Source organism: Argentina anserina, chromosome 2 (genome assembly GCF_933775445.1).
Source record: "Argentina anserina chromosome 2, drPotAnse1.1, whole genome shotgun sequence".
NCBI classification, from domain to species: Eukaryota; Viridiplantae; Streptophyta; class Magnoliopsida; order Rosales; family Rosaceae; genus Argentina; species Argentina anserina.
In genome coordinates this window covers 22274326-22522653 of record NC_065873.1, presented here as the reverse complement: position 1 = coordinate 22522653, position 248328 = coordinate 22274326, and the positions used below count along the sequence as shown (strand labels likewise).

At 37.7% G+C, this 248328-nt stretch overlaps 36 protein-coding genes, 2 long non-coding RNA genes, 2 other non-coding genes and 1 pseudogene across 51 annotated transcripts; 22 read left to right on the top strand and 19 right to left on the bottom strand.

Annotated features, from left to right (window-relative positions):
• Positions 1–4022: 4022 nt before the first annotated feature.
• Positions 4023–5172, top strand: LOC126783660 (ethylene-responsive transcription factor ERF014). Its single transcript, XM_050509163.1, has one exon. It carries the CDS (start codon positions 4168–4170, stop codon positions 4870–4872), a length of 705 nt encoding a protein of 234 aa, XP_050365120.1. The 5' UTR covers positions 4023–4167; the 3' UTR covers positions 4873–5172.
• Positions 5173–9411: 4239 nt separating this feature from the next.
• LOC126784189 (peroxidase 3-like) lies at positions 9412–10902 on the top strand. Its single transcript, XM_050509672.1, has 4 exons — positions 9412–9669; positions 9824–10015; positions 10134–10299; positions 10487–10902. Exons 1-4 carry the CDS (start codon positions 9451–9453, stop codon positions 10900–10902), a joined length of 993 nt encoding a protein of 330 aa, XP_050365629.1. The 5' UTR covers positions 9412–9450.
• Positions 10903–11437: 535 nt separating this feature from the next.
• On the top strand, positions 11438–15325 carry LOC126782457 (uncharacterized). The gene is made up of 12 exons (XM_050507709.1): positions 11438–11580; positions 11826–11885; positions 12000–12053; positions 12187–12247; positions 12446–12522; positions 12715–12764; positions 13109–13191; positions 13557–13627; positions 13702–13861; positions 14589–14707; positions 14796–14894; positions 15063–15325. Exons 1-12 carry the CDS (start codon positions 11542–11544, stop codon positions 15135–15137), a joined length of 948 nt encoding a protein of 315 aa, XP_050363666.1. The 5' UTR covers positions 11438–11541; the 3' UTR covers positions 15138–15325.
• Positions 15326–15477: 152 nt separating this feature from the next.
• Positions 15478–17934, bottom strand: LOC126782456 (E3 ubiquitin-protein ligase RZF1). 2 transcript variants are annotated; one of them, XR_007670762.1, is made up of 4 exons: positions 16950–17934; positions 16558–16635; positions 15618–15648; positions 15480–15520 (listed from the first exon to the last, which is right to left on the bottom strand). XR_007670762.1 is itself a non-coding variant. In XM_050507707.1 (3 exons), exons 1-2 carry the CDS (start codon positions 17932–17934, stop codon positions 16601–16603), a joined length of 1020 nt encoding a protein of 339 aa, XP_050363664.1. In that variant the 3' UTR covers positions 15478–15648; positions 16558–16600. The 2 variants fall into 2 exon arrangements, 1 of the variants encoding a protein (XP_050363664.1); XM_050507707.1 differs by having other exon boundaries at positions 15478–15648.
• An 8966-nt stretch (positions 17935–26900) lies between these two features.
• LOC126783482 (uncharacterized) lies at positions 26901–29049 on the bottom strand. The gene is made up of 3 exons (XM_050508959.1): positions 27831–29049; positions 27170–27398; positions 26901–27079 (listed from the first exon to the last, which is right to left on the bottom strand). The coding sequence occupies exons 1-3, from the start codon at positions 28790–28792 to the stop codon at positions 26915–26917; spliced, it is 1356 nt and encodes a 451-aa protein (XP_050364916.1). The 5' UTR covers positions 28793–29049; the 3' UTR covers positions 26901–26914.
• A 9562-nt stretch (positions 29050–38611) lies between these two features.
• Positions 38612–40222, bottom strand: LOC126782161 (probable inorganic phosphate transporter 1-2). The gene has a single exon (XM_050507343.1). The coding sequence runs from the start codon at positions 40220–40222 to the stop codon at positions 38612–38614; it is 1611 nt and encodes a 536-aa protein (XP_050363300.1).
• A 14660-nt stretch (positions 40223–54882) lies between these two features.
• Positions 54883–57897, bottom strand: LOC126782988 (uncharacterized). The gene is made up of 2 exons (XM_050508361.1): positions 57567–57897; positions 54883–56194 (listed from the first exon to the last, which is right to left on the bottom strand). Exons 1-2 carry the CDS (start codon positions 57771–57773, stop codon positions 55046–55048), a joined length of 1356 nt encoding a protein of 451 aa, XP_050364318.1. The 5' UTR covers positions 57774–57897; the 3' UTR covers positions 54883–55045.
• Positions 57898–60624: 2727 nt separating this feature from the next.
• On the bottom strand, positions 60625–62503 carry LOC126784548 (protein NODULATION SIGNALING PATHWAY 2). The gene has a single exon (XM_050510013.1). The coding sequence runs from the start codon at positions 62442–62444 to the stop codon at positions 60885–60887; it is 1560 nt and encodes a 519-aa protein (XP_050365970.1). The 5' UTR covers positions 62445–62503; the 3' UTR covers positions 60625–60884.
• Positions 62504–73576: 11073 nt separating this feature from the next.
• LOC126782787 (uncharacterized) lies at positions 73577–75193 on the bottom strand. 2 transcript variants are annotated; one of them, XM_050508102.1, is made up of 4 exons: positions 75022–75193; positions 74701–74769; positions 73977–74198; positions 73577–73738 (listed from the first exon to the last, which is right to left on the bottom strand). In XM_050508102.1, exons 1-3 carry the CDS (start codon positions 75181–75183, stop codon positions 74004–74006), a joined length of 426 nt encoding a protein of 141 aa, XP_050364059.1. In that variant the 5' UTR covers positions 75184–75193; the 3' UTR covers positions 73577–73738; positions 73977–74003. The 2 variants fall into 2 exon arrangements, with proteins under 2 accessions (XP_050364059.1, XP_050364058.1); XM_050508101.1 differs by having other exon boundaries at positions 73577–74198.
• Positions 75194–75250: 57 nt separating this feature from the next.
• LOC126782789 (uncharacterized) lies at positions 75251–76989 on the top strand. The gene is made up of 3 exons (XM_050508104.1): positions 75251–75388; positions 75493–75591; positions 76354–76989. The coding sequence occupies exons 2-3, from the start codon at positions 75545–75547 to the stop codon at positions 76622–76624; spliced, it is 318 nt and encodes a 105-aa protein (XP_050364061.1). The 5' UTR covers positions 75251–75388; positions 75493–75544; the 3' UTR covers positions 76625–76989.
• Positions 76990–78052: 1063 nt separating this feature from the next.
• Positions 78053–79299, bottom strand: LOC126782788 (agamous-like MADS-box protein AGL66). Its single transcript, XM_050508103.1, has 7 exons — positions 79115–79299; positions 78950–79003; positions 78825–78840; positions 78692–78753; positions 78520–78550; positions 78351–78412; positions 78053–78255 (listed from the first exon to the last, which is right to left on the bottom strand). Exons 1-7 carry the CDS (start codon positions 79297–79299, stop codon positions 78123–78125), a joined length of 543 nt encoding a protein of 180 aa, XP_050364060.1. The 3' UTR covers positions 78053–78122.
• Positions 79300–80508: 1209 nt separating this feature from the next.
• On the bottom strand, positions 80509–82469 carry LOC126784454 (uncharacterized). The gene is made up of 6 exons (XM_050509917.1): positions 82322–82469; positions 82099–82237; positions 81918–82019; positions 81393–81792; positions 81212–81305; positions 80509–81004 (listed from the first exon to the last, which is right to left on the bottom strand). The coding sequence occupies exons 1-6, from the start codon at positions 82433–82435 to the stop codon at positions 80564–80566; spliced, it is 1290 nt and encodes a 429-aa protein (XP_050365874.1). The 5' UTR covers positions 82436–82469; the 3' UTR covers positions 80509–80563.
• A 1161-nt stretch (positions 82470–83630) lies between these two features.
• LOC126781990 (DIS3-like exonuclease 2) lies at positions 83631–88812 on the bottom strand. The gene is made up of 7 exons (XM_050507130.1): positions 88556–88812; positions 87704–88107; positions 87538–87591; positions 87384–87452; positions 84949–87168; positions 84660–84728; positions 83631–84556 (listed from the first exon to the last, which is right to left on the bottom strand). Exons 1-7 carry the CDS (start codon positions 88668–88670, stop codon positions 84182–84184), a joined length of 3306 nt encoding a protein of 1101 aa, XP_050363087.1. The 5' UTR covers positions 88671–88812; the 3' UTR covers positions 83631–84181.
• Positions 88813–93030: 4218 nt separating this feature from the next.
• On the top strand, positions 93031–94223 carry LOC126783219 (40S ribosomal protein S5). The gene is made up of 4 exons (XM_050508641.1): positions 93031–93211; positions 93290–93561; positions 93654–93857; positions 93963–94223. The coding sequence occupies exons 1-4, from the start codon at positions 93110–93112 to the stop codon at positions 94015–94017; spliced, it is 633 nt and encodes a 210-aa protein (XP_050364598.1). The 5' UTR covers positions 93031–93109; the 3' UTR covers positions 94018–94223.
• Positions 94224–94905: 682 nt separating this feature from the next.
• Positions 94906–94967, top strand: LOC126785520 (small nucleolar RNA snoR101). The gene has a single exon (XR_007671054.1). It is a non-coding gene; the product is annotated as a small nucleolar RNA snoR101 (small nucleolar RNA).
• Positions 94968–99572: 4605 nt separating this feature from the next.
• On the top strand, positions 99573–102548 carry LOC126783502 (G-type lectin S-receptor-like serine/threonine-protein kinase At5g35370). The gene has a single exon (XM_050508980.1). It carries the CDS (start codon positions 99749–99751, stop codon positions 102341–102343), a length of 2595 nt encoding a protein of 864 aa, XP_050364937.1. The 5' UTR covers positions 99573–99748; the 3' UTR covers positions 102344–102548.
• Positions 102549–105062: 2514 nt separating this feature from the next.
• Positions 105063–109424, bottom strand: LOC126784188 (flavonol synthase 1-like). The gene is made up of 2 exons (XM_050509671.1): positions 108960–109424; positions 105063–105618 (listed from the first exon to the last, which is right to left on the bottom strand). Exons 1-2 carry the CDS (start codon positions 109412–109414, stop codon positions 105063–105065), a joined length of 1011 nt encoding a protein of 336 aa, XP_050365628.1. The 5' UTR covers positions 109415–109424.
• Positions 109425–110586: 1162 nt separating this feature from the next.
• LOC126784534 (uncharacterized) lies at positions 110587–112231 on the top strand. 2 transcript variants are annotated; one of them, XR_007670944.1, is made up of 3 exons: positions 110587–110760; positions 110946–111115; positions 112054–112231. It is a non-coding gene; the product is annotated as an uncharacterized LOC126784534 (long non-coding RNA). The 2 variants fall into 2 exon arrangements; XR_007670943.1 differs by lacking the exon at positions 110587–110760 and adding an exon at positions 111375–111479 and having other exon boundaries at positions 110826–111115.
• Positions 112232–115451: 3220 nt separating this feature from the next.
• On the top strand, positions 115452–117934 carry LOC126783278 (protein DETOXIFICATION 41-like). Its single transcript, XM_050508718.1, has 8 exons — positions 115452–115821; positions 116087–116631; positions 116717–116803; positions 116901–116957; positions 117047–117285; positions 117370–117488; positions 117590–117676; positions 117798–117934. The coding sequence occupies exons 1-8, from the start codon at positions 115510–115512 to the stop codon at positions 117870–117872; spliced, it is 1521 nt and encodes a 506-aa protein (XP_050364675.1). The 5' UTR covers positions 115452–115509; the 3' UTR covers positions 117873–117934.
• A 925-nt stretch (positions 117935–118859) lies between these two features.
• LOC126783029 (uncharacterized) lies at positions 118860–121420 on the top strand. The gene is made up of 4 exons (XM_050508410.1): positions 118860–118917; positions 120714–120817; positions 120895–121042; positions 121140–121420. Exons 1-4 carry the CDS (start codon positions 118899–118901, stop codon positions 121172–121174), a joined length of 306 nt encoding a protein of 101 aa, XP_050364367.1. The 5' UTR covers positions 118860–118898; the 3' UTR covers positions 121175–121420.
• Positions 121421–123521: 2101 nt separating this feature from the next.
• Positions 123522–126792, top strand: LOC126784382 (flavonol synthase/flavanone 3-hydroxylase). Its single transcript, XM_050509845.1, has 3 exons — positions 123522–123985; positions 126101–126428; positions 126490–126792. The coding sequence occupies exons 1-3, from the start codon at positions 123522–123524 to the stop codon at positions 126703–126705; spliced, it is 1008 nt and encodes a 335-aa protein (XP_050365802.1). The 3' UTR covers positions 126706–126792.
• Positions 126793–127116: 324 nt separating this feature from the next.
• Positions 127117–131873, bottom strand: LOC126783452 (fluoride export protein 1). 6 transcript variants are annotated; one of them, XM_050508924.1, is made up of 8 exons: positions 130977–131358; positions 130740–130831; positions 129269–129643; positions 129016–129093; positions 128659–128757; positions 128381–128573; positions 127781–128196; positions 127117–127594 (listed from the first exon to the last, which is right to left on the bottom strand). In XM_050508924.1, the coding sequence occupies exons 3-8, from the start codon at positions 129611–129613 to the stop codon at positions 127376–127378; spliced, it is 1350 nt and encodes a 449-aa protein (XP_050364881.1). In that variant the 5' UTR covers positions 129614–129643; positions 130740–130831; positions 130977–131358; the 3' UTR covers positions 127117–127375. The 6 variants fall into 6 exon arrangements, with proteins under 6 accessions (XP_050364881.1, XP_050364883.1, XP_050364880.1 ...); XM_050508926.1 differs by lacking the exons at positions 130740–130831; positions 130977–131358 and adding an exon at positions 131785–131873; XM_050508923.1 differs by lacking the exon at positions 130740–130831.
• Positions 131874–136511: 4638 nt separating this feature from the next.
• Positions 136512–137318, top strand: LOC126783766 (glycine-rich protein 2-like). Its single transcript, XM_050509293.1, has one exon. It carries the CDS (start codon positions 136600–136602, stop codon positions 137224–137226), a length of 627 nt encoding a protein of 208 aa, XP_050365250.1. The 5' UTR covers positions 136512–136599; the 3' UTR covers positions 137227–137318.
• Positions 137319–139259: 1941 nt separating this feature from the next.
• LOC126784187 (uncharacterized) lies at positions 139260–142291 on the top strand. Its single transcript, XM_050509669.1, has 2 exons — positions 139260–139768; positions 142201–142291. The coding sequence occupies exons 1-2, from the start codon at positions 139260–139262 to the stop codon at positions 142289–142291; spliced, it is 600 nt and encodes a 199-aa protein (XP_050365626.1).
• A 2413-nt stretch (positions 142292–144704) lies between these two features.
• TRNAM-CAU (transfer RNA methionine (anticodon CAU)) lies at positions 144705–144789 on the top strand. The gene is given in 2 exon segments: positions 144705–144742; positions 144754–144789. It is a non-coding gene; the product is annotated as a tRNA-Met (tRNA).
• A 3526-nt stretch (positions 144790–148315) lies between these two features.
• On the bottom strand, positions 148316–151094 carry LOC126781975 (auxin transporter-like protein 3). Its single transcript, XM_050507111.1, has 8 exons — positions 150821–151094; positions 150513–150698; positions 150300–150412; positions 149958–150141; positions 149582–149679; positions 149283–149490; positions 148932–149189; positions 148316–148732 (listed from the first exon to the last, which is right to left on the bottom strand). Exons 1-8 carry the CDS (start codon positions 150980–150982, stop codon positions 148538–148540), a joined length of 1404 nt encoding a protein of 467 aa, XP_050363068.1. The 5' UTR covers positions 150983–151094; the 3' UTR covers positions 148316–148537.
• A 3958-nt stretch (positions 151095–155052) lies between these two features.
• LOC126783577 (pathogenesis-related thaumatin-like protein 3.5) lies at positions 155053–156490 on the top strand. Its single transcript, XM_050509070.1, has 3 exons — positions 155053–155171; positions 155415–156078; positions 156296–156490. The coding sequence occupies exons 1-3, from the start codon at positions 155105–155107 to the stop codon at positions 156423–156425; spliced, it is 861 nt and encodes a 286-aa protein (XP_050365027.1). The 5' UTR covers positions 155053–155104; the 3' UTR covers positions 156426–156490.
• Positions 156491–156892: 402 nt separating this feature from the next.
• On the top strand, positions 156893–158649 carry LOC126783600 (ubiquitin-fold modifier 1). The gene is made up of 4 exons (XM_050509099.1): positions 156893–157025; positions 157106–157203; positions 157700–157732; positions 158362–158649. The coding sequence occupies exons 1-4, from the start codon at positions 156958–156960 to the stop codon at positions 158457–158459; spliced, it is 297 nt and encodes a 98-aa protein (XP_050365056.1). The 5' UTR covers positions 156893–156957; the 3' UTR covers positions 158460–158649.
• A 6046-nt stretch (positions 158650–164695) lies between these two features.
• On the top strand, positions 164696–168980 carry LOC126782268 (O-fucosyltransferase 10-like). Its single transcript, XM_050507482.1, has 10 exons — positions 164696–165196; positions 165604–165682; positions 165955–166022; positions 166187–166275; positions 166481–166678; positions 166882–167086; positions 167187–167354; positions 167662–167829; positions 168073–168263; positions 168380–168980. The coding sequence occupies exons 1-10, from the start codon at positions 164816–164818 to the stop codon at positions 168576–168578; spliced, it is 1746 nt and encodes a 581-aa protein (XP_050363439.1). The 5' UTR covers positions 164696–164815; the 3' UTR covers positions 168579–168980.
• A 678-nt stretch (positions 168981–169658) lies between these two features.
• LOC126783763 (pentatricopeptide repeat-containing protein At4g08210) lies at positions 169659–173050 on the top strand. Its single transcript, XM_050509291.1, is given in 8 exon segments — positions 169659–169867; positions 169869–170169; positions 170171–170601; positions 170603–171271; positions 171273–172054; positions 172270–172426; positions 172709–172859; positions 172965–173050. Coding segments are annotated over 5 exon segments (2052 nt in total). The 5' UTR covers positions 169659–169730; the 3' UTR covers positions 171787–172054; positions 172270–172426; positions 172709–172859; positions 172965–173050.
• A 7943-nt stretch (positions 173051–180993) lies between these two features.
• On the bottom strand, positions 180994–182562 carry LOC126784186 (uncharacterized). The gene is made up of 2 exons (XM_050509668.1): positions 181884–182562; positions 180994–181677 (listed from the first exon to the last, which is right to left on the bottom strand). Exons 1-2 carry the CDS (start codon positions 182560–182562, stop codon positions 181034–181036), a joined length of 1323 nt encoding a protein of 440 aa, XP_050365625.1. The 3' UTR covers positions 180994–181033.
• A 4149-nt stretch (positions 182563–186711) lies between these two features.
• On the top strand, positions 186712–206576 carry LOC126782215 (serine/threonine-protein kinase MPS1). 3 transcript variants are annotated; one of them, XM_050507425.1, is made up of 6 exons: positions 186712–186992; positions 201973–202344; positions 202495–203498; positions 204384–204584; positions 205324–205485; positions 205741–206576. In XM_050507425.1, the coding sequence occupies exons 1-6, from the start codon at positions 186869–186871 to the stop codon at positions 206305–206307; spliced, it is 2430 nt and encodes an 809-aa protein (XP_050363382.1). In that variant the 5' UTR covers positions 186712–186868; the 3' UTR covers positions 206308–206576. The 3 variants fall into 3 exon arrangements, with proteins under 3 accessions (XP_050363382.1, XP_050363383.1, XP_050363381.1); XM_050507426.1 differs by lacking the exon at positions 186712–186992 and adding an exon at positions 201326–201604 and having other exon boundaries at positions 202564–203498; XM_050507424.1 differs by lacking the exon at positions 186712–186992 and adding an exon at positions 201326–201604.
• On the bottom strand, positions 193990–195099 carry LOC126782132 (F-box protein CPR1-like). Its single transcript, XM_050507306.1, has one exon. The coding sequence runs from the start codon at positions 195097–195099 to the stop codon at positions 193990–193992; it is 1110 nt and encodes a 369-aa protein (XP_050363263.1).
• Positions 206577–208861: 2285 nt separating the features above from the next.
• LOC126783401 (F-box protein CPR1-like) lies at positions 208862–211563 on the top strand. Of its 2 annotated transcripts, XM_050508864.1 has the most exons (3): positions 208862–209114; positions 209232–210544; positions 211321–211563. In XM_050508864.1, the coding sequence occupies exon 2, from the start codon at positions 209238–209240 to the stop codon at positions 210528–210530; it is 1293 nt and encodes a 430-aa protein (XP_050364821.1). In that variant the 5' UTR covers positions 208862–209114; positions 209232–209237; the 3' UTR covers positions 210531–210544; positions 211321–211563. The 2 variants fall into 2 exon arrangements, with proteins under 2 accessions (XP_050364821.1, XP_050364820.1); XM_050508863.1 differs by having other exon boundaries at positions 208862–210544.
• A 127-nt stretch (positions 211564–211690) lies between these two features.
• Positions 211691–214623, bottom strand: LOC126784569 (F-box protein CPR1-like). Its single transcript, XM_050510035.1, has 5 exons — positions 214494–214623; positions 214121–214227; positions 213883–213952; positions 213699–213762; positions 211691–213624 (listed from the first exon to the last, which is right to left on the bottom strand). The coding sequence occupies exon 5, from the start codon at positions 212955–212957 to the stop codon at positions 211764–211766; it is 1194 nt and encodes a 397-aa protein (XP_050365992.1). The 5' UTR covers positions 212958–213624; positions 213699–213762; positions 213883–213952; positions 214121–214227; positions 214494–214623; the 3' UTR covers positions 211691–211763.
• LOC126784185 (histone-lysine N-methyltransferase ASHR1-like) lies at positions 213474–215835 on the bottom strand. The gene is made up of 7 exons (XM_050509667.1): positions 215741–215835; positions 215577–215658; positions 214729–214833; positions 214554–214622; positions 213883–213952; positions 213699–213786; positions 213474–213624 (listed from the first exon to the last, which is right to left on the bottom strand). The coding sequence occupies exons 1-7, from the start codon at positions 215833–215835 to the stop codon at positions 213474–213476; spliced, it is 660 nt and encodes a 219-aa protein (XP_050365624.1).
• A 186-nt stretch (positions 215836–216021) lies between these two features.
• On the bottom strand, positions 216022–217200 carry LOC126784573 (histone-lysine N-methyltransferase ASHR1-like). The gene is made up of 6 exons (XM_050510039.1): positions 217033–217200; positions 216809–216957; positions 216585–216719; positions 216457–216511; positions 216253–216371; positions 216022–216173 (listed from the first exon to the last, which is right to left on the bottom strand). The coding sequence occupies exons 1-6, from the start codon at positions 217133–217135 to the stop codon at positions 216120–216122; spliced, it is 615 nt and encodes a 204-aa protein (XP_050365996.1). The 5' UTR covers positions 217136–217200; the 3' UTR covers positions 216022–216119.
• A 690-nt stretch (positions 217201–217890) lies between these two features.
• LOC126784575 (uncharacterized) lies at positions 217891–218856 on the bottom strand. The gene is made up of 3 exons (XR_007670953.1): positions 218804–218856; positions 218215–218278; positions 217891–218141 (listed from the first exon to the last, which is right to left on the bottom strand). It is a non-coding gene; the product is annotated as an uncharacterized LOC126784575 (long non-coding RNA).
• A 161-nt stretch (positions 218857–219017) lies between these two features.
• Positions 219018–220636, bottom strand: LOC126784183 (histone-lysine N-methyltransferase ASHR1-like; annotated as a pseudogene).
• A 1399-nt stretch (positions 220637–222035) lies between these two features.
• Positions 222036–226835, top strand: LOC126784571 (biotin--protein ligase 2-like). The gene is made up of 10 exons (XM_050510036.1): positions 222036–222157; positions 222242–222512; positions 222599–222660; positions 222779–222927; positions 223154–223274; positions 223466–223621; positions 224020–224065; positions 224585–224651; positions 225183–225259; positions 226481–226835. The coding sequence occupies exons 1-10, from the start codon at positions 222040–222042 to the stop codon at positions 226521–226523; spliced, it is 1110 nt and encodes a 369-aa protein (XP_050365993.1). The 5' UTR covers positions 222036–222039; the 3' UTR covers positions 226524–226835.
• Positions 226836–234298: 7463 nt separating this feature from the next.
• LOC126784567 (oxysterol-binding protein-related protein 1C-like) lies at positions 234299–240830 on the top strand. Its single transcript, XM_050510033.1, has 10 exons — positions 234299–235011; positions 235259–235615; positions 237234–237330; positions 237484–237929; positions 238052–238207; positions 238785–238952; positions 239027–239167; positions 239345–239572; positions 239800–239913; positions 240493–240830. The coding sequence occupies exons 1-10, from the start codon at positions 234484–234486 to the stop codon at positions 240655–240657; spliced, it is 2400 nt and encodes a 799-aa protein (XP_050365990.1). The 5' UTR covers positions 234299–234483; the 3' UTR covers positions 240658–240830.
• The last annotated feature ends 7498 nt before the right edge of the window (positions 240831–248328 follow it).

Below are 248328 nucleotides of genomic sequence, written 5' to 3'. Positions count from 1 at the left end.
CTCAAACCCAATATGCTAACAGCCGAGCACTACCGCGGTGCAAATTCCAAACTCAATGTGAAACTGATTAAAATCAGAGTATAATACATGTTCAATATGATTCATAGATCGGATAGACAGTCGCACATCCTTTAAAATCAACCAAAGACCTCTATTATCTTGTGAATATTGTATTCAAATCCATTAGATCAGGTTAAATCAATAAATTCAAGCTTAGGTGCATTATAATTAAGTATAATATAAAAGGCCATGAGACAATCCAATTTCTATCTCATGAATCAAGGAGTGAAACACTGAAACGGTCTCTATTGTTTGAACCAACGTACATCTGATGAGGTTGAGATAATGGGAGAGAGAGAGACTGAAGAAAGACATAAGAGAAATTGATGGCTTTTAACTGGAAGTCATGGGTTTTACGGTTTTACCCAACAAGCATAACAAAAATTCAGCGTCTGCTGGGCTTGCCTCCTCTTAGATCCGCCTCTGCTTCGGAATGAATAACATGATCAAACTATATTCTTAAATATAAACAAACATCAGCTAGGCCATGCCTACTTGGGAGTTCATATAATAGTTATATAAGACCAAATTCTAGTTTTTGCGTTCTCATCTCCAGCTAGCTCATTTGGTCCTTCAAGAACGTACATAGGCTTCAGAAAGTCAAAGAAATTTACCATTTGACATTCAAATATACATGTTAGTTTACTATGAGGTGAAACCAAGTGGAGCAATGTTTAGAAGGTCAAGCAAATGAGGTCATGGAATATACTAATGAAATTTCCTTATAGTGTCCATAAAACGAATAAGTCTAGTTTCGATTCCAGGATTTCTGACAAATTGAAAATAAAATAAAAAGGATTAGAGTGTGGCTTAGCATGTGAGATTGGTCTTAGAATAATTCTACATTATTTCATCACGAATCATACTGTCAGCCACCTGATATATAGAAAATTATATAAATCATCGAGAAACATATTCATCAATTTTGCGACTTAATCCTTTACAAATCAAATAAATGCTGCTGTAATATTTTAAACAATGAAGAAGATGCCTGTAATGCTAACATGCATGATTATGTTCAAGTGTGTGAAAGACTCAAAACATTAAAACCGGGGAATGAAGGAGGGAGGAGGGAGATGGACTCGTACGGATTGACGACACTATTCTTTTCATACACATATATTATCATTGGGGATGCCAATTCTCTGCTCAACATTCAATAAAGCTATGGGGGTTATAAGCCCCCTCTGATTCTCTCTCTATTTTTCTGCGTGTGTTTATACTTTAATTGCTAATGTTGCGTGATAATAATTAATGTTTGAATGAGGAAAGTTCTTGCAGAGACTTGAGAATCTGGGATTTAAAATAGTAGTGAGAAAAATTGAATGTGTGTGGTCAGAGGATGATAAATTTGCAGGCAATGGTGGTTCTGCAAATGAGAAAAGCGCGCAGCTGGATAAGTTGTATAGCTAGTCATCTTTGATCACATGGACAGGTTGTGGATATGGAAAAAGTTGCAAACGCTTGTTCACATAGCTTATCTAGATAGTGTTTGGGGTTAGGGTTAGTTACACATGGGTCGTACGTTAAACACCCTAGCTAGCTAATCATAAGAATATACTGCCACTTGATTTTGTCTCTGGATATTTACTTCAATATGCTCTAGAAGCTCTGCGATCTCTTCGATAACGATCAATACTTGTGTTAATTTCCATATTCGAATATGTGTAAATTGATCTTAAACATATGAGTTCTTCATTGTAGGTAACATGCATATTACATACATCAGATTACTATATATATCTCTACCTTAGTACGTATATTAAGGTATTGATCCAATGATCCTCAGTCTATATATACAATATATAGTGTAAAAAGTATTCTTAGACTAATCTCTATAATATTGACATTCCTACTGAAACATGAAAGGATTTATACAGAAAACTTGAAAGTGTTTTTACTAGATGGCACTGTCGGATTTGTGAGGATTATTCGACCATCAGTCCATGGCGGCAGCTATGCTGGAAATGAGCTAGCAGATAAAATACGCTCACTGCATGTTGCATCACCTGGTCTCAGTCCTTTCAAAGTAGCTTTCGACCCCTTTCGTAGTCTAAAGTGAACAATAAAACTAGGGTTCCAAAGTTTGTTCCAAAAAAAGAAGAAGAGCGTGTTTCAATTCCTACACCATCACAGTCGATGCCATGCACCATGATGGTCGTCTTTCTGCGCTGGCATTTTGCTCCAAAGTGAAAAGATAGAGAATCCATGAATCCCACATCGAACTTGATCGAGAAACCAACAGCCACAGCTAAAGTCATGACATGCAGGCGTAAGCAAACCCAAGATTTCCCATCACAGTTGCGACTTTAGCATTATTATTCAATTGCACTCAAACTTGTACTTGCTATAGAGAGAGAGAGAGAGAGAGAGAGAGAGAGAGAGTGTGTGTGTAGTACTAGTGAAGCCCACCACGCGGTTTTGGAGCTGCCAGAAAGACTATCTCCAGCTGTCTGTGAGTATATTTCTTGGCTTACTGTAGTAGAATGCGCGTTAATTTTTAGTTTTATGTTTTGGTTTGGTTTGTGTAAAAGCTTTGATTGCAAGCTTATCACCCTGCACATCCTGGAAGTTGCCTTTTGGAATCCTATGTTTCCCTCTCAGTGATCTCTACTACTACTACTCCTATGCATTATTGTAGAATCAATTTCATAAGCAATAACATCACTCCTTAAAAGAAAGAATATGATGGGCCAAAAATATGAAAAAGATTTGTCTACATGGACGCAAAATTGGTCTGTTTTTCATCTAGGTTTCTCATTTGTGTAATTATTTTTAGTTAAAAAAGTACCTAGTGTTGGGTGTCAACTAGGGAGGGTTGGGGTCAGTGACTTGTTGTCCAAGTCAAAAACTCAGGGGTATTAGTTACTTTGATAATAAAAATCTTTCGGTCTCCGATTGAAGCCATATATATATATATATATATATATCCCATGTTGAAATATTGCAACAGGCGGATTCAGGATCAAAATGTAATCTGAGCTAATTGTAATGAAAAAAAATTTCAAACGAATCTGGACAAGATATCATATTTTTAAGCACAAAAAATTAGATTATACACTAACTATTTTGAACTACTATATACTAGTTCGTGCATATTATACTATTATCGGCATTAGACATTTTATCTTTGAGTTTCAAACGAAATCTTATTGGCACTATCAACTAATTATACTATCTTTTTTTAGTTAATTGGTTGTAATACAAAAGAATTCGAATACGAAATTATTAATAATATGTTCTAGTCAAATGCAGTAGTATTTATACTTGGTGGCAAAGTTTCATTTAGAGACAATCACAACTACTTGTACATAGTAAGAATTGAGAATACCAATTATGTTAGTGTATATATATATATATACATATGATGAGTTTTTTTTCTAACCTCTCAGAAACTCACATAGGCTTAAACCTAGGCAAGCCAAGGCTGGATCCGCCAGTGTTCTGTTGACAGTAAAAAAGATTTACACTTTTGAGTCGATTGCTTGTTACTTTCAGTTATACAACTGTCACCAATTTTATAGGTAATTCAAGTTTTGATACGCAATGTATCTCCAAGTCATATTTTTCTTCTAGACATATAGTTAACGGATCACAATTGCAGATGAAAGAGGACTGTCATTTGTTAGCTTAACATATACTTTCAGCCCATTATTTTATATATAAGATTTGATGTTTAATAATGAAGAGTTGATTACGACCGTAATAAGATGAAAATGTAAATCAAGAATATTCATTTTCTTGATTATATAAAATTTCTATCTATTTTCTATTTTATGCTAACTTCAAAATATCTGTCATGCACCCAATTTAATAGTCATTGAGTTACTTTCATAGCCATACTGTTTATATTGAATCCAGTACTAGAGAGATCTGCTAGCTGGCTAGCTGTGTTTAGCTCAACACCTCTATAAATAGTAACACTTTCTCCATCACATTGAGTTCCCAATCCCATTCATTTCTTCACCTGCACACAAGAACTACCAGAGAAGTTACCTACCAAGAGATCGAAGACACACAACCACTCATACCCTTCAAGGCTTCTTCAGCAGTCTACACCAACGTACCTTTTGTTCTTCAAGCTTGCCGTCATCTCTTTCATTAGCTATGGTGAAGACAGAGCAGAGGATTCAGCTGGCTTCGGAGACCCCATTGAAACCATTAACGCCTTCTTCCAAGACAACATCGAGGGACAAGAAGAAGAAGTACAAGGGAGTGAGGATGAGGAGCTGGGGTTCCTGGGTTTCGGAGATTAGAGCCCCAAACCAGAAGACAAGAATATGGCTTGGCTCATACTCAACTGCAGAAGCAGCAGCCAGAGCCTATGATGCTGCTCTCTTGTGCCTCAAAGGCTCCTCAGCCAATCTCAACTTCCCAAGCAGTGCATCCCAGTTTGTTCCTCATGAAAATACCATTATGTGCCCCAAGTACATTCAGAGAGCGGCTGCAGCAGCTGCTAATAGCTTCAACCATGACAATGCCACCATCGCCACACCCTTGTCTCCACCATCACCGCCTCCTAATGATCTCTCTTCTTCATCTTCATCACTGGTCTCATCCCCATCAATGTCATCATCTTCGCCTTCGATTAATAATCTCGTCGACGATGACATGTCCTCGCTGATGGGCTCATTTGGGTTCTATATTCCTGCTACTTATGATCATAATCCCCAGGCAGACTATGAAGCACCAATGTGCACCATGGAAGCATGGAACAACTTTGATGATTTATTCACTGGTGCCTTGTTGGATCCACCTATGAATTATGACTTTTATGAAGAAAGCGATATTCGCTTGTGGAGCTTCTGCTGATGCAAATCATCCAACACTTGGCCAGCAACAGCATATTCTTTTAATCCAATTCATATTCATTCAATCATCTTCAGAAAATTACTTGAAGATATTACTGACAGTGACCCAAATTCTTTTTACATTCCAAATCATAGGTGAGGAAATTCACATTGGGAAAGAGACATCTTTTTGGACTCTATCTCATGTGAGTTTCTAGTATTATTGATATGTATTGTTAAATGCAAAAGTGTTTAATATTATGCAATGATATTAATATATGGTCTTACATTGTAATTGAATAAGAAGAATGGGGAATTCTTTCAACAATTTCATCTTATGTCCCATGTTATGTATCAATGTTCTTGTCTCATGTGAAGACTCTGAGACTCTCACTTATTGTGTATGGGGAGGTGTCAGAGATGCCAATCTCCCTTGGAACAAAGACCAGGAGGAACATGAGGAGGGTTGTGGAAACTTGAAACCATCTGAATTTGTTTTCATCTCAAGGAACAATGTTTCTCAGTTTTTTATTTTCTCTTCATTGGGAAAATCAATTTAATGAAGAGAACAACATAGACGTGCATTAGACCCAATCAGAATAAGGTCAGTAGGATTTCCACCAGTTGCACCTGCAAGAGGTCTTGTAGTTTCTACCTTAAATACTTCAGACCTCATTTGGTACCAGAGACTAGTGAATCAAAAAGAAATTAAAGTATCTTCCTATATTAGGGGGTTGTCTATGATACTTGGATCAGTTGGATATATATCATACCCTCATTTTACAACCAAAACGAAATGAAACAAAACCTTCAACCAAAATCCGAACTGTTATCAGAAGAACTCAATATACATATCATGATAGTTACTTCACAACATAGCTTATTACTTTGATTGATCGTGTTATTAGAAATGTAGTTCGAACTGATATTCTCACATCGTAAGATGCTATATCTCGAAACCGCATGGAATACATTACTCGCCAAAAAAGATATATGCCTCTGCATATGTTTTCTGTGTCAAAAAGAAGAGAAATAATATAGCTAATCCTGTACTTTTTACAGAAGAATCAATGAATTTGACAGTTTGTGAGCAAGCATATGAATCTGGTCAAGTGTTTGAAAACTTGTTCAAGCCAAGAAGGCACATGATCTGTCCTCAAGGGAGCAATGGCTGAGAGCATGGCATGGGTGGGGTACCATTCTCATTTGTTTCCCTTTCCTTTACAGTTTACACTGTATTTGGTCTTCTTCACCTATCTTCCATCTTCTCCTTGGGCCATTCTCATTTTGGAAACCTATGTGTTTTGCTTAAGGACCTCCTTTATTAAGAAATATGGCCAGTTTGGGCCCTCAGAAGAGCCAACATAGGATTACCTTCAAGAGTTCAGGGTACTCATTTTATTATTTTTGAAGCACATGACACCCCTATATGACAAATTGACAATTCTCTAAATTACTACAATTGAAGACACAGCATGTGATCTCAGCTCCAAAGGTTCAACTAATCCCATACTTCCATGTTCTTATAATCTATATTATTGCCCTATTTTTGTTGATATTACTAAGGTTTAATGTTTGGTGAGTGAGTTTTGTTGTTTTTGGTATTGTTTCCCTTTGGAGTTTTGCTAATGAGTTATGTATAATTATAATCATGGTTTGGAATTCAAAGACCAGGATTATTGGAATAAGATTATGATGGGATTGATTTGTGGGATTGTACTGTATGTGGGTTCTATTATTTGGTTTTCAGGGAAATTAAGAATTCTTTTATGGTTTGGTGATCGCCTTTAACAACTTTGATATAAGAGAAAACTAAAGATATACCAAATATTGGAGCCCTTTTTTTAAATTAAACCCACACCCAAATGTTTTTTCAATCTAAATCCAAATTCTTTTTCTACAACCCTATTTTGCCATTTTGATCATTTTAGTTTCCTTAATCGTAACATCTATTTATTGTACATGTTTAATTCAATCATATCATTGATTTTTCACTACTTTAAATTGCTGAAAGATTTGATTTCAAATTTTTTTGAGAATAAATTATTTATATAGCTTATATGAGAGTTTCAGAATACAAACACTACTCCAGTTTTTATAGATCGTACGAGAGAACACAAAGGTTGTTGTGTACTTGTATCATTCGTCATTTTTTTCAATCTTTTGAATCTATCAATAAGGTATGTATGTTATCCATTATATATATATATATTCGCAAATCTTTTTTTTTCGTATCATTGTACCATGAATATTTTTCGTGTGGTAAATCTTTTGTTCTAGGTTTCAACCTTCATATTTGTTCACTCTATGTTGTTACATAATAGATAGAAACATGCATATTAATATAAATATTCAACATATCGAAGAAATCTTTAAAATTAGAGAATCTCTAACAAACAGGTTGATGTGAAAATTACCTAATAGATAGATACATGCATATTAGTATAAATTTCAAATTCAACCTACAAAATAGATCTCTGAAATGATAAAATACCTAACAAACAGGTTGATGTAAAAATTCCTAAAAGAGATGTTAGCTTTAAAGATAAATACCTAATTTTTAGGTTGTAATTAAAAATAAAAACCTACTAAATAGGAATAAAAAAAACTTATCTCTACCTCAAACTAAGGTTGTAAATAAATAGTTGAAATGAACTAAATTACCTATGAAATTATAAATTTTAAATTATTCAACAAAAAGAAAAAAGGAAAGTTCAAATCACCATAAAGTGATTTCGATTTTGAATTGATTTAAAATTAAAAAATTTATGAATTCTAGATATGTCAAAAATGAAATGGTTCATTATTTCTAAATTTGTGATGAATAATAGAAAATCTATAATTAAGGTAGTTAATGAGAGCACAATTTATTGATAGAGTAATCACTAATTTTTATCAGATTTTAATAGTGGCATTTTGTAATTTAGATTTAAACGAATTGTTATAATTAAGTGCATAACGAAGAAAAAAATAGGTGGATTTCTTTTAAAAGAGCTTCTAAAAATTGGGTATACATTGAAATACCCCTTGATATAATGGTATTGAATTAAATGGTGATGCACTGATTCTCAAATCTCAATATATATGTTAAGTCACATGTATGTTAAGTTGATCAAATTCAGATCCAACACTGGCCATGAGTTCAATGATTTAAGCTTGGCCTCATTAGGACAAAATCAAGGCAGACTGATGATTGTTACAATAACGTCTTTCATTATAATAATATATATATATATACAATTAAGCTTATATTTTTATTTTTAACTTCATATTTCGAGTATTTGATTCTTCTTTCTATGTTTAGGTATTCACTGTCTGAAAAAATTTGAGTCACTAGATCAGGATATACATCTCGTAAATATACAAAGGAACCGGGTTTCTGTCAAATTCAAATCACCAAATGTCAATGGTAAACCATTTCGGGTCGATCATCTTCGAAAATGAGTAGAAGCTGCTCTGGCTGTAGACTTGGCCCGCCAATTTGTACATTTCTTCTATGCCTCTTTTGGATATCGGAGCCCAAATGAACTGCATGTACGTAGTAATATATAAATTCTGGTGAGAAACTGTCAACAGCTCATTATTCACTTTCTTGTATAAGGCATACAGCTCATTAACGCGTCATTACTCCCTATACTAATCACTGAAGTCCTTAACTCCCCTTAATCAAAACTTCTAGCTGTAAACAACCTTAGATGCATGCCTCAAGTTACCCTAATAAACTCGACATCAATACAAGGCTTAATTAACTAGGAAGACTGTTTCTTTTCAGTATGCATGGTCCGCATGGAGTGACTTTGAAGTGATGATAAATATATATAGCATGTCGAGGGAAAACAAGAAAATCTATTTATGAAGACTTGAGCAGTTTTGCCACTCAAAATATGGGAGTTTGACAATTGCATATGCGCCAGCATATTTGCATGGAATAAATTGCAACTAGCGAGCTCCTCCCACTCGATGCTCGATCTTCAATATTCCAGTTGAATTTCCAAAAGTTGACTTGTGCGGTTCTATCCGTTGAGGTTTATGGGCAATCTGTTTGATCAAAACTAAACTATATATATACTGATAAATACCAGCTTCGGAAGGGAACACTGTTTAACAAGTCAGCCTAGCTAATTCTCAATCAAGCTGGCGACCGACCAAACATCAGTGCCATCTTATATGTATAAATGCACACATGGTCAATCTTAAAGCTAGCGTAATCAGGAATGGCGGAACTTATTTAATATGATCAAAACGTTAACTAACCTGCATGCATTAACTTTGATTCATACAATAGCTACTTCCATGCAGACTGATGAAGTTGGTGGAGATTGTGTATAAGATTTTACAATGCATGCAAGTAGCTAGTAGGTTTCCTAATGCTACTAATTAGTTACAATTTTGAATTCGTGTTCTTCAGGTTGGACTTGATCAATGGAAATTTTATGAGTAGTCTATTCTTTAATTACATGGAAGGTGTTGCCATGAAGCCAAAATATAGTATAAAAGGGACACCCTGTGCTAGAAACCATACAAGCACATTCAATATCTATCTTCTTTAGTAAAAGCAAATACTAATCTTGTTTGGCACTTTCAAAGTAAGATTCTGAAAATGAAAGCTAGTTACATCAATTTGATCTTATTGGTGTGTATAGTTGTGTGCATCAATGTAGGGGGTTGCTTGGGTGGTAGCCTGAGGAAAAGTTTCTACAAACGAACATGTCCTCGAGCAGAGCAGATTGTCAAGGACGCCACCTGGAACCACGTCTCTGCCAATCCCAACTTGCCTGCAAAGTTGCTAAGGATGCATTTCCATGACTGTTTTGTTAGGGTAAGCCATCTAACTACTAATAACTGAACATCAGAACATGCATGCATGCTGTTATGAAATCAAATATACCTCTTGTGTGTTATACCATCAAATCGCTGAGTTGAATAGTTGATTATTAGCCACTTATAATGGTTTTTTTTATCTGTTTCTGCAGGGATGCGACGCCTCGGTTTTGTTGAGCTCAACACCAAATAACACTGCAGAAAGGGATTCGTTCCCAAACTTTTCTTTGGAGGGTTTTGATGTTATTGATGATATAAAAGAACAGTTGGAAAAGGCATGCCCAGGAGTTGTATCGTGTGCTGATATTCTTGCGTTGGCGACTAGAGATTCAGTGTCATTCCAAGTAAGTTCATTGAACAGATGCAGTACTGGCTAGCTAGCTCAGTAAGTAATTTCAATGACAGAGTTCGTCCTTTACATAGTTCTTGACTCAAATTCTGCATCATGCATATTATTTTCAGTTTAAGAAATCACTATGGGATGTTCTTACCGGTAGACGAGATGGCACTGTGTCAATAGCAAATGAGGTCCCAGGCAACCTTCCAAGTCCTTTTTCCAACTTCCCCCAACTCAAACAAAGTTTTGCAAGTAAAGGTCTCACCGTGCAAGATCTTGTGGTGCTGTCAGGTATATATATATATACAAATACCTAGTTGCAGCCCATATGTGTTGTTCGATTGTTAATTCTGATCGAACTCATGTATAAATATCAGTCATGATTTACAGTACAATGAAATAACCATACTGTACGTAGGTATAAGTAAAATTGTAGATACAGAACTATATAACACGTATAAATATTCTACAAATGTAGGCGCACACAGCATTGGCGTTGGGCATTGCAATTTATTCAGCAAACGGCTCTACAACTTCACCGGAAAAGGAGATCAAGACCCGTCGTTGGACTCCACATATGCTGCCACGTTGAAGACTCAATGCAAAGGCCCTGACGACCGAACCACCACTGTAGAATTGGACCCCGGAAGCTTTCAAAACTTTGACAACCATTTCTACACAATCCTAAAACAGAACAAGGGTCTCTTCCAGTCTGACGCTGCTCTTCTAACAAACAAAGTGTCGAGCAATGCTGTCCAGAAACTGCTCAAGGCAAATGATTTCTTCACGGAGTTTGGTCAGTCTATGAAGAGAATGGGAGCAATTGGGGTCCTTACAGGCACATCTGGGCAGATTAGGAAGCAATGTGGAGTTGTGAACTCAGACCAACTCTGAATAGCTAGTCAATACTTATGTTGAACTTTGTTAGTTATCATTGGTTTAATTTGTGATAATCAAGTGTGTTCCTCATGTGTTAAGCTATACAGATCTGTGATTTGTTTGTGAACAATATGAAAATTATGAATAAAATTGTATTCAGTTCAAGTAATATATATCACTTGCTTTGGATATGCTACAGATAAATTGGTTTTATTTTTACAATTTGAACTTTTCTTTAATCTAGACTCGGAATCGTCTACTCGATCAAGAATGACATGTTTGTAGCCATTGCCTTGCCTCTATAACACAACTTCAGGATTCGTATGCTTGCACCATTCTTCTAAATCCCGGTCACTTATTTTGAAACAAAGCAAGCCTAACCACCCATAAAAACTAGATTCTTAATAGCCAGAGTGCACAATCCTTGATATTCGAATCAACTAGGAAATTAAAATTACCTTAAGTTTTTGTCATAAAACAACCAACTGGCTAAGTGGGCTTTTATTGGATAGTCCATAAATAAGCCTATCAACCCGACAGTACGTCGTCTCTTGAAAACTCGATTAGGAGCGGAGCGCAGATTGTAGGATTTGTAGCTAGCTCAACGCCGTCCTCCGTCAACCCTTTCACTGTTTCCGCTCTGCTAAACCAAGTATGGGACTTTCCAAGGAACAGCTGCTCGCTCGCTTAAAGGTCTCTTCTTTTACCTCTATCTCTCTATATATCTTGGACTTGATTATCAATTTTATCTGGGAATTCTTAGGTTGCTCTAGAATTTCATTGTTTGAGCTCAAATACAAGACCCAATGTCCCTGATGCTCGGTTCTTATGTTTAAGTTTTTGTTGCTCCGATGTCTTCAATTTGAGAATGTAGACATTTTAACTATGCATCTATGTGGTGTCCCAGAGCTAATTCCCTTTACTGTTGGTTTTATCAGGAGCTTCAGATTGAATTTTCCCAGTATGATCACCCTGTTGTTTTGACAGTTGAGGCTCAGGTAACAAACATTGTGAAAAGATCAGGATAGAAAAAACGAAACTTTGTACGTTTTATTTGTTTAATGTGATTGATGTTTAGGTAATCTGAGCCAAGAATGTAATTTTTCGATCAGGAAAAATATGTTGGGCATCTGGGAGGTGGAGTCAGTAAGAATTTGTTCTTAAAGGTATGGTGTTTCGACTTTTTGTTTAGCAGTAATCACATTACTTAGTGGTTGATTGTGCAGTTTTTTCCTACATTGCTGCACAGAGTGGCTTAGCAATTTTAGCTTCTTTTTTTTTTTTTTTTTCTAATTGCAGGATAAGAAGAGTAGGTTCTATATTGTTTCCGCTTTGGCAGATACTAAAGTAGATCTGAAAGGTATGATAGTACTCCTATTTGAACTGATCTATAATCTATTGTGTCATTTAGACATCATGAAGTAGTAGTTTTTGAGCTATCATGCAAATTATGCTTGCTTGTGCATTAATTGGACCATGTCTTTGACATGGTCTTGCACTTCTGAGGTGCATGGCGAGGATGTTAATGATCATTATGTGTTACTTGAAAGATGAGCAGTTCTATCTGTGAGGCTCGGTTTGGGAAAAGGTGGCTTGAGAATGGCTCCTGAAGAAGCACTGGGAGAAATACTTCAGGTTGGCATATGCTAATATTCACTTTCTTGTGAACTGCCAATTTGAACAAACTGATTAGGGTATTATATATATCTTCGCAATAGTAGTAAATAATAATCAGGCTTTTGATAATTATCACAAGTTAATTAAGTAATTATGTGTGTGCCTTTGTATTCTTCTTTTTGATACTGTATTTTGCATTTTATTTGCCAGGTCCCACTGGGTTGTGTTACTCCTTTGTCACTGGTGAACGAGTCTGCGTGGTATTAGTCTTTCATTTTCATGTAGATATTCATATCACTTATGTCTCTCATGAATCTCCATCCTTCTCTTGCTACTCATGGCTGTGTACTTGGTATCTTTCTACCAACGACTTATTACTATATGATTGATGTCACTTTCGCTACTTAACAGCCCAATATACATTCAACCACTTAACTGATAAAAGTCATAACTTTGACATGGATTTGATTTTAAACTTGATCTTAAGTGGTGGAAACAGTTATCTTCCTGGCCAAATTCCTGTTGATTATGTTGTGCATGATATAGTTCAACCCTTCAATTATTTCTTATGTGAATTCTCTTACTGTTCGTCTCTTTCTTGTAGCAATGTCTCTCTGCTGTTGGATCAAAGATTTAAAAGTCAGAAGTTTTGCTTCTTTCACCCTATATCGAATGACATGTCAATCTGTAAGTAATATGGGTTTTGATATATAGAGTGATGCATTGAAGAGTTCTATTATTCTCTGTATAAAATATTGTTTGGATAATTGTGGGAGTTACATAACCTAGAGGTAGTAGTTTTCTTGCACTGCTTTCAATTCCCTATGCTTTGAAGTCTTTGCAGATGTCATTATGCCTAAAAATGATCGACTATTAATCCTCTTCATCTGTGAAAGACGATTGTTCACCGTTACACTCAATATATTTGCAATCTTCTTATCAGTGATTCAAACTTCCTAAATTTTGTTAGCACTGCAATCATTATGAATTCCTGATGTTATTTTTCTTTGATATGTTTAACCCTGACCAATTACATATAATTCTGTTCCCAGCACTAACCACCGATGGTCTTGACAAGTTTCTGAAGTCAATTAAGAGAGACCCCTCATATGTTGATTTGGAGGTAAATAGAATACGGTTTTAGCATTTGTTAACATATATTATATCATTCTATCTAACAGAATTGTTCTGTTGTAGGCTAACCCATCAGTTGGGAAGGACCAACCTCCGGACCTTGCAGCGCTTGTGCCATCGAGCACTGTAATGTTGCCGGATCACCCAGAGACAGCAGCAGTTTCCTCGAAAGTTCCTGCAGAAAACAAAGTTTCTGCAAGCAACAAGCCCACAAAAAGTGCAGGTAATATATGTAAATATGATTGGTTTGATATTATTACTGAGAGTAGGCATGCAAAATCAGTTCTTCTTATCAGTAATGGCAGAATATTGGATTCAGATTTTATGCAAGCGAAAAAAGAAGAGCCCCAAATATTTTTGGAGAGGTTGAAGTTTATGTAATATCATGTGAATGTGATATGGTGTTGATATATAGAATGAGAGTCGGCATTCAAAATCAGTTCTCCTGATCAGTCATAACAAAATCTTGTAGAGGTCCATATATCACTTATATCTAATTGAGTAGAACTGAAGTTGTGATGGTCATTTCAGCTAAAACACCCCAGTGAGTTTTTTTTTCTCTATCTCAAATTCTCGATACAGAGGTTTCTGTGCCATTACTTATTGACTTATGTGGGCTTTTTTTTTCTAGTATTTTTAACTGACAATAAGAACTTTATTATATGATGTCTTCATACTCAGTATAGTTTTGATGTTACTCTACTTCACTGGTGGTAGAAATGGACTTTCTTGTTTGGGTGTATGGATCTATTACGAAAGGCTTCCATTTATTGTTATGGATGTTACTCATAAGAATAGTTTTGATATTACTCTATGTATAGTTCTGATGTACTCTACTTCCTTCATGATAAAATTGGACTTCCTTGTTTGGGTGTTTAAATCCATAAAAATAAAAGACTTCAAGGTATTGTTATTGATGTTTATCAGTCGACGGTTTGTTCATTTTGCAGTGAGCACCAAGCCATCCATTAGTGCTAAAGGTCCCCAGGACAAACCAGCCAACATAACAGATGTTTGGAAATTTGTTGAAGGTTTACTGGACTCAACATCTTCTTTATTGCTGGAAGAGGTAAGAAGAACAGTAAAGTACTATGCTTTTCCCTAATTTCACTTCAGCAGTATTTTTTTATGTGCTCACCAGAATCTATTCATTACAGATTACAGAGAAGAATTTTAAGGAACATGGAGAAAAGCTTGGGGAAATGATATCAAACAGATTAAAAACTAAATTAGCTGCAGAAATGCAGAACTCAGTTGTAAGTATTTTGCCTCAATGGTAGAATGTCATCATTTTAAGTTATTTATTTTATATGAATAAGTTGTTACTGTCACAGCAGCTTTGTAGTGCACGTTGTTATTAGTTTACATCTGTTCAGATGCTTCTAGACTATGATTTCGTAAAGATTATAATCTTCGTTTTGCAGATGATTTTCAAAAATACTGCGTACACGGAAGGGTTCCATGCTGGGACGCACTGTCATTCAAAACATTCTTTCTGATTTCTTCTTCCCTTCCTATTTCCTTCAAGACGTAGTGCAGAAACCAAAAATCTATGTGGCTCTCAATTAATGCCAATCTATTTAAAGCAATGTGCTTAATTCGCAGGCATATTCTGACATTTGAATGATCCGATAGAGAGGTACTAATTGGTAATACTTTTGATTGCGTCATTTGAGGAACCTGTTGATACTTGTGTGCTTTTTGATGGATTAACTGTTTTAAAACATGAATGTACGTATACATATATGTACATCTAATCATGTTTGTAATTATGACATTCACAATATCAGATTAATAGTTATACATTCTGCAGCTTCTGATATGAAATATTGACTGGAGTAGAAATTTTGCTGCGCGGTGTGTTTTGGACCAGCTTTTGACCCTGGAGAGAAGGTTACTGCCTTATTGGATATCCAACTAGTGTATGATGCAAAACTCTAGATTTGAACTATAACACTAGGATGTTTACATAATGTTACCTGATTTGTTGGAGTGATCAATTTCGTAATAGAGAATTTTAAGAAGAGTACATGAGATATGAGCCACTGAGAATTAAGGGGAATTTACTAACCAAAAGGTTATAATCCGTTAGAAACACCGTTAGTGTCATGTAATTATATATTTATTAGAAGGGCTATTCAGAACTTGACCATCTCTTCATCTCCGGCCACCCTTCATTTGAATTGTTCAAGCTTATGATTCCTATCTCTTTTCTCTTCCTCCCGCCACCATCCTCCATTAATCAATCATTAATATTTACAAAACCCCAAACTAATTTTCCTCTTCAAAACCCGAGAAGTCATGAACCCAGAAACCTTTGTGTTTTCTTCCTCCTCTTCCTCTCTTGCAACTTTGACTTGGTAACAGGTTCGATCTCCACTTCGGCAACCCAAATGCAGCCATGTGTGTCTTAATATGGAGAGCTTCAATTCAATCGAGGCTGCCAACCCGATTGACTAAGATACTCACTTGGAGAGTCGGTAACAATGATGAAAATGGACAGACATTCGACAAGAGAATCATAGCCCAAATTGAAGTACTAAAGAGTGTGTAAGAAGAGATGAATTCGTTCTTATATATTTTGAGTGGGTTGTTGCGGTTTAACCGAGAGTCCTGATCATGTGGTAATGGGGGCAATGGTGGACTGGAAAAGATAAGTTTTTGATACAGGGTGGGAGGATATGATTCCAGAATAGGGAAACTTTTGTGTGTATTGCAACAATCATATTGAAGATGCGATTTTGCCCTTAGCAATTAGACGGGAAACATTCAAATTAACGGAGCAATTGACAGTATGTACTGAATTTAGGGCGAGTTTGTAACCTCATGCACCATTGTGATTGTCTAAGAAGTAAAGTCATCTTAATTCTCAATGACTCAAACCTAATGTACTCATATTAAAATTTTGCCTTCGTAATAACATGATGATACTGAAAGCTACTGAAGCAACCAACGTTAAAGGCTAAAGAATGGAGCAATGATGCCACCATGGGTTAGCTACAATGAAACATATTTCGATTTCAGTATCAAGATTGGCCCCCTCTGCAGTATGCAAAAATACGTTGCGGAATTTTTCCAACTGAAATCATCTATAATTTTCCTTAAGGGCGAGGCAGTTTCACTTATCTTTACCATGGACTTAAAGTCTTTAACAGTCATTCATCAATTCAGTTGGTACAATATTGCAATAGCTTAAACATCACATTATATAACTACACTTTCATTTCAATAAACTCCTTGTTATTCTGAAGTCTGAACGTACTCAATCTAATTATTTTGAACAGGATGAAAGAACTGAAATCAGCACTAACCAACTCTAGAAGTAGCGCTATGAGCATCATCATTTTCATCCTGCGGCTCAATCCGGCGATATCTTTCCCGAAATGGCCACAACGACCGAAACCGGCTCCACCTCCCGCCCCGCCTTCCCCTCCTCCCTCCACCGCTCCCTCCACCGCTGTTCGAGCCCTCCGACTCCTCGGCGGTCGAAACCGGAATCTCAACCCGGCAAACAGGGCAAGAATTGTGAAGCCTCAACCAGGGCACAATGCACTCACCGTGGTATATATGCTTGCATGGCAACTCTCTCGCTTCTCCGCCCACCTTAAACTCATCCATGCAAATAGGACAATTAGTGTCATTACTCAAATGAGCCTCGGTAACTTTAACGCTCGGGATTAAGTTGATTGTGGGTTCAGGTACGGGTGGCGGTCCAGGCCGGTCGTTTTGCGTCAGCTCCTCAATGAGTCCCTGGAGCCCCGACCCGAAAAAATAGTTCCCCGGATCAGCTCCTCGTGGAACCGGTAACACCGGGTTTTGAGTATCTCTTGCTCTAGGAAGAGGCTGAATGGGGTCGTCGTTGACAGGTCGGACAATGATCCAAGTCCTTGGTCGGTTTCTGGTACCGAGTTCCGGGTGTGTCGGGTCCCCGCGCTCTATATCATCATCGAAACTGCGGTGCCTTCTACGCCTGCTGGGGCCGGGACGTCGGGTTTCAGGCTCTGGGTCAAGTAGTCCGCTATCGAAAAGGCTGATGGGCGGGTCGAGCATGAGGGAGAGAGCTTCAAGCAAACGAGCTCCAGGGGTGGAGTCGAAGTCAGTATAGTCGGTGAAGCGGCGAGTGGGGCGGAAGGTGATGTCCATTTCGGCGAGGAACTGTCCGAAACAGCGCGGGCAGATGATCGGGTCAGGTGTGGAGGTGATGCGGACTTGCCTTTGGCATTGGTAGCACCAGTAGACCTGGTAGATTGGCCGAGGGCGGGAGTTGGTTCTGGCACGAGGGGGGCTCAGAGACATGGTTTTGGAGCTCTCTGAAAATGGAAAAGCTAGGTTTCTGTTTTGGGTTTTGCGAACTATTAATATGCATGCAAGTATATGACGAATATGAATAAGATGAAAACTAGAATGGCTTTCGGGGTACACAAAGTACGACGCACAAGGTAATCCTGTTAGCTTTCTTTTCCATCTTGTTTGCTTTATTTCTCTGCCATGATCGATTATATTATTGCTTTGTGGGTTCTGCGTGTTTCGTTGGGGTGAAGAAAAGGATGAGTGAGCTAGGGTTTCATGCATGCCATGCAAATTAGATTTCCCACTGCGAGGAATTTGGTTCAATGGGAATGAATGGAATAATAGCAATAGATTGTGCATATAATCAACGTAACAGTTTCATATAACGAAAGCTAACTGTGCAACAAAAAATCGGACAGATTGAGGTTTATCGTCTATATATCTAATCCAAGAATGTTTCGATCATTTTGTATTCGACTACTGATTCAAGAAAGAAAGAAGATTTAATCGTTTGATTATATCTACTACCATGTAGTGAGGTGGCGGGTGACTCTCTCTCTCTCTCTGTTTTAGATGAAACGGACCTCGGTGAAGTAAGATGCCCATATCAACGAATAAACAGTGGCTGTACTAAATGGGCCTATGACTCAGTCTCAAACAAAAACTGCAAGGGAAATGACAAGGTCTGGAAATGCAGAAGGTTCGGCTTCGGCTTCAAGTCTTCACCTTCAATCAAGTTTACGCGCCATGAAAGTTTCAGGGTCAAGTTTGTGTAGGTGGTTTGTGTTGTACGGGACCTCTGGGGTCTGGGAATAGGTTTCGAAATTAGGTATCTTTACTTTTTAGTGTTTCAAATTTGAAGGTCAACTATACTTCACGTTGTAGCTATTTATCCATTTCTGAGTTCATCGCATCTCTATCTCTATCTCTATCTAATTGACTATCTCTCTTGTTTGCTTTCCTTGCTTTAGGTGAAGTTTCATTTTCCTACCCGTCTTGCTGTCGATCTACAAATTAAACTATATTGACGTCCTCCAACTTTTTCAAATTAATGGGGTGTTTTATTTGGTACGGCATGAAGATATATGAGGATCGGAGTACAACACATTTCGTATTGAGCTGATCATAACAAGAAAGGTTATACTTCACATCTTCATTATTAAGTTAATTACTTCTGTAGTTGAAATTAGTTTCATCAGCCCAACAAGTATGAAAAACAACCTAACTTAATCATCTCATCAAAGGGTAAAGTAGAAACGTACGTACATGCACCTTCTGCTGCCTTGGAGGTCGACCCTAGCTAGAGGCCTAGACATCCAATAATTGTCCTGATGGTGCAGGAACTAGATTGCCTAGTGTAATAAGGAAAGCTTGTTATACATAACAACGAAGAATAGTGTATAGCATCACCTCAAAGCAGGACGGAAATCGAATTCCGTTTTTAGTTGCGGAAAGGCCAAAAGATACTTTGTATACATCAAAGTCTTTGAGTACTCCGGCATTCAATCAATATTAATTCTATTGAATGAGTAATTCGCTTTTACTTAATATATATACTTGTTTTATTTTTTCGTTAACCTCTAGTCAAGAACATAATAGGACGTCCTCCGATTATTTCATAGATCCAATAAGGACACGATCAAAATAAAATGGGAAAGAAATAGGGTTAGGGTATGGGCTAGGTAGTGATCTACCTTTCTTCCATTTTTTTATACTTTAATTATTTATTTAATTAAAATTATTTAATTTAATGAAGGACAATAAAAGAAAGAATATATTTTTATTATTTCTACATACTAGTAGCATTTCTTTGATACTTACAAGGGGATCTCCGCATATTTTTCATGTGCTTAATCTTTTCTGATTATACTAGAACTTTTATAAGACCCCTTATAAGTTAGAGTTGGATTTAGTGAATTGTTTCATCAACGATCTTAGGTAAGAATTTTTGACTCTGCGCCAATGATTCCACTATTATTTACTCTTGCTCTATAAGATATGATCCTTACTTTTAGGTGCGACATTAAAGTGCAACAAATTACTAGTCACATTTCAATTTTCACAGTAAATCCAATTTGAATTTTCTGGGACCGTTGCGAAGTTTTCAAATCTGGCCGCTCAGCTAAACTTTATGGTGTTTGAACTTTGAAGGCAACTTAATTGAGCAAGCATATATAACAACTCTGGCTAGTTACGGGTTTTCCTTTGATGAGTTCATCACATCCATCTTAGTCTACTCCGGACCGACTCTCCCAAATTTGTTGACTTGCTTTCCTGTCTTACTGTTGTTTATACTGTTAATTATTTAAGTGAAATTATTGTGAATGTCAAGCTTTAAGCTTCTCTGTGTGCCTCTTTTCACGATTTTGGGGTACTGGTCTTGATTCACTGTTGAATATTAGGGGAGGGAAAGAAAGATACAGGCTAGGAATACTAAGAGTAAAGAAATATATAAAAGCTTTTGTCATTAGTCGTTTGCAACTTTGCATAGATCGATCAATACTTCTCATCTCTTTTTTTTCTGAGTAAAATACTTCTCATCTCAGATTTTGTAAAAAGAGACATTGTACTCTATTTGAATATAGATCGCGGACCAAGTTACAAAAGTTTGAGATGTGGTCTACTTTATCGAAGGAGAAAAATTCTTCTTGCGTCCCCATGTTCCCAAGTACCTAATGCGCTAAGTTGTTAGTTAATTAAGCTGCACTTTAAGATTTGGAAATGTTAAAGCAGGAATAGGAATCAGAAAAAAAAAAGACTTAATTTTCTCGGTGCTAGTTAAAATCAAAGTGTGCTTGAAATGCCATCGATTGCCATTGCTATAGCTAATAATTAAACAGATACTAAAGTAGTTCGTCCATCTCTTCAGCACAGTACGTAGAGTTACTTCGCAGTATTCTTACTGATTCAATTTTTTGTCTAACACATCTCACATACACACATGCGTGCAAGTTAAATCAATTACACGTATTTTTAACTTTTATTCAACATAGAGAAGTTTAAACATATTTAAACTAGCATTTCTAAATTTAAGAATTTTCAGCGTCATAATATAACTTAGAGGTGTCAAATGGGCCTAAAAGCCCGGATCCGGTCCGGGTCCAGCCCGTTAAAAAAAGACATGGCACGGCCCGAGCCCGTTAGCAGCCTACCTAACCCAAACCCGTTATTGTAATAGGCCTGGCCAGGCCGAGATATTTTGGCCCATAGGCCCGGCACGGCCCGGACACGATAAATTCATAGGTCGGCCCGTTAAACACATGATTTTATATTATTTATATAAATATTTAAACAATTATCATTATTAAACTTGAATATTATACTTTTTAATTAAAATCTCTTGATTATTTCATTATTTTAACTACAGTATTTCACAAATATTATCAAAGTAGTGAAGAAAACGTCATTGTTTTGACATACGTAACATTTTAGAAATAAGATTATGAAATGTGTTGGAAAAATTTTAAATACACACCCCTACTCACTTAGTACACATCGATATTATTTTACAATTCAAATTAGATTTTATAATTACGTCAAATGATAGAATGATCATGACTAAACCCTATATGCATTACTTCTACTTCTATGGAAATTTAAATGAAATTCATTTGTCATTCATAATTTCCAAGTTTAAAACGCTCAATTTGGTAATTTATATTAAGAAATTAAATTTCCCCTTCTACTAGATTTGAAATTATTTTTGATGCATACATCCCGTTTTTGTTTCATCTTTAGCAACAATTTGAGCTATGACTTCTTCATCTTGTTTATTATTTTCATGTTTTAAGATCTGAAAAGCAATAAGGATTTCTAAAGAACAAGATATGTAATCAAATATGGGCATCTATAAATGTCAATATGCATAACTATATACTAATCATATCAAATAATTTAGTCTATGTAGTTAAATAAAAAGATATTTCATGGTTTTTGTTATAAATGACATTTTAGGTATTATGGGTTGTGTATTTAGTAAAACAGTAGAATGAAAAATTTAATATGTGTTGTATTGAGTAAGGGGTGTGTATCAAAAAATTATTGGAGTGTATTTAAAACTTCTAATCAAATATTATCAAAATAGTGAAGAAAACGTCATTGTTTTGACATACGTAACGTTTTAAAAATAAGATTATGAAATATGTTGTAGTATTTTATTTATTTTACTATTTTAAATAGTTATATAAAATAAATATTCTAAGTATATAATATTTTTTATTTTAATTGTGTCATATAATGCTAATGGGTCGGGTCGGGCCAGCCCGTTTCTTGGCCCGGGTGGACATGAACTTAAACAGTGGGCCGGGCCAAACTTAATATTTAAGCAAATGGGCCGGCCCGAATATGGTTTTGACCCGCTTATAATGGGTTATGCCGGCCCGGCCCGTTTGCCATCTCTAATGTAACTCTCTACGTACAATGTAAGTATATAGTAAAAAAAGTGATGTTTGCCTAGAAATTTCACCGCAGCTAGCTAGTGGCAACTCATATTATGAAATGTCTTGGTGCGATATAAAGATCCAGATTTCATTACATCATGAATGGTTTATCGAATTGGAGCCAACAATGAACGAGAATCTTATATCCTTGTTTTGTAGTTGTTTTCCCCTTTGCGATTGCGGACACTTCCGTTTTGTGCAACTATGGTATATGGCACATTTCACACATTCTTTATACATCATTTTAGGAAAAGCCATTTAGGCCTAGTGTGGAGGCAAAGAGGGGGAAGCTAGCCTAGGACAGGTGGAAAAGGCTCTATGGTTCTTTCTTTGCAGAATATCACTGAATGCGACATGTACAATGAAGCTTCCTAGATTGCTGTCAGTGTCGATGATATGAGAATAGTGATACCTTCTCCTGCGCAAATGTTATATGTTCACAATCTTATCTCAATGGTATGGATACTGTATTGAAAATAAAACAAAACAAAAAAGGCTAAGTATGGCAAAGAATTTGCGATGCTGGAGCAGATGCTTGCGTGTTTAGTTGAATATGTATTGTAAACATGATAATACAAAGAGAAAATGTTCATTTGCACAATTAATCTCGGAGTCGAATTAGATGAATATTTAGATTTTGAAAACTTTAGTATAGAGAAGATTTTTTTTTCTTTTTTTTATTATAAAATTGTGAGCAAACCAAAGGAAAAGAAAATCATAGACTACATTGAGGAATGCGCAGTGTGATAATGGATAATGAATGCATGAATCAGACATGGTTTCATATCTTTATCTATTTTATCAGCATACACAGACAATTTGATGGATCCAAAATCACTGAATATATACTTGACATACATTTTCATATAATATTAACCATGTAAGATTGCCATGACTACCACCACTAAATTAGAACGAGCCGTAGTCTTAATTAGGAGATATCGATACGATCTTGAGCTAGCTGTACGTAGAATTCAGTTCATGTCCTTTGAACGTACACATATAACTAGGGTTTTGTGAGAATGTAAAAGAAACACAACTTGACCCATGTCCATCGTATTAAACAAAATGGTCTTGTTAAACAAATCAAAGAACTGTAAGAACATAAAAAAATCATGGTTGATCCACATGCATTAGATCCTTAGCTGTTTAACTTTGCATCAACGCACAGCTAGTTAAGATGTTTGGAAACAATTAGGCTTAATATATTTGCATTTCCAAATCTTGCATTGGCTGTTTGGTTGACATACTCTTCTCTTTTGATTTCAGAAGAAGGAATTCAAATTTAGAATTCATATATATCATTAGAGTAATCGAGTCTCAAATTGGTTAGGAAATTGGAGAAGTATTCACTTAAACCCCTTTAGATTCTCTAGGATTTGTACTTCCTTTCAACAGAAAATATATGAATGATTTCTCTTCCGAAAAATGCATAACTTGATTATCACTCTCAAATACTTGAGTATATTTCAGTCTGTTTTCTGTGATTAGATTATTGGTAGAAGTGTAGAACAACCCACTACCACACTACCAAGCTTGTCAGCAATTTAGAAATGAGCAAGACATTAAATGGGGATTCACCCCAAGGAAAATTTGACTAAAACTAGAAGTCTAGAAGGGTGATTCCAATGAATCAGATGTATATCATGATATAATAAATTCAATATCTTGCAATGGTCGTCAGAAATTGAACCCTCCCAAGCAAACCAAGAGAAGAAAATGAGCTAATTTCTAACCATATGTGGACCAAATAATGGCAGCCCAAATGGGCAGTCTAATATACTAAATGGAAAGGACAGACTTCAAGACATCTACTACCCAACAAATTAATTAACAATCATCATAACCCAGTTTGCCACAGTATTCCCAAATCCCCACCATTAATGAAAATCAGAGACTGAAATGGCATGTATGTTAGGGACAACTAACCCAAAGCTAGGTCAGTGCTGATGTAGTCCCCCTCCTAATTTCAATTTGATTCAAACCTACATTATATATAGTAATTTGGTCAAAGATGGTAACAATTATTTAACCTCCCTTCTTGAATATGTTAGTCCAACGGTACCTTTTTTTCTTGTTGGACACTCCTTTTGTGAAATTGCATGTGGGAGTGGTTAGAGAAAGATTAAACGGGGGAAAGCTTGTGATTCTTAAGGGTAGTAGTCACCCTTTGTGGGAGCATTCTAGAATGCACCGGATCTCTGAGAGCCCAAAAGTGTTTTTACTGATGTGTCGACACGCGAGTGGCCTCTGCAGTTGGGTCCCACAGATGTTAAACCTTCAGACGTTAGAGGAATGCGCAATTTCTAATTGGTTTACTTCAGTGGCAGAAGGGGAGAAGGGGAAATGGTGATGGAGGCGGAGGAGGGGAGGGGAGAAGGGGCGGGGATAGATGGAGGGATGGGATTGGGTTTGGAGGGGAGAGGGGGGGAGGTTGGATTGGAGGAAGGGGGAGGAGGAGACGGGGATGGAGGCGCATGAGGTGGGGTTAGGGGGTTTGGCGGGGAGGACGGTGGTGAGGCCGGATTGGACGGAGGCGTTGATTAGGTTTTCAATCTCGTCGATGTCGGATTGGGAGGAGGGGTGGAGTGCGGCATACTGTTGGCCAACGGCAGAAGAAGACGCCGTTTAAAAAACACTACTCGGCTCTTGGAGGTCCGGTGCTCGACAGACGAAACCCCCTTTGTGACCCAAACTAAACATAACAGATAGAATATCACATAATAGTAGCAAAACAAAAATGTAAAGTACATCAAAGATGATAGAGTTTTTTTTATTTGTAACCAAGATAAAAAAAAGGATGTTAGAATTTTTGATAGCAGTAAATCAACCTCTAAGTCTTTGTAATAGAATTTTTTATGAAATCGATCTTGGATTTTTCTTTTTTAGTGGACAAACAACTCAAATGCTAGTTCTGAATTCATAAGTCAAACTTACAACTTTATACTTACAAATAGAAGACTAAACAAATGATATCAGCAAAATCAATCTTAGTTTCATGTTAAGTTGGTTTACCGCATACAATGATATATATATATATGATTTGAAAACGAAAAAAGGAACAGAGAAAGTTCTTCTTCTTGGTTTTTCAAGATTTAAAAAATGGATGCAACAGAGATTGTGGATCCAGCAAGCAATTAAAGCTACCATTCCAAACACTCTGTAAAAGATTTGAGGGGGAGGACAAGAACCCCCACCCACCATTCCACATGATGTGTTTTTTTTTTGTTATATAGAAACGTAAACCAATCTCTAACATTATCCCATTGGATGAGGAAGACTCTCACATGGCTACTTAGCATTTGACATTAGTTTAGTGAAATGAAATGTTGGGCTTATCGGCATTGTGTAAATTATGTTTGCCCTAGCCGATTTCAAATGTTGGACTCACCTATTTGTCACATATTGTAGGAGAAAGTGTTTGAACTCTCTTATATACTTAAATAGTTGCATAGCTAAAATGGGGTAATAATCACTTTTTAGGCTACATCATGTGGGGTTGTGTTGGCATAGTGGAGGAGAATAGTGGTATCAGTAATGGAGCCTTGAGAGTGAGAGATCTATCCCATCTTCTCACGTTACTACTTATCTTTTGACATTTTCTGTCATATGGTCATGGCATGAATTGGTCGGGACACTTCCTTGTACGGATATGACCTAGCAAACACAAATGCACCCATATATAATGAAATTAATGCATGAATGAAAATTCTCGAATTATAAATGATCAATCGTGATTATATACTTGTTTAGATATATCATTATTATCGTTCTAAATTAGTAATCGAATCTATCATATATTTGAATATATTGTGCAAGAGTAGTATGAAGTTTTGAACTCGCCTTTGACAAAGTGGGGTTTGAAAAAGAAGGAAGCTTTCTAGGTTGAATGATGAAACTTCAAATTCACCCTATTTATGGCCGGTGATCGTTCACTGAATAAAAATGAATTGGAGGTACGAAAGACAGGGCGGTGGGGGCAAAGCTTCGCATTCCATTCCTTGTTAGGCTCCAAAAAATGAAGATGGGGTTTTCTCCTTTTTGGTTGGAGAAGATAAGATATCAGGTACCAATTGGCATTGGCATCATGACTTTTCAACTCTGGGTTTCTGGTTTTGTTAATGATAGAATGATGGAGAAGATGATGCCGTAGAGTAAAGAGACAAGCTGGGATCCCAACTTTGATCTCATTATTGCAGAGTACGGAGCACAATAATGCAACTTGGTGCATAACAAACCCTACTGCATCATTGGACCAAAAAAAAAACCTACTGCATCAGTGAGTTCAAGTAGAGACATGGACAGGAAGAAGGAAGAAAAGAACACGAAAACTCTGAAATTTCATCTTCCATTGATGTATATGGTGTATGTACATGTTACAGTGTGATGATCGAAGAAGCCTCAAACATATGCTCTCTTTTCTTTCTCTCACTCTCGCTCACGTTTCAACCTCCGATGAGCTTGTGCACGCCGGGTTGACATTTTTTCAAAGGACTTCAAATTAGTAAGATTTACACTACCAGAAAGAAAGACAAAATACTAGTCTTTCAGACATTTGTATCACAAAACTTGCCATCCATTCGGTTTTGAACGGCTTTGACAGCAGCAACTCTGGCGGCAGTGGCAGCTCTATTTGAAGCCATGACCGCCTTGTTCACCTGATCATCCACCTGCCGCAGATTAGCAGCATTCTGTGCTGCTCTTCTAGCAGCCTGCCATTCCAGAACAAGAAAACTATGAGCCACAATAAATCCAAAACTCAAAACATGTCAAGCACCGGAGCGAACTAGACGACTAAATACCTGAACAGCTCGTACAACTGCATCGTTCAGTGGCACGAGAGGGTGCTTGAGGGTGCCACCATCCCATACGCCACATCTTGTATCGCCACTCCTGAAAATATAAACGCCGTAGCCTTGCTTCCGGCCCTCATGCCATGACCCCTCGTAACAATGGCCATTAGCAAAGTGATAGATACCAAATCCATGGATTTTGTCACCGAAATACTCCCCTGCGTACCTATCTCCATTTCTGCAACAAAGTCAAATTCACCAACTCAATCAGTTAATTTCATCATATTCAACCAGAAACCAGTCAATCTCAGTCTCATCATCTATTTTCAAACCAACCCCAAGACAGTTCATCTCCCAACTACCCAGCAATATAAAACTACAACATAAAGTAAATAATTCCCAATCAAACCTGGCCAAGAAAGTCAAATCCAAAATCTTTGACACAAATAATCCAAAAACAGAAAACCCTCCCCAAGATCACTTAAACCCAGAAACCAAAACTCCACTATTTTATCAACAATGAACAGTCCAAAACACTAACCCCACCTCAAAACAAAAAAACCCCAATTCAAAAAACAAATCCCCACCTAAAAAAAACTGCATATTCCAAATTCAAAAAAGACTGAATCTTGAAGGCGGTGAATTGTAAAAAAGAATCAAGAAAACAGACCTAAAATGGTAGCAGCCAAGTCCATGCTTGGCCCCATACTTGAACTCCCCAGCATAACAGCTGCCATCAGAGCAAGTCTGAACTCCAACGCCATGGCTCTGCCCATTACACCACTCCCCGGAGTAAGAATCACCTGTGTAAAATCTATAAACCCCATAACCATGCCTCGATCCTTGCGTATACTGACCCTTGTACCTACTCCCCCTCGCCCAGCTCTCAATTCCGTACCCATCATACTTGGCATCGATCCAATCACCCTCGTAACGGCCGTTGACAAAGTAGTTATAAACCCCGCTGCCGTTGCTCTTCCCCTTGTGGAACTCCCCCTCGTAGAAATCGCCATTGCTGTAGAACTCCACGCCCTCCCGGATTATCCGGTGCTCCTTGCGTGTCTTCGGGTTCGGGTTCGGGTCCGACCCGATGAACCACTGCACGGGCTTCGCGCTTTGTTGGGCGGCCCGGCAGATTCGGAAGCGCTTGGACTTGTCGTCCCACGAGTGCTTCATGACCGCGACGCTGTGGTGGATCAGCGACTTGTTCTTGTTCGCCAAGAAAAGCGTGACGGCCACGAACACCAGCGCCAGCAGGAGATTCTCCGACGTCGGAATCTCGTCCCGGCGGAGGTAGTAGAAGAAGAAGAATCCGAAGAAGGTGAAGATAACGACCGAGGCCACGGCCGTCAACTGCCCGCTGTTCCCGGACCGGGTCGACCCGCCCGCCCGCGGAGTCGACCCGGACAGCCGCGGAATCGGGAGCAGCAGCGACTTGGTCTTCGGCTTCTGCTCCTCCTCGTCGCCGTCGTACTGGCTGTGGTGGTGGTGGTAGTTACCGGAGGTGACGTCATCCTCGGTGAGGGAGGACATGCTGTGGAGGCTGTGAATGGAGGATCGGATAGTAGGGGAGGACCGGAGGAGCGACGACTGGGTCCTCGTAAGCTTCGCCTGGCTTTTCTGACCGTCCATTTTCTCTCTGACTCTTAACCGTCCGATCAATACTCTCTCTGATATCTCTACCTGACTAAGCGCACCACCACCTGTACCGGGAAATGGTTATCACAAGAGACTCGAGGCCGGCGGCGACATCTGACGAGCCAGAGCGGCGCACGTTAAGATGGACCCCACAGTTAGCACCGAACCCTCACAGCTGAAACAGAATGGTTTATGCGGAGAAGAATAGAAGGGAGTGTTATGACTTGTGAGTTGTGAGGGAGAAGAGTTGGGAGTTTGCCTGGAGAACTGGACCGGCCTTTCGGGCTTTTCGTTTTATTTATGCGTTGCGTTAGAGAGAGAGGGAGTCGTGTTCGACGTGGACCGTATGATCTGGATCAACGGTGGGGTATCTATTCTGGTGTGGGGCCCGCTCTTAGTCGGGGAAGATCTGGTCGTCTGTCGAGATTCGGCTCCGGCTCCTTTTCTTGCTTAACTGTGCAGGGCGGCACGTGACACTGCCACCTCACCCTCGTATAACTACTTTTAAGAACACCCCCTCACAAATCATCTAATCTATTTTAGAAGTAATTTAATTTTGTTAACTTCAAATAAGTACATGCCGTATATAATCCAACTCAAAACGTGTACCTCTCATCAATCAGTGAGTTTGTTTCAAAGTTTTCTGTCTAATTTACGGTGGTAATTGTGTCCACTACTCTTTTTAATGTCCTCAGCTTCCACAGACTAAATTTCCAACGATCGCATCACCATCGACCTTCCAAACAATATCGCCACATTCACCGACATCTCCACCTTCTAACAATCTATAAAACACTTCCTCTCCCAACACCCACCCGATGCATCATCATCAATGTCTTCCACTATTGGAGTTCTGACGTCATCGACTCCCTCTAATTCCCAAAAATCGTCTTCAACGAAGGTGGGTTCTTCTCCCACTGTGTTATGCAAAACGTCAGCCAATTTGGGCTGCGTGAAAATAGATTACGATTTTGAGCTATTCATGGTCTTTGAGTATTCCCGATTGGGTTGAATTGACAAAGTATATGAGTTGGAGTTGGAGTTTGAATTGAAGTATGGGCAGTTGGAAAACAAGAGTTTTCGGGATTGTGATGAACAACTTGTATGAGTTGGAGTTGAAGTATATATGATTATATGGTGATTCTTTTCAAGATGATTCGGGGGTGGGGGATTGGTCTATGCAATTGAGACGAAGTTATTAAGTCCTCACCAAGCAGCTTGGAGAAACTAACGTGGTGATTGAATTTGTTGGATTCAATTATTCAAGGAACACAATTACCCTTGTAAGATAGACAGAAAATTCTGAATGAAACAGAGAAGTTGATGGCAAGTACAAGTCTTGAGTAAGATTATAGATGCTAGGTACTCATTTGAAGTTAACAAAACTACATTACCTTTACATTAGAGTGAAGTATTTGTGAGGTATCGTTCTTAAAATTTTCACTTTAAGTTCTAACACTTAGGAGCTAAAATTTCACTCAGAAATTTCATCGTAAATTTGATTTTGTCACTTTAAACAGATCTTTGAAAATTCCTATTGGAATAATTATTGTGTGAAGAGTGAAGAAGAATTGGGTTTATGGGTCGAACATGTTTGGTAAGCCTCATCAAATAGCCCTTGGGCATTAGCGCCATACCCGGTAGGGCTGAAGCTGGGCCCAGCCCGAGCATCTTTCAAATAAAGTAGGGTAAGGGTTGAGCAAATGAAACCCGCCCTGGCGCTAATAGCCCGTCATATTTGGCCCGTTTAGAACATAATAATAATTTACTTTTTATTTTTATTTTTAAATATCTTTTTTATATTTTATATACAATACATTTGCAATTGATTTTGTAAACTTTATGTCTTATATTTCTATTTGTTGTGAAAAACAATAATGGCTTTTGAGTAATTTGATATAAGATATTCATATATAATCACTTAGATTTAAAGTTATAGATGTTTTAAGTTAAATCTAAGGCATATATGCATTTATAATATGATCATATACTTGTAAAAAAAGGTTTGTCTTATACTTGCAACCACATAAGTAAATTTTGAGAAAAAAAATTAAACATTATTTTTATTTTTGTTAAATAAAAAAGACCATGTTCGGCCCATTTCGGCCTTATTTAGCCATATTTGGAGGGTTGGCCCGACCCGCCATCAGCCTTGAGAGCAGGTAAAAATTTGACAATCAGAGTCCTAACCTGATCAAACTCGGCCTGGCTATATTATTTGTTGACTTAGTCAAAACCCGGCATGACCCTACTTTAAACCCTAAAATTTAGGACAGGACTTGGCCTGGCCCGGCCCGGCCCGTGATGAGGCCTAATGTTTGGTGTGGTAGATGATTAAGTATGCCAATTTTTCTTGGAGGTGTGATGCATTGGAAAAGAGTTATGAGATTCTTAACCAGTAAATTACTTTGGAATCACTTTGCAAGTTTTGCATGAAAAAGGAAAGTAATTGAGTTGAATATCTGTCACAGGTTTTCAGAACTCAGAAGTAATGTATATATTTGGGCATGGGAAAGAAATTGAAATGGCAAAAGATTTAACCACGCAATGGAAATGTTGGGCCACCCAAAGTTTAAGGAATTGGGGTTATTAACTTATTTATGGAGTTTTTGGAAAATTTCCCACTATATGTCAAGGACTCAAGGGTGTCATTGTTTCATGTACCTACAATACTTCTTATTCTATACTTCACAATTAGGATTGCTCGGTATGTATCTACTATATACCTCAAATATCAAAATATGGCTATAATGCAAGTGTGAAGTTGGTAAATAAACTCTCAACTGCGAGTTAAAACTTAAAAGGGTCTGTAAGATTCGAAGTTATGCTACTTTCTTCATTCAACATCTCCTTTTGCTTCTTGATTATTGAAATATGTTGTGAAAGGGAGAAATTGAATATTTTTAGGATCTAATATCTGTTACTTAAAATTATGACATAGTAGATAACAATCATGCGTTGATCAACAAATTAACAAGTGGACAATATGATATTTGAGAAGAGTGATTGAGTATTAAGATGCATATCAAACAAGTTCGAAACAACAAGCTAGCTGAAAATAGTGACCACCAAACACGAAAAATTATTAATATTTTATTTTTTGTTCTACGACCATTGGACATATAAAAATATAAACAACATAACATATATGTAAAAACCTAACGTAATAAAATGAGTACATCACATAAAATGAAGAATTGCCCATAAAACCAAACAACAAACAATTAGAACATGACTCTAGTAGTTTCAACTTCCAAGAGTGTATGAAATCACTATGAATAGAACAATACATGTCATCATAAAGTTTCACTCAATTAATGGAACCATTTAGGCAATTGGATCATGACGTTACACAACTTAACCTATAATTATAGCATAAAGTTATTAGGCCAAATGTCCCGTATCTTTGCTATATTCCAAGCATGATGTATGCAACTTTTAACAAATTCCTCTGTTTTTGATCTTCTTACTGGTAGTTGACGTTGTTGCAAACAAGACGAACCAGGAAAATTGTGTTTGTTTTATATACGAAAGCAATACTCTTCGAAATACTTCATTTTGAGTTTGATGTGTAATGATCAAGCAGGCCAACAGGGCACTATTTGTCAAGATTTGTAGGCTACCTGCACCACAACAAAGTTAACATGGAAAATTGTAAATCAATTAATTGGCGTCATAGTAATTAGACGGCTGCAAAGTAGTCCGGGTGTGGATGGTAATTGTGTAGTTAATAGTAGTTATCTTATCCGTGATGTGAATCATGCATATTGTCAAACAAGGCTTGTGAATTGTAGTCAAGTGTGACATACTACATAAGAATTAGAACAAGTGGTTGTGTGAGTAGCCGCAGATATTATAATTCTATCGCTTCACTGTTTGAATTGATTGGCAATGTGTATGATTAAACAGATAATTAGTACGGATGAACTTTCAATGAGAACCTTACAATAGTTGGAATCTTCTATATTATTTTTATAAAAAGATTTTTACTTGATGAACAAGTTTCTAATTTCTATTTGAAATGGGATTCTCAATCTCTTGCCATTAAGAAGAAATGGTTCCAATTGACTCAATCCATGGTCATGAGTTTTGCAAAACAAGATCGAGGAGCCTGGTCATGCTTATTTCATTCTATTATCATCAAGACAGGATATTTCAAATTGTTTTGAGAAAAAATAGGGAGTGTATCTCAATTGGTATGTGAAGATTACATTTCGAAGTGTGTCTCATACAATATCTATTGGGAATCATTCAAATTTCCAACCTTTAAAACCGCAAAATAATGATTTAAGGCCTTTGCCGGCCAACCAACAATGATATAGAACCAGAGCAGCAAATTTTAAGGTATGAGAAAGTTGAATACAAAACACGATTAACGATAGTCATGAAGTTCAAATATCGAATGTGTTGTAATTAATCTCTAGGCTTTGAACAGGTAAATATATACAAATGCATATGAATTCTTTTGATGATTGAATAATACAAAACACGATCACGTCTTGAATTTCAATCGAAAATTGGCCTATATTTCAAAGCATGTATGTTATAGCACATTCAGGATGCATGATAACACCATGACTTGATATTAACTTGAACCTAACAAATTTTTTTTAAAGAATTAAACTCATCAAGATCGTTTTGATCAACAAGTACTTGTGAAGATAAGTGATGTTGATTTATGGTGGTTTCGCCTGGTCCTGATCGATCCCGATACTTGGCTATCAACTATCACCAACTGATCAACATCCAAACAAATACTCCATAAGCCATCAGAAAATCCCAAAGATCGGATCGAAGTCACTGATTTCGGTCCTTTTAAAATTGTATTAATCAAATTGGGCGTGTCGGAGCCCTCAAAACACATTTCTTAATTAGTATATGGAAAATGATGTCTGTCCAATGATGCGTCTCAATCCTTAAACAATTGAATAGGTCTACAATATCATTCATCATGTGGTTCTATAGGACCTTAATAATCCTGGTTACTTTGAGAGGTCCCATTATATATCCATAATCCATTTATTTATGGATAGAACTTCTTATATATCTGATATGTATACACATGGATGTATGTATTACTTTTTCTACACGCATCTTGATGGCTTCATTGGCTTGATATAATCATCATTGTTTCTTGATCTCTTCTGAATATATACAAAATAAGTTGCTATTATTATCATTTTCTAGCTGGAATTGAAGGATCGATGTCGGGTCTGAGAGGCTCTCCACCACAAAAAGTTGCTCTACATGATGAAATAATTAAAATGTATACATATATAGGGGCGAACTAGAATTGAAAAATGGGTAGGGCTGATTTTTGTCCAATTTTTTTTTTAGAAAATTAAATACCTAAAAAATATATAAATAATATGTTAATTACATGTAAAAAATTAGATGAATCAAATTTGAAAATGTCTCATTTCAAGTGTATGTCCTCAACGTATAAACTATTGTCAACCACATTTTTATTATGCTTCAATGAAGTTTTTCGTAGTAACATACATATAAAAACATAATTTGAGACTATTGGACTTCAAGTTCTTTCTTCTACTTTGCACCACTTAATTCATAATCCTTATCTTCAGATGAAATCATATAACCAAGTAAACCAACCATCCATGTGATGAAGTGTTTTGAATCAAATTCAAGTACAGAAAAACATGCGTACCAATAAATTTGAGGTTTTCAGTTGAGCGCAATATGAAATCTAAGCATAAGCCTAAGTAAAAAAGAAGTCCCTTCAACAATCAAGCGCTAATTGCTGCTGAATAAAGAGGTTTTGCCTCTCGCATTTCAATCGCAAGTGACATTGGTATTGTATCGATCGTGGCTAAAGAAAGATAATGAGAAAAAAAATAGGGAGAAAATATAAATAAATTAAAATAGATTTTAGAGATAGAAAATAGGTAGACAAAGTTGTAAAGTATAAGAATATAGAAAAAAATTTGAAAGGGAAAAAAACTGGAAAGGAGAGAACAGAAGAAAAAAGGAATGAAAAAAATGGATAGAGAATATAAATAATTAATATAGAGTTTATATTTTCTCAAAATTGTAAAGTAGAAGGATAGAGAAACGTTTTTAAAAGGGAAAAAGAACTAAGAAAGAAGAGAAAGAAGAAAAAAAATGGAATGAAAAATACAAAAAGTGGGGGGAGTGGGGAATCTAACCAAGAGTCATTGGGTAGGACTAGAATTGAGAATGGTAGTTAGCCAATTCAACCAACATAGACATTTGTTATTTTAACACATATATTAGTTAATATTTGTGGTTGTTTTTCGGTAGGGCTATAGCCCCACCTGCCTTTCATGTGGTTCCGCCCCAGTAAATATATATAGCTGCATGTATTAGCTAGCCAAGCTAGGGTTATACTGTACGCTCTATTCATCGATCTTGTAGAGTTCTGTTAGATCAAAGAAATGTACGTATATCATCAAGCCACGCGATCACTTAGCTGCATGAAATGTATATATACATGTGATGATGTCTGTTAACTCCATCTCGTGGGGAGACTTTCTCGGCAAGCTTCTCCAACTTTCGGCCACCCTTCAGGTTAAACTAGAGGTGGAATCTGATCCCACCATTGCCACCTCCAACAATTGGTGGTCGGTGACCCTTAGTTCCACCACAAACGCCGGCCACGACACCTCAAAGTGGGCTTCCCACAACGGCCAAGCCACTATTTTCACTGTTGCAATCTCCCACATGATATGTGGTAAAACAGACACACTTCCCAAAGTCTATAAAAGACTAGAGACCATAATCTTTCAAAATAGTTAATGAATTTTAAGTCTTTAACCTACTCCTTAAGAGTCTACTAACTTAAGTATCAGAGAGTCATAGGCCGGCACCTCACCGGTCTTGACCTCTAATCCAATTTTATCTTAATAGACCTTGGGTGGAACGATGACTCAGACGGAAGTTGTTTGACAAGACATCCGGCTCACGGATCTGGTTCATAACAATGTCTGAACGAGTTTGTCTTTTAGGTTCATATCCAGATGAGTAAGGAAATTGTTAAGCTCAAGTACATGTTAGGGTACTCGCATTCAAGGTTCTGCCCTAGCTTTTTCAGTTGGAGACCAATGTATCGTATAAGTTTCCACAGCTGTAGTTGTAAATCCGAATGAGGAAAAAGGCAGGCCAGGGAAACCACACACACACATATATATAATCGTTAGGATTGGTTCAAGTTGCCGAGCTCGATCGACTGTGGTGGTCCATTTGCAAAACTCTTAACAGTTTGATTAGGGCAGGCAGCAGGGACCTAGATATGTTGTTGTTCCGTACTCTCATCACTCACAAAACACTGCTAGCTAGCTTTGCCATAGGTTGAAGCTATAAGTTTTCATAATTGAACCTTTTTCTATCTACATGGAGGAGGAGTCTTTGTCACAGCTCAGAAAGCTTGTGATATCTATATTATTATGGTCCAAACTGATCAACATTTAACACCTGATCATATATAGAAACCCAGCTAGCACTGCTGGTCCAGCAGCACACTACTAGCGAAACGGCTATAGGGCACAACCACTTTTCCGTGCCCATTTAGCATATAGAGGACATAATCGATACACATTGGTGTATGGGGACCAAAAACCTGTCCAACCCTATTTCTACCATCTTCATTTGTGATTTTTGCAATTTGGGTACTGTTTTTTGTGTTTGTTGCACCCTTAGGTACAAACATTCACGCCCTCTTTATTTTCCTTTTTGACATTAAATAGTAACCAATGTACAATATATCTTATAGTAAGATCTTCTACTGTACCTTTTATATGTGCCCAATTGGTACAAATTAAAGAAAAAAAGTTGGATTTGAACAAATTTTATTCCTCATTCGTATTTTTCTTATTATGAAATACATTGTAGGTTCATACATTTGATATATTTCGTTTTGTTCCGTCTTTGAAATACATGTATTTTTCTTCTGCCAATAGCCTCTCCGATCAACCCTCAAGTCTACTCCACCGGAGCCAACTAATATTCTTCCTCCGCCACCTCCTCTTTTTCTTCCGGCAACTCCCAAAACCTAGTTTCGGAATCTCCTCTTTTTCTTCCTCCTCTAAAACCCAAATCCATATTTGCCCATATCAAAGATCAAGATATTAGATTTATTATACGGTTACACACAAATCACAACTTTACAAGAACAAAATTGATATTAAAATAAATAATAAAATAATGAAACAGAAAGGTATGAGAAGTTAGTGGTGACTTGGCTGCCGTATTTGCCGAGAGTGGTGTAGGCTTGTTGGATTCCATTGACGAGGCCAAACAAGCTCTTAAATCTCATATTGGTGGGTTCAAATCAGAGTGATCTAACAGGTCTAGAAGGTCTGTTCTTCTTCCATTTCGCCTACTTCCCACCTTTCCCTTTGAACCCATCGAGGTTATTATCTACACAAAATCATAATTGGATAGTCAATCCAACAAAAACTATAAGAGATGAAAACCTATACAAGAGAAGAGATGTGGATTTGAGTGGGAAGAGATAAGGGTTGGTGATACCAAAAAGATTCCGATAGATCCGAGAATATATTACTTTGGGGCACGGCTATGTTTTTGGTGGGTTTAGTTTTCAATTTTTTTTGAATTCAGGTGGGTTACATACGGGCACGACCATGTTTTTGTTTTAACTTATTTTAGTTTTTCTTGGGTAGCATTTGCTCATGGACGATCAAAGCTTTATTACGTAAAATTATAAAAATAAACTTTAAGGATGTGATACAATTAGTTGGGGGAATCAAAACTATGTGTTCTCCGTTGTCCGACTGAAGATGTCCGTAGCAAAAATATGCATGGGCATATATAGTTAAATAAAATATGTATGTGAATGGAGCGATGATGGGAAGAAATATTACTAAATAAAACAATGACAAAGTCACTTAGGGACGGATATTGTACCCATGACCGATTTCTAACAATTATTGGGATATATCACAATATACAAATATTATTTAATCATCCCGTGCCCAATTTTTTACCATTTAGCTACGGACATTAAAAGTATCAGTTGTTGAAACTCAACTTTATGAAAGATATATGCACGGATGTTGAAGACCCGTTGGAAAACCAATCCCTTATTATAAATTGGGTATGGTATTAGAAAGTATCCGGGTCAAAATTGTTACTTTCCCTCATATGGATACCGATACCGTACCCAAGTCTTTATTTTGCCACTGCCATCCTTCATCTGTCCCCATGTAGTAAATAGGCAACGGGAAAACATGTCGTCGCCATTAGGTCTGTACCCTTTACTCTTTTCACTAGTAGTGGCAGCTTGAATCTTGCTAGCTAGTTATATAAAGCTTGGAAGCTTATTTGATGCCCTTATATATGGTAGGGGTAACTTAGATATGATGAGTTAGATCGAACTAATTCAAACTCCAAATGCTTTAAGCGGTTAAAACAAATTAAGCTCGAGTGTTAATGTTGGAGAACAGAGAGGGTTTTAATTGTTACATGTATAGCGGAGCTATGTTGAATTGATCTCAAACTCAGTTACGTTCATTTGGTTTTCGATCAGCCACGCCTTCATGAAGTACATCACCAAAAGATGCGTCGAAAATTGTAATTACGGCCGGACCTATATATATCAACGTGGTTTATATATCCTCATGATGGTTGAGACTTAAAGACGATAACAAATTAACAATGAATGAGCTCGAGGCTCTGATTAGCAACCAACATTAAATTCAGAAAGCAAAACTATGTGCTATGAATTATGTCCAAAAAGACATATAATCGTAAACATCGATCATTAAGTTCAGAAAGTAAACTAACTATGAGCTAATACAATACAAATAATTAATCCTAAACATTAGCCTCTACTTGGTTCTCAAGATCACCTCTTTGTTCTTCATTCTCCCTTGACATCTCCTCGAGGGATTTCCCCTTAGATTCAGGAACCAAGAACGTAAACAATAACCCTATGGTATTGATCACTGCAAGTACTAACAGAGAATTCTTCATCCCAATTCCAGCCGGGAACCCTGCATCAGCCTTAGCCTTGTCTTGATTCTGCGACGCATACAAGAACCCAAAAGCCCCGACAATTGCACCCGCCTTGCCGAAAGCCGCCGAAATTCCGTGACAAGTGGACCGAAACCTTGCTGGAAAAATCTCAGCCGGCACCACAAATGTGGTGCTGTTAGGTCCGAAATTGGCGAAGAAAAATGTCAGTGCATAAAGCGCTATAAACCCAATATTGTTAGCCGGCATACTCCAATGGTGGTACCCAATTCCCAAAACAAACATGAATACAGTCATGAAAAAGAACCCAATCAGCTGAATACGGAACCGTCCAAAGTGCTTGCGATCGATCAAAGCCACAGTGAACCAATAGCCGGGAACAGTACCACAAAGAGCAATTAGGGTTTGTGCCCTAGCAATCTTGAAAAGCTCATCAAGGGCACTCATCGACTTTGCAGCGGGCAGCCATCCCACGGCGCTGAAAATATCCTTCTGGAACAGATTTTGGCTGTAGTAAGCAATGTCTAGTAAGAACCAACAAGCCGATGTTCCCAGTAAGTGCATTCCATGTCGCCTCATGAACTCCTTGGAAAACAGACCAAAAGACTTCGCCTTGCTCTGCACTACTATCTGCTCCTCCTTGATTTCGACGTTTAAAACTTTGGACATGTCTTCACAAGCTTTGGTTCCATCCTTGGCCACCAAGGCAGTATAGCGAGGGGTCTCCGGCATTTGTCTTCTCCAGTAATAAGTAAGGCCCGCCGGAAGAGCACCGAACATGAGAATAATCCTCCATACGTAGTCGACCTGAGAAGGGATGGATTCGATGTGGTTCTCAGCGTAGGGTTGCGCCGGATAAAGCTCGCGGAAGATAGCTGATACTACGATCGCCACCATTCCTCCAGCCAAAATCCCAAACCCTTGCATGGCAAAGACGGCGGCAATAAATGCACCACGGGTTTTCTTGTTGGAATACTCTGCCATGATGGTAGCAGAGAGCGGGTAGTCACCGCCGATGCCGAAGCCGAGCCAGAATCGGAAGAAGCAGAGGGTGGCCATGACGGAGTTGGGGGTGCTTCCGAAGGAGAGTCCAGAGCAGATAGAGCAGCCCACCATAAGCATTAGGGTTATGCCATAGACGCGTTTGCGGCCGAGCTTGTCACCAAGCCACCCGAAGAAGAGTTGGCCAGCGAGGGTGCCGCAGAGAGCTACTCCATTGACGGCAGCAGCCAAGTTAGGAGGGAGGCTGCCGGGTTTAGAGGACCCCGGAAGGGTGTAGTAGATGCGGCCGAGGAGTTTGGTGACGAGGGAGATGCAGAAAAGGTCGTAGGAATCGGTGAAGAATCCCATGCCGGAGATGACCACTGCCCTGAAGTGGTAGAATTGTGTTTTCGCGGCATCAAGCATGGAAAGAACTTCCAGCTGCTGCGGCTGGTCATTGTCATTGGCCATGTCTGAGCTTTTGTGTTTCTCTCGATATCACTCTCTCTGATTATGTTGTTGGAGGTTGTAGGTTGTGATTAATATATAGCGTTTAAGGGAAACAAATCCAAGTACAGCTCTGATCAAGAATTCTTCTCATACATTGACACTGAGAATGAGGAGAATATTCCTAGAATGTATGATTCCTAGTTAATCCTAATCAACTTCTGATACAAGGAAAGTAAATTAACCAAATAGACCCTCTATTACACACTAGAGGGAAAATGAAAACTTGGAGTAACAATACTAGAACTGATATTGTACTAAAGTAACTAGTTCTAAGAATTTTATTGTACAATGTTGGCACACGAGTAATTTACTATATACTACCCGGTGCTTCCTGTTCACCGTCGGTGTACTGTTCCTAAGAATAAAATTACGGTTCTACCCTCCGTTTTCTGCTAATTGCGGTCTTGCCACTCGCTCAGAGATAAAAGCCCAAGTGATCTACACGTGTCGTAACAGGTCGATTCCTGAAGTTTCTCGCCCACTCTCTCTCTCTCCCTCCCTCCCTCTCCTACTTTTCTCAAATTTCTCTCGCTCTCCCTTGCTTCGTTCTCCAGCTTGGGGCTTCTAAAACCAATCTGGGTTGCGATGGTTTTAAACCTACAAAGCTCGCGAGGGATCCATACGACGTCGTCAAGCAACATGGACCTATCACCATCCCTGATACTACGCCTCAGGCCAATGTTATGCGGTCCCCCCTCTTGAATCCCCATTTTAGATTTGTGATTCAAAACCCATTTGAGTTTTCATGGTTGTGAGACTCGAGTAATTCCAGAATTATTTTGCTATATTATAAAACTACAAAATCCTTTTGAAATGGATTTGAATTTTGATCCTGCGTTTCTTCTCTCTGCTATTAATTGGCTATAACTGGAATTTGGAAGAGGTGTGACTGGTTTATTTGTTTTTAACGCATAAGTTTCCTACTGTACGGTTGGATACTTGGATTGTTGGTCGAAGCTATGTACCTTTGGTTTGTATTCGATTTGGAGAATGCACTGTTTGTTCCTGTTAGAAGTTAGGTAATCTTTCCTCTTACTTTCATTTGCCTCTACAAATTCGTTAGTAGTATGATTTGCTAATTCAATTTTGTTGGTTTGTTGTTTTAGCCTTTCGTTCCTTCTTTGCCTTTTGGATTGAAATAGTAATAAAACTTAATTAAATCAGGTTATAAAAGTTAGCAAACCTGGACTAGGTTATGTATGTAGTGATGAGTACAACAAGTGTAAGTGGAATAGATCTTTAGATATGGCTGAAGAGTTCATCCATAGATACTTGCACTTAGGGGTGGGCACGGGACGAGATGGGACGGGAAATGACTCATCCCACGTCCCGTCCCACTCTTTTGAATCGGGGCGGGATCGGGACGGGACAAGGGTTTTTAAGAATGCATCCCACTCGGGATTAATCCCGGTTGGGACGGGACGGGACGGGACAAATCCCACCTTCCTATGAAGTTAAATAAAAACCTATATTTTTACTTTTTCATAACAAAGTAACATTCAATAATAATTTTAACAAAAAAATGCATATTATTTTCAAAATATTATAATTTACCATTATTATTTGAGTTGATATAATTTTGGAGTTATTAAGAACATAAATTAGTTTCATTTTGATACAAATATATAAGAATGTTTAAGTTTTCATTAAAGGTGGGAAGGGACGAAGCGGGATAAAAATTATTCGTCCCACGTCTCATCCCACCATTATGAAACGGGACGGGATCAAGACGGGATGAACGTTTTTAGACCTCCGTCCAGTCCCGTCCCTATAAATTTCGGGACGGGATCGGGATTTCTGTTTTTTATGCCCACCCCTACTTGCACTAAAAGGTTGTTCCTGTGATGTAGGCATCTTGGATCAGTAAGACTAGATTTTTTTCCCTTTTACTATAAAGTAGATTAAGAGCAGAGTTTCCAATTTCTAGATGTCTATGCTTCTTTCTATGACTCAATTATTGACTAGAGTTGTCTTTCATCATATCAGTTTTTTCTGAGTATTATAGTGTTTAGTTATCTAATGTAGTTTGTACCTAGGTACTTTTATGGTCAGCATTTGATACAAGATTGTTAGATCAATTTTGGACATATCACATATTATATGATTATCATATTTAATGTCATAATCTATTTATACATGGAAACAAAGATAGTATCAAATCTAGTTCCTAATGATTTCGTGTATTATATCATTATGGTAAGGAATCCTAATTTAAGTCTAGAAGCAAGACTACAAATCAGTATTGAATCAGGAATCTAAATAAGATGACTTAACTTACAAGATGTCTTTAATGGAAGGGCTCTTAAGGGTTAAATATTCTCTATATATAAATGGTAAACGTCTCTGTTATCACTACGAGTTATTTGCGTGAGTTTCTGTCCATTGAGAAAGCAAAGAGTAGTGACTAACGGAAGACCTTGCCTAGCACCTTGTGACTTTGGATTAAGGCACAATGGATCACGGTGTCGTCGTTCATGAAGATGGTAAGTTAATCTCATTTACTAAGTTAACGATTAGTTGTTATGCATATAATCTTTGGTTTTGTACTCATATCATATCATGTAATTTAATTTACATATGGTATCAGAGCAATTATGAGCACAAAATTTTTCAGTTTTGCATAACTAAAAATCGGTTTTAGATTTTAACAAAAAAAATGGTGTACTTGATGGTCGCGAGTGTCACTGATGGTCGCGAGCGTTGCTGAGGATTGCGAGCGTTAAGTAGGGTCGCGAGCGTTACTACTGAGAAATTTTACTTTACGGGTCGAACCAGTTGCAAACACGCGGATCCGGTCTCAACCAAATCCGAACTCAAGAACAACAACCCAGAAAATTTTTAGCCGTTGTGTTTTTCACAACGTTGAGTTTCTGGATTTGGGAAGACGACTGGATCGAAAGCGATTGAGACCTTTACGTCTCTTACGGAATTCATAACCCAAATTGCTACGGATTAAGAAGACCAAAGGAAATTGCTGCTAATTCAAAAATTTGTTCTATGCTTCCGCTACAAAAACTGCAGTAAATTTGGGGAAAAAACAAAACAAGTTTTTCCTTAAAGGTTTTCCGATTTCAATTTAAGCAGATTATACGAAGTATATATATATATATATATATATATAAGAACCCTAGAGCACACCCGGCGTGCATATAAGAGTAGCTTAGAGACTTGGATTGTGGTTGACGTGTAGTTCCTATATGGCTGGGAAATTTAATTTTCTATGCAAATATATACTCTATGGTTGAATTGAATGAATTGAATGATTGCATTCTATGTGTGTGCTGTAATTGATGGACAATGTATGCATAAGTTTAAAATCTCTTAATTTTATACATTATAAAAGGTTTGCATGGCATAGAGCTTAGTTTTGTTATAAAGATTACCTGGGTAGAAAACAAAGTTATAAGCTCAAAATTGGTTTGTGGTTTCCTGTTGGTATAATTGAACATATTGCACAAAGCATTCTTCTTTGATATCTGCAGGGAATTTTCAAGATAACAAACTGAAAAGTTGTGTTATGTGTTTTTAAATTCATATTTTATTCTTCCAAAGAAGTGATTAAAATATGATTTTAGAATACAGACAACAATAAGCATATTTGATGAAAATAAATTCGGATACTTGGAATTAGATCTTCTGTCTAAAGATGTTGATTTGATTCTTTGGATAACATGTTTTTATCTTGTGTGGCTTATTGAAAAGAATTACAGGATGTTAAATAATTGCTCAAAAGTATTGCTTAATGTTGATTAAAGTTATGGATTGAATTATATGCAAGTATATGACTGCGTTGTTTTATGGTAATTTTTTTTTATTTTATGCTTGTCTTGACTGGCATTGTATGACAAAACAGAAAACATTGAAAGCTAAGAACTCATAAAATTTTATTTTGCTCTTTAGGTAGCACCTACCTCACCTTCAACAGTGTTTTAATGCTTACTGGGTCAAACTTTAGAGCTTGGAAGGATTCTGTAGAAACCTATATCACCATGAATAATAAGATAGGCTATTGTTTTCAAGAGGATAGACCTGAAACTCCAACAGAAGATGATAAAACCACAGTCAAAGCTAACTATAAGAAGTTGATGCATTCAAACATGATGGCTAAGAATGTTATTAGGCAGTCTATGTCTAAAAACATTAGAGGATGTGTGGCTGAGCCGGAATTTGCTACTGATTTCCTGGAGGCTGTGTCAGCTAAGTTCAAGGAGAGTGAGAAAGCTGAGATAGCTAGGCTAAACGAGGAATATCATAGCCGGCAATACTCAGGAACTAGAGGAGTCAGGGAGCATTTGTTAAAGTTGATTAATATCAATAATAGGCTTAAAGAGATGATGGTGGGAGTACAGGACACCTTGCTGGTGCATCATGCACTGGACTCACTCCCAAGCAGTTTTGATCATCTCAGGACTAGCTATAATGCTTAAAAGGAAAACTGGACTCTAGATGAACTAATAGCCATTTGTTCTGATGAGGAGGAGAGGATTAAGAAGCAAACCCCAACCATTTACCTGCTTGAAAAGCCTAAGAAAAGGAAGTCACATCCACAAAACAAGCTTAAGCCTAACAAGATCATCTCTAAGACATCAGCAACCACATGAAAAATGATTGTATTGGCTATAAGGCTTGGCTAGCTAAAAATGGTAAGATTATTTCTAATACAGTTTTTTCTTTAGAAGTTAATCTTGTTAATGTCAATCCACAATCTTGGTGGATTGATTTCGGGTCACCTATTCACATAACTAATTCCTTGCAGGGGTTCAAAAGGACCAAGACTCCAAGAAGTGAGGATGTTAGCTTGCGTGTTGGAAACGGGATGAAGGTGGCAGTAAAAGCTGCAGGATGTCTTAGGCTTGATATATGATCTAGAAAATTTCTAGTTTTGAATAACGTTTATTATGTACCTTCCATGAGAAGGAATTTAGTTTCAGTTTCTCAATTGGTTAAAGCTGGATTTAGTTTTTTGATTGAAAATAAAGGAATTCTTATTTTCCGAAATAAAGAGCAAATTGGTTCTGGTGTGATGTTGGATGATCATATAAAGTTAAATTGTTTAATATCTCAACAAGATATTTCTTTTGTTGAAACAGATAACACTAAAAGTACTAGCACCTTAACTGGTGTTAAGAGAACCAGGAACAATGAAAAATCTGCATATTTATGGCATAGAAGATTAGGCCATGTATCCAAAGAGAGACTGAAACTATTAGTAAGGAACAACATTTTAAACGAATTAGACTTTTCAGACCTTCATGATTGTATTAAATGTTTTAAGGGTAAGATGACAAACAAACGGAAAAAGACTTCAGTAAGAAGTAAAGAGTTGTTGGAACTCATACACACTGATATCTGTGGTCCATTTAAACACCAAACTATCTGTGGAAACGTGTATTTCATTACATTCATTGATGATTTCTCTAGATACGGTTATGTTTCTCTACTCTTAGAAAAATCACAGGCACTTAAAGCCTTTCAAATCTATAAGGCTGAGGTAGAGAATCAACTAGAGAAAAAGATCAAAACAGTAAGATCAGATAGAGGTGGGGAATTTTATGGAAAATATACAGAAAAATGTCAACAAAAGGGTCATTTTGCCTTGTATCTGCAAGAGCATGGAATTAAAGCTCAATATACAACATCTTATAATCCCCAACAAAATGGTGTTGCAGAGAGAAAGAATAGAACCCTTCTAAATATGGTTAGGTGTATGATGTGTACTACTGGGTTGTCAAAATTCCTTTGGGGAGAGGCTTTAAAAACTGTAAATTATATTTGCAACAGAACACCAAGTAAAGCCATAGAGAAAACTTCGTTTGAATTATGGTGTGGTAGAAAACCAAGTCTTTTTCATTGTCATGTATGGGGTTGTCAAGCTGAAGCTCGGATTTATAATCCAAAAATGAACAAGCTTGATGAAAAGTCTGTTAGCTGTTATTTCATAGGTTATCCAGATAAATCTAAAGGTTACAAGTTATATTCTGCTAAACACTCACCCAGAATTTTTGAAACTCATCAAGTAAAATTCATAAATGAGAAAATTCACAATACAATTTATGAGGATTTATCCTCAGACTTTGAAGAACTTGTGATGGATGAGGATTTAGCAAATACATTACCTTTTGATAATGATAATGAATTAGCAGATGACATCATTAGAGAAAATCAAGATGCAGATGATCAAGAAATTGATCAAGGAATGCAAATTGACAATCCAGAAAACAATATAGTTGTTTAGAATCCTCCCATTGCTGCAGTGGCACCTGTAGCAGAACCTAATCTAATTCCACAACCTCCACAACCTCAAAATAATTCAATTCCGGCTCTTCCTCAAAATCCTATGCTTAGAAGATCCGAAAGAGCTAGAAAAGCAAAATTTGGGGGGGAAATTGTCCTTACATTGTCAGTTATCTAACTGAGGCAGACGTAATAGAAGATTGTGCAGAAGACAATGATCCAACAAATTTTGTTCAAGCTACAGAATGTGTTGAGTCAGAGAAGTGGCAAGAAACTATGAAATCTGAAATTGAGTCAATGGAGAAAAATGGAGTTTGGAAATTAGTTGAAGCTTATCCAAAACAGAAAGCAATTGGCTGCAAGTGGGTTTACAAAACCAAGAAAAATGCAACATGAAACACTGAAAGATACAAGGCAAGGTTAGTTGCAAAATGATTTACGCAGAAAGAAGGCATAGACTACACTGAGACTTTTTCTCCAGTTTCTTGTAAATATTCTTTTAGGATTATTATGGGGTTAGTTGCACACTATGATATGGAGCTACACCAAATGGATGTCAAGACAGCCTTCTTAAATGGAGAGCTTGATTAAGTGATCTACATGAAACAACCAGAGGGATTTATTAAAGCATGGAATGAGAATTTGGTCTGCAAGCTGAAAAAATCAATTTATGGACTCAAGCAAGCCTCCAGGCAATGGTACAAGAAATTTGGCTCAGTGATTTCCTCTTTTGGATTCACTGAAAATCTAGTTTATGAGTGTGTTTATTTAAAAACAGTTGGAGAACAATTTATTTTATTAGTATTATATGTTGATGATATACTTTTGGCTAGCAGCAATCTAAAATTGCTAAAAGATACCAAAAGCTTTCTATCAAAGAATTTTGACATGAAAGATCTAGGTGAAGCATCATATGTACTAAGGATTGAGATTAAAAGAGATAGAGCACATAAATTGTTGGGATTGTCCCAAGAAAATTACATTTCTAAAGTTTTGAAGAGATTTAGTATGGAACAGTGCTCTGGAGGAGAAGTTCTAATGTCTAAAGGTGACAAGCTCATAAAAGGTCAACAGCCACAAACTAAAATTGAGAAGGAGAACATGAAGTCAAAGCCTTATGCAAGATTAGTTGGAAGCCTCATGTATGCTCAAGTTTGCACAAGACCTCACTTAGCTTTTGCAGTTGGGATGTTATCAAGGTTTCAATCTAATCCAGGTTATGAACACTAGGTTGCAGGGAAAAAGGTGTTGAGGTATCTACAGAAGACAAAGAATCACATGCTAGTTTACAGACAAGTCAAGGATTTGAAGGTTATTGGATTTTCAGATTCTGATTTTGCAGGGAATTATCTTGATTCAAAGAAGTCCACTTGTGGATACGTGTACATGCTAGTAGGAGGAGCTATTGCTTGGAAAACCATGAAGCAGACATTGATCACAACCTCAACCATGCAAGCTGAGTACATAGCAGTATATGAAGCAGTGTGTGAAGGGGTATGGATAAAGAATTTTCTACAGCAGACTCAAGTACTCAATCACATTGTGGAAGACAAATTGGAAGTTTTTTGTGACAATGAGGCAGCTGTGTACTTATGCAAGAACAATAAGAGATCTAGCAATTTCAAGCATATATATTTAAAGTATTACAATGTTAAGGAGAGGGTTAAAAGGGGTGAGTTAGTGGTTCTAAACATAGATACAAACTCACAACTAGCTGATCCTTTCACAAAAGCATTACTAGTTAAAGTGTTCAAGAAACACATAGAGAGCATAGACATTTTGCCTAACTTAGATGCTTGAGGTCAGTGGGGGCTAAGTCCAGTAGGACCAAACTAAAATTTATAAGTTTTCGAGTTCTTGTTTTAATTATCCTTGTGATAACAGTTTTCTTTGTTTTAAATAAATTCTTGAGGTATGTCAGAATTATTATGTCATGCTGCAGATTTACATTAGTTTCTGAAAAACTTACACAACTAAGTTACAGTTGTATATAATACTTGCATATCAGATGACTTTAATCATGTCTAGCATGATGATATGGTTCAAGGAAGTTATAAAGTTATTGGTGTCCAGTTTATTGCTTGAAGTTCTGGTTTTAGAACATACGGTAGGACTTGAAGTATATATATATTCTATACTTGTTAATACACATTATATATATATCTCAATACTGAGGTTTTGGACATATGTATTTTGCAGGAGCTTATGTTGTAGCAAAGAAACTCTGCATTTTTGTTAAAGTGTAACTCGTTTCTTGTTCTGCATAAGTAACTGCAAGGTGACCATGTTGTGATGAGATTTTTGATTCAATTGTTTCTGGCGCGCACTACAGTAGGTAGTATAGTTTCTGACATTACATGAACTTGATTTTCATAAACCGGAAGTGATTGTCCAAGTAGGAGATTGTTAGATCAATTTTGGACATATCACATATTATATGATTATCATGTTTAATGTCATAATCTATTTCTACATGGAAACAAAGATAGTATCAAATCTAGTTCCTAATGATTTTGTGTGTTATATCATTATAGTAAGGAATCCTAATTTAAGTCTAGAAGCAAGACTACAAATCAGTATTGAATCAGGAATCTAAATAAGATGACTTAACTTACAAGATGTCTTTAATGGAAGGACTCTTAAGGGTTAAAGATTCTCTATATATAGATGGTAAACATCCCTGTTATCACTACGAGTTATTTGCGTGAGTTTATGTCCATTGAGAAAGCAAAGAGTAGTGACTAACGGAAGACCTTGCCTAGCACCTTGTGACTTTGGATTAAGGCACAATGGATCACGGTGTCGTCGTTCATGAAGATGGTAAGTTAATCTCATTCACTAAGTTAACGATTAGTTGTTATGCATATGATCTTTAGTTTTGTACTCATATCATGTAATTTAATTTACAAAGATTACTAGATAGATTGTAGGCCTCATCATTTAGCCCGCGGACCCGAAAAGCCTGCGGAGGCCCGCAAGCTCGACGGCCTTTTACCCGGCCCGGCCCGCGAGAAAGCCCGCCAAAGCCCGCTTCCGTGGGTAGAGGGCCGGGCTTAAATTAGAGTTGTGAAACCCGGTCCGGCCCGTGGGACCGGCCCGCTAAAAGCCCGCAAGGCCTGGCCCGTAAAAGCCCACCAAATAATAAAATCTTATACATACATATTTTATTAGGTTTAGAATAAAACTATTGCATTATGAAGCAACTATATTAAGGAAACTTCTTGGGATCGATCGACACTAGTCGATATGATCGGTATATATATTTAGTGACCCTGTAAAAATTTCATCCAATTTGGAACTCGTTTGACCGTCGGAATTTCCGGTAAACCGAAAACAACACTAATATGTCATAAGGGAAGACCAATTACCAAAATGCGAACATCAAAAGTCATTTGCATATCTGAAATCACCTAATTTTTGTCACCGATTGTGTGCGGTCGCACCAAGGAAATTCATTTGGCAAAGTCCCGGTCAATGAGGATTTTAATATGTCAAAACGCATTTTTCTTTGTTGACTATATATACGGACGGTCAAACAATATCCAAAACGGACGAAATTTTTACGGGTTCCCTAAATATATATACCGGTCACATCTACTGGTGTCGATCGACCATATTTCGAACTAGAGTTATTGATCGCCGAAGCGTCTACTAATGTATCATAACCATTATATTAGGTTTATATTAAAACTATCGCATTATGAAGCGACTATATGAAGAAAATTGTTGGAATCGATCGACACCAGCCGATGTGATTGGTATATATATTTAGTGACCCTGGAAAAATTTCATCCAATTCGGACTTCGTTTAACCATCGGAATTTTCGGTAAATTGAAAACACCACTCATATGCCCTAAGGGAGGACCTATTACAAATATGCGAATGCTGAAAGCGGTTTGCATATATGAAATCACCTAATTTTTATTACCTATCTTGCGCGGTCGAACTTAAGAAATCTATTTGGAAAATCCCCGGTCAATGAGGTTTAAATATGTTAAACGCCTCTTTTTTAGTTGACCGTTGGTACGAACGGTCAAACCATGTCTAAAACGGACGAAATTTTTACGGGTTCCCTAAATATAGATACCGATCACATCTACTGGTGTCGATCGACCATATTTTGAATTGGAGTTTTCGATCACCGAAGTGTCCACTAATGTATTATAACCTTTATATTAGGTTTATACTAAAACTATCACATTATGAAGTGACTATATGAAGGAAACTTATCGGAATCGATCGACAATAGCCGATCTGATTGGTATATATATTTAGTGACCCTGTAAAAATTTCATCCAATTCGGACTTCGTTTAACCGTCGGAATTTTCGGTAAATCGAAAACACCACTAATATGCCCTAAGGAAGGACCTATTACAAATATGCGAATGCCGAAAGCTGTATGCATATATGAAATCACCTAATTTTTGTTACCTATCGTGCGCGGTCGAACTGAAGAAATCTATTTGGCAAAACCCCGGTCAATGTGGTTTAAATATGTCAAACTGCCTCTTTTTTAGTTGACCGTTTGTACGAACGGTCAAACCATGTCCAAAACGGACAAAATTTTTACGGGTTCCCTAAATATATATACCGATCACATCTACTGGTGTCGATCGACCATATTTTGAATTGAAGTTGTCGATCGCCGAAGTGTCCACTAATGTATTATAACCTTTATATTAGGGTTATACTAAAACTATCACATTATGAGGTGACTATATGAAGGAAACTTATCGGAATTGATTGACACTGGCCGATGTGATTGGTATATATTTAGTGACTCTGTAAAAATTTCATCCAATTCGGACTTCGTTTAACCGTCGGAATTTTCGGTAAATCGAAAACACCACTAATGTGCCATAAGGGAGGACCTATTACAAATATGTGAATGCCAAAAGCCGTTTGCATATATGAAATCACCTAATTTTTGTTACCTATCGTGCGTGGTCGAATTGAATAAATCTATTTGACAAAACTCCGGTCAATGAGGTTTAAATATGTCAAAACGCCTCTTTTTTAGTTGACCGTTGGTACGAACGGTACAATCATGTCCAAAATGGACCAAATTTTTATGGGTTTTCTAAATATATATACCAATCACATCTACTGGTGTCGATCGACCATATTTTGAATTGGAGTTGCCGATCGCCGAAGTGTCTACTAATGTATTATAACATTTATACTAGGTTTATAATAAAACTATCACATTATGAAGCGGCTATATGAAGGAAACTTCTCGGAATCGATCGACACCATCCGATGTGATCAATATATATATTTAATGATCATTTTAAAATTTCATCCAATTCGGACCTCATTTAACCGTCAAAATTTCCGGTAAACCAAAAACAACACTAATATGCCTTAAGGGAGGACGAATTACCAAGATGCGAATACGGAAATTTGTTTACATATTTGAAATCACCTAATTTTTGTCACCGATCGTGCGTGGTCGCAAAGAGAAAACCATTTGGCAAAGCCCCGGTCAATGAAGTTTTATTATGTGAAAACGCCTCTTTTTTTTGTTGACCGAAAATTCCGACGGTTAAACGTGGTCCGAATTGGATGAATTTTTTACACGGTCTCTAAATATATATATATATATATCACATATATTGGTGGCGATCGACAATATTTCGAAACTAGAATTTATTTGTGACTTTTGTTTTAGAATATTTTCTAATAATTATTTTATTGTTTCGAACCCTTAAATTAGAGTATTATATTATTTTATAATACAAGCCCGTAAGGCCCGCAAAAGCCCGCAAAGCCCGACTTAGGTGGGCGGGCTTGAATCTTCGTATTTTTGAAAATACCCGACCCACCACTTATTTAAATTTATTAAGGCCCGGCCCGGCCCGTTGACGAGCCCTAATAGATTGAGTTAAATCGATTCTATGACTGTTATTACTGATTTAATCTCTAAATTTTGATATATGGTCTGTCTATAGAATACTTTTTTCATCATTTTAGCATTATGACATTTTATATTTACTTTATTCTACTCTCTTTCTTCTATGGGTATCAAGGCACGTCTCTGATGAAATGAGTATACTCCAAAATTGGTATTTAGTACTGTATATATGCAACTTACAATAGTGAATATTGTAGCTGGAAAAGCACACTAAATGTGCAAAAATAACAATGCAACTGTATTTTTTTTTCTCAGTTGATCAATGAAATAGTTGAAGTAAGACTGATGTGCTGATGTTCTCAAGAGAGATCTTGGTTGTTGATTATTGTTTAGCTTCTACTGAAAATGATATTTATTTTTTCCTGTTTGAGAGTTAATTTCACCTTTCATCTATATTTTACTCAATTATGTAGTATTTATTTAATGTTTTGATTTGTTTTCTATGGGGTTTACGAGAGCAGTTGCCTGGTCATTTTTTAAATCATGTGGTACTTTTGCTAATCATGTGGCACATTTGAAAATCATGTGGCGTGATTATTTGAAATTGGAATTGGGGTATTCTGGATTCCATTCATTGAAAATAAGTTAATTGTAATTTAGAATTGTGATGCAGCAAAACAGATCTGTTGATGTTCCAGCCATCGATCCATAAATTGATCCACTCCACTAGGATACTTCATAGCATAGACAATCTCTTTTACTCTTGCAGTCTTTTGCAAGCTTTCAACGTTGTTACCTGCAATTCTTTAATTACTTTTGTTTTGGCGCAATGACTTACCAGATATTAGCTAAGTGATATACTTTTCATTTTCGTTGCTGCATCTCTGCTATTAGTATCTATGAAATCGTTTGAAGCAAAGTGGACAAAGCAACTTTTTGGGCGGACTCCAGAAGAAATTGGAGCAACTAACTTTTGTAACAAGATAACACCTTTGTGTGTATATAGAGGAAACTGCAATATAGTTGGCTGTAAACTAGGATTTACTCTTTTTTGGACAATGAAGTCATATCAGATTAACTGCTATTGAAGATACATAATTATCCTCTTTGTTTGAGTTTATCAGATTAACTGTAATATAGTTAGGTTTTTTGTCCCCTCTTTTGTTAAATAAATAAAAAAAAGTTTCAAAAAAAAAGATACATAATTAAGATCCCCTGCTTTTCCTTTTGTGCATATATATTTGAACATTGCGACCTTTTGCACTCTTTTTTGTTAGTACTCCCTCTCTTCCTAAAATTTTGGCTAACATATTGTAAGGCAACGAAATAATACCACTAGAAGATTTCTGGAAACTGCGAGTAATAATCTTTTTTTAGGATAACGGGTATACAATACTTAACGAGACGTCATGTATTGATTTAAACTGAAATACTTGCAGTTGCACACGATTCGGGTTCGTCGAGATATCCTATTATCGTGCACATATATTGGCACTAGGCACCTGCGTGTAGGGGTGGACTCAGTTCAATCGGTGCGGTTTAAGAACACTAACCGAAAACCGAAACAGAGGTCTCGGTTTTGTATTTCTCAAAAAAACTGAAACCGAAAAAATTATCTATTAACCACAGTTTCGGTTAACCTATAATTCGGTTCAGTTCAGTTTCAGTTACATAACCTACCATTTGTAATATTTTTCACACATGACTTAAAACAAAAGTTAAAATCAAAATAAAGTAGTAAACTACAAGTTGAGTAATTCAAATTAGTAAATAAGTAAACTAGATTGCAATAAGTTAGAAACAACAAATAAAATCAACAAATTTACGATAGAGTATTAACCAAAACGTAATATTTAATGAGTTAAAGACTATGAGCAATTAAGTTAGACATTTCGAAGCCGTAATCATGTAAAATCGTATGTAACTCTTAATCAATAAAAATATGACGTACATATATTATTATATTAAATATTAATAATTAAATACATATATGTCGATTCGGTTCGGTTTGATCGGTTTTTTACATGGACCGTAAACCGAAACCGAACTATTCAATTTTTCAATGTCAGTTTGGTACGGTTTTCGGTTTTTCGGTGTCTAAAAGTCCACCCCTACCCGCGTGAATAACTATGAAGCCAATTAAAACCACAAAGTCTCAACATAAAACATAAAATTTCTTGCTAAAACACAAGCTACACTACTAGTGACTGAATCAAAGAAGAGGATTTTTTTCGTGTTAGCTCATTACTGCATCGCCAAGTACGTACTTGTAACGCAGGATTTTAATGTATTAACACAATCCTCATTCATTCAAAATGAGTGACTCGTTCACAGGAAAGGTCTGATACATAAATACAGGTAAAGTTTCAACAGACAGGAGAATTCCTCGTTCCAGGCAAAGAGAGAACATCCTTGCCCCAATCGTGCTCGGCACCCCTGGACGACATGTGATTACACTAAAATTTCCAGCCAAACAGGTTTCATAAAAAAAAATTATCACTAGCTAGCTTTCATAGTTAAATATTATGATCAACACAAACCAGTTTTACTCTGCGCATGGCTACACAATCTTATAAAAATTCAGAATTCTAAAATACTCCTTCAAATGCAGGAGTTTCTCTTCAACTCAAATGCTTTTTAAAGGAAGCTAAAGTGGTAATGATAATTTTCACTTACTCTAACCACACCTGTGACTTAATTTTTCAGCTTCTCTTTCATCCTCTCAACTGCAGCCCTTAGAGTTCCCTCATCCTTGCAGAAAGTGAATCTAACTAGATTCTTTCCTTCTTCTGGGTTTAAATAAAACACACTAGTAGGGATTGCCACCACACCAACTTCCTTGATCAGATACTCACAAAATGCAACATCATTTGGCAAGCCAAAAGGAGTGTGATCCACAACCACAAAGTAGGTCCCCCTGGACGGGTACACTTTGAAACCAACAGCCTTCAATCCCTCCACCAAAAGTTTCTTCTTTGCTGAGTAATCTCTTTTCAGCTCGAGAAAGTAGGAGTCTGGGGCTCTGAGAGCTGTTGCAGCCGCCCACTGCATAGGAGTGGAGGTAGCAAAAGTGAGATAAGAGTGTGCCTGTCGCACTCCCCATGACAGGTGAGGGGGAGCTATAGCCCAACCGATCTTCCACCCCGTTAACGAGAATGTTTTCCCCAAGGAATTCAGGGTTACTGTACGCTCGTACATTCCTGGAAGAGAAGCCATAGAAATGTGATCCATTTCAAAAGCCAACTTATCATAAACTTCATCAGTGAACACCAGTACATCATTTTCAATACACAGAGATGCAATAGTGTCAAGTTCCTCTCGGGTGAACATCTTTCCAGTAGGATTATGCGGAGTATTGATGAGAATTGCACGAGTATTCTTTGAGATTGCAGACTTCAGTTCATCAATGGGGACAGCAAAATCCGGAGGGCATAGTGTGATACCTTTTACTTTAGCACCAGCCATGGAAAGAGTGGCTTCATAAGAATCATAAAATGGAGCAAAGAGGATAACCTCATCACCAGGATTTATCAAGCCCAACATGGTTGCTGCAATTGCCTCTGTGCACCCAGAGGTAACAGTTATTTCCTTCTCAGGGTCCACAACAAGTCCAGTGTCTTTCTTGAATCGCTCAGCAATGGCATTGTTTAAGTCTGGAACCCCATATCCACGAGCATATTGATTTTTCCCATCATTTACGGCCTGAATCGCAGCTTCCTTTACAAACTTGGGACCATCAAAGTTGGGAAACCCTTGCCCAAGGTTTATTGCTCCATGTTTAATGGCAAGAGTACTCATTTGCGTGAAAATTGTCGTCTTGAATTTTTCCAATCGCTTTGCGACCTGGCATACAAGTGATGATGCATTATGCATACTAAAATCTACCAAATGAAGGATTGAAGCTTGAAAGAAGATGTATCTACAAATGTAACTCAACTAGATATGAATGCTATATGCAACATCATAAATCACACAGCAAAAGATATAATCACTAATTTATCTCAGTTGGAAATCCCTCGCCCCCGTGAATGTGGCACCTTTTATCTTAAGCCAATCAAGTATGCTGATAAAAAAGAAAAAAAGCGACAGTTAAATGAAGTGCTGATGTAGAGTTTATTTATAGAAGAATCATATATAATGGGGTGGAGGAAAGGAAATGGAAAGACAGGGATCGAATGATTACAAGAAGAAACAGAAGAACATATGACTCACCACTGAACAACTCAAACGCCTTTATTTTGAACAATTAGGATGCTTGGATTTCCACATCCTAAAACCAAATATGCTGCTTTTCTTGGTAGTTAGAGACACAGTAAAACTGCTGCGTAACTCTTTAGTGGATCACTACTTTTAAGCCTATAACTTAACGGTCTAATTTAAAAATGACCAAAAAGTCTTTTAATACCCTAGTGCATTTTCTCATGAACTGTCATGTGGCACAAAATGAAGGTTAGTCAACCACGAGTAAATGAACGTGGCCAGAAATGACAAGTATTCAGTCTCTTGGAGACACACTTGGTTGGCTTGTGCACTCCATAAACAAGATACCAAGTTGATTTCTGGTTCTATATGGGACTCATTGAACCAACAGAAATGAAGCTACAATGAAGATGATGTTTGACTTGGAAAGGGCCAACCAAAAATAAGATACTGGGGTAGAATGGTAGATAGCATTTTTGCTACAGAAAATTTGAAACAAGTGTGCAGGTGGTATAACTAAACCATTGGAAAACAGCAAGACCTTACTATCATAAAATTACATTATCTAGCAACATAACTATTACATTACAATATTGATTCAGCAGGAACTTAGTTGCAACGAATAATTCGATTCGTTGTCAAATTGTACTTTGAGTTATATAAAGATTTTATCCATCTGTGTTTCTCCTAGAAATAATGAACACAGAAAAGAAATGAAAACATTACCTCATAACATTGCAGAACAATAGCTCAACTGCTAAAGCATAAAACCAGAAACAATTCATCTATGCGGTAAAAAAAATACATTGTAAACAGAAATTTTAACTACAGCAGATTGATCATAGCAGAGAATAAGGAGTGTTAAGCAGTGGCAGCATTAAATGTAAAGATGAATGCTCTAGGCTTTAAATAACCAAACAAGCTAAAATCCCCTAAACCCAAAATTGGAAGCAGAATATAGATAGGCAACAAATCAAACTCATTAAATTATTGGATGAATAACAAGTGGGTATACCTGTAAAGGCTTCTGGGTCATCTGGCTCGACTCTGTTTGACCGGAAAGGGCATCCTTTTCCGTGGAAATGGTGGACATGGTGGCGGAGACAGAAGAGCAAGGAGGGCAGACGGTGGTTGTTCTAGTCCTTATAAAGCTCAAGTCTTTAAAGAGAGTTGAAGAGCCAAACCGCAATTCGTAGGATGGCCAGGTAGATTGAATCCGCATGTCAAATCCTCAAGGAGAAACAAACCGTTTTTATAGCCAGTGGCTGCAAACCGAAGGGAGGAGACTATTTTGTGTGTGAGAATCTTTTTTGGTTTGCTAAAGAAGGTACACACAGCCTCAGCCCCCAGGTGTGTTTCATGCCTCTTCTGAATGAAAGTGGGCTTGTCATGGATTCTTTAGGGAATTTGGGTGATGAAACCCAACATGGAGTTTCTATTGGGTCTTGAGGGTTTTTCTATGGTCAGAAATGAGTTGTAAACTTGACCAACTTGAGTATATAAAGATGAACAAGGCAAAAATGTCAATGCTCTTTTGAACAATTCTTCATAGAAATATGAACTCTATTCTTATAGTTTGCTACCAAATTTACAATTTCATGGATCACATCAACACTTGCTTTGATGGTGATATTGACATTCCTCTAGTGTAGTTAACACATGGTTAGCCATTTAAACAAATATAGAAATTGGACCTTAAATTAATTTGCCCAGAAGACGGTATACGACCATACGCTTTCAACAGGCCCCATATGTGAGTATGGCTTCAAAATTTACGTATCAGTACTTCAGTAGTGACGACTGACGAGTAAGATTAGGCATGCAGGCAGTTAGTTCATTTGTTTGTACTCTGTTGGGGAACTTTGTCATGTTTGAAAATTGATAATAGGTCGGTGCTCTGAGGTACAAGACAGACTAGAGGAGGAGACTTGGCTATGCGCATGAAAGATTTGAGTACTCTGGGAGTTTTAGAAGAAGATATAGGTAACAGAAAATTAAGATCGAGGAAGAAAAACATGCATGTATCTGGTATGTGATAACCTCATAGTCATGATCCTCATATGATAGAGCTAAAGTTCCAATTGTGTATTTTGCAACTTAGATCTTTAGAGTACATTGATCTTTGTAAAATGTAATCAAATACAAATAGATTTTCATAACATCTCGATATATAGCAAAACATGCAAAATGAGAATTTAACTCTGATCTATCAGTCGTCTATGTAAACGTATACATGCACCCACATATTTATGTCTCTCTTCTTGCATGAAATAAGAGAAAAGAATCATGCCATTATTGCCGTATATTTGAGGTCGATCAGCTATATACCTTGAAATTTGGTCTGAAGATAGAACCCCGCCTCATTCTTAGATCTACCACTAAGCATTATATTTTACATAAGTAAAACATATCAATTCTTCTGATCACTAAATGCATCAAACCAAGAAAAGCATTATTTTAGGTTATGATCGGATTGGTTTCAGAAGTGAATGAAATTCAATATCGGATTACTGTTAGAGATGGTATACACCTCGATCAGCCTTTTCCTTGTTCCTAGGGTTTTTCTAAACTAAGCATTCTGATGCATATATAATATAAATTCTAAAGTTCTTAATTGGTAACTATGAAATAATGTTGATCAATTATAACCAAATCGTCATTACTCTATTACGTTTGTGGTAGCAAATATGTCTGAGGCTCGGAGCAGGAGCCGACAGAACCACTGTTGGTGACGTTTAATAATTACATGCTTAAGTATTGCGTTTGATATATAATATAGGGTTCTTAAGTTGGGGAAAGAGAGCATCTCAAGCTATTTTTGTCATCTACGAACTTAGATTATGAAAATACAAAATGAAATTGGTTGTTAACTGCATATTCTTAAGAATAATCTCCGATGTCCCATAGTTTAGGATAGATTACACATGGAGGAGATGGATATGTGTCAACAACCAACAGCCTGTTAGTTAATCGTCTGATCTGGGTCAACTGATCGAGTATAGCTAAGTTAATTGGGAATGCTGCAACTGGAACATTGTTAATTTGTTATTGATATACAGAATTTGATCTTAAGCCGAATTAAATTATTGGTCTCTGTACAGATATGTCTAAATCTTTGTCATTTGAGGTTTTATCCCATTTTTTGTTCAAGTTTGGACTCGTGAACTTTACTTCCTGACCATTTTATCATTTTAATTGTGGTGATAATAGATCGAGGATTAGGCGCCTCCGTGATCACGTGGTGTGGATCTGGAAGAAGGCTCGGAAAAGCTCCCTCTTCTTATACTTCTAGTCTTACTAGCTACAACCAATATTATTGGAAAAATTCGAATATACATCGATGTATGCTATACATCTTACATCCGATGGTCGATATTGTTTTGTGAGTAAGGTCAAAAAAATAATATATGTTGTCAAACGTATAACATATATTGATGTATAGTAGATTAACCTATATTATTACGCGCTTTTTACTTCTTATTGCGTAGTTTCTGCTAAAACAATAATATTTGCAGTTCTCCTTGTTATTTATTTTTCAAATGCTTATAAGTTGAATACCTAAAAGAAAAGGTTTCCAGGCTCTGAAAACAAACAAGAGGATGCCTCTGGGGCTAGCTAACCTGAAAGTGAGAGAACACGAGCTTTGAAGTCAATGGTACAACCTTTGAAAAACGATGGAATAGGGAAACCATCATGCATGAAGTGATAAAACATTACTTCTCGTGAATGAGCCTAGTTGCAAGACAGAGAGAATGTTGGAGTATTTAAAGAAACTTGCAAAGACTTCTGCCCTTCATTTTTTTGTTCTTTTGAGTGATTGATTACAAAGACTCATGCATTTCAATTATTTACCATGCATAATCCAAACAACTACATAGAACATTTAGTTTATCATACTCAAGTTATGATGAGTACGTTTACTATTCGCTAGTTTGAGTATAAAATGAATGTATATCTTGCAGAATTAGTACTTTTAATTATTAGCAACAGTTTTGGAAGCTAGGAAATCTCATCATTAAGTATTAGATCTCCTTGATAAGCTTTGGGTAACATAATTTTATTTATATTACAAACACTCGAGAGAAAGACATCCTTGTTTTTTTTTTAAAACTAACCACGCTTTAAACAGCTTAACTATAATGGCTTGAAACGAAATTTCAAAATTGTGACCTGTTACAATCTCGACCAACAATTGGTTCAAACTCCCCTGACAGGTTACTGCAAACTGGAAACCCTGCTCTGGGAACTTGTAACTAATTGTAAAAATGAGAGAGGGAAGAGTAGGAGAAGAGAAAAGGGGCAGACAAAAGGCCAGTAGTGAAATTTGAAGAAACTAATTAGCAACATCAGATACGGGGGGTGAAGTCCAAATGGAAGCTGATAGTAAAGACCGTGATTTCCAACCTAAAACCAACCTATGATTTGCCACCTCCTCCACCCTATAACCATCATTGAAAAGACCCAACAAAAGCTTTGCCTGACAGTGATTGGCGAAGCTTATTGGCATCGGCTTTAGCCCTAGCGCTCCTAACCACTCCCACCAAGAGCAACCTACATCTCCATGGGCTCGATAGATACGAGCCAACGACCCTGCTATTCGAGGCCCCAAGAACACCCTCTCGACTAATGCTCGAGCCCGGCTTTGCATGGGGAAGCCGGCCTCCAGCGAGTCGTAGACAGCCGAATAGTGATACAATGAATCCATGAAGCGAGCCACAAAGCCTCCATCTCCGGCAGGCCTAACCTCTTCTTCAACCAAGGCCACCAGTCTGGGGTTCAGGGTCTTGGCTCCAGTTAAAAATGAAGCAATCGAATCCGGGGAACGGTAACTAAAGTGTGGGAGGTTTAGCATGCAGTTAATTATTAAGGCCTCGCCCTTAACCAACTTTAGGGCAGACGGTCGAAATGTCTCGTCTGAATCCAACCTACATTGGTGAAACGAAAACGGTTGTCCAATGGACGTGGCAAACGCCGTCAGACGGCGACCGGTCTCTTGGACGGTCCCAATCGACCTCCGGCCGCTCCCACCTCGCGACAAAGCAGTAATTCTAAGATGTGGGGTCGGTGGGCCATCCTTCCTAGACACCAAGGCCTGCATCAGAGAGGCCCATTGAATGCCCTCCATGATGTCATAGTCGACTATGTGGACCCTCCTGTCATGGACCACAGACTCCAAAATGGCCTGATTTGCCGTGAAGTGGCCGAACTTGACGTAGGGCGACATGTCTTGAAGTAGCTGAAACGCCGCGATCACGTCAGTCGGATGGTGGCCGTGGTCGCGGTGGGACCCATTTCCGATCAAATGCTTGGAGTGGCTGACACCACCACCGGCGCCTTCTAGCAAACCCTGAAGGGCCTCGGTAAAATACGCCGCCAGCCTCTCCATGTTAGTACCGTCAGTTGGGGAAACCAACTCTTTGAGCCGAACCAATATCACACGAGCCAGATCTCGGCTCTTGTTTGCGCCGGTCAGCGCCTCCGCTGCCGCCATCAACAGATGTACCAATCTCAAGCCCTTTGTATCCTCGCCGTTCGATGTTGCCGCGACGTCCTCCAGCATCGTCACCTCCGTCGACTGCGACGTCGACGTCGTGGTGTAGCACGAGTTTGACGTTTCCTCAACCATCTCGGACGACGGCGAGTCCATCTCACAGCCGTTATCTCGCCCTTCCATCATGGATTCAAACAGCTCGTGAAAGTCTCCACCTCCAGCGAGCTGGTTGATCGGAGCGAGAGCCTCCCAGTCGACGACGGAAGACCAGTCGTACCACTGGTCGGGGAAAATGGCAGTGTTGGTGGTGCTTGTGGCTTCAGTGCTGCAGCCGGAGAGATCGACATCGAGGTCGTCGAGCTCAAGCTCCATAGCTGAGCTTAGCATGAGTAACTCTGTCATGCAGTTTTGGGGTTGGCTAGCTTAGTAATCTTTAAGGTGTGTTCGGAGATATTAGAGAAGGCTGGAGCAAGATAGAGAGAGTTGAGTTTGCCGGAGAAGATATTACTAAGAGTTAAATTAACTTAGATGGGATCAAGTACCGATGTGAGTTGATTTTTATACACTCCCGGTCGTAATCAGAGTTTATTAGTTATGTGTTTAAAACATGATCAACACTTTGCAGTTTACACTCACGCCCCTAGGGTTTTAAGATATTTGAAAAAGGCTTAGTTAGTTTGATTAATTAACTGGGAACCCTTTCTTTCTTTTACTTCATGCATGGCAGCTTGAGCAGATATGTTGGCAGATATCCCAGCTGATGCGCTAGCAGCGTGAACGAGCATCAGAGAAACGTACAGCCTTAGTTAAATAGCAATGTTGGTAATAATTATTAATTTGAGTAAAAAAATTAATCAAGTTATGTAGATTTAAGTGTGTAGTTCCCATTAAAAAAAAGTGTGTGTAGTTACCATCTAGGAAGCACGGAAAGGCGCGTTTCTCATTTCCGAAGCGGAACTGCGTGAAAACGCGTTTCCGAAAAAGGTGTTTTGGATGCGTGAGTTTCCGAAATGGAAACGCGAGTTTCCGATAAAAAAAGTAAAAGTTAGACCTACATTCGTTGAGTCAAATGACTCATTTCGACATATTTTTGACCTTCCGCCGAGTCGCCAACCATCCCTCCTTCTTGTTGATATATATATCTCTCATTATATTTGTGTTATTTCGAATGTAGAACACTAAATTATTTAATTTATTTGAGACTTTAAGTTACTTAAATTAAAAATTTGTTATTATATTTATTTTTTAATATAATATATATATATATAATTTTTATTACGATGTTTCCAAAATGTACTCGTTTCCTAACAAAATTGAAAAAAACGCTTCCGTGTACCCGTACCTGATTCCTTGCAGCCTAGGTTACCATTGAAATATATTGCCAATAATAGGTTACTGCATGAAGAGTTAAAGTTGTAGCCACAAATGTTCTTGCTCCTAGTGGGTAGATCGATGTTTAATAGTATTATTTCAATTTCTTTTCTTAGTGAATTTTTTAATCCTGATTCCTAACCATATACAATTCAAGATCTCATTGAATTGATTTATAAAGCTGTTCAAGAACATACCAAAAACGTCTACACGAGTGGTTCTAGCGAGTCTAATATTGTTTGGTCAATATTGTCTAACTAGCTATAGCTAGTATTATCACTATTATTACTCACTATTAGTGTTAGTCAATTATATGCGAGACATGAGCACATATTGCTTCAAACATCGACAACAGTGCGATGAAGATACATATGTAGTCTTGCTTAATTATGAACAATTAGATACAGATCGTTTCTGCCTGATTCATTATATACTCTTCTAGTCTCGATCATGCATGTGCTGACCATTTCGACTAAGCTAAATAACCCTTTTATGAAAAATACAACCAGTTTTCATATGCCGGGATGAGCACTTCTTTATACTAACTAACTTTATTTAGGTGGATGAGCACACGTCTATAAACAAATGCAGTATATAAGGGAGAGAACAAAGTACGTGATGAATCACAGTTTGGGAAGTAGCTACTGAAAATAGCAGATGGATACATGGAAATAAGTAAAGATAAGGAAAAGAACAAGTGCTTAGCAGCAAATTAAACTCCCCGACACCAATTACCCCTGTGCAACTATAAGAGAGCGACCACTTAAATTCTCTTAGAAATCATCAAACTGAAAGCTCCGCTGCTGAAAAAGGGGTTTTGGACAAAGCTTTAACCGCATGCATACAACACCGTGCTCGCTCATTCGATCGCAGGGAGCTAGTAAGAGTCGATCGACTACTGTACGTAACACCACCTTTGTCTATGGCACTTACGATTAAGCTATTCCAGAGCGTTCGAAAATTTCCGAAGGTAAGTTTGACTGAATTGGGACACGTCAGAGTCCCTCGCCGGCTTGACCGGCTCTTTTCAACTTACTTCTTCATCAGTTTTTTGAGAGAGTCGACTGTGAGATGGGACGTACGTACGTACGTGGGTAAACGTTGGTTGAATTAGATTAATCAAAAGAGATGAAGAATGGTTCTGGAAGCCTGATTAGTGGATCTGCCACCCACTAAGTTCAAACTTTCTTTCACTTTCATTTACCAGTTTTGGTTTGATGAGGATGTCTGTGTCTGAAAGGAACTTCGAACTTTGATCACACATTCACACCAAGGGCTTCAAGCCTTCAACAGTGCAGCTAGGTCAAAATTACTCGTTTGGTGAATGAAATGATAGAATTCACTTGAAGCGCAAGGTATAGAACTGGCCGGGTACGTACCTTGAATCACGTCTAGGGTATATAAGATTATTTAATATGAGTAATTAATTATAAATAAATATTATAAAAAATAAACTAATAATATTAAAAAAAATACGCCCTATACACTATGTACCGCGTATATATAATAATTTTTCGAGTAATTGTTATGTGTACCCGCCACATCACGTGATATTGTCATGTGGTGTACCCAGCCAATCATATTACGCCATAATATAATTAACATGTACGTGGTGAAAATGACAAAATTTATTATATAATAATTTCTCTAATTTTTCTGATTGGGGTGATGCTCACAGTTATAAATTACTAATTATTATACATATTAATTAGTGACAGAATGTCTCCAGAAAATTAATGTGCCGTTGATGTCACGTCTCTTTATTAGCTACGTAAAATATATATAGTTGCTTAAGACAATTAGTTGTCCTAGGAAATTTTACACGAATGGTATGTATGTGTCTGAAAATAGCATAAATCGATAACCCCTGAAGGCCTGAACACCTGAATACATGAACCCTTTGCATTTGCAATAATATGTATGTTATAGCCATTTTAATCTTAGCAACTACCTCACGATACTCGATTACGCACAAATATCATACCGTGAGTTATACACACAATGATTCATTCTCGACCGACACAGAAAATAGAAGGAAAATTATTCATATTGTAGAACGATAATCTGAAAACCAATAAGAGAATGCAGACACGTATACAAATAAAAATGTGATTTATTTATAATCAAGCGCGGGGTTACAATATTTGTGAACTCCTCTGATTCTATCTTCGTATATGACTTGGCTCAAGGGTGACGTGCACTTGATCTTGAGAATTTGAGTTTGATTTGGATTTAGATTTAATGAAGAACGAGCGATTTGGCCGCTTGATGATTCTTCGTGGACTTGAGTTTGGATTTAGATTTGATGAAGAACGAGCGATTTGGCCGCTTGATGATTTTTCGTAGATTTGATGATCTTCGTGGACTTGCATTGATGATCTTCGTGGACTTGTCGAGAGTGATCTTTCTCAAGTGATTTTTCTCCTTCTTCTCCAAGTCTCAAAAATTTCCCCCTCTCTTCATGTTAAAAGGGGTATTTATAGTGTCAAGGTTTCTATTTTGTACAATATTTTAATGACACTAAAATAATAAATTTCCTTAATTGTATGATTAAATCAATATGTATTTTCCGATTAATTCAAAATTAGTCATTCTCATAACTAAATTAAACAGAAAATAATTGATTTAATTATAGCCGTTAAAGAATTTATTAATTTAATCAAATGTCCGATTACCATTTCGAATCGTCAATGACATTCAATTTTCGAAATCACGTAGCTTTGATTACGATCATCCGTTTATGTGCTGACACGAGTTTTATTCGGATCCGCACAAACTTTGTTAACTTTTGGGCCACGTGTGTAATTTTGTCGGGCTCTTGGTCGATTTAATCATTTAACGAAGATAATTTACTTCATTAAATTTCATGTGTCTACACATACAATAACTAAAGAAGAAAAAGACCTTTCAAAATAAAAACTGGGTTGATCGGCCTAGGTTTGGAGTTTGGAAACATTCCACGAGTCCCTCATGAAAATGATAATAGACTAAGAAAGTCAACTTGATCACGGCTAGTATTATCGTAGATGATTGGGTCAGTACTACAAATAAGCAAACAACTAATACTTTTCAGCTGCGCAAGCAATCGATCGATCCTTTGACAGAGATAGTGACATTTTCAGATGTACAATCCCTGGGACTAATTGTACCTAAATAGGAAACACGCGAAAACTTGAGGATTTAAGTAATAGAAAGGCCACTGAGAACAGAATTACGGGGTAAAAAAATTAATTAATTATAATTCATAGACAAATAATAAGATGTTCAATTGGCTACTGACTCTAGTTTATTCCCGGCCGGCATGTTTCAGAAAGAGAGGCAGGAGCAGTTCTCGGAGACGCTAAGGCATTACTTCTACTTGGACGGCAGAGACATGTCAACGAGATTGGATGATATAGTAAGACAATATAATTGGCCGACGCAAAGAGGAAATCAAATTTGGATGCAGGACTCGATTGGGGAGTCTGCTGCCATTGGCACCAAATTAAAGGAGCCTGAATCCAAACCAAAATTCTGTGCACTTGGTTCTGAGTCAATAGCTTCTACATTCTAATTAAGCACAGCGGTTCCAAGCTCCAAGCTCCAAATGCATGCAACACCGAAAAAACCTAGCTACGTACTAACTAAGAACCACCGCGAGATTGCAGTACATTCCTAAAGATATCATTCTCAGAACATGAATTGTATAGTACTAGCTAGGCAAGCTAGCTAGCGAATTGAACTAGCTAGACACAATGCCGAAAGGATTATATATGAAGACGAAAGCTCACAGTTTATGCCTTTATGGTCTAAAACAAGGGTTCATCTGCTGTGCAGCAGTATATGTATAACATACACTGATGTGTGGTATAGATTGGATGTCATAACATGCACATGGGGTGTGTGTGTGATAATGTGTGGAGGATGAGGCTGCTGCATAACATGTAGCAGCGTAGGCTAGAATTTTTCCTAAAACAACACCTGTAGCTTATATTTGAAAGCTCATGACTCACCAACTGCTAGAAAGTCCTAGAACCCTAGCTTCCCAACATTTTCAGTTCCTGGAATAGTCGTACTTCAATAATTTACACCGTTGTCACATTGTGTGTTTCTGTATCTTAAGTTTTTGTTTCAACACATGCTGCATCATTAGTTAGTTGTACTGTATGAGATTGGCAAAAATACAATGATGAATAGTGAAGGTACACGAAATTGGCCTCCATGATATTGATGAAGATCCAAAGGAGTAGAGAACAAGTCATGAATTCATAAAGGAATCAAATCGGTGAAAGGAGGAATTGATGGAGTTTCCTAGTTGGTCTAGGAAACGATTAAGGTTTATTTTTCCTACCATAGAAGAGTCTATGCTGATTGATTCACCAAGGGTAGATTATATATATGTTTGGGAATATATATTAAGTTAGATGGTGATTAGAAATTGATATAGAAAATGATATGTAATAAAAGGTGTATTCCATATTTATATGAGTTTTTTTCCCTTATAGTTGAGTTGTATTAGAAAAGTAGGTTTTCTTAACTTTATGAAGACTTTAGCCGTGAGGCACAAAAAGATATATAGTTGGCTCTTTAAGAGACGAGAGGACAGAAGAAAAAAAAGGTGAAAACAAGAGAGAAGAATTTCACATCAAAAAAAACTTTGTGTTATGAGATCTTAGTGACTCTATTGAAGACTTTAGTGACAACATCAACAAGATTTGTGAAGTCGACGTACGTGTGATTACAACATTCTTAGTGAGGTTGTATTGGCACTCGAAACAACGATTTTAGTGAGGTTGTTTCATACTTAATTGTGACTATTAAGTAATAAGTTTTTTACTTTTGAGAATCATATTATTATTGATTAAGGTGTAATTATTGTAATATCGTTTATTCAATAAAAAATTATTTTTTTTTACATATTCCGCTGTTATTACTCTTGTTCTATCTTGTATTTTTCAAACAGCTCATATATAGTTGAACTAATAACTTTACCTACTATATGACAGTATGAGAAACGTACGTTCATCCATTTAGCTTACGCAGCAAGATATAAATACATATTTTCCTGCAAATTGCAAGGCAAGGTTTTTAAGTTGGTTATTTTTTTTCCTTCTACCTATATCTGCTAATAGTTTATTAAACATGTTGCCTACAGTTTAATATGCAGAATTAGATGGCAAAGGTGACGAGAGCAACAGTGTAAAATCCCAGATATATTAATCCAAGTCAAAAGCAAGTCTATTATTGCCACGCCTTATAAAGTTTGGCTGTATACGGAATTATCTACTGGCTTAAGACTTAATTAATGTCAACTCCGTAATAGAGTAATTCAGGAATATAATTTGCACCCGGCTATACTTAGTTATTAGAGATTTAAATGGAGATTCCTCATCGGTTCCAATGGCAGAAGATTCCACCTTCATTTTAATACTTAGCAACTATTGTTTCTGGTACAGCATTACGTAATGTTCTGCGTGCATAAATTAACCATTCTAATATTTTTGTTCACTAATTGGGACACGGCCTTCTCGTTCTAGGCCAACCTTTTTTAGCACTCTTATTCTCTTAATCCTTCATATGTTCTAGTTTTTCATATACATGCTCAATCTGACTGCTCTCCCTTACAGATAATGGCATTATTAGTCCATTAGAAGCAAACATAAGGGGACGATAATTCATAGTCATATACTGGTTTGCAGTAGTGAAACAGATTATAATGGCCTTCTAACTTTTATATATATGTACAACTTAAGACGAGTGGAAGTCGGGAAGTGAAAATCTTGTTCAGAAAAATACTATATATCAATCTGATATTCATACATACTTTTATGCACGTACTTACATACACATGAAAATTACTTCAACAAATATTACATCATCAAAATTAACCTGGCTTGAATTTATAGGAAGTTTTTGTTTACTTCTTAGGGTTTGGAGATATGGGGCAGAGTAGGAGACTCGATATATGCATGGGTCTTCTGATTTTCTTTTCCAGGTCGGTGATGAATGATGAGGAACTTCACTTTAGCTAGCAGTGCATGTGCATGTATAGTATGTAGGTTACATACAGTACGTTAAGACTCGAGATCTTGATACTCACCAAGTCACCAATCGATTCGGTTGGTCACTGAAAGCCACCTCAAGACTCAAGTACAGAAGATAGCACATATATAAACCATGATCAACTTGTGATTAAGCTAATCACGGGTGGTAATTTATATTCAATGATTAATTAGCTAGTGAGTTAGGATTAGGGTACTGCTTCTCAAACAACCAGCAGATCATTAGCGCAAGCTGGTGGGATTAAATTACAATAGGTCTTTCCAGAACTTGAACTTTGTTGTTTTACTCCTTGTCCGTGTTTTTATTATATATATATATAGCCATATTTAATGGGTCCACTGGTACTTATGCTTGATCTCTATTAGTTAAATAGTTGCAACCACGATCGATGTGGGTTCGATGTGTTTACAACTTTACATAATACATTTAAACAGTATAAAAACATAATTACAAAAAAAAATTGACCCGTTAAGTTCTACTGTATTGATTTACATCTTTTAGGGTTTAGCGTTATTGAAACCCTATTTGAAAATACTAGATTAAGTTCTTCATCGATCTTAAAAGTTTCTGACCTCATCTATGATATGACCTATGTATCTATATCCATCAATAATAACTAGAATAATTAGTATCTTGTTAATAAAGAAAGAAGGATTAGTGGTATTACTAGCTAATAATATATATGGCCGGCTTTCCACTTTCTTTTATAATTTTAAGCTACGTATTTGCAGATTAACTGTGTTAAAATTTGCTCATTTGAAGTCCAATTGATGTTGAGGTCAAGGACTAGATAACAATTAAGTTAACAAACCTTGCTCAGGGTAGTTCATGATCCATATTCAGATTTGAAGATTTGCGGTTACTGGAGCATGAAAATTTTTGTCTGCTTTAGTGAGTACTATAAGAATCACAGGTAAATAAACTCAACTGTCATTTTCCAAGAAGAAATTGCGGGTACAGAGTGAGGATCGGGGGATCCCATATTGACACCACCTTTTTACCTTATTTTTGAGTCTTGATATCGATCATACTGCATCATCTAATGAAAGAAGGTTAATTTATACAGCTTTTTTTCTTTTGAAAAAACAACAATTTATTGTACTTGACTGATCAACCATATGTATAATCGGTTGGACCATTTACAAAATTTTTAGGGTCACTGATATAAGAACCACACGAGGAAGTTAGACTTGTGGATCGAAGAGTTCCTTAGAGATATAGGAAATTAGGAGTTAGGTGCAAATAAAAGGTTAATCTACTATACATCAATGTATGTTATGCATCTCAAATCCGACGGTTGACAACAGTTTTTATTTTTCTGATCTCACTCATAAAACAAAAGTGCCTAAAACAAGGAGTTCAAAGTGATCAGAGTTTCGTACTTTTGCTTTCAAGTTCTTGCTCTAGATAGTAGATACAGATCTTATTAGGACTCAAACGAAGGTGCATTATTAATTTCATTTTCAGAGAATTTATTGAATTTGTTAATTATGAAAAAGAAATATTATACTACAAGTAAAAACGATGACAGATATGTCACTTGCTTTTAATTTCAGGAACTGATGATCTGTGACTGTTGCAACAAATATAAGGATTTATAAACGATTCAATCACAGATGACAAATCAGAGCAACATTCTGTGGTTGTTGGACGTAATGAAAGATGACAATATGGAACTCGGCAGCTCCCACTCCTTTGTTTTTCTCATTGTCTTTGTTATTAGATACTTCGTATTGAAATTAACGAATGAAATTCAACTATTGGAGTATGAAAGCTAAAATATATATTCCTGTACTTGTTAACGGTATAGATAATCACATGAAATCTATTCATCTGGCCTTTACATGAACATAAGAAGTCTGCAGTAGATCGAAGTGTACGGCTGTGAGCATTGAAAGCAATGGCTCTACTGTACCATCTTAACTTCTTATTGCAAACAAATTAGCTCAAACTTCCGAGTTCTCACTTAATTTTCTTCTTTTCCTGATCTCATTCTTTTAAAGATGACAGGTTAAACTACTGGTTTAATTAGGTCATCTCCAACCCATGGGCTATTGTGCCATAATTTGGGTTGGAGATGGCCTAATTAAACTCATAATCACTTATAGAACAAAAGTGACAAATAAAACTAATTATCACTTATTTTTAATGAACAAACAAACACTAATCACTTATTAAAACTAATAATTTTTAACTAAATTACAAATAAAAGTGACAAATATAACAATCATTTAAAATAGAAAGCATAATTTCTGACTATGCAAAAATATAGGCAACGTGAGTTATTCCCGTCATCCGATGATGCCTATAATCCGGAAATAACGACCGATACACCAAATGATCATGATTACTAATATTTTATAATTATTAGTTATGTAACTTAAATTAGTTAAATTTCATATAATTTTAATTTTTATGAAATAAAATTTTAAGTTTTAATATTTTTCATAATACATTTATTAAATTTATTATTTATAAGAGTAAAATTGTAATTAAATGATAATATATAAATTAAAAGATACTAACACATTAAAAAAATATTAAAAGGTTATATTATAGCACATTTGGGTTGAAGACGATTAATGTCACATCGATGAAGAATAATGATTTAGTGTGTTACAATATAGCCCAGGAGCTACAAATAGCCATATGGGTTGGAGATGGCCTTAAGCAACCACCACTAAAATTATGCCTATCGTGACTTTGCGAGTCTAGTAAACCTTTGAGAAATTTCATAATAGGTAGATTCTTGTTTTCTACAAAAGGCAGTTAATCAAAACCAAAACCACATTGGCTTATAGTGTCTTTCAAGTTTCATATTGGTTAGGTAGCCAAGGTTGGAAATAAGCACTACCAAGTCTAAGAACTGGGAGAGTATTGTGCGTGTCCTCCACGTGGAGAATCAGCTATAGTTCCACGTCTTTCCAACGCTTCTTGTGCTCAAAAACTATATCAATGGACATTGAACAAGAGTAACGAAAATTGAAGTTTCAGAGGCTGTGATGTTACAGCTTCGGATACATCAACTAAATATAAACTTTGTAAGGTAGTGACAGGGTGATGGATACTAACTTGTCTTCTTTGGTGAGAATCATGTAGTTGTTTATGTTAAGATTTTATATTACAACCTAAGGAGTTTAGTAAGCCAACAATTGGGAAGTTCTCCAAGGGACAGAAGACAGTGACCTAATTATTTAAGTAAATTCAAATAGCTCCACTTTGATTTGAAGACGCAAATGGGGAGGGTTCTTGATACTGTTGTCTTCTACATCTGGTGAGGTTATGGTTACTCTTGGAACTGTGAGAGACAACCTCATCTCACCCTCCATTTGGAAGAAATTTCTTTAAAGAAACCAGCTTCCAATCTTAAACAAAGAACTGAAGTCACTACTCACTACCACCCCCCCACCCCCCCCCCCCCCCCCCCCCCCCCCCACACACACACACACACACACACAGACAGCTGGGTTAGCGCCCCATGATCCAGGCATTTGAGGTGGTCTGATGATACAACAAGCTTACAAGCAAGGCACATGATCACCTTATATAAGAGCTAAAAATCTATGATTGGTTCTTTGGTATGTCACCTATGAAAATACAAGATTTTGGTGTATTGTTACTATTACCTAAACATGGACGGATGGACGACACTATGGTTGGGTTTAACTCTAAATCCAATGTCCTATCCGCCACAGGTTGGATTTTCATTTGAATAACACCTAGATTTTATACCTCTGACAACCTAATTGAGGCTGTCCAAGTGAACTAGAGTCATAAAAGCCCATTATGATAATGAAAAGAGAATTTCTCGCTTATGGGTTTCAACTTTCAACTAGGAAACATACATTGGATATGAGAGAGAGATGCCATAACTCGATAGCATTATTAACTTATGTGCTTCAAAGACCCAAAGAGTAAAACAATAGCAATCTAATTTATCAATGACCGCATCTAATGCATGGACCTTTCATGAATCATATATGATCTATCCTACTTAATCCCAAGGTAGCATTCTATCAAAAAGGTACCATATTTAACAGGTCTGTATGTTCATAAAAGATAAAAGGTTTTACAAACCAGCATTCTCAGTTCTAAAATGATACTCAGCAGTCAGCACAAAGAGCAAGACAGGGGGTTCTGTTCATTTATTCATAAAAGGTGCGTCGTTCAATATTACACAACACATGGTTCACTTTCTTACTCCTTTAGATAACCAAAATCTCATTTCCCTGTACAAGGACTGGGCTTAAATCATATTTGCTCTACTTGGTAGCATTTAGCCTCTGTAGATCAGAAGAGTATTATATAACTAGAGAAATCAAGTCAGCCACAATCAATTCAGAAAAGCATCTCAAGGACTCAATGCGACTCATACAACATTGAACTTTTTTTGTGTGTGGATATCATTTAAATCATATAAACAAAAATAAAAGAAAGTCAAGATCAGGTCTCATACTGAATAGAGCATTGCAATTCCTAAAGTTGGTGTTTTTCACTTTTCCTCTGGATCAAATCACTAACCTGTTCTGGATGAAATGCAGATCAGTTTCAGTGAATAATTTGATTGCCAATATGTGAACCTTCTTTTTCATTAAGTGACGCATGGACGACCCTTGCTGTTGCTATGGCAGAATCTGCCCTCTTGATAACTCTCTCAAGATCTCCAACTTTCTCCGACAACATTGTGACATTTGAGTTGGTTGTCTGAACTAACTTGTTTGCAGTTTCTAGAGCACCGCATAGCTGCAAAAATTAATATAAGAGGATCAGAATCTTTACAATATATTCAGAGTCTCGGTCTTTGTCATTCCTCACCATACACACAACTGCATTTTTTTCACTAAGTACCCTTTCACAAACCACAAATGATGGAAACCATTTGTACTTTTCGAACTAGTCCACCCTAATGACCCTATACATCACTCCACTGTGTATGAAATGGAAACTGCGAATGATAACTGAAAAGCAATCAATCATTGTACAGGCAATCCTACAGAATTTAAGCTAAATTTGCACAACCAAGTAATCTAGGAGACACAATAGTGAAACATCAATTAGAAAAGAAAAAGGAAAAAGCAGCTGCCATCCAATTGATTCTTAGTATTACTTAGCTCAAGTAAGAGAAAACAATGCCTCAAATGCATCTTGCCACAATGTAAGATTTCCGTGAGTGATTTACACCAATCATATATGAGGACCAAGATATAATATATGACATTCAGGTCCTCAAAAGCTAAGTCATCACCTTCAAAGTAAGACCTGCCCATGAGTGGTCTGTGCCGGCAAGCGCTTCATTCAGCTGCTCATAGTTCTCCTGGAACAAAAATGACATATGAAGTAATCAATGTGAGCCAATTGCTCAAAGAACACACCTTTAACAACAAAATCATACAATGCAATACATTTCACGTGATGGACCACCCAAGTTCTCACACAACAATTTCTATCTAAAATTTCTAAATTACTTGTCTTTTTGCTAAAGGGTATTCAATTGTCCAAACACAGAAGCAAAACATCAACTAAATATAGCATCAATGTCGATAAAAATTGTGAAAATAAGGAAAACCTGGAACAACTTGGTAAGGTCCGGGTTTTGAGTTGGGCTGGAAAAAGCAGCAGAAGAAGCCGAGGGCTCATGTTGTTGCAGTGGAGGCGAAGCATCTGATTCCCCCACATCGCTGAGCAGATCGCCTATGCATAGCAGCGGTCCTCCCACTCCTTTCATCATCGCTCTCTCTCTCTCTCTCTCCCTTCCCCAGAAAAATAGAACGTATTTAAATCTGGGCCTTTCCAGAATTAATGAAATAACCCGACCCGACCCGGGAAACTGAAAGTTAAGAAAAGGGTCTCTCGGGCTTCAGGGCACGAAATAGAGTTCTACTGGATTTAAGTGAGGGGGAGCTGAAGGCGTCGTGTTTCGTGTCTCTGATCAGGTGAGCTTCTTTGGCTTTTGCTCAAGATTTAATGTTGTTTGGGTTTTGTATGATTCGGTTTGGTCTGTATATCAATTTTGCCCGTGTTAAAATTGGGGAAACAGGGTTGAAGTGGGATTGTGAGTACTGAGCAGAGTTGGAGGTTGGATTTGAGGAATGGGAGAGCAGGAGGTTAAGCAGCTTGAGGATTGCACAGTTGCCAAGTCAGTTCAGTTTTTTATTTTTTGTTGTTGTTGATGTGATTGTGTTTCCACTTTGCGACTATTGTTGTTCGGGTTTATGTTTTGGATTTTGAGTTTGGTCAGTGTAGAACAATACTACTTGTGACTTGCTTGCTATTCTTGGTGTGCTCATGTCTGGTTCCTTGAACTCATTAAGCTCTGCATAGATGTTCCACTGGTTAGTCATTATAATGCTATACATATTGGTGGGCAGGTTGTTGAATAGAATGGAACATGGATTGAAGTTGAAACTTTTGTTATGAACCAGGGTACTTGTAGTTCAGGCAGTAATCATTTGAAATATTTATAACTGCGAAGATTAATACCAATCTACTGAAACTTGTTTAGGTATTTTGAACTGTCCAGGCAATTGCGCATCATATTTCCAGTCTTTTAGAGTTCATGCCCATTTTCAACGTGCTTTGTTTATTTACACGTTTTTTTTATTATCTTATAAAGATTGGTAGTTCTGAATTTATGATCATCTCACTGATCCATGTTTGAAAAATGAAATTGATTCATCATTTGATTAGCTCTCCCCTAGCCTTGTATCTATTATAACTGAATAAGCTTTATGTACTATAATACATTCGTAAGATCATTTGGCTTTATCAGTACACCAAATGGCAAGGAGCATGATACTCATTTCGGGATCATATATGGAATCTTACTATCTTTCCTTTTTTTTTAAGCTCATCCTCGTTTAGTCTTACCTATACAAGTGTTATTGGATATCATCTGCAGTGCATTGGGCACTTGGGTATTCTCAGTAGCAGGAGCTTTGCTAGCAATTCCTGTGGGGATCAAAAGGAAATCTTTAGGGCCACTTGTGTTCTTTGGCACAACTGGTACCATGCTTGACATCATCATTGGAATCACTCAGTGTGAAAGAGAACATGCAGAACGCCAAGCAAAGCTAGCAGAAGCCCAAAACTCTGCAGCCAATGCTTCCATTTCTGAGGCCGGAACCGAGTATTCATCTCTTTCTGAAACTGGAGCGGAGTCTTCGACTTGACATATGGAGCAATATGCACCATGTTTGGACTGCTCTCAGATTTTACTGTAAAAACTGAATACTTTTTTCTGAATTACCTGTGGTTTCGGTTCTGCCTTCACTTTCACATGAGTTAATAATCATACCAAAGTAACTTCATTTCATCTCTATTGCTTGTAATTTCCAGGAGTTCATTCCATGCAGAGATTTATGTTGCCTTTGTCTTCAATTTTGTAAAACTCTCAAAGCACCTTTCGTGGTGACTGAGTTGGCCCAGGTTGTTTAGTTTTGTTCAACTTCTGGAAAATATCTCAGGCTACCACTGTAGACGATGCAGTTGTCTCCCTTAGTTCTGCATCAATTTAATACTGAATTTCAAGAAAACCATCGCACACGTTATCCAAAGTAATATTAGCCACTTGTCATCTATAGATTTTTGTCCAACATAGTTTTTCAGTTATTTATCTATCTGAAGGGTACATTCTACAGTGACTTCAGATATAGAGGTTCAAAGGCGCCCAGGGAAGGAAGTAGTAGATCCAGGGACCATGACACATACAATGCATCCAATCCATCCATATATACATATCATATCTCATGTGAAGCTGGATCGAACAGGTGAGACATATCGTGTGCTTGTTCTGTTCTCTTGGCTGTGAATGAGGAAATTATTCATTATTTCCTGCCAATAACAATAACATCTTCGATCAGTAGTAATCAATCCATCTTTACGTTTAAAGAAACATGTTCGCGAACTAAACTAATTAGGTTTCTTGTAAAATAATATCTTCTCATGCATGCCTCTCAGTACGTACAATAATTCAATGCACTTTGCAAGAACACAATTTTAAGCTATATGCAGGTCGAGGTGGTATCTGTCGGATGCAACTGACTCCATGGTAGCAAGTTGACATCAGTGTCTTGTTTGATTTCAACATGTTGCTGCTGCACTTGCGTTACTACTGATTTACTATTGCTATTTTCACTCTTAAAATTATTTGCCGAATTGATCATTTCATCACCGAGATTCATTGCTTGGCTATCAGGGAGTGACACTGGCTCTTCTGTTGCTGTTGGCTGGAGCGCTTGTTCATCTCTACATGCACACAAATTTAATTGGATAACTCGTTGATTTTTTAATAAAAGAACAGAGACTGATCATTGTCCCATTATGTATCATCCATCAAATGCATCAATCACCTGAGAAGAAGGCCATTTGCACTCAAGAAATTTAGGATCTCAACGTGAGGGTTCAAATAAGTGGGTTGAGTACTACTTCCAGCTCCGACGACGAGTTCATCTACATTTGGAGGAAGATGATCCTATATACAAACAAAATAAAATTATACTAGGTTTGAAGCTAGTCATGTCTCAATGCCTCGTGCCTATATATTATTAGAAGCTTCCGTTAATTACTTACCTGTGGTTGTACTATTTCAGCAGGAAAAAGATTAGTCGCCCTCAGAAGCTTCTGCTTAACATAAGTTCGTGAAAGTTGGATTTTGCCGCATACAAAGGTTTAATGTACAAGTATTGCATCGAGTAAATGTACCTTGCGAATATGTAGACGGTTAAGAGTTTCTTCGAGGATCTGCTCATGTAACTCAACCCCGTGCAGAGTTGTCATCTTAGAGAGATCACCTTCATATATTCTATATACATAATAAATAATATACATTATGTATTCCGCCATATCACAAATATATAGATTTATACATAGTAATAGGAAATGAATTACTTAAGACACCTGAGTCGATTTTTCACTTCTTCCATCTGTGACTCGCCATTTACTATTTCTTGTCGAATCTTCTGTTATTGATATGCAGTGACCGATAAGATAGAGTTGTTAAAATCCTATATTAATCAATGAGAATCAAGTTCTAGATATTTCATCTAAATCAACATGAAGCACCTACCTTCACATGCTCAAAATCTGCACTTAATGGGCTGTAGTGATTAGAACAGTGACACCAAATCAAGAGTTAATACAGGAATACTAATACTACAATGGGATAGTGATCCTTAATTCAAAACAAGCATCAGTCAAGAAATCATAATTTGAAGACTAAGAGAAAGATAAATCATTACCTCATCGCTTGAAACATTTGATTAGTTTCGCCCTTTAGCTTATCAGCAATGCTGCGAAGAAACTAAACATTTCTCTTTTACTACAATATGAAAAAGAAATACATGTATTCGGTTTTGAGTAATTAATGCTTACCTCTTCATTATGAAGACTTTGAGGTAATTGGGTGGAAGTGTGAATATGCATCACAAGAGCAGAATCAAATTTAGTCACACATAAGTTATACTAGTTATCAAGATTTTGATCAAACAATGACTTACCGTCCTCGCTCGCGCCTTGAAAGATTAACATATCGTGTTAATATGTCTTCGATACTTTAAAAATTAAGAAAAAATAAAAGTTAGCTAATACGTATAAAACTCCTAAAAAGTAACTAATAAATATAATTTAAATTACAGGATATGAATATTACTAATTTATAACACCTTTTATTGCCGGAGAAGAGACTAAGCCTCCCGGCAGGAGAAAACATGATAACGGCTACATCGACATCACAGAGAACAGAGAGTTCATAAGCTTTCTTTATGAGTCCATTTCTTCTTTTTGAGAAAGTGACTTGTCTGTTAGCGGTATTCTCAATTCTTTTAATTTGAAGTTTTACTCTCCCCATTCTATTTCTTTTCAAGTTTCCTTCAAACTTGTGTCCCTGTTGTTTGTAAGTTTGAATGAAAATAGTCAGCTATGATAGAGAAATATGAGAGAGAAATTATGAACCTTCTACTTCTGAGCATAACTCATAATAAATAGTTATGTATGATACTCTAGCTAGAACATATGAGTACAACATAAATATGAGGCAGGTAAGAGAACACAAATCTTAATTGTATCACACTATCTATAGAGATTAAATCTGAGTGACGCGTAATCAAATTCTGCAACTGGTGTGAGCTGATGAGCAAAAACAAATAACTTTAATTCTGCTATCATACTTTACAGACAACCAGAGATAAGTAAATAGCTGACGATGCATAAAATCTCAGATGAATTCGTTTAATAGAAACGCGGAGGTTCTCGGACGAACTGAAAATAGAAAACAGAAATAGCTCTGTCCATTGAATCAGGTTGGAAATCAAAATTCAGAATACACATAAAACTTAACTAACTCTTGATGCTTAACGAACTATAAAACCAACTTTCCGAAGATGACTTGGCTATGATCAATGAGTAAGGGGGTGAAAGGTGAATGATGAAGTGAAGCAGAGTATTTATGGACTTAGCAAGGGATATACTGGTATATATGAAGACCTCAGACTATACTGGTATAGATGCAGAGCTCAGACTTGGGTATACGAAGGCCGGATATAAGGAAATCATGATCTTTCCGATCTATTCTTATCTATTTCCAAGAGATTAAGAGGGACTTGTCGGGGTCCCAGATTGCACATATGCAGTTGCGGGTTTTGCGTAAATGACGAGTAGTATATCTGCCACCAACACTAGGAAATGCTACGCGTCACTTCACTCTTGTTTGGTTCAAATTGTTCATGTCGTTTCATGCACTAATTCACACACCCTCGTATTTGAACCGCTTTTGTTGTTCTCTAAGCGGTTCAATTTTTGTTGCTCCCGGCGGATCCTACAAATGACTGGGATTCTGAAACTTATATATTGACTAACTTACCAAAAAGATGAACACAGTATATATTCGAGAATAATAATTTGATTAACCCTTTCAAAAAAAAATTTGATTAACTAAACTAATCTGTGACCGTTAACTTGTTAATTGCGCAAAATGAAAAAGACAAGTTCATAATTGTCAATGTTAAAGATGGAGGATTTGAGAACTTTAGCTTAAGATCTACTGATAATATCCTACTAGTAGCAAGAATAGAGTCCCTTAATGCTAAATTAAGTTTTGAATATGGTCTGGAAAATCACTTGGTACTCAAGCATGGCATCTGCACAGAAACCATCTCAAACCTCCCATTTTCCCTATCCAAGCTAGCATTTACATTGACTACGAGTTTCAAAGGGCTGTTTGTTCTTTGCTGCAGCATAGCTTTCAGAAGAATTAACCAAATCCTATATAAATCCATGTTCCTCTCGAAATCAAGCTTTCCCTCCGAGTCTGAGCTCTTTTTTTCTACAGCTGATGAGCAAGAAACCAGAACTCTTTCAACAGCTTTAGGTTGTGAGTTGGATTCTGCACTTGCACTAGTTTCCGTGTCAGGGTCTCTGAAATCAACTTCTCCATCATGTGGTTTTTCCTTATAGCACGAATAGACTCTTTCAGCCTTTATGTTTCCAAACAAAAGCTCGGCGGCTTTGTTTTTGACTCGGAGTGGTGCATAATCTGAATGGTCCCATACATATAACTGCAGTTGGATCAAGAGATCAGAAATGTTCAATGTGTATACAATTAGGATAGCAGCAGCACTATGAGAAAGATGTAGGAGTTGACATGGTTTCATGTATGTGGCATCATTCGCACCAACAGTTCCATTGTAGAAGCAAACATGTTGTTCAATTTACAGAAAGTGTAATATTCAACAAATCAAATCAGTAGGAAAACATATCCATACCATGAAAGGCCTGTATATGAGGCTTATAACATGGTGGCGGTCCGAGCTTTCAGAACATATCAGAGCAGCTGCATTTTGCTTAGACGTGTTTCCGCTGCAATAAACACACACCAAAGCATTCAACATTCAGATTGAAATTGCTGTGCTATCAAAACATAAGCTATAATGCTCCAATCCATACCTGTTCACTTCCAAGGGCAAGCCACACATCCGGCAACCTGTACAGATAAGATGTCTTACCAGACCAGGATCTCCTCTTTTAGTCAATCTCCTACTAACAAACATGTCTTCCTTGTCACCTGAAGACTCACATTCAGCCAGTGGCATAAAAATTTCAGCAACAGATGCATCAAACACTGCCTTGCAAGAATTGGTTAAACGTGACAACTGCGAGATTGAGTAACAATCCTCGAACTTTTCACTCTCCTCTGGCAGCTTCCAGTTTCTAGGGAACTGCCTCTGCTGCAGCCGAGAGCTGTGTAACCGACTAACGTCGCTCTTCTTCACCCACTCTACAACCTTTCTTAGCTTCTCCTTCACAACCACACCAACTCGACACCCCTCTATCAACTCATCGGCACCTAACCATTGCAGAGAAATCACAATTTAACTAACCTTGCAGTAATAATAATGATTCATTTTAAGACTTTCACATCTCATGGCCAATTCCCCCCAAACATTCAAGCCCATAGTATTTACTGTTTACCTTTGGTTAAAACAGAATCGTAAGGATGAAGTAGACGGTGCAAAGAAGACTGTGTGACGGTTTTAGCTTCAACAACATCACGATATTTTACTACCTTCACATCTGAATCAATTAACCAAACTTAAATTCAAGAGATAATTAAGAAAAAATCAGAGCTAAAGTATTGCGGTGGTGCTCTCACTTTGTAGCAAAACGACGTCGCCGTAGACGGCCGTGGATGCCATCTGCTTTTGCCACAGGGAGACAGAGAAAAACGGCCGCGTCTCGTCGCCGACCTGGATGTCCGTCCGGATCACCTCCCCGCCGTTGGATAATTTATACTTGGAAATACGATATCCTCCAAATAAGCGAAAACCGGAATAAAGAGATATTAAAACCGACACGGCGGAGAGACAGAGAGATACCTGAAGAGGAGTGATGCGGTGGATGAAGACCACCAGCTGAACGAAGTCGCCGATGTGAAGCGCCGCCTTCGACAGGTCGATTAGCGGCCCGTACCATCCGATCGCTGACGTCATCCGGGCTTCTGCCGCGCAAAAGTTCGGTTAATAGTGTTTGGCGGCGCCAATCTTTACCTTGACAGCTTATTCAAATAAATCTGGAATTGTGTGTGGTTAAAAGAAGAATTACTTTGCAATGGAAGTCCTCTTATGCCCATGAAGAATAGGGTTTATTAGCGACACAAAGCTAGTCCGGTTGGGACCGGATCTATTATCCGGGTTTTTGGGTTGGAGATTTACGTGAGGGTATAACTGTCTTTTTCTTCGAAAGAATTTGTTCGTTTTTGGTCCGCACGTTTTTGAGCGTTTCCTTAGGTTCACAGATACCACGCACTGAAATACTCATCGAAGAGGTCCCGAAAGTGCCCGGATATGAGCCGGAGAAAATAGGTTACATTGTGAAAAGACAGTTTTACCCTTACGTGTTTTCTCATTACTAGTGAGAGGGAAAAAATGAGGGGGCAGATTTCGAGTTTAAGAGCCTTTCGGACAAGGAAATTAGGGTTCTTAGTTGATATTTAGGTTTTGGATGACAGTAATTCCATATACAATACACCCTTCTAAGTTCTTTATAAAATATTCATATACATAAACAGAAAGTAAAACAAGCAGTTCATGCTCACCAGAAAAGAAAAAGATGGCATTTGTTTTTTCAACTGGGCATAGCTAGCCAGTCACTCATATCGATTAGGGGTGGGCATAAAAAACGGAAATCCCGATCCCGTCCCGAAATTTGTAGGGACAGGACGGGACGGAGGTCTAAAAACGTTCATCCCGTCCCGTTTCATAATAGTGGGATGGGAAGTGGGACGAATAATTTTTATCCCGTTTCGTCCCGTCCCGTCCCACCTTTAATGAAAACTTAAAAATTCTTATATATTTGTATCAAAATGAAACTAATTTATATTCTTAATAACTCCAAAATTATATCAATTCAAATAATAATGGTAAATTATAATATTTAGAACATAATATGTATTTTTTTAGTTAAAATTTCATTATTAAATGTTATTTTGTTAATGAAAAAATAAAAATATAAGTTTTTATTTAACTTTATAAGAATGTGGGATTTGTCCCGTCCCGTCTTGATCCCGTCCCGTCCCAACCGGGATTAATCCCGAGTGTGATGCATTCTTAAAAACTCTCGTCCCGTCCCGTCCCGATTCAAAAGAGTGGGACGGGACGTGGGATCATCTCGTGCCCACCCCTAATTTCGATAGTTACAAGTTATGAATGACCAATACATGGCTAGTGCAGGAAATAAAGATACTTGGTAATAACCACTAATCCTGGCCGCCCAAAGCCGAAAACATTATTGGACTGCAATCCAGGAATAACACAAGAACGTTACAGAAATGATTGGCTAAGGAACTTGGTCGCATCTTAACCAAGTTCAACATAGATGGAATGGAAACCGGCCAGCAAAAACAGGGGCATTTTCCAGCATCAAAGGCAGCACTGTCAAAAACGGCTGCTACAAGCCAATGCCACAACCACGCCCTCCCTTATCTACATCTCTCCGACCAAAACGATTCAGCATGAAGCTAATCCATAGAACATCAACAGATCTGAACAAACGTAACTCAATATTATTTTTCTTCTTCTAGAACTCTATTTCTCGACTGTACACTAAGTTCGTAACTACAACAGAACCAGTCCAATGGCTCTAAGAAACCCCTGTTATCATTTCACTTCACAAGTTCCATCCGCATTCAATTTCAAGTACCATTCTGAAACAGGCAAATAGCTCAAAGCCGCAATCTATCAGATGTATGAACTTATGTACAGCCTGGCCCCAATATCAACAGGTCCATCATCCCCACCAACTGCATGAAGTACTACGGAAATCGTTGAAAGAATACGCATTGTAAGAGGAAAAACCATGGGCGCAAGTTCACTATTCAAAGAGCAACCATTGGAGCTTTGCTCATTTGAACTCTTTCCAACTAGCCTAGGTTCAGCTTCAAGGTCTGAAGGATTAACAACCAATGCCACATCTTCAAGGTCCCTCCATTTACCAGGACTCCCTCTCTTGAATGAGCGCCTGTCAGCACGTAAAGAAAGCACCAATGTGGATGTAGCTTCTAGCCACTCTACCATCAGGCCTTCAACTTCATCATAACTAATTCGACGTTCAACCTAACAGAATATAGTAATAGAAGTTAGCTGCATGGCCAATTTTCTAGACAGCAGTCATTAAAGAAAGGGAATAATCCAAAACTACAAAACGAAAGCTACTTACACCAAGCCTCTGTATATAAATGGACATGAATCTAGGTCCAAGACCCATTACTCTTGCTTCTGAGAAAATCTGTAACCAAGAACAAAATATGAAAAAATTAAGCACATGGCCAAATACTGCTATAACGTCAACAATACAAGGAAAATTTAAAGTGAGCCAAAATATAATCAGTAGCTGCTATGGTCACTATTGTATCACCAAGGCCAACACAAATCAATACTCACATAATATTAGCAGCCACCCATCAAAAATTAAATAAATTATAGGAAACTGTAATCACATATCATACCTCCTTTTTCTTTAGCAGGGACCACATATGGAGCTTATCACAAGAATCCTTGACATGTCTACTGGCCAGCTTTCTATCATTGCAATAAGCCGCAACACCAGCCAGCAACTCTATGCTGGGAAGACTATGCTTCATCGCTGCAGCTGATAAGGCTTTCTGACTTTCCCAAGATTGAGCAGCATCCTTATCAAAATGAACACCAGTGAAACACCTCATCTTAAATTTGTCTCCCTTGTTCAAATTATTCAACAATCTCTGCTGTTCCAAATATAACTCCTCAGCCTCTATCGCGGCAGCTAGTGTGCGATGCACTACAATATCAGGATACCGGCGTAGTGGGGAAGTGAAATGAGTATAAAGAGGAACAGCCAATCCATAGTGACCCCAATCATTTTCTTTATGTTTCAATTCTCCACTACAAAAGTAAGTAGCCAACTGCATAGGTTTAGTGGCATAATTCATGAGAATATTAAACAGAACAGAATCATCCTTGAGCTTTTCCCTAATTCTCTCCAGTGACTGATGGAAACGACCAGAAGAGGAAGTATCCAACTGTAAACCATTCTTAGCACAAAATGCTTCTAATTCTTTAAGCTTGCGCATATTAGGCTCTGGGTGCCTTCGCAATAGTGCACTGTCGGGGAAAGCTCTAGATATGACTTCTGCCACTGTTATGTTTGCTAAGAGCATAAACTCCTCCACAAGAGAATTTGATTCCTTCCTTTCAGAAAACAAACTGTCATATGGATCTCCACATTCATCAAACAGTATAACAACTTTGGAGTTATCAAGCTGAAGAGCACCATCATTAAACCGCCTCTTCTTCAAGATCTTGGAGATTTCATATAGGCTCTTAACAGATCTAATTACATCTGACCATCCAAAATGACCATTTACCTGAGGATAACCGTCTTTGAAAGTGTCAAAACTTTCAGAGTTCAATTTGCCATCAATGATATCCTGAGCGTGCTCATAAGAAAGCTTGCAACACGATCTTATCACGGTGCGGCCCATCCATCGATCAACTACATCCCCAGCATTATTGATGTCCAAGAATACTGAAAAAGTAAGTCTCTCTACTCCTGGATTAAGCGAACCAATATTCTCTGTAAGGATAGGGGGTAACATCGGTATTTTGCGCTGTGTCATATACACACTTGTTGATCTAGCTTGAGCTTCTTCATCCAAGGGTGTGTCAGGCAGCACAAAATATGACGCATCAGCAATGTGAACCCCAACTCTGGAAATACCGTTGGAAAAATTCTCAACTGAGAGAGCATCATCCAGATCAGTGGCAGTTGAAGGATCAATGGTGAATATGCACAGATTACGAAGATCCTTTCTAATTTTAAGTTCCTCCTGAGGAAACTCCCATGGGAGACGAGGAAGACAAGAGAGTGATTCAGGAGAAAATTCAGATGAATTAATCGCATTTTCGAATAAGATTGCTTCAATGTGAGGCTGTACTTCAGTTCCATGTCCAAAAGCATGTAATATTAAGGCTTGCGGAGCAAGACTTCCTTCAGCCCATTCATCAACTTGTGCAGCAAACAACTCCTTTTCAATTGTTTCATCACCATTCTCCAATCTTTTCTTAATAGCCTCAGGCAGCTTTCGCACAAGGACCACCATTTTTGGAAATCTTGGGTCTGTCGGTGTCATCTGGATATACTCATGGTCAGAATATGACAAACTTTTGTTCTTTTTCATGTCTTTCTTGCAAAATTGCCGATAAGAAATCCACTTTTGAACATTTAAATAACCTATGACCGTGTCTCGACATTTAGACCATTCAATGATAGCTACTACCCTTCCAGTTGGTCGTTTTGAAGGGAATGAACTGATGATGGAACATATCCTCTGAACTGGACTTTGAATTACATTCTGCTCATTAGAAGAACCTGAAGCCAATTGGGACTTTCCAGCAACATGATCACAGCTGGATTGTCCAACTGACTCTGAATGAGTAGAGTCATGCAAATACATGCTTCCCTCAGGACAAAATTCACTCTCAAGAAGTACACAACTTCTGCGACCATCATACTCACAATTCTCATCAACCTTGGCTTTACCTTTGCAGTTAGAGCCAACAGCATCATCTTCTGGATTGTTATTAGAAACCTCAACTGATGCCGAACTCTTACTAGCGGAAGTAGATCCTTTCATCTTGGTCCATAATGGTAACGGATCAATCTTAATCGCAACGATATCACCTTCAACCTACAAATACAAGGAGGATACATAACTATTATGGAACCCATCCCAGCGAACAAGCATGGTGGAAAAAGAATAAACTTAAAGGTCGCATGTGTATTGTCTGTTAAATGTATAGGCAAATGCACAGAAAAGGTTTCATCCAAGCAATAACGACGACTGTATTAGACCGGCAACTATAACAAGTATGTGCTGAAAATTGAAATTTAATCCAGACTTACAGCTCTATTCTGCTCCATTAGTCCACCAATGAGAATATCTGTAGGCACTCCATCAATTTTGCAATAAGCCTACCAGCAAAGAACACAGTAAAGTTATGGAGGAGCTTTGAGAAATCAAAGGCCAAACATGAACTTTAAGGAACACATCACAAACCTCATTTCTGTTGTGTGCGTTGACGCGAAACAGAGCTTTAAAAACATCACCTTTCTGAAATCAGAAAAAAAAAAACAAATGAGTCGAGCAGATCAGCTTCTTCACAACAGGCTTGTACAAAATTAGTAAACAACACATAAAGACATCTCAGACTCCATAGACATACCTCTAGAGCGGCACTGACATCCTCCATGGACCAGTGCGGAGGCGGAGATATATATCTTTTCTGAAAATAACCCTCGAGATGCTGGGGAGAGGAACCCTTGTTTGTAAGGATTCCGGGTGACCCTCCACAGGCAGCGGGTTCAGGACAAGAATTTGCAAACATTCTTCCATCAAAATCAGATGGGAGCAATAGCCGACTTCCAGGACTTTGTGCACCAGGGGATTCAACAATGTGCATCGTCGGCAAAGAACTGAAAGCCAAGTTAGATGCTTTGGGTAATCCCTGCTCACACAGGGGACTCGTCCCTAAGTGGTGTTGATTCAAGGATGCGGTTACGTGATTTGTCATTGTTCCGTTTCCTAAGCAATCAAGTGACGCGTCTCCATTTACTGAACTACATGATACTATTGAAACAGGAAACCAAAAAGAAAAAATATATATCTCAGTACCAATAAACACAACAAACAGATACACAAGTCAAACCATCCCGATTCTCTAACAGAGAACACAAGAACCAACACCAAAACATATATAAAGACAAGAAGAATCACAGCAATAAAAGAACATCCACAACACCAAGTCAGCAAGGAAATAACAAAAAAACAATATCCGGCTCGACTTGTTCAGCTTAAAACAACCAGTGATACTAGTTACAGTCATGAACTAAGCTTCCGATTTCACAGTAGCCAAACGGCACCCAACAAAATTAGATTTACCGATCACATTATGTCTAATTTAAGTCACTGCTCAATGTTAGTTATATTACTAGCACTACTAATCATAAAACCAAAAAGAAATCGATCAAGTTTAGCTATGGTATAAACTAGAGCACAATGGAAATCGATTACAAACCTGACGGGGAAGACGGGCTTTGCTTGGATTTGCGATTGCGTGGGCGCCGCTTCTTCTTCTCCTTGTCACCGTCGTCAGCTCTGTCAGCGACAGCTTCTACAACCGCGGCCTTCATAATTCGGAAAAGAAAAAACCGAATCTCCAAAACAGAGCGAAGAAGAATCCAATGAAAAGGATCGGAGGGAAAATAAAAGGATGGAAATAGGGGGATTGGGCTTCTTCCGATTGGTAAAAAAATATATACGGAAGAAGGTGAATCGAAAACAAAGGACTCAAGAAAGAAGGAAAACAGAAGGGGGGGAGAGGGAGTTGGGGTTTTATAAAAGAGTGATTATTGGTGGAGGACAGAAGGAAGGGAAAGGGACGTGGGTGATTGGTCGGCGGGGGGTGAGGTAGACGTGGGGCGCCGACTTCCGATTCCTTTGTCTTTCCCTTTTTGCCTTTTCTTTTTCTTCACTTTCTTTTATATAATCTTAGAAAATAATCAAAAAATATGAGTTTTTTGCACTTAATGCAAAACAAGGCCACTAGATGACTCGGATCCAAACAAATTATTATTGATTTAATTTTTCGATTGACATATATCTTAACATGTTATGCATTTAAACACTTGTAAAACACATAAATATGGTTTAGATTTTTTGTAGAATGTGAAGTTTTTCTTGTGTTATCATTTGTATTCGATTATTTATTTGTTTATTTTTAAGTGTGAGTGAGATCAAATAATTAATTATTAATTTTACTATAACAAAACGCCTAATGCTTAGCTAGTATAAACTCATGTTACTTACTTATATACACTATACTGACTATAGAGCATTACATACTTGAGCATTAGACATGAAGCAAGATCCTTAAAGGAAGGTTTGTACAATTGAAACCATCATGACCAGTACCAAATTCGCAAACTTATCAAAAACACTTTACCCCTATATATCTTTTTTGGTCAATATTATCCCTATATATCTATACATGGGAAACATAGATAAATTGGTTCATGAAGTTAGTTACACATGACTATCACCCAGCAATAAGAACTACCAGCACTTCAGCTTTTACAGTGGAAATGTGGTTGCCATGTCTATGATGCAAACTTGACCACAGTGTCCTCCATTTATGCCTATCTAGCTTCCATTGATGCTCCTTATCTTGACTCAGCTTCAGTTCCACTTCTTTTCGAGCTAGTGTTTATAAATCAGATCATGCCACGGCTAAAAGTCTTCCGATACATTATGAGCCTTAGAGTTGGCCAATGATTAAATTTCATTAACTGTGTACATCATTCAAAGAGAACTCCACAGTGATGGCTTTTTGGGAACTGTCTCTTTTTATTGAAATGTGTTTGGAAACGAGTCTAGCTGCCTCACGTCTGGTTTCATTTGCAACAGGGGGCATAGAGCATAAACATCATGCTATAGCGAAAATATGCGACACATCCCCGTAAAGTACATCTTGAATGATAGCACGAGTCTCACATAATCAAACATTATCAATATAAGACAAATAAACAAGGTGTGCTAATTTATCTACAACACAATTTACTTCACAGTAGATATGCCGAATTCTAATAGAATGAAAAGCCTTCAAATAACTTTTGCAATCATCAATAACTCTACTTACCTCCGAATAATCTTTTTATCTCCATGTGTAGAGCAGCAACTAGAATGGCTTAATCACTCTCAATGTCAATATTTGACCATCCTTGGCGAATCCCAAGGTTCAAGACAACTATGCATGCCTCCGCTTCCATATTTAGAACCGAGTGTGCATGTCTAATAAGCCTAGCTAATGCAGCGATACCCAAGCCACTTGCATCTCTAATTATTACTCCAACACCTCAATTCCCACTAGCATTGTTGAAAGCTCCATCAACATTAATTTTTCAGCCTGCCATGCGGAGGACACTCCCACTTTGTCAAAGGTCTCTTCTTCTTTTGCATAGCTTTCGGATGGTACTTCTAAAACTCCTCAAGGTGTCTACCAACCCATTCATCACTTTTTTTTTAAGAATCGACGCAAGGTTATATATTAATAATAGGAAATGTATGAAACAACATGAATACATTCCGCCCTCATATACTACGAACAAATTTTGTGTTAGCAGTGTTTTATGCTTGTGGATTTTAAGCAACAAACCCCTCTTGATTAAGTGAAACCAGGCCTAAAATCGATCGAGGGCAAGTCCCAGGAACATAATTGTTGTGATAAATTCATTAGTAACAACAACGATTCACTTGATTGTAGCAACAACCATCTTTCTTCCACAAGAGCAACGAAACTTGCAAATGAGTGTGGTGGGGAGTTAGAACCTTGTGAGTTTAGTGAGAGAGGACATGATTACAGACTATGGATTGGGTCTGATTGGGTATCAAAGGTATGGTATTTAGAGATAAAGCTTGATCTCTTGCCTGATGATTTCTAGTAGTTTATGGGTTGATCACTAGTGGCAATGGAGTTGGCTTTTATAGGCGAGGTAGGGAAAAAAGATTGCTAGTAAAGACTTTAATTTGAGGTAAATGGTTGCTATACTTTTAAGATTGACTTCTTCTATGATACCAAATTGATGAAAATGCCATGAACCATTGTATGGGTTATAGGCTGAAGAATGTCGATCCAAAGATATAAGACGGTAGTTTTTCTTGGATTCATGGTGCTGTGAATTTGGGAAGTTTGGCTTATTGAAATCAGGTGTGGGAAACTGTGATCAGGATTCATTGAACAATGAGCAAAGAGTATCTTTGAAGGGTTTGTGAGGATTTTGGATTTTTACCAAGAATGGAGCAACATTAATCTCAATAGTAAAAGGCATATGCATTGGGAAGATGATGACGCTATTGGGCTTTTGAATAAATGGCTATATTGGGTTTTGAGGGTCACTCAGACTTGCTTGCCCATGTTAAGACTGGTCTGTCATGCATGGATTTCGGTCCCTAAGCCCGGAATTATTTACAAACCTCGTTTTAGCAATAGACCTCACGGGAATAGTTACCTTCCACACCACATCCTCATTTGTAAACCTCAATCAGAACGTAAATTGGGTCTACGACAATAATGTTTAGTGACACGACATAATATGCTCGCATGGTAGTCGCTTGATAATTTGGGCTTGCCTCATTTTTCAAAGGTCTCTCTTAGACTATAGCGAGCTTGCTCGAAGACCCAACGACACCATAAACATATGCCACACGAAAGAAATGAATGTGTGGAATTTTGGGTGTCAACAATTTGAAATGTGCAGAACAATCAAAACCCTATGCTAAAGCTCTAACTATTTATATGCTAAATCTTTGAGGAGAGGCACCAAGGAACCAGAGAAACCGGTCACTAAGGAAAGTGTAAAATATATGAATGCATCATGAACATGGAACACTCTTGTGGGTTGTCACGATCTCGAAATTTCAAGTGTTAAACTCAAAAATCGAAGCCATGAGAACTCTAAAACAATCTCAATAAATCGAAATCATCTTATAGTCACAACGTATCGTAACTGAGTTTATAGTACATCTCAGTCGATTTGATTATTACAAAACCAATTTATAATTCAAGCATTATATCAAAATGGAATGTAAAATCCTCTCAATCCTCACCACAAAATAGAAATAAAAAAACTTCGAAATCTTCAGAGTAGTCCTGAAATTCTGCTAATCCACACTTGAGAACTATCTCCTACACCATTGAATAAGTGCACCGGGATTGTAAACACAAACCCGGTAAGCTTTGCAGCTCGTATGAGTAAAACAACAGTATAACACGCATAGTAATACAAGTGAAAAATACTGAAAACATTTAAACAGAACGACTCATCTGGATGTCCAATAATATCTGAAAATATAAGTGCTCATGAGAAATTGGGCAACCTATCTGTTTACTTGAATAAATTTATAATACGGGTACTCATGAGACCCATGTACTCATCTGTTACCCCTCATGCAGCACGCCGTCGGGCATTGGGCAACCCATTTGTTACCCAATGTCCCCAAAATATGGGTACTCATAAACATGTAACTCATATGTTACCCCTCATGCAGTACACCGGCAGAAAAATTAGAGCTCTAACTGAATCGTAACTGTCACCCGGCCAAGGCTCGGTTATGATATGCCAACACGTCCGAAGACATGTCTGAAGACAGAAAAACGTTTTAACATAACTCAAGTTAAAACCACATACAATACAATCCTCACATGTAAATGTATTCATTATAAGTGGATGATAATATCTGAGTGATGTTAGTGTGTTCATGTACTATGGGTGACAATCCTCACATAGTTTGAGGCAGGAAAATTGAGGTTTAATTCTCTCATATTTTCCAAAAAAGAAATAAACAGGTAATTAGTTTCCTTTTGGGTTGCAGCTATTTTCATATCCATGTATCAGATAAAGGCCTGTATGGTCCAAAGTTTGAGCCCAAACTAATGACCCATCACTCCATATACGTGTAAAACCCTAGCTACATAACACTCCTTCACTTTGCCTATGCGCTTCTGCCTCCTCCCTCAGCCGCTCTAGCTCTCTAGTCTCTCTCACCCTAAACCCCTCCGATCCCACTCCCAGCCATGGCCGCCGCCGCCGTCGAATCCGCTCCCGTCTCCCAAGAGCAAATCCTCCCCCACAACGACGTCAAGCTATTCAACCGCTGGAGCTTCGATGACGTCCAGGTCCGTACACTCTCTCTCTCACCTCCACTATTCATTCATTCACAAATGCCGTATTGTAATCTGAATCTGTTTTTTCAGGTGAGCGACATCTCGCTGCAAGATTACATCGGCGTGGCTCAGGCCAAGCACGCCACGTATGTGCCCCACACCGCCGGGAGGTACTCGGTGAAGCGGTTCAGGAAGGCGCAGTGCCCGATCGTCGAGAGGCTAACCAACTCTCTCATGATGCACGGACGAAACAACGGCAAGAAGCTCATGGCTGTGAGGATTGTAAGGCACGCCATGGAGATCATCCATTTGCTCACTGACCTCAACCCCATCCAGGTCATCGTCGACGCTGTTGTTAACAGGTATATATCGCAATGCCGACTGCTTACGACGTGTTTGTTGTATTGAATTGAATGGACTGTGTTGATATGTGTGGATATGTTTGTGGTGACAGTGGTCCTAGGGAAGACGCGACCAGAATTGGGTCGGCCGGTGTTGTGAGGCGTCAGGCTGTTGATATTTCGCCGCTCAGACGTGTCAACCAGGCGATTTATCTGCTGACTACCGGAGCTCGTGAGTCTGCTTTCAGGAATATCAAGACCATCGCAGAGTGCTTGGCTGATGAGCTGATCAATGCTGCTAAGGGGTCCTCTAACAGGTACTGAGGACGAGACCGTTGACTAGTGTTTTCTTTTGTGGGATGGTTTGACATGTATTAATTGGTTTTGCGGCTTAGGCTCATGATGGGTGGTTTTGTGTGCAGCTATGCTATTAAGAAGAAGGACGAGATCGAGAGAGTTGCCAAGGCCAATCGTTAAGGTGTTACCTCTGATGCAACAGTGGAGAGTTTTGTTTGCATTCTTTTCGTCATGCTTTTATTATTGAGATTAGATAATTCGTCCATTTAGATTGGATGATTTAATTTAAAAATTGAGTTTTGTTTTTGAGCTATGACAATGTTGAGTCTCTTTTTAGATTTCCATCTCCAGTCTGTTTCTTATTATTTATACCTCTATTTGCACTATCTAGCACTGCATTAGCTTTGGAAAAACTAATCTCGTATGGCTGGTTGTATATTCAGCCTTACATTGTTAAAGATGTAGGTAATTATCACACTAAACACAACACTTTGTCAGTATCAAACTAACCTAACAATTCTGTTACTTGAGCTTTACACCTGTTACACTAATATAAGCCTAAGTAAGGGTGTTAGGGTGATCAGTGAGGGGTTATCAAGTACCTGTATGCACTTCAGTGTCGTTAAGTAATTATTAGTTCCAGGAGATCTAGTTAGAGAGCACTTAGTAATACAAAAAACAGACAATCTGAGCAAGAGCATTGCTATGTCAGATCATTGGATAAGTTGCATGATCAAGTGCTTAGTTTACATAATTGATGAACGTAGAATTTACAAATGAGTTATTAGTAATCGAAAGAACTCAGTCTGAGGGAGAGCATTGCTATGTCTGGTCTTTGCAGAAGTTTGTGTTTTTTTTGGACTGAACAAGTGATTAGTTCACCAAGTCTAGAGTTAAATGGAGAATTTTATCGAGCAGTCTATCTTTTGGAACCTGGTTGAGAGTTGAGACACCATTGTCTTAAGTCTTAACTCAGTATGGTTTTACAAGGTACTGAGGACTCATTTCCATTGAAGTTTTTTTTTTTAAAGTAAAGAGACCCAAGGTTGAAACCCTATTGCAAATGATGGTTTACACTTGATCTCTGAACTTAAGGTAAGTTCAATGTTGACAAGCTATTAACTGATGCAATATATTTTTTTCATGGTTTTTTACACTTTCCTAGGTGGCACGTTGGATACTTTTTTTATTTTATTTTGAAGTTTAGTGACATTGTTCAACATCAATTGCATAAAACTTGATCTCTAAACTTCAGTCAAGTTTAATGTGGATTAGTATTTAACATTTTTCTTTTTACATCTATTCAAAAACTTTGCCTTATGCAAGTTTGGTGGAAGTAAATTTGCCGACCACTTTTTTATTTACCCACTTTTTAAAACTCATATCATGTATCTTTTCTCACTAATAGAGGAATTTGACATATGACATGAGTTTAAAAAGTTGGATACAAAGTAGTCAAATAAAGGATTGTGGGTAAATTTGTTTTAGTGATATGGTATTAGGGTATATCTCTGCTGAAAATCTATATAAGGCATGTGTTTTTTTAGGGGGCATTGTCTGATTTCTAGCCCAGTTTCTTAGATGTGTTGCTTTGCAGCCTTGTCTCACATTTGTCGACTTTTCCAACACGTCTTGGACATCTCGCCTTTAAAAATGTGTCTTCGTTCCAGACAAAACTGTGATCAATTTATTGACTTTAAGACAATTACATCGATTGTAATTCTGCACAGAAGAACTATTCTATTGTGCGTTCTATTGGTTGAGCCATGTGTGAATTTGACAACGGAACTCATGTAGCACGCTAACAAGGGAGGATGCTTTATATAATATTAGCTTTATTGTATTAGAAAAAAAAAATGCTAGCTTAAATGACATTTCCTTTGACAATATGGCTGGTGATCGGCCAAAGTGAATTACAATAAGATGGGAGAGTCGACTTTCTCATCACCATGTTGTAATGAAGGTCATATTTTTTATTGGATTATATGTTGCGTTATTTCCTTAATATGTATTTGACAGCTGCATGTTTTGGACCTTCATCATTTATATTAATTCTCACTTCCGTACCAATTATTTTACCAGTGTGACATGGTTGACAATGGCTTCAGACTTTGATGATCTGAAAATGTCACCTTGTCTGCTAGTATGTACGGAAAGGCTTTTACCCCTTCATGTGATGTAATTGTTGGTCCATTCTGTCAAGCTGTGTAACCTCGATGTTTCATCTGGATCTTGTTCATACCAAAATTCGTGCTTCATTTGGATATTATTTTTAGTTCCTCATCTTGGACGGGCCTCCCTGACGTTAATACGTTCTAGTGGTTCTACAGTCTTGATGAATTCTTGCTTGACATGCAACTTTTTTTTGTGAATTTGAATTATACGACTGGGTTCTTGGTGGAGCTCATGCCTTCAAAATATGACTTTCTTCAATTGGTCAGAATGATGCCTCTTGCGGTTCCTGTTCTCCAGCTTCAACTTCAACCCATAAAAATAGTGATGGCTTTTATAACTTATAAGTGATGCATGGTCTCATTAATTCTGCCCATTATGTCAACCTTTCTGTATCTTCAATTTTATGTCCGACTCACTCGCTATTCTTTCATCCCCACCACAGCACCGCCTTTTATTCAAGTCATTCTCGTGGACTATAAGCTATGGATCATATCTGTATCATACTGATCTGTGAAGCTCATAAATGTGGGAAATGAGGAGCAGAGACTCTGCTTCGTCTACCAAAACAAGTGGTACCGGATTCTTGAGAACATTGACGTTTGCCTTTGGGTAGCGACTTGCCAGTTGACCTTGAGCAGTAGGAGAAAATGTAGACCCTTCTATGGGAGGGTCAATGGTTACGATGCTGGATGAAGTGTTCTTTGTTTTCGTTTACATTGTCCTTCATTGAATGTCTTAGACATTCTCAACTTACAACCTCTCAATAATTTGAGGTCTTGATTTTACAGAAATGACTCTTACTCTCTACCAGAACTGTTTTATCATATAGAATATTAGTAGTAAGCCGACTTAGCAAAGAGCTGGTGTGGGAGGTTCTTAACACATTCCTAAGTAAAACGGGGAGCTAATTAATTGTCACTACGATTTTTCGAATGATTGATTACTGCTGGGCGGCATATATCAAGTGGTGTTCGGCGAATGAGTTGTCTTCCGGATTTGAAGGAGATCGGAATCATTTGAAGCATAGTGAATCTCCAGGGACACTCACGCATTGCCATTAGATTCTTGTATTAAAATTTTCACCAGTGAACTACAAGCCGAGGTTGAATTGGTAAATTGATGTCATTATGTTTAGTTTTGGGGGCTAGAGGGATAGGATTGCCAGCTGTAACTTGTATTTTAGAGGAAGGGACAAAAGTGTCACTAGCTCAATATTGTTATACTTATTGAATTAAAATCCTAATAATGCTCACCTATAAGATACCTGCATTTCTTCGTCTTGATCTGAGTCATTAGGATGACGATGGAGCCATTACCTAGATCCGACACACTCTAATAGACTTGTTAGAATGATATTGTCAAAGAGATGGCCTTCATCAAATTTCTATTATAATTGAGGGTGTATTGTATATAGATTTGTGTGGACTTATTTAATTGACATATTTTTTGAAAATTTCACGGATTTTTTAAAAAGTACAGACTTTCATAGAATTATAAAAAAACTCACTTATTTCAATAAGACTTTTGGCTGATTTCTACAAACTTTTATTGATTCATGAAATACAAATAATTGATATTGATATTCTTTTATAGATTCTCAGTACTCATAATAAAATTGAAACTACTATTTTTTGTTAGTTAAGAAAATAACGCATGGTAACTGAATAATGTGCATATTATGTCTCTCAACTACAAGTCAACGATTATATGATAATTTGTTTCATTCCCAGGTAGCCGGGTGCATCCTAAGTATCTAGGTTGGCTTAATGAGTTCTCTGACGCCTCGTGGGTGTTATTGGACGGAGATTAATGCATACTAAGAAATTTTTATATTGAATATTTTTATTTTGTGAGCAAATATTATTGGTTGTGTCTATTACAAAAAGAAATTAGATAATCTTAATTATTTAAGAAAATTTAAAAAGATACTATTCAAATTGAATCTATCGACAAATAGGTACAAAAAATGGAAGTAAATAAATTGTTCATAAAGTTTCAAACTAAAGAAATCGGTGTTCATGAGACATTAATATGATTATTATTTTTCTTTTTTCTTACATACTTCTTTTATTGTCATTGTTTTTATTGTTAGCATTAAACATGTGTTCACATATGAAAATGAGGTTTTTGAATAAGTGTACAGATACAATGTAAGAACATACATAAAGAAGAATAAAACGATCATGAGATCATATGAATAAACATGTTAGTTTATAGGAAAAAGAATCGGTAAAAGAAAAGATAAAAAGAAAATAAAGAAAAATTGTGGAGAATAAATATCTTTAAATACAATGATAAAGTCTATGAAAAAATCCACGAAAATCTTTGGTCTAAAAGATAGACAATTTTTAGATTGTGGTGTGTATAATTAACACTATAAAGTAAATGAGATTTTATGAGTTTATAATTTCATAAGTATTAATGATATTTTAAATACCCACAAAATCTTATTCATTTTAAAAAGTTTAGATTAAATAACCTTAGATTTTTATAGATTCCATAATGACTTAAAAAATCCTAATTGAATACACCTAAATTTTTAAATTTCATAAATTTCTTTTAAACTCTCACTAATTATATATACAATACACCCTTTAGGATCATCATGAATTATTAGAGACAAAATATAATTGACTATGTACTGAAAAGAATTGAACCAAATGCACAATTGTTTTACAATTTCTAGCGTAAAATTCTCGAGGTGATGATTAATTGATTATATCATGTTATTTGGCCCAAATGATGCAATCAGAGAAATCCTCCCGACTCACTTTTCCCGCCACCCACTCCCCTCCAAAACCCAACCCCTTCCCGGACTCCTCCTCCTCCTCCTCACATTCTCTCTCCTCCGCTGTCCTACTCGCCCAAGTGGCACCCCCTCGTCGCTTTCGCTCCATTATCCCAATCCACGTATCCCCCCCAGCCGTTATTGTTAATGAGGACAGAAGGTTCTTTACCCATTTTGGCATGGACCCAGTCGCCCTCGCAGTACTCTCACTTTCGGCTCTGTGTGGCGGCATCACTACCGCCCACAAGGTACATGATCCCAAATCCCTGCACATCATATGTTTGCTTAAACGAGCAGCTCTTTTATTTGTATCACTTGTGTTTGTAATGCAACAAACAGCCTCATGTTTTTTTGGTTGGTTTTCTTAAAATGGTGTGATCAATGATTCACTGATTGAGAATAGTTTATGCGAAAGAGTAAAGTAATGTGGGAGTAAAGACTATTTGGTTTTCGGTCACGCCGGTAGTTAAGTCTTGACATCATAGAGGCATGGTTGATGGGGTTTTCGCTTCAAAGGGTATTACAATATACAGAGCTGGAATGATAAGTGTGAGCTGTAGCATTTATTTATATAATGTAATGTAATGACGGTGAGGGATATTGATATTATACACGCCACTATTCTTGTTCGTTTTGGATGAAGACTTTTCCGGGGTTTGACCACCACTGAGATTTTTAAAGAGATTGTAAAACCTCAAATGATGTAAGCAGTGAAATGAACGATTGCATCTACATGACTACATTGCACGCCAATTAGGAACAAGGAGGTGGGGCATAGAGAGAAAGAGAGAGGGGAGATAGTCAACGGTTATGTAAATCCCAGAAGCAGAATTGGTGTAATGAAATGTAGATAGTAACATCATATAGCATTTTTGGCTTCAAACGCACACCCCTTGTTCCTTAGACCCTTTGCTTGTTTCTGTTCTTCCTTCCCTTCCAAGCCACTGCATGGGATCCTCTATGTTCTTCCCTCCTGTTTTCTTCTTACTCTTTGTTGCTGTCTCTGGTGATTCTTTCACCGAGTTTGTGTACACGCCTTTCTCTGCCTCACACTTTGAATTCATCGACAGCGGCGGCACCTTCTTGTCTTCTCGAAATGGGACATTCAGGGCTGCTATGTATAATCCCGGCGCTCAGTCCAGCTTTCACTTGAGCGTCATCCATGTGGCATCCAATACTGTCATCTGGTCTGCCAATCGAGATGCTGCTATCTCAAGTTCTGGTGAGATGAATCTCACGGTTAAAGGACTTGGCATTTCAGATGATGATGGCAATTCTGTCTGGTCAACTCCACCATTGAAGTCATCGGTGTATGCGCTATTGCTGAATGAAGTAGGCAATCTAATCCTTCTTGATCAATACAATGGCTCTCTTTGGGAAAGTTTTAGCTTCCCAACAGACACGATTGTTATTGGACAAAGGTTACCAGTCGGGTCATTTCTGGCCAGTTCCACTAGCTCTTCGAACTTTTCAACCGGTGATTACAAGCTTGTACTAAGTTCTTCTGATGCGGTGCTTCAATGGCGTGGTCAGACATATTGGAAGTTGTCAATGGAAACACGAGCTTATAAAAACTCAGATTACATAGCAGAGTATATGGCTCTCAACAGAACAGGTCTTCAGCTTCTTGGTCGTAATGGATCAGTGACCGTGATTCAGGTGCTCTTGACAACTTCCGACTTCCAAATCGCTCAGTTGGATCCCTCGGGAAAGTTTATAGTCAAAAGCTTTTCTGATTCAAAGTGGAACCAGGAATTTTCGGGTCCAGCTGATGGTTGTAGAATTCCATTCTTTTGTGGCAGAATTGGTTTATGCTCAGGCTCTGCATTCACCAACCCTACATGTTCATCATGTCCATCAAGTTTCCATGTAACTTCCCAAGACAATGGTGGTTGCTTGCCAAATAGTCCTTATTCCTGGCCATTATCCTGTAACTCAACCGGTAGCGACAGTCAGCTCAATTTATCAGCCGTTTCATACATCAAGCTTGGCAATGGTATGAATTACTTTTCCATCCTCTTTTACGAGCCAGTAAAATACGGTGTTGATCTGTCCACCTGTCAAAATCTCTGCTCTGGCAACTGTTCTTGCTTGGGAATTTTTCATCAAAATTCATCTGGTTCCTGCTATATGCTTGAAGATGAGTTGGGGTCCATTATTTCAGATAGTAATGCTGGTGTAAGTGATCCATTGGGTTACATCAAAGTCCTTGTTGGGTCTACCCCAACAGTTGCCAGTTCTGGAAAAAGAAAGTTTCCTGTAGCTGCTCTGGTGCTTTTGCCATTTACTGGATTTGCTCTGTTGGCAGCTCTAGGTTTTCTTCTGTGGGGAAGACGGAGACAGTCAAAGGACAAAGAGATAAAATTAGGGCACATGGACTCACGTTCGTCAGAAGATATGGATTCCTTCTACATCCCAGGTTTACCTAAGAGGTTTTACTTTGAAGAACTTGATGTGGCTACAGATAATTTTAAGACCCTGATCGGGTCTGGTGGGTTTGGTGATGTCTATAAGGGAATTCTACCTGATAAAACTGTTGTAGCTGTAAAGAAGATAACAAATGTAGGTGTTCAAGGGAAAAAAGATTTCTGCACTGAGATTGCAGTGATCGGTAATATTCACCATGCCAATCTGGTCAGATTGAAAGGCTTTTGTGCTCAAGGGAGACATCGCCTTTTGGTCTATGAATATATGAATCGTGGCTCCCTTGACCGGACACTTTTTGGTAGCGGACCAGCCATAGAATGGCAAGAGAGGCTTGATATAGCTCTAGGGACGGCGCGTGGGCTCGCATACTTGCACAGTGGCTGTGATCAGAAGATTATCCATTGCGATGTCAAGCCAGAGAACATTCTCTTGCAGGATCATTTTCAGGCAAAGCTTTCAGATTTTGGCCTTTCAAAGCTTCTCAGTCCAGAACAGTCAAGTCTATTTACAACTATGAGGGGCACACGCGGCTATCTGGGACCAGAATGGCTAACTAACTCTGCAATCTCTGAAAAAACTGATGTCTATAGTTTTGGAATGGTACTTCTAGAACTTGTCAGTGGAAGGAAAAATACATCAAGACTGCAAAGCCATAACCTGAATGACAGTAGTAGTGGTTGTGGTCAGTCATCATCGTCCTCTGGGTCAGGACTTGTTTATTTTCCGTTACTTGCTCTAGATATGCATGAGCAAGGGAGGTACTTGGAGCTTGTTGATCCAAGACTGGAGGGACGGGTGACAAGTGAAGAGGTGGAGAAATTTGTGCGTGTTGCATTGTGTTGTGTTCAAGAGGAGCCATCGCTTAGGCCAAATATGAATACCATTGTCGGCATGCTGGAAGGAGGCATCCCTCCAGGTCAGCCAAATTTTGATTCGTTAAATTTCTTGCGCTTTATTGGACGTCAGTTCATTGAGGCGTCTATGATAGAAGAGGGGACTGAGAGAAATGCTAGGGGGTTGTATCAAGAGTCCAACTTTTTTCCGACACAGACAACAGTTGGCTCGCGTGCTTGCTTTTCTTATATCTCCTCACAGGAGGTTTCAGGCCCAAGATAGTGTTAAGTAGTTGAGTAGCTAGTGTATAGGTGATTGTGGATATGAAGTGAATGAATTTGATTTTGGGTTAAATTTTCACTGTATTGGAATCTAATGTATAATTCTTATATCTTTCTACAAGGGTGGAGGTACCCTGAATGGCTGTAATGTGAAACAGTTTTTAGAGCAAGTAATAATATACATGATTGCTTGGAACTAAGATATCGCCTTTGCGTTACTTTCCTTATATGTCACTGTAATAGATTCACAATACATCAGCTATCTGAGGCCGAGAGGTTGTCACTGATGTGGTTATGATGGTTTTTCTGGGGTGCTACTGACTGTGTGTATGTAGGAAATTTATAAAAAAGATGTTCACTGTCCTCTTATATTAACCTAAACAGTCATCGACTATTTTCTGTTTACTATATCACGATGAAATTTTATCCTATGCATTGATCTACTTCTCCTGTTTGGCGTTCTTTTCCATCTTTGTTTGCTTAGCAGATATTGTGCTCGAGTTATCAATCATGTAAGTATATGCATGCCATCAAAAAAGTTCGAAGTGGCTTGATGTTGTAAAACTCTCTCTTTCCTATCTTCTTGTTAATATATTGCAGCTTATTCTTGTTTGAGTATACAGTTATATAAGTACAGTATATATATAATTTCATTTCTTCTTTTTCCTACTCAACAATTGATTTTGTTTGCCTTTATGTTTTGATCCGAAAAGGAAGCTGGAGAAAATACATTCTCAGAAAATGAACTGCGATCTCCAGGAAAAATGGTTGAGGCCATGTTGTCACTGGCATTAGAGAGGACATTATTAAAAGGGGAAATTTGGAGCTGCTATATGAGCAAGGTCAAGTATACTTCTCAATTCTCAGATCAGTGTACTTTTGTTTTGAGATATAGTATTTGTGACATTTCACAATAACCTCTATGTCCCTGATAATACAATTTGCAAGGTTCTCCCGGATGAAATTTCACATCATGTGTTAGAAGTCCACTGAAGCCGAATTTCCCTTCTGACATGAGAATGAAAGAGTGATGAGGTAGAAACAAGATAAGTGTCTTATTCTTGAGTTTAGTTCTGGATGTTCAGGATTCAGGAATCACCGCCGTAGAATTACCTCTATCAGATGTATGAAGGAAAGAGGTCTCTACAAGACACATCTGGTACATGGTCAGGGACAACTAGTTGTAAATGTACAAGGCACATCTTTTTCAGTTTTTCATATATGCAGTGTATATATACATCATGAGCATGATCATATAAATTGACATGCATCACAGTCCTCCTTTTCAATTGTTGACTAGAATCGTCACTGGATATCATATTTTACAGAGGTGAGGTGTATGACAGATATTCTGGGGACATATGAGATTGAATCAGCGTAAAATTCTACTTTGGAAATCATCCATCTCTCTTAAGTTTGGGGGAGTCTGCAGTGCCAGTGCCATTATTCCTGGATTAACTTCTTTCTCGCTCTCTCTCTGTTTTTTTATTTAATTCCAGGATCATAAAAGCTTGTTCAGCATGATTTCATCCAGCATCCAGTCTCAGGATTTTTTTTTTTCGAGAGGAGCTAATCTCAGGAGTAAAACATTTCAAGCCAGAGTTTTGAAGAGGATGGTGGAAGTAGATTTTCTTGACATTGTTGTGAAACAATATCTTCCTCCGCAGGTCAATGAGGCAGAAGCATCTGTTGGCATTCTCCCAGGAGGTATGTAAATTTGTAACACTCCCAGCAGGTTCGGATCAAGTTCATCCCTGAAAGATAAAATCAACTAGTGCTGTGATGTATATAATGTAAGTTACCTAACTTTCCCCTAAGATGGATCACAAAGTTGATTCACAGTTGCTTCACCACATTGGGATCGATATGCTCATTTAGGCATAACGTTATACAACAAAATGTACAGACAATGCGCGCAACAACCACAACTGTCCAGCCGATCGAGTGGATCGACATCTTCAATGCCCTTGTTCTTGTATTGGAAAATAGTGCTTCAATGTTGCATTTGACTTGCATGCATGGATTGTGACTTTTTGTGAACGTAACAGACCGTTTAAACACAATTATGTTAGTTGGAGCTAAAAATTTCTTGCCATTTAATTTGATATATATATATATATATATATATCAGTCCCTATCCAGAGTGAAGGTTCACTCTGAAATTTCAGAGTGAAGTTCCAATTTTGGCACACTTTTCGGTCAAATTTTTTCAGTATAAGTGATTCAATATTTATGTATGATATTCAAGATCATCTCTACAAAATTTCATCTAATTCGGACATCGTTAAGGTATTGAAATTAGATTAAATCAATGAATGAATTAAAACTGTTCAACGTGAACCGTTCGTGTAAATCTCAATTTTGAAAGCTCAAATCATTGTCAAATTGAATGAAACTTTATAGAGATGATCTTGAATATCATATCTAAATATTGAATCACTTATACTGAAAAAATTTGACCGAAAAGTGTGCCAAAATTGAAACTTCACTCTAAAACTTCAGAGTGAACCTTCACTCTGAATAGGGACTATATATATATATATATATGCATAGTAATATTGTTTGATATCAATCCACTAGTAGTTAGAATGGTAAAATGAAACACGAAGAGCTGGAATCATAAACTCCCACCCTGGCTAGATTATTGCCTTATTGGATACACAGCAGATCATATATATAAACCTTCATATAGAAGAGATTATTTTGAATCCCAATGTGTCTTAATTGGTGAATCCCAACTGTGGTATCTTGTTGATTTTGCAGAATCGGTATTTACCATATGTCTTGGTCGAGTATTTGGCAGGGTTTTGCTCATCCACAAGCTCCGGCAGAGGCCCAATCACAGCCTCTTGTGGCGGCGCAACAAACACAGCCCAGGATATGCGAAACCGTTCCTTGTTCACCAAGCTCCTGTGAAGTACACTCTTGTACTTACCATTGCTCAAGACCTCTATCTGATCACCAATGTTAATAACCACTGCATTTGACAAGTAATTCACAGCAACCCAGTTGTCATCTTTCCACAGCTGAAGGCCTGGAACATCGTTGGAGACTAGTAAGGTGATGGCGGACATGTCAGTGTGAGACTCAACGCCAAGGGCTAGTTGGGGTTGTGGGCATGGCGGGTACATATTTATCTTCATTTCCACTTCCACTTCTTCATCTCCAATATGGGATTTCAATGCATTCCTATCCAGGCCTAGACCCTCTGAAAGCACCTCCAATAGCTTGCCTGTTACTCTCAGCATTTCCTTATTGTACTCTTGATTCACTTCCCTGTGTCACACGACTCACACTCATAGTAAGACTAACCGTAGGAACACAAATAGGTGCAGCTAAATAGTAGCAAAGTTGTTAGGAATTCGGACTTCATTTATTTCGTGGTATTTCACACTCAAGCAACTGAAATTCACACTTTAAGTCTATAGGACAAATAACAAAGAGTTAGGCCTAGTTTGGTACAGCCGTGCTGTGAGTAAAATGACTTTTGAACCTGCTGTGAGTAAAATGACTTTTGAATCTGCTGTGAGAGAAAATAGTTGAGGTGTTTGGTAAACTGTTTTTATAAGTGTTGTAAGAGCGAAAAATAGTTTTTTTGTGTTTGGTAAGTTGTAAGCAAAAGAGCTTTTAGTAGGTATAATTAACAAAATAAGAGTGAAGTAGTGTAGGAAGAGAGAGTTTTTTTAGGTTGGGTTCAATCATGTAATTTCATCAAGTTTCTAAGGATATCCAGTGATATTTTGAAAATTTCATTTAATCATTACTACAGTATCTTCGTGTTTTTTGATAAAAGCGGCTTTCAATTTCAAAAGCTACCTCTTACTATCTTTTGAATTTCAGTTGTTGGGGAAATCAATTTTAGCCAAAAGCTATTTTTGGGGATTTACCAAACACCATATATCAACCCCAAAAGCTGAAGTCACCCCAAAAGCCCTCCCAAACTGGGCCTTAATTGAGTCGGGGATGGACCCAAGTTAGATATTTTCTAGACCGAAGGTTATTAAATACACGGGTCGTGTAGATACACAGCCAATCCCTGCCGTACGTTTCAACACGTGAAGTTAATTTTTGATCGTTTGAGATCAGACTCCAAATTGGCAGAATACACGCAAGTGAGGTAGAATTGATTTCAGAAACTTTTAAATCTATCGTTGTCAATGGATGCCAGAGGCATATAATGGCACAACCGCCCATGAGTATTGGTGGTGGTGGCGAAAGAGCTGGGCATCTCGAAGATAGTGAGAGAGAAGTTGAGGAGGAGATTGGTGGAGGGGATCTGAATTGGAGATTGGTTGGTGGCGTCGGAGGATGGTGTCAGCGGTTGTCGTGGTACTCTGGTGGCGGAGGTAATGCATGCAGGAAGTAATCAGGGATGGTGAGTCTAGGTATTTTATTGATAAAACCGAGGGAGGGCAACAGAGATGCAAGAGTGCCTGAGACCACCCAAATTGAGGAAGACAAAGAATAGAGGTACCATTTCAAGAGAGTTCTACTGATCTCTCTGAACACAGTTGAACACTTTGGCGTCTTTGTCGTCGGACTCCGATGCATACATGGTTGGGTAACAACTTTAACTTCTTCCTGGCCCTCCCTACTTAGGCCTCCATGAAGAAATTCATAAAGTAGTAGAGGACAGCCACCAGAACCACATAGCCATAACCTTTAGAAAGCAACCATTGTCTAGTTTTTTAATCAACCACACAAACAACCTCCTGAGTACTACCACTACCACCAAAGACGCGTGGTTCAACTTTCAACTCGTGTATATTCACGGCTTGTGCATGGAATAAGCTCTCTTTCTAGACATATCTCTACTACTAAAAAGTGAGTATGAAAATATCACTAAATTACAAACCACATATTTAGTTATTTATCATACTACATTAGTTTGTCACAAATAAAAATGAGGGTTGTAAGGTAAAAAATAAGATAAATAAAATAAAGAGGTAATTATGCAAAAGAAACCTAGGTAGTGGGTGGTGAGAAGTTATGATCAAAATTAACTTCCGTGCAAATATTCACAGGTAAATGTTAGTAAATATAATAGATTTTGATCCATATCCACTAAACTACTATGGTTATATTATGGGAGTTTAGATTAGACTAGTAAATGAACTGAATTTGGAGCACATAACCTACATCTGGGTCCATATAGTAACAACAATTTTTGATCCATTACCTGCCAGATCATTGATAACTCAATTTAAATTCATATCTAACGGGTTAAAGTATCTTTGATTCTTTAGTCTGATCTATTTATAGTTACGAATATTCTTAAATTTAAATCATAATTTTATAGTTTTATTATTGTACCTCATAAAAAGGAGGTTCAATTCATATATCTCAAAACAACAGACCTCTATTTAAAAAAAAATAGTATTGACTTTGTCAACTGATTCGAAATGACCAATGCATACAAATATCTCAATACATACCTCCATACATTTGATTTCTCAATTTTTTTTCTTACCGTAATAATTTCAAATGGACTTCTCCCTCAACTAGCTAAACTATGATAATATTATTTTCAATAATTCACATGCATCAAACAAAAATATTGTTCTCACATTGTAGAATTTTTTTAGTTTAAATTTTAGTTGTTTTATTCTTCTAATATATTGTGATATGCTCGTTTGTATGCATTTTATCGTTATAAATTGTAGATAAATCTTATTTGCTGATATATATTGTGATTTTGAACAAACCAGCTCGAGAGACTTGATATAATTATAATATATTTGAATTAATTGAATTAATTTTTAAAATAAATTTATTGGGCTTTGGGCATTCTGGGAAAATTAAGGAGGTTCAAATGACATTTTAGTGGTTTGTCAAGGTAAATTGGAGATCTAATTAATAGGGAGATCCAAATGTCTTTTTTGGATGTATGAATAAATTCTCCCCTCATAAAAACATAAATGAGAAAATGATAAGGTTTAAAACTTTAGCTTTAATTTTTTCTTTATAAAAGTTAAAAGTATTTTCTATTTTATATTTTAGGATTATAAGAAATATCTTGATGAACAAGTTTTGCTCTCCACCACCATAGATGATGGAACCTTGGACCAAATTGAAGAAGCCCTTCCATGAAACCGGAAAAGAAATAGGTACCGGATCCTAGATTCGAATCCTCTTCCCTCACCAACAATCATCGGAGAATAACCTCCTTCAATATGAGATATGTGAACCAGCCTTGCCAGGCTTTGACCAAGCACCGACACTAAGAACATGAAGACTAATCGATATAAAAAGGCTCCGACCAAGCCCGAGTTGGAAGGGAGCAGTGCTCACTCTCTTGGATAGCGTCTGGGAGGCGGCCTGAGGTGGAGAAGCGTGATCAGAGGCCAGAGAAAAAGGCAGGCAGACCCCTAGCGCTAGGATTTGCCGCCGCCATGCTACAGAGAAGGGGGGAGGACTCTAATCATCATAAGAAATATCTTGATGAACAAGTTTTCACCGAATGTTTATTTTTTGAAAAGGAAAATATGGATATATGAAAATGTTACCAAGCATCATCTAAGTTTCCAAAAAGACTTTCTCAAAATCTCAAATAATTAAAAGCGCGCATCAAGATCAGGAACTTAATCAAACACAAACTGTGATTACTAATTAGTTACCTGTATGATGGAAGATTTTTAGGCCAGATATCTTGGTTAACCTTAGATGGAGGAGCGGTGAAGTGAAAGAGATAGTCAATCCACTCAAGCTTTTCATCATGGTTCTTAGTCATCTTAGTCCCATATCCTTCAAATTTACCACTAGCAGGGTCATTTGCATACACTTCTTTTTCCTCCTGTGACAACATAAAAAACTCCTTGCCAACCTTCTGTAACTCCTCTATCAAAGAAGCCGGTATCCCATGGTCAGTGATGAGAAAGAATCCCCACTCCTCAGCTGCCTTGGCAACTTCCTTCACTAGATCAATGTGTGACTTTGCTAGGGAAATGACCGGCACTGCGACTCCCTCTGTGGCATTGCTGTTCACTGGCTGCTCATGGAAGGGGCGAATGAACTTTTCCGGTAGCTCGTTGAGCCCACCGGAGGCCAATGCCTGAACTCTCTCTACCTGCATTGTATGTCAAATCTAATGATTGGATTTGTACTTGCTGCTTTACTAGACGATCTGCTCTTATACCCAATTAATGAAGTATATTGATGAGAAAACGATCATATCCAATAATGCTTCTGTGCTGAAAGGTTGAATAATAGCTAGAAGTGTGCTGAAACAGAACATTATCTACCTTTCCGAATATGGATGCTGAATCTACCAAAATAATTAGAGTTAAACTAAACCCAATAAAAGAGCAACTCTTTGAATCTAAGCCCATAACCATTCTCTTTTATTCTACACTCAAAATCGTTTATTATTATTAATTCTCATTTTTGTATAAATCTAATATACCCTTCTAACATATAAACAACTATATTAAATAATTTTCCTAATCATGGGTTTTAAAATCCATTTTGAATGTGAAACACATCAATTACATCCATAATTATTTCATTATATTTAATTCACATTGCTAACATCAATGTGTATATATATTCATCAAAAAATTCAGTTGTGCAACTTCTTGTTCTTCTTCTATCAATTCCATTTTGTAAAATTTTACACCAATTCTTATTTTTCAAGCAATAGGCACTACAAGAAAATAAGGCTATGGGGACATATTATCAAGGGTGTCCCCAAATAAGGATAAAAATGCACACATATGTCCCCATTGGAAGATTTAGGGACAAATAAATATATAAGTGTCCCAGATTTAAAGATTTAGGGATATATAATCAACAAATGTCCCTATTGAAAAACAATTTCTCATTCTTGAATATGTAATTACGGATACTAATACGAAACCCGCTGTATACTATTATACAAAGACACCCCACACACACACACACACACACTCTCTCTCTCAGTCTTCTTGCTTCTCTCCCTTTATTCTGATTCGGTTGCCGAACAGACCGATCTCTCTTCTCTCTAATATTTGCTCTTCTGGGTGATCACTTTTCCTCCCGTCGATTTCAGATGCATCAGAGAGAGAGAGAGAGAGAGAGGAGCAATGTCTCTACGCCCTAATTCGAAGACCGAGTCGCGGAAGAAGTCGGTGTAGTCCGTAGTGAACGGCGACGATGCGCGGCGGAGGAGGAGGTGAACTTGGTTGTGGTTAGGAAGAACAATCGGGTTTCTCGATTTCTCGTGTTTAGTTTTGCGAATTGAATTCTAGGTATTTTGAATGCGGGTGATTGAGTTTAGGGGTTTGTTGACTTGAAATTGAGTTGTAATTTTGGATTTACAAATGGGGTTCTCACTCACCGCCTTGTTTTGGAGTCAACATCTATTCATACTTGTTTTCTGTAATTTTTGCAGGTATCAAGAACGAAAGATTGCTCTCTGCTTTTCCGTTGCAAAGAAAATAGGTAATGCAATTACTTTTTTCCAATCTCAACTTGTTGGTTTAGGTTTTGTCTAGAGCTTATTGATATGTTGCTCCTATGAACTACTGTGATGCATATACTATTTCCGTACAATTGATAAGCAGACTTTGCTACCTCTAAGTCATTTCAGTGAGTAACCCATTTCAGTTGGGGGTTTTCTGATTTAGGCAATTTCATGGTGGCGGACTGATACAATGAGCTTTGCCTTGTTTTCCGTTGTTCTGCTTGTGGTGTTGGTTTACTGAGAGGATGAGTCAGGAGATAGAAATGAGGAGAAGAAGCTTGCATTTTCTAGCCATGCTTCTTTGGTTTCCAGCGAGCTGCGACTCCAATTCAGGTAATGAAGTTGATCCTTTAACTATGTTGCATGTGAGTTTTCAAGAATTGGGAAGTTCAGGTTTTGATGTTGTTTTGGAATTGCTGCTCTTGGTTTTGATTCCTGTTCATATTGGAAAAATTGTTAATCGATGCTATTCCGGGTTTAATGTATTTGTTGTACTTTGGGGTTTTGAACAAATTATATAGAAAGTGCAGAGCATGATTTTGGTGGTTCGTAATGTTTATTTGATGAGAAGAGGGGAATTGCTACTTTTTAGGTTCACAGTTGGTGGTAGTGACTTTGATGTTTTTGCTCAATCTAATATCATAAGAAGGCTGCATAGATGATTTTAGTTGCTACTGATGCTTAATTGAATTGATTGGTTAGTGCTTCTGCTTAATTGAATTGATAGGTTGAATTGACAGGCTACATCTTATTTAAGTTGTGCAGAGAAGTGGAGCTGGGATGATATGATGATATAATATTTTTTTTTTGTGAAACTCAGATAAAATCATGGTTGACTAGTGCCCTCAATGGTGTGTCAATATGTTTTAATAGTTCCAATACATGCTGAAAACTTGTGAAGTAATCAGTTGGAGCTCTATTTTCTTTGTAGGATTTGCATAGTCTCAGTATACTTTGCATAGTCTTATAGAAGTATACTAGTGATACTGACCGCCCACGTCGACGGGGTGAACAACCTGCCTACTTGTTTGTAGGAATGCATTGCATCTTTGACCAGTACAAAGCTTTTGGTAAATTTGCACACATGTATAATTGACTTATGAGATTTGGTAAGAATAGAACAGTCGGTCACCTAGTGATATGAATCTCATTTTCTGAACTGTGTTACAATGTAGGATGAATATGTTGTACTTACCCGTGCATGTGTTTTTCAGTTTTGTTTAAATCAGTGTATGAAGTCTTCGTTCAAATGTCATGTTATTTGGTTGCAGGGAACCAAAGTTACTTCTTTTCGGGGCACATCTCAGCTATCTATGCATCCTCGCTACATACATGATGGTGTCACTAGATCGAGTTGTTATTGAACATGGTGCAGTTCCCCTATTTATGTACTTTCTAAGATCCAGCAGTGATGATGTCAGAGAGTAGGTTCCGACTACCTCTTACATTTTTTTTTTCTACTTGATAGAGCAGTAATAAGCGAATTTGGCCAGCATATGCCTCTCTATGTCCTTATTATCACCAGTTATCCCAATAGCACCTCTTATAGAGCTCGGTTGATCTATTGTTCATAAGAGAATGTAATAGAGGTTTTTTGGTTTTTTTTTTGTTTTCAGACAAGAGGTTCTGGGTTATGTTGATGTATTGTTGAATATTTGAGTTCAATATATTTTTTGATTCAATAATTACTAGTCTTGATGTAGTTACTGTTGTGGTAAGTAATGAAATATTGATTTTTTATGCCTAGATCTACAATTATTCAACATTAGGAGGGGGAAACCAAAAGAAAAAGATTGTCAATGGGCACAAATAGCTCAAGTGTCTCTATAAGTGTAGTGTATTTGTACAAATATATGAGAGTAGAAATACATTTGTAGTTTGGGAAATCATAGGTCCCATTGTGTTTATTTGGGGACACATGAATTAAGTGTCCAAGTTAGCAATAGGAACACCTTTAAAAGACACATTTGTGCTAAATGTCCCTATAGCTCAATAGAGACATATATATGTCCCTATAGGTATCAAAGGGGACACTTAAAAAATGCCCCCATATTTCTAGTAGTGAGGAGCTAGTCATATGAAGATTATATGAGAAACTCATATGAAGATATATAATGTAATAAACGATTTTGATTCAGTATGTGTTCCTTATCGCGAGGTACACATCTTGTTCTTGTTGAATTATTATTTTTTCTTCTTGATAGGTATATTGTCATATTAATCTATTGTAAGAGGTATTATACAATTTTCTAGACAATAATCATAGGTATACCCGTTCCCATCATTCAAAGAATAAAAAGTGACGTACACTATAACATCTAATAAAGAGGTATATTAAAATTCCCTATATATTTATCTTCCTCAATAAAATGTAGATTTATATAGACGAGAATCATATATATATATACTAAGAATTCTAAGTGAACCTTATAAATTGATATGTTTCTCAGTTTTAGGTTGTAATTAAAGAGATACCTATTAACTAGGTTAAACACTTAAACTCCTATGTACATTTAATTTAGGTTATAAAGAGATGAATGAAACATAAAAAATCAGTGCAAAAAATTATGATATAACAAGTTAACAACCTAACAATTTTCAATTTTCATAAAAATTTACCTTCAAGATAGATTTCTTAAATCACCAAAATGTGAGTTTTACATTCATCATCTACCTTAATTTGAATATAATCTATTGGCAATAATGATGAGTTAAAAGGAAACTTGCAAAATTACATCCAATATATATATATATATATATATATATATATATATATATATCATTGAGGTAAAAATAATTTAATATCAAAATTGACTAATTAGAATTAAATAGTAGCAATATGTAATTTTTGTTAAAATAAAAGACAATCTAATATCTTATTTAACAATATTTGAGTAAAAATTATAATTAAATAATAGGTGGGATTATTTTAAAAGCATGTACTAAAAATAGTATAAAATTAAATACCCCTACATTTTAAAATGCTTCTCATACAGCATCAAAGTCAATGCTAAATATATCCACCAACCACTACTAATCCTATTACCCAAAAAAAAAAAGATATGATTCATGAATGCGAGCTTGGGAAGAATTTTTTTTTTCTTTTCCTCAATAGTGAAACATGGAAGGTACACAAATCTCTTGAAATACTCGGCCAATGCTCAGTGGCGGATCTAAATATGTATTATTGGGGATGTTTGAAGTTAACTATAAAAAATAGTGGATAATTTCGACGGCGCGAAAGAATTTTACTAATTGAAATCAAAATCGATATTCCTAGTCAGCGAATGTAATGAGACTTACTCTTCTAATGCATATATACAAATAACATAAACTAACTAATTAAATATTCAAATAGCACATTGTAATCCAGAATTATTTACAAGAACATTTTATTATCGGTTCGAAGGGTTAAAAAATGATTAATAGAAATTGAATTAAAGATCGAGGTTGATCAATAAAGCTTCGGAAAGATAAGAAATAAATATAATTCAGATTAGACTTGTAGGTTAGACATTTCATTGAAACCATGAAGCAATATGTTTTTTTGAACTCTTTGGTTTGGACTAAAAAATTATCATAGTCTAATAGACGCCAATAACCATTGAAAAAAAAACTCATATATATCAGACAAAACGACGTATACAGTCAAAATCTAACACAAGTACATTTATTCAATTGTAAGTAACGTACTAACTAGTAATTAACCTAGCTAGCATTATAGAAAAAGGTGAGGACATGCTATTGAGGAAGAAGAGTAAAGTTTGGAAGAAAAATAAATTAGTAGAGTCGATTATTTAGGGATGATTGGCTAAGACGAATCCTAAAAATAAAATATTAAAAACCGAGTTTTTTTCTTCTCTTGAACTTGAGAATGTTTGAGTCACCCAAAAATAGGCTAGATCTGCCCTGATGCTCTGCGTCTATACATATTTATGCAACATCGGCTACGGAACATACTTTTGAAATACGTATTCCATCATGAGGCTGAATATTCTTTCAATTTCATGTAGATAGTATGCAATATGCAATTATGCAGGCAGATTATTTTAGTTAATCTTGCTTGTTAACATGCAATATGCATCTCTAGAGTCTAGATTCTGTATAATAATGTCCCAAGATAATAGCAAAGAAATTTAGATTCTCACGTGGAACGTGTTTACCTAACCCAACCAACTTACCAACAGAAGCATCGTACTGATCTAAGCGATCGCAATCTTAGTCTTCTTTTTCTTGTATATATGGCCACCTTCAACATTAATATACATGAAGTCATCGGCATGTCAAAAAACACCTCTTAAGGAGGGTCTGACCGTATCTGTTCTCCGAGTCCGGAGTGTTAGACCCACTTGTCTACCATTTTATATAAAAGAAAGTCATAAACCAAGACCAGACAACGCAACAACCCAAAACTGACCAGCTCCTTATGTGCTTCGATGTTCCATTTGACTTGCATACATGGATTTTTGTGACCCTTCTGGACGAAAATAAGTTAGTTGGAACTAAAATTCTCTGGCGAATTGAATTAGCTATATAGCAGAGCACATGCTCATGTGCCTACCAATTTGGAACGTTAGTTACAGCTTATAATTTACATTTTCCCTCCTGTTTTCTATGTCATACTGTAACTGGGTTTAAATACATTCACTCTAGTTCTGCTTCCCAAGCACACACACCAAGTAGTTTCAACATCACCAAGTAGAGGTGGCTCAGCCGGCTGAAAAACCATGGGGTCAGAGAACCAGTACCAGCCGCTACTCCTCGGACTTGACTCACATTCCCGGATTCCTGACTTGTCTTCCGCCGATATTGAAGAGTTTTTGGAGCAAAGCGATATAGCATTGAGGTGGTGGCCTAGGTTAGTGGCATGGGAGTCGAGGCTACTATGGATTCTATCCGGTTCGTCGATCTTAGTTTCGGTTTTTAACTACATGCTCAGCTTTGTCACTCTTATGTTCTGTGGTCATCTGAGTGCATTGGAGCTTGCTGGAGCCTCTATTGCAAGTGTGGGAATCCAAGGTCTTGCTTATGGGATTATGGTATGTAACATTAGTACATTTTACTCATGCATGTTGATGTAGCACATTTCCATTCCCTGTTATATGCTTGTTTCAATGAACTATATACTATTTGATTCTTGCGACCATTGTTTTGGAAAAGTTCCAAGACAATCCACTTGAAGGATATAAGCTGACCTCATTTTTTTCATCTCTATGTTTAATATTTGTTTGATGAAGAACATTACTCTATGTTCTGTTACTCTAATATATGCTAAACTCTTGATTTATTACTTTAATTTTTAAGTTGGGTATGGCGAGTGCTGTACAAACTGTTTGCGGGCAAGCCTATGGAGCCAAACAGTTGGGAGCCATGGGAATCATATGCCAAAGAGCAATAGTCCTGCACTTAGGAGCAGCAGTCCTCCTTACATTTTTGTACTGGTGGTCAGGACCAATTCTCGTAGCCATGGGGCAGTCAGAAAGCATAGCAGAACAAGGTCAAATCTTTGCACGCGGTTTAATCCCTCAACTCTATGCATTTGCCATCAATTGCCCACAGCAGAGGTTTCTTCAGGCACAGAACATAGTGAACCCCTTGGCATACATGTCCATTGGAGTTTTCCTTGTTCACACTCTTCTCACTTGGGTGGTGGTGTATGTAGTGGACTATGGACTAACAGGTGCTGCTCTTACACTAAGCTTTTCTTGGTATTTGCTTGTGATCACAAATGGGATATACATTTTGGTAAGCCCCAACTGCAAGGAAACTTGGACTGGTTTCTCATGGAAAGCCTTTTCTGGAATTTGGCCTTATTTTAAGCTGACTGTTGCTTCTGCTGTCATGTTGTGGTATGTGTTATGTACATTTAAGTTTCTAGCCTTTCTTTTTCTTTGTTCTCCTTAAGAAACTAAGTTTAATCATGCTTCAATGCAGTTTGGAAATTTGGTACTCTCAAGGGTTAGTGCTTATATCAGGGCTCTTACCAGACCCTACAATCTCACTTGACTCCATTTCTATCTGGTACGTATATGTTTTATTTTTCTCAGTCAATTTGATCAGTCGTTTAACTTGCATTGTCATCTAACTAATTACCATATATATTCTCTGATGATTCCAGCATGAACTACTTGAACTGGGACATGCAATTTATGCTAGGCCTTGCTGCAGCAGCAAGGTTTGTGACAAATCTTGGGAGTTTTAAGTTCTTCCTTGGCAATTTTGTATTAGAAGTTTCTTACTAATAATGTGATTCGGCTTATTCAGTGTTCGAGTGAGTAATGAGCTAGGTGCTGGTCATCCAAAGGTTGCCAAATTTTCGGTGTTTGTAGTGAACGGTACCAGCATCCTGATTAGTATAGTGTTCAGTGCTATTGTGCTGATATTCAAAGTTGGATTGAGCAAGCTATTTACAAGTGACACCGACGTTATTAAGGCAGTGTCTAATTTGACCCCCTTGCTCGCCATGTCTGTTTTCTTGAATGGCATTCAACCTATACTCTCAGGTATCGAAAGTATTATATAGACAACAGTAGAAAGACATCTCATCCAAAACACCAGTTCTAAATTTGTGATATTTGAAATTTCAGGTGTGGCAATTGGAAGTGGATGGCAAGCTATTGTAGCTTATGTGAACCTGTCTTGCTACTATGTTATCGGTCTTCCAATTGCGTGTGTACTTGGATTCAAAACTAGCATGGGAGTAGCAGTAAGTACTTGAAGCTTTTACCTCATTCTCATCAGGAAATTCAATGCTTTTGTGACTATAAATGAAACTGAAAATAATGTATTTTGCTCTTACTTTTTCAGGGTATTTGGTGGGGAATGATTATTGGAGTATTTTTGCAGACAGTAACTCTAATTGTTCTCACTGCCAGAACCAATTGGGAAGCTGAGGTAACTTAAGTTTGTAAATGATGGATTCTTACTTTTTTACCATCTATTACAGAGTAGACATGCATGAACTGCAATTGGCTTGGTTGTGACCAAAGATTTCGATCATGCTTTTGCTTGGTAGGTTGAAAATGCTGCTGAGAGATTGAAGACATCTGCAAATGTAGAAAAGCTGCTCTTGGTGGAAGACGACGTATGAGAGTGTTCACAGTTGACAGTTCACACTTCATTTTTCTCTCAACGAGGACAGTTCAAACTTCAATGGTTAATTTCATGTGTTGCAATTCAATGTTTTTATTTATTTTATATTGTATTGTCATTTGCCAATGAGATTTGGGTTATACGTTTGTTTTTTTTCCCTGTAGAGACCATCTAACCAATTTTGATTATTTAGGGAGACCCTCATACTTCATCATGTTTTTCTTTTAAAATACTTCTTCATGCTAAAACAAGTTATTTAATATGTAGTCTACAAAAATTCTCTGAAATCATGAAATTATGTCGTCTTGAGAGTAAATCTGATCATCTGCTACTTTGTTGTACGACCTTTCAAATGCTCCAAGACATCATTCTTTTAAAGAATTAGTTTTAAATAATGGTAACAATTACATTATATTGGACTAGAATCAGTTACAAGTCTTTCATCTATGAACAAGGTCTATCGTTGATGAACCAATATGACTCGACCCACAACTACTAACCAAATATAATGCTTATTAGATCGCACCACAAACTGAGCAACACCATGAGCAGCACCATTAGCCACCGTAGAATTATGATGAACTCGCTGAATACCACAACAATCCAACATCCTCAAATCTTCTCTACAGGCAACAATTACACAAAATAAATAAATAAATAATCCGTTTTCAAAAAAATAAAAATAAATAAAATAAAGACACGAACCCCAGACGAAGGCCCAAACATGGACGTCAAAAGAAAACGATAGCCCAAGGTGAGCTGATTCGGGCCGTAGACTAACCCGCACCTCTGTTTTACCGCCAGCAGACCAATACTCACTCGCGCGCTGTTCTAAGCCAATACAATTATGACACGCGGTTCGTAGATGAGAATTGACGTCTCTGTAGCCAATGAGAATTGAGATGACGTGCACAATCGGTTGACGGCAAACTCTGGAAGTATATATATATATACACATATTCGGGCGGACCTTGTTTCTAGAAAAACCAAAGACTTTGGGACTCCGATATCTCTCTATTTCCCGATGGCGTACGTCGAGCGAGGTTAGTCCCTCTTTCTCCGATTCTCTTTCATTTTTATCCGATTGGAGCTTTCTCAAGAGTTTAAGATCTTATCTGGTATTATTGGAATCATCGGTTATTCTGAAAGTCAGATTTAGGGTTTGATTATCATTCGTATGTCGCTCTCGAATATACTCTAATTTTCTGGATTACTGTTGTAATTGAAGAAATTATTAGGATTGGATCTTCTTCGTTTTTTTTTTTTTTGGATTAGCATTGTGTAATGTGCCTAGGTTGTGAATTGCAGAATTTAGATTTAAGATGAAATGAAATTCTCGTCCTTTTAGGTATAGTAAAGGCATTACGTTATAGAAATGGTCTGTCTTGCATCTTATGGGGCTTTTTAGAGAGCCTTACAGCCTGGTTTTGAATGTGACTTTGTGGTTTCTCCTCGATTTTTTATGGTCTTGTCGATCATTGTTTCAAATGTTTTTCGTGTTTATGTTGTTGGGACTCACAGTCAGAGATACAGCACTTAGTTTCCAGGTGTGCGTTGTTTGTGTTCTTAGCCGTTTAGGTAGAGGTGTATTTGGTTTAGGTGTGTTGTTTTTCTTTTTCTCCTGAAGTGTAGGATGATAAGTTCCGAAATCTAGTTGGGGAATTAATGGCTGATCACAAGCATTCGCTTTTGTATTCTGCTGGATTGTCTTCTGTGTAATCCTTTATAGCATGTGATGTCATTTTTTCTGCCTTGTCTCCCTCCCTTCTCAGTCACTCAATTAGCTTAGAGCTTATGTTACCTGGGTTGCTGTCATTTGACCTGTAGAGCAGTTCTGCTTATTTTGATTGATTTTTTTGTGTGACATTTCTCCTTTGCTTATGTACACGAGGCTTGGTTATGCTGTATTATCAGACCACTTGTGGTCTTTATGAATGAGTGCCTAGGTGGGACTGGCTATGTGGAAGCTATTATTTAATGATACATCTGCAAATATTCCTTTGTTTCTTTTCGTTTTTAAATTCTCTTATCACTTTAAACAATTAATTGATGAAATTACTCAGGCGTGCTCAGTATGAGAGATACTGCTTCTTGAGTTGCGATCTTGAGGAATTTGGTAATCTTTACCTGGATGTTCTATGTAGTTTGTAAGTAATTTATATCTTGTGTCTGGTTGATGGTATGTGTGGTGTTTGTTTTGTGTTTATGTTTTCTTTTTTTATTGACAAGTTGGCTTCTCTATAAGCTTAACTAGCTCCAGCATTATATGAAGTTTTGGGTGTGGCTATAGCTTAAGGACTTATGTCAGGTTGTGCTTGGGTGTGTGTAATTTCTGTTTGTGTTTGCAGCGACAATTTGGTTTCTCTTTGAGCTTAAATATCTTCAGCATTATGGGAGGTTCTGGATTTGGGTGTTGCTTAAGGCCTTGTGCTAGGTTGTGGTTGGCTGTATATGTGTTTGTCGTGTGTAATTTCTATTGGTGTTTGAGTCTGTTTTTATTGACAACTTGGCTTCTCTAAGGCTTAACTAGCTTCAGCATTGTGGGGAGGTTCTGGACTTGGCTATAGCTTAATGCCTAATGCCAGGGTGTGCTTGGGTGTATATGTACTGAATGTTGCTTTCCTCTCTCTCCTTGGTCTGGATTGGATATCTTGTTATGTGCTTGGTAGAACTCCCCCAAGCTTTATTCTCTTATAAAAAGTGCAAGATGCTGGTGAAGCTGAATGGCTGGCTTATTCTAGTTCAGTCATTCTGTCATTCCTTGTGCTTTCGACTCATTTTTCTCTTTTATGCCTTTTGTTATGACACTCAATGAGTTATCTTGTCTCTTTGGCTTCAGGCGTTGTGAAATCCAAGCGATCTATTTGGCGACTTAAGACGATAACAGACTTCTTCTGGGCCATCGTCAACTTGATAGGCGTTTTTTTTGCTACAATGTTCTCGGTAAGAATCTTAGTGTTCTCTTATATGTAACAAATATGGTTTAGTTGAGGTAAATTTTTGATGTTTTTGTGCATCAGATGGAAAAGTCGGATGCTTACAAAAAAGGATCCGGTGCTAGCAAAAAATGGGATGGCGGTGGCCCTGGAGGGCCTGGAGGTGGACCATATGGTGGTGGTCCACGTGGGCCACCTCGTGGACTTGACAATGTTCGTGGCATCGACCATAGTAAGTCAACTCTTCTGCTTCCTATGTTTGATTTTCTAATTATTTTAGTATCCTAACATTCTGTGTCAAAAATGTTATTGTGCTTCTCAACTCTCAGGTTCCTTGCCTGCCTGCGGTTCTTGCTGTGGTTAAATGGTGGGGAGTATACTTGCATTGTGCCTCGAAATGGCTAAATGGTTTGGAGTGATAATTTAGTATGTGGGTGTAGATACATATAAGAAGACATGCATAACATTTGTCTTCCTTCCCAAACTGTTTTAAGTACTTGATGTGCGGGTTTAGCTGTATGAAAATATGTAAAAGAATTGTGATCATCCTTTCAAGTACGTGTGTACATTAATTTTCAAGTTTATGATTATTGTTGGAATGTTGGGCCTATTCTATTGACAAAACCAGAGGAATCGAGATGAGGAGTTACCAGCCTCAAAATATTACCTTGTATACTGCCTTTTAGCCCCTTTCCCTTTTACTTCGTTCAGATTGCAACCCAACCTAGTGAATTGGTTATTGCTACAAACAGAGGATGGTTCTATGCATTGTCAAGTTGGTTTAGTTCCGCACGTAACGTTGGTTATTAATTGTGCGGAATTGCGGGTGAAGCTGAGCATGGTTCGAGTCTACGAGACCACCATGGCATGGCCTCCCGATCCGTAATAACTTGAATGAAATCTTGAAAGGTTATTAGTTATTACCCTCAAATGAACAGATGCAAGACGATTCGAGAAACGATGAGCAATGTCAGCAATGCATGTATGTACCAGCGAAAATGACATTGTCTATACTAATGAGTAGTCGGCCAATGACAATGACAGTAACCTAGCTTCCAGTCTTCTAGATGAAGAGGATGAAGAGCAGCCACCGGAATTTACAGTGTCCTATATAATTTAGCTCATAACAACGGAGTTTAGCCTCTAGTTCAAGTACATATTTCTCTTCCAAGTTCCAACTGCTCTGTTTAAGTACAATTAAGAAGTGAGGAACTAGGCACAACACGGACCAAATTAGATAGTTATTTTCATATTAAAATGGGCTCTCATATCCAGTTTAAGAAAAATAACTTGACTAACAATGCCTTAATATCGATTAAGCAAGTTAGACTACAATCTAACAATCATCATCATGGCATTTATACCACTTTGGAACCCTGGACCTAACTTCTATTATGTTTTGAGCAACTTTACCCGGCGCTTACGTAGTTACGTACGATGAGTCTCCCTACTTCGTGGCTTGCTTCAGGGTGTATTCGCGGATCCTAAATCGTGGTCCCTTCTATTCCATAGCTCTGGGATATATTAGATGACAGACCACCAACTAAAGTCTTCGCTTACTTGCTAGTCCTAGCATACTTGCCAATCGTGATAGTCACACTCATAGATCAAACTTTGTATTCACGCGTATATGGCATGCTTAATAACTGAGTTACAACTACTAAAGAGATCTTATGTATGCATATATGTATTCGATCTTGACTGCAGTTAACTACATAGTCAAATTGATAGAAAACTACATTACATACGTTTTTATTTTTATTTTTGATTGAATTGTTACAATTTTTATTTTTGATTGAATTGTTACAAGCGTTTTTCGACAACAACACTACAAACGTTATTATATAACACAATAACGATATAAAATTATAGATATGTATAAACGTGATATTTGTATAATTAATAAATATCAAAAGTGGTTAAGGTTAGAGATAGATGAGAAGTTAACGGAGTAGTGTGTAGTTACCAACTTTTTTTGTATTTATTGTTTTATCTTTATATTTTCATTTACCACAATGCCCTTCCAATATTTTAGATAATTTGAAACTAATATATGATATAAGGGCTGTTATGTAATTTCACGTCTGTCTTGGTTGACAAAGTGTGGGTTATTAATAGATAAATTACGTAGTATGAATTATGATAATAATCGATCATTTTGTATAAAACTTATGTACTACGCTCATTATCATTTGAAACTAATTAAGTCAGCCAACAAAAAACATAGCAAAATGAACTGTACGGTTCAGAGTTGATGGCATTGGTAACTTATGAACCTTCAATTAATATATTGGAGTTAATAGATTTCTTAGGAGTTGGGGAAAGGTTAAATGGATATAGGAGGTATGGAAGAAATAACAGGAAAAATATTTTGGATTTTCGGCCATGAAATGTGGGGGCAGTTAGGACTATCAAGCGTAAATGAATGAGCCACGTCCCTACATGCATCTTCGCCAAAAACCTTACTTACCCAACTCAATGCCTCATTGCCACAAATATAAATACCACTCGTAGCTTCATGCTTCATGCCAAGAATGTGAGACAAGCAGAACCAGAAGCTTTAATCTACACAACCATTTTCACATTTCAGTGATTTCATATCATCATAGCACCGTCTCTTCTTCTTTCTCCTTTCATATTGGGCCGAGGGAGTACTACACATTGCTTTTCATCTTCTTTTTTCGATCTCTGTTTCTTGTTTCTCAGAGAAAATGGGGGTAGAAATAGTGCAAGACATTGCTTCTGCAACTTCCGAGGACACAATCCCGGTGGAGTTCATTAGGTCTGAAAATGAGCAGCCGGGGATCACCACCGTCCCCGGCACAATCCTCGAGTGCCCTACCATTGATTTCAGCGACCCTGATGAGGAGAAACTCCTCAAACAAATCTTCGCAGCCAGCACAGACTGGGGCATGTACCAAATAGTGAACCACAACATTTCCAACGAGGCCATAGCTAAGTTGCAGGACGTCGGAAAAGAGTTTTTTGAGCTTCCACAAGAGGAGAAAGAGGTTTACGCAAAAGATCCTAACTCAAAGTCCGTGGAGGGCTACGGAACATATTTACAGAAGGAACTGGGAGGGAAGAAAGGATGGGTGGTTCATCTGTTCCATAAGATTTGGCCACCTTCTGCCATTAACTACCGCTTTTGGCCTAAGAATCTGGCTTCTTACAGGTTTGACACACTTTGTATTTGTTCTCTTCCGTCGTTCTCTGAAAGAAACGGTTTTCCTTTTTTCATGTTTTTTCTTCTCTTTTTGTTTGAAAAAAAAAACTCTCTAATAACTTATATCATCTGAATCGAATGACGTTTTTAATAGACTACATCTCTACAACTATAAAACGAGCACTCAAATCAAATTTATGGACCGTCAAATTTATATTTTTATAATTTTATCCTCACATATTAACAGAAGAACAATATTGTAAAATTATAAATGTTTTACCAATGTATTTTACCAAAACTATCTTTCCTAGAAAAAAGAATCACATAAAAGAATTGTCTTTCAAAAATACACCTAAAATAAAAATTCTACAAAACGGTGCGATCAAAATACAAAATCAGAAATTAAGCTTATAGACTAGAACAAGTGAAACTAAATCGGTAATTATGACTGTTACGTTTTTGTTAGGCTTAACCGCTTGTTGGTATTTGGTAATATTTTGTTAGTTTTACTTTTGCAGTTTCGAGTTACCTATTTGTGTATGTAATAAAACGGAAACCTGCGATCTGGTAACTCGTAGCTGCAAAATAAGTGCTTATTTAGATCCGTGATAGCAAGCTGGTTGCATCATGATAGCAATTTAGATCCATGTGTTTGTATGCAAGGTACAATCTTGTAGATTTTTATACTTGCGATCTGGTCATTTCGTTCATTTTTTTACATGCTAGCTGGTTAGATCAAGGTCGGTTGTGAGATTTTAAAAGTCTTTCAAGAATTTTACTGAATATCGCAAATGAAATTTAGTCATTTGAATTTCAGTCACTTTATTTAGGTGCATCTTCCCTTTTGGATTTTGTTTTATATCTGAAACTCGGAAAGTATCTCGATCAATAGTTTCTAGGGTTAGTTCTGCAAAGGAGATGAACTAGTGCAAACTAATGAGTTTGTAACTATAGTCAGGAGTCAGGACCCTTTCCTTAAATAGTCTATGAGTATCCATAATCACATAGGACCATATTTACAATTGACTTTACAAGAACGTTAATCCCATTAATATATATACGACCTCTTAATCAGAAGTTCAGATGTGCTTTCCGTGAACATCTTAATCCAGATAGAGAGGTCGAAATGAAAGCAAATATAATCCTAACCAAAATTTGTGAATGCAACACATAGTAAAAAGTGTTAGAGAAATATTCATTCACCCTTTACTTCTAAATGGAGTTTAATGATCTTGATGCATCACGGGACAGTTCTAGCTTGGGTTTAAGATCAGGCAACCAGCTAGCTCGCTATATCACTTTCAGAAGAAGAACAGAATAGAGTCAATGGACCACACCAAATCTTTTCTATCTGTACCAGCTTTTCAAACAGAGATATGTGTCAAGTAATTTTCATTTTGTATCGAAAAAAAAAAAGTAATTTTCATTTTAACGTTTGTATGTGTCGTAGGTTGCCACCAACACCGGGGGGCCTAGATTGTTTGATTCAATTATATGTCGACGTAAGTAGTAATAATGTAATATGAACCGAGTATATATTCCTATATGTTCTCATTCATTACAACCCTGATGAATTATTTCATATGCTTTTTTGAGTTTTGGGGTAGGTATATTCAGCATGAGACCTTTGGTCCTGTCGCTCATTCTATTTATGAGTGGTTAAGATGGAGGCATCTATATTTTCCTTTTCTTAGTCTTTTGAAATGTTGGATCTCAATCGTCCAACATATTGATAATGAAGGTTTGCATTTAGAATTTTAAATTTATCAAAAGTCCAAGGTATATAGAGCTCTATTAGAGTATGTTGAGTACAGCCCCGTTCCCCTGGTCAGCTGTCCGATCCAGGTGATCAGGACTCACGTTGAGTATACTAGCTTGAAGCCTTCCTCAGTTCCTCTCTTTTTTTAGTAAGTAAAAGATGTAAAGCTCTCTACTAAATTTAGCCCGATATTTTTCCTGTCATTAGTTAGTCTGAAAGTATGTGTGAAGAAAGTAGGTTTGACACACCCATCGGATCAGTTTCACATTAATTGTTAGGGGAAATAGTAAATAGTCGGTGAAGTATAAATTGAATTCAATTATTTATAGCGCATGAAAATTGATGGCGTGTTTTTTGAATTGCAGGGAAGCTAATGAAGAGTATGCAAAGAATCTACATCAGGTTGTGGAAAAGCTATTTAAACTTTTATCTTTGGGGTTAGGGCTTGAAGAACAAGAACTGAAGAAGGCAGTCGGTGGTGATGACTTGGAGTATCTTCTCAAAATCAATTACTACCCGCCGTGTCCCCGCCCTGATCTTGCTCTTGGTGTCGTTGCCCATACCGACATGTCCGCCCTCACCATTCTCGTCCCAAACGAGGTTCCGGGCCTCCAAGCTTGCCGTAATGGCCAGTGGTACGATGTCAAGTATATTCCTAATGCCCTAGTCATCCACATTGGTGATCAGATGGAGGTATATATACACCTCTCTCTCTCTCTCTCTCTCTCATTGATATATTTTTGACATGTGGTAGATATTGAGCAATGGAAAGTACAAGGCTGTGCTGCACAGAACCACAGTGAGCAAAGACAAGACGAGAATATCATGGCCTGTGTTTCTGGAACCTCCATCAGACCATGTAGTAGGGCCTCACCCCAAGCTCGTTGATGATAAGGAGAATCCACCAAAGTATAAAACCAAGAAGTACGGCGAGTATCTTTACAATAAGCTCAACAAGATTCCCCAGTAATTAACTGGTGGATTACTTCAGGGAGTGTTCCAGAGCTAGCAGGCCTCAAAATATCTATCAATATATGACTGTCTTTCTTTTGTCGTGGTCTTTTTTAAATATTGGTGATTTAAACATTTTGAAGTGATTATGTAAAGGCTTGTTTATCTGGTGAAACTGTGAGTTTGCGACCATGACTGTTGTCAATAAGATTTTCATTACGAATCCCCGGTGCTGAACATATATATGATCATATTGGATGTCCGATCCTTGTTACGTGGAAGTATCTATTCCCTAGTCAGATAAATTATTAGCATTTTCAATCCAATCCGGAATGGTGTTCATCAATTCGATTTTGTTCTTCTCAGACTGAGGATGTGCTCTTGCCTTGCCGTTGGTCCAAAACTTCAATTGGTCCCGTGAAGGATTTACCTTTGTTTGCCTTGAATTGAAAATTTACAGTAATCTCGGAAGAAATGTTACAGACGTACTTATATTGCAGAAGATTATTGATTACAATTTCTCCGAACTACAATGGTACAAAATTTAGCTGTCGTTTATCCAATATCTGTTGGTGATCGGGTGAAATTATCATCACAATTGTGGCGAGTTCGAAAGGCACCAGGGTGTGAGGTGTTTTGTGCATGTATGGAATAAGACGAGGAGGCTGGCCAAGCAACATGAACATGTTCTATCTGTATGCCTTTGTCCAAACTGGTAATGAAAATATTAGGGTCCCCAAAAAGAAGGAGGCACATACTGTAACCATGGCGTACGCATAAGCTTTCCAGGGTTGTTTACTTTCTCTCATTGCATCAAATTCAGAAATGAAGGTAGAAACAGTACTCAGGCAACCCAAGAAACCGAATTGCACTCCATTTGCAATGATGTCGCAAGTCTTGGTATTAACCTAGAGAAATAGAAACATAGTTAGTCAGATCTATGACAATTAGGAACTAAAAGCATTTGAAAAAGGAAGATCATGAGGAATAATGATATTCACTTGGTTTAGAAAGGTGTCTTCTCTAAATCAAAGAAGTAAAGAGGATATACTCATGGTGCGGCTGTCGACAGAAATCAGATTGCAAGACCTCACCTCTTTCTTCACAGTCGCAAGGGCTGCCATGATACAAGCTGCTGATACATTTGCAATCAGAGTACCAAATGGAACCCATTTCAACAACTGTGTCTTTCCTAATCCACGTCCATTGAGTCGAGCCAAGAACCACCTGATCCACACACCTACAGGTCCAACAATGCAGGCCAACCATAGATGTGTCTCACTGCTGTCATTCCTGAACTCCTCCTCCATCAAGATTCCACTCACACTCCAAAGGCAACCTAGCATCACCAACAACACTGCCCAAACTGCCACGTGACGTTTGTAACTGCCAACCCTAAAGGTCTTTCTGGAGCTAGTAGTATCAGACCCTGAACACCTTTTTAGAAGGTGCCTGAAACCCTTAGCTGTCTCTATCCCAAAGATAATAGAGTATGCCGCAAGAAATAAACCTGACATGAATTATACGCAAGGGAAGCTCATATTAGCCAAGTGTATGGAACTAGAAGGGTCTTCTCCCCCATGGATAAGTTTCAGATAGGCTCAAAGCCTGATTCAAATGAAATATGAATGCGCTTGCCAGTATTGACATGTACATGTATACTATAGCATTTTCTACAGAAATTGGTATTTTACCTATTACAAATCCAAGCAGAGCAAAAAGCCAATGGCCCTGAACACTGAGTTCAAGCATTTTCTGGTTCCAACCACTGAAAGTAGTAAGGCTTCCGAGATAACCAGTTGACAATCCAATAGCCAAAAAATCTGACACATAGGCTATATCTGCTTTGAAAACAATGCCCCACCATCCCATCAAGAAAGAACCAACCTACAAAAATGCATTAGGATAAGAAACCCATGTTGGACCTTCATCCAGCATTATCCGTTATCGAGAGAGAGAGAGAGAGAGAGACCATATTAGAAGGAAGGTCGAGGTAAAGAATTGTTTGGTCACTTGTCACACCAGCAACTCCAGGGCCAAATAATTTTTGCAGTAGATTCCTCGTCAAGACCTGCATTCTGTAGGATTTCAATTATCTATTTGGCAAGTAGGTTTCTACATCTGAACTAAATAAGAAGATAATAAGATCGCATATTAATTCTGGCCAGGAGAAACAACTGTCCAAACTGTTTGTACGGGGAATTTCTAACAAAAGCTACTTTTAACAAGACATAACTTGTGGCACAAGTATACAAAGACATAACTTATCGAAATTCAAACAAATTGAAATTTGGGGTGCACAAGAAGAATCAGGAGCTAAGTGTGTTACCCCAAGAATACCAAAGAAGGCTAAATGTGTCATAGATGAACCATAATCCAACCACTTCGGCAACTTATTTGTATTTTCCTGCATATGATGAAACAATAATTTGAACTTAGCACTATGATCAGACAAAACAAAATCAACATGTTTGACTTTCTTGATATGTATTGATCAAAGATATGTTAAACAACCATCCTGTCCATGTTCAAGAACATAAAAAGGTCTGTATGCAATGAGAAAATATCAACCAAAAACCCACTTGTTTTTTATCTTCGTTGCGCACCACATCAACGGAAAGAGATATGACTTCCTCTGGCAAAGGCACAGTTGGAGTAACACGGGATGCAGTATGATCACGACACCCAAATCCATAGGACGGCAGTACAACATCCACATTTAAGTAGCTGAAGGTCTGACTGGAACTGCTCCTGTTGCTGTGAAGAGCTCGATCCCCTATATCTCCCACCTCAGACACACTCTCATCTCCAAGTTCATCATCGATTTGAGAAGGCTGAGCACCAGATACACGTGAAGAAGAATTGGGGCTACTGGATTTACTTCTCCTAGGTTCAGGAACAGTACCTCCGTACCCTGTTCCCTCCATAACCGCAGGGCCTTGTTTCTCTTGTGGTGACTACAAGAGTGACTATAATAAATCAGAATGCAATTACCAAAGATAATGACAATATTGCTGTTTCTGAAGAATAGTAATGAAAGGAGAAAAACAAACTGTTAGTAAATATGATGCAATTCCTGCTGCTGCTTAATGTTGGCAACTCATGATTTTTTAGTTCTTTCTTAGCAGACACAAGTTTTCCCCTTTACTACTGTGTACATTTATAAATGATAAGAACCTATAGAACTTATGGGAAATCAAACGTAATAAAAGATAATTCATGTGAAATCCCTGGTAGCTTTTTGAAGCAATCTCATGACAAAAAGAAGGAAACTGATTCATCCGTCAACAAAATTAAACAATAATAGAACATATACCTATCAATAAATCCACTATTGATAGAATTGTTTATTAGTTTAGATCCCTTATCCATACAATCTATGAAGCCCTGTAATGAGGAAGATTAGAATCGAAAACTGCCCTAATAGTAGAACTCTTGCAGAGTTGCAGTACAGCTACCAGCACAGAATTTGATCATCATACATCACATAATAATTTGATTAGCTTTTGTGGAATACCTTCACATAAGACTTGAAGCCTTAATATTGCTAATGTTCAGTTCTCTCTCTCATATCATGATAAAACCAAAAAGAAATGCCCAATATAAGACTCATTACCTACTAATGGAAACAAAAGATGATCACAAAACCAAACAAATCAGATTATGTTCTCCTGGGGCCCATACACTCTAAAGATTACAAAAGAATCCTAATTTCCTATATCAAAAAGTAAAATCAACACTAATTCACTTAATTCTACCTGGTACTTAAATATACAGTCCACTCTATTCTGAACCCCAGGAAATTTCACATGGTTAAATTTCTGCTCTTGATATCTCTATAGTGTAAAAACTAGAAGGAATTAGGGACCTAATAGAGAGATGGTTACCACTGCAAAGCTCAAGCAGAACCTTGTCCAGGAACAGGTTCGTAGGTTCATACTAATCAATAGTCAAAAGTGCAGTGGAATCTCATTTTCTTTAAAGAACGTGTCCTGTGCTCTCCACTAAAGAACCCAAACCTTCAAAAGCAGAAAAGGGCAAAAGCAAAAGAACCTCTAATTCATTGGTTCTGAACTATTTCTTTACGCACAGACCACCAACGTGACCCTTTTCAGTTCCCAGATGTTGCATACGGTTCCAGATTCCTCAAACAAAAGTTTTAGTCTTTTAGCATCAAAGCAATATTAAACGAAACTAGACATGAGCTGAATAGTTACCAAATCAAGATCATAAACGTGGAGAAAACCCGAAATAGTTTTTTCAGCATTAACGAGAATGTGAAACCTGTACCTGATGTGCGAGCCTCTATCTGGGATGACGGCAATGGAAGAATTCCAAAGATAAATGAAAAATAATATGATGACTTGGGGAACGAAAAATAGAAAATAGAGAAGGGGAAGAACAGGGTATTACTGAAGAGCAATTTGGGGTAAATGGGTTCCGGGAATCCAGATTTCTGGCTATGGCTGAATCAATCTGTCAATGCTGCGTGACTTTTCAGTCAAGGATGGATTTTTGGGCAAATATCTAATGGAATGACCTCAAAAACTTCTTCTTTTTCACTGTAAATTTTAGAAGCGCTGCAAATTGACAATGTTCAAAGAGAAAACGAAGACCAATAAAGACATCGTTTGCAACTTTGCATGTTAGTCACTTTAAAGTTTTAACTGCAGAAACGATTTCCATCATACAAAATCATGTGTTTAAGAACTCAACTTCAAGATTGGATTTTGGTGGCCGTGTCGTATTTTTGACTTATCAAAGAGGCATGTGTGGCAATATGCCATTGTCTAACAACCATTCATTCACAGAGGTGGCAAGCATTAGTTGACTAGTAGTCGAGTATACCGCGTTGAATTGTGTGGTTTTGCTTTTTTCTCTTTTCTTCTGAATCATGTAGAATTGTGTGGTTGTATTTACAAGCCATGTATGGAGTAGAACTACGTTTGTGTTTTATTTGTTGAATAAGAAACAAATTCGTAAGAAATTAAACGAGCCCCTGCAGCAACTTAACCCGTTTAAGGCATCAGCAGATGCAACAATGAGGCTTGTGACACTTCTAACTTCTAAGATCGTAATAATGCGGCGTATTTAGTACCTGATTGAAAGGGTTTGTGAGCTTTTCTATGAGGACGACTTTGAGAGAGGAAAACTGGAAGCCATTGACCTTCGTTTAAATTGCGAACTGAGCCTCTGAAAAATTCTGAGAATTCAGAAAGCTCAATGATTGAATGATCTGCACGAATGTACTTATATAGAATTAGCCAATATGATAGGCTTGGCGCTTTTTAATTATCTATTCTTAGGGAATTGCTATGGGACTTCACTACAAGTTCAAATGCATCACAAAGTTTTTCTCGTATTTTTTTCTGCCATGAAATTGCCTGACAGTTTAGGAGGGAAACAAAGACATATTCTGTGTTACACTACAAAGGAAGAGTTAGATGATATGCTGTACGTTATTGTTATTCTCATTCTTTTTTACTATGCAGTATTCCACAGTCTGATTGTTTCCAGATCGATTCATTTATAATAATATGCATGGTCTCGTACGTATGCACTCATTGATTTTGACTCGTAAAGGTGCAGATAAGTGGTGGTAATTTCCATGCTATAAAGAACAGTATAATCATCCACAGGGCCAGCCTAAGAGTAAGGCAGGCAAGGCACAAGACTCAGGCCCCATATATTGGAAGGCCTCATCTTTACATCCCACATATATATACCTATTAAAAAAAATAAAGATAGATGAGAAAAGTCTCGTAAAACTACGTCAGAATCTGGCTTTTCTCAATTTTGGATTAGAAAGAAAAATATCTAAAAATTTATTCAATCTTTCACCAATTTAGGAATGTAACGTTGCTCCAAGCTTTCAATCCAAACGGTAATATTTTTAATCTCTTCCAATCTTCCTCTATTTAAGCTCTCAAATTCATAAAAATGTACTTACGATTAATCATGTCACAATAACGGTTGAATGGACGGCTCATGTTGTCTATTGAAAGAAAGTTGTTCAAACACTTCAAATACGATAATTTGATAAATCTTTTTGCATCTCAGAACCCAAGAAAAGTGACATGCATCTGAAAATGGATTTGTTTTAACATGTCTTTTGTATTAGCTACCTTCTTATATGTTGTTAATGATATTACGTACGTAGTCTAATTTATTCATCGTCTATGTAATACATTTTTACTATAAAAGAATTGTAAAATCAACAGTGTTTTTTATTTTTTATTTTTTTTAAAATATAAGGCCTCTTTTAATTTTTACTTTAGACCTTATGGGACGGCACTGATCCTCCAATGACCAGAAATCACATGTGCCCGAGTAAAACGACTTCTGTATATTACTGATATTTATTTAATTGGTTGATTGTTTAGGACACATATCAGACCAGCTAACCGAAAAGGAAGCATTTTCGTCATTTTGTAATGCGCAGAACTCTGACATATACGTGTTTTCTTGTTTATTGAGATTTTGGTAATGATACCCCGGATGCATGCATGATCAAGGTTGTTCCAACGTGAACGAAATTTAGATTAATTGGATTGTAATTAATGTAAACTTTATGGATGATTGCAACACCAGGTACTTGAATGTTAACGTACGTATGATTGACCCGTTTACTTACTCGAATTAGATAAAAATGAAGAGAAATTAATCACATACATTAGAAGCGTCTTTAAAATGTGGAACAAATCAGTCACTATTTTTTGTTATTTCTATCCTCTTTTTGTCCACCCTAAACTCGATCAAATAAGTGAGAACTTTTATGTTTTATGTTTTATGTTTAAAAGAAAGAAGCGAGCTATAAGAGTTGAGCAACCTTTTTTCTTAGGAGAAAATTTCAGTAACTTGGCGTCTTGGCGATAGAAATATTCCCTCAAGAGCACATCCCAATGGGGAGCTAAGCACACAACGGCATAGCCCAGTTTGGTCCTGAAGTGAGATTAGAAAAATATGTGTTTGCATGTTTAATCAACAGCAGTTTTTAAAAACTTCATTTTACAGTTTTTATAATTTACTTAAAAGTTACATCGGAATTCATGAATTTAGGAAATACGTCTTAGGAGTGTGAATTCAATTAAGATTCAGTTGGATTGTTTTGGATTTTATAAATCTATAGGTATTCAATTAAAATTTTAAAAAATCTTTAGAAATTTCATGGTATTCAATTGAGATTTAAAAAAGGCCAATAAAATCACGTGGTATTCAAACACACATTGATTTGGAAGGATTCTATCAGATGCCATACTCTGAAAGATTTCAAAGGGCTAGGTATAAATACCAGACCCAATTAGAAATCAGGTCTCCACAGGTGAGATTTTGACGTACTTGGCTCTAAAAAAAATCCTCTCGTACAAGATGAGCTGACGACGACCTATATTCCCAACTCAGGAGCGTCCGTATTTCACCAAGGTCGTCAGCCTTGTTTGTGTATTGCTCAACTGATTGACTCGTACAAAGAAAAGGTAATTGAAATCGCGAACCCAATCAAGAGAGAAATTTTTGAGCAAATTGCGTTTCTGAATTAGTACTTATATCTAATTTGCTGTGTTCTTGATGAATTTCTTAGGAACTAGTGGCTTATTGTTTATACAATTTTGTGTCTGATTAAAAATTGAAAGCTGGTCTCTTGATTTATGTTGGTACGAAGTGATTTTGATATCAATTAGGTAGATAGCTGCTATGGGTCATTTTGGTTGATGTAAGGGTTTATATGCATTCGATTACAGGAGGGTTATGATTTGAGTTTCTTTGGAAGGGTATGCTACTCTTGTAATTGATTTTGATAACTTTGGTTCTAGAACTGCCATTGTGGCTTTAAGACAGAAGAACTGAAGTAAGTTCAATTCAGTTCAATGGTTTAAGAAATAGGTTATTACTTATTAGCTTGTTTAGCTGTTAATTTTTTTTAGGGTAATTTGTTCCATGCTGTAAAGCTTCAAATTGTGATGGGGAGTAATTTCCTTTTTTTCTCGCAATTAAGCCTATATCTATTGGGTATGCTTTCACTCTGTCTGAAGTTGTAGGATCACAAACTTTACTCATAATTTTGATAGTAGTATGTGCTTTTGAAACCATATTTGATAGGGGTATGTGTTTACAAATAATGATAGTTGATTATCATACCAGCAATCTAGAGTAAGAATCTTTCACATAATTAGTAGAGGCAAGCCTTTACCATGCATGTTCAAGAACTCATTGAGAAAGGAAGTTATCGTATTGCAGGATTTATATTGACACCACACTGTAGAAAATGTTGCAATCAGTTAATGATTATTGATGTCTTTTAGCATGTCTCAAATGCTACAAGGATCTTGAGAGAAATCAAGCTTGTTTTCAATGGTACGTATTAGACCATTCGTTAATGCATGCTCTTCAGCTCTTATGCTTAATCATTATGGCTTCTTTAGATATACAACTCACAATATATACCATCTCATGTTTCTTCCCCTGTCAAAAATTCCAGATTCCCTTTATTGCCGTTTATATTGATTGTAGCTTTGGTTATGATAGAAGACGCTTTCCATTAATGAGAGCTGTATCAGCAGACTTAGCAGAGCCACAATCGGATCAGCTCATGGCCAAGAAAAATTCTCAGGGGACTGGGGCCAAATGGAATCGATTGATTCTCAAAAGTCAAAATTTATTCAGACAATGTTGCCTTCCTATTGATCTAATGAAAATCCTTTTATTCTTGAAATGAACTCAAGCTGAATTAATATACATTTGTTTCAAATCCAATTTGCTTTGAGAAAGTGTTGCTTTATTTTTTTTTGTTGATCTCATGGTCGCCATATATGCTGGTTTGACATTGAGCTATAGTCTCATATTATTGGTAACCAGGCATTGCTAGTTGACAATACCATAAATCATATGTGCTGGTTTTAACCAGTTCAGAATGTTAACCTGACATGTGTCTTGTTGAGTTAATGTCGTTCCCCCGTGATGATGTAAAGGTTTCTGATTCTGATTGGAATGTTGATGATTATGTGCAATCCAGATCTATATGGTTTACTGCATATCAAAGACATGCACAATGCAGCAATGCTGCCGGTCCTCCAACTAATGTCTTATAATGGTTCTCAACATCAATTTTTATATGATCAATTCAGTTGGTACTGATAATAGAACATAAAGAAAAATGAAAAGTTTATAAAATCCAATCAAATCTTTCTAATTCAATGTAACAGAATCTAGTAAACTCAATATGGAGTTCAAACAATCTATGGATTATGCAAATCAATAAGACTCTACGGATTATAAAGAGTCAAACAAAATCAATTAAAATCTAGATTGAATACACCCTCCTTAGTCAGATTATTAGAAAATTTAAACTCATAATCTGGGTCAAACATAGCCATAATCGACTCGGACCTGCTTACTAAATAAGCTAGCACAATAACCAACAACAAAGCCATTCTCACAAACTCACAATCTTGAGATCTAAACATCAAAGTCTTCAATTCGGGCATGCAGATTATAGACGAACCAAACGAAACTAGACTCGTACAAACACACAAACAAATACTACTCACTACTTACCTAGCACGCAATTCGCTCACGGATTTGTAGATTTGAAAAAATATATATATACAGGGCCTATCAGATGGCCCCAGTGGGCATTTGGGCTGGTACTGGAAGGATTGGCGCTAAATGGCGCGCTGATAGTGATGTCATCGGATAATTGGATAAAACCCAACCCAAGCCCTAACAACCTTTGGATGAGAACCCTCAACAAGTGGGTCCCGCACTCAACTAACTTCCTTCCACATGAAAAAGCCGAAGAGAGCAGAACTGAACTGGACTGACTACTCTGTTTCAGTTACAGGACGACCGTTATAGCCGCCATTTGTAACTGAATTTTTAGATTCGAGAAAATTCAGAATCTTCTAGATCTTTCTCCATGGCCGCCGAGACCGTCAGATCCACCGGTACGGTCAAGTGGTTCAGCGCCCAGAAGGGTTTCGGCTTCATATCCCCGGAGGACGGCGGCGAGGACCTCTTCGTTCACCAGACTTCGATCCAGTCCGACGGCTTCCGCACCCTCTCCGAGGGCAACACCGTCGAGTTCGTCATCGAATTCAGCGAAGACGGCCGCACCAACGCCGTCGACGTCATCAACCTCACCCGATCTCGCCGCCCGGGCTTCGACAGAGGAGGACGCGGCCGCGGCGTCGTGAGAGGTGGACGCCGTGGTGGCTATGGGAGGTCTGGCGGAGACCCCGATCGCGAGGAATATAGTGTCGCCAGAGGAGGCGGGAGGGGAGATGGTTATGGCGGTCGTGGAGGTTATGGCAGCGGTGGTCGTGGGGGTGGCGGTGAGTGCTACAATTGCGGTGAAGTTGGGCATTTGGCGAGGCATTGTTTCGAGGGCGGTGGCGGGGGTGGGAGATTCGGCGGCCGTGGCCGAGGTGGAGGAAGAGGTAGAGGCTACGGTGGCGGCCGGGGCCGGGGCCGCGGTGGTGGTGGTTGTTATAATTGTGGAGAGGAAGGGCATTTGGCAAGGGAATGCCCTAATGTTCAGAAGTGAGAATCGAGTTGCGTTGAACTCAAAGTTGCCGGCCGGCCACATTGGTTTGGTATATAGATTTCTGTGGCCTGCTGCGTGTTTTCCGGTGCTTCTTTCTCTGCAAGTTTCGTGTTCGATGACTTCTTGCTGGTAATCTTTACTCATTTTGTAACGTGGTGATTATTTCTGCATCAATTAGATGATAGATTTTCTCTATCCAATGCTTGCGGACATGATCGATGGATATATAGTTTTTCATCTTTTCTGATTCATTGTTAACTTTCCGTTCCCATTATCATGCATCTCTTGTTGTTCAATACAAAATTGAAAAAGGTGAAGTCCGATGTTGTTATAATTATAAATTCGTGTTGCTCATGTATCAATTTTTTGATCATCAACGTACTGGGATCTTGTCATACAGAATTAGATGAACTTGAATGACTGTAGCAGCTAGCTAGATGTGTGTTCCTTTGGATATCTTTCAACTCTAATCAACAAACAGTTCCTTTCGAAAGGGACGCTCCGATCCACAGTTTTAATTAGACTCCTGAGACTCAAGTTCTGGTTGTGGATATAGTTTCTTTGTCCTTTGCAATCTTCATATGGTACACTAAATTCAATTGGGACTTTTTATAAACTCCTTATCCTAGTCGATAATCCATGAGAGGTTGATATTTGATGGGACAAGAATTTCATTTTGCCATGATATCTATCAGCCAGTTTTTAAAACGTCCTAGACTCTTGGTCTTAGACCTCGTCGTATCACTTTGCTAGATCTGTTCACAGGTGTACTTCATTCTCCAATATTGAATTTTAGAGAAGGGATAAATTTACGTATACCTATAACCTATTAAAGTGTGCTCAAGTTAGAGAGACTCTGGGGGGGGGCTACGACTCAGATGCTCAGCTAAGTATTTTTGAGCTACCAAACAAAGCCTCTGATACAGCGTCTTGAATATGTTCCTTATTCCTTAATCGTACTTGTTATCCTATCATTCAATTGGATGCCGATTCGTAAAGTAAATACTTGTATCGTTTCATAAAGATGCTTGTGTACACGAACTAGAAATTTGTGGAAATGGATCTGTCTAATTGTTCATGCGTGGATCGATGTTTCAAGATGGTTGTTCAGGATGCATTTATCATACATATATAAAGCCGTGTTCTGTGTTCTTATATTATAGGATGTCTAAACCGATCGACGAACTATTCCTTGCAACAGTTAATTAAGAGCATCCACACTTGTAAATTAAATTTGCTCAAGCAAAAAGTAGGGTCAGAAGTAAATTTTACTTCAAGCAAATCGATTTCATATTTTGCTCAAGCAAATCGATTTTTTCACACAGCTATTTACAATTTGCTTGAGCAATTCAATTTTGTCTTGTAGTTAAATGATTAATTTTTTTACCATATATATTTACAACCAATAATAATGTGCCACGTGTCATTATCGACTCGATATTATCCAAAATTTCCGATAAGATTTTCGACTAGTAGAGAATTGACACGTGTCACTGTCGGCAAAATAATTAGACCAAATTTCTGATAAGATTTTCGACCAATTTGCTATAAAACGTCTAATATCACTCATTCTATACTCACACCATTGTGAAGAATCCGAGCATATAACTCATCCTTCAATCTAAACACTTAGCAACATTTCCTTGTTCATCACTCTGATGAATCCTTTCAGCTTCCACAATATTTTCAGGCAGAGACAACGTCAACAAGAAGAGGATGACGATATGGAGCAATCATTCGTGAATCAGGTGGTCATGGCGGAAGCACAACACGATGATGAATCAACACGACCAAGCAATCCACGTCGCAGTAAAAAACCGAATAAGCCACGTCAGAGGCTATCTAGGGGACGCAATCTCATGGAAGATTACTTCATCGAACATCCAATTTTCGACGCTCAAGACTTTCGCCGGAGGTACAGAATGAGCAGAGACCAATTTAACATTATCATGACGGACCTCTACAACCACGACATGTCTTAGCATCAAAGAGAAGATGCCACTGGTTTGCTAGGGCTACTTCCCCAACAAAAGATGACCGAGGCTCTACAAATGCTAGCGTACGGGTCAGCCGCAGATCAGTGTATTGAAATTACAAGGATGGGGGAATCGACTACCCTGGAATGTATGGAGGAGTTTTGCAGCCAAGTGGTTCATCTCTCTGGTCCAAGATACCTCCGCAGTCCAACACCGGCAGACCTCACGCGACTACTAGCTAAAGGCGAACGCCGAGGTTTTCCAGGTATGATTGGAAGCATCGACTGCATGCATTGGGAGTGGAAGAACTGCCCAACCGCCTATCAAGGGGCATACTCAGGGCGAAAGGGTCGCCCAACGGTTATCCTAGAGGCAGTGGCCTCGTATGATAAGTGGATATGGCACAGATTTTTTGGGTGTCCTGGAGCTAAAAATGACATTAATGTGCTCCACTTATCGAATGTGTTCTCAGAGATCCTTGCCAGAAGAGGCCCAACTATCGTCTACGAAGTCCATGGACAGAGGTACACCACAAATTATTATCTGGCTGACGAAATATATCCAAGGTACTCTACATTTGTCAAAACAATTTCCAATCCCCAGACGCCGCAAGATAAGCTCTTCGCAAAGAAACAAGAGGCATACCGGAAAGATGTGGAGAGGGCATTTGACATCTTGCAATCTCGATGGGCAATTATACGTCATAGTTGTACATTGCAACACAAATCGGTAATGACTACCATCATGTTAGCTTGCATTATATTGCATAGCATGATTGTTGAGGAAGAGTATGTTGATGATGAGGAAGAAGAAGAAGAAGACTTGCAAAACCCATCGAGAGCTTTCCGGGTTTATGATGGGCCGGTGAATCCACAAGGGAATCGAGTTCTTTTTGAGCCAATCAGTAAAGATTGAGCTAATATAAAACGGTTTCACGACCGTGTTGCCGATCTCGAATCCGCTTACATCCATCGAGAGCTCCAGAGAGACTTGGTGAAACACATTTGGAGAGTGGAAACCGGTGAAATACTTTAAATATGTTTTATTATGTGTTTTCATGATGTTTGTGTTTAATTTCAGTATGTGTTTTAATTTAATGTGTATTTCAATTTCAACTTAATAAATAAATTGCATTTTATTTCTCGAAAAATTTAAATTACATAAAATGACGAGTCAAACCCATATTTATTCTTAGTACAATACTATAACTACTATGGAAAAAGCACGCGACTTGGGTGATAACAATCCGAATATGTTTCATCGGTAGGTCGATCTTGACTAGCTTCTCCTTCATTAAGGATTGCTAGTTTCCTCTTGGTAAAATACCTTTTCGAGATTGGGGTCATAGCCTCAAAATCCATTGTCATGATCCTTGTGTCATTCTCTTGTTTCTTCAATCGTAACTCTTATTCCGCCCTTGCTTCTTTCCGCTTTTGAATGTCTATGTACTCCGCATAATAAATAAGATCACTTTCATTATGGGCTAGCCTCTTGGTCTAGGTGGACTCGATGGAGCTGCCGTGTTGCTTTGAGGTGTCTCATTCAATTGGTCGTCATCCAAATTGATGGTTAGAGATGATTCAGTTGCGGACGGAGTACCGTGGTAACTACTTGCATATGGAGATGGAGTAATAGGTAGCACCGCAACGAAAGATGGATGATCTTTAACCACTTTCCAACATTCAAAGTGTGTAAACTTTTTCTTCTTAGCATTATAGTAACATGATTGAGCTTGTCGTTCCTGATGTAAAAAACTTATATTAGGTACTTATTTAATTATATAATTTAAATAAATTGGATAAAATAAATAATGTAAAAAATTAGATATATTAAAACAAATAATGTAAACAATGCTACATATTTAAAAAAAATTAAATAAAACAAATAATGTAAAAAATTAGATAAATTAAAATAATTAAATATGTAAACAATGTTACATATTTAAACAAATTAGATATAAATTACATAATTTAATTCATATAATCAAATAAAAATTATAATATATGATAAAACAATGTATTTACTTCGTCCATTAGCGAAGTGCCGCTAGCTATACGTTGTCGTGATGCCGTCAAACATTCGCCCCATTTTTGCAAGAGTAGCTTGAACTTGTTGTAGTGAGAAGCGAGCGCGATTCGGGTCCTCGGCTCCTTTGGAGGTTTCTCACCCGGTGCTAGCACCCAATTTTGCATATAATCGCCATGAATTGTCTCTCACAATTTGTCCCTCTTTTGTTTGTTACTGTCATATTCATCAATGCTATGACGGACAAAAGAAATGCACATTTGTAAATCTTCGGAAGGAAGCCAATGGGTGCCCATTGTTTTGGAAAAAAAATGCTAAACGAAATGAGAGAGGAGATAGAGGAAGATGTGAAATTTTTTGTGCATAAATTGGTGTGAGTTCATAACAAATTGAAGTAGTATTTTATAGGCAATTTTTTGGGAGAGTTTTGAAATTTTTGGGATTTTTTTACAATTTTTGGGTTTATTTCCGTTATGATCAAATAGTAGCCGTTGTCAATTAATTCTGGCCGTTTGATCGAAATTTCTTATTCAAAATGGAAGACCCAGATCTATAAAACCGTTGGCTCATTCGGTGAGACACGTGTCACCCATTCATTAGCTCACAATTTTTATTTTTATTTTTACTGGCGCGTGCATTGCACGCGGCTAATAGAAAAAAAAATCGGCCCGTGCCTGACGTCACCCACGGGCGGTGGGCTCCGCCAGGCGGACGAGCAATCGCTGGAGCAAAACTTGCTCGAGCAATCGGGCGAGCAAATCAGCTCGGTTGACTGGGCGAGCAGCTCGCTTCCTTCTGCTCGCCGGTGCGAGCTTCATCATCTCCTGCTCGAGCTCCTCCGGCCGGTCCCTCCTCTTGCTCGAGCACACCGCCTGCAGATGCTCGCCGATGCAAATGCTCTAAGCCGGATTTTCCTCTTGAGCAGTACTTGTGACTCTTGATGACTTTATAGTTTATATGTTGATTTTGTAAGGGTAATTGAGATGCCTATCCTATCTGTTGGAGAACAGTTGCACGTTCAGTTGGAGTTTATGCCAGAAACATGTCCACCAAACCAAGTGTGAGTTTATCATCCGAGTGGGGGATGACCGAAACTTCGCATTTACAAACTGAAAATTTGCATCTTTCCTTATCACTGTACGTTAATTTCCAATACAAATGATTCTGACATCACGATCACACCATCTCTTCTTTGTGATCAAGTCTAATGTAAGAACCGTATTGAAACATATCATCTAATGATAAAGATTACATAATAATTATAGGCGATATCTTGTCTTGTAAATAAAGCAAATGATTATATATATGCAGTAAGTCGGTAGCTATAATATTGTGATCAATATTATAGATTATGAGCATGAAAGATGTTATTTATGTCTTATAAAACATGGAATTCAGTGACTTAACTACTAAGGAGGTGCATATATGGTAAGTGATAGATTCTCTATGATGGGTGGATTCTTTCACGTAACACCTATATAAGTCAAGGTCTCTGTTCTCTCAACTAACATGGAGAGCATAAGATTTTGTCTTACCAATTTACTTACAACAATATGATGAACTCTACATGTATTTATTCTATTTAACTTATTCATGTTCACTGATGAATATATTTGCATCCCTATTACTATATAGATTATATGTATCCATATATGTTATATTGGCTTATGATCATACATCTAAGGCTAAACATAATGGCTATCGAGAAATGCAGACATAAAATATTGGTGTTCTTTCATGTAGTCATGTTGCAACACTTCGTATTAATTCGAGCGATCAGTAATGTATGTTCTCACAGAACTGCAACTCCGGCGACATTATTACATGGCTTTTCTTCATCAGTTGCTCACCATGTTGTATATTCAGTCACACACCTTTCATGTTGCCATGTTTCTCGTTTCCATTTGAGTTGTATATAAGTAGACAGATCGGCAGACAAGATCAACATGTTAATTATTCATTTGTGGTTTCAAGTATTTTGAAATAAAATGTTTTTTAATGTCACAATTTTGAAATTAAAAGTAGGAGAAAACCGGTACCAGTTATCAAATACATGTCAATTGCCGCTTTTTTTTAACGATATTTTGTTACGTTTGTACTACAATGAAGCGGCAAAGAAAAAGAAAACTACAGTACTGCGAATCTAGATGGCTCATTCAAATAAATTATATATGGGTATGACTTTAGATGGAACATAGGATCTTTGTAAGTCCAAAAACTGATCATTTGAAAGGGTTACATGTAGAACTTGTTAATCACATCAAATTGATGAACAATAGTAACATAATTTAATCTCTAAGTAGAAAGATCCTCTCAAGCGATGTATTACATTAGATAATACTGTACTGTAATAATCTTAAATATGGAGTATAATATATGATAAATTTTTTTTAATAAAAACTGTCCCGATGATAATTATTCAATCATCCGAAACATGGACAAATATTGTTTGTATTATTGTACGTATATATCAATATCAGAACTCGCATGAAGGAAAGAGCATAGACGCATTCCACACTATTTCTCAGGGAAGAGAAACTTAATCCAATATACCAATGCAACCCAATGGTCATCACGGATGAGATGAGCTTGAAATAACTTTTTCCTCTTGTTTATCTTCTAAGAAAGATTTCCCTTCCATCTCTCTTTATCTTGCTATGTCCAAAAGTAAAAAGAGGGTATCCAAAAACGAATTTTCAAGCACTCAAGTTCCAACCATGTAGATGACTCACATTTGCTTCATATTATCCAGTGAGACGTTCTGGGTAAGGCCTGCACAGAAAGCCAGTCGATCATAGGACCCATGCACGTGTGACTTATCTACACTAGTGTTCCAGTGTTGACTCGGGGAGGACCCTCGTGATCTTACAACTTAAATGACTACAAATTAACTTGAATCCATTTTTGTTTATTTTTCGTGTGCTTGATCTGATTTATGCCAAATGCAATCTTCACATCTGATCTTCCATATTTGAATGGTTAAAATAGCGGCAGAATATGAATCGATCTACCCTATATTTATAGTTTAATCATCGAAATATACGAATATGTTTTTTTTAATCTCAATGTTAGATATAAATTTGACTTAAAATGTCAGATGTCTAGTAGCATATCAACAACATTAGGTTCATGTGATTTGTCAAGTGTCTACAGCATCGATCACATTACTTGTCTTCAAACTTCTTTCAATTGCTCGATTTCTACACTCATTGTCTCATAAGATGTGACTTAACTGTAGTGATCAATAAAGTTGCAGGTTTAAAAAATGTTCATCAGCACATGGATGGTCAAAAGTATTTTCCTTTTGCAGATGGGCACACTGATATCAGTCATATCACTCATATCAGGTGGGAGATGCAGATAACTAATAATGGAAATTGAAAAGCATTATCTAGTCCGCATCTTGAAAAGTCCTAAAAGCAAAGTAGGACACTATGGACAGGTTATATAAGTAATATTTGAGGACGGTAACAACGAGGGGCGGTGGCGCAGTTGGCTAGCGCGTAGGTCTCATAGCTTCTGAGTTATCCTGAGGTCGAGAGTTCGAGCCTCTCTCGCCCCAATCTTTATTTTTCCTTTTTTCCTCAAAGAACCCAACAACAGTTAACAAATTGAGGTTCTTTTATCACTGAGCTCACAAGACTGAGTTAGGGATTAGTTATGGAAAATACTTGTGTCCGACTATCTTTTATTTTGATATTTTTAGTAGTGCGATTTCATGATGTTTAACCGTTTAAAAGTTTAATCGATCAATAAAAATCATCTATGTAAAATATGAATTGAAACAACGACGTTTGCTAAGTTGATTATATCAAGCAAATGAACCGTATTTATGAAAGTTAATAGTCTCATAATCAACCGTATGTTTGTTTGATACAATCGGTTAAGAAACTACATTTGTTTACAATGAATTTTTTTAACAAAAGTGATATTTATTGATTAACAAAACTTTTGAATGGTTAAAGTTTTGTATTTACAATATCAAATATATAGAAATAAGAATAGTTTGGACACACGTCTATTGGATACACGGATTTTCTATTAGTTATGTACCACTGTGATAGAATCCCACATTGAGAAAACGTTGCATTTAGTTAATATTTATAAGGATACACAATAATGTTCTTATTGCCTAAGCATGTTAGCATGCCATTCATAGTGACTATTGTAATGATACAGTGGTTTTTGATTTGGTTTCTTCACTTCCCTCCTTCAGAATAGAAGGACTCCTCCACTCGACAAGGATGGGTAGCTTCAACAAAAGCATTGGACCAGCTTAATCCCTAGAAGACTAGGGCAAACTCTATTCGACAAAGGTGACCCACCTTTGTAGCCTTTTTTCAAGTTTTTAATAGCTTTGTTTTTATGAAAAATGCTTCGATGCACATAGTACGATATATAGACATGTTAAATGAAAAATAAATTAGATACGGACACACGTGATGGACGCGTTAATTAAATATTAATTTTTATATTTTTATATATTTAATAATTAAAAAATTGTTTGCTAAGTTTCAGTCCTTTACAAATCGCCAAAACTTCAATTATGTGTGGTTTAAGTGCAGCTTTCGTAGGTACTGCAATTCCCCAATCAGACCATCATGCGCATCCAAAATCACAGCACCAAAAACCACCATATTGTTATTTATATCACAACTTCACAAGCACCATCAAAGAAAAATACATTATGGGCCGCAGTGTGCTCAAGTACGTTAAACACATCATATAAGTAAAGTCTAGAAAAAGGCCCGGATTGAAAAGCCCACAACCCGACTCGACATTGGTGAAGTCACCCAATTCTAAAGCTCAAATTGTACCCGAAGTCGGAGACTGAGAAATCGAGACGAATATGAGAGAGTGTGAGAAAGAAGGCGACGAATGATGACAGTGTTCCACTTCTTCAACTACGACATTTTGACGTTCGGTCCTCACGTCGTTTACTACTCCGCTACTCCTTTGTAAGTCTCTCTCTGCTCTTCTTCTTTGGATATGCTTCACCATTCACTCTATCTTCACCATTCTTCTTATTCTTCCTCATTGTCATGCTTTTGATCGTTTTCCTCATCAGTTTGTACCACTGCTTGGATACACAATCTACCGCTCTCTCATTTTAAAACCCAGTATATCTTCAACCACCATACCAAAGACACAACCACCGCAATAAGGTTTCAAATGAAACCCATGCAAAGATAAATGTGACTACTTTGGATCAATTCACAAATTAAAGTAAATTTTTGATAGGCTGCACAGTGTGTCTGAGGCGTGTCCGAAATTCAATTTGCATGTCCGACTGTATTTGAGTGTATCCTTGTCGGACACGCGATACGTGACCAGGACAGTGTGTATGTGCATCATAGCTTCCAAGATTTATCATTCCCAATTTCTCATCTTCTTTTGAAGAACACATTACAAATGTGCCAATCTGAACCTTTTTTTTCTTTTTAAGTTTCAGAGGCTAGGGCATCCCACTTTGTTTGCTTTCATGGCTTTTCCATGTCTAAATAGTAAATCATACACATCTATTTTCTTAAAAAAAAATTAAAATTTTCATCTTTAGATAATTTAAGGTATCCCAGAGTCACATTCTCTTGCTCTATTTATTTATGGGTTATGGAACCCACCATATACCCATCCATATCAAATATTTGCCAATATTCTTCTCATGTCACATTTCCATCAAATGTGCATGTATCTTTCTCTAAACTAAAGATTTGAAGATAAGCATTCCCTCAAATTGATTGAAAAGGAAATGTTTAGGTGAATCATTAACTTTTCACAACTTTTTAAAAAATATCACGCCATACAATTATAGCCATTAATTATGTATGCGAATTTCAAAATAAGGTGGCATACATTTTTGACATTTGGTCTAGTGGTATAGTAGTATAGTCTCATCTTATTAAGTCTTAACTAGAAGGTTGTGAGTTCAACTTATAACGGATACGTTACAGCCCTTTGATCAGTTAACTACCCGATAGAAAAATGGTTTGGTGATGACAAGGCCCTCTCTTAAATCACAACCTATTACGTATGTTACGGGTGATTACTGATTAGGCCTTGCTCGAATGTTCTTGATTGGTCATGTGTCAATTGGCCTAAGGCCTGTGTCAAATCTTTGATTTGGTGGATTATAACCTATCTTTGACCAACAAAGATGATGGACCAATAGATTCCCTCTCCCCCAATTATTTAAGTTCGAATGGTGACTTGGTGTAGTTGAGCCAATGACTAGACGACTCAACTCTCAAACTGATTTGCCAAATCTTTGTCGTTTGAGGCATTTACATATAGAATACATCAAATTAGGCCAAACGACTGGTTTTACACATCAAGTGAGGCCTTGACAAAGAATCGTAGTTGGGACCCTGAAGTACCCATCAGAAGTTCTTGCAGCTTTTGTGCCTACAAGATTTTATATAGACGATCACATCTTATGTTCATCATACAGCAACATGCTAAGTCTCTCACGCAATTGACGCAAAGAAGTCTTCTTGCCACCATTTTCAAAAGCTCGGCCTTCCCACATGAGCCTTTAAAGTTCTTTCAATCAAACAAACACAGCTACTGAGGTTGGTGTTGGTGTTGGTGCTAAAATGATCTAGAAAGAAGTACTACGAAAAAGTGAGTTCAAGTTAAGTTCGTCCTACTGCACGTTGACGTTGTGGGCTTGTGGCACATATTGGTTTGGTCCTTCTACGACCATATGGACCATTCAAAAGTCTTTCGATCACCATCAACTTTTAAGCAAAATATCTAGTTATGATAAAGGAGTGAAAAACATTCATATTGATGCATATGTTATTCACGCATCAAACAATGACCGCACGAGTAATGAATGTAAAATTTTCTTTTCAAGAACGTGAATTCAACATTCGAACTATCACTAGTTTAATCTGATTGAAGTAATATGTAGAATGACATCGTATTACACATCTAAAAGAGAAAAATATTAGTATGAACTTTGGGGAAAAATCATTTAATATGTCCGAATATATTAGAACTATGTAGTTTAAAATCAGGAACCAAAATATATAGCAGAAAGTCTGCTTTTGTTTAAATGAAATCTAATTACCACACAACGCTAGGTCTGTATAAGGGCGGCCATGATAATTGACTCATCACTGGTGTCTTCTCAAAACCCATCAACAAGAACATCTTACAAATAAAACGAAGCTACAGAGGGAAAAAGAAATACAAATCAAGTAATTAAGAAAGTAAAGGGTTACAAATGCCAATCTCTTTACACACTTACATATGTATCTTTAAAATTGTTAAGATAACTTTCTGAAAAGTAGGAGGAATCTCTCTACTCAAGCTTTGTGAGGTGGGCATTGGTAGCACTTGGTGAACAGACCAAATGTATCAACTTGGTGTATGAAGTTGAGCATGCTTGCCCACCCTCCAAATCCAAATCCCACTATTGCCACCCACACAACCACAAAGATGTTCATGGTGTATGATCCTGCCCATCCTCCCAAGAAAGATGGTGGTTTCTCCACAGCATTCTGCAATTTTGTTCAAAGACAACAATGAATCACAACATATATATGAAGATCGATATTCTACTACCACACAGATGCACGGTCTAATATGTTATGTTATTAAACCATTAATTAGCGTACTAGTAATTATATAGAAGTGTATATGAAAAATTAAACAACATAACATGTAGAGTTATCGGTGAAGTAAATTAAAAGGACTGACCTCTCTGGCTTGTGGAGAAGCAAAAGTGACCATGTGAGCTAAAGCAGGGATTATGTAGACAGTGAAGCTGACAAGAAGAGATCCAACAGTTGAGTTGATGGGGCCAAAGAATGGAAATATGATTGCAAGGAACCAAATTGGGATCACCACTGGAAGTCTAGCAAGGGCCCTCTTCAACATGCTCTTGGTCTCATGAACCCTCAGGAATTTCTCCCACACAAAATACAATGGAGTGCAAGCAAATCCAAATGTTATAAACTGCAGCACAAAACAAAATCAATACCATTTTTAATCCCCAACCAATCGGTTTGAAACGATAAGTTGCACACTGCTAGCTACTAAGTTAATTACCTGGTGAATCAGCATGAGAACAACAGCAGAGTCTCTAAATCTAGTCCTCGGAAGCAAAGCGAGAGCGTTGGAATGAGTCAAGAGGGCGTCTCCGAAAGCCCAGTAAACAGCAGAAGCTGATGGTAAAGTTAAGGTCAGCACATAAAGTGTTGCCATCAAGTAGATCATTTTAAATTTCTGTGGCTTCCACATTGCATGCATAATCTCCCTGCAGTAATTAACAAGCAAGTTTACTAGTAAGACTATGTTAATCTGTACGTAATTTTCATACATTATTGTGAACAGTTGCAATTACTCACACTGTAACAGCATGTCCACCAAAAGTGTAGAGAATGTTGGTAGCTCCAGTGAAGTAGAGAACCATCGTGGTTGGACCTGAGTGCTTCACTCCTTCAACCTAATTAGGCCGTACATATAGAAAAGATGATCGAATATTATTATACAATTAAACTGATCATAAATTAATGTGCGGTAATGTTTTATTGTAATACAATTTAGGCATTTAGCGGGCTACAAAAACAGACCAGGCCGGGCATGTCAGATTATCCGACTAGCTAGAGAACGTCTTATGTAAATGATATGATCATGATCATATAGAAGTTTACTGTAAACGTATATCTATGGATATTTTTCGGTTGATCTGGATATGAAATATGATATCATTAAGTAATCTACCTGTCCATGGATAAGGGAAGCAATGGTAAGATACCATGCAGTGTAGGTAGTCATAATAAGACCCAAGAATGACCAAATTCTGTAATTATGAAATGAAGGGATGAAGACAGTTGTAGCACAGCAAGCTCCAAAGATATACGTCCAAGTTCTCTTGTCAAGATTGTCGTTTATGTAGTAGATGTTACTGGCATCAAAACAAATGCATAAGACAAACACATTAAATCATTTAATTATTTCTGTTACTATGTCCCTAGCCGATTAATGTTACGTAGTATATACAGACATCCAAACTACAAATCTACAGTGGTCAGAAAATAACACCTGAGACTGGCATGGATTTACCTTGCACAAGCAATCAACTGAATTACAGATCCGAAGAGAAGAAAAGTACAGTTGAAAAAGAGGCCTAAATTCCTCCAGTGCTTTCCCAGAAGTCCATCAAGAACTTCAAACCACTGCAGAGGTGCAAATTACATAATTTACATTCACAATTATCTAGCACAGCTAGAAGAAAACCCTGAACATTGCAGACTGGTGCCGGGTTCTTATGTATACCTGAATTACGTGGTTTCTGAAATCGGCCTTTTCTCTCTCCTTTCTAGTTCTGTACTCAACATACAGTAGACTGATAAGGTAAGCAGTCCAGCTTCCCATCAACCCATAAAAAAGCTGAAATAGAATCCCAGATAACAAACCCAGCTGAGAAAATGAGTATGGCAGTGTCAGAAGCACTTGAGCGACCTGCATTAGTTAAATCCATCAAAACCAAACAAAGGTTAGTTTGCTACAGAAATGTTCTCAGACCTTCGTATAGTAAATAAGCACAAAAGAAAAAACAATGTTATATTTCTGTAATTATGAACCTGGTTAGAAGCACAGCTAAACCATGCATCATAGGCGGAGCCTCCATGCCAGAGAAATGTGGATAGCTTGCTCTTAGTAGAAGCCTTGGAATCACTACCCTCTTCCCTTTCCATCTCTAAGTAGCTTCCGGCGATAATGGTCTCGATCTTCTCGGACGCCATTGTTATGGAGAGCTAGCTCTTGGTGGTGTGGAGGGAAGCAATGGATGAGTTTATGAGTAGTCTATAAATAGATAGGGGAAGTGCTTCTTCCCTCTCACTCTCTTACAGTCTTACTCACTAATTAGTTAAGCTAATGTAGTAAGGTATATAGCTTCTCCCTTTGCTTTTAGTTAGTAGACGTAATTTCATGAGCAATAATTGAGAAATCCAAGTGGAAACCTAGCACCTAGATGTATAAGCACATCAAGATTTGACCTTTACTTACCAAGAGGAAAGATTACAAAACTAAACTATATTCTAAACCAGTAATAGTCGTTGAACCAAATTCAGATTTCTAATTAGTTGCTGTTAGGACATATGTGACATAGATACTGTTTTCATTAAAATTTTATTATGTTTAAGTTAGATAAATTACAAATTAGAGAGTTAGTAAAAACATTTGACTGTATTATCATTAGAATACTGAAATATAAAATTTGTTTGTGCTACAACTTTCTACTGAACTTGGATTTCGTGGGTGGGTGATATGAATGCATTTCTATCACTTTCCTTCCTAAATTTTCGGTGCTGAATAATTTATTTTGAACTTGTTATGTGGCATGTTAAAGCTGTTGATGGGCCAGGCCTAGCATGCATTGCACGAGCGGGATGGCCCATTTTGGAGTACGAAAGAGAGTGTATGGTGTAATAGTGATGGATGATAAATCCGTATATTGAAAAGTTGAGGGATTAAAGTTGAAAGATAGCCTAAGATGGAGGGAATGATTAGCTTTGAGGTGGGCTTTGGTGCTAAACATGATTAGTACCACACGAGTGCCAACTGGCTTTACAAAAAATTGGCCACAGGTCTTACGGGTTCTTTGGGGCCATTGATCACCTTCCAAATTATGACTTAAATAAATAAAAGAAGTGCTTTTAATCAAGTGCTTTTCTAAAGTCTCAGTTACGGTGTTAGACAACTTCCCACCGATGCTTCATGCTTACGTACATAAGATTATCGATTTGTAAAACAAAGGTGTTGATTTAAACTATATAACATATGGACTATATGTGACTTAATAGTCTTTGTCTAGTTAGGTGTGCTCCCACATTTTTATGTTCGAAAACGTAGCCTGAAGATATCAAAGTGGTCATACATCATGCATCAAATTATAATAGGAGTGGCTAACCTACGTTGAGGAATTAAGCTATGAGATTAGGCAATATTTGGGGCAACCCTAATATTTATGATCTATCTATTCTAATCAATTTATTTGAAATATATATCATCACGGGAAGAATCATTTAGTTTTCTTTTGTCCTTTAATTATTTGGCGAGTCATATATCAATGAATTTATGAATGAGCACACATGTAGGTCTAAAAGAAGTTTGATTTATTGACCAAGGCTTGCCAAGCTATCCGGGTGTACGTTGTGCTGGAGAGAACTGAGAAGGCTGATTAGTAAGTGGCAACCAATGCGAACAATTTGCGCATTTGGCCCTATGCCCCTATGTAATCTTGGATAAGATTTCTCTAATACGTTTGTTGGAAGCTTTATACCTACTCTTGGACTCATTCTTTCTACATCATATGATAGAGTCCCTATCCAAGAGACTCGATCGATCAGAGAACTGTTCTCTGTGACTTATTCTGAAGTCACCGGCAAGAGATTACTAGCAGAGGCTTCATACATTCATTTTTTGTTATGACAATAAGATGCAGAAGCTGATTACACACCATATCAACAAAGTGAAATGACTATGGAAATCGTGCTTTTGTGACGACAAACAAAACAGTGAAATGAGCTTCGTTAGGTTTGGAGCATATATATGTTGATGCTTGTAAGATGCAATAATTAAGATAAGACGTTCGTCCGATCAAAATCTCGTGTGGAAGGGAGAAAGTGAGCACAATGGTGATGAAAGATAGTAATAATGAACAAATGGTATGGCATTGTCAAAATGGTAGCTCTATTTGGATGTCGAACAATTCGTAACCAAATTTGTTTTAGAGGGATGGGTGTAGCTATAAGTCTAAAGTCTAACCCCACTCTCCATATTCATCTCTGAGGATGATATATACATCACCAAGGGTACGTGACTAAAGGTCAGGGACCAAGGACCTTCGAAAAGATAATAAAGGGAGTTTGATCCTCACTTTTTTTTTTGTTTACTTGATTCATAGGTTAGGCATGTATCATTATCTCATTTTCATGAAAGAACATTGCTGAGGTTGGATTCGTTTGAAGTTTGAACGGCCTGAAAATGTATCTCTCTAGGATTGATAGGGTATAGCATGAAAAGAAAGATCATGAGATTGGACAATGAACACCAGCAAAGTTTCTTTATCGTTTGGAGTCGAACTGAACGAACTCAAATCATGTCCGACTTTTGTCGAAGATCAACTAAACCTAATTTTTGAAGCAAACAAGGTAATGCGTTCAATTTCACAAGATAGAAAATATCAAGCTTGAAATGCAGTTTTGGAAATTTTGGATTTAAGAGCACGCAACGACAGCTTCCCCACCACAATACCAATTTTCAAACTCCTTATGATGCTAAAGCCTTTAACTAGAGGTGTCATTTTAAACGGGTTAAAATCATACTCGGACCAGCTCATTTATTTATCGGGCCAGGTAATTTGCTTAAATATTAAGCCCGGCCCAAATCCATGTCGGACCGGGCCCGGATCCGTGCCGGGCCAAGAAGCGGGTCAGGCTAGCCCATTAGCATTATATGATACAATTAAAATAAAAATTATTATGTACTTTGAATATTTGTTTTATATAACTATTTAGAGTAGTAAAATAAATAAAATACTACAACACATTTCATAATCTTATTTTTAAAACATTACGTATCTCAAAATAATGACGTTTTATTCACTATTTTGATAATATTTGTGAAATATTGTAGTTAAAATAATGAAATAATTAATATATTTTAATTTAAAAAGTATAATATTCAAGTTTAATAATGATAATTGTTTAAATATTGATATAAATAATATAAAATTATGTGTTTAACGAACCGGCCCATGAATATCGTGTTGGGTCGTGCTGGGCTAAAAACGGACTCAGGCCGTACCGGGTCCATGAGCTAAAATATCTCGGTCCGACCCGGCCCATTACAATAACAAGCTCGGGTCAGACCGGGCTCGAGTTTTTGGGCCCATTTGCCACCTCTAGCGAACATAAAGATGAATTGATTTCATTCCGTAAATATCCACCTTTATCAGAACAATGAATCAATGATATTGAGGTAGTGTACTAAAGATACAAAACGGTGTCGTTTGTGTATTGTAGAATTTTTTGTGCACTGACTATTGGACTACTACTTTAGATTGGGTTTTGGAAGTCCAACTCAAGTCCAATGGTCCATATGCCATCTTAATCTCCTCATTTCAGTCATTTGTTCCACGATGCATCTATCTCAGGCCTCGCCGGCGCCGATCGTCATTTGCCTCCACCGCCTTAGCTGGTTAATGCACACCTTGTTTACTACTGGCGAAGAAATGTTTCAGCCACTCCTGCCTCACATTCAAGCCAACATTTCGACCCCAATTCAGGCGTTACCGTGTTAGGTTTCTATCATTTCTTTGGTACTCTTTCCTTTGCTTTCTGGGAAACTATGGGAAAAGAATCATTTACCACGAAAGAAAGGCAGGAAAACTCAAATAATGATTTTTCAATGAACCGAACTGATAACAGTTGTACAATCATCCTAAACTCTGCATTAGGAATCTGAATTGAGTGACTTCTCTGGCTTCTGAACGTGGAACTTATATTGGTTAAAAATGGTGGCTCTCCGGAGAAGTAAAGGAGTGAAATAGTTTCTGGAAATGGGGGTTTGTTAAGGTGGGTAGATGTGCACTTCTGATTGGTGTTTGATGTTTGGAAAGTAAAGGCATGAACGAGGAAGAGAACCTTCATAAACTTGCAGACATGGATTAGGAAAGGAATCACATAGCTAAGATTGCCAAAAACTTTCCGTTGAATTAGTAGTGCTTTGTCCACACGTATTCTTCTTACATAGGTTTCTTATATGTGGATGTTGTAACTTTCTAAGCGCCATTCACATTCATATACCACAGTATCTCCCTTATAGTGAAATAGAAAGTAGTAAGAGAAGAAGTAAGCAACATGGCAACAGATTTCAATGTGTTCTGGTTACCAGTTTTACTGATATCTTTGATTATTATTTCATCAGGTATTTCTTGATCACAACAATCATTTTGATCTAATCTCTTTTGCATCATGATATTGGACTTTGATGTGAAACTTACCACTTTGTATGCAGGTTATTTCCGTAAACATGTTTCGTACTAGTATCACTGTCATATGATAGAATGATCAAAATTACTAACCTTGGGCCTTAAGGTGTTGACTAATTTGTGAAATATCCTCTGTATAAAGCCTGGGAGGAATTGATTTCTTGAGTTTTGATTTACAGGACCAAAGTTATCCGAGTCAGCTAGAATTTTCACCATAGTAAACAATTGCAAAGAGACAATCTGGCCTGCAGTATTTCCTGGAGAAAACTTTAATGGTGGTGGGTTTCCACTAAAATCAGGCCAGTCTATTGTATTCACTGCCCCGGTTAGCTGGTCTGGCCGGATTTGGGGTCGTACCGGCTGCAACTTTGACAATAATGGAAATGGAACATGCCAAACTGGGGCCTGTGGTAGTAGCCTCAAGTGTGGAGCATCAGGAAACCCCCCAGCATCACTTGCTGAATTTACACTTGCTCAGCCAGATTTTTATGATGTTAGCCTTGTTGATGGATTTAACTTGCCATTGACTATCACGCCTGTTAACGGTTCCGGAAATTGCAGTGCTTCTGGTTGTGATGGGGACCTGAGGACTACTTGCCCGAAGGAGTTATCTGTGAAATCAAATGGAAAGACTATCGGCTGCAGGAGCGCCTGCGATGTGTACAACACTGATGAGTATTGTTGCAGAGGGGTTTATGGAAATGCTGCTGTTTGCCAACCCACATATTATTCCAAGAAGTTCAAAGAAGCATGCCCTACTGCATATAGTTACGCCTATGATGATCCCTCTAGTATTTTCACTTGCACAGGCACTGATTATATCGTCGCATTCTGCTCATCCAGGTTTGCCATCACTTACTTTCAAAGTACTAAAGCTCAAGAGTTGAAAGTGAACATCAAATTTTAATTCTTGTTAATTAGAAAATATATACGAAGCGCTATGTTCTTAGACTGAATATATATAGAGCAATGCTAAATCATTCTGCGTTTGCCTTCTGGCTTGCTGTGCAGTGATGCATGCATTAACATTTGTTCCCCCCCTGAATGTCTTTATATGCAGGAAGCAGCCGGTATGTACATATCATAACAACAAGCTCGTCTGCAGTGGATCGATCAGGTTGAAGTCATCGATATCATGGGGGACGATGCTTCTACTGCTAGTGATAATGAACTTGTGGATCAGTTTTTGAGAAAATGGTTTTTTTTTTTTGAACTTATACAGAGCCACTTCAAAATAATGTATCAGTCTCTTTTCCAGAGGAATTGTACATGTAAAGTTATTCAATTCATTTACTTTCATTATATGTTCCTTCAGCTGAAGGAAAAGAATGGATGCATCTGCTATGAACATAATTCGTCTCTTTTCCTTTCCTCCTTTCTGCCTGCCTTTTGAAGTAAACAATATAGTTTAACGGTTTAACCCGCATATAGCTCAACTCCATATGTTGGTCCAACTCATTAGAACGACCCAAATGCTAAGGTTCGCCTGCCTTTTCAATTTTCACCGATTTGGTTGAGCCCCTTTGTATTCTACATCGTGGTCTATGTTAGGCCACATTTCCTGTTTTCAGCATACATGTATACTCTTGTAACCGTATTGGGTAAAATGCGATAAGAAACTTGCGTTAAAAAATAAAATAAAAAGACAGGAATAAATATAGCTTTGAGTCACAGACCTCTCTCTGTCTCGGAGAAACTCGACTCGCTCAGAGAGAAGAAAAAATGGCGGGTGGTGGAAAGGTGTCGTTCAAGGTTACTCTGACCTCCGATCCGAAGCTGCCCTTCAAAGTGTTCGTATCTCCCTTCCCTCTTTTCCAATTCCTCTAATTGTCCTGTTCGTTTTTGTAATGGATTTCGATCGCCAATTCAGGTTTAGCGTTCCAGAGGCAGCCCCTTTCACCGCCGTCCTCAAATTCGCCGCCGAGGAATTCAAAGTGCCTCCCCAGACCAGCGCCATCATCACCAACGGTATGTTTTGGCTCCTTTTCTGCCCTGCTTTTCATGATATCGTTGTTTGGGCTTTAGATTTTGTAGTTGATGATCTCTGTAAGCTTGAAAATGTCGATTGGTTGTTCCTGCAATTTAGAGGGTATTGATCAAAATTGGGGCTATTTGGTTTCTATAGAACTAGATCCGTGTGAATGTAGAGTCTTTGATTGAGAGCTGGAAGTTTCAATCCATGTGGAGAAGTAAGTGATGTTAGGATTGAATAAAATCGGAAATAATGAATTGAGGGGTGAATGAAATAGGAGAGTGCTTTCTTTAGATTGGTAAATTAGTACAGTAGGAAGAGAAAGCAATGTCTTGAGTGGTCATAGAACTGGTATCTAGCTGGATAGTAATCAAGAAAAAGCAAGTTCATGAAACATGTGTGCATTTGACTATTTGAGCATCATTGTTGTTGGATCTGTCTTTTGAGAATTAGATTTATGTTGTTCCTCACTTATTGCTTATTATTATGCAGATGGTGTTGGAATCAATCCTCAGCAAAGTGCAGGTATGACCATGCTCTATGGATGTCGTTGAAACATGTATTCTCTATTTAATTGTTTGTTCTAATAAAAGTTTACCTGCATTGTATCGACTCACCATAGCAAGTCCCTCCTTAGAAGTAGGCTTTGCTATGGCAGTTTGATACGAACGAGAGTCTACTCGGCCTATAGTATGATGGAAACAGTTGTAGCTACTAGCCATGCTTTTGAGGGCTTGAGGCTGTTGCTTATTATCCTTATTTACACTGAAATAGGATTTATGGCACGCTTTAAACTATGATTAACAATTTAAAATCATAGGATGAGATTATTAGTACTGGGAAGTTGGGGACTTACAGATAGAATTCTAAGGCCCGTAGCGACAAAAGATCATTGAAGGAATCGCCTCAACGTGTGCTGGAAGTGATATTCTTCTAAGAGGACTCTACAATAATGCTTTCATTTACCATAAATTTGTCTCTATAGATGTGAAATTACGTACTCTAGAGATGAAACGAGTGTTGGACTGTTAGCTATCTTTTCTATGCATTTCCCAAGCGCACAGCAAGCTGTTATTAGCTACTTATATAGTAAGTTCAGCATTATTGTAAGTGTTATTACCTTGGTCTCAGCCAGTACTGTATATATTTCTCAGGCAACGTATTCCTGAAGCATGGTTCAGAACTGCGCCTAATTCCTCGCGATAGGGTTGGAGCCTTTGGGACAATCAATGCATCATTACCATCCAACTGAAGAAACTGGTCTGCTTCTACTGTAATTTCCATTATCCTTTATGATATGTACCAATTTAAATGAAGTTGGAAGAATCTGAAACTTTATGAAGCAATAGCAGAATAGTTGACAGTATACTCTCCAGAAAAATAACTGATAAACTAAAATAAGATTGAAAGTATAATATCAAGCTTTAAATCTTTAGTTGTTACCTTATCTCTTATAGATCGATCTATCCTTGGTTTACAATTTTAGCGTTCTTTGTCATACTTGGTACTTGAGATGCAGCTAACATGCAAGTCTTGGTGTTTTATCATTCTGGCTCTTAGCTAAAAGTAACTGTGAAACATCTCTGTTACTTATGCATATGACATCTACAGTACTAATTAGCCAACAACGTCCGAGTATAGATTGTCGTTGTGATAGAAAGTAGAGCAACACCCATAAGGTTTCTAAAACTATTCAGTAGGATTCCTGTAAATAGAACTTCCTTTGCAGACTTCACAGTTTCTTCCAGTGGTCGGAAGCACCAAATCAGAAGCAATCATTCTTTTGTTTTCTCTTGGAATGTGATCTTACCTTGGCACAAAAACCCTTTACTTGCGACCTCTGAGTTCTCATCCGTCTTGACATAAGAGTGATAAGACTGAAGAGCTGCGATAACCTCATCAAACAGTGGAGTACTCTTACCAAACATGATCTTGCTCTTGAAATGCTTGAACGAAGGCGGTAAAGAATGCAGCAGTAAGAGTGATTTGTCATCATCGTCATAGTTTTTACCCATCATTGATAGATCTAGAACACGGTTCTGAAATATTCTCAGATGACCCAGTAGATCCCCACCTTCTTTCATCTGAAGTAGAGGTCAATTGTTCTGGATAAAGGTGTACTCGTAAAACTTCTCAAGCTTTTCCCACGTCTGTTTAGCATTCATATCCTCTCCGACACTTAAGCAACACGTTGTCGGCAAGATGAAGCTCTATGGAGCTCTTTGCCAGCTTGTGCATCTCCTTCCAATCCTCATCTGTGATGCCAGTGGGCTTCTCTACCTTTGAGAATAGTCTCATCCAGATGTTGTAGGATTAGGATGTTCTTCATCTTCCACTGCCACAACATGAAACCATCTTTGCCATTCAACTGTTTGATAGTAGGCTTCACGTCAAGCACCATCTCAAAACTCTTGAACCTCTAGGCAAATTTTTATCTCCTACCTGATTAACATAATTAGAAAAGAACAATCGATGATAAGAAAATCAAATTGGTATGCACAATCACCAACCCTAGCTTTAGATCGTTGTGTTAATGTCTGGCCCTCTAATTATATGTGCTAGTTACATCAATAACAATTATTGATTGTTCCTGTCGGAAATAGGATCGATCTGAACAGCTTTATGAATTATAGATGATTCCTAAGGAAAATACAAATTCGTAATAATTAGGTACATAAGCAAAATCTAGCGTGATATCTAGTTCGTGTAAACTGTCGAATTGTGTTCAAAGGTGATCACTGTCCTAATATATGGATAGTAGGACTTGGCAGATGCAGGACAAATATATATTGTATCAGAGCTCCTAAATGGAAGCAAAATAATGTTATAAATGGGGTTGAATTTTCTGCACTGACCTATTAGTATTTACTCGTCTCCCTACCAAGCTTCTAGAGTTTATGAATCCATGGCTAAATAGTTAAAGACATCCCCACCACGTCCCCAGCTAACTTCTTGTCGTTGCAGTCTTTCATGCTAATTCAGAACGTTCATTTCTGAGAAGCCATTAATGTAACTGCAGAAGAATGGTGACGATAAGCCAATTCTGAATCCGTTTGTCCAGTGCACTTAGATTTTCTTTAACTTAATAATGTTCCAAATGATTTTGGAGTTTATTGGTTTATCTTCTTCTAAGTGACTTCGTACGCCGACGAACTTGATTCGAGCTAGGGTTCAAAGTGTCGATGGAGATTGCTTGTGCCGAAAGCTAGCACTTAATCTTGTTCTTGTTTTGAGCAGTGGAAGATGAACAGGAACAAAATTGTAATGCAATAGTGACTGCTCCCACTTCCAGCCATTTTGACCTGTTGGGTGTTACATGCCCACTATTCCAAGTCGTTTTCTTCCTCCTAATGGAATCACCCAGGCCCTGTCCTTTTCCTTCTAAAACGACATTACCACCGTTAGCAGCAAAGTTTGAAGAGCTTTCTCTTGTGATCTGTCTTATAACATCCTAGATTCGTCACACTCCATTTGTTTTAAAGTAACCTAGAGTGTCATGGATTACGATCTACGAGTCCGTGATGATACTCCATTCAATATTTCATCTTCTTTGGCATTGGGGATCAAACAAGATCCACAACCAGTCACCACCGCCACCTCCTTCCCACCACCACCATATTTCGAACCCCAATAACTGTTGAAGAAGGGAAAGGTAAAAAAATCCTGATTATATTTCATCTTCTAAAAATCGGAATTCAAGAATAATAGAGTATCCTAAACTTCTAATTAAAAGTTATTCTACCGTTGAAAGACAATAATGCAGAACGTTTCCTCCAACCTGACTATAGATAACACCGTCGTGAATCGAACAAGGGATTAGAAGTGTTATTTGAAGCTCAAGCACTGAAGCACGCTAGCCCACAAATGGTTATTGCGTGTTTGTTATCTGCACTCTTCGAATATTCGAGAATTAAAAACTGCGTGCTCTACCGCCTCTACGTTAACGTTATAGGTTACTTCCAAGTTTATACCAACTGTTATACTATGTCGTGAATAACTGTCATGAATCATTAGTCAAATCAACAACAGAAGTTCATAAGTTAAGGCATTAAGTAGTACAGAAAATCAACAAGACGTGCCAAATCTCTCTGGCAATGTGAGAATATATATATATATAGGGATCGCACACCTAATAAGTTAATAACCTAGTTGATATAGAATATTAAACAAAACTCTAAGCTTAACTGAAGCCAGTTCACAGAAAAAGCCTCAGCAAAGTCAGAATAATGAACTAGGACGATGGGTAATTAGGTACTTGTGAGCTTCATCCCTACTTAGGGAAAGTGGATGAACCGCATGTCTTGGTGTGTTTTGCACTCATTTCCAGCTTTAGTCTTTTAACGAATTCATACTTCCCATGTGAGGGGATCCACCTCCATCCGTGCTACCCTCCTTTTTCTTTCAAATCATTTTAACCTTGTTATTTTTAAAATTAGGCTGAAATTTAAATAACACGAGATTTACACTAACAAAACGCCGACTTGTTTATAAAACATATGATGTTACGAGAAAGCATAACGTACATGTTTGTTTGGTAGGATGCAATGGAAATATGATGCGCATTAGTCATAAGAAAAGCCCAAATTTTGTTAGCTTATACAACTAAACAATATATCAACATCAAGTTCTTAAAAAGATCCGGAGTGTGGTCATCTTGTACCCTTTCATAAAAAAAGAGGGTGGTGAGTGATCACTCTCACAACCATTGATCGTGCAATTATGTATGAACTGAAATGTTTATGGGCATCTCTTTCGCCTACTTGTTGTTCAAGTCTTGAAATATCCCACAATGGTCCCAATCTCCCAATTCCAAGCAATTTTCCTTAGTGGTGGTGCTCTTTACTTGAGCATACATTACTGGTAGTTCTGGTTTGTTCTAGCTCTCGATCCCTACTAGCTTAAATGCCAATGGTTCCTCTTGAATGTAAGGTTTGCTAAAATTGATGATCAATCTTACATGTGAAGGGTCTTAATATTCATGGAATTGCCCCATTTTTTAGCTGGATAGTGATGGCCCATGCAACCATTACACCGAGTGGTGGTGCATTAATAAGTAGTGCTCAAATTGGAAGCTGCTAGTAAAGATTGGCATGTGGATGATGAGAATATGAGTGATATGGTATAAAGGCAAATTCAGACAAAAAAAAAGAGGTATAAAGGCAAATGAAAACTTCAATATAACCCACATCAAAGTGCCTAGTGATTTGGCCACTTCGATTTGGATTTTGATGATGCCGAGTTGAGTTTAATTGAATGGATGTGATGCTGTAAATTAATAGTATTGTATTGATGTATTAATGAATATTCTACTTTATCAAAATATAATATTCTTTTTAAAAACATAGTGGCTGCCATAAATAGAGATTACATTAGTATCATAATACATTGAAAATGATCTTAAAATATTTTATTGACAAGTAATAGTGATGTCAACTTTTTTTGTTTTGTTTAAGAGCATCTCCAACAGATTATGAGAAAAATGAAGATTTAGAGAAAAAATGTTTATTTTTCACTCCCACAACTTCTCTATCTCATTCTCAAAAATAGAGAAATTGATAAAAAATAATAGTTGATTCTCCAAATTTGTATAACCAAATATTAAATGTCTGCATTTTTTTCAACAACTCAAACTTATATTACAACCAATAAAAATTTTACAATAATATAAAATTATGAAATATATTATGGTTATGATAAATAAGAAAATCTAATATTTAATTGAAGTAACAAGTGTAAAAATATGTAAAATAAAGAAGCTGTTGGAATTGGATCATAAATTTTTTTGGAAATTTTGAAATTTGTTTCTTTATTTTAGAAAAAAATATGAAAAAATTATTGGAGATACTTTAAGAAGAAGTGATATCTAAGTATCTAACTCAGACAATAATGCCCAGTCCATCAGAGTATGACCATGTAAATCATGGTTGACCCTCTACTACTTGCTTCCATATAATAGTCAAATAAAATCATTATATACAAACTAATTTCACTATATAAATCGAAGAGGTTAAAAAAACAATAAAAGAGGGAGGTTGAAATATAAAAGTAGAAAGTGGTAGCATAATGGGAATGTGGGATGATGATCATGAACCGAGCCTTCGGCGCCGGTCTTGCGAACGGGGTCCGTTATGTGGAAAACACTTGCATTCTGTTATTGGATTTTAAGGGAACGTTAGGAGAATTAAATATTAGAAGTAATCAAAATTATTCTGACACGGGTAGATTGACTCGGCTCGGCGGCTCAAAACCATCCAGAAACCGGAGTCGGTCAGTGAGAAAACCCCACCGCACATTATTTTGCAGACTATTTTAGCTATTGCTGGTACTTGTTTATGTCAGGGATGGCAAATCTATGATAAAAAGAGCGTCACCGGATCTATCATGGCTACATATATGGCCAATACTTTGAATTTTGTGTTCTTCTTTCGGGGTGATCTCCATATCCAACCTACACTGTTGCAATAGTTCTTCAAATTTGACGTTTTGTGTAATTGTGCTTTGGATCAAATTTAATTGATTAGTTAGACACGATAGGTATATTCCATGTTGAAAAGTTTTGATACTAGTTGTAGATTTGATATTGCTCAGTCATCTATATGCTCAATTTTTTTAAAAAATTAAATATCGAAGAAAAAGTGTGTTTTTTAATTTGGACATGTCTAAGTGTTAGTAAACTAGATTTATGCTCCTTAATGTTTTTGTGTTTTGAGTGAGAACTCTTATCATCGTTCTAATACGTGTTGTTTTACCTAACATACGATCGATACGAAGTTGTTTTATATTACCGCTTGTACGTACTTTATCATACTTTGTCCGAGGAAAACTATTAATTGATTATCGTTTGATACATGCCTTCAACATGCTTATATACCTTAATTCTTCATTTACATTTCGTAGTTGTAGTACGTTAGGGGTATAAAACATTCAACAGTAGATGTTATCAGTAGACGATGTTAGTAAATGATGTTACAAAACTGGTTTATTTACTCAAATAACCAGACAAAGTGAATAACGTATTTATGTACGTTGATGAGCAAAACGCAAAATTATCTATGTTCTGAGAAATTAAAAGAAAATATCTCTCTTTCCTATCATAATCATATTGCATCCTAAAACCTCACAACTAGTTCTAATCTTTATTCTCATCTGAGCATGACATTTGAAAAGGAAAATACTAGACAGGATAAGGACACTTCCGAGTTCAAAGCAAGAATTACATATTACAAATTAGGGTTTTTAAGCTAACCACAAGTGTGTACGTCTTCCCTTAAACTGTTACCGTAACACACCATTACAAAAAAAAAAAAAAAGGAAGCTGCCAGAACCCCACCGTCACCATCGTCGGCTCCAGCTCGAGCCACTCACTCACCTCTCTCTTTCACTTTCTCTTTCTTTGTTGTTTTTTTTTTTGGTCTGATTTCTCTTTCTTTGTTGGAGATTCATTATTTCTCCCAGAAAAATCTTGCTGCATTTCTTTGTTTGAAAAGCTCATCACACACACACCACTACTACTACTACTTCTAATACTGCTACTACTCTCTCTCTCTCTAAGTTACTAACTTCACAGACATACTTGTTCTGTTGCTCACTCACAAAGTCTTACTTCACATGGCTCCCAAAGCCAAGCCCCACCACCATTACAACGGCGGCAATGGCGGTGGCTGCGGCAGCGAGAGCAGCAGCAGCAACTCTCCCAGCCCCCCACCGTCACCTCGCCGCAACTCTAGCTCATTAATCTCTCACCACCGCCGGAAGCTCCGGTCGAAACCCATGTCGGTCGTCGCCGGCTTCCTGGTCCTCCGCCGGTTCGTGCGGCTGCTCGTGGTTCTGCCCCTGCTGTATGTCTCTGGTCTTGTCATGTGTGTCGGAGTGGGGCCATTCTGCTCTCTGGTGGGCCATACACCTCACCCCGGTTCGGTTTACCGGAGCCACGAGATGTTTCAGCTGCTCTGGCCTCAGATTCAGGCCGACAACTCCACTCCGATCGAGGTTTTGCTTCTTCTTTTGATTCTTTTTCTTTTTTGAAATATATTTGGTTTTCTGTTGCTGAGGGTTTGGTTCTGGGGAAAATGCTTGAAAAGGAAAGGAAGTAAAAATACTTCAAGTTCAGGTATTTAATTTGGAAGGTGGGAGAGAAAGAAGACAAGAAATAAAAAGACAAAAATTTTGGCCCTCTTGCAGTTTTGCTGATCAAAAAGCTAAAATCTTTACCTTTCAGACCATCACTGGTCTAAGATTCGGATCAAGTACTCTAATTTAAAGTTGAAACTTCATGTACATTTGAATTACGAGGTTCAAACTAGTGAGGATCTCAGAATTGTGTTTCGTTAGTCATTGATAATGTGTAAAATTGCTTCAACTAACCCGGAAGATCGGTTGTTTCTTCGCTTGTGAAGTTGTCTTCTGTGTGGAGATACAGAAGGAAGCTGAACGAACAGAAGCCTTGTCCGCATTCAACTGCAGGACCACAGCCTGGTATGTATAAATCAACAAAAAGCTTCTTTTTTTTTTGGTGAGACAAAAAGCTTCATAAGATGGCTGCTACACTATAGACAAATTTTAGGAATTGAATCATGGGATGTTTAAAGATTGAAACTTTAGGAATTAGAGGTTATGAATCTTTTTCGTCCACAATATTGGCTACGTTTATGAAGCGAATTTGTGATGTTTATACAAATGTTTGAGATACAATTGAGTCTGTAATTGTTTTTATGTACATTGTACTAATATTATAAGCTGAATGTCAGAGAACGCTGCCCCTAGCGGGTACTTGATGGTGGAGGTTAATGGTGGTCTTAACCAACAACGCTCTGCGGTATGATGATTCTAGCCAGTTCTTTATTTGTTTCTATTTACTTCAGATTTCTTTCATTCTTTGCTTACTTTTATAATTAAGGCTGCTTGGCATCCATTGTAACAATTAGTAATTAGGTATCCCTTGCAGGATTTGTTCTTGTTACTAAATCTGCTTTTTTACAGATTTGCAATGCTGTGGCTCTTGCTGGACTCTTAAATGCAATTCTAGTTATTCCTCGCTTTGAATTCAATAGTGTTTGGAGAGATCAAAGGTAAAAGTATATGTATTGTTCAATTGTGAATTCCTATAACTTAAAAATATTATTGTTTAAATGAGAAAATCAGCAATTTATGCGAATAATATTTAGCAAAACTCATTTTGAGGATAATGATGGTCTTGCTTTGAATAATTTTACTACAGAATGGGGATTAGCACATCAGGTTATATAGCTAACAATTATTTATATTCTTTTGCAGTATGTTTAGCGATATATATGATGAAGAGCATTTCATAGCTACCCTTGAGGGTTATGTTAAAGTGGTTAAAGAACTACCTGAGGTACTGCTGGAGAGATATGATCACAACATCAGTAACATACCGAATATTCGTGTTGAAGCTTTGGCTCCTGTAAGGTATTACACAGGAGAAGTTTATCCTGTTCTGCAGAGCGAGGGGTATGTAGTGAACTGTTTTTTATTTTATTTTCCCGGTACTATTGGTATTCTCATTGAGCTGTAGAAACCAAGCACGTTGTTAAACAATCTACAAGCAATAACTTTGTTCAGCCTTTGATACTCTATTGATGTGAATGTGTTTAATCTTAGTGTCTCTCCGAACTGACTTCTAGGTTGTCTTTTTTTGCTTATTTGGTTCTCAGGGTAGTACGGATTGCTCCATTTGCTAATAGATTATCGATGAGTGTCCCTGCACCTATTCAGTATCTAAGATGCCTTTCTAATTATGAAGCATTGCAATTCTCTTCTTCCATATCAAATTTGGCAAAGAAACTAGTCAAACGAATGACAGAGATGAGTTCAAGGAGTGGTGGAAAGTATGTTTCAATCCACCTCCGTTTTGAGGAGGTAATAAAGCTTAGTTCCAGACTGTTAACTTTAGGTTGGTCTTATCTGTAATGGTCAAGAAAGTGTATCATAATTTCAACCGTCTCTCTTCATCCTGCAGGACATGGTAGCATTCTCATGCTGTTTGTATGATGGAGGAGAGGCTGAAAAAGTGGAAATGAATCTAGTACGGCAAAGAGGGTGGGGAAACAAGTTCAAAAGTAAAGGCCGTGTAACTCTGCCCGGTCTTAATAGGATTAATGGAAAATGTCCACTCACCCCCTTGGAGGTGCTCTAATATACATATACATCACTACTATTGCTTATTATGCATTTTTAATTTTTCTGCTGATATGAACATTTAAAACTTTGACTATACAATTTTTCTTCTGTATGATTCAAATGCTTTCTGAAGGGGAAGATGGTCCCTTAAATTATCATTTCAGCTGTGCATAAAATTATCATTTCAGCTGTGCATAGCTCATAATGCTGCATGTATCCTCTAGCTTCTTATTCATAACACACTAGTAGAAGATAAATTAATTTCTGCTTATTATTATGCCAACGCCATTACCAAAATTATCTGGTCAATGCAGGTTGGAATGATGCTAAGAGGTATGGGATTTGATAATACTACATCAATATATTTAGCCTCGGGGAAAATATATCGGGAAGAGAAGCATTTAGCCCCTTTGCTGAAGATGTTTCCCTATCTGCACACTAAAGAGTCTCTTGCAACGGCAGATGAGCTTGCACCATTCAAGGTATCTCTTAATATGTTTTCCACAAAGTGCTCCTTGGAGTATGAATTGGGAAAATTTTACTTTGAAATATTCTGTCCTAAAGGCCGGTTCTTATACTGTAACTCTTTATTTTATTTTTTCATATCCGAGAGGTCAATTTGGTAACATGTGAAATCTGTAGAAAACAAGCTGATCAAATATCAAAGCTATTGAGGTTGTCCCTCTTCCACATCCTTGATCTTATTCCTGTCATCTCATTTCCAGGGATATTCTTCAAGATTGGCAGCTTTGGACTATACAGTATGTTTGTATAGTGAAGTTTTTGTAACAACCCAAGGTGGGAACTTCCCACATTTCCTAATGGGTCACCGGAGATTCATCCATGGTGGACATTCCAAAACTATTGTGCCTGATAAGCGCAAGCTTGTTGTTCTGTTGCAGGAGATGGGTATCAGGTATTTTGCCTCAGCAATCAATATAAAGTGGTTTCTGTTTGCAATGCCCTTTTTAAGTGAAAATTCTGTGCTAAGCTTAAGATGTTATACTAATTGTGTGAACATTGGTTTTGCAGCTGGACAGATTTCAGAATTGAGATGCAAACAATGCTCAGTGAAAGTGACCGCAAGGGAATGATTATACCGAGAGTGAAAAAATTTGCACGAAAGTCTTCAGTGTACACTTACCCTTTGCCAGAATGTAGGTGTCTACAGAGACACAATAACACTCAGATTGTCTCATCTTCACTCTCGAGTTTCTTGATAAAGCTGTGAGAGGAACAAACAAATCCTACTCTTCAGTGTACGATTGTCAATCATATGCTTCACATTACACGGGGTCTTGGCTCTTTTCATCAGTGGATTATGAAGACCCTATACTCTTAATCCTCAGTGGCCTGTGGAGAAATGTAGATAGTCCGCACGGTTGTTGAGGAGATGCAGGTTTTCCAGTTTTGGTTGAAAAAGGGATTCCATATTTGATATATTCGTAGTCCCTTCTACGTGGTAGATCTGTTATAGCTGAAAGTTTGAGCTGCCTCTGGCAAAGTCGGGGGAACTTGCTCAACATTCAGTACATAGATGAATACTTGGAGCCTGCGGACCATGTAAGCTTTCGGCTGGTTAACGCATGCCCACTAAGTCAGATTTGGTAGGGGGTTGCCAAATTCGTTTGCTGATTAGTTCTTCTTTTTTTAAGCCTACTATGCACTTAGTACATAGTGAATTCTTGATACATGTTTTGCCGCTGTATCTTGGAAACGATTTTTGAATGGCAATGGTGTGGCTTCTAACAAATGAGAAGGGGATCATTCACATTCCTGGATCACACTTAGTACATCATTGTTACCAAGTTAGGAGGGGAAAACCTAGACCGCAAATACTGCAGTAAAGACCCAAAAACGAAATGAAGGTACACATTTTTAGCCAAATACAATCCATCTGTAACTAGTTTCTTCACAAAATAGTTAGTAAAAAGCATAACGTGTAACAAAACACTATTTCAGCAAAGAAAGTTCGTCGATCACTATATACTCATTGATGTACTCTTTACTCATTTCATTTATACTCGATAAACAAAAAAGTCATATGAACATTCTTTTTTTAATCCTTTGAGACATTAATGTGCCAAATAAGCCTTTGAGAAATGTTATTTCCACTCGATAAAAAAAAGAAACCATATGCACACTCTTTCTTAATCCTTTCGAGACATTAATGTGCCGAATGAGCCTGTGAGATACCGCGATCAAAACCCGAGTGTAAGAAACTCACATCTTTTGACACAGTCACTCACTAGTGCAAGAAAAACATAAACTGGAGCACCAAAGTTGATGTAATGCAATGCGTTGGGGACTAATCTTCGTGTGGTCTTCCCCAGTCTGTGTCCGCGGCAATGCACGCCCCCCTATCCCCTCCTTCCTCTCAGTCATGTACTTCAACCGCATCGCCATAGCTCTCGGCCACTGCCGCCGCACCCACGCCTTCCACCGCGGCGAGGCGCTCCACTCCCAGCTCATCAAACTCGGCATCCTCGCCGATGTTTTCCTCTCCAGCAATCTAATCTCCTCGTTTCATTAACGATGCACAGAAGCTGTTCGACGAAATGCCCCACAGAAATATAGTCACGTGGATGACGATGGTGTCTGCTTATACGAAATGTGGGAGAGCTGGGAAGGCTGTGGGGCTGTATAGGTACATGGTGGAGTGGGGCTTGGAGAGGCCCAATGGGTTTATGTACTCGGCGGTGTTGAAGGCTTGTGGTGAAGTGGGTGAGGTTGGATTGGGGAGAGAGGTTCATGACATGGTACGTGGAGATGGGTTGGAGTTTGATACGGTTTTGATGAACACCCTTTTGGATATGTACCCTTTTGGAAATGTGGGAGCTTGGGTGATGCCAGAGTGTTTTTGAGGGGATGTTGGAGAGGAACTGGGTGTCGTGGAACATGATGATTTCGGGGTATTGTAAGGCTGGTTTGATGAATGAGGCTGTGGGGATGTTGAGGAGGATGAGAGAGCCGAATGCCGCGTCTTGGAATAGTGTTATTGCTGGTTTTGTGAGTAATGGGAGCCGGCATGCGTTGGAGTTTGTGAGTTTGATGCATAGGGAAGGGTTCATGCTTGATTGTTATACTATTCCGTGTGCTTTTAAGAGCTGTGCTTGGTATGGTTTGTTAGCCTCTGGGAAGCAGATACATTGTTATGCTGTGAAGTATGGTTTTGAGTCTGATAGTTTTGTTTTGTCGGCGCTGATTGATATGTATTCGAACTTCAATCAGTTGGTTGAAGCTGTAAAGTTGTTTTGATCAGCACTTAAGGTGCAGTGGTTTTGTTAATTTGGCTCTTTGGAACTCCATGCTTTCTGGTTGTGTCAATAACAAACATAATCATGCAGCTTTGGACTTGGTTTCAAAAGTCCATTGCTCAGGTGCACAGCTGGATTGTTACACTTACAGTGGTGCTTTAAAGGCCTGCTTTAACTTGCTTAACTTGAGACTCGGGCGTCAATTGCATGGTTTGGTTTGCACTGCAGGATATGAGCTGGATTATGTTGTTGGAAGCATTCTTACAGACCTCTACACAAGAGTGGGAAATATTAAGGATGCATTGGGGCTGTTTCACAGGCTTCCAATGAAAGATACTGTAGCATGGTCTGGTTTGATCATAGGGTGTGCTAAATTGGGACTGAGCTGGTTAGCTTTTTCACTGTTTAGGGATATGGTGCATTTGGGTGTAGTAGTAGATCATTTTGTCATTTCACATGTTCTGAAAGTTTGCTCCAGTTTAACATCTCTTGGAAGTGGGAAACAGGTTCATGCTTTCTGTGTTAAGAGTGGATATGAAACCGAGGGGGTTGTAAAGACATCACTGGTTGATATGTACTCAAAATGTGGTGATATTGAGAATGGTTTGGCTATGTTTGAATCTGCGGCAGACAGAGACACTGTCTGTTGGACTGGAATAATTGTTGGATGGGCAAAATGGAAGAGCAGATGAAGCAATTAAACTTTTCGATAAGATGACAGAATCAGGGTTGAAGCCAAACGAAATTACATACCTAGGGGTTCTTTCTGCATGGAGGTATGCTGGTTATGTTGAAAAGGCAAGGACCATCTTTGAATCAATGAAAAACAAACATGGACTGAAACCCCGTTTAGATCATTATTATTGCATGGTTGACATCCTCGGTCAAGCTGGATGTTTTAGAGAGACTTTAGATTTCATTGCTAAGTCGCCATTTGAGCCCAACCAAGTCATATGGAGATCATTGCTTGGAGCCTGTGGAACTCATAATAATACTGAACTAGTAAATGTCGTTTCTGATCACCTGCTAGCAACTTCACCAGAAGATCCTTCCACATATGTGACACTTTCAAATGTTTACGCAGAATTAGGAATGTGGGTCGATTTAAGCAAAGTTAGAACAGCTGTCAGGCAAGTGGGTGCAAAAACAGAAGGAAAGAGCTGGATTGAGATCTCAAGATAAGAAAGAGTGCGATGGTAAATTGCTTGGTGCAGGATGTAGTTCTTCCTGTTCAGTATATCAAAGCTACTACATGTGCTAAAATCAAGTCATTACACTAAATCACTTGGTGCAGGATGTAGTTCTTCCTGTTCAGTATACTGCAGCTGCTACATGTGCTAAATCAAGTCCTTACATGAGTTTAAGGGCTGGATCATTGTACTGAATAGCTTGCAAAGATCAGAGAATGACCCATTGGTGGCTGAGTTCAAGGAGATGTATTTGTCTTATGGTATGTCAAATTATAACCCAGACTGATTTTTTATGTCTTTGTTGAGGTTGAAATATGATTGGAATATGAATCTAGTCGATCAGGTCATCCAAGTAATTTTTAAATATTCAAAGTGTAGCAATAGCAGACAGACTAAACACACTCAATTTAGCTTAGTATTGTGCTTCCTACCACTTCTTTAATTTTATTCATTTAAGTTTATTCTTTACATGCAGGTTCTTAAGCTAACTGCATGATCTAGATGCATGCATGCTAAGAAAGATGCTGGTGCATGATCTTTATCTTTGCTCACAAATATAGCTTAGTTTCCTATTAGTCAATTAGCCTTGCTATGATGCTAAATTCAGAAATGACAGATCCTCCTATTCTCACGTAAGTTGTTTTTGTTACCTGATATGTTAATACTTGATTACATTTTTAATACTGGAAATATGTCACTTCATCACAGTTATGCACCGCGTTGATATATATGAACACATCACCTTAAGTGAATATATGATAATCCACCATCTTGTTATTATTTTGTCTTTGCTCATTTATGCCATAATGTTTGGTACCTTATGTTTGTGTTCTCTTCTTCTGTTGTTTATAATGGATTAAATGTTTTATGTATGTGTGACTAAGTTGATGATTGAAAAGAGTTTCTTTCCCAAGGGTATCTGCAGTGAAGAGAGAAGAACATATCTGGGAGGCTGGGACATATGTTAAAGAGGAAGGGTGAAGTTTGAAGAACCGAGGACTGAAAATACACTGTAGACTGACCTGCCCTGTAGACCCAGCATGCCTCTGTAGCATCTCTTTGAAGGTTAGCCTAGACTCCTGTAGTTTTAGTAATCTTTTCCTACAACTTCTGCATGCGTGCTCGATTTGAGAATTAGAAGAACTGATGATGCATTTGTGTGAATCTCAGATTTAGCTTCCCATACTGATAACATCTGTGGTATGATGCGACAATCAGTAGCAGAGCAAGGTGCCTGGTGTAAGATCAGGATATGGACCAGTTGTTGTGCTGAGCAATGATCTCCGGTTACTTGGAAATGAAGTCAAAACTCAAAAGAGCCTTGCCAATCAAGTCTGGTGTGCCCACATATAAATTATCTTTTACCGTGCTCATCATTACTCATTCATTTCTAATCTCTTTAGTTCTTAACCAAGAGTAATTTTGATAGAGGCTGGTGCGGCAATGGCAGTATGGCACTCATGATCCCATGTAGTTCAAACACTTGTCTAATGCACAAGTTCTGAAAATACTAGAGAACAATTCCATACATAGAAACTTGTCATTCTGTTTAATCTTTTTTTATCTAACAATATAAGTTTTAAGGATCACATAGCAATAAAGAAGTGCATATTGAAGGTTGTCCTTGAGGCCTTGACAAGGTTAACTACAAGTGACTGCTATTATATGCAGGAAGGTTCATGATGGATAGACATGATGGCCCTGGTACTTGAACCTGCAAAATGGTCCAGCGGGTCCAACCCACTTGAGCCTGACCCGACACAATGGGAAATATGGTGCGGCTTCCATCAGTTTCAGGCACCCCACAACTTCACTGTAATTACATGTCTTTGCTGTTGGGTCTCTTCTGGCTCTGATACTGATACAGAATTCTTTGTCATTGCCACGTTGCTTTCTTCTTCAATCATTTCCGGTGACCATGTCACCTCTTTCTCTGTATAAAGTGAGAGCCTGAGCGTCAAGCATGCCTCTGGTCCATTCGTTCTTTTTCAGTTTTTCGCTGTTATCAATAGTGATTCAGAACCTAAAGTAATGCAAGAAAGTTCACAAACAAAGTTACCTACTTGAGCTGGTCTTTTTCTTTTTGGCGCCAAATTTGGCTCATCCCAAGAACATGGCAAAGGTTATGATGTTGTCTCTTGTGCATAAGGCTTCGGCGTATATTAACTAGTCTCTTCTCCATGATTGCATTCTAGAACTTCTGTTATACAAGATTACAAGGACTTTGAACCTGAGATGAGGTTTATTGTTCCTGACTATTAGAACTAGAATCATGAAAGGATTATAACAGCAAAGCTTCTAACGTTTGTATACGGTTTTCATAATAAACGAAACATACAATCAAACGAGGCATAATTTTTGAACAATCATGTAAAAATCGTCCTTAAATTCTCATCATCAAACACAATGTTTCCGTCGAATTGGGTGGTGAGTAAACACTAAACACCTTAATTGATCAGTTCTGTGAAATTAGGCTTTTACCAACAAAAGGATCATTAGAGTATAAGCCATAATTTTAGTGGCATTCCTTCTTGGGCCCAAAATTGGCTCATCCCAAGAACACGGAGAGAGTGATGATGTCCTGGACCCAAGGTTTGATGTGGTTGCCTTCTTAGACTTTTTGACACAAGAACTTCGCGTTTTAAATGACTAGATGAGATTAATTAACCGATTTGCTAGTGATTAAATGCTCTCAGCTCTCAAGTTTTGATCATTACAAACAATGTATCCACAAGATCAAGAACAAACCCTTTGATAGTATTGAAAGTAAAACGTTTAAAAATGAAAAAGTTATAGGTCGGAGATCAATTCGACTTATAATTATAAAAGAATGAAATCATCGATCAAGACAATTTAGGGCACACGTTTTACTGTTTTGGCTTACATCATTACATAATTTGTTGGAACTTCTGTAATAAACCTAAATAGCACGGTCACGGACACGAATGTCTGTATTGGACACGATTCGATACATAGATACGGCATATATAATTTTTTTGACACGGACACGTGGTGGACACGTTAATTAAATATTATTTTAATATATATATATATATATATATTTAACAAATTAATTTATAAATTTGAAAGTATTTAGAATTTTAGATGTATATATATATATGTCAAAGTGTGCATTAAAATGATGAAAACATAACTTGTTTGAATGACTAAGGACTTGATAAGTACTTTGGATAACCAAGGTTCGAATCTCACCACAATCATTTTTATTTTTATCACGAGTTTCTCTCCTTATATATATATATTAAAGTGTGCATAAATATAACAAAAATTGAATCTGTTGGAATGGTAGAGGAGTTGTTGAGTGCCTTGGATAACCAAGGTTCGAATCTCATCATAAGCACTTTCACTTTTATTATGAGTTGGTGCGTGTCCGATTCGGATACTCGCGTGTCCAATTCAGATACTCACGTGCCCGGGTCGTGTCTAAAGTCAATTCGCGTGTCCACGCGTGTCCAAGCGTGTCTGTGTCCGTGTCGGACACACAATATGCTGCCCATATCACGTGTCTGTGCTACATAGTAATAAACCATGACGATAAATCCAAATGACAGGGAAAAATGAGTAAAAAAAAGAGTCAAGAAATTAGTAAAACTACGGGGTACCTACAGTGTTGAGAGAGCTTCTCTGCCATAACCCGGCGGTTCAGTGCGGCTCAAAGATATAGTTCTCTCCCAAAGGACGAGGGATTTTTTGGGAAACCAAAAAAAAAGCCATGCTCAAGTGCTCAACCTTCCATTCTTATTGTTACCAATTGCATCATTTGCATGCCTTGCTGGTGCCTAGACCAGAAAACATGCAATGCCACAATATTCGAGGGCCCATGTCTTGGATATGGTAGCTTCTCCGTTCATTAGAGAACTACTAGAAGCTTAGAGTTGCGTAAATCATGTCCCAAGATCCGAAATTCATTGTAATGCAAAATCAATAATTTATCTTATGAATCTCCCATTATAAAGCATTTATGTAATTTTTAAAGTTTTGATCATGCAATCGTGATCAAATAAATGAATAGAACACACCATACAAGTGCCCCACTCTAAATTAAATGTAATTAAGTTTTCTTTAACTTCAAAACGGTACACGATATATAGATTTTGACTCAATACTTATACATACCGTTAATCCCTCCATTTGTTTCATAATTTTCCATCTATTTTTCAAGGGTAATTGTGTCCACTATCTTTTTCACCTCTCTCACGTCCGCTTCTGCAACTCCATCCACCGCGACTAAACCCTCAACCGTCGCATCACCATCCAAGCCCTCGACCTCCCAAACAACGTCGTCCCACCCGTCACCTCCATGTGCTTTGTCCCCTTTGCTGATATCTTTGCCTTCCAACAACCTCTCCCAAGACCCTTTCGACGTTATCGACATCATCCACATGTGGGCTTCTGACGTCATCGACTTCCTCTGAATCTCAAGAATTGTCTTCAACATGAATGGGTTCTTAATTCTCTCGTTGTGCTATGCAGAAAGTCAATCAATTTGGGCCGTATGAGAAAGTGGGTTCTGATTTAAAGCTATCCTTGTTCCCGATTCTTCCCGATCGGGTCGAACCGACAATGTCCCAACTCCCCATTTTCGCTAGAAACAATGGTAAATTGGAAGATGATAAGCATAAAATCAGCTTATAAATTAACCTTGCAATCACACTTGATAATCGATAGTATTATAGGAAAGTAGGGTCTCCCGCAGAGGATTGTAACTTCAACAATAGCAAAACATACTCTAAACTCAGAAGATACACTAGACAAATACGAAATCAGAAACTATACTTAGACTCAACCAAAACTCATGAAATTAAAACTGGAGATACTAGACACACTAACAAAGACACACACAAAATTTGGGGATAATCAGAGTTGAATTACTATACTACAAAAAATCGACAAAACAGTAAACAGAAGAATAAAAACAGGAAAACTAAATTGAAAGTTTTGGTTTTAGAAATCAAACAATAAAAACTAGCTATGAACCCCTTCTCACCACTAGACAATGATTACATCTATGATGTGTTTACGAATATGTTCAATTCATTCGGATATCCTTACTCAAGTTAAGCCAATGGTGTGTTAAACTTAACCTATCAACCCTTCTTATTTGGTATATTAAGAGAATGATGTTTTCAACTTAACTTAGCATCTATAATGGAACATAGAGTGATGTTCTCGCACATCTCTCACCTAGAAGTCATTAAGGTCTTAAGGATTATGAATAAAGGTAGACAATGTCGGTATTGGTGTTTTCCTAATCAACCTAGACATTGGATTATATGAATGGGGCTCAAGTCATTCACTTGCTACTCTAGAATGCAAATAGACATGATGATCATACAAGATACTCATAGCTTTATAACCTAGCATGCATACTAATTTTGCGCGCCATCAATAAACATACGAAGTTGATCAATGAATAGAACAATAATCCAATAAATATCTGAAATCCATAGAACATATTATATAAACGCCAACATCATAGCTACACCATGTCTAGGGCTTAAAGCAGCCCTTACCTATAAAAAAAATTAGCTACTCATCATCTTTGAAAACACACGAAAGAAAAACATGAATTTTGGAATGAAGAAAGAATTAAAAAGATGGAAAAACAGGGCAAACGATCGATTGTTTAGGGTTGATGATCGATCGCTTATGGGCTCTGAACTTTACTTCTTCTCCTTGAGTTGTTTTTAAGGCTCTTTTCCTCTTGTGCGTTCTCTTCCCTTCTTGACGTCTCTCTGGCCTTTTTAAGTGCTGAATGACTTTTCAATTCGTATCCTTGTTAATCTCTAACTCCTTGCTTGAAAGAAAAGTCATAATTCATCGAGAATCCTCATTGAATCAGAAATCCATGCAATTTCCTTCTTTTAACCTTTTTTCCTTAGTTTGCTCAAGATTATCAAATAAATACAAAACTAAATAAATTACAAGGAAATAATAACAATAACAAAGAAAAACATATGATTAAATAATAAGAATGTCGCATAAAAATGCTCCTATCAAAAGACAAGAGTTTCAGGGTTGTGGTGAACAACTTCTATGAGTTGGAGTCGAGGTATATTGATTATTTCAAGAATGATTTGGGGAGCGGAATTGATCTGGTTTCTCTATGCAATAGACCGAAGCTATTAAGTCTAAAAAAGGCCAAGCTGCTTCAGTTGACAAGAAGAAATCAGAGTGGTGCTTGAATTGGTTGGATTAGATTATTCAAAGAAACCCAACTCAGTTGGGCTTGGGAGGGATTTTGAGACTGATAAATGGTCTCCACCATGTTCTCTGGTTTGGGAGAGATTTTGATATACTTGCGCAGTGCACACAATGAATTGGCCGGAGAAGGGAAAATACACTATTACCCTTGCAAAATAGAGAGAAAACTCTAAAAAAACGGAAGGTTGACGACATGTACAAATATTGGGTAGAGTTATAAACATTATTTACCATCTTGAAGTTAACAAAACTAAATTACCCTTAATTTAGAGTGGAGCATTTTGTGATGTATGGTTCTTAAAATTTTCACTTTTTGTTATAACGTACATTCATCAAACCGATTTGTGAGAATGTGGCTAGGAAGGGCAAACCCAAGAAGCCCGTTGCTCATTTAAATAGTTCAACAAAGGATAGGGAGATCGAGGACCACCAAGGACGTCGTTAACTACTCATGAACAAAGGTTCTTCAACCCTTTGGGTTCACTGATCGAGCATCTTCACTAGAATTCGTGTTCACTTCTACCGGTCTCCTCTTTTTGAACCAAGCATTCTTTATATGAATTTAGGTTCCTCGTATCCCTTTGTTTAGCATAGCTAGTGCAAACGAAGACCTTGAAAGCGCAAGCTTGTCCATTTCTTCTGGTTTGATGTAAAAGCCAAACCAGCTCTGACTTGATTAATTAGGTTATTCTGTGTACCCTGATACCACGTGACATTGTTATATGATGTATCCAGCTAATCATATTACTTAATGGTGTGGTAAGCATGCACGCGGTAAAAAATGAAAAATATTATTTGAATATGAGTATAACCAATCAGAAATAAACACAGTAAAAAAATGGATTAATATCATTAGTGGGGTACACCACGTGAGCTATATACATGGTACATATAATAATTTCTCCAACAAGTAAATTAAGTCTGGTAATTTATCTATGGTATATTACGTACATAGTTAAATATAACATCTTCTTCCCTCATAACTTGACCATAGTGCCTAGGGGTGGACATGGATCACTACAACTCGGTTTTGGACAAAACCCATAATCCAACCCAAATTTTAAATTTGGTTTAGTTCGGTTCGGTTTTTCCGTTTTAGAGAATGTGACCCACAACTCGACTTTACCCGCACAGTTCAGTGTGGTTCAGTTTTTTTTTTCCGGTTTTACCCGTATGTAAAATACATAATATTAGACATGAATTTCAAAGTACAAAATTTAACATAAAGATGAAAAACAAAAGGTCTAATTGATTATTTCATACATAATTGACTCTAACATCTCCACAATCCATATTTAGCTTAAGTACGAAAAAAACTCTAATGCATTAAAATCAGAGAGGAACAAAAATGTTCACACTCTCTGTCATGTAATTAAACCACGCTAAGTCCGTCGTATAGGTCGGCTGGTCTGTCTAAGCCTTATTTCACGTCTCATGTGAGCCGTTATTGATACTTATTCGCTAAGGATATGAAACATTAATGAAATCATTGATTAGATAATTCATTTTTTAGAGTCACGGTACAAAGAGAAGCGACGAGATATGAAGATCGATGGAGGAATGAGGAGCTATGTGGACTGGTGTTGCAGAATGAAGTAAACTTTTAATATAGCGCTAAACTAAGGAGTGAGGATTTAGAAAAAGAGAGAGAGAGTCATAAGTTTTTTTTGTCTTAGAGGATGAGAGACCGTAAAATTGATTAAGTCAATTAGGTTTATGTTGGCTTTAGTTTTACTTTTTTTTAAATAATAAAAGTAAACAAATAATGTTGTTGACCGTTGACTTAAGGTTATTTGGGTCGGGTTAATTTCATTCGGTTTATGAGGGACTGGACCCAAAACTAACCGAAAACGGTTCGGTTCGATTTTTTATTTTTAGTTCGTTTTTTTTTCAATTTTTGATTTTTTCTGATCCAATTTAGGTTTGGATATAATTTTTTTCAATTTTCGGGTCTGCATGTCCGCCCCTAATAGTTCCCTAATAGGCTAATACAGCTTTGTATTTGAAAGGAAAAATCACAGATCGAGCCAGAGAGTTTCTCGTTCTTAGGACATGCAAATTCCGATACTCAAAATTTTCACTTGGTTTCATCGAGTCATTAATGCACTCTCCGTTGCACAAATTTTCATGAAGATAAATTATTGGTTCACATTACACTAGCAAGTCGTCCAGCAATACTCGTTTGTCATTTACCCAGCTAAGAATTTGAACTCTTCCAAAATCTCACCTACAAGTTTAGGGGTTCTTCGTTGACCTTCATGTTTCACCCAACAAAAACTAACTGAAAAGAATCCACTAACATATCTTACGTGCAGAAAAGTACTAAGATTACTTAAAGGATCAACTGATTATCTATATATGATACACCGTGTTGTATGATATGTAATTTGAAATTTTGCTCATGAGTGTGATCAGAAATATAAATCAATTATCAACCACATAGTTTCACGTTTCATTGCATGAGATCTTAATTTTAAGTATTTTAAAGGTATTATTTTTCTGCAACTATGTGCCATAGAAGAACCCAAAACCACCACTAGCTTTCACCATATGAGGATGTTAAGCTACGGATTTACATGCAGTTTGACGTTGTTCAAAACGATTATGGAAATCAGTCGCATGTCTCACTCTATATTCAAAACATAATCAGATGAGATATAGATGTAAGATATACGTACGTACAATCATATTACAACAATTCAGATCTAATCTTAGTCGACGAGCCAGATAAATGAGACACATGCCACGTGATTATTGTAAGAATGAATTAATGTAGATCAATAGGTGATTAGTACCATAGTTTTGTTATTGTTTCTTGCATCAACTACAGGTAGCAAAAAGACAAGTTACAATCTTAATTTCTCATGGGGCGATCAGACAAGCTGATAGTGATAGCTCACTTCCCAGAAAATACCAAATCTTAAAAGAGATCGAATCAACGATATTTTCAGACAGATCGATCAGTCAGTACCCAAAACAGAATAATTAGTTCTTAATTACCATAGTCATGAAACCTAAAACCCTCCATATATGACAACAAAACAAGGCAAAATAGCCTTGGGATTCAACACATACAACTCATCCAAATTCGAATACACCCCTACAGCTCCGGCCACCGAGTCGTACTCTTCCACCCCACCACCACCACCTTGTCCATCCACATTTTTCTTCACTCTCCCAGCTATTACTCGACACACCAGCATCGCCCTCCGGCCGTCCTCCACCGCCACTGCCGCCATGTCATGGGCCCTCCCGCTTGTCGCCGTAGTTAGAATCCAATTACTTCCAGCCATCTCACTCCGATCAACTTTAAAGCCGTTTTTGATTATGCTGCAGACATTGCAGCTTGGGATGGAATTGCAGAGGTTGGAGGAGCCGTTGAGGCCCAAAGAGCAGTCGAAGGTGGTGCAGTGGAACCGGAGAAGCTCATTGCCGTCGGCAATGCAACGTGGGTGTTTCTTATTCGGAAGCTGGAGCTTGGTGGCTTTGGCTTTGATGGAGTCTCGGTACTCTTCGAATTTGGAGATGGTTTTCTGTGTGTTGTGGACTTTTAGGATGCGATCGATCTTGCAGATAGGAGCTTGTTTCTTTAGCCAGCTGGATTGGAATATGATCTCCACTATGTTCTTGCTCGTGTCCTCTGGACCTAGCTCTGAAACTGTATAATGAAAAACAAAACAAAAAAGACTAAGAATTTCGGGGTCATGAAGATGATGCAGGTAGAGTAAAAGGCGCATTTAAATGGCGTGCATTGAAGAATGATAAGGTGATAAACTAACTGAAAGTCGATGGCTTTACGAGTGCAAGCTGACTATTATAAACTGAGCCTTAAATGAAAATCAAGTATTGCTGAAAAATATGTACCTGCATGCCTTACAGCTTGATGTAGTTCCAGGTTTTCGGCTTTCATGAAAATGGCACCACATTCAGGACATGTGCAGATGCTTCCCCTGACAGAAGGGTCTCTAACGAAACCAAGAACAGGGTCAACCACCATTCTACACTCATAGCAGCCTGAGAACCTTCTGAAAGGCATCGTCCTGAAGGACCCACCAGCAGAGGAGAGGTTTGAAGATGCAGAGAGTGAAGAAGAAGAGGTGGAGACAACTCCATTGAGCTCATGCAGAGGAGCCTTCATGGATCTGCTTGAAGTTTCATTGGTGCTGCTTGAGGAGCCCATTGAAGAAGCCCTTTTCTTGTGGACTTCTGGAGATCCTAGCTCAGGCCTGTGTGTGATTTTTGTGTTGCTACATAATGAGCCAGAGCATCTCATTTTCTTGCACTTCTTGGCAGCGCTCATTTCTTCCATGGCTGCTAGTTGCTCATTTTGTTGTTTCTGTGGGTGATGTTTACCTTCTTTTTGTAGTAGCTGAACTGCTTGGTGATGTTTGCAAGTCAGTAAGCCTCTCACAACAGCCCAATAGGCTGGCTTGATCTCTGGCTTTTGGGTATTCTGGTTCTGGTTTTGATTCTGTTTCTTGATTTTTTGGTGGGTTGGCTTGGTCACCTTGGTGGGTTTTCTTTGGCTTTTGAGCTTGGCCATTGTTGTAGACATGATATTGGAGCTAAGCTGTTGCTGGGATTTTTGGGGATATAGTTGCAGAGTTTCAGCTGGGGGTGCTTTCAGAGCATGAAAGCTGAGAGGAGGGTGGGGTTGGAAAGGCCAAAGGAGCTCCTTTGGCTTTTGTAGAAAAGTGCTTCTGGATTAGGGTTATGTGGGGCTCTTGTATACATACAGGTGTTGGTTTATAAACAGTTAACTAATTCATAATTTGCACAATAAGTTGCTACGTTAATTAATTGCACAGTTACGAAAGTAAGCCTTCCAATAATAGGACTACACGTCTACAGTTTCACTAACTTGATGATTGATGATCAGCCGTGCAATCACAGTGATCAATCTAATATCTATAGTTCTATATTACAAATAGTTATATATTCGTAGTGTAATAGCACGTTGATGAACATGATCGAACGTCTACCACCTGATCGACAAGTTTATCTCCAATTTGAATTACTAAAAAAACGGGGTCAATCTTAGTGTGCCATGCTCGGTGAACGATTATCGACGTTTTACTTGTTCAATGCATATGGCTTTACGTACATACTTGTGTCTATTTAAACTACATCCTCTGATTAGGGCTTAGAGTGAAATTGTTACTCTAGTTATTGTAGTTAAGTTCTGTAATTGTCCGTCAAAGGTGTTATAATATATATAGACGGGAATTACAATATATACTGCTAACTGGAGCTCGTTTTCACAAAGCCAACAGTAATTTATGGCGAAGGCAGGTGACACCATAAACTAGGCTAATTGGTAACCATTGCAAGTTTGTATTTTGTAACCCCAAGGAAAGACTTTTCTGGGGCAAAGCAAAGCGCACAATAAGGTAAACACACTAATTACACAATAATGGTGCAAAACTCAACTCCTTATGGGGAAAAAAGCTGCTTCATTTGATTCCCCTTTGCTCTCAAAATCATGCAATGCCCATATGCTTCGGAATAAAGCCATCTACTATTATAAGCACCAGTATCTCAGTCACCCCACTATTAGGGTTTTGCATTGTTAATTAAATCTCTGGCCATTGTTGCTTTTCATATCCCTAAGCTTTACCAGAGGATGGAAGAGCCTTTGCTTTGGTGACCGTTGTTAATTAAGTAAGTACAAAGTATGGAGCTGAGAGTTAACAATTCAAAAATCAATGTGTAACAGTGAATTTATTGGATTTCTTGGTATTTTTAAATATATATTGTATTTAGAATCAGAAAATGTTTTGAGTGGGGGAAAATGACAAGAAAATTTTAGGGGGAAATGCCTCTGAGATAATACCAAGTAATCCCATTTCAAATTTTAAATGAGTACATTTGATTAAGGGGTGGGCACGGAACATGCCTCATCTCACGTCTTGTCCCACTCTTTTGAATCGGGACGGAATCAGGACGGGACGAGGGTTTTTAAGAATGCATCACACTCTGGATTAATCCCGGTCGGGACGGGACGGGACAAATTCCACCTTCTTATGAAGTTAAATAAAAACCTCTATTTTTATTTTTTTCATAACAAAGTAACATTCAATAATGAAATTTTAACCAAAAAATGCATATTATGTTCAAAATATTATAATTTACCATTATTATTTGAGTTGATATAATTTTGGAGTTATTAAGAACATAAATTAGTTTCATTTTAATACAAATATATAAGAATTTTTAAGTTTTCATTAAAGGTGGGACGAAGCGGGATAGAAATTATTCGTCTCACGTCCCATCCCACTATTATGAAGCGGGACGGGATCGGGACGGGACGAACGTTTTTAGACCTCCGTCCCGTCCCGTCCTTATGAATTTCGGGACGGGATCGAGATTTCTGTTTTTTATGCCCACCCCTACATTTGATGCAAGGATCCTGATTAGATTTAATCACTGGGAGTAATTGTTCTCTATACTTGCCACACTACGTGACACTGTCATGTGATGTATCTAACTAATCATATTATGTCACGGTATAATTAACATGCACGCGGTGAAAATGAAAAAAAAAATATTTACATATAAGAACCAATCAAGAACAATCACAGTAAAAAATGGAACAATAACTTTAAGATGGTACACCACGTGAGATATGTAGCCGGTATATATAATAATTTCTCTAATCACTAGTACGAAGATGTTGGAAGCAGGGGCGGATTTGTTTGAAGAGTATTATGGGCTGCAGCCCCAAGTAGTCTTTTTCAATGCATATATATTTTGCACAAGTAGTAATAAAATCTTGTAGAAGTCAGTTTTTGTTTAGTCTCTCCACAGGTAACCCCATATCCTGGGTTCAAACCTTACCATGGATTTGTATCAACCTTTTACATTTTCATTTTTCTTTTCTTTTCTCACTCCTTTTTTTATAAAATATTTCACATTTTCTAGTTTTTCGTGTGAGAGAACCTCTTTTCTAACAGTATTATTACTTTTCTTCTAAAATTGGGTTTAATAAGGTGATTGTATTAAAATACCATTTTAACCAAAAAATATATCAAAATTATATTGACGAAACAAATTAAGGGAGTAAACTAGCCTAAACTAATTTTAGTTCCTAGATCCGCCTCTGGTTGTAAGGGTGAATCGTAAACATCAGCAGCAAACAATCGCAATTACAAACTTCCATCTCATGCATGCCACTTGATACTTAAAATTGTTTTCCCACCATTTTGTCTTTTGAATGAACCTAGCTAGCTAGTGGTATGTACGTGGTGAGTTACAATTAATGAATGATCCATTACTGATTTCTGTGTTGTTAACTTCATCGATCAGTACTTTGGTCAGTGGGGTCAAAGCTTCGATCATCAAACTTAATTCTAACTCACTTTCGCCAGTACACAATCATCTTAATTCTGATTCTATCTCAAGAGTGAGGCAATAGCTTTGAAACTAAAAGGTCTAATTGCTTCTAAGCTGTTATATACATATATAATTCACTTGTGTCATCACTTGTTCCATAAAGAACAATGACGATCAAATTCTCCCCAAGTTGGTCGATTTACTTGATTACGTACATGGAGTAACCTCTACACACCTCTTGATCTAATATATATATATATATATATATATATATACACACACACACACACAGAGGATCGAGAGTGGATGTTCGCACTGCACCAAAAGTACGGACGTCGCCCATTCCTAGCGACTGGTGACACGCGGATGGTGTCGGCCGTGTTTCCCCCTCCCGGTGCTCATGTATGTGCGACTGTGCCAGCCGGAGCTCAATTACCGGCTTGCGGCGGCCAGAATTTATAAATTTCCCATAAACTTGAAATTTATGGAAAGAAACCTAAAGTGTTTCAAATCTTAACTGATATATCATTGAATTTTTTTAACACTATTTAGCATTGAAGTTGAGGTAATGAGTTCAAATCTTTCAGGCCGATTTAAATGAGAATTGAGGTGTGAAGCGATTTTAACAAACAAGAGTCCATAATACTTGTGGAATGTGGACTATCTTGTGGGTACGTACTGACCCAAACAAAATGCCCAAATAACATGGTGGACAGTAGGGGTGGGCATAAAAAACGGAAATCCCGATCTCGTCCCGAAATTCATAAGGACGGGACGGGACGAAGGTCTAAAAACGTTCGTCCCGTCCTGATTCCGTCCCGTTTCATAATGGTGGAATGAGACATGAGACGAATAATTTCTATCCCGCTTCGTCCCGTCATGTCCCACCTTTAATGAAAACTAAAAATTCTTATATATTTGTATGAAAATAAAACTAATTTATGTTTTTAATAACTCCAAAATTCTATCAACTCAAATAATAATGGTAAATTATAATATTTTGAACATAATGTGCATTTTTTTGTTAAAATTTCATTATTAAATGTTACTTTGTTAATGAAAAAGTAAAAATATAGGTTTTTATTTAACTTCATAGGAAAGTGGGATTTGTCACGTCCCGTCCCGATCTCGTCCCGTCCCAACCGGATTAATTCCGAGTGGGATGTATTCTTAAAAACCCTCGTTCCGTCCTAATCTCGTCCCGATTCAAAAGAGTGAAACCAGACGTGGGATGAGTCTCGTCCCGTCCCATCCCTAGTGGATAGTGACTAGAGAAGGCAAGAGCGCCAATAGGAGGCCTGCGTTTCAAAATCCCAATGTAATTTTCCCTCTCCACCACTGTGAGGCTGTGAGCGACTCAAGTGCTCTCTCTCTTTCTTCTATGGAAGATTTAAAACCCTAAACCAGTAACCACCACCATGCCCAGACCTCAATTTCTTCCCGCCATTTCCATATTCTTCCCGAGTACCTATTTTTTCCTCCTCCCCCCATAGAAATGCCACTCAGATCCCCGCGCCATGGACAGGGACGCCCGCAACTTGATGCGTCCGATCAACTCCGATTTCACCTCGTCGTCGCTTTCCTCTAATTCCGACTTGTTCCGCAGCGTTCAGGCCACCTTTAACCGCCACCGCCCCCTTGGTACCTCTCTTTCTCTCACTCTTGACTTTTGCTCTGTCAAATTTAGGGTTCTATTGAATCTCAATTGAATTTGGGGCTGAATTCGCAACCCAAATTTAGGGCTTTTATTGTTAGGATTCTACTGTGAGTACACCTAATGTAGTTTAGAGCTTTAATTGCTTCTTAAATTTGGATAAAACTCCAAATTGTGATTCGGGGCTTCAAGAAACTATGGTTAGGGTTCGACTGTAGTTATGTAATGACAAACGATCTGAATTTAGAGCATCTCTCTTTATATATGATAATGGGAGCTACTTTACAATTAGAATTAGGGAACTGGTTTTTTAGTCATGTGGAGTTTGATGGGTGAATGTGTCCTGTACTCTTTAGAGACAAGCATAAGGCCGAAGCGGATGTTGGCTCCCCGGAGAGAAGTAGCGAAATGTTTTTCAAGTGTGACTCACACTGACAGTAAGATTTCGAGAGATGTAGCTACCAAGGGGAAGGATAATACCGTAAAGGACTCGATTGTGCAGCCACCTCCTATTGCTAAGGAAGCTCAGGAAGATGCATCTGACTCCCATTCCAGCAGTATCACCCACACGTTTGATGAGAACTTAGATGTGCCCATAGATCGAACCAAGCCTGACGCTGGTGCTAAAGATGTGTCTTCCTGTCACTTTGAGTCTCAAAAGAAGGTTCAATTTTTAGTTGGAACTGCTGCTTCTTCGCTGGGTAAGATTTCCGTACTTCTTTTGATTCTGCTCATGATTATTAGGCAGCTCTGCTTTTTAGTCATTATTATGATTTTTGTTGATGCTGTGTGTGAAATGTTATTTTGAATTTGTTGCTATTCTTAGAATATTTTTTTCCCTTTTATCAACAGGGGATGATGATGATACGAGACCTTATCATCTCATATGCGTACTTGCATTGGCAGAAATGGAGTGGATCTCTACTAGTCAAGTAGATGCATCATCTGTCATAAATCATGACTCAAAGCATCATAACATTGTGAATGCAAAACTCAGGAAGCTGACATCCTTGACTGAGAATGCGCATTGCTCTAGAAGTGTCAAACGTTGGCCTCCAGCTCCGGGAACACTTTCAGAGAGAGTTATAGGTGAATAGGTGATGATCCAAGCCTGTGATCATTGTCACCCTTAGTTTTGGTGGCCAAGTTGTGTTCGCTGCTCTGTGATTAGGGAATTCATGCTTGTTGGTTACATATCAATTATTTCATTGTCTTTCCATCCTTTGTGTGGATATCATGATATCCAGGGACACATTGTGTTCTGGTAATATAATAGAATTCGGAGGATTCTTGTGTCATTGTAAGGAATGCCTATGGAATATTTTGTATTAAACTATATGCAGCACAATCTGTGGAATATTTTGTAAGGAATGTCTGAAATTTTGTTACATTAAGTGTGAAGTTAGATATCAAACAAGGATACTATGTATGCTTATGTATGCAAGCCTCAGTGGTTGCACTCTTGACAAATCAAAATCTCATCGCTTAATTTGGTGATCCCAGTGTTTGCTTATTTAAACAGGGAAGAAGACGAGCTGATGCCAAAATCAATATTAAAGTTTTACGACAAGTGTGAGATGATAAAAGAGCATTAGTTATCATTCAAGGATAATGCATATGTCATGATTAGCATTTACATCAATATCTGAAGACAAATAACAAATAACACCCATCATTTCCAAAACCTACGAGTCACAAGACTACATCATCTAACTCCTGCTCATCAGTGCTGAAACCTGTAAGTCTGTACTACATCATCCAAGTCTTCTTCATCATTGTCGAAATGTACCAAGTCACAAACTCCTCCAATGCCACAAAAGTCCATAAAATAACACCTACATAAAAAATTGGAAAGACCAAGAGTATGTGAATCGAACTTTTCAGCTCATATGAAAACCTAGTGTAGCGAATTACACTAGGTTTTCATCATGGGCTATGACCATTCGTTGATAGCGAATTACAAGTTTGGGTACTACATTGGTACAACTCGAAGTTAAGATACTAAATTGACTTTGTCACAATAATTGGGGTACTGATAGTGAAATTTTTTCTTATTTAAATTCACCTAATTGCTAAGGATATCGAGAGACTTTTATCGTAAAAGAAGAATCACATTGACTGACCAAAAAAAACAAGAAGAATTACATTGAAACATTATGCTATCAAGATTCACTCTCTAAGATTAGTCAAATCGTTAGAATTTATTTCTTGTTCTCTTCAATAGAAAACCTACTTCTATAACCACTCGAATTGGTGGATAATTCTGTCAAAATTCTTCATGGTATCATTGAAGATGTATTGGTCAAGGTTGACAAGTTTGTTTTCCCAGCGGATTTCATTGTCCAAGATAGAGTACCTATCCAAATTACAACCAAAAAGATCCATGTTATACTTGGACGTCCTTTTATGGCTACTGCTAATACAATCATTGATGTTAAATAAAAAAGGGATTTTAACTATGACGATTGGTGATATGACGGTAGAGTTCAATGTGTTCAAAAGCAGCCAACAACCCCCCGATTCGACTGAACACTTTGCAGTGAACATGATCGAAAGTTTGGTTTCATTCTTACAAAATGTCCCCTTGAGGCTTGTTTAGCACATTTTAGCATGGATTTTGACATAGAGAGTTCCGTTAGTGAAGTAAATGCCTTGCTTGATATTTCTCCTGTTATGAACTTTAATACATGGCAATCAAAAGCCACTATACTCCCCTTGTCAATTAAAGGGCGAAGTCGCTAAAGCAGTCTAAAAGCCAAAGAGTTTTATTTAAACGAAAAACTTTATGTATAAAGTTCGAAGTAGTGAATTAAGGATTATATGGATAGTTTCATTCGACATCGTGATGGAGGACATAGTTTACGATCATCGGCTTTGATCATGCCCTTAGGCATTTTATTAAGACATTGCACAATGATCCGAACACTTTGTCGCATCTTTTCAATACGAATACAGTAACAATCATAGCAATCTCCTCTGTACGTCAAAATCCAATTGGTAATAAACATCGTAAGGTGCTGATCTTCGCAACTTCCAGCATAACCTCTTAACATTATACCACTGAATCCCCAATCCTTTGCCTGATGTGCAGTGAAAGTACCAATATCCATTCATCGTTGTTTCCAGATAACTCGTGCAAAATAAATCATAAGGGGAAGCGCAAAGCGCGAGTTGTAGAAAAAAATCTTTTTTTTTTCGTACAGGGCCCAACTTCATCACCAAAGGAAGGAAGTGCCCATTTGAATTATCAAGATCCGGCTACCTAAGTAAGAAAGATTTCTAATAACAAAAAAAAGCAAGGAGAGCGGTCTACAAGAGTAAGCGAATGGTTAATTCACTCAAGTCTTTCTTGGAAATGGAAAACCAAAAGATGCTATGCTACCTACCAAAGAACGCATGAATAAGTGGGCGAGGGCCCTAGGTTTGGGAAGAATAGTAGGTACCTGAGTAGTAAATACCAGAATGCTTCTTGAGCAGTGCTGGAAGAACTGAAGAAAATGCAAATCTTTGAGAAGGAAGAGTGCTATCCTAGTCAAGAAGAGAAGTTCTCGAGATATCTTTGGTGAACCGATGTTGCTCAGGGCAGGTGACCATCTTATGATTGAAGATAAGCACCGAAAGTCAGAGAAGTGAGGCGTCCAGAACCTATTTTAGTAGAGTGACCAACCCTAAGAAAACATAACCAGCAGCCATGCATATAACTCCACGCGTCCACCCTTGACGCAAAAGCGCTTAGCAAACTAAAATGCACCAGTGTAAGAAATAAATTTTATTTCTTTCTTTGTAGTCACGATCAGAATATAGTAGGGCTGGTTATAGAATTATCTTCTTCCTTATCAACCTATAGCCTTGTCTGAAATAAAAGCTAAGGTTACGGAAGGGTGAAACTTTACTTCTTCCGGGGATAGGTTGGGTTAAGTATGGGGCCGGGGGTTATGCCAACTTTTTTCCGATTTTTTTTCTAATATAAGAATACAGTAATTTTGTTGGAGGTGCTCAAGTGGAGTCAAAAGCGAGGGAGTGTTCCAATTTGAATTCCTTTTCATCTACTCCATGATTTGGTGACTTCAGAGACGAAGCTTATTCCCTCCACTATTTATCTTTTATCACAACAATGTTAGCCTTGGTTTATAGTAAATATCAGTAGGCTACGGCTTTTTCCACTTTTGCCCTCGAGCTGAGCCGACAATTTAAAGACCAATTTACCCCTCTTTTTTTCTTTATCACAACCATATCAGTGTTGGTATATAGCAAATAATAGCAAACATTAGGTTTATTTTTCTCTTTCGCCCTCGGCCTTTCCTTCAAAACCCTCGCTGGATCACGACCTTTGTCCCGGCCATTGTGTCGCCGCCCATTTGATATCTTAGTATCCGAGAATCAACGAATTCAACTCCGCCTTCTACTTCTAATAGGCCGTGAACTATATCAAAATCATTTTCAACGAGTCCATGTGAAGCCCTGGTAAGGTTCTTTGCCTCAGGAGTGGCCTCAGGCGATTCCATTTCTTACTAATTGATTGTGGTCGTTCTTTAAATTTGAATTCACAAACTTTCTGATCGGATGAATTGTTAGATTTTGTTAGTTTCTTGATTACTTGATCAAATAGTTTGATTGTGGTGGGTCTTTCAAATGATTGGGTTTTCAGCTTGAGGAAACTAATCTCTGCAATATTTATTTTTATCTTAATCATTCATGGTTCTTTCTTCACCCGATTTCAATGTCATTTTGATTTTGGTGTATTGGATTATGGGTTTTCAGGTTACTATTGGTGCTAAGGTAAATAAAAATGTTTTGTTGGAAAGCCTTCTATGCCATGGGCATGTACGTGGTTCCTGATCGATATGGAGAAATCAGTAACATGTAAGAATGAAAAGCAGAGATCATATTCATGGAAAATTGGAATATAGCTTTTTGGTGTTAGTATTGACTGAATTAACATATATCGATCTATTTGCTTTAAATATATATAGGATCATGGTATGAGAGTTCTTAGAAGAAGTTGCTCAAAATGTCTTTAGTGATGGAAAAGAACTATGCAATAAATCTGCTATTTTTCACATACACTGATCCTACTTTTAAACTCTCCTATAATATGCAATGAATATCAATTGCCGTAGATCTAATATATCAACATACTAATATTAAGAGAGGTAGATTGGCAATGAGTTGAATGGAAATGATCATTAGCTAAGACATTACAATATAGCGGTAGATTGGCGATGATATGAGCGCGGAGACACAGGTGAAAGAAGAAATGACGCAGAAAAGTCCAAATGCATCACGATATCTGATATCAGTGACAATGAAATAGGTATCTACAATTAAGTATGTAGTTTGACAAAATGTTCTTCATGTTTTCCTATTATTAATCAATCATAATTGAAACTAGGCTCAAATTCAGTGTATGAGGTGCTGATCAAATTGCAATATTATTTTCGGCTCATCTTCATATTTTACTTTCTTAATTAATTATGTGGATACATTAGATTTTGCAAGCATCTGCTAACCAATTGTTATCTGTAATTTTTTAGTTTAGTTGCATCTTATAATGATTCCTTAGCTGTGTTTGGTTTGAGATATTCTTTTATAGGGAGGACGTCCTCTCTTTTTTCCCTTTATTTGGGATGTCGTAAATGACTCTATTTGTATACAAAGTGTCGACACTCTATTTGTATACATGGTACCTTAATAAGTCTCTGCTTAATTAACCATTGCTATAAAATGACCTATTTAATTTCTTTTCCATCTCACTGGTGTAAGTGGCTTTATATTTGGTTAATCAAATGTGAAGCATTCAACATTAAATTTTCTGATCTTGCAATATGATATAATTTATAGTCTAATTTACCGTCTCCTAATGTGATATAATTTTGTCCAAATAACTACATTCAATTCACATATGATATCATGCTAACAAGGAAGAAGACCAAGGAGCATCATCATCATCATCATCTGGAGAAGAAGTGGAAAAACAAAAGATGAACTCAGTGTTTACATCTTACTAATAACCTGACATCTTCATTGCAACTGCAACTAACATTTGGGTGAATTCTTGATAAAGTACATCACAGTGGAGTCCTTTTTTGTGGAAACTCCAATAGTCAGCTGCTAATTTTATTCAATTGGAGAGCACATATATTATTGTGTGTGCTCATGTATTATACTGTGCTACTGTTTTGTGAGTGTAATTCCAATAAAGATGTAAGGAAAAAGACCTTATGTTACATACTAATGACATATATAATATGACCCTATTATATATATAGAATCATGTTGATACTATGATGCTTACTAATTACACATCACAACCGCGCGCCTAGGCGCGGGCTCTCTTTCTAGTGCTGGGATTGTCTATTTTTTGGGTATACGTACTTAACAATAAAGATGTATATATATGTAGCCGGTAGTACTCAAACCTTTCACGACTACACCCGCCCAGATATCCCATGAAGCACATGAATCTATACGCAATCATATCTTTCCTGCTTAATCCAAGCGATGCAAGGTTCCACAGTAGCATTTCATAGTGTATGGAATGTCGCTTGGGATATGAGGCTCTTAGCTAGCACCTCTCTATATGGTTAGTAATTAATAACACGTATAGTATAATCTTACAAATTCACAAGGCAATTTAATAGCTTCCTCATAAAATAAATTACAAAAACAATTAGAGCCGGACAACTAATTTTAAGCTAAACCCCCGCTCTAAATAGAAGAAAATAACAACTATAACATGTCGATGGAGGAACATGCATGGCTTGGGCCAAGAATACCAAAAAAAAAAAAAAACCAAAGAAGAAAACAACACGTACAATCACATACGTACATATCCAAATACGTACGTATCTACACCATGGCAGCAGTGGCAACTAATTAACTGTTAACAACATCGATGAAGCAGTTTTTGACTTTTGTTGAGTTTTGCCTCATTGGAAAAAAAAAAAAAACACGCACACACACACACTACACATCAATCAACCTTCACTGAGAAGGGTTAATTACACGTTCACCATCAAGCAGAAGAAGATTTCCCGCACAAATAGCAGTTGAAAATAAACGAGGCTTATTTGGAATGACAACCATTTCGAAACCCTTTCTCTCAAAATCATACCACCAAAGCATCCCACCTCTTTCCAAAAGAACCACTTCACGGGTCTCTGAAAATAACAAAGGTTTGCAATATTTATATGTCTGCAGAGGCATATCATCCTTCTCGATCGTATATAATCGAGTCCAAGTTGCAGTTACTCCATATTTCTTCATAATCCAAACATCACTTTGGTCGATGAAGGTTGCGGGTGGATAAGGTCTTAAACAAACACCTAAATATCCACCAAAGACCTCCAAAACTAATAATTTTTTGTAATAGCAAACCGTAGGGGTGGGGAACTCATCGTACATCTCAGTTGCGAGATCAAGAGATACAATCACTGGTATTCTGTTCTCATCTGATAAACCAAACATCAGCAAATGTAGAGCACCATTCAAATAAGAAAGACGTGACGTCGTAAAATACATTCGAAGACCTTTGGTGCATGGCAAGCTCTGGACCTTTTTCCATGAGTTAGATTTTATACTATAAATCTTCACTTCTGAACCCACTACATCATCATCTTTTGTAAACTGTACCACCCTCACTAGCTTATAGTCATCATTGATTGAATCATACCCAAACCCGTACGCTATCTTTGGAAACCTCTTCTGATTGTCAGCCCACTCAGCCGGCAGCTCAACAGGGGTGAAGGGAATCCTCTTGAACCTTTGGATCGACGGGTTCCATACTACCAAAGTCTCGGCATTCGATATTGAGTTAGAGTACCGGATACAAACCAGACTGTTACAGTAACCCACCATGAAGGCTTTTTCATCAAAATGTTGCAATGGTTGTGTTATCCGCACAGGCAGCACATCGGATTTGCTTACAACTCTGTCGAAACAAACAGATAAAGAGATACGTTTATCAGGTTTATAGGAATTGCGCTTTAGAAGTAGAATGGTGCGAGGGCCGTTGGTCTTCATGGAGCGATAATGCTGGGCTTCGATAAACTCTTGGCTGTGGATGATATCGTTCCAAGCTTTACAAACACGCATGAACAGTATCAAATCCTTGTGTGGGAGATATGAAATTAAGGATCTGAAATATAATTTCCGGCGGCAAATAACAAGACATTAGTAAAAGTCTGCGTTTGGCGGCCATTAGTTCTCTGAACAGTAATCACTTTACTAAAGCTCTAAATACCTGAGTTGGGGTCTTACCAATAAATCTTCTCTCCGACCGATTCTCTTTTATATAGAGCATATAGCAAGAAAATAATCCGTAAACCTAAGAGGGAAAGGAGTATGCATACCCAATACCAACTGGAAACGGAAAAGAATCAAGGAACTTCTTAGAACAAAGACTTGCGTTTCAAGTCAATAGAATCTTCACATTGATTAATTATCAGATTAATGCTGGTGCGCCTACAAGGGAAGCAAGTAAACCTAAGTTGATTAGGTATATAGCTGGTTGTCGTCATTGGAGGAAAGGAACCTAAAGTGTTTAGGTTTCCTAGCTAGCTCTCCTTTGATTAATTTTTAATTTTTTGAATAAATGGCTTATGAGACTACCATTTAACCTTAATTAATGAAACTGTCGTATACAAGAGATGACATTAAGTCTAAATCCATAATTATAAAAATCTGAAATAATATCAGAAATATCTACAAACAAGTACTTAACAACGCACCAACTAGCAAAAAGTGCTCAAATGACAACTCTATTTGCTTTAATATAACGTTACATACTAGAAAGATAACTCGACTACAATGAATGATAGTTACCAATAACACAACTTTCCCACTATGTTGTCGTCAGAAAGTATATCCGACGACACTTAGTTTCACACAACCACTAGGAGGCAACGACAATTTGACAAAACAAAGAACTCGTCGCCTTCCTAGAACAGACAAGGCACTATAAGTGCAGACACATGGGCGTAGCCCGAATCGCCCTACATAGCTAATGTAGGGACTTATTGCTTGCCAAAGGCGCAAACAAACTAAACAACAACCAAAACATAAATAAAGCTATAGGTAAATCCCTACACTCTAACCCATAACATACCCATTATTAGCAATACCTCATCCCATAAAAGCCAACTAGAGAGTGGATCAATCTCTGCCAACCCGGCCTGAAACATCTGATGCATCAATTCGCCACTAATCCGACTAGCGCTCTGCTGACACTGCACCGTCACCGCCACCTCACCATCAACATGAATCCATTGGAAAGCGGCTTCATCCATCACGACTCCATTTTGACAACTGCAAAGAAGAAGTGCTAGATTCAGAAGCAAATAATTGTCGCACCATCCACCGATCCACTTTGCCCAGCAAGACAAGCGCCGATCTACTCCGGCAATACACCGAGCCTAGTTTATCAAGCATGGACAACCACCCAATGTTGCCCCGACCTTTTTTCACTCAACCACCATAACCAAAACCCCACCACGACATAGCCACGCTCTTCGACCGAGAAAGAGAGAAACCAACACCAGTCCCTAGTCTGAGATCTTGGACTTAAGGTATGCCTACATAACAGGACACTTGTCCAGCCACACCTGTCGTAACCTGGCTAGGTCAGAAGCCATCCCCATCGTCGGGGCGTAGACGGACAAGGACAAGAGCATAAATGACATTCTCTATAGGTTTTTTCACAATCTGCCCCTCAATATATCTATTATTTTTTTTAGAAGAAAAATATGAATTTCATTAACTAGCCAAAAGAAATACAAAAATTAGGAAATATCAGTGTGGGACAAACTTCCCCACTCTCTTTCCAACTACTAAAACCATGGTTATATATGGATCCGTCACTAATAGCAACATCAATGAGTCAAGAAGGCCAACCCCTAACTAAATACACTCATAAAGAGCTACCAAATCCTGAGAATAACAATACTGTCTCACTGCCAACAATAAAACAAGCCAATTTTCCTTCTTTAACAGTGTCAAAATACCGCCACACGTGCAAAGGAAATCCACCCACATGTCGATAACATGACAACATCGAAATAAAAGCCAATATTGACACCACCAAAGTAGCACTCCAATTAGAACACGACACCCTAACCGTCACTCAGAGGAGAGACATTGAAATATTTGAACCGAACCAAAACCAAACAACTAGAAGACTTAGACAAAAGAACCAAAAAATAAAACTTAGTCCAGATTGGGTATAAGAGAAGGACCCAAACTCAGACCCTAACTCAGTGAACAAAGAGAGCACCACCCAAAGAGTTGACCCGACCCATCACCCATGAGGCCCACCTCGAAAGAGCTCTTATAGCCATCTGTCCTCCGTCAAACTACCGTCCTAACTCCCAAACTGATGAACCTCCGCGTCCCGCCATGGAAAGACAATGTAACAACCTACTCGATCCTCCCACACCTTGAAGGTATGCAGACCAACCCAGAACAAAACGAGCCGCTTTGAGAAGGATAGCACCGTCGTGAACTTTCCATCGCCGATCCACTTCCGGCCTACGCTACCTCTACACGTCTTCGCCGCAACAATCCCGCAATTGGAAAAACAATCCGATCTATATTCGAAACTAGCCCGCATGTATGAGCCTTCTAACCCTTCTCAACCATGATCTCTCTGCCCAACTCCTCCAAACTCGACCCAAGCCAAAGCATGTACCGCCAACCGGTAGCCAAGAACCAGCAACCAGGGAAACCAGAGAAGCCGCAGGTTGCTGGTCTTGCTGGCTACTGGTTGGCGATACATGCTTTAAATAACTTGCCTACCACTTATTTCTTAAAAAAACAAAACATAGACTAAGTTAATTAACTCAATAGTCTCTTTGCTCTCTCACTCTCCAAAGAAGCCGCCTCCTCCAGTTGTCTACCACTTATTTCTTAAAAAAAAACAAAACCTAGACTAAGTGAATTAACTCAATTAATTCTCGCTGCTCTCTCACTCTCCAGAGAAGCCGCCTCCTCCCTTGGAGCTAGGACGACTCTCACAACGCCTCTCTTTCTCTTTTGAGCTTCATCGGTAAGAACCTGCCTCTCTCTCTCTCTCTCTCTCTCTATATATATATATATATATATATATATATATATATCCTATGTTAAGTTCTTTAGTCATATTCTATTTCATTATATGTTCGTCATAGGACTCCGAAATAATGGACAGTAGAAAGCATGAGCATCTCTGGAAACCAGTTGTGATTCGATCAACTTTTTAGCCCTCTCATACCCAACTCTCAAGTCTCAAGTAACATCTAAACCTTGTTCTTTACAATTAAGAAATGACTGATATTAATGCTGATGATTTGACTGAAATTGAAAGTTCATCTGTATCTGTATCTTCTAAGAAATCTAGATTCACTAGTGATGTTTGGACATATTTTAGTAGGGTTGAAATTAAAACTGGTGGTACTGTGGTCCTTAAAAATAATGTGGGATTTATAAGATGCTTCTTCTAAGGGGTGCTAGTGCAGGTACTAGTCATTTAAGAAGACATTTAAATGTTCATGAAAAGGGGTAGAAAAAAATTGTGCGAGATACAGAGGAAAATGTATATGCTTTTATTTATGACAAGGGTGTTGCACATAAAGAAATTGTTGATTTTGTTATTAGAGCTGAATTGACTTTTACTTTTGTTGAAAAACATGATTTTAAAGGAATGATTCAACGCTCATTTTGTCCTGAATTTCGAAGAATTTCAGCCTCAACATGTAAAAGAGATGTCATGGGTCGGTTTAAGACTAGTAAAACTGAGCTTTTGAGTTTCTTTGAAAAGTTTGATGGAAAAATTTGCTTGACTTCTGATATTTGGTCTTCGCGTCAAAAAATGGGTTACATGTCACTCACCACCCATTTTATTGACAAAGATTGGTATTTAAATAAAAGAATAATATGTGTTAAGTTGGTTGAGTACCCTCACACGGGAGTCACTTGCAAATCATATATATGAAGAGCTGTTGTCGTGGGGTATTCAAGGTAAAATATTTTCCATCTCTTTAGATAATGCATCAATAATGATGTAATTGCATGTAGGCTTCCAGAATATCTTATGGTTGAGGATGTGTCTAAAAAGTTGTTTCATGTACGTTGTTGTGCTCATATTCTGAATCTGATTGTGCAAGATGGTTTAAGTATATTAGTTCCATCAATTGATAGGATAATTAATGTTGTTAGAAGCATGAATTTGTCTAATAAGAGACATGAATTGTGGATGAGTTGTTGTACTGATTTGCAAAAGCCAAAAAGAAATATTGACAATGATGTGCCACATAGGTGGAATTCTAGTTATGAATTGTTAGAATTAGCCATTGAGTATAAAGGACCTTTGAATATGTATGTTCTTAAAGTGAATAAATCAAGGTCATGCAATTTAGATGTTCCATCGGAACAAGATTGGTCAATTGCTCAACTAGTTAATGGCTTTCTAACGATATTTGCTACCTCAACTAAGATATATTCGGGTGTTTATTACCCCCCCTACATCATGTTGTGTTATTAATTGCTTGATAAATATACATGCTGCATTTGAGGCATATTCTGGATTTGAAATCTTCAAGAAGGCATTGGCTGCAATGAAAGAGAAATATGATAAGTATTGGGGAACATTTCCTAAAGCCTTTTGTTTTGCTACAATAATTGATCATAAATTCAAGTTATTTGATGTTTCTCATTGGTTACAATGCATGGGTGTTCATCAGCTTGATATTGATTCAAAAGTTTTATCTTTGAGAACTTAATTGTAGGCATTGTATGACACATATAAGAGGAATTCTATCACTGATTTGACCTCTAGGCAACCTGAAAATTTAACTTCCACCCAGAATATAGCTCGTGATTCTTTAACATTGCTTGTTGTTGGTAATTTTTCCATGAAAAGTTTGAAAAGAGCAAATGTGTCATCTTCACTTACTTCTTCAGCTAGTTCTTCTGATTTGCAGATTTATCTTGATTTACCAACTATTGAGGTTGATGATGATAGCCAATTTAGTGTCTTGGCTTGGTGGAAAAAAAATAAACAATTATACCATGTTGTTTCTGTCATGGCAAGAGATTTACTAACTATCTCAGCTTCTACCGTTGCATCTGAATCATGTTTTAGTGTAGGAGGGAGAATTGTATCTGAGAGAAGGGTTTGCCTGAGTCCAAATACAATAGAAGCATTGATTTGCTTAAAAAGATTGGGCTTTAACCATGACAAGGAAACAAGAGGAAATGGTTGAAATTGAGTTAGCTGAAGAAATGAGGCTCATTAGAGCAGCAAGACCAGATTGGATGGGAAACAGTGAGGATGAAACTGATATTGTTATTGATGATGAAGAGGTACATTGTTCTGTTGAGCAATACATGTTTAATCGGTTGAGTTGAGTTGAGTAATACATGTTTAATGGGTCTTTAATTGCTGTTTAAATATGTAGGCCTCCGGACATGCTCAATCTCATGAGCTTTCAAGCAATGTCCAGCCTTAGGTTTGCTCAACTGCTCGTATGCAGGTAAATTGATACCGTGATGTAATGATTATGTTTATTCCGTTTCATATTGAATCATTTGAATGGTTGGCCTTAGATTTGCTCAACTGCTCATATGAAGGTCAATTGATGTAATGATGGAGGAGCATTGGCCGGAAGTTGTTTGGAATTGACATGGAGGAGCAAATTTGGAAATTGTTTGTATTAAAACTTTATTAATCTGCTGGAAACTTCTTAGTTGTTATTTAGAAGGAATTTGGACTTAGATTTGTTCCTCATTCCCTAATCTTTTGTATTAATTGACATTTTATTTTAATAGATTGAAACGGGCGTAGGGATGAGCCTTCCAACTTGGTTGGGTTTCAAACTCTTATATAAGAATTTTTTTTTTCTAATACAAGCCCGCAAAACCCGGCCTGACCCGCAAAATCCCGCAATGCCCGTTTTAAGTGGACAAGCTTGGATCTTTATATTTTTGAAAATACACAGCCTGACCGACCCGACCCATCATTTATTTAAATATGCTAAGACATGTTCCGTTGACGAACCCCAGTATCCATATAGGTGTATACCAACCTCAACAGCGTGAGTCAAACGATTTCAACAAAAATATATATAAGAAAATAAAAGTTTCCATTCGCGATAATAGTTGTGGACTATTCTGCGGGTACGTACTGACCCATGAAAAGGCCCAAATAACATGGTGGACAGACTAGAAACAGCAAGAGCGCCAATAGGAGGCCCTGTGTTTCAAAATCCCACTGTAATTTTCCCTCTCCACCACTGAGTGACTCAAGTGCTCTCTCTCTCTCTCTCTCTCTCTCTCTCTCTCTCTCTCTCTCTCTCTTTCTTCTATGGAAGATTTAAAACCCTAGGCCAGTAACCACCACCAAGCCCAGACCTCAATCTCTTCCCGCCATTTCCGTATTCTCCCCGAGTACCTATTTTGCCCTCCTCCCCCCATAGCAATGCCACTCAGATCCCCGCCATGGACAGGGACGCCAACAACTTGATGCGTCCGATCAACTCCGATTTCACCTCCTCCTCCTCCTCGTCTTCCTCTAATTCCGACTTGTTCCGCAGCGTTCAGGCCGCCCTTAAGCGCCACCGCCCCCTTGGTACCTCTCTTTCTCTCACTCTTGACTTTTGCTCTGTCAAATTTAGGGTTCTATTGTATCCCAATTGAATTTGGGGCTGAATTCGCAACCCAAATTCAGGGCTTTTGTTGTTACGGTTCTACTGTGAGTACACCTAATGTAGTTTAGAGCTTTAATTGCTTCTTAAAGTTTGCTAGATCCCCAAATTTTGATTTGGGGCTTCAAGAAATTATCGTTAGGGTCATACTGTAGTTATGTAGTTACAAACTATCTGAAATTAGAGCATCTCTCTTTGTGTGATAATGTGAGCTACTTTACAATTAGAAATTAGGGAACTAGTTTTCTAGTTATGTGGAGTTTGATGGGTGAATGTGTCCTGTACTCATTAGAGACAAGCATTAGGCCGAAGCGGATGTTGGCTCCCCGGAGAGAAGTAACGAAAAGTTCGGATTCAAGTGTGACTCACACTGACTGTAAGAACTCGAGAGATGCAGATACCAAGGGGCAGGATAATACCGTAAAGGACTCGATTGTGCAGCCACCTCCTATTGCTAAGGAAGCTCAAGAAGATGCATCTGTTACGGTAGTTTCCCATTCCAGCAGTATCACCCACATGTTTGATGAGAACTTAGATGTGCCCATAGATCGAACCAAGCCTGACGCTGGTGCTAAAGATGTGTCTTCCTGTCACTTTGAGTCTCGAGGGAGTGATGCTCAAAAGAAGGTTCAATTTTTAGTTGGAACTGCTGCTTCTTCGCTGGGTAAGATTTTCCTACTTCTTTTGATTCTGCTCATGATTATTAGGCAGCTCTGCTTTTCAGTCATTTTTATGATTATTTTGATGCTGTGTGCGAAATGTTATTTTGAATTTGTTGCTATCCTTCGAATATATTTTTCCCTTTTATCAACAGGGGCTGATGATAATATGGCTACTCAGTCAGAGACGCTATCATCTCATATGCGTTCACTTGCATTGGCAGAAATGGAGTGGGTCTCTACTAGTCAAGCAGACACATCAGCTGTCATAAATCATGACTCAAAGCATCAGAATATTGTGAATGCAGAACCCAAAAGCTGTCTGAAGTCTGGTGGTGGAATTTCCTTTTTGGCGAAGAGAACTACTGCAGTTCAAGATCAGTTGCACCAGTTTAGGAACTTCTTAAGCCAGCCTATGACACAATCCTCAGTTGTTGGGCCATCATGTGCTACTACAACGTCTGTCCATGCTACTTCAGCACCCATGTCGACAATTTATTGTTCTAGTTTGCATCATGGATCTCATGTGCCAGTAGACCCCTTGAAGGATTCATATGTAAACCCTCAACCAATAAATGCTGCTGTAAGGGCCACCAGTGCAATGTCCAATCCCCAGATAGCTCTTGCAACCCAACCTTTAACCCCTGCAGTTGATACCCAAAACGACGGTAATGAACATAACCTTTCTAAAGAACAGAACGGCTGCAATCTGTTGGAGAGTGAATATCGGGAAAATCCTTCTGTTTCCAATGTAAAGAAAACTGAAGCCGAAGCGTGTGCAGAAGATGTTGCCACTGCACGATCTCAGGTTACTTTGCCCCCAAATTTATGTTCTGATACAAAGTCTGAGCCCTTAGAATCAACAAAACAAGAAAAAGCTGCAACTGGTAAAGCTGCTCCAGCTCCTCGTAAAAAGAATAAAGATTCTGACTTGTTTATTAAAGTTAATGGGAAGCTCTATCAGAGGCTAGGAAAAATTGGTAGCGGAGGCAGCAGTGAGGTCCACAAAGTCATATCATCAGACTGTACAATCTATGCACTTAAGAAAATCAAGTTGAAAGGGCGTGACTATGCCACCGCATTTGGTTTTTGTCAGGAAATTGAATATCTGAATAAGCTGAAAGGAAAAAGCCACATCATACAGCTTATAGACTATGAGGTACTTAACATCCTACCTGGCATTGTTGTTTTAATAACTCTCAGATTATTGTACATGTACAGCGTTTAGTTATTGTATTTGTGTACCTGTTCAAATCAAATTTTGATATCTTTCAAGGTGATGGGGACCTAAGATGCTAGTGAATGAGCTGAAATTGCTTTTTGAGATTCAACCTGGAGTTTTGATGGCCAAAGCATTTTTTCTTCAAATAATGGGATTTATTCCCATTATTCAGTTACATCTTTTTTTTTTTTTTAACTCCTAGAAGATTACCTCACTGCAAATCAGGTGGTTAACTTGGCCAATCAGGTTACTCTAAAGAGGGACTAGTGCTTAAAGCATCCGGTGGCCTGATGGTGACAAGAACTTGAGCAAATGAACAGCCAAAGATGGTTGAAAGAAGTTTAAGTTGCACTGGGGTTGTTTTAGCGCTTAGGTGGCTGATTTACTTTTTCAAAGAAAAGAACAAAAATGCTGGAAAAATGATGTTACATAAAAAACAATAGCAATCTGGTTTCTATATTCTATCCTGTGAATTTGTGGCTTACCTTCCTCTTGGAACAACTTCTATACGGTACCTGTGATACTGATGGCTGTTTTAGGATGTTGATCAACCTGATTGACATTAGAACCCAAGAATTTCTTACATAAATACAGTTGGAAATCCTAATGATCTTCACTGTAAGCTTCAGTATCATATTATGGTTTGCAGGAATGCCGTCGTACTCCTTTTCCTGTAATTAGTATCATCACTATCAGTATCATGCTTCGACTTGTTCTGATATAATTTCCATATGTTCTGGGTTTATAATTGGTAAAATGACTAAAATCTCATTTTGTTATCTACTTTTGAGGATATATTTTAATACCTGATGTCATGGTTAGGTGACAGATAAGGCTTTACTGCATGCAGTATTGAGTGGCTCCATAAATAATAAAGATGGCAGAGTCAAGGATGATGGGTACATATACATGGTACTTGAATATGGAGAAATTGATTTGGCTCACATGCTCTCCCAGAAGTGGAAGGAGATGGATGGATCAAATCAGACTATAGATGAGAACTGGCTACGATTCTATTGGCAGGTTATTGAGCTACAACTTATTGTGGTTCATTTATAATTCTATGCATGACTTTGTGTTTTTTTTTTATATCCAAAAGATTGATTTTCTAAAACGCTCTCACCTATTTTTCTTTGTTTCTTTTGTTCCAAATGTTTGAGGATTAGATACTTTTTCTGTTTATTTAATGATTTTGTTTTGAAAGGGGCCAAAAGTGTGGTTTGAATTTCACTTTCATTCTGGGAGTTGAACATATGGGGCTGGGATAATCGACATTTGAATGTGCTTATATTATCTGATAATATTGGATCTTTTAGAGAACTGCTTCACAGTTTTATATTTAGAATATGTTATATTGCCTCTGCATGATAGGTTTGTTTCACAGAGCTAGCATATATGCCCATACTCTTATATGTTTATCCGAAGATGCGGTCGCAAGTTGACATCAGTTGATTAGCGTCATGATTGTGGTACTGGCAGCATACCTAAATATTAAAGTAAGAATGTAATAAATGAATAATGGACTGAGCCTTAATGAGGATCACTTTGTTGAGGACTAGTTGAAGACCTCTTTGATTCACCTGCTTTGAAGTTATCTGAACTGTGCACTTCATAAAGTTGGTTACTGTTATTGAAGAAAACTTGTACATGTAGATGTTCTAGCATTATGTTGGTAAGGTTTGCGAAATGTCTAGGGCCTAATTTTGTGCATTGTTAATCTTTAATCCCGATAACTGAACCATTTGTTTTCTGAATATTGTAGCAAATTCTTTTGGCAGTCAGCACCATACATGAAGAGCGTATTGTGCACTCCGACTTGAAGCCCGCCAACTTCCTTCTTGTCAGAGGCTCCCTTAAGCTAATTGATTTTGGGATCGCTAAAGCTATAATGAGTGATACAACCAACATCCAACGAGATTCTCAGGTTAGGCTCTTGTTCTACATAAATAGTATACATTAGATGTCCTGTCTGTTGTTATCCTGAAATACAGTGAAGACAAAAGTATTGAGCTTGTTCCTCTTTTGAGGGAATGAGCAAATATGTATTCTCTATCTAGATGGTTTCTCAATATTCTGTTTGAGGATTTTGTTTTCTGACTAATCATGGTTGTTGGAGGTCATGCTGTCATGGGTAGCTAGTATGTGCTTTTGCTTAGCTTTTCTGTATTCAACTCTGCAGGTGGGTACACTAAGTTACATGTCTCCAGAGGCATTCATGTGCAATGAGACTGATGCAGATGGAAACACTATCAAGTGTGGTCGGCCATCAGACATTTGGTCCCTTGGTTGCATCCTTTATCAGATGGTATATGGCAGGACCCCGTTTGCAGACTACAAGACCTTCTGGGCTAAGTTCAAAGTTATAACAGATCCTAACCATCAAATTGCATATGAAACAGTTTCTAACCCTTGGCTTCTGGACCTTATGAGGAAATGCCTTGCCTGGGACCGCAATGACAGATGGAGGATCCCTGAACTACTTCAGCACCCTTTTCTTGTTCCCCCAGTTCCAACCCAGCCATCTTCTCATGAGCCCAGCTGTAAATTGCTTAGACTTATTGGCCAAAATTGTACCAGTGGTTCTGAAGCCTCGAGCCTTTATTGTCAGCTTAAGCAACTGCTTGAGAACCCTTTGCCATCCACAACGTCTCAGTTATTACCATCGCCTGACCAACAATGTACATTGCTCTCGCAAGTGTCAAAAGTTTGCCTCCAGCTCCAGGAACACTTTCAAAGAGATACATAGGTGATGAGCTAAGCCTATGATCATTGTCACCCTTATGTTTGGTGGCCAAGATGTTTTAGCTCACTTAGCTGCTCTGGGGTTAGGGATTTCATGCCTGGTTGCTTACATATCATTTTCTTTCCATATTTTGTATTGATATGTAATCCCGCTGTGTTATATTGTTCTGGCTGTTTAGAATAGAAAGCAGAGATTGTTGTGACATGTGTTTTGTCTTGGTGAATCATATATATACCAAACCATATGCAGCACAATCTATGGAAGATTGTAAGAAAAAATGACGTGTAACGAATGTTGCAGTACTAATATGTTGAAATATGAGAAGAAGATGATTGTAGAGAAATTTCCAATGTTTTTGAGTTGAGTTGATTTGGAGTTTCTGTTCGTACGTCTAAAACGGTATTTAAACATTTTTACTCAATGAATCTCCATTTTGTTTTGACAGATACCTAAAATGTTATTTAGACCTTCATAGTTTTTTTAAAATGACAATTATCTAATTTGATATATCAAATCAGACTATTATTTATTAATTTATTTCATACTCTTTTTTAAATCCATTTATTATATACAACTCGAAAAAAAACATAATAATCACATAAATTATCTTGTCGAATAAATTCACTCTTCCACTCGTTTTCTAAATTCATAATAAAATTAGTAAATTATTTTTTCATATATATATATATATATATATATATATATATATATGCAACTCACCAAGAAGTAACATTAACTAACGTATATGAAATATTCTAATCTCTAATGAACAAGTTTTATTCGTTAGCTCAAATCGAAGTTTATGATAAATTTTAGATAGTTATATACTTTATACACTAAATTGTCTACATTCAATTGGATGTTAATCATCTACTTTAAATTTTTGACTAATGATATTTGTAAAAAAAAATTAATTAATTAAATCATTTAATGACATTTGATATCCCATTTTCGGGATTTTCTAGCAATAAATATAAAAGATAATCATCTACATTTGTATTGTAGAATAGATAAATTAAGAATTATTTCCCTTCTTGTATTTTTATTGTTATATTGTTTTTAGTAATTTCATATGTATTGATTAAATCAAAATTATATAGGAAAAAGATGGAGGTCTAAATACTATTTTAGGAGGTATGAATAGAACATTCATTTACAAATACAAGAGAGACTAAATAGCCAAAGAAAAAGTAAAGCCACCAACTACGTAAAACCTACTGAACTAAAAGTCTTAACACTAGGACTAAGAAACTTTTAAACTAGAAATCATGGGACGAAGACAGTTTGTGAAACAAACAAACTGAAATTGTGGAGAGAAAATCTGTAGATACATTCCATCATTTAATGCAGCAGTTGAGCTCAAAACGACACCAAAGGGAAGAAACGATAACCAAACTTTGCAGACTTGCTTGCTGATCGCAGGTCTCAGTGAACAGATTTCGCCTTCGCATGTCCCTGCCAGTCTTTCGCAGGTCACAACAATATCCAATATAATCTAACAAACTATCGTAATACAATTATGATTCACACTCCCGTTAAAAATTCAACTCCAAGAGTTGCCATTCATCTCGTAAAACTTAATCCCAAAACCGATACACAAACTTGCAAGAAATGTAGAGACTAGAGACATTGCCTCCAATGGACCACGACTTTCATAAGCATTGAATTGACAAAATTTCAAGGTCTAGAAACAAGAACTCGATCTCTCTCCACTTTGTTCTTGAATCGGAAAATGAATATCCCGGCTCCTCCTCACGGATCCCCATGCGGCTAAATCACTCTACATGACTTTTGCCTACCCGGATGAAAATGGAAATTGGAATTTTTACTTAATTTTTTTTAACGTTAAAGCGGCAAAATAACTAAAGAGTGAAAAAAAAAACTATTCCTTCAGCGAAAAACCTTCGCCGGAAAAACCCAGATCTAGTGCCCTCCCTTGTCCAGTGGCGAGCTCTCTCGCCATCGTCGAACATGCCTAGTTGCCTCAGTGTGAGACTGGACGTTTAGGGCTTGGGCCTAGGGTAAGGAAAATAGCTCATTTAGGGATTTTATATTTACTATTTTAGTTTACTTTTATGTTTGTAGATGTTAATTGGCTTTTTTTGTTAATAAGAAGTGGGCTATATCCCGGTAGTTGCACCATGTGTGCTCCAATGAGGCAGTGAGTTCCTTACTTTTGTCGCAGTCTCTTAGTAGCATGATGAAATTTAATGGCATTGGAAATTTCCAATAACAGCATAGTGGGAAAGCTGATAGACATAGAATTTTATGGCTTAACTTGAACATTTTCTTTCCGATATGTCGCTAAAATTGTAAAACAAATGAAGTTGTCAATAATGCACTGTTTCCTAAATTATCCGTTAGAATGCATATGTTGCAGTGTATTATGATATTATTTTTGGATGTTTTGATAATATGGGGCTTAAGTTTTATATCCCTCTTGCATTCAACAGTGAGCCGCCGTTCTACTCATTAAAAAAAAACAGCTTTTTTACTCTCTAAGTAACTAAATTTGAGCACACTAAACCAAGTAAGAAATGCGTCAATATAAGCCAACCTCTCCTCAACCAAAAATGGTGCCGCATTTCGAGTGCGATGCAAGAAGAGAGAGTTGATTTGGGTTTTCTGCTATTGGGTTCGTTTCTCCGGTGCTATGGCGGTTTAGGGTTTTGGAGAAGAAGCTTTCGTTTAGGGTCTGGAATTTGAATCGATAGTCAGAAATGATTCCTTCAACCATTCGCGGTTGGAAGCTGTGCATCTGAGGTAATGCTCGACCTCCAAAACGATGTCGTAGTAAGCTCAACGCCAGAGTACGTATCTTAGCTTTTATCTTCAATTGAATTCATTTGCTCTAGTTGTTAAGGTGGTTTTAAGGGTTTTAGATTTAGGGTTTTTGTTTGGTGTCTGAATCTTGAATTGGTATATAGTCGGAAATGGAACAAGAAGAGGTTCGGGTTGATTCGATTACAGGCTTGCCATTGCCATGTGATGTAATGATGGATATCATCAAAAGGCTCCCTCCCAAAGAATTGCTTAGGTGCCGAGCTTGTAGAAAGTCATTTAAGGCCTTGATTGGCACACCTGAGTTTTACCAGGTTCATCTGAATTGGTCCCGGGAAACCAACAGTTACCGCACTCTTGTGATGGGTGAGTCAGACTCAGATAGCGACTTCTTTTCATCAGCATTTTATGATAGAGATGCATTCAGCAGTGCCCAACTAATCAAGCAGCCATTAAAAGTACCTAGAAACATGGGGCTTGTAACATATATAGTGGGTTGTTGGAATGGGTTAATTTGCCTACACATCATATGGGGCGATGATGTGGCCATTTGGAATCCCTGCATTCAGAAATTCAAGATGATCCCGCGTGTACCCGATGAGACTACAAAAGGTGCAGTAGGGATCGGGGAGGCCACGTATGGATTTGGGTACTCTGGAGGTGACTATAAAGTTGTTAGGTTTATGGAGCTTGAAAGAGAAGGCACGAAAGTTTTGGATTCCGAGATTGTGGTTTACAGTTTGCGGTCTAGCTCTTGGAAGAAGATAGAATTCAGAGAAAGCTCATCTTGCACATGGGACACTAGTTATGTCATTCCTCTTGATGGTGCATTACATTGGTTTGGTAAACTTCACCGGTCTAACAGTACTTCAGGAATTCTGACTCTTAATTTTACAAATGAAAAGGTCATGGAGTTTAGAGCTCCAGATGAGGTTGAGGCCCAGTTGCACACGAGTTCGGCAGGCTTGTCGGAGTTGAATGGAAAACTATGTATCATTGATTTTCATGACAAAGCCAACTATGATATCTGGGCAATGAACATATATGGAAAGGCTGAGTCTTGGACTCGTTTATATACTATCAAGAGCACAGTTGTGAATTGGACTTTTGACTGGCGCTTACCTCTGGCCTCATCAAGTACTGGGCGAAAAATTCTTTTGTATGATGGCTCTGGTTCGAGAAATGTAAGGCTTTTCTGGTATGATTCAGAGAAAGACACTGCAAAAAGAGTTAGAATTCCTGGTATGCCCAGCGACTTTACAGCAGCTATATGTGTGGCCAATCTTGGTCTGCTTGATGGTGAATCAGTGATCAAAGAAGAGGATGGCTCGGAAGGGGACATACAATTTGAGATCATTGAAGGGTCTGAACAACGTGATATCAGTGAAGGGGAATCATCTAGACAAGGTGGGATGAGTGGAGGTAAGAGGGTCCGGACAAAGTGATCTGAATTAAGCAGGTAAGTTTTTTATTCTTATGATGTATTCAAATGATGGAGTGTAGAGTCAAAACTCAAGCATATTAGGGTATTGATGGCTGCAAAGTTAAGTGTCCTGGCAACAATGATCTTGATGGTGCATTTACAAGAATGTGAACTTATGATGCCTTTAAACAATACGTATTTGATTGTAGGATGTGTGATATGGTTGCATTGAATGTCTTTTTTCTATATGTGAACATCATGTCTCAGTGTTCTTGGTTGAGAACTTCTGCTGTTGTTTGCACCCCAAATGCATTATAGTTCATTAGTATGCTTACTTAAGCAGTTTATCTTCATTTTCTCCAGTTTTATCATTTTTGAAACACTATTTCTTTCTAGACAGCAATGTAGAGTTGATCAAGTAGATACGGATATGTACTTTACTTGCAGAAATCAAATAAGTTGACATCTTTTGCATTTATAATGTATAATGGCACGAACCTTTTTGACGCTGGAGATTACTGTTTAGAATATTGCATTGTTATATGTATTGAGTGAGGGGGGTGATTCCTTAAATCTATATAGTAATTGTCCATGAATTACTGAGTTTCATGATCTGTACACAGTGAAAGCTAGAGCAAGAAATTCAGGGTAATTGATTTCTCTCTTATTTATAGATGGACATTAGTTGAAATCCTCTTGTTCTATATTTATATCATCTCTTCAATTAAATTTAATCCAAACGCTCTAATTTTAGAGTTGGTGAATTGCTCAACTTACACACTCTTATTGTTTGTATCTGCTTTGTTGTGCAGAGTTTTAACAGAGAAATTAGCCAGCTGAATTGAAGATTGCACTAAGAGTTTTAACAGAGCAGTAAGTAAAGATGATAGTCATTGCAGGTGTAATATGCTTGACTTTTGTGGCCTCAGTGGGCTTGTGGCTTTATGACGATGAGGAAAATTCATATGATGTAGTACTATTCTTGTTTTAATATGGGATGTTACTTTACTCTTCAGGTTATGTTGTAAATGCGAACCATGAGATATGCTCTTTTATTTTCTCGAACGCGCGCGTCTTGGCCGTTAAGACTCTTGTTCTGATCTTTTTTTTTGTTCTTCGTAGTAGCGTAACTAGCATTACCCATTTCAGTTTGCATTCCTAAATAAACCAAAAAGAAAAACTTACAGTTCAAGAAAACCCTCATAATACTACTCGGAAACTAACAAAGGTCAACATGTGAGAAATCAAGAACAAGTTACACAGGATCACCATCACTGAGAAGAAAGTTTCCCTTCCAAATAGCAGTAGAATAGCAAGACGGCTCGCCATTGATGTGAACTCGTTTTGTTTCCTTCGTCTCACAATCATACCAGTAAAGCGTGTCCGAGTCTACATGCAAAAGAACCTTTTCACCCGTCTCCGAAAATAACAATGGTTTGCAATGTCTATACGACTTAAATGCTAACCGTTTATATTCGGGTGTCTGAGGCATATCCTCCAGCGCAAAAGTATATAACTTAGTCCAAGATGTTGCAACTCCGTATTCCTTCATAATCCAAACGTCATTTCGACTATTTAAAATCGACTCTGCTTCCGGTCGGTAATGTAGTGAAACATATAGATATTCTTCTCCCAAGACCCCCAACGTCAATTGCGGACCATCGTTGTAATGTGGGATTGGAAGCTCGTCATACCTCTCAGTTGCGAGATCAAGAGTCACAAGTCTATGCGTCTGCTCGTCTAACTTGTGACACATCAACCAATGTAGAACACCATTCCAAGAGGATAGACGTAGTGAAAGCATTCCAAAATCCTCAATGCGAGGCAAGCCTTGGATCTTTTTCCATGAGTTTGATTTTAGACTATAAATTTTCACTTCCGAACTCACTCCATCGAATCCAAACACCACCACTCTCACCAATTTATAGTCATCATCGGTGGAATCGTAGCCAAACCCGTAGTAACGTTTCCCAGCCCCGGCCGGCTGCTCGAAGGGAATTTGCTTGAATCTTCGGATTGAGGGATTCCATACTACTAAGTGCTCACCGGCCCTCATAATGCAAACCAGACCGTTACTGTATCCCGCCACTGAAGTCATTCCAGCAAGTTTGTTCAATGGTTGCTTTACTCTCACTGTATGTGGAATTAATGTATCAAAATAAACCAATGAAGCTTCACTTCGAGTGGGGGCGTTCGAGTTTAAGACTAGAATAGTTCGACTGTTCGCCTTCATGGAGCGATCGTGCTGGGCCCTGATGAATTTTTGGCTCCGAATAATAGAATTCCAATCTTTACAAACACACATGAACTTCACCAAAGACTCCGGCGGGAGGCGTGTAAGGATCTCAAATATTATTTCCGGCTGAAAGTAACAGTCATGTTGAAAGTAACATGAAACTGTTGATCTTCTACGTATTCTTGTTGAACGTTTGCCTTTTTCTGGCCACATTTGTGCTCTGAAGAACAATCTTTTTGCGAAGGACCTTAATACTCATGGTTTATATGGAGAACATAGAGCGTAGGAGAAGGAATCCAACCCAAAGAGGTTAACCAAAACCTGAGAGGAAAAGAACTATATTAGTATATAACAGTCCAACTAGGAAACTGAACAAAAATAATCTAATTCAGACTATCCCCATTAATCTAAACACGATATAAAACTCTTGTAACATGATATACCCTTTCCTCATCCATGCGTCCCTTTTGACAATGACATAGACAAACAGAATCTGATACATTTCATCAGTTGTGGTAATATTAGTAATGCATAGTGCAACGTTCCAAAATATATCCTAAAAGGTAAGCTAGTTAATCTGAGTGACTAGTCTGTCATAATCTACTCCATTGATGAACCAACAGAAACTGATCCATTTCATCAGTAGAGGTAATATTAGTAAGACATAGTGCACGTTCAACAAAATACCCTAAAAGGCTAGCAAGTTAATGCAAGTGACAGACTAGACTACTATACTCCACTGATGAAAGCTTCAGCGCGTGCCTCCTCCAACCTCCTAAATAGGTCCTTCATAAATGGGGTACTTGTCCCATGAGTAATCCGCAGTATATCTACTGCCTTGGTCAGAGATTTCACAGCATCATCGGTTTCTCCAAGTAACCTGTGACAAAAAAGCAATCAACTTATTTGAAGGTTCAACAGAAGACTCTGCAATATCTAAGATTTTATGCTGACCATTCGAGCTTTCCACAGGTATAATATTGCAATCCAAGAGAAGGATGAAAGCCAGGATATACTCCTACAGGGAAAGGGAGTGAAGTTTCTGATGTTAGTCACAGAACATATTATGATGTTTAGTTTCAAATTGTAAGAGAATTTAATAATATATTTTGAAAGAAGAAGAAGATACAAGACTTACTTTGATACACTGGAATAGTCAATCTGCAATATGCTAGAGCTTCACTCCAGTCTTCTACCTTCATCAAATGCTGTAGACCAATATAACTTCATTGAACTAACTATAATAGACATAGTATCCAAAGGAACATCTGTTCTCCAGAATCTTTGGATAATAATTTACTATTTCCATTACGAACGATCACCCAATTACTTTCATTGCTAGAAAAATGTAAAAAAACTTATACCCAATGAGGTACCTTTATAAGCTCCTCCCAAGTTGGGATCAAATAGATGCAGAAATCATGATACAGATACCTCTGGATTGTCTATATTGCCTTCAAGATTGCTATTACATTGTGGTAAGCTAAATTTGGTCAAAGAACAAACCATCTAATATCAAAGTATTAACTAAATTATATTTCTATAGTTTTTAAGCAAGCCAGTGAAAATATAAAACCAGTGAAAATACTGTCAGTGATTGAGACATCCGAGTGTGCCAAAATAAGTGATGCTGAACAAAACAAAGAAGGATACTGATAGAGGGTGAAGATTCTAAAGCCATAATAGCCTTTTGCTGCAATGATTTCATTTGCCAAAATAAGTGATGCTGAACAAAACAAAGAAGGATACTGATAGAGGGTGAAGATTCTAAAGCCATAATAGCCTTTTGCTGCAATGATTTCATTTCACATTCCATCTCAATAATCTCTTCTTTGCTCTTAAGACGTCCACATTGTTGACATATGAATCCCTTGTCATCTACAAATTGAAATCGCAAATAGAATCAAGTTTCAAGAAACAAGATCGAGTTGTTTTTACTTGCCACCTGCCTATATATTTTGTTTTACTTCAGTGACTAGTCTACAGGTAATTCCATTCCAGAGTCGCGAAGCAAAAACCCATCACATTTATTATCTTTGCAACGGTAGCCTTCCAGAATAGCACTTTCTTGAATATCCCCGTAATGACCCTTCAATATAAAACAAACTCCACTTATCATCCATAGGAACACACACACAAACAGAGAATAGATAGTTGATTACCACTTTGATACAGCAAGGACATGCACAGGTAAAAAGGTATTGTTCCTTCAGTGCCTTTTGCCGAGTCACAGTGCTTCCAGCAGTGTCGATGTAACTTATCAATACCTTACAGAATTTCACCAACAGAGAAGACTTTAGAAATGCGTAGAAAATATCATATAACATGATAAAGAGTCAGTCTCCAACCAAAAGGAAAAGAGAGATGTTTTTTTTTTTGGAGAAAGAAGAGGAGAAAAATCTTATTAGCCACGGAGACTTGAAAAATATTCTCAATAAAAGCATTTTCTATATCAACATTACCATCAGCAAGGATAGAAGCAGTAGGACTGAGTACAGTGAACACACTGAATAAAATTGTTAAGATATCTCCATTCTTGCAGAATAAAGGTACTCATCCTTTCTGTTAATGAAGCTGTCCGAAATAACCAAGGGATTCTACACTCAATTAGGCCAAATAAAGGAGGATCCAGCTTTCCTCCAATGTTAGAGCCTTATATTGTAACTTTTTGTAGTATTGTTTATCCTTTGATGTCTAATTCTAAAGCAGTTGAAGCTTGTCAATATTACCCCTAATGAGTCAAGAAGCATCTCTAGACACAAACCCCTACACATTAATCTCCCTTCTCATTGAACATCCTAACCACCGACATATTAAAGAAAGATTGACTACCTCCGCTCCTTTGGGTATGTGTTGCACAGCACGAACAACAGATGTCCTTCCCTCAAACAAGAGAACAGAATTGGGCAAGCAGCTACATCACCAAAAGGGTTTAGTAAATCTAACAAGAGGGTAAAATCAAGAACACAGCCATCCATTGAAAAAAAAATAGTTACCTGTGGTTAATGATTGATATGACAGGATAGAGTCCTGTACCCAGGGGTTTCAATTCGCTATCACAAATTGTGTGTGCATTGCAAGCAAACTGCATGGATCGTAGAGATTCAAATTTCAGAAACATCTCAGTGTTAGAAAGATTGGACTATAAAGATTAATCTTCCAATGGAGATGAACTTGAACACCCTTTGGTAAAATAAAAATGTGGGTCGAATAAGAAAAAGAAACGCTAAAATTAACCAAACAGCAACACTGTAATACAGCCTTTTCTATATATTCTTTGGTAGGTCATGATGACTTGCATAGGTTGAGTTGAGGACTTGCCAAATTGACGTTACACTTCGACATCATATTCTTTACATAAATTTCTTAAGTACTTTAACTGCTATAGGTTTTCCACTGAACATTTCCTACACGGGTTGAACTCTGCGGCTTCGGAAAGATAAACATATTTCAAATATTCTGTAATACTAACAGAAAAGAAACTCCAAAACAGCTTCTAAAAGCACACCTTTGAGAAGTTCTCAGCAATCTCCTTTATATTGATATCGGGCCGCTGAAGTATCAAGCTGACAAGGTTAGCCATCTGAGCATACAGCACCTTTTGCTTCTCGTCGACCTCCGACATGTCTGAATTAACACAGATCAGAAATCCAGTCACACAAAAACAAACTAACAGTCAAAACCGCAACGAAAGCAAAATCCGGCAACATACGAGCCACCAATGCCTCCACCAAACCGTAATTATCCATAGCAGAAACAGCAATAGCCTACAAAACAAAACAACAACACAATCAAAATCTTCATTTATATAAAAACAAAAAAACAAAATTAATCACTGACCTTCTGAGACTGAAGCTTTGAACGGCAGTAGAGTCTGATCATGAGACGGAGAGAGGGCGTGACGGCCCTTCTCTTCTCCTTTGGAAGCTTCGAGAGAGCTTCGCATTCGACGCGGTGCAGCTTCCACTCGGACTTCTGCCAATCACAAAACGCCGGAGCTTTCAAATCAAAATCGTCGAGAAAAAGTAAAACGGAGCTCCAATTCAGAGCTATCTAGGGCAAACCTGGCATGCCGCGGAGCAGTAGAAGACGACCCGGCAGCGGGAGCACTTCTTGAGGTGGAGACTGGATTCGAAGCAACCATCGCACTTGGAGTGATCGGCGGAGTTGTTTGGGACGCACACGTAGGGCTCGTGGCTTATGATTACCTCCCCTGCGCCATTTCAAAACGCACCGTTTTTACACTGTTGTATGGAAAATGAGAACCCAAAGGAGAAGAGAGGGAGACCTGGATAGAAGTCTCTGGTGGTGAGGAGGCAACGGCCTTTGTCTGGAAGATTCGAAACGGTTAGGCCGCGATTCTCGAGAGCGCTCTGCAGCTCCTCCGTCATTATATCCTGCTTCGGCGTTCGCTCCAAAACTCAAAACCACCGCAAACTGGCGGAGGAGAAGGTTTTTCTATTTCTATTGGGGTTTAGTTTTGGCGGGTCCCCCCATAAATGAAGTGTCACCCGCCTCCACGGCGTTGTGGGAACCGTGATCAGTCGCTTTGTCCATCACATTTCGTATTACCATTTTAACGTTTTAATGCACATCGTGATTTATTGATCGCTCAGAAATGTAACAATATAAATATATAATTCTATTAAACATAAATACATAACCGAAATTATGCGACTGTTGCGACCGTTATTGCATTATAAATAGGTCAGAGAAAGTAGGTTAATTATCACACACACAATCTCTTATGCATAACATACAAATGTACAACAATACACGGCAGACTATACGCGTAAATATAAAAAGATTAGAATATGCAAAACCACCTAAAAAATCAAGTTTCAAAACCAAACAAAATCACCAGACTATCCAAATAATGTAGTAGCCACATTTTCTTGCCTTGCACATAAGCTGCAGATAGTGGTTTTGTCACCTATATTCGTGTCTGAATTATAATACGACGCAGTCCCTTTCTCATTAAGAAAAGAAAAGGTTTGGAATAAACTCTTTTGAGATGTAGCAAAAAACTAGATCAGAACTGGAATTGTATTGAAGTACTGGACAAGGATCTGTTGTGTGGGGAATGCCAGAAAGCCACACTCAAAATTCAGTCTTCCCATGTCATAACCTATTCCAACTGCTTTTGTGTCACCTCGTGCAACTCGCCCACAGGTTGATACATAATAAGTCGAAGTAATAGTAAAGTGCAATGTTGAACAGCAAAATCCTAAGGCGAGCTAGCATAGACTAGTAAATTTATTCATCATCGAGGCACGTATCTCCTCCAATATACTGATAAGATCATTCATGAAGGGTGTGCTTGTCCCATAAGAAATCTGCAGAATATCGACTGCCTTGGTTATAAATATCAGAGCATTCTTGACCTCTCCAAGTAACCTGTGCCAAGTAATCAGCTTATTAAATGATTGAATAGAAGGTTCTGCAATTAATTAGGCTACAATAAACTAACCATTCCATCTTTCCACAGGCATGGTGATGCCATCCAATTGAAGGATGAGTGCCTGGATATACTCCTACAATGAAATACAGTAGTTCGGCAATTTAGCAACTTCACAGCAATAATCAATGACATAATACATACATTTGTAAACAGATACGCATGACTCATGATTTACTTTTAATACACTCATACTACTAGAGTACTACTTATGTCACAAGTTTTTGTCAAAAAAAAAAACAAACAGAATTTAAAATACTAATTGTAAGAAGCGCACACATTCCACTGATTAATTCAAATATCCTAATAGCTTCCATTGCGTTTCTGCCGATAGAACTAATTTACTTTCAATCGGCTTCTACCAATGCCAATTATCTGAGCAACAAGAACCAACACAACAATACTTTGACCTTGAAACTAAATGCAATATACTGTATCGGCAGAATCAAGAAAACTAAATGCAATATAGCTTATACAATGAAGCACCAAGTTAAGAAGCCATAACTTCAGCGTACACTAAACTAAGCATGGGACATGTTTTCTCATATTTAGTTTCAGTATAAGAATTTTTAATATTCTATTTTGGAAAGAAGAAACATACTTTGATACAGTGAAATGATCAATCGGCAATATGCTAGAGCTTCACTCCAGTTGAAGTCTGAAGACAAAGATGAATTCATCAGATCAATGAACTACATAAAGCCATTGATGAGTAATATATATATTTACCATTACTATTATTATGATAACTACTTTCATCATTACAAGAAATTGAGAATATATTAAAAGTCAATAAGCTACCAGCCTACCATCATAATCCCCTCCCAAGTTTTGGCCAAATAGATGCAGCAAGGACTATACAGTTTCCTCTGGAGTGTCACAATTTCCTTATACATAGCTACTAGTTCCTGGTAAGCTAAAGTTGGTCAAAGATCAAGCTGTTCTACCCCTCTTTACGCGGTTTGAAATCTATCATATCAAATGTAAATTCCGGTATTGACAATCATAATTATATCGTCAATAATAAAAAAATCCAACCAGTAATGCTTAAGATAAAGAAAAAAGGATACTGATATGCAGACTTTTCAGCCTTAAGAGCCTTCTCCTGCAATGTTTTCATTTCCCTTTCCATCTCTCTTATCTCTTCTTTGCTCTTAAGACGACCGCATTGTTGGCATATGAATCCATTATCATCTGCACATCCATATTGCAAGATATGAGATAGACTTGTATGAGCTAGCTACCTGCATTTATCATCCAACTTGTCACCACAGTGACTACACTGACTAGCCTACAGGTAATTCCATACCAGAGTCGCAACGCAAGAGGCCATCACATTCATTATCCGCACATCAGTAGCCTTCGAGAACTCCACTTTCGTGGATATCATCACACCGACCCTTTCAATATAAACCATCAACTTCACTTATCATCAAAATACAGAAACTAATTTAGGTACAGTACTAAAGACAAAGTGTAACATGTCTCGCAAACGTGCTTCTATACAACATAACATAAACCAGAATAGTCATAGGTGAGTACCATGTTAACGCAGCGGGGACATGTGCAGGTAAAAAGGTATTTTTCCATCAGGGCCTTTTGCCGAGTTGCGGTGCTTCCAGCAAACTCAATGTAACTTGTCAACACCTTATAAATGTCACCAACAGAGAACCCTTTAGAGTTAATAATTGGCTTGATACAAACCATATGTGTGTGTGTGTGTGCGCGCGCCCTTACAAGTTTACAACTATTCCCAAAAGAACAAGACTTGGATACAAAAATATTCTAATTCTGCAAAAAATATGCAAGGATAAATCCCTTAGAAGTGAGATTTACGAGTGTGTTAAAGAGAATTGTTAAATATTTGCATTCCTGAAAAGTAAAGCTTATCAGTCCTTATGGGAACAGTTAATGAACTGACAAAAGGGATATATCTAGACTCAATCAGGGAAAATGGACAATCCCGCTTTCCTCCATTGTAAAACCTTCTGTGACAATAAGTTTTTTCTTTTTTAGCATTCTTTTGCTCTATAGTTCTATGTGTTAAGCTCAAAAAATCTTCTATTAATTTTCTTCTCTCAATTTTAATAGAATATCGAAATTTTAAACAAACAAAAGGAGCATGGACTACCTCAGCTCCTTTGGGTATATGTTGCACAGCACGAACAACAACTTTCCTTCCCTCAAATGCAAAAAAAAAAAAAAAAAAAAAAAAACAATTGGGCAAGCAGCTACATGAACAGAACAAGTTAGCAAACCAACAACAAGAGGATAAAATCAAGAATTGTTCCATTGATTAACATACATACCTGTGGTTGATGAATGAAATGGCAGGATAGAGTCCTCTACCCAAGTGTTCAAATGACTCCCCATGAATTGTGTGGGCGTTCAATGCCACCTGCATAAATTGTTGAGAATCCAAATCCAAAAACATCACTATTAGAATGATTGAAATCCAAAATACTCTTCTAATAAAGATGAATCATGTGCATCCCTTGTGAGATCAATAATTTGTGCTTCTAACGAGAAAATGAGTGCTAATAATGAATGCAAACAACAACATAGTAACACATGATAATTTACATTGGATGAGTCCGGGAGTTGCCAAATTGACAATACAAATTGCACACATCTCATTGCGTTCTGCATAAAGACCTCAACGACTTCATAATCTACAGTTTTACCCTATTGTTTCCTAGCCGCAGTCACTAAAATATCATTGGCAGCTTAGAAATGTCGTAAACAAAAGAGGAAAACAGAACAGCAGTAATTACTCTTCAAAGCTCACCCTTGAAAAGTTCTTTGCAACCTCCTTTCTGTCGATATCTGGCAGTATCCTGCTGGTGCAGTAAGCCAAATCAACATACAGCGACCTTTGCTCGTCATCAATCTTTGGCATGTCTTCATTAAAAGATACTCAACAATGTGTAAAATTACCAAACATATAATAACTAAACAGAGATCAGGAAAATATAAAAAGAACTTAAAAGCATACGGGACACCATAGCCTTCACCAAGTTGTAGTTGGCCAGTGCAGAAGCAAGAATAATCTACAAATGCAACTATAAAACATAAGCAAAAAAACTTCATCTCCAAAATGAATCGCATTAATTAAATAATTGATTTACCTTCTGAGATTCCAATTTAGAACGACACTGGAGTCTAATCGTGAGTCGAATCGCTGGCGTAATTTCATGATGGAACTGTCTGAAAACCTTTGAGAAGGCTTCACATTCGAGACGATGAAGTGTCCATTCCGACTTCTGCAAATCACAAACGTTCGATCGAGACTTAAGAAACACAAAATAAACTAAAACAAGCTCCATGAACGAACTTCAAACCTCGACTACCTGGCAGGCGCTGGGGAAGTAGTACACAAACTTGCAACCGGAGCACCTCTTGAGGTTACTCCTTCGAAAACAAGCATCGCAGAAGTGCTCATCAGTGGAGTTGTCCAGGGCGCATACATAGGGCTCTTGGCTTATGATCACTTCCCCTGCATTTTCAAAACGTAGGGTTTTTACTGTTCCTGAACAGAAAAATGAAAACTAGAAAACAGTAGAGTGAGAGAAGATGTTGACCGGGAGAGAAGTCTTTGGTGGCGAGGAGGCAACGGCCTTTCTCCGGAAGCTTCGAAATGGTCAGGCCGTGATATCCGAGAGCTCTCTGCAATTCCTCCATGAATGCTGTTAACCCTTGAACTGCCACTAAATCGTGGGAAGAGTGTTTTTTATATTCGAGCTCCAAGTACTCCGCGGGTCCCACACTAGATGACGTGTCGCCCATTTAGATTGACTAGTAGAGTTGTATTCACCGTCACCGTTTCAATTTCCTCAAATGAGATTTCTGGTCTCTTCCTATTCCACCTTCTTCTTCTTCACCAAAAGCCCAGCGAGCTTCTCTAACTCGCTGAAGAACGCCATTTTCTCACGCGGCATGAGCTCGAGTGTTTCAGGTCAGTTTGCTCCTACTGTTTTGGTGACCGATAAAATCTCTTATTCTTCTTCTTTGAATTTAATTTTGATGTGTTTTGGTTCAGCCATGGATTGCAATTCAAGCTGTATATTAGTGTTGAGCGGAAAATCGGCGGCGGAGGATAAAATTGCGGAGGCGCTGAAGAACACCAACGCTTTGAAGCTCGGTGACGAGAGTGAGCTTTCGATTCTGTTGGCCTCGGAATCGGAGAAACCGTTCAAGGCCGGCGACGGTTTTGGAATCGAGTCGTTCATGAAGTCTCTCTCCACCGATCGGTTCGGTCGGTTGCTTCTTTGGTCGCCGCGGTTGCCGTCGACGCAGGACGTGGTTTCTCAGTAAGTTTGGTAACGATTCCAGTCTGTAAAATTTTGAAGAAGAATTACTGTGGCATAGAGTGAAGTTTGTTTTAGTTTTATCGCAGGAATTTCTGTGAGATTCCGAACGGTGCCGTTTGTGTTGCTGATGTTCAGTACAAAGGGAGAGGTTTGTAATGCCAATGAATTGTTGCTGATTCTATATTTTTGAGCTGTATAGAGTGCTTTGTGCATTTTGAGTTAACTTGATTTGTGGTTTGGATAAGAAGTTTGTGATTTTTTTTCAGGCCGGTCGAAGAATGTGTGGGAGTCTCCCAAAGGCTGTTTGTTGTTTTCTTTTACTCTACAGATGGAGGATGGGCGGGTTGTGCCGCTGATACAATATGTGGTGTCTCTAGCCGTCACGGAGGCGATTAAGGATGTCTGTGATAAAAATGTAAGTGTGTTGTTATTGTTCATTCACTATAGAAAGGTTGCAACAGGGAATTGTTTGATAAGTTTTACTACAAGACCGTCCGGCCCGTATAAAATGATGCGCAAACGATTTTCTTGTACCATGTACTTTGGCTACTTCGTGATTTTGCATTTGATTGTTGATATGCATATCTGCTGTCATTATATTATGCTATGATCATGATGTTGATAAATCTTCTCCATTTCAGGGTTTGCCATATGTTGATGTTAGAATAAAATGGCCAAATGATCTATATTTAAATGGCCTTAAAGTTGGAGGCATTTTATGCACGTCAACATACAAGTCGAAGAAGTTCAATGTGTCTGCTGGTAAGTAGTCTGGTCCTTGATTTTGATTAGCAGATCTAGACTGCAGGGTTTTGCTCACTGACTACTAGACCATGGGCCTTCCAAGTGTTAGATGAATGTACAATATCCACCAAACATGCACATATATGTACTCAAGTATTAAATTATACGTAGATCTCGATAAGGTGCTTTATTTACTTCTGTTCTTGCAGGTATTGGCTTGAATATCGATAATGAGAAACCGACCACGTGCTTGAATGCAGTACTTAGAGAATTGTCTTCTACAACATACCGATTTAGAAGAGAAGAGATTCTAGCTGCTTTCTTTAACAAGTTTGAGAAGTTTAATGATCTTTTTATAAATCAAGGTAAAATAAAAATAAAACCATATTTTTATTTTTACCTTATACGACGTTCCTGTCAAGTATACCCATTTACTTTTGAGTTATTTATATCTAATTTCATAGTTTCACAGCAACTCTGCCTGTTGATGCCTTAATAACCTCGTTTTTTACAAGTTCCTAGCCCAGCGATATACTTATAAAATTCTTTAATTATTTATCCCTTGCCTGGATGCTGTTTTTTTCCTTTTTCTTTTCACTTCTAAACATTAAATTTTTCCTACAGAAATATATTAAAATTGAAATGGTAGATGTCACTACAAAATTTATTATACAAACCTTTGTTTTCAGAGTTTATCTTAAGCAATAAGATTTTACTTTGATGAGCAAGACAAATTAATTCAAATTTTCTTTATGGCATGCAGGATTTCAATCTCTGGAGGAGCTATACTATAAGACATGGCTACACAGGTGACATGCTGACATGTTTATTTGGATTGTCCTATGTGCATTTTTATGATTTAGTCTTGTTTGGCATCAAAAACCTAAGACACCTGCAGAAAGGTTGATCGAAATGGTTTCTGTAAGTTCATCTCACCCAGTACACCATAACTGTTTGACTCAGCAGTACCGTATCACAACCTCTTGTCAAGTGGTGTTCGGGAGCCAGAACCTCCCCTCCTCTCTCTGTTATTATGAATTTAGTCCTCTGTTGGTATAGCCTAACAATGCCAGAATTTTTTCTGGTATATGTGATGTGTAAAAATGGCCATGGGTCCATTAGCAGATTAGAGAATAACCACATTCTTTAGTAATCATAAGGCCTGTACGTTCTTCATATCTCTTCCTTGGTGTATTCCTTAATCAGAGAAGTTGAACGCGATTAGAAACTTGATTTTCAATCTTTTAATTTGTCCTTGCAATTTCATGTCAATCAGAATAACTACCATAGACCTGTTTCTGAAGTCAAGTTTGGTTATATATCTGCAGTGGCCAGAGGGTTATTGTGCAGGAAAAGAGTGATGACCAAGTGGTAGAGAACGTGGTCACCGTTCAGGTGTGACAAAGTAGAAAATTGCTAGATGAGTTACTGACTCTGTTGATGAAAAATATGCTTTCATTTCTCATAATTCAAAAAAAAAATACTTAAGACGCAAAATTTAATGGCTGATTTAAGTTTGAATTTGCAGAATCAGTTTGCCCATTTCTTTTTATATACTGCAGTTGTAGAAGGTGTAAATAAAAGGTGTGAGAATTGTTGGTGTGAAGGAAAAGACAAGAATTTTCAACCTAATAATTTAAGGAATCAATAGAGACAGTTGTATGCCTTTCTTATATAAATAAACCTGAATTCACTAATACCCATCGTGGTTGCCCGTCGTACCACCTACGTCATTATGATTAATATACATAAAACAACTACTTCTTACCATCTGTATATATGCATTTCTTCATAATATGAAATTCTCAAAGTGTTTTAGAGAAAATTCTAGGGCATGACAGGAGTGCTAAATGGTGTGGAGAGCTCATCATGAAGAGCATATATTGTTATTAAGTTACCCAGCATTTAAATCTTTGATCTGTGCAGGGTCTAACATCAGCGGGATATTTGTTAGCTATTGGTGATGACAATCAGATGTGTGAACTCCATCCTGATGGCAATAGGTAAAGTTGGTTAACATGTTTCAGTTTCCATACGAGAATATCAATTTTCTCATCTACGATTCTTGTACTACTTTCTTCCTTGCGCTCCATGTTGAGAAGAGTCAGGAACTCTTTTCCATTTGCCTCTTTTATGTTTGTGAAAGGAAAGCAAAGGCCCTTTTGTGTTAGATGCATACATAACATTTAAGGATCCAGAATTACAAAAGACAGTGATAAAATTATTTTTTAACTAGCCTACCATTAAATAAACAGGAAACACTAGGTCACCCTGATACTTTTCTTTGTGAAAGAACATGTTTCCATCTCTCATCAAGTCATTGATCATTTTGCTATTGAAACTTTAGTGAGTAGTCATGTTTATCACTGAGGGATCATAAGACTAGATTTCAGATTCAAGATGAGTCAATTATATTCAGTGTTGACATTTTGAATTTAGTAGGAAGTGTTGCATAATCATGGTATTAAATCCCAACATAGTTTTGCTTTATTCTAATATCAGTTGAATACTCTTCTGATATGGTACCAGTTATGCATTATTAAAGCTATTTGTTTGCAGCCAGTTGTCCTTAACTACAATCTAGGTAAAATTGAGACATCTCATGGTGAAGAAATGACAATTCCATATCATAGCAGACATGGGCAGAGTTTTCTTATAAACCATGGCCAAAAGGACAGCTTGTATCAGTCCTTTCCAAAATTTTGTTTCTCCATACGTAGCTGTAGTAATATCGTTAACCATGTGTTGTATTATTCATGTCTGTCCAAGTACAGTTACTATGGAAACCCTAACATGCAGCTACCATCGCATTTAATGACCTCTTGATTTTTGCCTTATCCTGTTCTAAATCCAGATCTACTTTCTTAGGCATAATTGGTAGGGCATCTGAATGTGATTATCAACAAAAACCAATAGTTGAAAAAAATGTGTTATGTGTTTTTGTGTTTGTTTCTTTCGTAACAAAGGTAAAAAGGTTTTGTGGTGGAGCTAGAGGATCACTAAAATCTTCCAAGAAACCTTTTAGCCTTTTGTTTTTTCCTTCTTTTTTTAATTTCATTTTTCTGACCTACTACAGTTGCAGAAGTATTCCTTTCCTGTATAAGATGAGTTGCAACATTAACAAATTGTATACGTATGCATGTTATAATTCAGAGCATGTTTAGAAATAAAGCTGGTGATCTTAACCTTAGTAACCACGATATATTGTTTCTTTTTTCCCATAGTTTTGACTTCTTCAAGGGATTAGTCAGACAAAAACTTCACTAAACGGGATGCGGTGGCACCTTGCATCACTGGCTAGATCTCACTGCGTTGTGTGCACTGCTGGAGAATGTTTGGTCTTTATATCACTTCATTTGTCCTTAAACTTCTGTCATTTTATTTTATTCTTTTTTATATTTTGTTTAGTTGCTCTTTCCCTATAGATCTCTTACATACTTAGATCTGTATTTTCTTGCTTGGTGCTGTCAGTATGCATGATTGCAACCACTGTACTTTGTTACTTACAAACAAAGGCGAAGATTATGTCAAGTAATCAATATTTGTTGAAAATCCTGCTATCCTACCCTGCCTTGAAGTAGTCTGAATATATATGGTTTCTTGCTCTTTCTTCTTTAATTTGTGCCCAATTTATCAATGCCTTCTGGACCCAGTATAACCTCTTGTCAAAGTTTCATGTATGCAAGGCTGTTATATGTGATGTAAATAGAACAACTCAATTGCCCCTCTCATTGTGAAGGGTTGAATCATGTAGGATAAAGATTCTCTTTTATAGAAGCCAACAAAATCTTTTAGTGGTATGTTCGGTGGTTGTAGGGTACATAATGTGTTTAGTGTCCCTATGTGAATTAGAGTATTTGTGTAATAGTGACACAGAAAAGGAAAAAAGAAAACCCACATTCCACATGCACAACCTTCTATTATACTAGGTTGCACGGAATCAGATACGGGTACGTGGAAGCGAAACGTTTGGAAACGCGAAAGCGTGTTTTTCAAAAAATTTAGGAAGCGGGTACGTTTTGGAAACGTCAAAATAAAAAAAAATTATAAATATATATAAATTATACAAAAAAATAAATATAATAACAAATTTTTAATTTAAGTAACTCAAAATCTAAAATAAAAAAAACATTAAAAAACCTTTATTTTTTGGAAACTCGCGTTTCCAATTCGGAAACTCGCGTTTCCACCGCGTTTCCAATTCAGAAACTCGCGTTTCCACCGCGTTTCCAAAACTCATTTTTCTGGAAACACGTTTCCGAACGTTTCCGGGCGTTTCCGGCACGTTTCCGGGCGTTTCCGGCGCGTTTCCGAGCGTTTCCGGACGTTTCCGAAGTGGTTCCGGAGTGGTTCCGCTTCGGAAGCGGGAAACGTGGGTGTATGCACGTTTCCGTGTTTCCTAGCTATTATATACAAATTGTCCAAGGTGACCTACATTGTTTTGGACACCACCCCATTGTTGGGGCCTTCCATGTAGGACACGTTATGGGTGTCCCAAAAACTGGCTAGGCATCTTGTACAGAGTTCAAAAGGCTAAAGATAGAATGCTTATTAGGTTCCAGTCCTTGGACATACTTGAAGGCTTTATATGATGAGATGATGAGACTTATTTCCAAGTTTAGGGTCTACCAGTAGTCCAATACCAACCCCCACAACAGCCTTTTGTCTCTCTCAGATTTGTATTTTCCTGGGTCATAAAAGTTGGCATTCCCACTCGGAATTTTTATCTGAATTTCATGTTTTTGCTGCAAGTTAAACACATGCATGGCTAAATCTGTGTATAAAATCTCCTCTTGTTAGCTCCATGCTATTACAATTTCGTTTGCAGGGCAGAGTACTTGCCCTCATCTTCTCATTTTTCTCGTTTAGATCAAATGTCTCCTCGAATTCGCAAAGTTTATCCGTGTATTGGACATGAATTATTGTTGATCAGAGTGCCAAACGAAGCAATGAAAGGAATGTATGCAATGTTAAGTAATAAGCAAATATGTTTAATAGAATGATCGAGTCGTTAGATATATTAAAATGTAAGAGGTCAACATGAACATTGAACACCCACATGATGAGCACGAAGTTAGAACCATGTGAAACAACAAAGCCTAGTGAACTAAACCTTATCTATCTCAATGCCGACAACATGATATAAATACCACGAATGCAAGACTACGCTTACTTATTTGATAAAACCTATGGGATCAATACTAACTAAAGCCTTTGACTGACACCCGAATACTACAGCACCAAACATGACCCAAAGGAACATCAATGCCCAATTGATTTGGGCTCTTAACTCCGGCACCTAGCCATCAGATTTGTTGGCCAAAAGCATGATGTTGTCAACCGGATGCCTTCCATCAAAACGAGTAATCTACAGCCATCAGCCTTCTTCCTAGCGTGAAAGGACATCGAACTCCCACAAGGTTGCCAAACCCCGGTAACTAGATCTCTAATTGCAGCCACACCACAATCAAGGGCCATGGAGCCATCCACCACCAAATGCTTTTTCAATCGGAATTGAAAGAAATCAATCTCTGCCCCATCAAACGCTAGGGAGAGGGGAGAAAAGAAAGAGGAATTGGCCAATGTCATCCCGATACCTAATGCCATCACCAATCCAATCCTCATAGCCGCTTAGCAAATATTTTGCTAAGGCAAGGAGGAGAGAGAGAGCGGCGGCCTCATAGGGTGTTTTTTTTTATTGAAATACCAAATAGTCCAATAAGCAGATATGTTCAAAGGCCTAATTGGTACTTAATAATTAAGTCAATTTTCATGATAATGTTATAAACAGATCTAAGAACGGTCGGATGCAACTGTTCTTACATCTAGAGGAAAGCAACTTAAAAGTCTTAGTTTACTCGTTCTTGAGGATCTGGTGGAATGAAAGTGGCATCAAATGTGCTGTGACTTACTTTTCATATTCCTTCTAGCCATCGATGTTTAGGGTGGTATATATATAAATATACGTTGCGGTGGAAACAGAATGGCATCCAAATAAATGGATCGCTCAAGTTAAATTTTTATATGCCAATGGGTCAAAATTTGAAGGATAAATAATGAAGTTTAACCCTAAAGCCTCTCATCCATCATCTTGAATGTGCACTACTAATAGAAAACAGATGCTTACCTTGCGGAAGTGGAAATTTTAGGTAGGAAAGGAAGGAGTTTAGTCAAAGTTCCGTGGGATCATCACATGGCTTTTGGAAATTGCTAGCCTGATGCCGGGAGAACACGAAATACATAGTAGATGTATCTTTCGGAGCAGAAATTAACATAGTATCAAATTAGACCGATACAGATAAAATTGTAAAAAAAAATACATTTCACAGATATACATTATTACGTTCTATATACATATTTTTCTTCATTCTAATTTTTCACTAGGATAGGATGATTTTTGAGACAAACAAGAAAACAAATTGCGAATTGCCTAGCGGTTGTGGCCCTGTGGGACATGGGTCAAGAACAAATCGAACTACACATATCGTTATCAGATGTCGAATGTGTTAAAAGATAAGGAACTCCATTTGCTAAGCTACCTACGCATGTTCAGCAAAATAGTGTCATCGTTCTTCCAAACCAAATTGAGTGTCATCGTTATAGTGATCACTATATATATATATCTATGGTAGAACATATAATTGTAGCACATCATAGGTGACTAATGTTAGAAAAACAATGATATATTACACATGTAATTTAATAAACTGAATTATAAATAATTATAATACAATATTAAAATCTAATGACGAATAACACGAAAAAAATTCAATATGAATTCAACTAAAATATCAAACGATTGATGATTGAAAAACTAGTCGAGACGTGTGTAATACCACACTGTCTTTAAGACGTTTACGCCTCCTCTACCGGTGCAAAGATGTTTGGCACTTGTCTCCCATGATAAAACGATTAAACAATTCTAAGAAGTTGCACTACTAACTAGAACTCTCAATGAACTCGAAAAGTACATTTTTCTATCATCAGTGAAAAACTAAGAACACTTTGAGAGAGGGAGAGCTGATTGTGTTTTAAATCATTTTACAATGAAAGAATAGTGGCTATTTATACAGTGAGGATTTACAATCTGCAATGAATAAAATGGTTGTTATAGGAAATCAAAAAATCATAACATACATGAGTTACATATGTTACGAGCAATGATTTCAATCTGTTACAAACTTCTCCATAACACACAATAACGTTTCAGTTATAGTTGTTACAAAAGGAAGAATTTGAACAATCAAGAGAAGTTGAAACGTCTAAAAAGAATTTTCGGAAATGCAAAAAGAATATGCGTTCCGACCCTCAATTTGGTGAGGCATTCGTGTCCGCAGGTCGCACGGGCATACACGAGTTTCCCCTGTGACCAAAGATTTGCACCTCCTCCCTGCGCGTGCGTGAGATGGTATAAGGGGGTTTACACAGTTTACAATCCATAAACAATGGATACCATATAAAGCATTTCCAACACTTTTCTTTTCCAATGTGGAACAAACATTTTCCCTCATTTTAAATAGTCATATTTGAGCGACAATTTATTATTCACACACTAACCAAATTACACTTGTAGCCTTCATTATGGAGAACTCAAATCTATGTTCATCTTTGATTAATTATAAGTTAAATTTAATTTAATTAATCAATTAAAAATTAGTTTTAAATGGTTTATTTAACTATTTTTCCAACAACTAATGCCTAATTATTAGATGTCACTGTTGTGAACCACACCGCTTTATGCGAACTGGATTAGGATCATGAAAATACCAAATCATTTATAAATTGACTGAATTAGGATTAGACATTTAACAAACCGGATAAAAACCGAATTGCACCGGTTTTAAAAAATATATTTTTATTATTTATTTAACAATAACATGGTGATATAGTAATACACCAATATCCTAATAGTAATAAAATTTTATCTCTAATCTGCAAGATTGCCAAAATATATTCTAAATTGACTACATTTTATCTATTTCTACCACTTCGTTTTTCTTTCTCTCTTTACTTTTTAGGTTCTAGTCTATTTTAAGACTTAAGAGACATTATTATGTAGTATTATTTAAAGATCCGTGTCTTCAAAATTTGGTTAGTATTTTAGTTTATAATATTATTCGTAGACTTGATGTGGAAACAAGTGGTTTATCTGAAACAACATCGAAATGTTGTTTACCTGATTAAACGGTTTGACTAAACCGAATACTAGATATGGTTTATAAAATCTCTACACCATTTAAAATAAATTGGATATAATTTTACTTCCAACCCGCATCGCACCGCACCGGGCACACCCGTATGATATTTGAAGAAGTTGAACAATACACTTTTGCACCCCAATATTTACCAGAAATATGTACATCCCCTGTAAACCACGAACACACGGTTTCATTTAAATTTGTAATGAGGGGAGGATAAATAAATAAAAAATCTCAGATATTGTGATTAGTTTCATTAATTACTAAAAATGAAAAATAAAATAGAAATATGAATGGATTGGGAGCTGTGTAAGCACAATGCTCTGTGCCTGTGTCCTCTTAGATACTGTTTCCGACAGGTCGTAAGATTACGCAGTGAAAATTACTTCTCTCTCTGTTCACAAGGACGACGTCGACGTGTCATATTCTCTCGCCTCTGCGTACTTTGACCGCATCATCAGTCAAAGCAACTATGATTCTCTGCAACCCGTTACACGCTACTAATTACGCGCCAGTGTGCCGTCGTCGTTAGCTTTATCTCTCTCTTTACTGCGATCTAAATTGTAATCGACCTGCGAATGTTTGTCACAGGCGACACGTGTCGCTTGCAGAGGGGGTAACAAGAGAGGGCCGTTTGCAGAGAAGATAGGAGATCATTGATTACCAACACATGCAAACAAACTCTACAAGAGCTCAACGACGACCGACCATGCAAATTTAGCACCACTCTTTGATTTTTTTTTCTTGAACTCTTACGGTATTACTTACATTCATTAGTGAAATACACACTAATTGTCTAATCCTGTTATTGTTAGAATAAATGAGAAAAAAATAAATGTTATGATACAACGTTCCTAAAAATATATCACATCAATTTTATTCACATAATTCAGTAAGTGAGCAATCAATATTATGTTATATCGGCAAATGAATAATGACTTTCCCAGTGGCGTGAGAAACATGTCTTGTGCTCTGCTTAGCTTGAGTATTATAATCATGGTTGAATTAGTTTACAACGATATCAAGATCTAAGAGACTTTGACGTCTTTCTCTAAAAAAAATTGATCTAAGAGAGGATTGACTGAAAATAATGCTATACAAGATGTTTGATGTATATACAAGTGCATGCGCACTACTATACGAGTATAAGACACGTAGTTAATAACACTAATGGTAGTCTGCTTAGCAGATCCCGGCTCATCAAAGATACATATACCTTAAACCCTATAAAAGTATAAAACCCTCGATTATTATAATAAGAAACTAAAAGAAAATATAAGAAACAGAGCATAGTCCAATTGGGCGTGCTTCATTTTGGTATTTTCGAATATTGAATACTCGTCTCCACCAAAAAAAAAAATCGAATTAATCAAAGGGCACGTTTTGTGTGTGTTTTCAAATTTTAGTTGAGCATAATACAAGTTAATCTAATAATTTTCAGCTCTATAATTTTTTTGTCTAATAGTACGTTGAATGTTTCAATCGTGCATAATTGCATACAAATTACAAAAGTACATTAGAAATGGATTGTGGATAAGAGAGATGGTGCGGTGTACTTTGACCTGAGGCTATAAACATGAGACTTATCTAACTCAATACTATTATTCGCTTTGGAAAAACAAAAGTCATGCATGTTTGGTGATCAAGAACATGAAGAAGGTTCCGTTTCGAATATCATAGTCAAGATAAATCCAACATTAGGATGGCTTGCACTATGAAGTATGAAGACAAATTATTGATTATATAGATTTATAGATTAATGATCTGATAATTGGGCTCGAGCTAGATGATGGGAATCTTCTTTACGTTGGAGCAATGTTGATCGAATTTTCTTGCCTTTTACCATTGAAACCAATGAAACTCGTTTTTTTTTTGGGTTGCATGTCAATTACAATATCATTAGAGAATATAAACGGAGAAACTTGACCCTTATGGAAACCAGTACGATGAATCTTTTTTCCGAAAGTGTGTTACTTGTTCAAAAAGTCTCAAGACAATCATCCTTACGTAACTGGTGTAAGCATACAAAATGTAATTGTAGTTGTGAAGCCATGTATAAACGTAGAAGTTTCAATCCAAAACATACATGATTTGTACTTAAAACTCAAAAAAATGTAAAGAATAAAAGTAATATTAGTAAGACTTAGTTGATCATAATACAATTACTCCGTTATGTTCCACAACAAAGTAGTCTTTATATATATAAATAAAAAACGGCAATGAAATTGAGATACAAATACGAAGTACAGATATGAGAAGTAAAAAAATGACAATCTACGACCTAGATACAAATGACTCATTATTTGTGTATTAATTACGCTGCAAATATCTTTCACGAAGATATACTCACTAACTTTTTTTTTAGAAAGAAAATATATACTCACAACTAAAACGGAGGAAGTGGAAAAATGTCGTTGGTCCTCCGATGAACCTAACATAAAATCTGTTTGATAGAACGTACACAAACCAATCGGATAATACTAGAGGACTAATTATACAAAAAAAGAGAAACAAATCACCATGTTTAGGACCGAGCCGTGAGAGCCATCAATAAACGCATCTTTCCCACCACGCGTCACTCTCTCAGCACACGACGGCCGTCTCCACCATAACTCCCCTGCACCCTCACCGCTATCCTAAACCTCCTCCCAAACGAAAAAGAAAGGCCCGGAAACTCATAACACGTACAGAGACGACTGATATGACCAACTGCCTGGCGGCTTTTAAAGCTCCTCGCTCCATTTTAACAGAAAATGTTCGTTTCAAAAAAAAAAAAACAAATCGGAGACTCTCGTATATTGACCTCTCCGCCACCGTCGTCAAAATAAGAACCAAAATATAATATTCTTCTTCTTCTTCTTCATATTCTAACCATAACCGTCTCCATTGATTCACGCTATTCTCGCTTCTTTCCTTTTTCTCAATCCTTCTCTCTCTCTCTCTCTCTCAATCAAACTCCTCCACCATGACCATAACCGCCTCCGTCGCCATCTCCCTCCTCCGATCGCCGCATTCATGTTAATTTCCATATGCATCCCTTCTGCTGCATCTCCACTCTCTCCGACCACAGCCTCTCCCCCTCGCCGGACCTCCACATGACCTCCTTCGGTAGATCCGATCCGCCCAACCGCTTCAGTCTCCACAAGGAGACGAACAGCAACAATTCCAGCGTCGAATACGGCCGCCTCAGCCAGCGCACGACGGCGGTTGCCGCCGCCGCCGCCATCGCCGCGGCGGAGTCCGTGGCGCGGCCGCCGGCGAGTGGGAGGGAGCAGCCGGTGGATGTGAAGATAAACGACATCGTAGGGAATGGCGTATCGGGAATACTGTACAAGTGGGTGAATTACGGGAAAGGCTGGCGGCCGCGGTGGTTCGTTTTGCATGATGGAGTGCTTTCGTACTATAAGATTCACGGTCCTGATAGGATCGTTGTGACGCCGGAGACGGAGAAAGGCTCCAAGGTCATCGGAGAAACTTCGATTCGGAGACTCTCCAGGCATCGGAATCCTAGTCCTCAAAAGCTGCGCCGCAAGCCGTTCGGCGAAGTTCATCTCAAGGTTTCAACTCCGTTTTAACATTTTCGCATTCGATTTTTGATTTCTGATTTTTCTAAAGTATTTATGCCAGAAACGACTTCCATCTTTGCCGTTTTGATTCTGTTTCTAATCCAGAAGTGGTGTAAAGGAAATAAGTTAATTCATATTTGCAGCTTTTGCTTGATCATGATTAGGATTTGTTTTTGTTAGTTTGAATTGAATGAGATTTATGCGGTGATCCGTATAATTATGGCGAATTGGTTCACAGGTTTCAAGCATCCGTGAGAGTAAATCAGACGATAAGCGGTTCTCGATCTTCACAGGTACAAAGAGGCTGCATTTGAGGGCGGAATCGAGTGATGATCGGTGCGCTTGGGTGGAAGCATTGCAGGCAGTGAAAGACATGTTTCCGCGGATTTCCAACAGTGAGTTGATGGCACCGGTAGACAATGCCGCCGTGTCTACTGAAAAATTGAGGCAGCGCCTTTCCGAAGAAGGTGTTAGGGAGGCAGCTATACAGGAAAGTGAACAGATAATGAAGACAGAGTTTGCTGCATTGCAGAACCAGCTTCTTCTGCTCAAGCAGAAACAATGGCTCCTAATTGACACGCTACGACAATTAGAGGTATGGGAACATAATGTCAGTTGAATTTGGAGTTCTTTAGTTTCCTACCTTGTAGAAATTAAATATTTTTCTTGCCCTTCTTAAAAGTACCACCGGAAAATTGCTAGTGGCTGTTGTTTTAGATGTTTAGAGTATCAGCTTGTGGAGTGGGAGTTTGTTCTGTTTTGTTTGTGTAGAGCAGGAGTTTGAGGCTCCTGGCAGTTCTTTCCTCAAAAATTTGTAATTCTTTCAATGTAAATATCCTTCTGTTTGCAATTTGAGTGTTTGGTGTGTTAGTGGAGGTAGTTATATTGAATCGACTCAATTTATGCATATAGAGGTTCAATAGACCAGAAGATGACATTGGCTTGCACAAGACAGAACGTTCATGTTATGGAAATGTAAAATGTGAAAACTCATCCAAATGACTGAATTTTTTTGGTTAGTAAAAATGTGCACGTCTGTTTCATTAAAACAGAATCACTGTAGTATCCTTGTTACAGTTAGACTGGTAATTTAAGGCTAGGTGTGTAGTATGTGTAGGTTCACAGATCCTTCTGTATTTTTCATTTTGAGTAAATCTGACGTGTTCTCAGTACTATAGTTTAGGAGTTAGAACTTCTAATTATGTTATCTTTAGTGGATGATTTTGCTATATTTGCTTGATATGAGCAAAACTTTCTCCTGCGTTTTGGGTCACTGGGGTAGAATTTAGTTTTAGTCTACCATCACTTTCTGAAAATAATAAAAATGTACTGCCTCCTGCCAAAATACTAAGGTACCTTGGATGGAACTCTTCTATAGTAGTCTTACATCTATTTCTTTTTTAGAGTAAATCTCTGGTGTTTTGAAGAGCTTATTTAAAAATTCAAGGACCTTGACACGGGTAGTGACTGCTGCTGGTTGCAGACAGTTGTGAGGTCAAGTTGTTAGTTAACGGTGCTGGTGGACTGCTTGTTGATGTTAATATAGAAGAGTTCCTTTTAGTGCTTTTGCTTGAGGGTGGAGTTAGGTGCATTTTTCCTTTCCATCTTCATGATTTTATGTCTGTCTTTGGTCTATAGGTTTAAATTAAATTATGTGTCAACAATTGAGATGAATTAAGCAACCATTTCTATCTCTTAACACATTCGTTTTGATACATATTGTATGTTGCTAACATTATAGCTTTTTACATCAAAAAATGTTCCTGAACAAGTGGGGAGGCCTTGAAGTATTGATATGTTTGAGGGTTACACTTTCATTCCTAATTTAACCAGTAAAAGTAACCCATTTCCCACATCCAGTTTCAACAACTGTCTTCTTGTCAATAAACCTACTTATTTGTGGCCTTAATTCTTTATACTATTTCAATTATTGATATTTGATGCACCAGTGTTTCATTAAATGAGAAAAAGGACAAAAAATAATTGTTACTACCTAGAGGAAAGAGAGGTGGATGCGGGCATTTTAAGGATGTGTAAAAAGGACACTAGTTAATTGGACAGTGCCAGTCATTTGGCTGATGTATACGTTCACTTTTTTTTTAAGAAATGTTTACTGTATGCATGGAGGTTATTTCCTTGAGAATTTATCTTCTGGTGCAGATATTTATATCCTTGTCTTTCTAACAAAGTCGCTGTTATACTGCATTCTGTAGACAGAAAAGGTAGATTTGGAGAATACAGTTGTTGATGAGAGCCGACAGCTTAAAGATTCTGGGGCCTCCTCTAGATCAAGACAAGATAAGTTCAGTGGTAAGAATTTTTTAGTGTATCTATGTAAATTATTAATTGTTACATGCAACAAGTGATTATTGTTGTCGTGCTCTTGAATGATCGAAATGGGTTTAGGGCTTAGGTCATGCTTCCTTGGGCTGATTTAGACCTGCATTGATTTTAAATTTTCAGAAGGAAGTGCAACTGAATCTGAAGATGATAATGAAAGACCTGATGCTGCAGAGGAAGAAACAGATGAAGAGGACAATGCTTTCTTTGATACGCGTGATTTTCTATCATCAAGTTCTTTTAAAAGTACTGGGTCTGAATATCGGGCATCTTCCATCTCTTCAGATGATGATGGTCTTTATGCCATTGAATCTGGAGATGGGTCAGATCCATCATTCGAAATCGGAGCTGACTATCCTATTGTTAAGCGACGTAAGAAATTGCCCGACCCTGTGGAAAGAGAGAAGAGTGTTAGTCTTTGGTCGATGATCAAGGACAACATTGGGAAGGACCTTACAAAAATATGTCTCCCTGTATACTTCAATGAACCTCTATCTTCTCTACAAAAATGTTTTGAGGATTTAGAGTATTCATACCTCCTTGATCGAGCATATGAATGGGGCAAAAGGGTAAGACCATGACATCATCTTTTCTGAGATGCTATAAAGGGATTTTGAAAATTTTGTTGGAAAAGAATAACTTAAATTAGTGCGTTGGTCCGTTTAACTTAATTTTGAATTTCGTTGATCAGGGTAATAGCCTCATGAGGATTCTTAATGTGGCTGCTTTTGCTGTATCTGGATATGCTTCAACTGAAGGAAGGATGTGCAAACCATTCAATCCATTATTAGGCGAAACATATGAGGCTGACTATCCAGATAGAGGCCTTCGGTTTTTCTCAGAGAAGGTGTGAAAAAGTCTTGAACCACAACTTGCAATTTATGTTTTCTACTGGTGATTTGTAGGTTGGATGATTATTTATAGGTTGGACCAGCTTTATGCTGTCCTATGTGTGTGGCAAGATATTATTTGTTCAAATTGTGTGGTGCTTCTTGTCCAAAAAAAAAATTGTGTGGTGCCTTTGTCAAGTTTGTCATATTGAAGGTGCTTGCATTCTCGTTAAACTTAATATTGACTACAAAAGTAACGTTCCAATTGATTGAATGTTGTACGATGTTTGCTGGATCTTTGATATGAAATATGAAATAAATCCCATACTACCTGAAATCTTACAAAAAGTTAGAAAACTAAAGTTAAGAAAGGTGAACTTTGATTGTGATAACTGACAATGGCTAATATACCTGAAAGAGGTGTGTGGTGTGCAGTTGAATTAACTCTGGTAAGATATCTAACAGTCAATGTTTAACAATTAATGTGGTCGAAGTTCAGTATTTGGCTCACTACATCTTTTATAGCATCCCTGTCATTGTATTCTTTCTATTCTGTGAATCACATAGTAAAAATTCTTGTATTGGGGGTCTCAGGTTAGTCATCACCCCATGATTATCGCTTGCCATTGTGAGGGTAGAGGATGGAAATTCTATGGTGATAGCAATTTGAAGAGCAAATTTTGGGGCCGCTCAATTCAGCTTGATCCAGTTGGTGTTCTGACCTTGGAATTTGAAGATGGTGAAATTCTTCAATGGAGTAAAGTATGAATCTCAGAACTCGGCTAATGTTAAATATTTTGCTAGGTCATTATCTGAACATAAATTCTTTCTGACAGGTTACAACTTCCATTTACAATCTTATATTGGGAAAGCTGTACTGTGATCACTATGGTACAATGAGAATTCAGGGAAAGCATGAATATCAATGTAGGCTAAAATTTAAGGAGCAGTCTATCATTGACAGAAATCCTCATCAGGTACAATTTTTTTTATCCTCATGACATATTGCCATGTTGTTCTGCACTGGTATACTTAGATTGAATTCTGAAATGTTTAAACATAATAACAGAATAAGACATGTAAAATTAAAAATATATGACACAGTGTCCATTTCAAAAATCAAAATATCAATTAATAATGTTTTTCCCCACCAGGTACAAGGTATAGTTCAAGATAAGCATGGAAAAACAGTGGCAACGTTATTTGGAAAATGGGATGAGAGCATGCATTATGTGGATGGAGACTGTTCAGGGAAGGGAAAATTCGAGTCTTTATCCGATGCCCGCCTGCTCTGGAAGAGGAGCAAGCCACCCAAGTACCCAACCAGATATAACTTGACACGCTTTGCTATCACAATGAACGAACTGCTGCCTGGATTGAAGGTGCTTGTTATTCCTCAGATTGAGTATTAAATGATCTGCTTGAATGTTGAAACTATGTGACCTGTTTGGCTCGTTTGCATATTGTTTAACGTGAAAATCTGTATCTGAGGATTCTGAACTGATGAAAACTTTAATTGATTATGATAAAGTGGAATCAATTTAATCTCTTTTGCTTTCTGAGTGCACTGCTATCAGATTATGATACTTCCAAGTGTATTCATGTGTAGGAGAAGTTGCCCCCAACAGATTCAAGGCTTAGACCAGATCAAAGGTATCTGGAAAATGGGGAATATGAAATGGCAAATTCCGAGAAGTTGAGGCTAGAGCAGAGGCAACGGCAGGTAACATTATATATATAATATATATATATATATATATATATATGTTTGTATCAACCTCTGTGTGTGTGTGTTCACTTCCATTTAGACACGTCATGAGCTCTCCATATCATCATCTGCTGGATGTATGACTTGTGTAGTGTATATTTTTTTGTGTGAACAATATATCTCTACTGATATGCAGACACTGTATGTAGTGTATATTTGTGTTAAAACAGTTGATGGAAGAAGCTATAGTGATAAAACTAGGCTAAATGTTGGTTTTGTGTTTAACTTCCATGCATTTTGATTCTTGCACATGAGTAGTAATAATAAGGCTCACACACACAAAATGGCAATAACCTACTGAGGAGAGTTTCATTTTTTGGAATAATGATATTGAAGCAGAAACACTTCTATCAATAAGGATGGGGGGAATTCAGGATTATAAGTTGGTCAAAATGACAAACTAGGATGACCCTGAACTCTAGTGCTAGGCAACCAATTAGGTATTCTGTTGTAGGTTCAGCTGTGGTATCAATTAGTCTGTTAAACTTATTGACTGCCATAATGGTGCTAAGCTGTTTATCGTTTGGGATTCAGGCTCGAAAGATGCAAGAAAGCGGTTGGAAACCACAGTGGTTTGCAAAAGATAAAGCAAGTGACACTTATCGGTATACTGGCGGATACTGGGAGGCGAGAGAGCTAGGGAAGTGGGATGCATGTCCGGATATTTTTGGCCAAGTTCCTTCTGAACAAGTTGACTAGTAATCGTCAGTACATTGCTGTCTCTAGTTTTACCAATTCTTTTCTATTTTTTCCCTTGTGAGGTAGTGAATACTGCTCTAATTCAAAGCAGTTGAGCGCCTTCCATGATTTCAATATAAGTAAATTGAATGAAAGGTCTTGGGCAGGTAATAAAATCAAATTCTTTTCCTCCATCCCTGTGTCCATCTTGTATTTCTGATGATATATTAGTTTGGTCTTTTCTCGCCGTTGAAGCAAATCGAAAATCTAACTGCGCTCTTATGCGATCTGCTGATTTAGATGATTCATTTCGCATAGCTTATGCATCTTGATCAGAGCTGCCATATTCAGTAGAAAGAGATAGCATCGGTACTATGGTAGACTGTTACCTTTGTTGAGATTTCACGCTGGTTAAGTTTCCTCTTAGCAGATTTCTGATTTGGGCCTATACATTTGTATCTGATTGGGCATGTTGGATAATTTGAGCAACAATTACTACGCCGGTCAACTAAGAAGTAATACAATGTAAATTTTACATTTATCTATTCCAATTAACTTTCACCTCTTCCTCTTAGTTCAATTTCACTTCCAACAATGTCGAGAGGGCTTCCCTTTCCATAAACCGGATTCCACCATAAGCCAATTGATCCTTTACTTTATCATCTATATATATGTTTTCGAAGAAAGCAAGATGCCAATAAATCTCTACAAAAATGAAAAATCTAGCTCCATGAACAACTCGATTCATGGCTAACCACGCATTGTTACAGGAGTGATTATGGCTTAATTAGTTATCCTCTAATCCTCTATCTGGTGCTTATTATTCTGGAATTGCAGGAATTGTAAGATTCTTTTGAAGGAAAGACGAAGAATAATGATAACAAAAGATGCGGAGACGTTTCTGTCCTTTAATATATAAAGAGAGCAGCTTAAGTGAATTAGAAGTAAGATAATTAGCGTCAGTGACCTTGCTCGTGAGACGTGCATGCCTCTCTTTTCTGTATTTGATTGCAGAAATAGCCGTAATATGACTATATGAGGATGGATAGATAGATGACCCGTCGTGTCAACTCCCAACCGGCATTGCAATAGTAAACATAACTTGGCCGTCCAATCAATCCTATCCCTTCATCTCGTTTAGGCATGCAGCTTAGCTAGGGACCCTATCCCCACCGGGGGACCCAAGTATGTTGGTTAGCGGCCTCAAACTCAGTTTTAAATATTCTTAATATATTCCGATAGTAAAAATACGATACGATAACCTATATATCATTTCAAGTTATTAGTAAACACAAACTTCATGGTTAAAATCCGATATATTAGGTCAACTCAATTTTGACCCGATATATCAAAATTTTATTTTATTTCAAACAAAAATATCATCATTTTGCTTTTACGAGGAATAAAAAATAACTAAATCTAAAATCGATATGCTATACGCCACAAATCAGTGAAAAATTTCATCTTTTTTAACACAAAAACTTCATATTCATATTTAAAGTGAGTTTGAACGCCGATATTTTAATCAGGAAAGCCGAAAACATCATCAGTCAAAACCTCAAACTTCATATGTGAAGCCAAATCACTATCTATCTGCCTCAAATCCAACAAATATTTAATTAGACACTTTTTTTTATTATTTGAAATCATTTGTGTATTTTTATTTGGTACTTGGTTATAATAAAATTCATAAATTTAATAAATTTAATTAAAAATAATAAATACATTAAATCCGATATATTTTTTTATCTCTTAACTAATACGATCCTGATAAGCGATTTTTAGATCATTTGACTCAAGTTCTCACGACCAAAATAAATTTCCTAATGATATATATATATATATACATATTTTTTAAAAACCCTCTAAAACTATTAAACTTAACCAATAAAAGTTTTAGAAGCCCAATCGGTCAATCCTAAAAACTCTAAAGAATAGGCACTATTTCTTTTATATCATTAATCGATGTCACTAAGCCACACATGACCTTCAAAAATAACACAGCTACGAAGTCGGAGACATGCAGAGGTTTCACGGCGTCATTTCCTTTGGCGCCTCGGCGGTGCTCTCCGGCCTCCCTCCACAATTAAGTGCTTCGGTTCCTCACTCTATGCAAAGTTTTTTTTTTCTATTGGCAAACTCAAGTCCACCATTCATTCTTCCTAAAATAAAATTAAAAAGTCCACCGTTCTAATCATGGACCATCACTGCCTATACTTCTATCTGAATCAACCCACTTGTCACCACCAGCCACCCCCAAATAAACCAAAAAACCAACTCAATCCCATTTGGATTGCTCGTGATGCTGATGCTGATCATGGTCTGGTTCATTTCTTTTACTTAGGATTTTGTTTGGTGGTGAGGCAAACCAAGTGAGGAGGGCAGAAGGGAGACGTATGAGATTGGTAAGTGGAAAAACGACGCCTGGATGGATCCGATCGGCGAGAAGGGTTTCATAGTTTTCAAGCAGAATCTTGTGGTGCAGAAGCAGCTGGTTGATGAGGCAAACGAGGCTGCTGTTTTGTTTGTCAAGTCTTGTCGTGGGATATATATATATTAACATCGCAGTGTCTTTATTTTTAAATTTTCAAGATGCATTACTTTTGATTTGAACTGATATTTCGAAATTGTGATGGTGAGCACTAATGAACTAAAAAGGATTCAGATCTATCTTCAATCTTCATCAAGCTACGTACTGATATTTATCGATTATCAGTAACACTTTTAATTTTAAAAGATCGTAAGATTTAGCCTCAATATCGAGCCAAGTAGCTAATATAATTTAATCTTGACTTTAATCTTTTGTATTAATTTTTTTTTTAGATCCTCATTCATATGAGAATAGAAAAGATCTACTAGCAAAATCATACAACATCTAGGAGATAATCGCGATATCCATGCACTAATATCTCACAAAAAAAATTACCAAATTCTAATGACTTCATGCCAAAATAAACTTTCTAAATTTGTGAACATATGGGAGAATCCACACATTTTGCCAACTATATTGTAACGACCCCGAAATTTCGAGCTTAAAAACTCAAAGTTTCTAAAGTCGTTAACCACAAAATAATCTCAAATAAATCGAAATCATTTAAGTGTTACAGCGGATCAATTCTGAGTTCTCAATACAACTCAGACAACCAATTATTACAACCCAATTTATAATCCATACATAAAATGGAAATGTAATAATCCTCACAAATCACTCACAAATCTCGAAAATGAAATTACACAAATCCTCACACACAAATCCATGCTAAAATCTCACCACAAGTAGGATCCGAACAACTTCGAGCCTCTGTAGTCGACACTCAACCTCCACTAAACAGCACTTGCGGAATTATCCCCTACACTATCGAATTGGTGCACCGGGATTGTAAACACAAACCCGGTAAGCTTATAGCTCGTATGAGTAAAAATCAAAATATAATTCGCATATCAAAATATACGAAAGATCACAAACAACAAATATAAATGCCCCCATGAGCCAATGGTCAGCCCATCTGGTTGACCCAAAGAAATATGAAATAAAAAGCTCATGAGGAAATTAAGTAACCCTTCTGGTTACCCAATGCATTTATAATACGGGTACCAAGAACGCTGGTACACATCTGTTACCCCTCTCGTAATACACCGTTGATATTGGATAGCCACCCGCTACCCAACATCCAAAATACACCGAGTACCCATGAGCAGATAACCACCCGTTACCTCGCATGCAGTACTAAGGCAGACAGACTAGAGCTCTAACTGTATCGTAACTTTCGCCCGGCCAAAGGCTAGGTTCCGACTTGCCAAACACGTACAATAATCTCACATCATATTGTACCAAAAATCAGGTCCGAAGACAATTCACATTTTAACAATCTCAATGTTAAAAGTCACGTACAATAATCACACATCATATTGTACCACACATCACGTCCGAAGACAAATCACAATTTTTAACATTCTCCGTGATAAATCATGTACAATAATCACTCATCATATTGTACGTTTTAAAACTTTCACGATATCACCACAATAAAAATCATAACAGTATATTATATAGCAAACTATATATATTCGTATTTATTACCATTTATACAATATATACATAGTCCACTATATCCTATACATGTCATATTTCATAAACACCTGAAGAATTACGTACAATATTCTCACATCATATTGTACCATTCAAATCACATACTCATGCAAAATTTTCCGTCACCGAAATGACTATTGTTAATGAATTAATAACAGTACGTAATTTAATGAACTATATATATATATGTACTTATTACCATTATACGGTATATATGTAGTCCACTAAATTATATACATGTTGTAATTCATTTGATAAACACACTTGCAAAAATGTTGAATCACCACGAGGGTAGATTCGTAATTCAGTGAGATTTTACTCACCTTAACGACTCGAGCGTAATTCCACAATTCCCGATGATAATTCCTTTTCTTGATTTAACGATCACCTTGAAAAGATAAGAAAAGAATTTAGAATCGTTTCGTAAACCTTTAAATGCCGAACAGTAATAATCGATTACTGTTCAGCAATTTTCGGTTTCACGAAGTTACTGTTCACTGTTCACTATTCACGGTTACTGTACACTACTCAATTAATACGTATTTCTGTACGTATAAATAATATATACGTATTTCTGTACATATAATTATTATATACGTATTTCTGTACGTATAAATAATATATATGTATTTCTGTACGTATAATTATTAATACGTATTTCTGTATGTATAAATATTAATACGTATTTCTGTACGTATAAATATTAATACGTATTTCTGTACGTATACGTACGATTTAAATGTAAATACAAATTCAGTAAATAAAATTTACTAAATTACCCTTTACAAAATTACTTTTTTACATTTACTGAAAGTAATTTATAATTACATTTACCGAAGGTAAAATTTAATTACATTTACCGTAGTAAAATTTAATTACATTTACCGTAGTAAATAAAATTTACATTTAAGTAAATTACCAAAATACCCCTATCGGAAAACATTTTCACACCGCCGCACGTGGCGGCGCGTGGGGTACACGCGCCACCTCCGGCCGGCAGCGCGTGGGGCCCACGCGCCGAGCCCAAAACCGGCGCGTGTGATGTCACCACCGTGCCCAAACTCTCCCCCTCCTCCCCCTCTTCCTTCCTCCGATCCTAGGCAGCCCTTACGCCACCCAACACCTCCACACGCGCCGCCTAGGGCGGCGGTATCCCTATCTCTCCTCCTCCTCCGATCCTCCATCAATTCACCTCTGATTCAAACCAATTTCACAACAACAATCAACAAAACCAAATAAAATCAAGCCCTCACCTAATCGACGTCTTGAGAGTGTCGGAGTCGATCGTGCTTGAGTCAAGACGAGGTGGGGTGCGGCGGTTGGTCCCCTCCGATTGTAGGTGACGACGCGTGATGCAGCGATGACCTCCGAGCTTGTCGATGCTCGTGGCAGTGAGGCACGGTGTGGGGGAACTCGGGGTTGCTTGCTGCGGAGCTCGCAAGGCCGTAGGGGCGGCGGTGCAAGCCACGATGGACAGGGGTGGAGATCGGTGAGGGAGATCGATTCGGAAGAGGGAGGAACCGAGAGAGAGAGAGAGAGAGAGAAAGAGAGAGAGAGAGAGAGAGAGAGAGAGAGAGAGAGAGAGAGGGAGAGAGGACTGAGGGAGGCGGGTGAGTGAGGGGTGAAAGGGTTTCCAATTATGGGAACCCTAGCTCCAAAACATTTCCTTTTATACCCCCTCCCAAAATCGGAAACTAACTTCCGTCGTTAATAACTTTCACGTACGTCGTCCGATTAGAACGCGGCACATACTCTCGAACTCGTATCGACGAGCTCTACAACTTTTGTGAAGGAAGTTTTCGCAACCGATCGACGGAATAAAAGTCGATATATACGTTGCGGAAACGTAACGTTTTTCAAATTAAACGTTCCGAGAACGTATCCGTCGCTCGTTTTATAACATCGCAACCAATCACATCCATTCTAATTAAATTTCACAATTTTAAAGAATTCAAATCCACTCAAATGTTGTTTGAAATTTAGGGTTATTACAATCTACCCCCCTTAAAGGAATTTCGCCCCGAAATTCAAGCTCACTCAACAAACAACTGTGGATATCGGGTCATCATGTCTGACTCTAGCTCCCAAGATGCATCACCCTCATCATGATGACTCCACAATACCTTGCCTAGCCCAACTTCTCTCCTCCGTAGCTTCCTTGTGGATCTATCCAGGATACGAACCGGCTCGACAACAAATGTGGCATTATCCTTCACCTCAATGGTGCTATGATCAATCACATGTGATTCGTCTGGTACATACTTCCTCAACATGGAAATGTGGAAGACGTTGTGAACCCCCGACATGCTAGTAGGCAAGGCTAGTCGATAAGCTAGTTCGCCCACCTTCTCAAGTATCTCAAAAGGTCCAACGTACCTTGGAGCCAACTTTCCCTTCTTGCCAAATCTCACTACACCCCTCATAGGCGAAACTTTCAGGAACACATGATCACCGATCTCAAACTCCACATGTCTCCTCTTCAAGTCTGCATAGCTCTTCTGTCTACTCTGAGCGGTCCGGATTCTATCTCGAATGATCGAGATCTTCTCCGTGGTTTCCTGAACCACCTCTGGACCCATCAGTGCCTCATCACCAACTTCGGCCCAACAGATCGGAGATCGACAGGGTCTACCATAAAGTGCCTCATAAGGTGCCATGCCGATGCTAGAATGGTAGCTGTTGTTGTAGGCAAACTCAATCAATCTCAAATGGTCTTCCCAGCTACCCTTGAAATCCAACACACATGCTCTCAACATGTCTTCCATCACCTGATTCACCCTCTCCGTCTGTCCATCCGTCTGAGGGTGAAAAGCTGTACTCATATCCAAGGTGGTGCCCATCGCCTTCTGCAAACCACCCCAGAACTTCGAAGTGAAACGTGCATCTCTATCAGAAACAATAGAAACTGGAGCACCATGAAGTCTCACTACCTCATCCACATATAGCTTCCCAAGCACGTCCACTGAGTACTTCATCGACACTGGGAGGAAATGAGCCGACTTCGTCAACCGATCGACAATCACCCATATGGCATCGTGACCCTTCTTCGATCTAGGCAACCCGGTCACAAAATCCATGGATATCTGCTCCCACTTCCAAAGAGGAATAGTCAGTGGTTTCAACATGCCAGCTGGTCGTTGATGTTCTGCTTTCACTTGCTGACATGTAAGGCACTTCGATACAAACTCTGCTACATCTTTCTTCATACCGTTCCACCAGAATTGTCTACATAGGTCCTTGTACATCTTGGTGTTCCCTGGATGGACGGTATAGCGTGAACGATGTGCCGTACGAAGAACCTCTTCCCGGAGATCACAATAATCTGGGACACACAATCTTGCCCCAAACCTCAACCCTCCATCGGGTCCAACTCTCCACTCAGAGGGACACTCATCCAGCGTATCAACTACAAGATCCGCCAACTTAGCTCGTGAGTGTCTATCCTGCGCCTGACCCTGTATGATCCTCGTGATCAATGTGGGTTGCACTGTGACACTACCAAGAAAGACCCTTGGTTCTCCTCCCGATGGTACCAAATCGAACTCTGATGCAGCTTCTAGCATGAACCATTCCTGGACCATAAGTGAAGCTACCACGCCTCT

What these genes read in the sequence shown, in the direction of transcription:
- LOC126783600 (XM_050509099.1), top strand. Translation starts at nt 156,958, where the DNA reads ATGGCGGGTGGTGGAAAGGTGTCGTTCAAGGTTACTCTGACCTCCGAT. An exon ending in CAGCGCCATCATCACCAACG is followed by an intron (nt 157,204 to 157,699) that starts GTATGTTTTGGC and finishes ATTATTATGCAG; the next exon opens with ATGGTGTTGGAATCAATCCT. An exon ending in CAATCCTCAGCAAAGTGCAG is followed by an intron (nt 157,733 to 158,361) that starts GTATGACCATGC and finishes TATATTTCTCAG; the next exon opens with GCAACGTATTCCTGAAGCAT.
- LOC126784454 (XM_050509917.1), bottom strand. Translation starts at nt 82,435, where the DNA reads ATGACGTCAGCGATCGGATGGTACGGGCCGCTAATCGACCTGTCGAAG. An exon ending in CGACGTCGTTTTGCTACAAA is followed by an intron (nt 82,020 to 82,098) that starts GTGAGAGCACCA and finishes TAATTGATTCAG; the next exon opens with ATGTGAAGGTAGTAAAATAT. An exon ending in CGATTCTGTTTTAACCAAAG is followed by an intron (nt 81,793 to 81,917) that starts GTAAACAGTAAA and finishes TGCAATGGTTAG; the next exon opens with GTGCCGATGAGTTGATAGAG.
- LOC126784185 (XM_050509667.1), bottom strand. Translation starts at nt 215,835, where the DNA reads ATGCAGTTTGCTTGCAATGCACACACAATTTGTGATAGCGAATTGAAA. An exon ending in ACTCTGGAATGGAATTACCT is followed by an intron (nt 214,623 to 214,728) that starts GTAGACTAGTCA and finishes TTCAATTTGTAG; the next exon opens with ATGACAAGGGATTCATATGT. An exon ending in AGAGATTATTGAGATGGAAT is followed by an intron (nt 213,953 to 214,553) that starts GTGAAATGAAAT and finishes ATTGGTCTACAG; the next exon opens with CATTTGATGAAGGTAGAAGA.
- LOC126783029 (XM_050508410.1), top strand. An exon ending in TTTTTGCTACAATGTTCTCG is followed by an intron (nt 120,818 to 120,894) that starts GTAAGAATCTTA and finishes TTTGTGCATCAG; the next exon opens with ATGGAAAAGTCGGATGCTTA. An exon ending in TGTTCGTGGCATCGACCATA is followed by an intron (nt 121,043 to 121,139) that starts GTAAGTCAACTC and finishes CTCAACTCTCAG; the next exon opens with GTTCCTTGCCTGCCTGCGGT.
- LOC126782161 (XM_050507343.1), bottom strand. Translation starts at nt 40,222, where the DNA reads ATGGCCAATGACAATGACCAGCCGCAGCAGCTGGAAGTTCTTTCCATG.
- LOC126783278 (XM_050508718.1), top strand. Translation starts at nt 115,510, where the DNA reads ATGGGGTCAGAGAACCAGTACCAGCCGCTACTCCTCGGACTTGACTCA. An exon ending in CTTGACTCCATTTCTATCTG is followed by an intron (nt 116,804 to 116,900) that starts GTACGTATATGT and finishes TGATGATTCCAG; the next exon opens with CATGAACTACTTGAACTGGG. An exon ending in CATTCAACCTATACTCTCAG is followed by an intron (nt 117,286 to 117,369) that starts GTATCGAAAGTA and finishes TTGAAATTTCAG; the next exon opens with GTGTGGCAATTGGAAGTGGA.
- LOC126784573 (XM_050510039.1), bottom strand. Translation starts at nt 217,135, where the DNA reads ATGACGGAGGAGCTGCAGAGCGCTCTCGAGAATCGCGGCCTAACCGTT. An exon ending in ACTGCTCCGCGGCATGCCAG is followed by an intron (nt 216,720 to 216,808) that starts GTTTGCCCTAGA and finishes TGTGATTGGCAG; the next exon opens with AAGTCCGAGTGGAAGCTGCA. An exon ending in GGTGGAGGCATTGGTGGCTC is followed by an intron (nt 216,372 to 216,456) that starts GTATGTTGCCGG and finishes GTGTTAATTCAG; the next exon opens with ACATGTCGGAGGTCGACGAG.
- LOC126782268 (XM_050507482.1), top strand. Translation starts at nt 164,816, where the DNA reads ATGGCTCCCAAAGCCAAGCCCCACCACCATTACAACGGCGGCAATGGC. An exon ending in AGTGTTTGGAGAGATCAAAG is followed by an intron (nt 166,276 to 166,480) that starts GTAAAAGTATAT and finishes ATTCTTTTGCAG; the next exon opens with TATGTTTAGCGATATATATG. An exon ending in TCCACCTCCGTTTTGAGGAG is followed by an intron (nt 167,087 to 167,186) that starts GTAATAAAGCTT and finishes TTCATCCTGCAG; the next exon opens with GACATGGTAGCATTCTCATG.
- LOC126782215 (XM_050507424.1), top strand. Translation starts at nt 201,475, where the DNA reads ATGGACAGGGACGCCAACAACTTGATGCGTCCGATCAACTCCGATTTC. An exon ending in GGCTACGATTCTATTGGCAG is followed by an intron (nt 204,585 to 205,323) that starts GTTATTGAGCTA and finishes TGAATATTGTAG; the next exon opens with CAAATTCTTTTGGCAGTCAG. An exon ending in ACATCCAACGAGATTCTCAG is followed by an intron (nt 205,486 to 205,740) that starts GTTAGGCTCTTG and finishes TCAACTCTGCAG; the next exon opens with GTGGGTACACTAAGTTACAT.
- LOC126782788 (XM_050508103.1), bottom strand. Translation starts at nt 79,299, where the DNA reads ATGGGGAGAGTAAAACTTCAAATTAAAAGAATTGAGAATACCGCTAAC. An exon ending in CTCTTCTCCGGCAATAAAAG is followed by an intron (nt 79,004 to 79,114) that starts GTGTTATAAATT and finishes TAATTTTTAAAG; the next exon opens with TATCGAAGACATATTAACAC. An exon ending in CAAATGTTTCAAGCGATGAG is followed by an intron (nt 78,551 to 78,691) that starts GTAATGATTTAT and finishes TAATCACTACAG; the next exon opens with CCCATTAAGTGCAGATTTTG.
- LOC126784569 (XM_050510035.1), bottom strand. Translation starts at nt 212,957, where the DNA reads ATGTGGCCAGAAAAAGGCAAACGTTCAACAAGAATACGTAGAAGATCA.
- LOC126784188 (XM_050509671.1), bottom strand. Translation starts at nt 109,414, where the DNA reads ATGCAGGTAGAGAGAGTTCAGGCATTGGCCTCCGGTGGGCTCAACGAG. An exon ending in AAAAATCTTCCATCATACAG is followed by an intron (nt 105,619 to 108,959) that starts GTAACTAATTAG and finishes CGTGTGACACAG; the next exon opens with GGAAGTGAATCAAGAGTACA.
- LOC126784567 (XM_050510033.1), top strand. Translation starts at nt 234,484, where the DNA reads ATGCATCCCTTCTGCTGCATCTCCACTCTCTCCGACCACAGCCTCTCC. An exon ending in AAGACAAGATAAGTTCAGTG is followed by an intron (nt 237,331 to 237,483) that starts GTAAGAATTTTT and finishes TTAAATTTTCAG; the next exon opens with AAGGAAGTGCAACTGAATCT. An exon ending in AACTGCTGCCTGGATTGAAG is followed by an intron (nt 239,573 to 239,799) that starts GTGCTTGTTATT and finishes ATTCATGTGTAG; the next exon opens with GAGAAGTTGCCCCCAACAGA.
- LOC126784187 (XM_050509669.1), top strand. Translation starts at nt 139,260, where the DNA reads ATGACCGAGGCTCTACAAATGCTAGCGTACGGGTCAGCCGCAGATCAG. An exon ending in GCTGACGAAATATATCCAAG is followed by an intron (nt 139,769 to 142,200) that starts GTACTCTACATT and finishes TGATTTTGTAAG; the next exon opens with GGTAATTGAGATGCCTATCC.
- LOC126782456 (XM_050507707.1), bottom strand. Translation starts at nt 17,934, where the DNA reads ATGTCTCTGAGCCCCCCTCGTGCCAGAACCAACTCCCGCCCTCGGCCA. An exon ending in TAGCGCTACTTCTAGAGTTG is followed by an intron (nt 16,636 to 16,949) that starts GTTAGTGCTGAT and finishes GTTTCATTGTAG; the next exon opens with CTAACCCATGGTGGCATCAT.
- LOC126782787 (XM_050508101.1), bottom strand. Translation starts at nt 75,183, where the DNA reads ATGATGAAAGGAGTGGGAGGACCGCTGCTATGCATAGGCGATCTGCTC. An exon ending in ACCTTACCAAGTTGTTCCAG is followed by an intron (nt 74,770 to 75,021) that starts GTTTTCCTTATT and finishes TTTTTGTTCCAG; the next exon opens with GAGAACTATGAGCAGCTGAA. An exon ending in GGGCAGGTCTTACTTTGAAG is followed by an intron (nt 74,199 to 74,700) that starts GTGATGACTTAG and finishes TAATTTTTGCAG; the next exon opens with CTATGCGGTGCTCTAGAAAC.
- LOC126781975 (XM_050507111.1), bottom strand. Translation starts at nt 150,982, where the DNA reads ATGGCGTCCGAGAAGATCGAGACCATTATCGCCGGAAGCTACTTAGAG. An exon ending in CAGTTGATTGCTTGTGCAAG is followed by an intron (nt 150,142 to 150,299) that starts GTAAATCCATGC and finishes TTTTGATGCCAG; the next exon opens with TAACATCTACTACATAAACG. An exon ending in TTCTCATGCTGATTCACCAG is followed by an intron (nt 149,190 to 149,282) that starts GTAATTAACTTA and finishes TTTGTGCTGCAG; the next exon opens with TTTATAACATTTGGATTTGC.
- LOC126783502 (XM_050508980.1), top strand. Translation starts at nt 99,749, where the DNA reads ATGGGATCCTCTATGTTCTTCCCTCCTGTTTTCTTCTTACTCTTTGTT.
- LOC126782457 (XM_050507709.1), top strand. Translation starts at nt 11,542, where the DNA reads ATGGGACTTTCCAAGGAACAGCTGCTCGCTCGCTTAAAG. An exon ending in CACTGGGAGAAATACTTCAG is followed by an intron (nt 12,523 to 12,714) that starts GTTGGCATATGC and finishes TTTATTTGCCAG; the next exon opens with GTCCCACTGGGTTGTGTTAC. An exon ending in CTTCTTTATTGCTGGAAGAG is followed by an intron (nt 14,708 to 14,795) that starts GTAAGAAGAACA and finishes TATTCATTACAG; the next exon opens with ATTACAGAGAAGAATTTTAA.
- LOC126783482 (XM_050508959.1), bottom strand. Translation starts at nt 28,792, where the DNA reads ATGGACGGTCAGAAAAGCCAGGCGAAGCTTACGAGGACCCAGTCGTCG. An exon ending in CTTGGCTGCTACCATTTTAG is followed by an intron (nt 27,399 to 27,830) that starts GTCTGTTTTCTT and finishes ACTTTGTTGCAG; the next exon opens with AAATGGAGATAGGTACGCAG. An exon ending in CAGTTGTACGAGCTGTTCAG is followed by an intron (nt 27,080 to 27,169) that starts GTATTTAGTCGT and finishes CTGGAATGGCAG; the next exon opens with GCTGCTAGAAGAGCAGCACA.
- LOC126783401 (XM_050508864.1), top strand. Translation starts at nt 209,238, where the DNA reads ATGGAACAAGAAGAGGTTCGGGTTGATTCGATTACAGGCTTGCCATTG.
- LOC126782132 (XM_050507306.1), bottom strand. Translation starts at nt 195,099, where the DNA reads ATGCGTGTTTGTAAAGCTTGGAACGATATCATCCACAGCCAAGAGTTT.
- LOC126783219 (XM_050508641.1), top strand. Translation starts at nt 93,110, where the DNA reads ATGGCCGCCGCCGCCGTCGAATCCGCTCCCGTCTCCCAAGAGCAAATC. An exon ending in GGAGCTTCGATGACGTCCAG is followed by an intron (nt 93,212 to 93,289) that starts GTCCGTACACTC and finishes CTGTTTTTTCAG; the next exon opens with GTGAGCGACATCTCGCTGCA. An exon ending in GCTAAGGGGTCCTCTAACAG is followed by an intron (nt 93,858 to 93,962) that starts GTACTGAGGACG and finishes TTTTGTGTGCAG; the next exon opens with CTATGCTATTAAGAAGAAGG.
- LOC126781990 (XM_050507130.1), bottom strand. Translation starts at nt 88,670, where the DNA reads ATGAAGGCCGCGGTTGTAGAAGCTGTCGCTGACAGAGCTGACGACGGT. An exon ending in ACGCACACAACAGAAATGAG is followed by an intron (nt 87,453 to 87,537) that starts GTTTGTGATGTG and finishes CTTTGCTGGTAG; the next exon opens with GCTTATTGCAAAATTGATGG. An exon ending in TTTATATACAGAGGCTTGGT is followed by an intron (nt 84,557 to 84,659) that starts GTAAGTAGCTTT and finishes ATATTCTGTTAG; the next exon opens with GTTGAACGTCGAATTAGTTA.
- LOC126783660 (XM_050509163.1), top strand. Translation starts at nt 4,168, where the DNA reads ATGGTGAAGACAGAGCAGAGGATTCAGCTGGCTTCGGAGACCCCATTG.
- LOC126783766 (XM_050509293.1), top strand. Translation starts at nt 136,600, where the DNA reads ATGGCCGCCGAGACCGTCAGATCCACCGGTACGGTCAAGTGGTTCAGC.
- LOC126782988 (XM_050508361.1), bottom strand. Translation starts at nt 57,773, where the DNA reads ATGCGGATTCAATCTACCTGGCCATCCTACGAATTGCGGTTTGGCTCT. An exon ending in TGACCCAGAAGCCTTTACAG is followed by an intron (nt 56,195 to 57,566) that starts GTATACCCACTT and finishes CTTGTATGCCAG; the next exon opens with GTCGCAAAGCGATTGGAAAA.
- LOC126784548 (XM_050510013.1), bottom strand. Translation starts at nt 62,444, where the DNA reads ATGACAGAGTTACTCATGCTAAGCTCAGCTATGGAGCTTGAGCTCGAC.
- LOC126784186 (XM_050509668.1), bottom strand. Translation starts at nt 182,562, where the DNA reads ATGGCCAAGCTCAAAAGCCAAAGAAAACCCACCAAGGTGACCAAGCCA. An exon ending in TCAAGCTGTAAGGCATGCAG is followed by an intron (nt 181,678 to 181,883) that starts GTACATATTTTT and finishes TTCATTATACAG; the next exon opens with TTTCAGAGCTAGGTCCAGAG.
- LOC126783452 (XM_050508922.1), bottom strand. Translation starts at nt 130,624, where the DNA reads ATGAACCTACGAACCTGTTCCTGGACAAGGTTCTGCTTGAGCTTTGCA. An exon ending in TCTGCTTGAGCTTTGCAGTG is followed by an intron (nt 129,644 to 130,573) that starts GTAACCATCTCT and finishes TCACTCTTGTAG; the next exon opens with TCACCACAAGAGAAACAAGG. An exon ending in TTGCGACTGTGAAGAAAGAG is followed by an intron (nt 127,595 to 127,780) that starts GTGAGGTCTTGC and finishes CTATTTCTCTAG; the next exon opens with GTTAATACCAAGACTTGCGA.
- LOC126784189 (XM_050509672.1), top strand. Translation starts at nt 9,451, where the DNA reads ATGAAAGCTAGTTACATCAATTTGATCTTATTGGTGTGTATAGTTGTG. An exon ending in TCCATGACTGTTTTGTTAGG is followed by an intron (nt 9,670 to 9,823) that starts GTAAGCCATCTA and finishes CTGTTTCTGCAG; the next exon opens with GGATGCGACGCCTCGGTTTT. An exon ending in AGATCTTGTGGTGCTGTCAG is followed by an intron (nt 10,300 to 10,486) that starts GTATATATATAT and finishes CTACAAATGTAG; the next exon opens with GCGCACACAGCATTGGCGTT.
- LOC126784571 (XM_050510036.1), top strand. Translation starts at nt 222,040, where the DNA reads ATGAGATTTCTGGTCTCTTCCTATTCCACCTTCTTCTTCTTCACCAAA. An exon ending in ACGCAGGACGTGGTTTCTCA is followed by an intron (nt 222,513 to 222,598) that starts GTAAGTTTGGTA and finishes GTTTTATCGCAG; the next exon opens with GAATTTCTGTGAGATTCCGA. An exon ending in TGATCTTTTTATAAATCAAG is followed by an intron (nt 223,622 to 224,019) that starts GTAAAATAAAAA and finishes TATGGCATGCAG; the next exon opens with GATTTCAATCTCTGGAGGAG.
- LOC126782789 (XM_050508104.1), top strand. Translation starts at nt 75,545, where the DNA reads ATGGGAGAGCAGGAGGTTAAGCAGCTTGAGGATTGCACAGTTGCCAA. An exon ending in GAGGATTGCACAGTTGCCAA is followed by an intron (nt 75,592 to 76,353) that starts GTCAGTTCAGTT and finishes TATCATCTGCAG; the next exon opens with TGCATTGGGCACTTGGGTAT.
- LOC126783577 (XM_050509070.1), top strand. Translation starts at nt 155,105, where the DNA reads ATGGCAACAGATTTCAATGTGTTCTGGTTACCAGTTTTACTGATATCT. An exon ending in TTTGATTATTATTTCATCAG is followed by an intron (nt 155,172 to 155,414) that starts GTATTTCTTGAT and finishes TTTGATTTACAG; the next exon opens with GACCAAAGTTATCCGAGTCA. An exon ending in GTCGCATTCTGCTCATCCAG is followed by an intron (nt 156,079 to 156,295) that starts GTTTGCCATCAC and finishes CTTTATATGCAG; the next exon opens with GAAGCAGCCGGTATGTACAT.
- LOC126784382 (XM_050509845.1), top strand. Translation starts at nt 123,522, where the DNA reads ATGGGGGTAGAAATAGTGCAAGACATTGCTTCTGCAACTTCCGAGGAC. An exon ending in AAGAATCTGGCTTCTTACAG is followed by an intron (nt 123,986 to 126,100) that starts GTTTGACACACT and finishes TTTGAATTGCAG; the next exon opens with GGAAGCTAATGAAGAGTATG. An exon ending in ACATTGGTGATCAGATGGAG is followed by an intron (nt 126,429 to 126,489) that starts GTATATATACAC and finishes GACATGTGGTAG; the next exon opens with ATATTGAGCAATGGAAAGTA.